We start from the raw sequence: 280,862 nt of genomic DNA, 5'->3' as shown, positions 1-280,862 counted from the left end.
TCCTGATGGCTCAGAGCCTAGATCCTGCTTCAGATTCTGTGTCTCCCTCTGTCTCTGACCCTTCCCTGCTCACACCCTGTCTCTCTCTCTCTCTCTCAAAAATAAATAAACATTAAAAAAATTTTTTAAAGATAGGTATGATTAACAATACTCAACAAATCAGAAAATTAAGTTTCAGGGAAGTAAAGGAACTCCCGACCACCTCACGTGTGGGACGTTTTCCACAGTTAGGTGTCGAATGAGTGGAAAGGACTGGTCGGTGGCCCTGCAACTGATCTGAAGCCAGTGCTGGAGCACCCGAAGGTCAGCTTGGTGCCTCTGCACACAGACCCGGGAACCAGACAGGCAGCAGGTGCTCTTAGAAGCTGGCGGGAGGCAGGGGGCAGAGTTCTAATCACCTGCTCTCAGCAGTCCCGGGGCGAGGGGGGTGGGGGTTGGGAAAGCGCTCCCTCAGGAGGACACAATCTTCTAGAGCTGATGGGGAAAACACATCAAGCATTCAGTAAACACACGACCTTTGGAAAGGGGCTGCTCGGAACACATGAGCCAATAAGAATCACCTGACAGCAATTTCCTGCAACCTGGTTTCTTATCACACATCTGGCAGTCCGGCCGCCTTCCTCTGTTGCATACATGATTTGTCATTAGCCCTGATGGTGGAGGTAATGTACACTCCAGCATGCCTGAGCGAGCACCGTAACCCTTGTGTCACCGAGCCTTGGGACAGCTGCTCGAGGGAAGAGGCGTGCAGGAAAGGGCCTTTCGTGCAGGCTTCACCCAGCACACCCGCTCGGAGGTCTGGGAGCCAGCTCTGCCATGCAGAAGCTGGGCGGCTCCTGGTAAGGCACGTCACGTCTCTGAGCCTCAGGGCTGTTGTGTGGATGAAGGAGGAACTGAAGGGCGAAGGGGCCAGCAGAGGGGCTTGTAAATAACTGAGACACGGAATGGGAAGGGACCTCTCCCCCAAGCCTGCAGAGCTCTGCAAAGAAGGGCTGACTCTCACTCCCCCTTATTCCCATAAATTCCTGTTGTGTTGCAAACTACCCCAAAATTCAGTGGCATAAACAATAACCCTTTTGTTATGCTCATGGATTCTTCGGGTCAGGAATTCAAGAAGGGCACCATGGGGCCAGGTTTGTTTCTGCTCTATGATGTCTGGGGTAGGGGCAGGTGGGGGGGGGGGGCGAGTGGAGGGCGGGTGGAGGGCAGGGGGGTACTCTTACAGCAGTGGGCTGAAGAGCTGGGTCCCTCCGGGGCATCCCTTCCAATATGGTTTCTATTGTGCACTGAATTGTGTCTCCCCAAAAGATATGTTCAAGTCCTAACCCCAAACCTGGAACATGACCTTATTTGGAAATAAGGTCTTTGCAGATGTAATAAGGCAAAAATGAGGTCATGCTGGATGAGGTGGGCCCTAATCCAGTAATCGGTACCTTCCTAAAAGGAAATTTAGACACATACACACAAGAAAGACGACCATGTGAAGACAGAGGCAGAGATTGGAGTAATGCATCTAGAAGCCAATGACAGCTGACAGCCACCAGAAGCTAGGAGGCAGGCAGGGAGGTAGTGTGGATTGAATGTTTCTGTCCCCCTAAATTCACAGATTGAAGCCCCAAAGCCCAGTGAGGCCGTTTCTGAATATGAAGCGTTTATGGAAGTAAGTAAGGTTAAATGAGGTCATAAGGGTACAGCCTGATGGCAGGGGATTAATATCATTATAGGAAGAAGCGCCGACAGCTTGCTCCCTCTCTCCTTGCCTACACAAAACGCGGCCGCCTGACGACAGAGAGGTCTGCCAGCCAAGAACTTCGTGCTCTCACCAACCCCCAACCACGGTGGCACCTCAGTCATGGACTTCTCACCATCCCCCTCCCAAACTGTGAGGAAGTAAAGGTCTTTTGTTTGAGCCACGAAGTCTATGGTGTTGTGTTACAGCAGCTCGAGCTGACTAATACACAGGATCCTTCCCTAGAGCCTTGGGAGAGGGTACAGCCCTGGTGACTCTTGATTTTGGATTTGTGGGCTCCAGGAGCGTGAGCGAATAAATCCTCGTTGAGTTAAGCCTTCCCATTTTTATGGCAATTTGTTACCTCAGCCGGGACATTAATAGTTTTGTTGCCTACGTTTGCAGGGCCTGGAAGGAGGGGTGAAGATCAGATTCACCTAGACCCACTGACCAGACAGTGTGCACGCGCGTGCCCCGCCCCCCCCAGCATGTCGGGGGTGATTACTACCTGAATGATTTAGGATTAGCAATGATTATGGCTTGTAAATTCAATTAATCTTCAACAAAGCAGGAAAGAATATCCAGTGGGGAAAAAGTCTCTTTAACAAACGGTGTTGGGAAAACTGGACCATTTTCACACACCATACACAAAAATAAACTCAAAATGGATTAAGGACCTAAATGTGAGACATGAAACCATAAAAATCCTAGAAAAGAACAAAGGCAGTAATTTGTCTGACATCGGCCATAGCAACTTCTTTCTAGATATGTCTCCTGAGGCAAGGGAACAAAAGCAAAAATAAACTATTGGGGGGGCGCCTGGGTGGCTCAGTCGGTTGAGCGGCCGACTTCGGCTCAGGTCATGATCTCACGGTCCGTGAGTTCGAGCCCCGCGTCCGGCTCTGTGCTGACAGCTCAGAACCTGGAGCCTGTTTCAGATTCTGTGTCTCCCTCTCTCTGACCCTTCCCCGTTCATGCTCTGTCTCTCCCTGTCTCAAAAATAAATAAATGTTAAAAAAAAATTTTTTAAAAATAAAAAAATAAAAAATAAAAAAAATAAATAAATAAAGTATTGGGACCACATCGAAATAAAAACTTTAGCACAGCAAAGGAAATAATCAACAAAACTAAAAGACAGCCTACGGAATGGGAGAAGATATTTGCGAATGACATATCCAATAAAGAGCTAGTATCCAAAATATATAAAGAACTTACACAACTCAACACCCCAAAAACACAAAATCCAACTAAAAATTGGGCAGAAGACATGAACAGACATTTCTCAAAAGAAGACATCCAGATGGCCAATAGGCACGTGAAAAGATGCTCAACATTACTCATTATTAGGGAAATACAAATCAAAACCACAATGAGAAAAAAAAACCCGCTACAATGAGATACCGCCTCATATCTGTCAGAATGACTAAAATCGACAGCAGGTGTTGGCAAGGATGTGGCGCAAACGAAACCCTCAGCGCACTGTTGGTGGGAATGCAGACTAGTGCAGCCCGTATGGAAAACAGCATGAAGTTCCTCAAAAAGTTAAAAATAGAACAACCCCATGATCCAGTAATTGCCCTACTGGGCATTTACCCAAAGGATACAAAAATACTAATCCAAAGGGATCCATGTACCCCTGTATTTATTGCAGTATTATCTACAATAGCCAAACAATGGAAGCAGCCCAAGTATTCATTGATCGACGAATGGATAAAGATGTGATAAGATAAATATATATATTTATATAAACATACATTCTGACACACACACACTATGGAATATTATTCAGCCTTTTAAAAAGACTGAAATCTTGTCATTTGCAATGACACAGAGCTGGAGAGTATAACGCTGAGTGCATTAAGTCGGTCAGAGAAAGACAAACACCGTATGATCTCACTCATGTGAAATTTAAGAAACAAAACAAACGAGCAAAGGGAAAGACAGGGAAAAACCAAGAAATAGACTCAACTATGCAGAACAAACTGATGGTTACCAAAGGGGAGGGAGGTGGATGGGGGAAATACAAGGTGGAGATTTAAGAGTACACTTATGAAAAAAAATAAAAATAAAATTTAAAGGGGTGCCTGGGTGACTCAATCAGTTAAGTGTCCAACTCTTGGTTTCTGCTCAGATCATGATCACACGGTTTGTGGGATCGAGCCCCACATAGGGCTCTGTGCTGATAGTGTGAATCCTGCTTGGGATTCTCTCCGCCCCCCCCGCCCCTCCCCTGCTTACGCTGTCTCTCTCTAAAAATAAATAAACTTGGGGCGCCTGGGTGGCGCAGTCGGTTAAGCGTCCGACTTCAGCCAGGTCACGATCTCGTGGTCCGTGAGTTCGAGTCCCACGTCAGGCTCTGGGCTGATGGCTCGGAGCCTGGAGCCTGTTTCTGATTCTGTGTCTCCCTCTCTCTCTGCCCCTCCCCCGTTCATGCTCTGTCTCTCTCTGTCCCAAAAATAAATTTAAAAAATAAATAAATAAATAAAAATAATAAATAAACTTTAAGTAAGTAAATAAATAAATAAAATTTTAAAAAATAAAAATAAAAGCTTCTCAAAAAAACCTTGTAATTGTCATTTCTTGGGTACTCACAGCATGCCAAGGAAGATGCTAACTGCTTTACAAGCATTATTCTATTATCCTTTCCAGATAGGGAGAAGTTTAGTTGCAGATGTGAACCAGCAGCTGCTTCTGCCCCTAAGGCACTCAAAACTAGTGAGGGAAACAGGTAAACAGGTCTTGACAACCAGAGTCACAGATGCTCTGATAGGCGGAGTATAGCGGACTGGGAGAGCCCAGACTCTGGTCAATGTAAGCTGGAGGAAGAGGACTCAGGGAAGACTTCCTGGAGGAGGTGACCCCAATGTAGGATTGCCACTGGGTCATAACTTAAGGTAGGACCCTCATGGCCTAACATGGCAGGTCTGTGTCAGGCCTCCTGAATGGAAGAAGGGACAAAGTACTAGGGACCAAGGGCCACCAGCTTCCTGTTAAGGAAGGGTCCCGAGAGTCCTCGCCCGGGCAGCTCTACCACGTGGGCGTGGTTACGGCGTGGCGCCGGCCGACGCGCGCGGAGGAGGCGGGGCCGCGCCTGCGCAGGCCGCCTATTATGGCGGCCGCCTGAGCCCGGGGTTGAGAAGGCTCAGCCGGACTCCGTCCTGGTACTCGCGGCGGGTAAGTTCCTGGGAGAGGCGGCTGGATGCGGGGAGTGCAGGGAGCCTCCTGGCAGCGAGCCTGGCCTCGAAACCGGGCTCCCATGAACCTAAAGCCCAAGTCCGCTTGGTCTCAGTGTTCCCTTCCGAGCAAGGGTGTAGGGAGAAGGAGCTCTCTTGTCATGTGAGTTTCTGTCCCGGGCCCAAGCAGCCACCTCGGTTCCGGATTAAGAAGAGACAGCGAGGCCGAACTATGAGTTTTGAAAGGGTTTCAGGGAGTAGGCAGGACGGAAAGAGCCCCGGGGGAGGAGGAGGTCCCTGGGGCCCCTGACCCCAACTCTGGGCGGTGGCCCCTCCAGCTTCCCCGTCTTCACCCCTGGTCTGTATTATCCTACGCCTGGCCACCTACTGTCAGAGAAAGCAAACTGCTTTGGGGGGTAACCCTGACTGGGGAACCGCCGTAGAAAGCATGACGGCGTCTTAGTCTAGCCCCTACAGCTTGTAAGAGCCAAGGACACACTTGTCAGCAGGTGCTGCGGGATGAACCTGCAGCCCCAAGGAAGTCGGAGGGGATCCCATCTGCAGTGTGGGTGCCCTTTCCCTCCTCTCCAGTGAGGAGAGCGGGTCGAGGCACATCCATTTGTAGCATTCCCAGACAGATACTCCGAGTCAGCTGTTCCCAAATGGAAAAACTTGTTGCCTTTCTCCATCTCCAAGCATGCTCGTCAAGAATTACGATTATTGCCATAATGACTGATACTTACTCTTTTTCTTTATTTGACCCAAACCTTAAAACTGATCCTCGTCTTGTTTAATCCTCACACAAGCCCCAAGGTATGTACAAGACACATCTATTCCCCCATAACTGATTCTAGAAGAAGCCCTTTAAAGGGGTTCCACTTCATGGTTCTCAGTTGTAAGGCACATTTCCAGGAAGCCTGGGTAATTCGGCTTTTAAAACCGAAAATTCAACTAGCATTTAAGAATATGAGTATTATTTTGGTCCGTCTTTAAGAAAAGCTGATGTGTAATTGTAATATTACGCTCCTTTGTGGCATGTCATTTTTCCAACAAAATGGCACTATGGCAGGGAACAGCATCCTTTGGTTCAAGTTTGACTTTTCACAGCATCGTCACAGGGGATCTTTTTTTTTTTACTTCCAAAACTATAGGTGGAAGTCCTCAGTTTCCCCCAGGACGTCTTTCAGTGCTGGGAGAGCCACATCTACCTTTAAGACTTTTGGTCCTTTTTTGGGATCCAGCCTAACTTTTCCAGTCCTCATTGGCTGAGTGCTTCTGCCTGAGGATGGGGCATGTCTCCTCCATAACTTCCACTGGCATCATGAAATCATGCATCATTTTACTAGCTTCACAGCCTCCCTTCACAACCCACTTGGCTCTGTCCTGGCTTACACTGTCATGTGGGAAGAGCCAGCATAGAGACTAATTTAACAAGGTGTCAGCTTTTTCACGAAACAACTTTTGGAAACTTTTGTGAAACTTCGGCTCCCCCACATCAAGTCCTTAAACCTAGGAACTTCTGTTACACGTGCTCAGATTGTGACAGTACGTGCATTCAGATTGCAAGGAGAGCCTGTTTTCCAGTTGAGGAAATGGAGGCCTGAGAGGTTTCATGACATGCCTAACACACACAGCTAGTGCACACACCTAAGCCAGGTAAGAAACAGTCCTGTCGGGGGTTATGGGCAGGTTTGGGCCGAAGGCCTGAAACCACCCCCAGGACAAGGAACTAACAGCTGTGGACCACGGACAATGCTCAGTGCTTTACGCCCCAGGACCCCTGCACAGTGAGAATATAGCTAGAGAAGCAGGTCCAGATAGGTGACGTAATTTCCCCCAGGTCTCATCACCACGAGGTGGGAGACTGGGGTGTATACATGGTTCTGCTTGATGCTTTTTGATGAGGCGGACCACTCGGTTTGGAGGGGAAGCCTTTCTCTTCTGGCCACTTTGCCTCAGGTGTGGTTTTCCAGACTTCAGTTGTTGCTGTGTTAACCTGCATAATTTCCTCTATCTACATATCACCTGTATAGTGAGCGCCCCTTGGTTGCTTTTCCTTTGCATCTACTCTTTTTTTTTTCTTTTTTAAATTTAAAAAGAAAGTTTCAAAGCAACGAAGGGCATTTGGACAGCTAGGGTCAACTTCTAGAATAAAAAAAGTAAAGGGAAAATAAATGCAAAGCGCGAATTGAATTGACTTTGTAAATCCAATACTGTTTTAGGCAAAACCAGCTACGAGAGACATTTGCATGAGAAACAAAGACATTTGCATGAAAAACGGGGATAGTTGAGTATGGATGGAGTTTTATTTTTTTTTTTTTTTAATTTTTTTTTTCAACGTTTTTATTTTATTTTTTGGGACAGAGAGAGACAGAGCATGAACGGGGGAGGGGCAGAGAGAGAGGGAGACACAGAATCGGAAACAGGCTCCAGGCTCCGAGCCATCAGCCCAGAGCCTGACGCGGGGCTCGAACTCACGGACCGCGAGATCGTGACCTGGCTGAAGTCGGACGCTTAACCGACTGCGCCACCCAGGCGCCCCATGGATGGAGTTTTAAATGATACAAAGGAATTAATCATCTTAGATCTGCTAACGGTCTTGTGGTAATGTAAGAACATGTGTTAGGAGACAGACGCCAGAGGAATATAGAGGTAAAATATCTAGAATTTACTCTCAGTTCAGGAGGGCAAAAACCCCAGTAGATCATTTGACCTCCTATGACAAGGTGTTGATGATCATTGGATCTAAGCAGCGGGTATATGCCTGTTTATCATGCTATGCCCTCAGCTTTCTAGTCTGTTTGAAAATTTTCACAGTAGAAGAGTTGGAAATTAAAAGGGAAGGATATCAGTATACATGGAAATTCGGATCCCTTGCCATAAATAAAAGATTACTGTGCGAACACAGTGCAAACAAAATAAAACAATTCTAGCTGGATTCTTTTCCCTCGCGAAGGCCCTTGCAAAGGCCCTGAGACTTTCTCCTTTAGGAAAAATGAAGGGAATTACAAAAGGAAGCATTTTCTCCTGGGGTAATGCAAAGCTGTTTAAGTATTTACACTGTTCCCCTTTGAGACCTGCCATCCTGAGGACCTGATCTTGCCTTCCAGGTGCTCCTGTCCCATGATTCCCGTGGAGCCCGGCCATGGTAGCTGGCCCCCACCCTGGCCATGGACGAGGTCACCTTCAAAAGTGACACTGTGCTGTCAGACGTCCACCTCTACACCCCGAACCACAGACACCTCATGGTGCGGCTGAACGGCATGGGGCAGCCTGGTAAGACCCGGGTGCATGTGGAGGGGCCCAGCACCCTGTGGACCCCGTTTTGTTTGCTGTTTTCTCCTACTCCTCTCTTTGGGGAGAAGATTGGGAAGATTGGATCATTCAGCTGTTTTCACTCCATTTCTTTTTTTTTTTTCCCAAGCGTTTATTTATTGAGTGAGTGAGAGAGAGAGAGAGAGAGTGTGTGTGAGCCAGGGAGGGACAGAGAGAGAGAAGCCCGAGCAGGCTCCACACTATAAGCACAGAGCCCAACACAGGGCCAGATCCCACAAACTGAGATGACCTGAGCCAAAATCAAGAGTTAAGACACTCAACCAACTGAGCCACCCAGGCACCCCAACCTCACTCCACTTTTTTTTTTTTTAATTTTATTTTTTAAATTTATCTCCAAGTTAGCATATAGTGCAACAATGATTTCAGGAGTAGATTCCTTAGTGCCCCTTACCCATTTAGCCCATCACCCCTCCACAACCCCTCCAGTAACCCTCTGTTCTCCATATTTATGAGTCTTTTCTGTTTTGTCCTCCTCCCTGTTTTTATATTATTTTTGCTTCTCTTCCCTTGTGTTCATCTGTATCTTAAAGTCCTCATGTGAGTGAAGTCTTATGATGTTTGTCTTTCGAGGACTAATTTCACTTAGCATAATACCCTCCAATTCCATCCATGTAGTTGCACATGGCAAGATTTCATTCTTTTTGATTGCCGAGTAATACTCCATTGTACGTGTGTGTGTACGTGTACCACATCTTCTTTATCCATTCATCCATCGATGGACATTTGGGCTTTTTTCCATACTTTGGCTGCTGTCGATAGTACTGCTATAAACATTGGGGTGCATGACCTCACTCCACTTAAGCGCCCTCTTTCATAGAGTAAACTGTGCTTTCCTGAGCACCTACTTTGTGGAGGGGGAGAGGCACCAGGACTTGATGCTGGGAGTGCAGCAGGGGATGAGCCAAGCCCTGCCCTCAGGGAGCCCGTGGTCCAGGAGGGAGACAGGCTGGAGCTCCCAGTGGCACCCCCACCACGGGCATTCTGGCCCCCTTCATCGGCCCCCTGCATCACTTGTTCGCCTCCGGCTCCTCCCACCCGGGCTCCCTGGCTTTGCTCTGCACACCTTCCCCCTGCTCCTCTCCCCCGAAGCCAAGGGGATCTTTTGAAAATGCATATCACATCAGTGCCCTGATGTAGACCCTCCAGTGACTCCCTCTTGCTCTTAGAATACAATCAACTCTTTAGCCTGGCCCATGTGGCCCAGCCTGACCCAGCCCTTGCCTGTGTGTCCACACTGATCTTTCTCTGCTCCTTTCCGTCTTTTATGCGCTGCATGCACTTCCTCCCTCAGTGCCTTGGCTCTCACCAGTTTTCTACCCAGAAGGTTCTTCCCTCCCAGCCCTGACTCCACATGTCACCTCACACAGGTCCTCCCTGACCACCCTCCCTGGCTTTGATTTCCCTGTATTAGCCTGTCCTTGGGTGCAGTGCTCCCCTTTCTTTTTTTTTTATGTTTATTTATTTTTGAGAGAGACAGAAACAGAATGCAAGTGCATTGGGGCAGAGAGAGAGGGAGACACAGAAGCAGAAGCAGGCTCCAGCTCCAAGCTGTCAGCACAGAGCCCAACGTGGGGCTTGAATTCACTAACTGTAAGATCATGACCTGAGCCGAAGTCGGATGCTCATCTGACTAAGCCACCAAGGTGCCTCTGTAGTGCTCCCCTTTCTTTGTGTCCCGTGTGGATCCTGAACTCAGGAGCCTGGGACTCAGATCGGTGACTGGCCTAGGGTCAGACAGCCTGGGGTGCACCCCTGCCTCCAGCCCCCCTCTCTGGAACCTGTGCTCTTACTGAAACTTGTCCCAGTAACTCTCTAGCCACCAGATGGGGACGGCTACTTGGTGTCCTTGTCCCATCCTCCAGATTTTTTTTTTTTTTTAATGTGTATTTATTTTTGAGAGAGAGATAGAGCACAGTCAGGGGAGGGGCAGAGAGAGAAGGAGACACAGAATCCGAAGCAGGCTCCAGGCTCCGAGCTGTCAGCACAGAGCCTGACGTGGGGCTCAAACGCATAAACCATGAGATGATGACCTGAGCCAAAGTCGGACACTTAACCAGCAGAGTCACCCAAGCCCGCCCCCCCCCCCCCCCCCCCCCCCCATCCTCCAGATCTCAAGAGGTGGAACAGTGTAGTGTGGAGGGCAGCAGCAGTTTAGGAATGAGCAGACTCCGGGTTTGAGTCTTGCCTCAGCCATGTCCAAAGCTGTGGGGCCTTGTCAACCCACTTAATTTCTCTAAGCCTCAGTTTCCCCATTTGAAAAATGGAGCTGGTGCCACTATCTTCATAGCAACAGGGAGGGCTAAGATAATGAGAGCTAAGTGTTTTCACGGGAGACGCTCATCACGTGGTAGCTGCTCTCAGTGGCCCCAGCATCTGGGCTGGGTCCAGCGGGCCTTTGCTGCGGGCATTAGGATGCCTCCATCTGGCGTTTAAAACTCTGGGTGGAAATAAGATTTTCTGGAAGGAGGAGACAGCTTGGAGACACTCTCCTTTTGTGTTCGTCTTGCCTTTCAGTTTTCCTGTCCCAGTTCAAGCTTCTGTGGAACCGAGACTCTCGGACAGACTCAGGGGCTGAGGGTGATGGTCGTGGCACTCTTCTTGCCAAGGAGACGCCGCCATCCGGGCCGGGCAGTGCCAGGCCCCCTCCGGGGAGCGGCCACAGTGACGCCACCAGCCAGGTGGGGCTGGGAACTCGGCTGGACGAAGACGGGGATTTGGACGTGGAGAGGAGACCACCGACTGCTTCGGACCCCGAGCTAGCAGGGCCTCCGAGAGACAAGGTACATCCCACGATTCTAACGCAGGAGGAAGAGGACCCACTGGCAGATGGAGCACGAGAGAGCAGCCCCCGGGATATCGTCAGAATAGGTAAATGCAGGTCCGGTTTGCACTGTGGGTCGCACCGCAGTGCTGATCACGGCCCAGGGCGTGGGCCGTGTGGGGGGGTCTCTGTGTGCAGGCCCTAGTCTGGGTGCAGTAGGACCAGACAAGGGACCAGAGCCAGCTCCGCGGAAACTGAGAGCAGGTGGTGCCGCTGCCAGTAGGGGGAGCTGTTCAGGACACACAGGTCCCCTCCCCACTGCCCCCAGGGTACAGTCCAGGCCACTAGGCGTAGCTCGCAAGGCACCGCACACCCTGCACACCCTTCTATGCGCTTTCTCGCTGCGGGCCTCTGCTGTGCTCCACCTCCCTCTTGGAGAGCCTGTCCCCAGCCTTTGCTTTCTTAAATTTTTTTTTTTTTTTTTTTTTTTTCAACATTTATTTATTTTTGGGACAGAGAGAGACAGAGCATGAACGGGGGAGGGACAGAGAGAGAGGGAGACACAGAATCGGAAACAGGCTCCAGGCTCTGAGCCATCAGCCCAGAGCCTGACGCGGGGCTCGAACTCACTGGCCGTGAGATCGTGACCTGGCTGAAGTCGGACGCTTAACCGACTGCGCCACCCAGGCGCCCCCAGCCTTTGCTTTCTTAACACGTTGCTAGTTGTTATACGTATCAGCTTAGCCATCGCCTCCTCCAGGGAGCCCTGCTTTTACCCCTCTTGCGTCGATGTTCTGATCCAACTCAGTGTGCTGGGGCCATGAGTCAGGGTAGAGTTTGTGGAAAACTTGGCCAGCAACAGGGAGCCATGGGAAATTCTGGAGCTGGAGCATGGCAGGGGGGAGAAGGAGGTGGACCAGAATTAATCTGGAGGAGGCTTGTGGGCTAATCAGACGGCCTGGGAGCTAGAGGCCAGCTAGGAAAGGGGAGGCGGTGACATGGCAGGAGAAGGGAAGGAATGAGTTCTGGCAGACGTGCAGGGCAGCATCACGTGGTCACCGCTGGGCACAGGGGCTTGATGACACCAGGATTTCAGATCTTGGAAGCGGGCACATTAGAAACGCCAGGAGCCGTAGGGAGCTGGGGCCGGAAGTGAGCCACTGATGTTAAACACCTGTTGTGTTTAGACATTTTATCTGCATCACTTCGTAAAAAGGAGTCTTGACAGCCCTGCTCTGAGGGTCAGGGGGAGTGTACTCATAGGAGGTGACAAGCTGAGGCCATGCAGCTGGGGGCAGTGAGGAGGTTCTGAATCCACGTCGTCCATCTCCACAGCCAGGACTCTTGCCACCCCGACACTGCTTGTTTTGGGGGAAAAGAACTCTGAATTGAGTCTGTTCATTGAGATCCAGGGTCCCACAACCCCTGGCAATGGTGCAGGTTGGGGCCGGAGGGTCAGTTAGGGCCCTCTCAGAAGCAGAGCAGCTCTTCTCCATCCGCGCAGCCATACGACTCATAGTTGCTGAGTGTCTGCTTGGTACGAGGCCGACTGTTCTAGATTGTTCCGTTGGGGGTGATGTGTAATTCACACCAGAACCCTACTCCATGTTTTCCATGGATTACCTCTATTCTTCACAGCCTTTCCAGGGGTGAGCATGCTCATTTCACAGATGTGAGATTTGAGGCTCAGAGAGGTTGAGGAACTTGCCCCAGGTCACACAGCCAGTCAGTGGCAGGATGACGATTCACACTTAGGTCTGTCTACACCACAGCCTATGTTCTTACTCAGTGTCACATGATCCGAACATTGGAAAGTTCTGTTCTGGGGAGCTGTTGGCAGGGGGGTTGGGGGGAACGCTACGATGCCTCATTTTGCTCTCACTAGTCACTTAATTGGCTTCCCTGAGCAGAGAGTGGCCGACTTGGTTGTTCATACTGAGGGTTCGGCCTCTGGCGTGTGTGTGTGTTTAACATGCTGAGAATTTACCATCTTGCAAACTGAGAACAAAGTCCCACAGCTAAGGGCCAGTGTATGGCCAGGTTCCCGGCCAGTCCATCTCACGGACCTCATGGCGGGGTCCCTTCCTTTCAGCAAGCGTCATTCGGTCCTACCTGCCCCGAGGGAGGGGGAGTGCAAGGCAATTAAATTAGCTTCCAACAGTAACCTCTTGTTCCAACCGTGACGTAAGGGACCAGGTCTTGGACTCTGGCAACCGGCAGAGCTGGGCTTTGACCCCCCACCACCCTCACAAGCCCGGTGATCTTTGACAAGTGTCTTGCACACCCAGAGCCTGTTTTTGCACCTATAAAACAGAGTCCAGGATACTGCCTTTTGATGATAATGTAATAAATAATGCCCAGTAAGTGTCTGTACGGGGCCTGGTACAGAGCGGATGCTAAGCTGATGCCCGTCTCCTGACCACCCTTTTCCTCCGAGCCATAAACCAAGTCATTTTTTTCAGGGTGTGGACGCATCTGAGAAGCCAATTAAAAAATACGGAAAGAGAATGGTTTCCAGGTCATTTCAAGGGATTGTCAAAAACTTAAAAACTTTATCCATGGACCTGCTAGGAATCCACAGACCCAAGGTTCAAAGTAAAATATGGCCATTTTCTCTGCTTTATAGATAAACTGAGACCCAAAGAGAAGAGGAAGAGGCAGGGCTGGAACTCAGGCTGCAGCTTCTGACGCCCGTGCCTCTTCCCTTGGCCACGTTCCCTTAATCTCTCCAAACTCTATTTCCTCATCTGTAAGATGGATGTAACCGCTTCTAGTTGTGAAGAACGAGGAGATGGCTCACAAAGAGCTCTTAGCACAGTGCCTGGTCACATCGTTACCTTTAGTCCCTGGGGTCTGCTCTGAGTGCAGGGAGGGAGGCTGGCTGAGAGAGAGGGAGGTTCCCACAGGTCTAGAGACATAGACGAGACTCTGAAACTTTGTCTCAGCCCATCTGCTAAGCCCAGTTTCTCATGGGCATAGTGCTCAGCATGGGAGGAGGCCCATGGGAGGAAAGACGGGCCGCACCCAGGGGATGGTGCATGGTGGGGGTGCGAAGACTGGGGAGGGGGCAGGCCGGGGGCAGCCGACACCGAGGGTCTGGAGCAGGGCTGCAGAAACAGAACCCCAGGGAAGCCTCTTCCCTGCCACTCTCAGTTCCAGGTTCTTCAGCCTGCCAGAGGGGTCCCCCTGCCCATTGTTCTTTACACCGTGTCCCTGGGCACCCTTTTGGGTCCAACCGCACGCCCGCCACTTACTAGCTCTGACCTCAGGCCGTCTGCTTCCCCTCTGTCAGCCTCCTTTCCTCATCTGTGAGATAGCACCCAAGCCCATTCCCCTGGTGGTTTTGAGGGTGAGATGAGAGATTGCCCTCAGAGCGTTTGGCATGGTGCCCGGTTCGGAGAAAAGGTGCTTTTTCCATAACTTTTACAACCACAGTGCTGCGCATTGGCCTCAGTGTGTTCGTCTGTAGGTGGGGTGGTGATGGCTACTTCACAGGGCTGTTGTCAGGATCAGGTACAACCTCGGTGGCCCCTGGCCTGGCTCAGGGGGCATCTGTCCAGTCAGTGTTCAGTGAAGGGACTCTGTTGTTGGTGGGTGGGTACGTGTTGGGCTTTGGTGGCCTGAAGTCCTGAAGGGTGCGTGTCGGGGCTAGACGTGGCCTCTCCCGAACCACCAGTATCCTGTCCAGCCAAGGTGCCACCAGGCAGCGCATCAGTCATGCGTTCAGGGATCAGATTTTAAGTCTGCATGTCAGGCAAAAATCTTGGGTCAGATTTACCCTGGAGAAGCCCACAGAGCAGCGGCCCCGATTCTCAGGAGGAGCTCACACGACCGGTCTCTCCCCTGGCCCAGGGACAGGTGGCTGCCGCTTTGATTGAGCACGAGAGAGATTGCCTTCTGTTCTGGACCCCGCTCGTATGCACGGCTCTCGGCTTTCACAGGACTCCCTGAGATGCCGGCACTCAGAGCGCGGGGACCCCCTCGCCTCCTCGGGCAGACCCTCACGGAGGGCGCGTGGGGACACATCCCCGTGGGCCTCAGTCCCTGCTCCTGTTGTGAGTGTGTGGTCTGATCTGTGCAAGGCTGGCGGTTACACGGAGCTGCCCCACTGTGTGCATGCCCCCCTGTGCGCGTGCCGTGTGCATTTTCCTCTGGTGGCTGTCACCATCTTGCTTAGAAACATGGCAGCCACGGGGCACCTGGGTGGCTCAGTTGGTTAAGCGTCCAGCTTCAGCTCAAGTCATGATCTTGCCATCCGGCAGTCGGGCTCTGTGCTGACAGCTCAGAGCCTGAGGCTGCTTCGGATTCTGTGTCTCCCTCTCTCTCTGCCCCTCCCCCACTCACACTCCATCTCTCTGTCTCTGAAAAATGAATAAACCTGAAAAAAAAAATTTTAAGAAATACGACAGCCAGCTCTGATTAACAGCAAGGGTATTTGCCATTTTCCTTTTGCCCTTTGGTCTCATATTTCTGTTCTCTCCCCCTCGCCCCCATACCTCCACCGACTTTAGCTGAATATAGTTTGCGCTTGAGAAGACTTCTTATCATAGTTCACCTAAGAAAGGATATAAGCTCCAAGTTACATTGTTGACTTCTGGTGTGGTTGTAAGTGTAAGAAAATACTTGGAGGGGCGCCTGGGTGGCTCAGTCGGTTAAGTGGCCGACTTCGGCTCAGGGCATGATCTCGCGGTCCGTGGGTTCGAGCCCCGCGTCGGGCTCTGTGCTGACAGCTCTGAGCCTGGAGCCTGTTTCAGATTTTGTGTCTCCCTCTCTCTCTGCCCCTCCCCCGCGCGTGCTCGCTCGCTCTCTCTCTCTCCCCCTGAAAAATAAATAAATTTTTAAAAATTTAAAAATTAATGGGGCGCCTGGGTGGCTCAGTCGGTTAAGCGGCCGACTTCAGCTCAGGGCATGATCTCGTGGTCCTTGGGTTCGAGCCCCGCGTCAGGCTCTGTGCTGACAGCTCAGAACCTGGAGCCTGTTTCAGATTCTGTGTCTCCCTCTTTCTCTGGCCCTCTCCTGTTCATGCTCTCTCTCTGTCTCAAAAATAAATAAATGTTAAAAAATTTTTTAAAAAGAAAAAAAAGAAAATACTTGGAATGTGTTGTGACTCCTACCAGCTTACAGTTGATCAGGACAACAGGAGTGTGTTGTAATGTAACATGCAGTTATCGAGCATCGTGAAGTGCTGTGTGCGTGTTTGACGAGGTGGGCCCACGACCCACGGTGACCCTAGTCTTCAGGCTGTGGGTCCGAGACACCCAGTTTTCTGAGCAGCCTCAGGGCCTGCACTGTGAGTGATGCTCACCCACCCGCTTCCGCCCCGACCGCTGCGTGGCCTGTGTTTCTGCCACTCTCTGGAACACCCGACTTCAGTGCCCATCTAGCCGTGTTTGCAGACGCCATGCGCCTCGTCTGTCTGTGTTCTGTCCGTCTGCATTTTCACAGTGGCCCTTTCTCTTTTGGTCTCCATCCTGTCCAGAGCACACCATGGCCACCCCCCTGGAGGATGTTGGCAAGCAGGTGGGTAGGCCCCATCCACTTCCTGTGGCCCTGTGGGGTCTCCCCGGAGCCTCACGTCACCTGTCATTCCTGGTCCGTGTCTCCTCCAGGTGTGGCGGGGCGCCCTGCTCCTGGCAGACTACATCCTCTTTCAGCGGGACCTCTTCCAGGGCCGCACCGTGCTGGAGCTCGGGGCGGGCACGGGGCTGGCCAGCATCATCGCAGCCACCGTGGCACGCACGGTATATTGTACAGGTAAGCCCGCCACCTCGGGCTGTGGGGATGTCGTCTCTTGGCAGGGAGTGTGCTATCAGAAAGGGAGGAGCGGCTGGGAATTGGGCCTTGGCCGCTGTTGATTTGGCCATCCCGTTCTGCTGCTTTCTCCGGCCACACCCACAGTGCAGGACCCCTCACTCCAGGAGGCACCAGCTACCCCCCTGAAACCTCCTCTCACACCCCATCACCCTGGGAAAGAGCAGACGTCTCAGAAAACCGCGAGGAGCAGGCCTTTTATAAGGCTTGAAAACGGGTTTATCTTTTTTTCTCAGTTGTAGAAATCTTGCCTACGTGTTGTGGAAGCTTTCTAGGGCAGCAGATACAATTTACTCATTTTGTTACCAACCCCAGATCCATTCAACAGTGTGCAATTTATGCAGCTCTGGCCTGCAGTATGCCAGACACGGTCTTAGATGCAGGAGATCCAGGAGCGAATAGAACAGATGAAGTTGCTGTCTGCAGGGAGCTTTGCAATCGATCATTACACAGTTTTTTCCCTTGTGGTTTGTTTGTTTGTTTGTTTGTTTGTTTGTTTGTTTGGAGCGTACCTACTCCCAGACAGTAGCTGAGATCAGACTGTGTATTCTGTGCTGTGTGTTGCCAAAAATGTTGAAAAATGTTTTTCCCAGAGCATTTTCCAAACTCATTAGAAATTATTTATAAATATGACTTTTAATGACCAGGTAATATTTATCTCTGGGCATTTTGGTGGTTGCCATGCGTTTTGGTCTTTTTTGTTTGTGTTTTTCACAGTTGTCCGTTGCACCGTGGTGAGCACGTTTGTGCCCCGTTGTCTCATAGTCCTCAGGCTGGACTCCTAGAAGCAGGCGTGACCCTTTATAAGCTTTTGCTACACATTGCCAAGGGATTTCTCTTTCAGTGTTTTATCTTGCATTAATATTTATACCAGCGTGGAAACTGCGAAAATATTACAGCAAATGCCGTGTAGCCCTCACTCCCCTCCCTGCAGTGATGACGTCTTACTTAACCATAGTTCGGCGATGATGCCGGCAGCTCGACGCGGGAGCAGCGCTCTCGGCTCCCCGCTGGCCCACACACCCTTTCAGAGAGTGGGAACCAGCTCGTAAGAGGGCAGTAGCTCATCAGCTAGTGTCGCTGTGCCTGACATCTTCCACATCTGCTAGACGGGAAGGGGCCTCTGCTGCTGTGGTCTGCATCTCGTTGACGCCCGGCCACCTGCTCATGGTGCCCATCTTTTGCTTCTGAGACAGGAAAGGAAGGTTGGGGGTCGCCTGGGACGGGGCACGCCTGGCAGATACTCCGCATCAGCCACTGCCAGGAGTCCACGGGGCAGCCCCCGCCTTTGCTCCATCACTGGGTCGTGTCGGCTGCCAGCGAGCGCTTCTTAGAGTCAGGCCATAATGCCACCCGCGGGTGCTCTGCCCTGTGCCTGGTGCCCAACTTCAGGACGTGACCAAGCTGTCTTACCCCTGAGAGGGAGGTTTCCTGGCACAGAGAAGAGAGCTTGCCTCTAGACAGCACGCTACAGTTTGCACAGCCTCTCGCGTGCTTCTGCACCTGCTTGTACCTTCACAGTGAGCCCGGGCATTTGCCAGGGAGCCGGGCACCAGTCTGTCCAGGTGGGCAGACTAAGGCTAAGGTCGGGTGGCTGGCCCCAGGTCATACACACAGCTACTGTCATGTGGGGCGCGGGGAGGGCACCGGTGGTTCATGGAACAGAGTTTTCCACGGAGCAGAGTTGTGAGAGCTCCCTCAGCAGCTGGCAGAGGGATAATTGGGGGCCAGCCCCAGGCCTCTGGTCTACCACCACGCCCCCTCGGCCAAAGCTGCTCTCTTCTGTCCCATTTTCTGTGTCAGAATCCCACACGAGATCTATTTGGACAAGAACTGCCCTAAACACTGACAAGCCGCTGGACTGGTGTGTGCAGTAGTCCCTCGAGCCAGTGGCCCAGGGAAAGGGACAGATGTGTCCCTGTGCTGAGCAGGGCACTTCCCCCACCCACAACCAGGCTCTGCGCGTTCCTTGAGTCCACAGTGAGTGATGGGACAGAGTCTGGGCGTCCAGAGCCGTAGGCCAGGCAGGCGTCCCCACACGGCCTTCGGTGCCTTCCACACGTGCGTTCTCCTGACGCATGTTAGGGGTTTTGGTAAGTTTTGGTAAAATGCCCACACCCCGTGCCCATCAGGGATGGATGCACTGACTGTGCCTGGGTTGTGCTGAAATGGTGAGAGACACCACCTGGTCAGAGCAGTGGGAGGCTCGGGACGCACGACGGCCGTGACGGCGAGTCACGCACGGGAGGGCACCCGCGGCTCGTTGGAACCCGCTGTGCGTCTCGATTCGTCACATCCAAACACCCGCGTCTGTGTCACACGCGCTAACTGCACTGCGAGCCCTCACCCCTTCCCTCTGGAGCGCACACAGAGTCCGTCCCCACCAGCACCATCAACTCTTCCCTAAGGGAAAGGTCATCGAGAAGAGCCTCAAGGGGAGCACACTGAACCGTGGCAGTGCGCACGCGGGAGACCCTCTCCTCTTCGTCTTGTGCCTCTCTGCAGTCATGCTGTCGTCCCAGCTCTCTCCAGGCAGAAACCGGGGGGTGACAGTGTGGTGACGGCTGGGGTCTTATGGCCTGCCGTTCTGTTGTTCCAGATGTCGGCGCAGATCTCCTGGCCATGTGCCAGCGAAATATTGCCCTCAACGGCCACCTGACTGCTGTTGGAGGTGAGGCCCGGTGGGTCTTCCAGCTGGGGGGAGGGTTCTCTGGCAGGTGGGAGAAGCACCTTGCACTGTGACACTGGGAGATGGGGTCTGGCCACTGCCCTTCTGGGCACCGCCCTGGCTTCCCAGAGCCTCACGTCTGATGACTCCGTCCTCGTGCCCTGTCCTCCTCCCCGCATCCCCCGCCATGTCCGGCTTTAGCTTGCTCCCTCCTGGACATCACAGTGGCCCCCACCTGGTCTCCCAGCTCCTTGTGTGGCCCGCCCAAGGTGTCCTCCGGGAAGCATCTAGAGTGACGATGGAAGCCTGACCCCTTAAGTCCCCTCTGAAAAAGCTTCAAGGGTGAAGTCTGAGCCCCTCTGCCTCCCAGCCCTCGTGGGCTGGCCCCTGCCAGCTCCCCCTCCCTTTTCCACTGACTGCCTCACTGGCAAGCAGAGCACTCATGTCACAAGTTCCTCCCTCTGCCCAGACTGTCTCCCCCCCCCCCCCCCGCACCACCCACAGAATCCAGTTCATGTGACGGAAGCAGCGGCCACCCTCCCCTGACTGTACGTGCAGACCCTTCCCGAGCAGCCGGGGGCGCTCTCCCACTGCCCGGCCGCTCCAGCCCACGGGCCTCAGGCCCTCCAGGTCTTCCACTGCTGTCTGAGTGCACACCGGACCCCTCTGCTTGTCCAGGATCTCGCTGGGGTCTGGCCCTGCCGTCTGCGACGCCTGCCTCACAGGGCTCCCTCCGTTCTGGTCACCCTGGCCTGTCTGAGGCTCCCCCCTCCGGCCCTTCGTGCTGCTGCCGCTAATCATGCTCAGACCTCCAGACGAGGTCCCAGCTCCCTACCAGAGCCTGGCTTCGCCTTGAACCACTGCATTTTGACCTGTGTGTGACTGGGTGACACCCTGCTGGGCCACGGGGCCTGCCTGATCCCCGTCACATTGTTTGTTGAATGCCTAGTCAACAAGGGTGGAAGGGGAGGGGCAGGTTTGACTCACCTTCTTTGGAGCCTTCCCTGACACCCCCGCCTGAACCCGAGCTCCTCTCTCCTACTGTGCTCGGCTTGTCCTCATCACAGTGCCCTGACCCCTGCCTTGTCGGCGTGTGCCCACCCGCCAGTCTCTCCTGGGCTGCCGGTCCCCGAGGACAGGGACACGTCTCATACACCTTTGTATTCCCCGTGTCCGGTGCCAGACCTGATGCTTGGCGCTCCGTGCTGGCGGGATGGAGGGATTTCGGCGTAGAAGGGGAAGGCTTATCTTCTTCCCCGACTGTTACTAGAGTTTGGACGTTCTGCCTGGTTTTGCTCTTGCAGGCGGTGTGGTTAAGGTCAAAGAACTGGACTGGCTCCGCGACGACCTGTGCACAGGTGCGCCCCCCACCCCCGTCCCAGCGGACTCACGGCCCCTTGGCCTAGCTCCCTGTGGCCTGGGCTGAGCTGCAGGCTCCCGGCTGTGCCACAGCCCCTCGGCCCACGGCCACTTCTCTCCGTCGGCTGATGAGTGTCAGCTCCTGGCACCTTCCACCCGCTCTGTCACTCAGACTGGGAGCGTCCCCTTACAGTAGGCACAGTGGCCCCTGAGCTACAGATGAGACCTGACGCTCAGGGCTGAGCACCTGCCCAGGGCTGGGAAGCAGCCTCGCATGCGGCACTCTGTCCTGTCCTAAGGACAGGGCCCCCCGGTGGGGGAGTTTTCTGAATTGATCACCCGGGCTGTGTCAGACCTACATGCTTGTGTGAACTGCCTGCTGTGTGTAAAGTGTCCTTTCCCGTCAGGTGTCAGGTGGGAGAGTTATTGCGTGTCGAGGGTCTGCCCATAGCCCCAGAGCTCCCCAGCCGCCCTTGAGGGCATGTCTAGTAACGCCCACTCCAGTGTGATGCCCTGGGAGGGGAAGCACCCTCCTCAGGGCCGCACAGCAGTTCACGGGACAGCAGTGCCCGCCCCTCGGTGGGGAGGCAGACCCCTAGCAGCCACGCATGCCGTTGCTGGGTGCAGCCCTGCCTGCTGGTGCCCGCCGTTCCCGGCTGGCCCACGGGGGAAGGGCCGTGCACAGGGTGGCCTCTCCTCTTTCACAGACCCGGAGGTCCCCTTCAGCTGGTCGCAGGAGGATGTCTCTGACCTGTACAGCCACACCACCATCCTGCTTGCGGCCGAAGGTGAGGCGTCCTGGTCGCAGCGGTGCCCCCGCCCCTCCTCCGCGGAGCCCTCCCAGCCCCCAGGCGCCCGCCGTGCCCGCCTGCGGTTTCCAGCCTGAGCACCATCGCGGGGGCACGTTTCTAGGGACTCGGTGCGGTGCCGGGGGTCCTCCCAGGGGCAGATCTGCCCGTGGTGGTGGGTTTTCCCCTCATGCCCGTTTCCTTCCCCGCAGTGTTTTACGACGATGACCTAACTGACGCTCTGTTTGAAACCCTGTCCCGCCTCGCTCACAAGCTGCAGAACGCCTGCACGGCCATTCTGTCTGTGGAGAAGCGGTGAGCTCCGCGCCCCCCCCTGGAGTGCGCTCCTGTCCGCGCCGGCCCGACGCGCACGCACGGGGCCCCTGCTGTGTGCCAGCCCGTGCTGCCCTCCCACACGTGACCTTGTGTCATCCCCCGGCCCTGTGTGTACCTGCAGCCGCCCCCGCCCTGCTGGTGGAGAGGAAGGCTGAGGGGCAGCAGGGAGCCTGTCACGCTGGTCCACGAGCAGACGAGCCCTTGAACGTAGCTGCACCATGGACGTGTGGCCACCACGCTGTCCAGGGCCTGTCTCTCTGAACGTCCCCTCCGGACGCCGTCTGTCTCCTCAGCACCCCAGGCCTCTGTCCGTCTGTCCTCCCCCGATGCAGACGGACCCCTCCACCCGGAAGCCCTGGGGCTCCCGCTGAGGGAGTGACCTTTCACACGGTTTTCTCCGGTCGTGTTGCAGCCCATAACCTGTCCTGTTTTGTTTTTTTTTATTTTTGAGAGAGCGCAGGCGGGCGAGGGGCAGAGAGCGAGGGACAGAGGGTCGGAAGCAGGCTCCGTGCTGACAGCCGCCAGCCGCCAGCCCGATGTGGGGCTTGAACTCACGAACTGTGAGATCATGGCCTGAGCCGAAGTTGGACGCGCAACCAGCTGAGCCACCCAGGGGCCCCTAGCCCACAACTTGTCTGAAGGCAATTCAGGATATGTAGCAAAAGCCATAAAACCTGGGTGCCTGGCTGGCTCAGTCAGTAGAGCCTGCCACTCTTGATCTCAGGGCTGTGAGTTCGAGCTCCATGTTGGGTGCAGAGATTGCCTAAAAATAAAATCTTAAAAAAAAAAAAAAAAAAAGCCGTGAAGCCAAACGTACTTAGTGAGCCAGCAGTCCAGCATCTAGAAATCCGCCCTATGGAAATGACCATGGCTGTGTCCACACCATCCATCTGGGCATATCGTTCATACCTAAAATGTCCAGGAGCCCCTTTGAGGCACACGTGACCACTGACAGCATGTGGATCTCATTTGGAGACTGGTTTTATAGACCACCCAGGGAGAACGCGAGACCGTCAGGAAAAGTTGAACCCCAACTGAACGTTGGAATGATAAAGAATTATCATTACATTTGTTTTAGGTGAAACAAAGAAACAGAAAAGGCTTTATGTTTTTGAGATGCTTGTGTCCATCTTCGCGGGAGAAATGCTGTGGTGGCTGGCCTTAGCTATTTAATAATGCATTCTGGGTGTGCGAGGGGCCTCAGCAGCTGTGAGCTGGTGGTGGTGCAAGTGGGGCCGTCCATCACACTGTTGGAAATTCTTCTTAGTAAAAGATGTGGGGAAGCAAAGGGAAAGAGGCAAAGAATTTGAGTTTCAGGTTGAATCGTGTTGCAGGTTGGGGTGGAGAAATGGCCAAGCAGCTGGGCTGGGAGGGCTCTGGAAGGACCCATTTGAAGTCGCCCTGGCCCAGGGTCTGGTCTGACGGCTCCTGGCCCACCCCCTCCCAGCGGCCTTCGGCGCCCACTGCTCTGAGGCCCCTGCCCTTCGTCCTTTGGTCACATATGCAGCCGTGGGCACCCCACGCGCAGATTCTGTGCTGGGGAAGTGGGGAAGCCGGCAGGCGGTGTTCTGCGTCCGCCTCCTGCACCACTTTGAAGTCCAGGGCGGGGCCCGTCTGTCGGGCGGTGGTATCTCAGGCACCTGACTCAACTTTCCTGAGCCCCGGTTCCCACGTCTGTGAAGTGGAACCACCTCCCGGGCTCCCCTGCAGATTCGGGAAGGAAGCGCGCCCAGTGCTCAGCACCAGTAGGCGTGCGGTGAAGATCCACCGGTGGGGAGTGCAGTCAGGGAGGCGGCGGGAAGGCGAGGCGTGTGTGTGTCGCCTGCCTGTTTGCAGGCTGAACTTCACACTCAGACACCTGGACGTCACATGCGAGGCGTACGACCACTTCCGCTCCTGGCTGCGGCGGCTGGAGGGGCTGGCTGACGGCCGGCTGCGCTTCGCGGTGGAGCGGGTGGAGGCCTCCTTCCCGCAGCTCCTGGTTTACGAGCGCATCCAGCAGCTGGTAGGTGCGGGCTGTCACTGCCGTGCGCGACACCGCGGACCCAGGGCCCCCACACGCGGGCGCCGCACCCCGGTGCTGCCGGGGCAGAGGGGCGGCTGGCACCAAAGACGGCGGTGGGGTCTCCCCATCCTGAGGGGCCACCGTGTCTGCACGTGGGCCCGCGGGCCGTCTGTCGCCCTGGACTTACAGGGTGCTCTTTCCCTGCGGGCAGTTCCTGCTGCGGAGGAAGTGGGCCAAGCACAGGAGGCGGCTGGGGTGCAGGAAGTCCGCCGGGGGGCACGTGGTGGGGTTCTCGATGCAGGAGCCCCAGTGCTGGAGGCCACACCTTCGCCATGGACATGGGCTGGCCTCCCCGACTGGGCAGGCTTGTCTAATGGCCAGTGGACCTTCCGACCAGGCCCGCTGGGTCCATCAGACTAGGCCTCTGAGGAAGCCTCCCAGTAGCGGTATACGGGCCGGGTACCGGGCCGAGCTCTTTCCTCCCCGGCCTCAGTTGATGACGAGACCAGGTAAGTCACCCCGCCAGGCAGCCACGGAGCTGGGGCCCGGCCGCTTCCCGTTACAGCTTTAAACCCCCCTCATGGAGGAAATCTGAGAAGTCAAAATTACCCTTGATAATAATCACTTACGTAACTGGGAGCTGCAGTCCAAAGGTCTGGGATTAATGTCTTTTGTTCTCCTTGCCTGTTGGCTGTGGGTGCCCCTTCTCCGGGTGTGTGGAGACCAGGTGGAGTTCTGAGGAGGACAGGGGGGAGGAGGGCCAACAGGGAGCCCGCCCAGCAAGCACGGCGCTGAATCCGTGTGGTTGCCACAGGCGAGGAGCTACCTTGTGTTTCTGGCTCCGCTGCCTCTGGGCCGCCCCCCACAGACGGCCAACTGTCCTCTGCCCGCAAGGACGCCGGGTTTCCACCGGGAGCTGGTGTGTGTTTGCACCTTCTCTGCCTGCCCGCGGTAGGAGGAGAGGCACGCGGCCCGGAAAGTCAGCGGCCACGGGGCATGGCACTTAAGAGCTCCCCAAACGGGAAAGCGGTGGCTGGCTGACCCTCTTCTGGCCCATCTTGATTGTGTGACGTCCTCTCATCCGTCCAGCTCCTCGCTCTCCCGTGGCGAGGCAGAGCGACAGAATCAGGAGGCGCTCCCCACCCTTGGGGCAGCTCGTGTGCTGTGTGCTGTCCTCCGTAGTGAATCACTTGCCTCTCTGACGTCGCAAGGTCTCCTTTGCGCCACTCAGGAACCCCCGCTTTCTCTGTTTGCTGCAGGAGCTCTGGAAGATCTTTGTGGAACCGGTGATGTGACCCACCGCATCCCCAAGCACGGCTTCTCGACTGTTCTTAGAGTACATCTCTAATAAAATCAAAAGCTCACGAAGTGATGTGCTTGAGATTTTATCGTTTTAAAAATGTGGCGCGTGTACGTTACAGGCCTCAAGACTGTTTTCTGGGGGCCGTGGCTGCCTCGCAGCAGCAGCCGGAGAGCGTTCTTGCTCTGGGCTGGAAATCGTGTCGTTGCCCGTGTTTTCCGTGCAGCCAGCTCATCACGCGCACTCCAGGGCCGTGTCGAGAGCTGCGAGCTGGCTTGGAATCAACATTCGCAACTTGATTCCACTTGAGTGGATTACTTGGAGGGCTCCTGGGGGGCAGGGGACCCAGGGCCCGGCCAGGGGCATTTAGTGCCCCCCTCTGTCACCTGCTCACAGATGTGTTTAATGTCCACGCCACACCGGCGGCAATAACACCACGCAGAGTGAGTGAGGCAAAGCAGCCTCATTTCCTTCCAAGGCTGCCTGTGATCCGTTCCTGTCCCTCTGGGGAGCCCCATTCAGAGGAGGCTGCAGGAGCTGGCCAAGTGACCTTTATTTTCTGTTTTAACTCTTTGTAAGCAAAATCATGGGAGCCCAGAACAGCCGCTCTTCCCCACCCTGTGTGGCTGCCCCGGGGTCCGTGCCATGATCTGCACCACAGCCGGGCTCCTTCCCCTCCTCCCCTGGGGCTCCCTGCTCGGCTTATATCACAGGAGCACATCTCCGTCTGATTTTTTATGTTTTTCTCTTTGGCTCTCCTGTCTCCGCCCCTTCCTGTTGCTTTACAACCTTTCCCACCATCTCCCCCTCCTCCTTCCGGTCCGGTCCCACTTCCTGCTGCCTGGGCCCTCCCTGCACATCCCGTTCCCGTATTGCTGCTCCTGCAGGCCTGGACCCCGGGCCCGGCATGTGCACCTCCCTGCCTGCCCCACAGCCCAGATTGCTCCTGGCATCTCTCTGGCACCATTCGGACACCAGATTAACTCACCTCATCCTCCCAGCCGGGACGTGACATTAGTAGTCTGGTTACATCCACTGAACAGTTGAGAAGACATCGGCTCTAAACAGAAAAGTCCACAGGTCAGAGCCCTGTCTGGCTTAAATATCCACATATTTCTGGCACACAGTCTGGCCCAAAGTAGGTACTCAACACAAACCGTTGAATGAACAATTAATAGGAACTGTGGCTGGGGAGAGGGTTTCCCAGTTGCAGACATTGTTACCTCCAGGGGCCCTTGGCAGTGTTTGCAAAGGTGTTGGTGGTCACAACTCCGGGAGGTGGGTGCTACCAGTCAGGGATGCTGCTAACATCCTGTAATGCACAGGGCGGCAGCGCTGAGGGTCAGAGATCTGGATCAGGGAGAATGTTAGCTTGTTTAGGAAAAAAAGACGGATCTCAGCTGAACGTGCAATGGATGAGTCTCACCCTCCCCTCTGGGAGTGGGAAGGAGATTCACATGCATCATCTCTAAGCCTTACAAAGACCCTAGAGGGCAGGAGTGATCCCCACTTGACATGAGAAGTCTGGAGTTCAGAGCAGTTAAGCCACCTTCCCGACATCACAGAGCTGCCAAATGGCAGCGTCGGGCTCGGAGCCCACACTCTCCACGCTTTCCCGCGGCAGGCTTCCCCGGCCACCGGTGGCAGCAGCCCCAGCCCCAGGCCTGACGCGGATTCTGCTCCTTGACAAGACCCTGGTGCTTTGTGTGCGGTGAGCGGTTCAAGATGCATAGCCTTTGAGCTCTTCCCATTTCCCGAGGTTCCGACACAAAACCCTCCCTGATAAAATTGCCGTAATTAAACAGAGTCACGAATCACAACAGGATACGTGAATAATGAGTCCTCAAAACAGAGCCCCACGAGACCGAGCCCCCGGCTGGCCCCGTGTCAGCCCTAACTGACGTTTTCCCAGCCCTTGTGGGGACAAGCCCATAAATGTAAGCGGCACCAAGCAATAGAGTCATCGCTCCTTTCACCTGGCACATTAGGGCAAGAAAGCACTCCGCCTGAAAGCTTCCTCTAAGTGGGGCCTGGAATTAATCTTGATCGGCTATAATTCAAAGCATCGTCAGATTTTCACTTCTCGGAGTCAAAATTCACCCTTCTCACCCTGTTTTTATAGCTTTGCTTGAACCTCTAAGAGCTTGTTTGGCAGCAATATTTCAGAATCATGAAAACATCGAGATGTTCTGCTAGGGAAGTAATCTAGATAGACCTTTGGAGTTGTCTGTCTGTTTGTTTACTTATCTATTTATTTTGCACATTCTAACGTTTCCAGAGAATATACGGCCCCAGGGTGGGGACTCGGTTGGTCAAGCCTGCACGGAAAGGATTTGCTAAAACCAACAAACGTGGCCCCCTCCGTTCTCAAACTACTGTGTACACAAGTCACCCGGGATTTTGCCAACATGCAGATTCTGACTCCAGTCCTCCTGGACCTTAGCAAGCCACCAGGTGACCCTGGTACGGCTGGTCCAGCCACCACTGTGGGGAGTGGGGCTGGGACGCACCGTTCCTGGTTAGGAGCACAAACTCGGGCTGGGCAGGCCCAGGTTCTGATCCTGGCTCTGCCCCCCAGACCAGCCAGACAACCTTGGATGAGTGGCCTAGCCTCTCTGAACCTCAGTTTCCTCATCTGTGAAATGGTAAGACTCCTGTCTTCACAGAGTTACTGTGAAAATTGTATTAGATAATCCACGTAAGATATACCAGGGGAGTCTTCAGTAGATGCAACACAATGGCTTGTTTTGGGAGCATTTTCAGCTTGTACACTGTGGCCTGGCATCACCACCTGCTAGAGAAATCTTTGTGAGCAATCTGTACCTCTCTCTGGTACAGAGAGGACCCTCTTTGTTCCTGTATCCTGAGGCAGTAGCTGGGCAAAGAGCAAATGTGAAAAGTCACGTGGAACAGGCCTGCCTTAAATCCGGGCTCTGCGTTACACACGAGGGTCACCTTGGGGACCTGGAAGGCCCTCAGAGGAACAGGCAAGCCATCCTCCGCACCGCTGACCCCACGTCCAACAAGACATGCCATGGATTGCCAGCAGGGGGAGACGTGCTTCCTGGGGAAGCGACCTCAGAGACAAAGTTCTGCATACAGAGTAAAAAGAATTCCTGTTTGCCGTGAGACCCCCGCCCGAAGGGGTGGCCTAGACTCAGGGGACCATAAGTCGGCGGGCAGTGACGCTGATGTGAAACGTCAGTAGGAGACCCGTCTCGCCGTCCGTGTGTCAAGGTGACCTACATACACCTTGGCTTTCAGCTCTCGCAGCCGTCTGTGCCCACCCGCGAGTGCAGGGGCAGAACAGCTGTGTGCGTGGTCCTTCCAGGGGGATGGCGCTTCCGGGCGCATGGCGCTTCCTGCCTGCGTCCTCCCAGAAAGCTAACTCAGTTAGGTTGACACCTAGGCGGCTTGGGAGTAACTGCCAGTTGGAACCCACCTCCGCCAGGTGGCCAGTACACGTGCCCAGCAGACAGCTGCGGCACAGACACTGGAAGCAGCGGGGCTTGCAGCCCTGGATCCCGGCTCGAACCAGAGAGACCTTCCAGGTTGTGCTGTTTCTCATGTGGCAGCTCAGTGCAGCGTCCCAAAGCAGGTATCAGCGGGGATCTGCTCTCACGACGTGGGCTAGCGGTGCTGCCCAGCAGCGTGGGGCAGCCAGCTGGTGGCCTTTAAATCCGTGACCTCTTAAGGGATGTCACAGCTCTCTCCCGACAGACTGGCATCGGTCTGGTGGTTTTGTGCCTTTCACCCTCTGTTGAAGCCACCAAGGGCCGTGTCACATGGGAAGTCAGGGGGCAGGGCTGCCGCCACAGACTCTGGCCTCGGTGATGAAAAGCTCACAGCCCTGCACTTGGTCGCCACACAGACCCTCCTTCTCATCAGCCCGGTCTGGCCTTCAGTCATGTGATTTCCTGATTGATGGGGAAAAAAGTGATGGGATGAAAGGAAGGTGTGGATACAGGAAGAAGAAGGGCTGGGGGTGACACCCAGCATTCTGACTTGGATGACTGCGGCTTCTGAAGACCCACCCCTGCCCCCTCCACCCAGGGCGGATTGACCAGAAGGGCATAGTGTGCAGATGATGAGACTTCTGAAAAATATTTATGCTTCAGCATTTAAATGTAATGGAAAATCTTCCTGCTGTGAACATCTACATCCTTGTGAATTTGGAGACTTGCTTCTCAGGCCGGATACCAGTCGTGGGTGCTAAGGCTGTGCTGGAACTGCCGTGAGAGATCATTGCATAAAACCCAAACCCCTTTGCAAAGCCCACCAGACCCTCAAGGTCTAGTCTCCGCCTACCTTTCCAGCCCCATCCTGTCCGCCATATTGAATTCCCTCCTCCTCCCAGAATGCACCATGCTCTTAGCAGCCCCCACCCTCTGAAACTCCTCTCACCCAGTCCCTCTCCTTAGTTTCTTCTTCCCGAAAGCCTTCCCCAGGTGTACACAGCCCCTGAGCCTTCTACAATATGACCCTTTTAAAACTTGGTGTGATAACTGTCTGTTTCCCTGCATGCCTCCCTCATAGATGGTGAGCTCCATGGGGACAGGACTGGATCATCCCCCAGCCTAACACACCCTGGTCATTCTGCAGATATTTGTCCACCACTTTCCCCATGCTGGATGTTGACCAGGCTGCCTGGGAAGCAGCAGGGAGCAAGACATCTCACATCCATGCCCTCCCGGAGTCCAATGCTAGATGAGACAACAGGCAAAAAGTACAAATAAATACATAGCATGCATCACATGTTGGGAAGAACAGTGATCCAAAAACCAGAAGTAAGGCCAGAAGGGGGCTGCACGCTGCAGCATTTGCAAAAGCGCGTTCATGTACCCGACTGGTCTGAGCGCAAGCATTTTGCAGTTCTGTAAAACCTGAAGCCACATGATGGCTTCTCTTCTGTCCAGCAGGAAGATAACCCCCAGGGGGACAGTGGTCTTGCCCCGCAGGACACAAACCAAGTCTGTGTCTACTATGGCGAGTTCAGCTTGTCGCTTTTCCCTGGGGAGGGTACACAGCCCTGTGTCTCGGATTCCCTTTTGAACCAGCGTTGTCATCCTGCATTTGTCCCTCATTGGCGAATCACGTAAGACTGACACGTGCTATCGGTTTCAAAAGAATTATGTTTTAGGGGGGCGCCTGGGTGGCGCAGTCGGTTAAGCGTCCGACTTCAGCCAGGTCACGATCTCGCGGTCCGTGAGTTCGAGCCCCGCGTCAGGCTCTGGGCTGATGGCTCGGAGCCTGGAGCCTGTTTCCGATTCTGTGTCTCCCTCTCTCTCTGCCCCTCCCCCGTTCATGCTCTGTCTCTCTCTGTCCCAAAAATAAATAAAAAAAAAAAAAAAAAAAAAAAAAAAAGAATTATGTTTTAGGGGTTTCGGCGTTATAACCTGGACAGGGTTGATAAGGGCTGTGAAGAAAAGTAAAGCCATCCTGGGGCCAGGGGAGCATCCACCAGGGGCAGGGGAGGGGGCCCAAGGTGGGAGGTAAATCCTGAGGAATGAGCCCGCCCTGCCAAGTGAATGAGCGGATGAGTGAATGAACGAACTGAGCAGAAACACAGTTTGCAGGGTCCTTGCTCGGGGCAGCCAATGGTGAATATAGGAGGCGAGCGTGCTCTTGGCTTCCCGTCCGCCGAAGGGGTCTAGGGGTCATTTTCTCCTGGGGATTGCAAGGTTTGAGGACGTTGGCCCCGTGGGGCGCTTCACCTCAGGGCCAGCTCCATGGAGGACCCTCGCCACGAGGTGGCGCCCCAGCCTCGTGAATTGACAGCAGGAACCTATTGTCCACCCCCCAACCCCCCACCCCCGGGCCAAGGAATTCAGGACAGTCATCAGTCCCCTTAAGCCACTGGCAGCTGCTCCAAAGCACGGGTCCCCAGCGACTCTTGGGGGACCCTAAGTAACCTGCTGCATATCATACATGTTGGCTCTGATTGCCGCCCAGTACCCAACTAACCCCACCCCTAATTCAGATCAAACCCACGTTTTTATTAGGCATTTACATTGATCTCATCTATCAGTATACCAACCCTGAACCCATTTTAGAGGTGGGTCAGCTGAGGCTCAAAAGCATACGTGGCCTGTCCAAGGCCACAGGACTAGGAAGTAACGAGGGAGGGGTCTATACCCAGGTCTGCCCGACGCTGTAATCAGCATTCTTTCTATTGCCTCCTGCCCAGAGTAGGGATTGCTTGAAGACAAGGAAGAGTGGAGGGGATTGGAGGCTATGCTGTGCCATTGTCCTGGGGTAGATGGAAGGGTTTGATGTACTGGGGCTGAGACCCAATTCTGCCTTAGGCTTTACGAAGCGACAGTTTCAGAGCCAGGAAGGAACACGTCTTTGGGGCGGGAGTGTCTGGATGAGGAAGGACCGAGCTCAGAAATGGGCTCCAGGGGCAGGTAGTGGTGTTTCCAGCTTCAAAGCTCACTAAGAAGAGAGCCTGGGGCTGATAGTTTGGATGCTGGGGCCACGGACTAAAGGAACTGAGCCTTCCCCCTCCACCCCCTCTCACTGAGGACCTCTGAGAGGCACTAAAGCTCGGTGCCTCTGCATCCGTGTCTGTGAAATGGGCACGCTAGTGGTACTTACTGTCAAGGCCGTACTTGATGTGCCTGTGAAGGACCTGGTACGTGAGCTGGCTTGGGGGTGGGGGGAGGTGCAAGACACCGTGACTGTCACCGTCACTGTCACCATCACCATCACTATTCTTAAGTATTCGCTGCTGCGTTGCTACTAACAGCCTGTTGCAAGGGGCGGAACCTCCCCAGCCAGGCACCATGCTCAGCACCTAATGGCAAAAATGATCTCACTTGCCACACCACTGCGCCTCAGTGTTACTTGACTGACAGCATGGGTTATTTGGAGGAGAAAAAAAAAAATCAAACTCTTGAGTGCACCATCTCTGAAAGGTTTCCACGACAACCCACACCTGGCTGTTCCGGCGGGGAGGGGAGGGCGGCCTCCCAGGGGAAGAATCAGAATGAGACTCCAGAGGTGGGGTGGGGGTCCTCCCACTGCTGTTTTTCCAGCTGTTTGTGCAGCCCTGGGCAGGACGGACGCTTCACAGGCTCTCTCTTTCTCTCTTAAAGCTCTCCACGGCCCCGCTGTGGTTCTCACCCCCACTGTGCAGATAAAGAAACTGAGACTCAACTCAATTGAGAGGTTGAAATGTGCCAACAGCCACTGGGTGATTTGGGCCTTTGTGGGTTTCACTTGTCGCACTGGAGGATCTGGAGGGCGCCTCTCGACCTCAGCACTCTTGACATCTGGGTCCCACTACCCTCGATGGTGGGGCTGTCCTGTGCACTCCAGATGTCTCCCCAGCGTCCCTGGCTGCACCTGCTAGATGCTGGACTGGCTCCCTCCTCCTCCCAGTTGTGACAGCCGAACTCCCTGAGTCAGGGGAGGTGCTCAGGAAGTCAGGGAGAAACCCAACTGTCAACGCTCATCCGTTGGGCCAATGCTCCTTGCGGGATCACCCTGTTCTACAGGGCAAGGAAACAAGAGTCAGAGAGGAGTAGGGGCCCCCAGGGGTCCCACAGCCTGTGAGCAACAGGCTGGCTGGGAGCTCACGTGGGTCTGACCCGAGGCCGGCCGGGCGGTTTCCAGTACAGCCTCTAACCAGTCCAGACACCAGCGGTCTCTGTGCACACGGCACCGCCAGCTCAGCTCACTGTGCTGTGTCCCAGACGTGAGGACTGGCCAAGGCAGCCGAGAGCGCGCGCACTCCGGCTCAGGACCAGCACCGCAGATGTCAGGCCTTGGTGACACACAGGGAAGTGGCGTGGGGGGGAGGGCTGTCATCTCCCTGGGGTCCAGAGGCCAGCGGAGGGGATTTCAAAGAACGCGGCTTCGATGCAGTGGTCCTCATAAGGAGGACGGGGAGTGAGTGTTGATGTCCCAAGCTCTGAGCACAAGCCACCACTTTCAGTCCCCTCAGCAACCAGCAAGGGGATGCTACTGTCTGCCTTTAGAAAGCCAAGGTCAGAGAGGGTCGGAGACAGGCCCAAAGTCACAGGGCTGAGGGGCGGCGGTGGGTCTCGGACTGGAGTTCACCTCCGGAGCTGCTCCCGGGAGCCGGCTCCAGGGCCCGGTACCTTCTGGCAAAGCAACTCCATCTACCGCCTCCGAATTCAGCAGGAGACTGAGCATTTGCATGGACTCCAGGCCTGCAAACTCCCAGGGGGCCCGGGATTCATTCTCAGGAAGCCTTTTTTGGTGGGAAGGGCCTTTGAAATATCAGTGAAGCAACTGTTTAGTTCCCACAAAGCCTGGTATCTCTGCGGGGTGTTCAGTTTGGAAAGACAGAAAAATAAAAGGAGACTGTTTTCTCTAATTTGTGTCAGCTAAGCACATACTGAGTCCTGCTCTGCGCTGGGTGCTGTGCCTGCCCCCCTGACGCCCCCCTGCCCCATAGATGATGAGTCAGGCCAAGGACCCGTCCCCGAGGAGCTCACTGGCCAGAGGAGACACCCCCTGGTATAGATCATTTAACAGCCCAGTCCCTGACACAGAGTAAGCTTTCGGCCAACAGTTTTGGTAAGTGTGGGAGAATAGACTACGAGGGAACAGAGGAGCGAATGAGAACTTGAATCCGCTCGTCAAGTCGCGACCCAGCGACTGAATGAGTGGGCTTGTGAATGCCATGAAAATGGAGAGCACAGGCTGCGAGAGCACAGGAGAATGGCGTTTTAAAACCTTAGCAGCGGCCAGAGATGATGGCGGTAGAGGAGGAAGGAAGGGAGGAAGAGGGGAAAACTGCCCCCAAGTCTGGAACACTGACAGCACCAAATTCTGAATGCGCCGCAACGGGAACTCTTGTTCACTGCTGGTGGAAACGCAGAATGGCTCGGCCCCTGTGGAACAGTCTGGCAGTTTCTTTTTTCTTTTCTTTTTTTTTTTTTTTAAATTTTTTTTAACGTTTTTTTATTTATTTTTGAGACAGAGAGAGACAGAGCATGAACGGGGGAGGGGCAGAGAGAGAGGGAGACACAGAATCGGAAACAGGCTCCAGGCTCCGAGCCGTCAGCCCAGAGCCCGACGCGGGGCTCGAACTCACGGACCGCGAGATCGTGACCTGAGCTGAAGTCGGACGCTTCATCGACTGCGCCACCCAGGCGCCCCCAGTCTGGCAGTTTCTTACAGCACTGAACATACTTGGGCCATACAATGATCCAGCAACGGCACCCCTTGGTATTCACCCGAGTGAGTTGGAAACTGACGTCCACACAAGATCTGCATACAGATGTTTATAGCAGCTCCAGTCTCTCTCTCTCTTGTTTTTAGAGAGGGGTGGGAGAGAGAGGGAGAGAGAGAACTCCCAGCAAGCTTCTCACTTTCAGCATGAAGCTCAACGTGGACATCGATCTCAGGAACTGTGAAATCATGACCCGAGCTGAAATCAGGAGTCAGACGCTTAACTGACTAACTGAGCCACGCGGGCACCCTTCTGTTGTCTCTCTCTCATTTTTTAAAGAGTTTATTTTTAAGTAATCTCTACCCCCAACATGGAGCTCTAACTCACAACCCCGATTTCAAGAGTCACACGCAACTGAGCATTGGGGTGCCTCCAGGCAGGCACCCCACAGCAACTCTATTCGTAATTGCCAAAAGTTGGAAGCAATCAACATGTCCCTCACTGGGTGGATGGATAGACAAGCTGTGGCATATCCACACCCTGGAATATTATTCGGTGCTTAAAAAAGAATGAGTGACCCAGCCATAACAAGCCATGCAAGAGACTTTAAATGCATATTGCTAAGTGAAAGAAGCCAATCTGAAAAAGCTATGTACTGGATGATTCCAGAAAAGGCAGAGCTACAGAGACAGTAAAAAGATCAGTGGTTTCAGGGTGTTAAGGGGAGAGAGGGCGAGCCGGCAGAGCACAGGGGATTTGGGGGCAGCGAAACAAGTCCGTATGACACTGTAATGATGGACACGTGTCACTATACATCTGTCCAAACCTGCGAGTGTGCAGCACCAGAAGCGAGCTCCCATGAACACTATGGACGTTGGGTGTTGATGTGTCCGTGCAGGTTCGTCAGTTGTAACAAACATCCCCTCTGGTGAGGGTGTTGATGGGGAGGCTGTGCATGTGTGGGGGCAGGGGATGGGTGCATGGGAAATCTTTCTATCTTTTCCTCAATTTTGCTGTGAACCTGTTCTAAAGTCATTTTAAAGGGGAAAAAAAAGTAAGAAACAGACCCTAGCCGTGGTCAACCGGCAACGTTGGTGATGGGGGCGGTGGGAGCAGCCCCTTGCCGATGACCTGGCCCAGCATTCTCTACTTCTTTGCATGCTCGCCTGCCTCCTAACCGTCACTGCCTGAGACTCACCCCAAGGGCTCTCCACAGCCACCTCAGCCTGCCCAACCCAAAAGGGGCGAGACAAGCGCTGGGGAGTTGACACCCTGGGCGGGCAGTCTTCGACCAGTGACTGGTGGTCGTTGGTGCGTGAATGCCCCGGGCCCTAGCCGTTTAGTGGGGTAACTCTGAAGTGAATGCCCTACCCAGCCAGCCCCCAGCACTCCCCAGCGGAATGCCACCCCAGCTGCCCCTGCGATCGCATCATTACCTACTCTTCCTTTCCTGTCTGACTAGCCCACCCCTACTGGTATCGCCTGGGTCACTTCTGTCCTTGTCTCAGGGTCTGTTTCTGGAGGGACCCAAACTATGGGAGTGATGATTCTGATAACGTTCATGACAATAGCTAATCTTTGTGGAGGACTCACTGTGAGCCTCCCACTCTGCTGCATGCTGCAGGGACCTTTCTCCTGTTTCACACGCACGAGAGCCCGGGCCGGCCAGCAATACAGCCTCATCTTATGGGATTCTTCATTGTCACAGCCGCGATCTCCAGAGTTTGAGGAAATAACAGCCCTATGGCTCTGTCTCCTGATTTTCTCTTCAGTTGTCTGTAGGGAGGAGAGGGAAGGATGGGGACGTGTAAGGACTTTGGATCTGCTGGCCCTGGAGAAAGTTTGATTTCAGTCTGGTGAGGTTTCAGCAGGGAGTTGATGGACAGCTCCTGGGGGCCAACAGCTCCCCCAGGGAGGGGTGAGAGGAGTCAGCACCTTCCCTCAGCATCCTGCTTGACACTGTCCTTTGCATGCAGTGGAACGGTTCAGTATTAATAGAGCACCTGCTGTGTGCCAAGTAGTGTCCTCAGAGATCTCAGAAACGCCATAGATGTCAGACATGCTAACAAAGTCCTCAAAGATCTCAGATGAGACGTAAATGCTTAGTTATTTTCTCCAGCAGTGGAGATGAGTAGGGGAGCCTCATTCCTCTGTCTGGTGCCCTGCAATGCCCTCCCATGTACAGGCAAGAAGAATTGGGGTGAGTGTGAGTGCACCTCCAGCCACAGGAGGAGGGGACCTAGAATGTACTGAGCACCTTGCATAGTGTTGAAACTACATACATGTTTTCCAACACGGGGTTTCTCAACCTTAGCACCAGTGATGTTTTGAGCAGGAGAACTGTTTGTGGTTAGGGGCTGCCTCCGGGAAGCCCTCCAGGGAATGGGAGTGGCACTGGGGGACAACACCATTCCCCTGTCACTTCAGCGTGTCCTGAGCTAGAAGGAGAATCTCACCATTGTGTTTCTTGGGAACTGGCAGCTCTGAAGGGCCTAGTCATGGTAATGCCAGTAGAATAAAGCTGTGACACATCTGTGATGTGTCAGATGCAGCAGCTGGGCGTGGCACACCCACCTTACGGGGTCGGGGTTGGGGTCTGGCCGGTAAAGGAAAGCCAGAGGCAGCCCCTGGGTCTCTGAGGAGACAGGTGCATGGGAATGAGTGCAGGGAAATCCCACCCAGGCCCCCTCTTAGCATTCAGGCCTCTGCACACATGTCACGTCCTTCCAGGTGACCCCACCCCCCCCCCACCCTGGCCATCATGGCTGATGTCCTCGCTCTGAGGGACTTGGTGTCTCTCAAACCACTTATTGTTAAAAATTTGTTTCCTTAGTTCATGTTTGCCTCTTTTATGCTCTGTCTCCCAGCACCAGAATGGAAGCTCCGTGGAGATGGGACCTCAAACCCCCAATGCCTAGAACAGCTCAGGGCCTGGCACAGAGTAGATGCTAAATGCGTGTTTGTTGACTGACTAAATGAAAGAACAGATAAATTACTAAAGGAGGGAATGAGTGAGCTCTGGGCCAGCCTCGCACAATTGGGCGAGTTGCTTGGTGAAGCCGGTAATAACAACAGCTTCTGGTGTGTGGGTATCCACCAGGGACCAGGAATGAACACCTATCATTTACCCCAAAGGGTGACCTACTGTGCTACATACCTTTTTCTTCTTGCGGCAAAATACACATAACACATTTACCATTTTAGAGTGAATAGTTCAGTGGCATGAAACACATTTACAATGCTGTGCAAACATCACCCCCATCTAGTTCCAGAACATTGTCAGTATCCCAAATAGAAACCCCATACCTATTAAGCAGTCACTCCCCACTTTTGCCGCTGGCAACCACTCATCTGCTTTCTGTCTCTGTGGCTTTCCCTATTCTGGATACTTCTTGTGAATGGACCCATACAGTGCGTGGTCTTTTGTTTTCAGGATTCACCCACACTGTGTCATATGCCAGTATTTCATTCCTTTGTACGACTCAGTAATACTCCACTGTATGGACATACCACAATTTGGCCATCCATTCATCAGTTGATGGACATTTGGTTTGCTTCCACATTTTGGCCACTGTAAGCAGTGTTGCTATGAACATTCATATACAAGCTTTTGTTTGAAAACCTGTCTTCAATTTTCTTTTTATATCGACCTGGCATTGCAATTGCTGGGTCATATGGTGGCTATGTTTGACTTACTGGGAGCTGACGGACTGTTTTTCACAGTGGCTGCACCATTTTACATTCCTACCGGCAGTGTGTGAGAGTTCCAGTATCTCCACACCCTTGCCAACACTTGTCATTTTCCGTTTTATTATTACGGCCATCTTAGGGACCGCGCGGTGGTGCCTCAGTGTGGTTTTGATCAGCTTTTCCCTAATGACTGATGATGATAAGCATCTTTTCATGTGCTTATCAGCCATCTGTATGTCTTCTTTGCAGAAAGGTCCATTCAAGTCCTTTGCCCATTTTTTGAATCAGGTTGTTTGCCTTTTGGTTGTTAGGTTGTAGGAACTCTTTATATATTCTGGATCCTAGACTCTTTTCTGATATATTATTTGCAAATGTTTTCTCTCTCTCTGTGGATTGTCTTCTCACTCTCTCGATCATGTCCTTTGATGCACAAAGGCCTTTGAGTTTGATGAATCCCAATTTATCTATTTTTTTTTCTTTTCTTTTTTCCTTATGTCTTTGGTGTCATATTTAAGAAGCCATTGCCAAACCCTAAGTCATGAAGATTTACCTCTGTGTTTTCTTCTAAGAGTTTTGTGGTTTTAGGGCTTATATTTAGTTCTTTGATCCATCGTGAGTTAATTTTTGTGTACGGTGTGCGATAAGGGTCCACCTGTCTTCTTTCACATGTGGATGTTGTGGTAGTTGCTTTAATTGTTCAGTTCACAAATGGGAACACAGAGTCTGAGAAGGGGTAAATGACTTGTCCCAACATCACACGACCATTGAGAGGTAGAACTGGAATTCCCCACCAAGTCCCGGGCTGGTCCCCTTTTCCTCACACCCAAATGCCCTCTGTGGTATCCCTATACTATTTTGTGAGCAGGGACTGTGGAAAGCACAGACCTGAGAAATAAGGCAGATATTCTAATCTGGCTCCAGGAAGGTTCATCCTTGTCTCTGGACCTCATTTTCCCCCTCTGTACAATGGGTGGCTGATCTCTAAGGGCCTTTCCTGCTCAGACTGCTGGTGCCTTGAGAGCTTCGTGCCCCATTGCCCTCATTTCCCTGCTCAGAGATGCTTTTCTGAGGAGCTCATCCTGGGCCTCAGCCAGCCTCTGGAAAACATTCTCAGCAACCCCTGGAAGACGCCCGCAGCATGGGGCTGTGGAAAATGCAAGGGAAGCTAATGTGAGAAGGGCCTTCACGTGCTGACAGTTTCCTTCACAAGTATCACAATGAAGCTACTTGAGAATCAGCTTGCAAAGCACCTGGCCATAAATATCCCTCTCACAACCCTCCTCAACCAGAAGCAGCTCAGCTCCTCCTGAACACTCAGTACCAAGGCCTAACCCACAGTGGATGCTGTGAATGTTTGTTTCCTGCAATCATCTGAGACCCGGGTTTGGCAAACTTTCTAAAAAAGGGCCAGGCGGTAAATATTTTTGGCTTTGCAAGCTGTGCGGTCTCTGTCAGAACTACTCAGCTCTGCCATAGCACAAAGGCAGCCATAGATGATGCATAGGTGAGGGGGGGGTATCACTGTGTTCCAATAAAACTTTATTTATGCACAGTGAGATTTCAATTTCATGTCATTTGCATGTGAAAGAAAATATCATTTTTCTTTTGATTGCTTCCACTGTTTAAAATATAAAACCCGGGGCGCCTGGGTGGCTCAGTCAGTTAAGCATCTGACTCTTGTTTTCAGCTCAGGTCATGATCTCACAGTCATGGGATCGAGTCCCACGTTGGGCTCTGCATTGAGTGTGGAGCCTGCTTGAGATCCATTCTCGCTGTCTCTGCCCTCCCTGGCTCATGCATGTACTGTCTCTCGCTCTCTCTCAAAATAAATAAACATTTAAAAAATATATAAATAAAATAAGACATAAAACGAATTTTATATCATAGCCTGCAGGTCATACAAAACAGATGGTGGGCTAGGCTACATTGGGCTTAAAGCTTTGCTTTTTTGTTTTTCATTTTAAATATTTTTTCTTAGTGTGGGAGTAATAGATATTTGTTATAAAACAATTAGAAGTTAGCAACATGCAAATAAAGTAAAATTAGAATCATCCATAATTTCAACATACAGCTATAACTATTTATGCTAATGGGCATTTATCTTTCTACCTCTCTATCTATCTATATCGATGCTCTCCACTGTGATAGCCGGTAGCCGCATATGACTATTTGACCTGAAACAAAAATTAGATAAAATTTCAATTTCAGTTTCTCTGTCAACCAGCACATGTCAATTCTTCAATACCTATGTCTGGCTAGTGGCTACCATATTGGACAGCACAGATACAGAACATTTCCACCCAAAGCAGAAAGTTCTGTTAGATAGCACTGATCTCTCCACATCTCTCTATATAGTCTTAACAAATACAGGACAATACTTCTTTGGTGAATATCCTTGTTCACTTAATATTTAGAGAGGACATTTTCATGCCATTCAAATACTCAATACTTATGTTTTATTGGAGGTATTCTGTTCGTGAAACAGACAGAGTGTCCCTTTAGAGTCTCTATGGTTGTACATTTGCTTCCAGTTTTTTGCCACAATAAACAAAATGATAGTAAACCACTTTATCACTAAGGCTTTGTACCATTAATTGTTTAAGATAAATTCATGGAGACTTAATTTCTTGGTCAAAGAGTAAGCCCATTTGAAAAATGTTTTTAATAGGAATACCCAGTTTCTCCCCAGGAAGGCTTTGATCATTTATAGTCCCATCAGCAATTCATGAAATTGTCTACTTCTTTGAAACCCCCACAAATAATAGTAGTTATAATGATGAAAGTTAGGCCATTTTGGTAGATGGAATTTTTCTGTCTCTTTATCTTGCCTTTCTTTGACAAACTTTATTTCCTCCATGTTTATTAACCATTTTATTTCTTTGGGTGAGTTACGGGCAATAAAGAGGATTATCTGCATTGCTTAAGTTTTAAGGAAAAATTGCTAGATTTATAACCCTCCCAAAGTTCTGCAAGCAAGGTGGCAGGATTAACATACCAAAGAGATTGGCAAAGCTCTCTCAATTTCAGCAAAACCTTGGATCAATTTTCTGTCTGTTCCTTTGAATGATTCTTGTTTATTGTTTCTTTTTGGTCCCTATGGTCATAGACCATACTAGAGGGCAGGTAGGGGTTTTTTTGTTGTTGTTGTTTTTTATTTACTTAGTTATTTGTTTTATATTTATCTTAGTTCCTTGATTTCTAGGAACACAGTCTTCCTTGCCTAACCAGAGACAGGGCAGCTTGGATTGCGGGAAAGCAGAAAGGAGGGACCTCAGGTTTCCGCAAGATATGTGCAGACTAGGGAAATAATTAGTGATCAGGATGAGTAGGGAAAACCAAGCCGTATTCTTTCTTGGCCTTTTAGGGTCTGGAATTTCCATTCATTCAATCACTGTGAGCACTTGGTGATCTCATGTTGTTCTGATGGGCAGTTTCTGTGTCTTTGACTCTACCACTGAATGAATGAATGCATTCTCTCTCCAAATACCTTTAGAAAGCTCCTGGGCTATTACTCATTCACACGTTAGTATTACCTAGCTTTGATAGGGCATTTTAATTTTTATAAGAGCACCTTCACCACCTCTACGGTCTCATTTGCAGCCATGAAGGAGGTACTACCACTATTGTCTTCATTTACTCTTGAGGAAATTGAGGATCGGATCGGTGGAGTGGCCCGACCTAGATCATGCAGACAAAACCATGGACTTCTAGTCCAGTGCTCTTAGCGTTGCCTCCAGCATGCACAAGCCATTTGTCTTGCGGAGCTGGTGGGCCAGGAGGTGTTAAGTGAGGTGTTAAGGGGCAGCTCCGAGGGCTGATGGAGAGGGCCCTGAGCGCCCGCACTAGGAGGCGGAGAGGAGCAGGGCATCTTACGGATTCTGACTCTGGATCTAGGGTTCCAGAGCCAGAACGCGGGGAGCAGGTGGGGCAGCTACACTCACCCGCAGACCCCAGGATCCAGGAAAGGGGACAGGAGGTAATTAAGGTCTAGGTTAAATCAACCTATGGAGCCGTCCTCCACCCCGCATTCGCTAGGCTCCCCTCCGGCCTGGTGGGGTTCCTCAGCCTCCGCCTCCACAGCCCCAACCCTCGCTCCCCGGCCCTCGAGGTCCCTCCTCCAGGCCCCCGGCTCCCCCGCCCCCGGAGGTCGGACTCTGCCCCCGCCCTGCCTTCCCCCTCCCCCCGGGGGCGGTGGCCCGTGGCGGGCGCGCTCATTGGCTGCGGCGTGAACGAGGGCCGGGGCCGGCAGCGCTGATTGGCCAGCGCGGCTCGGCGGAGCCAGGAAACCCCGCGAGTCGCTGGGGGAAGTGGGGCAGAGACCGGACGCACCCGGAGCTCAGAGCGCAGGAGCCTCAAGTCGGCGCCCGGCACACCGGAGTCCGCAGACCGGAGCCCGGGCCTGGAGGTAAGGGCCAGGCGCCGGGTCGCATGAGGCGGGCCCGTCCACCGAGATGGCGTTGCCCCCAGGGAGCAAAAACGGGGCGTCTTCTCCCAGAAACGGGGCCCTCATCCTCTCGAGACGCGGGTCCCCTCCCCGTAAAAGGAGAGGGTCTTTCACCTCCCAGAGAGGAAAATAGCTTCCAATTCCCAAAAGAAAAGGGCTCTTCCTCCGGGCCCCAGGCTCCAGAGGTAGGATTCCCCTGCTCGGTTTACCCCTTGCAATGGAATGTGCACCCCCACCCCAAAGTGGGGTCCAGCCTCCACGCGTATCTAGGGCCCCTCTCATCTCTTCGGAGATGGATGCACCTTCCGCCTCCCTCGGAAACTAAGTTTGGATCTCTTGTTCCACCCTCGCTTCGGAATGGTGGGGGTCTTCTCAGCACGTAGATAACAGGACCCTCCCTCCGTGGAAAACGAAGGCCCCCCCAGATGTCCTGGGAAATAAGCCCCTCCTTAAGACCAGGAAATATGAGGGCAGAGACTCAGTATGTCTCACATGAAGCCCCTCACACCCAACAGGGACCGCCCTGTGTACCCCACTTCCCAAACTGGACTCTGAGATTTGCCTTCGGATGTGGAGGATTCCCTCCCCCTCCCCCACCCCGCCCATGGCCCCCTTCCCACCCATGATGGAGACATGGTTGCCTCAGACATCACCACAGTAAAAGCATTTGGGGGAGGTACCCTCTTCCTCCAACAGATGCAAGGTGAGGGCCTTTCATACTCAGAAACAGGACAAGGAGCTGGCCACCCATCTGGACCAAGCCGCCCACCTGACTCCACCTCCCTCTAACCCTTCGAAGCCACTCCCCGCTCATGAACACCCTCCACCCACTCTCCCTGCCCCTCCAGAACCCAGTCCTTCCCCGACTGTACCCCCACACCTCACTGCTCCACCTGTTTCCATCCCACCTCCCCTCTCCCACCCACCCCTCCACCCCCTGGGCCAGAGATAGGACCAGAGGATGTTGAGTAAGAATGAAGCCCTTAAAGTCAGGATCCTGAGCCTAGGGGCCCTTTCTAGTACCCTCTGAACTCTGACAGCAGAGATGGCCCCTAAAGGCAACAGGACCACCGCTAGTGTTCAGGATACTCTCCCCTGAGGCAGTCCAGGCTCCCTGGAGAAGGGAGTGTCAGATGCAAAGAGGGGGGCCCAGCTTGCTCCCTGGGGCTCCCCTTCCCTCCAGCTCCAGTGGGCACTGCTCAGTGGAACTCCCTGGGCACTCGGCCAAGGGAGGCAGATGCTGCAGGAACCATCCGTTGGGCTGGAGACAATGTTGCCATTGTTGGGCCAAGGGTCAGGGTGTTGGTGACTTGAGGGGGGCCGGAACCAGCTCTTATCTGGCAGGCCAGGGTGGAGGACAGGAAGGAGAAAGGCGAGGAGCTTTGCCTTACTCCTTACACCTGCACGCAGGATATGGGGTATGGAGAAATGTGTGTCCGGGAGGCCCAAAGAGGTCAGCCCCGGGGGGAGGCAAGTCTGGAGTGCCAAAGCCCCAAAGGGCTTCTTGGTTAAAGATCCGCTCCCTCATTTGACAGTTGAGCAAACAGAGGCACAAAGAGGGGAAGACACTTGCTCAAGGTCATCCGGCCAGTGGGTGGCAAATCTGGTCACAGTCTTTCCGGGGATCGTGGGGTGCTGGGGTCCAGGACACAGGCTCCAGGCCTCACGTTTACAACTGGGCCTGCTGGCACTGGCCCCTCGGCTTGTCAGAGGAGGCGCAGGGGCTCTGAGAATGTCACGGAGGTGGGAAGGAGCAGAGCTGGAACTCAGCACTGCCCCCCCCACCCCACAGGCCACCTTGTAGAATCTCTTCCTGGGGGTCTGCACTTCACCGCTCACCCCATGTGATCGTGGCACTGAGCCCACCCTACAGCAGTCTGCTGTCCCCGCTCAGAGCATGGCTGTGTTTCCCGAGCCACCGGATGGGGCAGAAGCTGGAACGGGCAGCAGCAGCCTCTCCAGAATCACCCAGCGGGGCAACAGCGACTGGGTCCCTGCACATGGGAGGGTCTTGAGGTGGGGGCTTCTCTCTCCCCTCCCCCCACCCCCGCCACCTCCAGCTAAAGGGTTGGCTGTCATGCTCCATTTTAGAGCAGGGAGCCAGGTCCAAGGTGCCAAGGCGAAAGTTCAGAGCGTCAAGGGAACTGGCCTGCACAGGGGGCAAGAGATCTGTCTCTGGACCCCTCTTATCTGGGTCTGGAACCCAAATCTGCTCCTTGGTGTGTGATCTTGAAGAGATTATTAATCTTATATCCACATAAAATGAGCTAATCCTCGTCATGTGCGTAGCTGCTACCGCAAATGGGTGGGAGCAATGATTGTGATTTCAAGTGCAAAGTCATAAAACCTTTGTGTTTTAGGACCGCAGACAATAAAGTCAGGGGGAGCCAAGAGTTGACTCCTGCTTCCTGTTGGCGGGGGAATCTTGGGCAAAGTCACTCCCTCTCTGAGCCTCAGTTTCCTTACTTCTGAATGAGGTTGTTGGCGGGTAGGCCTCAGAGGAGAGAGAGCTGTAGACCAGGCCTTCTCATCCTCAGCAGTGCTGACACTGGGGGCGGAATAATTGTCAGTGTCAGGGGCTGTCCTGTGCACCGAGGATGTTTAGCATCATTCTTGCCCCTCTAGCTACTAGGTGCCAGTAGAAACCTCTCTAGTTAGGCCACTAAACTGTTTCCAGCCATTGCCAGCTGTCCCCTGGGGGGCAGAATCACGCCCACCCCTCCCACTACCGCAGGTGTCTTGCATACCCTTGATGCCTGACTTAAAACACATTCCTTCTCCTTGCTCGGTCGGGCTCCCTTCTCTGCTTTCTGCACGATGGAGGGGGGTGGTGTCCAGCCACTGAGCCTCCCTGTGTTAATGAGAATCTCAGTCCTTCGTATTAAATGATACTTTGCTGGGGCGCCCGGGGGGGGGGGTCAGTCGGTTGAGTGTCCAACTTTAGCTCAGGTCATGATCTCATGGTTCACGAGTTCGAGCCCTGGAGCCTGCTTTAGATTCTGTGTCTCCTTCTCCCTCTGCCTCTTTCCCACTCACACTCTGTCTCTCTCTCTCAAAAATAAATAAACATTAAAAAAATTTTTAAAAGCCCTTTGCTACCTCCAGAGCACCTCCTGTGCATTGGTCTGGGCCTCCCATCTTACAGATGAGCAAAACCAAGCCTCACCGAGGTTACATGGCTTGTCTAAGGGCATTACTCCCTTCCCTGCTAGAGGTCAAAGAAATGTTGATTCCAGCAAGAGTTTCAGAAATAACCTGGTTCTGGAGCCTTCTTTGGAAGGTCATCTGGCCACCTCTTCCAGAACTCAAACTGCATGCCCTTTGGCCCAGCTCTCCTTCTTCTAGGAATGTTCACTCGTGTACACAGGTAGATGGACACAAGAGTAAAAATGAGCAAAGCACAGCACACAGAGGTTGACAGACTTGCTCTAGGTCACTCAGCCAGGAAATACGGGCTTGGGACTCAGGCCCAGTCCTGAAGCCCAGGCTGGGGCCCTTTGCCTCGACCCCGCCGCTGGAGAAGCCCAGCCCCCGGCCCCAGCGTCAGGCACATTTCTGCCTGGACCCGTCCCTTTCTCTGGGAAAAGCACTCACACCAGCAGTTCCAGCTGCTGAAACTCAGAGTTCTGGAGACCGGAAGCTGAGGCCTCCCCGCCCCAGGCCCCAGGCCCCAGGCCGAATCTCTGCCTGGGCCTTGAGGGAGCTCTTTCTAAAATTCCCAGTGGGCCCGGGGGTTGGACGAGTGCAGCTGGACTGGGCTTCTACCAGCACGATGGCCTCACTAGAGGCCGTGACCACTAGACCCCTCAGGGTTTCATTTCCCCATCTTTGGCCTTTTCTGCTTCTAAGAATACGTATATACAGGTTTTGGTTTCAGTTCTTTGGGCTCATCAGCCTGGAAGTGAACTCCTCGGTCGTGTGATCAGCCACATGGTAATTCCTCTTTTGACCTTTTGAGGAACTTCCAAGAGACGCCATTTTCCATTCACACCAGTAGGTGTGCAAGGGGCCCAGTACTTCCACATCCTTACCGACGCTGGTTGTGTTCCAATTATATTCATTATTATTATTATCGTTATTGTTATTATCACTGTTACCGCCGTTCTAGCATATGTGAAGCAATGCCTCATGGTGGTTTTGATTTGCATTTCTCTCGTGACTCATGAGCTGCTTGTTGGCTGTTGGTAGATTTTCTATGGAGAAACGTCTATTCAAGCCCCTTGCTCATTTTTGAATTGGGTTGTCTTTTTGTTGTTGAGTTTTCAGAGCTCTTTATAGACATGAGTGTCTTTTTGTGTTGCGTGTTTTCCTCTTGCATGGAAACATCTGCTCAGCTCCTGTGGGTCGGGCACTGTCTTGTGACCTTGGGATACCCAGGGGACTACAATACAGTTACTGCCCACAAGGGGCTCACGGTCTAGAGAAAGGCTTCTCAACCTCAACACTATTAACTGTGCTGTGGGGGGCTGTTCTGTGCATGGCAGGATGCTTAGCATCATCCCTGGCCCCTACCCCACCAGATGCCGGTAGTGCCTCCACCCCTGTGTGACAACCAAAAATGTGTCCAGATTTTGCCAAATGTCCTATGGGGGCAAACTTGTTCTCCCTGGTTGAGAATCACTGGTTTAGAGGCTAAGAGAGATCTGCGTATCTGCAATTTCAGTCATATCTCTTGTGCCTAAGAGGGTTCATGGTGGGCGTTTCAGGACATACTTGCTGGATGTTGGGTGGGTGAGTGGATGGGTTGATGGGTGCATGGATGCATGGACCCGACCACTTTTTGGTTGGATAAATTGATGGAGGAGTGTACGAATGGATGGATGAATAAATGAATGCAATTTACAAAGCCCAGACAGGTGCCCGAAATTCTCCTGTGGGCAAACAAAACACTGTTCTTCAAACTGGAATATTCTACCCCTTTCTCTCTGCCTAGCACGGTAGTTCTCACACTTGAGCATAAGAAGCCCCTGGAGGGTTTGTTAACACACAGATTGGTGGGCCCCACCACCAGACTTGATGATTCAGTAGAATCGTGGGCCTGGCAGAATGCTCTGAGCCTAGTTTCCATGTTCTTTGACATCCCTGCACCAGACTCCCCAACCTTGCCAATCTGTCTGTCCTCAGAGGTCTATAGGCTTAACTCCCAACGTCTCCCCTTTAGGTGCTCACATTTTTACTGCCTTGAACTATTGTCAGCAGGCTGGAAGTCTGTCCCTTGGCCACACTGAGAATTTCTTCAAAGCTGCGACCCATTGTGTCCTAGCACCTTGCTGCTGAAAGCAAGGTACAGAGCCCAGCAGCATCACGACATCTGGGTGCTCAGTAGGATGCAGACCCTTGGGGCTCCTGGGTAGTTCAGTCAGTTAAGCACCCAGCTTCCACTCAGGTCATGATCTCACGGTTCCTGAGTTTGAGCCCCATGTTGGGCTCTGTGCTGACAGCTCAGAGCCTGGAGCCTGCTTCAGATTCTCTGTCTCCCTCTCTCTCTGCCCCTTCCCTGCTCACGTTCTGTCTCTCTCAAAAATAAATAAACATGAAAGAAAGAAAAAGAAAGAAAGAAAGAGAAAGAAAGAAAGAAAGAAAGAAAGATAGATAGATAGATAGATAGATAGATAGATAGATAGATGCAGGCTCTTGGGCCCCTCACAGGCCTACAGAATGCAAATCTACATTTCAACATTATCCCAGGTTGGCATTCGGTGGGGGTTGGGGGAGGCGGGACTCATGGTCACATTCGAGTTTGGGAAGCTTGTGCTAGGACTTCTCTATCGCCCTCACAACTCAGAAGCTAAGCCCGGTGTAGCTTTGCTGATGAGTTACTCCGGCAGCATCTGTTCCAAGGTAAATGGTATCTGGGCCGGAACATCATTCAGGCATTATTGGTCGGTCCTATCTTTGCCTTACCCACTTTATCGCCTGGAGTGTCTGAACTGATGGCTTCGTGCAGGGGAAGACAGAGGCCCAGAGGGGTGGTACCTTGCTCAGGGTCGCGACTACGGTGAAGCAGAATGGAAACTGGGGAGGAGCACCCGGAGAGGCTTAGTGTCAACGGTGGTGAGACACAGAATCACTGGGTGGGAGGGCACTGGCCTGAAGCTGCTGGCTTTGCTGTTCCAAAGTGGAGAAATGGGAGATTGCTGAAAAAGTAGGCCAAGAACCAGAATGTAAGTGTATTCTTTCATTTATCCAACAAGTATTAATTGGGTTAGCAGATGCCAGACCCCAGCATCGTGTATATGGTATTGAGCAAAGAGAACAAGGTGTCACCCTCAGTGGCTTCTGCCTAGGTGGGCAGTCTGACGTTCATTCATTCATTAACGTGTCCATTTTTTGTACAACTCTCATGTGTCCTGTGCATTACTAGGCGTGTGTGTGCATGTGACGAGGGAGAGATGGAGACCCAGCTGCTCACACTGGAGGATCCTCTAGGCTGGCTGTGGGGAGACAGACCCAGAACGATTGCCATTCAGTGAGATGTGTCCCCGGGGAAGGCTGGGGGCACATAGAGGCTGGAACTCAGAGAAACCCTGGGGATGCTGGGGAAGAAATTTCAGAAAGAAAGGGCAGGCAAGATGTTCTTGACAGAGATAACATGAACAGAAGCTCAGAGACTTTGTGGGAAACTGTTGAAATCTTCAGGGGGAAAAAAAGGGGGGGGGTAAAACCATGAGTCCCGTGCAGATGCCAAAAGGAACACTTGTTCAAGATTGTTTTAAGCTCGTTCAGTGAGGGAACCAGCAGATGTTAGAACTGGCCCAAAGGCAAAGTCAACTAAAGCACAACTATGTATGTGGAGGAAAGGAATATTGAAATTAACTGCAAATGGCGGGGGGAAATGATTGGACAAGACAGAATTTGCTTGTGTATCCATTTCCTGCAACTTACAAAGCTTTGGGAAAAATAGCTCAAAGAGAGTGAACAGGGCTAGAAATCAGATAACCTGAAAGTTTGTCCTGTACACAGATAATGCATAATACTCCATTGAGGCATACTTTTTTCCCCTGTAAAACCTGTGTTCAGAGGATGGGGGGAGGTCTTTGGTAGAGCACAGCATGGGTGAGTGAGGAGAGGCGAAGCTGTTGGAGGGCCAGAGAGATTGTGGACATCCAGGTGACCCACGACAATGAGTGGACTTGACCAGAGACCAGTAGGGAACCACGGAAGGATGTTAAGCAAGGATGTGACCTGATTTGATTAGCACTGGAGAAACATCCTTCCGGAAGCTGGGTGGAGAGCAGACCCCAACTATAGGTGGCTTTTAACAGAGAAGCCTGTTAAAAGATGAGATGATGGGGACATCGCCTAGAATAAGGCTTGGCAAATTTCTTTTGTAAAGGGGCAGATAGTCAATACTTGAGCCTTTGGGGCCATATAGTTACAATCCAGCAGCCATAGACAATGTAGCGAATGGGGAGTCTATGTTCTAATAAAACAAAAGTGGGCCGGTGGGCCTGGGCCAGTTGTCCAAGAGTGGTAGTTGAGTGGCTAGAGCTGTCCATGGTTTTGACAGGCCTCCTGCGCCTAGATGTTTAGAACCCATTGGCAGCTCTCCTGAGGGAACCCAGGGACACCTTCTCCCATTTGCCTTTAAGCACGAGCTCCCTGGGGGAACCAGACAACCCCTGGGGCAGATCGCTGGCCTTCAAGCAAAAGCTTTTAGGACCTCAAAGCTCCTCTGGGGCAAGGTTGACCCAACAGCCTCTTACAAGCAGCCAAAAGAGCAAGCCACTGTGGCAGGGCCGTTCCTGGGTGGGAACAGAGCCTGCCTCCTGTCTCCTTGGCCAGTGCTGTAAATAGCTCTCTGCTGGCTTTGCAGGCTGAGCGCCCTTCTGGGGACAGGCTGGAAATGAGCACACGAAGGAGCACTTGTGCAAATTACTGCCTGCATGCGGGTTTGCGCGCCTGGCGTCCTTCCCCAGGCCTAAGTGCACAGTCCTCCCCGGGGCCGAGGGCAGGGCTCACAGAAGAGCCACACACACAAGGACATGGGCCTCCTGACCCGGGGACGGGGTCCAGGAGGGATTCAGAGCTGGGCTGTCAGAGTAATGAGAAGCCAGAGGGACAAGAGGAAACATTCGGAGGACCCTGGCACAGAGTTTCAGCTTAGTCTCTGCCCACCTAATGGCAGTCCGTCACCCATAAATAGCAGGCAGCTCGTATTTGCCGAGAATGCAGTGGCTGCTAGGGTTGTTCTAAGGGTTTTCTGTGTAGTTGCTCATGTCATTGCGTACAACAACCCTGGAGGAAAGGCCGGTCAGATTGCTGAGGTGGGCAATGCAGGCCCAGAGAAGATGGCACACTCAACCTGGCCCTCAGAGTAACAGCAGCTTGTGTGCGGAGAAACCCAGGCTTACAGACTCCGAGGCCCCAAGCCCTGACTCTGAGCCATGTGGATGCCACTGGATGTGCCCTCCCGATCCCAAGCCCCACCCCATCCTTGCCCTCGCCCTCGCCCTCCCCTCCCCTCCCTCCCCTCCCCTCCGCTCCCCTCCCCTCCCCTCCCCTCCCCATGCTCTCTGACCTCTGCTACTTCTCAGTCGAGGGTAATCACAATGTCTTATCACTTGGGGCGCCTGGGTGGCTCAGTCTGTTACGCGTCTGACTTCAGTCCAGGTCATGATCTTGCGGTTTGTGAGTTCTAGCCCTGCATCAGGCTCTGTGCTGACGGCTCGGAGCCTGGAGCCTGCTTCAGATTCTGTGTCTCCCTCTCCCTCTGCCCCTCCCTGACTTGTGTGCGCTCTCTCTCTCTCTCTCTCAAAAATAAACAAACCTTAAAAATTTTTTTAAAAAACAATGTCTTATCCTTTGACCGGCAGTTTGGGGGGACCAGCTGCTGTGTGGCAAATGAGAAAGCAGAATTGAAAAGTCAGAAACTCTGAATAAGACCTGTGGTGGGCAGAGAAAGTCCAAAGCACTTCCTTCAGCAGCCACCGCCCACAGACAACTCGGACTATTTTTGGTGACTGATCCCTTTCGGCCACGTGCACCCTCTCGCTGGCCTGCTGTAAGAGCATGGGTTGAGGTTGGTTTCTTGGTTGCTCCTATGGGGTCCAGGGAAAAGTCACACACTCAGAAAGCAGCTGTGTCGTGCCGGCTTGCTCAGGGTGCTGGAGATTGTGACGTCTGGGCCTCAGTTTCCTCATCTGTAAAATGGCAGCAACAATACGTCTTGGGGCAGCATGTTGCTGGTTATTGGGGGGATGATAAGGGTGAACGTGGTTGACTGCTCTCTACCTGCCAGACACCGGGCTCCGTTTGGATAATCTCCCTTAACGCTCTCAGTAACCCAGATGGTAAGGTTGTCTTGTGTGCATGAAGGCAGAATCAGAGAGTTTTAAAATCTCTTTACGAAGGTCAGAGGTAGGAAGAGCCAGAAACTGGACTTGATCCCGAGACCTGCCTGGCTCCAAAACCCGTCTTCAAATGCCTTCCTCTGCCCAGTCTGTATGCGCTCGTTCTGTTTTTCTTTTTAACTTCATTTATTTATTTTTTTTGAGAAAGAGAGAGAGCGTGCACGCGCATGCACATTTAAGTGGGGCAGAGACAGGGAGAGAGAATCCCAGGCAGGCTCCTCACTGTCAGTGCAGAGCCTGACACGGGGCTTGAGCCCACGAACCGTGAGATCATGACCTGAGCCGAAGTCAGATGCTTAACTGGGTAAGCCACCCAGACACCCCTGTATGTGCTTATTCTGTTTTTAAGTGATAATTAATTCATTTTCCGAATCGGCAAAGTAGCATGTGGTAAAATACTCAAGCGATACACCTCGGTTTACAGAGAAAAGTAAATTTCCCTCATCCACATCTCTTGGGCCCCTTCCTCTCCCTAGAGACAGCTCCATACTTTACACAAGGTCACCGTTTGTGCTTTGTTCTTTATCCTTAATATATCATAGTCATTTCACACATGTGCGAATATTTCCATGGGATAAATTCCTAGGAGTGGAATTGCTACATCAAAAGGTGTGTGTGTGTGTGTTGTTGTTGTTGTTGTTGTTGTTGTTGTTTTCCCAAATACTTTGGAAAGTATTTTGTGTACAGAAGCCAACCCCGAACAAAAAAGAACAGCTCAGTCTTTTTTCACAAAATTGGCAGTCATATGACCAAGAACCAGGTCAGCAAGAAACAGCAGGTTCTTCGTGCCCTTCTCAATCGTGATCCTACCCCTGCGGTGCCCCTTCCGGTCCCTCCCACCCTTCCTTGCTCTTCCGTAGTTGCACTTGTCCCACCTGAGGATACGTCCTTTGTGGCAGATTAGTTTTGTCTGGTTTTTGCCATCGTGCTCCGTTGTGTCCAGCTTCTTTTGCAGACCATGACATCCGCAATCTATCCATGCTGCACCTTGTAGCATCGTCCATTTGTTTCCTTTCTTGGCCAGTAGTCCAGGGTGTACATAGTGGTTTTTAAATTTTCCCTACCGGGGCACCTGGGTGGCTCAGTCGGTTAAGCGTCCGACTTCAGCCAGGTCACGATCTCGCGGTCCGTGAGTTCGAGCCCCGCGTCGGGCTCTGGGCTGATGGCTCGGAGCCTGGAGCCTGTTTCCGATTCTGTGTCTCCCTCTCTCTCTGCCCCTCCCCCGTTCATGCTCTGTCTCTCTCTGTCTCAAAAATAAATAAACGTTAAAAAAAAAAAATTTTAATAAATTTTCCCTACTTACTGGGACACCTGGGTGGCTCAGTCGGTTAAGCATCCGACTTGGGCTCTGGTCATGATCTCGCAGTTCATGAGTTCAAGCCCCACATCAGGCTCTGTGCTGACATCTCAGAGCCTGGAGCCTGCTTCAGATTCTGTGTCTCCCTCTTTCTGCCTCTCTGTTACTTGCACTTTGTCTCTCTCTCTCTCTCTCTCTCTCTCTCCCAAAAATAAATGAATGTTAATTTTTTTTTAATTTCCCTGCTTACTAACTGAATTTTATCATCTCTTTTATGTGTTTCTTGGTCATTTGGATTTGCTGTTTTCTAAAGTTAGCCTGTTCATATCTCTTGTCCATTTTTCTTTTGAATTGTCATTTTTTTTATTGCTTTGTAGGAGTTTTTGTCATGCTTGGTAAAATTGTCCCTTTGGCAGTTATAGGTTTTGCAGATATCTCCTACCCTGTGGTGTGATTTTCATTTTCAGTGGTCACTTTTGGCAATAGGAATTTTTAATTTTTATGTAGCTCACATTCCTTTATGGTTAATGCTTTTTGTGTCCTATTTGAGAAGCTTGAGGTCATCCATAGTTACTCCCCTCTTATCTCGAAAAGCTTTCAGATCTTATGTGTCCTACCACCCAGGGTTGATTTTTATATATTGCATTAGGGAGGATCACAACACATTTTTCTTCCCATGGGGATAATGCAGCCAGCCCAATATCACTGCCACTTTGTCAGAAACCAAGTGTTCCATATTAGCATAGGTCTGTTCTTGTATTCTCTGTTCTGTTGCATTGGTATGTTTGTCTTTACCCCAAGTTGTCTTACTACAGTAGCTTTAGAACATGATAGAATGTGCCAGATTGCCTGCCGAAGAGACTTACCAGTCAACACTTCCAACAGTTTATCAAAAATGTATGGAGAGCCCAGTGTGGTGCCAGACAGTGTGATGTTATGGTTATTGTTGTTGGGTTTTTTTTAATGTTTAATTCTGAGAGGGCGAGAGGGAGAGAGAGAGAGAGAGAGAACAAGCCGGAGAGGAGCAGAGAGAAGTGGAGACAGAGGATCTGAAGCAGATTCTGTGATCACAGCGGTGAGCCTGATGTGGAGCTCGAACTCACAAACCATGAGACCATAACTTGAGCCGAAGTCGGATGCTCAACTGACTGAACCACCCAGGTGCCCCAAGGGATATGGTTTTAAGTACAGCTTAAAGAGTGTTGCGGTCTTGTAAGCAGTCAGACATGGGCCAAATAATTGTACAAACAGAGGTGCCATGTAAATGTGGGGGTGCCACCAAAGGGAGAGGGAGGCCTGTGGGTTCAAGAGTGTGTGAAGAGGGGCGCCTGGGTGGCTCGGTCGGTTAAGCGTCCGACTTCAGCTCAGGTCTTGATCTCCCGGTCCGTGGGTTCGAGCCCCGCGTCGGGCTCTGTGCTGACAGCTCAGAGCCTGGAGCCTGTTTCAGATTCTGTGTCTCCCTCTCTCTGTGACCCTCCCCCGTTCATGCTCTGTCTCTCTCTGTCTCAAAAATAAATAAACATTAAAAAAAAAAAAAAAAATTAAAAAAAAAAAAAAAAAGAGTGTGTGAAGAGGGGGATTTCATCTGGTGAGACAGGGTCAGGGAAGGCTTCCTGGAGGAAGTGCATCATGAGTGGAATAGGAATTAAGGAATCAGAAGCAAAGGAAAAGCATTTGGGAGTAGTGGGAACAGCATCTGCAAAGGCTCTGAGGCAGAAGCCTGCATAAGACAGACACTGGATCCAGTTGGCAGGACTCAGAGGGAGGGGAAGGTGATATGCATGGAGATTAGAACAGTGAGCAGGGCCAGGCCTCCAGGCCTTTGAACTGTGTTCAAGGGCTGGGTTTTATGCACCAAGAACAATTACCCTGAGCAAATAACAAGAGTCTCCTTGAATCTTCCAGATTAAGAGCAGTTCCAGGAGCCCTTTCAGCACCCCTGGGGTGGCTTCTTTACAGGAGGAAATAGTGCAGCAACCTCCAGAGCGACAGCTTGGTTCCCTCTAGCCCCTGGCACCGAGCGTCTCAGTTTTGCCAGCCGTGCAAGCCCAGCCCTCCCACGCGGGTCTGCCTGGGTTCTGCCAGCACGGTGTCAGGTCTGGAGCCCTTCTGCCCCCAGCCTGGCAGCCGCGTCCTGCCTGCTGGGCCCTTCTGGGTGCGCCTGGTGCCGTGGGCCGGAATTCTTCCTTCCTCTTGCTCTTCATCATCATCTCTGCTCATCACCCTGGCGGGCGGTGCTATCCTCACTGCACAGATGAGAAAACGGAAACCAGAGAGCTTAAGTCACTTGCCTAAGATCACACAGCATCCAAGGGACAAACATGACTGTTTCCAGCTCTCTGTCAATTTAATTTCTCTTTTTTTGAATGTTTGTTTATTTTTGAGAGAGAGAGAGAGGGAGCACAAGCAGGGAGGGACAGAGAGAATGGGACAGAGAATCTGAAGCAGGCTCTGTGCTGACAGCAGCGAGCCCCATATGGGGCTCAGACTCGTGAACTTCAAGATCATGACCTGAGTTGAAGTCAGACGCTCAACCGACTGAGCAACCCAGATGCCCCCAAATTTAACTTCTTAAACCCGAGTGGTACTTTATGTTTCTTTTCAGAATAAGGAGTGGGTCAGACTGATGAGGAAACTCACCTGAGTAAGTGCCACACTGTTCTGAGTCAGGCTCCTTGCCTGGGGCTGCACTGATGGGTTCCTAGGCCTAAGGCCCCTGGTCCTGCTCTTGACACCGATGTTTTAATTTGGTCGCCAGTGTGGGGTTCTGGTTCTTTCTGCACTAAGTCGAGTAATTGAGAGGCTTTTAATCACGAGATATGTCTGCTGGGTTTTTGCAGAATCGGGAGGTGTGGAGGAGATCTGAATACACCAGCACTCAAAATCTCATTAAACGGGCCCGTCCCTGTTTGGGGACGGCAGATCCAGACAGAGCCGACAAGATTGATGTTGTTTTCATGAATCCAGGCATCTGTTGTGTTCCTTGTGTGTTTCCAAGGCAGGAATTTGTTGGCAAGAGAATAAGGAAGCCGGGAGCTTCGGGAAGGTTTCAGAGCCCAGAGAAGATGGTGTAGATTGTGAATACGGATTGGCTTTCCCCTGTGCGGTGGGATGTGTCAGGGGGAATACAGACTGCCCTGAGTCCCTGCCTCTGGCCGACCGTGCTGCCTGCATTCGGCACACTCCGCTTACGGAGCATCTGCTCTGTGCTGGGCAGGCAGTGTGCTGCAAGCACCCTCTCGGGAGCCCCCGGACGACCCTGTGATGTGATTTCAGACTATTTCGTGGAGAAAGAGCCATTACAAAACTTGCACCAGCTCCCCAGAAACCAAGTGTGGGAACTGGGGCTGGAACGGCTTCAGCAGAAGTGCTTTGTTGGTTGGCTCACGCCCACGTGGTATTGCATCGCCTTGGCGGGGGTGATCTGCCTTTGTCCCTTAGGGGGAGGGGACTTCAGGGTGCCTGTGGGGCTCAGCCAGCTGAGCATCCCGCTCCGGAACTCAGCTCAGGTCTTGATCTCAAGGCTCGTGAATTGGAGCCCCACGTCAGCGAGGAGCCTGCTTGGGATTCTGTCTCTGCCCTTCCCCTGCTTGCGTGCTCACTTGCTCTCTAAATAAATAAATAAATAAATAAATAAATAAATAAATAAATAAATAAGAGGGGATCTCCCCTGGGGCAGCTGTACCCCGTCCCTCCCCCCACGCCAGAGGACATTTGGCAAGGTCTGGAGACATGTTGGCTTGTCACAGCTGGGGCGGGGGACGGAAACATTGGCACCCAGAGAGAAGTCAGGATGTTGCTAACCATCCAGCAGTGGACAGGACAGCCCCCACCGCACGCAGCAAAGAATGATCTGGCCCACAAAATCGAGGCTTTTGAGGTTGAGAGACCCTGCTTAAGGGGCACGCCTTTTCCATACCTTTTCTAGAGTTATCTGAGGGCGTTTCTGTTGGGGAGCTCATCTCTCCCTAGCACCTTGTCCCTGGCGATGGCTTCTCACGGGGTTTCTGGGTCTTTCTCCCACTGGGTTGGGGGAACTCTGCCTTGGGAGTCGGTAAAACGCTTTAGGTGACAACAGTAAGGAGAGGGCAGCGGAGCCCGTGATGTTTAGCTCAGCGTAGATTTTAACTCACCCTTCCGGATCCTCATTCCAGAGCGCTTCCAACGGTACAGACTCGCCCCTGTGTTGTGGATGAGTTGAGAAAAATGAAAAATCCCCCACAGGGACCTGAAACCCTGAGTTCCTGCCACATCGCATTCCTACCCTCCTTCTGGGGACGAGGAATGCTCATCAACTCCGGCGGGCCGGAGGTCCTCGCGGTGTTCGTGCAGGGGTGTTGTGTGAACGCCTGTCTGGAGGGAATGAGCAAGCCCGCAAGCCTCTCCGTGCCCTGTGTGTAGGGGTCGTGCTGCTCTGCCCAATGGGAAAAACACTTTCCCGCTACGGTTAGGGAGAGATTCGCCTGGTGCAGGCCTTGGAAGGAGCGAAAGTTCTGTCGTAGGAGATCCTGGGCTGTAACTGAATTTTCCCCAGGGGCTGGTAATCTTTAACCTGGAGAAGGTTATAAAATGAGGCATGTTCCCCCTCCAGTGCCACAAAGTCCTGCCGAGCCTCAGCTCAGGGCCGCGGGGACCCCTGTCTGCATCCTGCCCCCAACGTGAGTGAGCAGAGCCATGTGCAGGGCTCAGGGGCGTCCGTGCAGGAGGCGCACAGCCCTCGCCGTCAGGTAGCTTCGTCACTGGTCCGGAGGCAGCTCAGGGCTCTGCTTTTCACAGGCAACTCAAGGGCGCACGTAACGCCTTGACTAACCTCCGTTCCTAGTGCTTTACACGTATTGTTATCTAACCCCCAGGGTAGGTCCTGGTCTCATCCACATCTTGCAAATGAGGAAACTGAGGCACAGAGCGCCTAAGTCACTTGCCCAAGATCCTACACGGTTGAAATTTTGAAATTTCCATCTGAAGTGATCAAAGGTTCAAGGACAGCCTGGCCCAGAGGGGCAGCCGCCTCTGGTTTGGGACAGGTCCCCGTCATTCATTCGTCATCCCCGGGCTCCCCTTCTCACAGGGGTTTACCCCTCTCTGCTGTAATTCTCCATTCCTCTGTCTCCAGCACTAGACCATGAATCCCATGAGGATACAGGCCTTCCATGTCCCTTCTGTGTCCCCAGCATCGTCCCAGGATCTGGCATAAAGTGAACATGAGGCCAGTGTTGGTTGAATGAATACATGAATACATTATCTGGATTAACGCTTTCACAGAAGTTCTTGACAGGGTTCCGTGTATATTTAGGAGCCAAATTTGCTCAGAGGGATTTCTTTTGTTTCATCTTTCCTGTTTGTTTTTATTTCCCCCGATAAGCTTTTTGTATTGAGATCATTGTACATTCACACGTAGTTGTAAGAAATAATAGAGAGATGCCGTGTGCCCTTCACCCAGTTTCCCAGTGGTTGCGTCTTGCCAGAAAATCGATATTGATGCCATCCACTGAGCATACTCAGATTTCTTCTGTTTTACGTGCCCCCACCTTGTACGTCTTTAAACAACAATGATTTCCGCCCCCACGAGGGGGATAGTTAAAACCGAAAGGTGACAGCATCTCAGGGTGACTCAGGGCTTGGGTCTGGGATCTTCAGAGCTAGAGGCTGTGGATGGTGAGGTTGGGCAACCCTGCAGGTGCCTGGTTACCTGAGATCAGTAACCTGTCCACAGGTTCGAATCCTAGGCCGGCTGCTTCCCAGCAGTGAAACCCTGATTAACCTGTCTGTGCCTCCACTATAAGATGGGGTAATAACATCATATCTTCCTCAATGGTCGCTGTGGGGATTAAATGAGGTAGTACACGGAGACCCTCGGAAGAGTGCCTGACACAGAGTAATTGCTCGGTGGACCCCTGCATTATCATTGCCATTATTTCTTTAAATTATATGATTTGCTTTATTCACAGAGTTTTGCTCCCAGGCACCCGTATCCACACACTGATGCAGTTTTAGACCCTAGGATCTGGAGTGACTCAGCAGGTGCCTTCTACCCATGTGTGTTGGGAAGTCACGTGACTCTGAGCCTCAGTTTCCTCCTCTGGACAATGGGCATGATATTAGAACCCACATGAGATTTTGGTTGTCAAGGACCCTCAAGAGATGGGACCCATTTTTTAAGAGCTAATTATCTAGCTCTTAAAGGTTTTAAATTTGAGATTCCCAGTTACTGCCTCCACTTTGCTAAAAGAGGGGCTTGTGTTCTGGCGGAATGGGCAGTTGGAAGTGGCTGTGACAGGTGCACTCCAGAGGCTGAGGCACCCCCAGAGTGACTTAGGGATCTGACCTTGCATCACGTCCAGGCAGGAGCTCCCAGGCAGAGAAGGAAGAGAAAAACGAGTCAGGCCTCCACATCCTGAGTTCCAGTTTGGGGACACAGCTCCGTGCTCCCTTCGTCACCCACGTGCTGCTCTTCCCCAACCACCTCCCCGTTCCCGACGCATTGCACAGGAGCACAGGGCCCCGCGGGCTCTGTTCTGTCCATGCCTGAGCTGAGCCCGAGCCGCTGGGACTGGGGCCACTGGCATCCACCCTGTGACCAGAGCTCTTTGTTCTGAGTGTCCTCAAGCTTTGCTGGGGGATGGCCTTCACCAATAAGAGTGGCATGTCGGTGCCACAGGTTTCAAGAGAAAGTTGCTGAGTATACATCTCCCCACTTAAGCTGGCACCGTGGCGGGGGCGGGGGGCACTCCTCAGAGATTTCTGTTAAAAGACCGAATGAGAAGCAGATGGTTGGTTCCTACTGGCTGCGGTAAGAGGCCGGCGCCTTGCCGTCATTTCCATTTTCTGCAGGAGCCAAGTGATTATTGAGATGGCACTTCTCCGCCTGTGTGGAATCACCCCATAGCACTGTGCTCGTGATTCTGCAGAAAAGCCGGGCAGCCAGACAGACGCGGGTTCAAATCCCGGCTGCCACTTATTTGCTACCAGGGTAGGGGTGAGTTTCACCTAAACTTCTCTGAGCCTCAGTTTCCCCATCTGTGCAATGGGAATGAGTCTGGCTTGAGAGGGAGGGACAGCACTTGCTCTGAGCTCAGGCACAGCAGCTATTCGTGCGGGAGTTTGCCCCGGGGACGTCCAGTTACCTGCTGTTCCTCGGAGCACAGCCGTGGCCCCAGGAGAGCGGGCAATCAAACAGGCCCAGAATCTCAGAACCTGCAACCTGGTGGAGGCGGGAGTGGGGGGAGACCTCTGAGCCCATCCAGTCTCACCAAGCCCCTTCCCTGATGCTCGAAGCCCCTCTCCTGCAGCCTAGAAAGGACGTCCAGCTTCTGTAGCGGAACCCGTTCCAATATAAGAAGCTTTGTTAGTTATGGACCCGACATCTGCCCATTCTGGTTATTTTTCTCTTGTTTTATAAGTGATCTGAGACGGCCACCCTAGCACAGACAGTACTGGGACTCGAATCTGAGTCTCACTGCGCAGCTCACGCCCACGACCTCCAGACCTTGTTACCTCTGTCATTCAGGGTCCTCTCGCTCGTTCCACCCTGCCCAAGACTCAGCAGAGGGCCAGTATGACCTTGCAGGGGAATCCTGGGGAAGAAGGCTGCCCTCTGCCCATGAGCTCTCCAGAATTTGGGGAGTCGGAAATCTGACTGTGTCCCTGGGGTCCGGGCCAGCCCGTCTTGTGTGCAGACGCTGACCAGCTGGTGGGACTGTGGCAGGAGAGGTGGGGGAGTAGTGCTCCCAGCAGCCAGCTGCCCTGGGAGGTAGACACAAGAGCACTGATATTGGACAGGCCTCTCTGTGTTAACAAGACCGCCTGCTTTCCCAGAGGGTAGCTGCCTGGATTGAATGATCATTTGTTGACATTAGGTTTCCCTCGTACGAAGTCAGCCTGCTGTTACCATCCCCAGACGGGTGCACATCCCAAGAACTCGGCAACATTCAACACATAATTTATATTGCACACTCACTATGAAATTGAGGTGAACAAGAGAGGTGAAGCGCTTGAGTTCCGGGCAGGAAGACAGCCGCATCCATGAACAAATGAGAGAAGAGTGAGTGGCCACGATGAAAATAACATTCGGTGACGTGTGGTAGTGGGGATCAAGGAAGGCCTCTCTGAGGGAGGTGATATCTGAGCCGAAGGAGGTGCCAGCCATTCAGAGATGGGGGACTAGGGGGCACAGCAGGTGCATGGTGCAGGTCTGGGGAGACTTTGAGCTTAGTGCCTCCAGCAGGCCCCCAGGAAAGTGGATTGCACACGGGGGCCACAGTGGAAGCAGGGAGACCGTTCAGGAGGCTGCTTGGGGCAGAGGTGGCTAGGATTCAGGTAGAGGTGGAAGGGAGGACGTCCTGGAATTGTCTGGAGTGGAGTCAGGCCACGAGGGCAGGAGTCAGTGCCTGAGTTCAGACCCCAGCCCGTGTGGTACATGTATGAGCTCGGGCCCTGCTCCCCTTGTGTGTGCGTGTTAAGGTGGAGGACACGACGGTTTGTAGATCGGAGGTGATGAGAAGGGGGCCTCCCTGACTGTTGGAAACATTCTTTGAGATAACACCCTCGTTTCTCAGCGCTGATAAGCAAAGTACCACCGACGAGGTGGCTTTAAACAGCAGGAGTTAGGGCGCCTGGGTGGCTCAGTCGGTCAAGCGGCCGACTTCGGCTCAGGTCATGATCTCAGGGTCCGTGGGTTCGAGCCCCGCGTCGGGCTCTGGGCTGACGGCTCAGAGCCTGGAGCCTGCTTCGGATTCTGTGTCTCCCTCTCTCTGACCCTCCCGCATTCATGCTCTGTCTCTCTCTGTCTCAAAAATAAATAAATGTAAAAAAAAATAATAATAATTAAAAAAAAAAATAAACAGCAGGAGTTTACTCTCTCCAGGTGCTGGAAGCCAGAACTCCAAAGTCAAGTCAGCAGGGCTGTGCTCCCTCCAAAGGGGTGTGCTGTGCTGCCAGAGGGAGGACAGATTGCTGCTGAGCTCACAGGTCTCCAGCAGCAGGTTTGCCCCCTCTCAGCCCATGGCCCCTAAAACATGCCGTATCGTAGTTTGCTGAGAGGGGAGAGCAGGGGGAGGGGGACTGGGCCAGCCAGCGGGGTCAGCCAGAGAGGGGGACAAAGTGGGACGACCTCCCTGGCTAGAGCATCTGTCCTGAGAACCGCCTGGTAAAGCAGGTATGACCTTTGTTTTAAGGAAGCCGCCTTTCAGTGACCTGCCAGAACTAAAGGGCCGTGACCAGAAGAGACAATATTTGATGCAAAGCTTGCTTACTCTCCTTGCTGTGGCAGGCGGTGCCCCGAGAGCTCTCCCTCCACCGGATGGCTCCCACAGTGCCAGCCTCTAAAATTTAGCTTCAGACAACGAGTGACCATCATCTCCTGCACTTGTGAGGGTTGGGTGGCCTCACCTGGCCCTTTTGGCCTGTGGGTGGGGAGTCTCTCATGCACTGCTGGGCCGGGTGCACCTGGGGCTGGCATCATCTGAAGGCTCAACTGGGCTGGACATCCAAGGTGGCTTATTCACCCCCAGGCCTGGCACCACGATGTGCCTGATCTCTCTCTCCTCATGACTTGGGCTTCTCACGGCTCGAATGTCTCGCAGGACATCTGTCATCCCGTGGAGGCAGGCAGAGGCCATGCCTGGACTGGCACCACATCACTCCCACCGCGATACAGCTTGATGGTGAAACAATTCACATACCCTACAGTTCACCCCTTCAAAAGCTATATGACATTTAGCTTGGGTTTGGCTATATGACATTATCAGTGTTTTTAAATCGTGATCAGATATACATAACAAAATCTGTCATCTTTCAGTGTACGATTCAGTGTCATGAATTATACACACAGTGCTGGGCAACCCTCACCACCACCTGGTTCCCAAACCTTTTCACCTCCCCAAACAGAAATTCTGCAACCAGTAAAAGCTAGAGCTCCAGCTCTAGTAAGGTCTAGTAACCTTAAATCTGCTTGCCGTCTCTGGGACTTTGCCTGGTGAAGATATTTCATATAAGTAGACCATACCCTGTCCTTCTGTGTCTGGCTTCCAGTTGGGAGGCCACGGGGGGCGCCCTGGGCGCTTGGGCATGAGTGGCAGGTGGGAGTTGGGAGAACTGGGCAGATTCTGGATCTGTTTCCAGGTGAAGCCAGCAGGATTTCCGATGGGTTAGAGGGGATTCAGGAGGGGGGCCATCCGGAAGGATGGGGCAGCCTGGAGCCTCGTGCGGATGCCTGAGTCCCGGTGCCGTGGACCGGCACAGCTCTGTTGCTGTCGCATAATTTCTACAGGGCCCTGATGTCCATGGCAAGTGATATCCTGCTTTCCAGACAGAATGGTGATGCAAAATCACTTAAATTTTTTTCTGTTCAAATGCAAGATCATTTCAAGGGAAAGGGTCTTACAAGTAATGGCAAATACAGGAAAGTTGGGCAGACTGCAGGTGCCACGTCTGGAGAAACGCGCTCCTCTGGTGTTGCCGACGTGTTGGCAGAAAAAGGAGACAGTGTCTGCTTTGCTTTGGGAAAGCGGCAGGGTGCACGTGTCCCCTCGAAAAACCGAACTCTTCACAGAAGGGAGCGAGGTGGACCGCCGGTTTACCAGGAAAATGGGACAGATCTGTGGCTTTGAGGCGGCAGGTGCCTGGATCGCAGGTCAGCGGCCTGTCTGCAAAGGGCCAGATGGTAAATGCCATCAGCCTGTGGCCCCGCGGTCTCTGCTCTGCTGCTCGCGTAGCCCTTAAAGGCAGCCACAGCAGCCACAAATGATCGCATGTTCCAGAAGACGTTTATTTCGCAAAAGCAGGCAGCCGGCCAGAGCCTGTAGACCCCCATCCTTGAGTCTGAATCACAGGGCGGAGAGCGTCCTCTCTCCTGAGGCCTTCAGTGGACCCCAGACTCCAAGCTGGAACTGACTGTCTGGGGGTGAACAGACGAGTCCCGCTCTGCGTGGACTAAACTCCCTGCCCCCGTGTTGACCCACTTTCTCCTGCTGAGCATTTCCACCTGGGGATTGGAACCCAGTTTGACCTGGTTCAGTGCCAGAACACTAATGTACTTTTTTATAACCCATGTGGAAGCTCATCTCCTCTTTCCACACCTTCGGAAACCAAACTGAACACGGATCAGTTTTCGAGTGCCTCTGGTTCTCTGTATTAATGCCATGTCAAATTATTCAGCAGTTGTTTTCCTATAATTAAATGTCTAGACGCATTCGGCTGCTGACTGAGGCTGTACCCACCCCTGATATACTTTCTCTGTGCATATTATTGGAGAAAGCCAGAGAGGTATCTCTCCTCCAAACATTTGAATGAACCAATAGTAACACGTCATTGCGATGATCCAGAAAATACAAAAAAGTCGACTGCCACCCCAGAGATAAAAGTACTGAACAGAAAATAGATGTCTTTCTTTCCGCCTCGCTTCCCCATGTATTGGTTTTTGGTTTTGTTTTCGCGCCTTAACAAGATTATAGCCAGACTGCCCGTGGACCTTCATGGTCTTTTCTCTCTCGTTGCGTTGCTTCGAAAATCATTTCCCTGCCTTTTCACACAGTTTTCGGTAAATAATTAAGATATCCTATCACAACTTACTTGAGGGATCTTCTACTGTAGGTTTATTGACATTGTTTTCAGTTGTTCGCTCTTGTAAATTACACTCCTGTGGCCCTCTCTGAGGTCCTTTATTCAGGATTATTTGCATTAGCTAAATTTCTGGAGGTGGAATTATTTGGGGTTAAAATATTTATTATCTCTTGATTCTTTGTGGCTACATCCTTTTCCAAAAAGGCTAGACCCAGATGCTCCTGGAGCAACGTCTGTTGACGTGTCTGGCTTCCAGTTGGGAGGCCACGGGGGGCACCCTGGGCGCTTGGGCATGAGTGGCAGGTGGGAGTTGGGAGAACTGGGCAGATTCTGGATCTGTTTCCAGGTGAAGCCAGCAGGATTTCTGATGGGTTAGAAGGGATTCAGGAGGGGGGCCATCCGGAAGGATGGGGCAGCCTGGAGCCTCGTGCGGGTGATATTCTGATGCTCAGAACCGGAGATCAGAAAGGCATTAGCATAACCCAGGGTTGGTCTGTTGGTTTTTCCTTCTGGGCATAATTTCCAAGAAAGGACATTTACTCCATACCTAACTCACGCCCTTCATTTCACAGAGCAGTTAAGAGAGGCCTCATAGTTCCTGTGGGGAACAGTGCTGTTTCTTGAGTGTAACTGTATACCAGCATTTGCCCACATTTCTTGGTAGAGCCTCTAGACCCTTTGAGTTAGGACTTTGCACACAGTAGGATATCAGTAACTTAAAAAAAAAATAGTTGTGGGGAAGTTTCTTTTCTTCTAAGTCCTCGGGTCTCTTATCTGTAAGACAGGGATAGTAAGAATCCATTCAGCAGACACTGACCGTGGCCGTCTTACATGCCAGGCCCTGTAATGTCTGCTGGGGATGCACCACATCCTTGGGGAGTGGCATGGAAGGTGTGCATTCAGATGATACACAAATATACACGTGGAAACTGTGGTCAAGTGGGAAGAAACCATAACACAGACCACTCTGAGAAATTACAGTGGATGCTTTTATTTCCATGAGGTTAATAAAGCAGCTTCTCTGAGGAAATAGCATAGGATGTTTGAGGTCTGAGGCATGCACGGAAGTTGGCCAAGCAGGAGTGAAGGAAGCAGTCTAGGCAGCAAGAATAGCCCATGCAAAGGCCCTGAGGCCACAGAGCTTTGTGCTTTCTAGGAATCAGAGGCAGGGGTTGCTTGGGCAGTGTCTCAGAGACCTTTTGAAAGCCTGGTAACCCACGCTGAGCTTTGAAGTGCCAAGCCAAGAACGTGGGAGCAGGAAGGGGACTGTCCCAGCAGTAGATGACCTTGGTGGCCTGAAGGAGGCAGTGGAAATGAGGGAGAGAAACGGATGAATCAGAGACCTACTTCAGAGGCAGATCTGGGTTCCCTTTCTTCTGCCTTGTCTGGTTTCATCCTCCAGCTGATGACCAGGTTGTTCTGGTCAAGTTCAAGAAGTCAACACTGAAGTGTGGTAGGCTTTTATGCCAGTTGGCAAAGGGGCAAGAGCGAAGCCTGCATTTCTGCAGCAGCAGCCACGCTGTGGACCAAAAAGCAGGCTGGACTGAGCCAGGAGTCAGGGATGCTGGCAGCTCCAGGGTGTGTATCTCTTGGCGTTTGGCCAGGATCATCCCGGGACCAGCCACAAAGTCGCCACCACTGTCTCCATCCCGAGTGAGACGGCCAATTCTTGTATGTCACAGGTGAGGTCAGATTTGGCCTGAACGAGAGGGGCAAGCAAGGGCCGGCTGGCCATCCCACACGTCAGCCCGTGAAGGAGCAAAGCCACCACTGTGTGTGACAGGGAGCCGCTCTAAGTGGGTAGTGGCCGGACTTGACTGGTCCCTCGAATTCACATCCCATTGGGACCAAAGAAGGCCCTCTGGTGGGGGCATTCGTTGTCTGGTTTGTTATCAATTCTTAAGGTCCCACGCTGGTGCAAAGTTCAGAGTGAGCTGTATACTTTTTAGCTAATGCTTACATGATCTCATGTATTGATTAATCAGGTTGTTTAAAATTAAGTGCCACAAGTCAAATCGTCTTCTCTGGAGTTTAATTTTCACAGACTCGTGTGACTGACGTGTTGTAATAGGATATTCGGCATCTGTTGGCGGCTACGCGAGGGGCCAGGTTTCTGGATGAACTTTGGTTCCGACGCCAGTGCCTCGGCTAGCTAATCAGCTCTACGATCTTGGGTGTGTTCCCCAAACTGCCTTAGCTTCATGTTCCCCCCCGATAGCTCGTAAGAGTACTGCTTCTCAGAGTCGTGAGAATAAGTGGACTTAACATACGTGAAGGAAGTAGCTAGAACAGGCTCAAGCATACAGCAGGTCCTCACTAAATGGCGGCCAATAGCACTAAGGTTTGGACTCGTTCCAGGTATCTGTAAGCCAAGCTGCGTTCTCCAGTAAGCCACACGTGGCTTCTGAGCACCTGCAAGGTGGCTAGTCTGCACAGACATGTGCTGTAAGCATAAAATACACATGGGGCTTCAGGGGCGCCCGGGTGGCTCATTTGGTTGAGCATCTGACTCTTGATTTCAGCTCAGGTCATGATCTCACAGTTCATGGGATCGAGCCTCGTGTCAGGCTCTGTGCTGTTAGTGCGGATTCTCTCTCTTCCTCTCTGCCCCTCCTCCGCTCTCTTTCTGTCTCTCTCAAAATAAATAAACTTAAAAAAAAAAAACTTTGGAGCCAACCATAAGAGACTCTTAAATACCGAGAACAAACAGGGTTGCCGGCGGGGTGTTAGGTGGAAGGAGGAGTTCAACGGGCAAGGCACATTAAGGAGGGCACTTGTTGGGATGAGCACTGGGTGTTCTGTGTAAGTGGTGAATCAGGAAATTCTATTCCTGAAATCATTATTACACTAAATGTTAACTGACTTGGATTTAAATTTTAAAAAAGAAAAGAAAATGAAAAAAAAAACCCTCATATCATAAATAACAACTAATAAAGTACACATGGGATTTCAAAGAGGTAGCATGACCAAAAAGGAAATACTAAAATTTCATTGGTTAGTTTTCATATTATCTTCTGGAATGATGATATTTTGGATATATCAGGTTAAATAGAACATACAACTCATATTAGTTTCATCTGTTGCCCATTTTTTTGTAATGTGGCCATTAGAAAATTGCAAATTGCTTCCAAGACTCTCATTTATCTTTCTTTTCGATAGCACTGGTCTAGAGGCATGATTTAAGAAAGAGGAATGATTAAGAAGTGGGAAAAGCGTAGACTTTCCAGCCAGAAAGATTTAGGGGCTTATCTGGGCAGCACAACGCTCTGTATGCCACTAGGGAAGTCCCTTACCCTCAGTGCGCCTCAGTTTTCTCATCCGCAAAGTGGGAGCAGACATCCCTACCACAAAGAATTGTTTTGAGGCTTCAATGAAATCATATACGTGAAGTGCTTAGCTCCACCGTCGGCACACAAGAAAGGTGCTCAGATGGAAACAAAGGTCATAGCTTTTGTAACAGGTGCTGGGGGTGTTTAGTATTCAGGGGGGGCTGACTTGACCCTGGTTTGCCTTGTCCAGCAAGATTACGTTGGCATGCTGTTTTCACCTCCGTTGCCACATTTGACCTTCAGAACGACCCTGGGAGGTACCGTCAGCCCCTTACGGAGCTGGAGAGACGGAGGCACGGGAGCCTTTCAAGGTCTGAGCAGGAACTGGAAACCAGATGCTTTCCTGCCAACCCCGCGCTTTCCCGAAACTTGCAGAGCTTCCCAGAAGCGGGTTTCACTTTCAGAGGGCGTCCACCGCTGTCCCCTGATCCAGAGAGAAAACTAATACCTCATGTGCCCCAGCAGCCTGCAGGGCCCCCTTGCCTGCCAGCACAGGCGGGGGGCAGTGCGTCATCGGAGCCGACTTGAAAGGCGGGAAGCGCACCCGTGGGCCTCTTGTTCTCCAGCCTGGTGGAGAGCAGTGTTGTGGCTTGAGGCAGATAAGAGGTGGCTCACAAAGCCACGCTCCCTGAACACCTGGGCACCTGCTGACGTCTCAGACCAGCCTGATGCCCAGATGTATGCGCTGCTGGGGGCTCAGGGGACAGTTCACCACACATGCTGCTTTGCAACTTGCTGTAACTTAAGATGTGCAACACTCTCTCTCGTCAGTACAGAGAGAGCTACCTCATTCTTTGTCTTGGCCGAATGTGATTCTGTGTCATGACCCACTGAAATGTATTCAGCCAGTTCCCACGGATGGACATCTAGGTCGCTTTCTGTTCATATCAGTGAGAAAAATTCCTTCAGGTACACCGATGCTGGGAAAGAGTGGTTAGTGCATTTAGAAGTTTGTAGATCTGGGGGCGCCTGGGTGACTCAGTCTGTTAAGTGTCTGACTTCGGCTCCGGTCGTGATCTCACAGTTCGTGGGTTCGAGCCCCATGTCGGGCTCTGTGCTGACATCTCAGAGCCTGGAGCATCCTTCGGATCTGTGTCTCCCTCTCTCTCTGCCCCTGCCTGCCCTCCCCTGCTTGTACTCTGTCTCTCTCTCTCAAAAATAAATAAACATTAAAAATTTTTTTTAAAATATGGGGTGTTGGTTCCCCCACACCATCAACATGGCCAGAGAGTTCATGGTAGGAGGTCAGCGTGGAAAAAGCAGAGGGAGGGTTTGGTGGTGGCTGGGAGGCCGGTCAAGAGGCTGGGGCAGCCATCCAGCTAGGAAACAGACAAGAGCGAGAGAGGAGAGGGTGGAGGCCAGAGCTAGTTTGGAAGTAATACCCAGGACGTGGTCCTGAGCAAGGATGACAGGAGGGAGGAAGCGAGCGCGGGTGTCAGGTTTCCAGCTTCAGCAAATTGGGTCTGTTTACTGAGGTGCTGACACAGGACAGGGAGTAAGTGTGAACCTACTGAGTTCAATATGCAGGACATCCTGGGGATGCCTGGGTCGCTCAGTCCGTTAAGCTTCAGACTTCGGCTCAGGTCATGATCTCATGGTTTGTGGGTTCAAGCCCCGCATCGGGCTCTGTGCTGACAGCTCAGAGCCCGGAGCCTGCTTTGGATCCTGTGTGTGTGTCTCTCTCTCTGCCCCTTCCCCATTAGCACTTTCTCTCTCTCTCTCTCTCTCTCTCTCTCTCTCTCTCTCTGAAAAATAAACATAAAAATTTTTTTTTAAGGGGCGCCTGGGTGGCGCAGTCGGTTAAGCGTCCGACTTCAGCCAGGTCACGATCTCGCGGTCCGTGAGTTCGAGCCCTGCATCAGGCTCTGGGCTGATGGCTCGGAGCCTGGAGCCTGTTTCCGATTCTGTGTCTCCCTCTCTCTCTGCCCCTCCCCCGTTCATGCTCTGTCTCTGTCTGTCCCAAAAATAAATAAAAAACATTAAAAATTAAAAAAAAAAAAAAATTTTTTTTTTAATATTCAGGACATCCTATTGGGGGGTGTTTATATTGGCCTAGGGAGGAAGATTCAGGGATGGTGAATCATTGGTGGAAATCATGAGTGCACATGAGATCTCCCTGGACTGCGTGGATGGACGAGTGAGTGGGTGGATGGATAGATGGACAGACGGACGGACAGGTGGATGGGCGGATGGAAGAAAAGATGGATGGGTGGGTGGGTGGCTGGACAGATGGACAGATGGGCACATGGATGACAGACATCTAGACTTTATTCTGTTTCGACTGAACCATATGAAATTGCTCCCTTTGTTTTTCAAAAATAACAAAATACTTAAGTTTACACAGGCTTAAGTACTCGAGGGGGAAGGTACAACATGATGTCCACAATTTACTTCGAAATGCATCAAAAAACGGAGAGGATTAATGGATGGGTCACAGGGTCGAGACGGGCAAAATGTCATCGTCAGGAGCTGGGAGGTGGAGGCTGTGGACAGGTATTCAGTGGCAAATTCAACTTTTCTGTTTGTTGGAAATTTGTACAGTAAATTCAGGGACAATGTTTTTCCAAATGTTAGCAGTTCCACGTGACTTCACTTAATATTTCTCCCTCATTTGGCCAGGAGAACCTTCTGGGTTCCCATCTGTGGATTGGCCTTATTCTTCCCAGAGCTGGGGGCTGGGGGTCAGCGTTTCTCCCTCCCAAAGTTAATGCTGAGTTGCCCTAATGAGGCGATTGCTGCACCAAGTTCGTTGGTATCTGGCTTGTAATAATTATAGATTTCCTCTGCGATTTGATCCCATTGGTTGCCACAGCAACAGCGGTAATAGCTCAACTGAAGTGCTGTCACGGTGATTTAGAACCAACATGTCTCTTGCAGCCTCCGGTCCGGGTGCCCCCACCCCCTTGCTGTCGTCATGGCAACTGAGGAGCAGCACGTGACCAAAAGCTCTGTGTCCCTCCTCCCCTGCCCCTCCCCATCTTGCACCCTTCCCCACTTCTCAGCCCCCTGTGGATAGGCATTGACCCCAGCTTGGGCTATACTGGGGGGGAGGGGGGGGGCTAGAGTAATCAATGCCCCAGAACCCCCACCCCGAGAGAGGGTCAGGTGGATTGTCAGAGCCAGAGCCGCCCCCCCTGGCCCCTGGGGGTCTCGGAGATGACTTGGTGGCCCTCAGAACCCCTTCCTGGCTGTGGCCATGCCATAGGCGGGATCTGCTGGGGCGTCCCCACCGGAGTGCCGGTGGGGGGGTGGGGTTGTCGTTTAGGAATCCAAAGCCTTGGATCTTTGCTTTGTACTCCAGGGGTCCTGAAAGCGAATGAGAGAAAAATCTAGGAAGAGCATCCTGGAAGAAGGGGCGGGGACAGGGACCCCATTTCAGAAGGTCCCAGGTCAGGTGGCTCATTCTTCCGGTCTAAACTGAGCTGGGCTTAAAATGTCTTTTTAAAAAGGCCCTGTTCTATTTTTCTCTGTGTGTTTATCTCTTTTTTTTTTTTTCCTGTCTCTTTGTTTCTTTGAGGATCTTTTCCTTTCTGTTTCTGTCTGTTCCTATCTGAAAACCTCTTTGTGAGGCTACCTCTCAGCCTCTCACTCATTCCCTCCCCCCTCTTCACCCCCTCTGCATCCCCCTGCCTCCAGCACTTGCTGGGAACCAGCTGAGAGCATCCTTTGCCCAAATCTGCTTTGCTTCTCAGGCTCCTTTCCTTCCTCCCATATCTGAGCCCATGTTCCGGGGACTGGCTGGAAGTCCGGAGCGTCCTCCGGAGGGAGAGCTGGTACCCGGAGGCATCTCTTAGGATGATCCCGGCTCATCTCATCCCTGGGACTCTGCAGAATGGCATAGAGGAGGCGTTTTAAGCAGGCGGGAGCTGGGCTTGCCGCAGGACCCCGACTGCCAGGCACTGTGAGTGCAGACGTGTGTCTGTGTGTGTGCACGTGCCCGTGCACACACGTGTGTGCGTGCGATATGTATTTGCACACATCTACTGGTATGTGGAGGTGTGTCTCAACTCGTATCGGTGGCTGTGATCTGTGGTGCTGGGTGTGCAAGTGTGTGCACACGTGTGTGCCCATGCATATGTGTGCAAGTATGCCTGTGTGTGGCTTTTGGTCTGAAGGACATGCAGATGTCCATGACGGATTTTTCAAGGATGCTTAGCCGAGGGAACACAGTGGGATGAGCCCCTTTAAAGTGGGAACAAAATGAACAAAAACGGCACGAAAATGATAAGGGATTTGCTTCTGCCGGTGGGCTCGCAGAAGGACCACCACATGCGTTTGCCTCCGTCCCCAGGAAATGAGGTGAGGGTCACCTTGAAAAAGTATTTCTGCACACACACACGTGCACACGCACACGCTCGGGAATGGAAGGCTCAGGGGGGTCGCCTTCGGGAGCACCTGGCTTTGCCCTCGTCAAGACCGGACTTTGCAGGGAGAATCTTGCTCGCCAGCCCGGATGGCTCGTGCCAAGAGCTGGCCCAAGGAAACTCTGGACGGCGACTCCCCCCCCTCGTGTCTTTCACTTCTGCAGTCAATTAGAACTTCATCTTGGGTTTGTTCACACCCCGAGAGGTGGCGAGAGGGAAGCAGGTTTAGAAAGCGTAATTTCACTTGCAGGGCAAGATGTGGGAACCTGACAACTTGCCTGGCAGCCACGGGGGTCCTTCGTGCTTCGCCTGACCCCGAACACTGGGGGACCTGGTGGCCTGTCGCTTTGGGTGGATGCTAACTGCAGGCTGGGCACGCCCGGGGCGCCTTGGGGGAGAGGACGGGTCTAGACACTGGCACGGCTTCAGGAAGGCTGCAGGCCAAGGATGGCACTCTGTCCCCCGCTACGCCGTGACCTCTGTCTACACCACCTAGGTCCACCTGCCAAAGCCCTCATCACCTTCCAACATCCACTGTCACTGCCTCCGGGAAACCGTTAGTTAACTCAGTCAAGTAGAGGTGACGCTGAACGCCCTCCTCTCCCTGCCCCTGAATACCTCGTACCTCTGGCTTACGCACCCCACACACCTTTCCCCATTTGCCCATGAGCTGCACTTTATTTTACAAGGACTTCGAGAAAAATATCAACCAAGACAAAATACACACAGAGCAACTGGCCCGGACTCTTACAGCGTCCAGGTCATAAAAGGCCTAGCGGCTGGGATACAGTTGCAGGTTAAGAGACAGAGCAGCCGTGTGAGCAGATGCAGCGAGGGGTCCTGGGGTAGCTCCTGGAACACAAAGGACGGCCACGAAGGACGTCATGGGGGCAAGTGAGCGAATCTGAATGTAGGCTGTCTCTCAGACAATAGCATTACATTAGTGATAAATTACCTGAACATAAAATACTTGTATGTCAGATCATTTGTACTGAGGACACATGGAACGTCCTTGTCCTTCTGTTGTTGTTGTTGTTGTTGTTGTTGTTGTTAACAGAGGATGCTAATAGTAATTATGTTAGAGGATTGTTCTGAAAATTATAGGTGCCGTATCCTGTGTAAAGAGCATAGCACAGGATCTGGCCCAAGGTAGGTGATCGGTAGATGCTTGCTGTTGCCGTTGCTGGTTACCTAGTGTCATCCTGGCACCCTGCGATGAGTGTGCCAGAAGGGTCTTTCTCTTCTGCACCCAGAACTGCCTTCATGGGTTTGCAACCCAGGTGATCACACAGGACCCATGCTCAGAAGAGCCTCACCCCACGCTTGGTTTAATGCCCTCCTGTTTCCATCTCGAAATTATTTTTTTTAAGTTTATTATTAATTTTGAGAGAGAGACAGGGGAGGAGTAGAGAGGGAAGGAATAGGGGAGGAGCAGAGAGAGAGGGAGAGAGGGAATCCCAAGCAGGTTCTGCACTGTCAGCACAGAGCCAGATTCGGGGCTCGAACTCACGAACTGTGAGAGCATGACCTGACCCGAAGCTGACACTTACAGACTAAGCCACCCAGGCGCTCCATCATCTTGAAATTCTTAATCCTTTCTCGACAAGGGGCTTTGAATATTCATCTTCGCTCTGGGTCCCACAAATCACCCAGCCAGTTCTGTCTGCACAGGCTTTTTATCAGACCCCACTGGGAAGAGCTCTTAGACTAAACTCCCTGTTACCGCATCATAGCTCAGGCGGGCCCAGGCACATTAGGCACATTCCAGCCGTGACACCACGTGTCGTCAGCCTGCACCACCCAATACGGCAGCCGCTCCCCACATGTGACAGTCAAGCACTTGCAATGGGGATCTAGTCCCACTAGAGACATGCTGTGCGTGTAAGAAATTTATACCGGCTCAGGGGCGCCTGGGTGGCGCAGTCGGTTAAGCGTCCGACTTCAGCCAGGTCACGATCTCGCGGTCCGGGAGTTCGAGCCCCGCGTCAGGCTCTGGGCTGATGGCTCAGAGCCTGGAGCCTGTTTCCGATTCTGTGTCTCCCTCTCTCTCTGCCCCTCCCCCGTTCATGCTCTGTCTCTCTCTGTCCCGAAAATAAATTAAAAAAAAAAAAAAAAAAAAGAAATTTATACCGGCTCTTGAAGATGTTGCAGAAAAGAAAAAGAGTGTAAAATATCTTATTAATAATCATACTGATTACACGTTGAGATGATTGTATTTCTAGATTGTAGGTTTAAATAAGATACGTTATTATATTACACCTGCTTTTACTTTTTCTTTTTTTAGATTTCAGTTTTAAGTAATGTCTACACCCAAGCTGGGGCTCGAACTCACAACCCTGAGATCAAGAGTCGCAGGCTCCGCTGACTGAGCCAGCCAGGCGCCCCTGTTTTTACTTTTTTGGTGTGGCTACTAGAAAGTGTAAAACAACTTCTGTGGGTTGCACTTGAGGCTTGCATTATATTTCTGTTGGACAGCACTGCCTCCCGCCAGATTACCTGTCATGACTGTCAACCAAACCAAGAGATGACAGCCCAGTAAATCAATTTCCAGGCTTTTTTTTTTTTTTTAATGTTTATTCATTTTTGAGAGAGAGAGAGGGAACGAGTGGGGGAGGGGCAGAGAGAGGGAGACAGGGATTCTGAAGCAGGCTCCATACTCTCAGTGCAGAGCCCGACCCGGGGCCCGAGCTCAGGAACTGTGAGATCATGACCTGCGCTCAAATCAAGAGTCAGACGCTTAACTGACTGAGCCACCCCGGCACCCTAATTTCCAGGCTTTTAACCAGATTCCAGGCCTGATGCTCTAGCTTTAACCCATATCTCCCCCACCAGAATCCATCAGGCACCTCTCTCTGGGGGGGGTCACTGCTGCTGGCCAGCCTTTTTTTCTTTTCCTTTCCTTCTTAAAATGCCCCCAAGATACTTTTATACCCAAAGAGTTGGTCGAGTGGCCTAAATAGATTTGCAAGGCAGCACAGTGGCCCCAGGAGCACTGAACTTGGGATTGGAAAAACTGACTCAGGAATTAAAATCCTGAGGATTTTAAGAGATCAGCTCTCCTTTGTGGGGTGAGCCTGGGCCCTTTGCTTATCTTCCCTGTGCAGGGACACAGAGCAGCCCTCGCTGCAGAGTCTCACAGACCTGGGTTTGCAGCCTGGCTCTGCGTCTCACGAGTTGTGTGACACAGGACAGGCCCCAGTGCCCTGAGTCTCTACAGGCACACCAGAGGAGCCAGCCTCTTGTGGGTTTTTTTGTTTGTTTTGTGTTTCTTTCCCCACCTTAAAAAATTTTTTTTAATTTATTTTTGAGAGGCAGAAAGGGAGACAGAGCTTGAGCAGGAGAGGGGCAGAGAGAGAGGGGGAGACGCAGAATCCAAAGCATGGTCCAGGCTCTGAGCTGTGTGCACAGAGCCCGATGCAGGGCTCAAACTCAGGAACCATGAAATCATGACCTGGGACTTGCCCTGCCCTGAGGTTATAGCTCCTCAGAGTGATCAAAACAGAACCTAGACAGGCAGTGTGTTTAAATTCTCTCGTGGCCCTTTGGTGTCGTGAGCGGGATGCTCGCACGCTTGAAAAGCAAGCCAGCTGTGGAAGGGGGGTGGTCTCAGTCCTGAGCAGGTGGATGGATCCTCAGCCATCTTGGTGCCCCCCGCTGTTCCCCTGGCCATAGTGGCCACAGAACACAGGCTGCCTCAGAGGGACCCCGTGGTCGGGCATTCAGCTCCATGGGTGTAGGACACGTTCATGGAGCTTTCTCTGTGCAACATGGCACTAGGCGCTGGGGGTGCTGAGCCACATCGGTCGCTTGCTGTAAAGTTACGCTGATGGTCTTCATCACAATGTGAAACTGTCTTATCTCTTGTCGGTTCCTTCCCTGGAAACAGAAAGTAGAGAGTGCTGTCCGGTTCCACCTCCCCCACCTGGTCCTTAGGGTTGAGTACTCTGTCTTCAGGCAGTAGGCAATCAGGCAATGAATGAATGAATGAATGAATGAATGAATGAATTTCACAGGCTAAAGGGAGAGACAGAGATTGTCACATTACAAGTGAACCGGGAAAGAACATGCATATAAGTTTATGGATAACGTACATATGGTAGGGGTTGGCAGTTGTTGAAAGGAGGCAGTGGGTACGGACAGGTTCATCATGAGTATTTGAAATTTTTTCTTAAAAAAAAAAAAGTTAGGTGCTGGAGAAATTACAGACGAGTGGCATCTAACCCTGAACTGATGAATCAGGAAAGCTTCCTGGTGGAAGTGGCCAGAGGGGCACTAGGAAAAAGTATGCCAGAGTTAGGGGAGTGTAAACAGGAGGTGGGGGGCAGGAAGGACATTTCAACAAACAGTGGCGTGTGGGTGACGACCTGGGCACAGGAAAGAGCAGAGTGTGAGCAAGTCAGTGTCAAGAGGGCAGGGAGGGGCAGGAAAGACAGGTTTGGGGCAGGGAGGACCGTGTGCCCAGCCAAGCAGCGGGCCTTTATTCTGGGAGTAGTGGAAAGCCAGGGAATATTCAAGTCAGAGAGCATCTGGGTAGCTTTGCTATGTGAAACAGTAAAATGGTTTCATTCAAGCCTTCTACCTGTTCCCCCAACCCTTCTCTTTTCCCCTGGAGGATGTCCAGGGTTTTTGTTTGCTTCAAGGAGTATCCTTGTAGATATCCGCTTTTTTTAACTTAGCAAGATTGTTTTCCCCTAAAGGTATCAAAAAGTCATAAGCGGGGGCATTTTTCTCAAAGGGAAGGAAGGTGGAGACGCCTCCTGATGAGAGTCAGACAACCAGGGAGGTTTGGACACCTGAATGGGTTTCCCCACCATCAAAAGTGCCAAGCCAGGATAAATTACATCACAATTTTATTCACTCCGAGTATTTGGCTCTGTGTGGACAAAACATAGGGAAAACAGTTGTCTTTTGTGCGTTCGTTTGGTTTGGGACAAAAGGGACACGTTTCTGGCCTCAAAAGCCTAGCTCTTTCTTTGGTGCCGTGTTGTCCTCTGGGAGCCCCACTCCTTTAGCTCATAAGCTAAAGGAGGCACTGGCAGCTGTGTGGTTAATGGCTCCCGCCGGCTGCCCTCTGGCACCCCTTGAGGAGATGCCAGGCATCCCCAGGTGAACAGATTACCTTTTCTGTCTCGGAAAAATGAAGACCAGCTGGGGAGGTAGGGCTGGGCATGAGGACTTTCGGAGTCCTTGTTCGGCCGAGGTCACGTGCTTGACGGCCACTGTGGCCACATCAAAAGCAAGGGGTGAGCCTGCCTGTGTGGTTGGAATAGTTCTTACAGAAGGTGATGAATCGGGATGCTTTTTCATTACTGTATCCTTGGACCTGCCCTCCCCTGCCTCACCTGACCAAATATGTGTGAAGAGTTTGCCAGAAAAATGAGGAAACAAGAAAAGGTAGACAAACTCTTTTTCACAGATTAATATTCTAAAAGCTCAGCAAGCCGGGGCACCTGGGTGGCTCAGTCGGTTAAGCATCTGACTCTTGATCTCCACTCAGGTTTTGATCTCAGGGTTGGGAGTTCAAGCCCCACATTGGGCTTCACCCTGGGCAGAAAGCCTAATCAATCAATCAATCAATCAATCAGTCAGTCAATCATTCGCTCAGCAAGCCTTCTCCATTACCCAGAGCTGTGGTCCTAGATACTTAAGGAGCTCTAAAAATTCCAGTTCTTCCACTGAAAGGACCTTCCATTGCATTGGGCTCCTCGTAGAACTGGGGCCTCTGCATCCTGGAAGGGACGGCAGGGACAAGTGTCTGGGCGTAGGGGAAGGGCCAAATGTGGCCTGAGGTTGGAACTGTCAATTAGGGCAATGGTAGGCCCCTACCGATGAGCATGTAGCCAAAAGATGAGAGTCTTCGGGAAGGCTATGGACAGTGGTAACTGTTGGTTTGAAGTTCTTGGTTCCTGTAAAAAATATCTTTATCAGCCTGAGTTGTCTGATGAGATTTCTGGGTGAGGACGGAAGCTACCAACCTGCTAATGTGGCCAGGTCTTGGCCTGCAGGCTGAGCCAGCCCTGGTTCTAACCCAGCTCTGTAGTCTTCAGCTGTGTGTCCTTGTGCAAGTGGCAAAACCTCTCTGAGCCTCCCCGTTACCTGAAAAACAAGAAGAGTACTACTTGCCTTCCGGGATCAGGCGAGACAGTGTGTTGAACCTTGACCCAGGAGGCTTTCCTCCCCTGAATTGTAGCAGATCCCCCCATGCACGTAGAAATGAACGATCCTTTGAATTACTAAAAGTGAAGACAGTCCCAAGGGATGGTGGGAACAGTGTCAGGTGCACTTTGTAACTCGAATGACCCAACAGCGTCTCCAGGTCGCCTGCCCTGCAGACCCGCGAGGGAACGAAATGGCTCCATTGTTATGTCCTGTGCCTTAGCAGTTCCTGGAGTCCTTAAAATGCTTCGTTTTCTCTGCACAGGAAACGTATCTCCTCCAGTCGTGCTGACCTTATCTGTTTGTCGCTGGTCCTCCCACGGGAAGCGAGAGTCCCGAGAACAAAGTGGGACACAGGTCCTTGTTCCGCATGGCATCTGGGGCCTTAGCACTTGTGGAAGTGAACAGACATTAAGGGCCGGACCTTTCCCGGCTTTGACCCGCAGGGGCGTCTTCCGTGTTAGCACAAGCATCCCTTCCGACCAGATTCAGTTCCTTCCGTCCTTCCCCTTCGTAGGCTCGGAGACACACAGCAACTCAAACGCTTGCAGACGCTTCTTGATGAATCCTTACTGCCTCCAGAACCAAGGGTCTGCGTCCTCCCCTCCTGGAGGGCTCCGATTTGAAGCCTTGCCTCTTCTTTTTCCCCTTCACCCTGCTCACAGGCTGAGGGCTGCCTGTCTCCCAGCATCTGAGTGTTCATGCCTCCTGCACTTGTGACTTAAGTCCACCTCATCCTTCCTGGTGGAGGCTGGCGGGCGGGGCAGGTGGGCGAGCTGCGAGACACAGGCATGAGGAGGACAGAGGAGGTTGGGGCGCAGACCAGCTTCCCTCTGGTGGAGCCTGGAAGTTCAGGCTCATAGCAGGGCCACTGTCTGTGTCAACAGCTCTTCCTCGCACTTCAGGCTGTGCAACTAACCTTCCCTGCCGGATAGAGTGTTCTTTGGAAGCCGAGAAGGTGGTGTGGGTCCTGTGTGTATCCTTCGGCCGGCCCTCATCAAACCAAGCGCCTCGTGACCTCGTGGGTAGATTTCATTCTTCCCACTTCACAGCTAAGGAAACTGAGGCCCCAATGAGTCACGCGGCTTGTCCAGAGTCACCAAGCCAGTACATGGCACACCCGGACCCAATTTATGGCTCACAGGACTCTCTCAGCTGCCCCCTCTGTCTTTTGCAAGAGTCAACACTTGCCTGTTCCCAAGAACAGTATTGCCCTCCCCTCGTACAAGTCGCGGAGGACTGTGTGATGCCCCAAGAGGCAGGTTATAGGAAATCACGCATGCGGCGTGCAGAGAGCAAGGGCTGGGTCCCACACTGCTGCAGAGGCAGCCGGGGGGGGGGGGGGGGGGGGGGCTCGAGGAGCTGGATCTTCTGTCCTAGCGTCATCCATCACGGCCCCATGAATGAGGCCCTGCTAGCCATCTGCACTGGCCCAGGGCTGCGGCTCTATTGGTTGCCATGGCGACCCCTGGCCTTGACAACGGAGGCGCCCTTGGCTAAGTGTGTTGTCTTGTCCCACTGAGTCTGCGGAAAAGCCGACAGCTGGGGCTGCAGACAGGAAACGAGTGTCCCACACTTCTGCCTGCACTTTTGTCTTGGCCCTGAGAGCAGACAGAAGGGGGTCCATTTCTAGCCAATGACGCATGCAAAGCTTTCATGCTCACAGGGCCTGTGGGGCAATCTAGTGGAAAGGTGCGTCAGACACCGTGTTCAGGACGTTTATGGAGCACGTACTATTGATTCAATGATTCTTGCAGCCAGGTACTGCTCTAGGACTGGGGATACAGCAGGGACCCAAGTCTTGGGTCTCAGTTCACACTCCGCTAGCCCAGAGGTTAGGTTCAAATGGTATGATCCCCATTTTGCAAAGGGGGAAAATGAGGCACAGAGAGGTTGCTTAACATGCCAAGGACACACAGCAGGTCGAAGAGTCCAGTTTCACAGTCAGCGCCCTGAGGCACCTCTCCAAATGGCCCTCACCGGATTCTTTCTCCCTGCATTTCTGAGGCGTTTGCCTCTCAAAGTCAGAAACCCTCCGTTTCCGGAGACCTGGGGATGATGCAGGCCTGGGTCAAGTGTAGGGTCCACCATCCACCTCTTATGACGGTGGTTCCCAGCCTCACTTAGGGAGCTTCACCAGCGCCCAGACGACACTGTCACGCCCAGGAGACCCTGTTTTAGGTGTGGTGGGTTGAGCCTGTCACAGGCGCTGTGGTCCTGGAGGTTCTCGGGAGCAGCCGAGGATAAGCACCACCAGCCTTGAGCTCTGGGACCCAAGAGGAGCCCATCAACCTTCTGAGCCTGCCGTCCTGCAGATGGCTGAATTGCATTTGGAAGCTATGTCGTGTGTAGTAGGTGAGCGTTAAACAGCAGCCAGTGCTTTGATGACTTTTACTCTCCCTCCAGAGCTTTTTTTTTTCTTTCTTTTTTTTTTTTTTTTTTTGCCCTTTCCCTGCATTCTGGTTTCCCCATTGATTTAAACACTGCCCTGGCCTCGCCCTGTCCCATCCCACCCTCCAAATGCAAATGGCAGATAAGAGGGAGCTGAGAGAACTAATTAGCATTTTAATTAAAGGAAAGGGGACGGGGAGAGGTGGGTGGGCCTGGAGGGCTGACTGTCTGGTTGCACGAGGGTTTGCAAATTGTTTCCACGGAGGCACACGGTAAGAAACAGCATTTCTTGCAGATGCCTTGCCTGCCGAAACAAAAATCCCCCTCCCTCGCCTTGCACTCGGATAGTTCCTATTCTGTTTAGTTGATGGGTTGATTTAAATTTCTCTTGCACTTCTGATCACGTCAAGGAGGGACGGCCCTAGGGGAAGCTAGCCCGCCTTAACGCCGACTGCCGACTGTCTCCACTGGTGCACGTTGCCCAGGGCGTGGTGGAGAGAGCAGGGAGACAGTTGCTCACACCGCCTCTGGGCAGGACTAGGGGGTCCGGAGCATTGCAGCGAGGAGTCCTAGCCCTGGGGTTCCTGTCAGATGGTTCTCAGGATCCAAAGGGGCTGTGAAAGCCATGCGACCCAACACGTGGGGAAACTGAGGCCAGGGGAGGGATGTGTCTTTGGAGCCAAACTGGAACAGTGATGGGCAATCATGTATGTGATGACTTCAGACTTGGTGGGGGGCGGGGAATATTATTGTTAAACTGTTTTAACACAGATTTCAGACCCGCTCCCTAATTTTGTATTTTTAATTTTTTAATTGTTTTTATTTATTTTTGAGAGAGAGAAACAGCATGAGCAGGGAAGGGGCAGAGAGAGAAGGGAGACACAGAATCCAAAGCAGGCTCCAAGCTCCGAGCTGTCAGCACAGAGCCTGACACGGGGCTCGAACTCACGGACCGTGAGATCATGCCCTGAGCCAAAGTCGGACGCTCAACCTCCTGAGCCACCCAGGCGCCCCTCTGCTCACTATGTGAGTCCTCAGGTGCACCTTAAAAGGCAGATGTTGCTGTCCGTGTTCCACGGCTCGGATGTGCTGAGTTCACTTGCTGCATATATTGACTGGAGAACTGCTAAACTCTGGGTACCATGAGACGAAAGAAAGGCCTGATTCCCTCTCTCTTGGGGCTTGCATGTTTCTGAGTGGGACTGGAGTGCTCCAGGAAGGAGAGTGATGTGAGATGAATTATCCCTAGAAAGGTCAGGGACCAAGTAGAAAATGATGGAAGGAAAGCAGGAGAGGAAACCGAGAGAACACCGAGCTCAGTGCTCCAGTCCAGGAGGGACCATATTGCTCGTGCAGAGTGAAACCCCCGGGCACCCAGCTCCCTGCCGTCACCATCAGGGAAAGGGAGCCTTCCCTTGTGACTGCCGAGCATCTGAGAGGCTCCTGAGCAAGTCCCCAGGGAGACTGTGCCCATCTGTCAGGCCCCTTTCCTCAGTGACCCCCAAAACTCCCATGGACGTCAGGCATCGAGCTCTAGACCCAAGGACTGCATCATCAGCAGAGAATACAAAAGACAGGGGCCAGTCAGAGACAGAGGAAACTCAGTTGTCTCAAGAGCCTGTGATCCGCCAGGCTGTTCACATCAGTTGCGCCTAATTCCCAGCACAACCAGGAAGAGAGGCATCGCCCTCGAATCCTGTAGATAAGGACACTGAGGCTCAGAGTGTTTTCATGAGCTTTACTCTGTTAGCTACATTAAGACAGCAAGCTTTGGGGCACCTGGGGGGCTCAGTTGGTTAAGCGGCCAACTCTTGATTTCGGCTCAGGTCATGATCTCACTGTTGGTGAGATCGAGCCCCGTGTTGGGCTCTGTGCTGACGGCACAGAGCCTGCTTGGGATTCTTGCTCTCTGCCCCTCTTCCGCTCACGGTCTTCTTCAAAAAAAAAAAAAAAAAAAGACAGCGAGTTTCACAGCTGAAGCCCAAGCTCCAGGCAGAGCACACACGTCTGTAGCATCCGTTACACGGCACATGACAGACATCGCTAATGCATCACAGCTGGGTGCGGGTCCCCAGCTCACCTCCAGCACCTACACACGGTGCCTGGCCTGTCACGGGGCACTAAGTGAGTGACTTAGCTAAGTCATTACCTGCTAAGTGGATAACTGAAGCGAGCGGGTAAATGACAAACTGTAGCAGGCAGGAATTCAGACGCAGGCCTGCGTGACCTCAGTGTACAAGACCTTGTCTTGTCCCCTCCCACCTGTAAAAGGGGACAGCCAGCTCCCTAATTCCCTCGTTTGCTTTTTTTTTTTTTTACAGAGGTCTAATTCACATAACAAGATTACCCATTAACCAGTATAAGTGAACAATCTGGTTCCCCTTGGCACATTCACCGTGTTAGGCAGACGTCTCCACCAGCTCCAGAACCTTCTCATCACCCCGAGCAGAAACCCCACCATCCCCTCTTCCCAGTTCTGGCTACCACTGATCGCTTTCTCTCCCTTTGGATGCACCTGATCTAGAAGTACTCTGCACATGCCATAGTGTGTGGCCTTTCATGTCTGGATTCTCCCGCTGAACATCATGGTTTTGAGGCTCATCTGTGGTCTCTGTCAGTACGTCATCCCTTATTATGGTGGAGGAAGGCTCTGTGGTGAGGCTGCACCCCTTCTGGGTTACCCTTTCGGCCGTTGGTGCTCACGTGGGCTGTGAATAGGGCTGCTGTCGATGTGCACATCCCCGTATGTGTTCGAGCTCCTATCTTCCACTCTCTGGGCTGTACACTTAGGAGTACAATTGCTGGACCATGTGGGAAAGCTTAACTTTCCAAGGAACCCATAACTCTTTTTTTTTTAATTTTTTTTAACATTTGTTTTTTGAGACAGAGTGCAAGCAGAGGAGGGGCAGAGAGAGGGGGAGACACAGAATCTGAAGCAGGCTCCAGACTCTGGGCTGTCAGCACAGAGCCTGATATGGGGCTCGAACTCACGAACGGGGAGATCATGACTTGAGCCAAAGTCGGAGGCTTAAGCGACTAAGCTACCCAGGTGCCCCTCTTTTTTGTTTTTAATGTTTTTTTATTTTGAGAGACAGAGAGAGAGAGAGCAGGGGAGGGGCAGAGAGACAGAATCCCAAGGAGGTTCTGTGCCGTCAGCACAGACCCGATGAGGGACTCAAACTCACAAACTGTGAGACCATGACCTGAGCTGAAATCAAGAGTCAGACACTTAACCAACTGAGCCACCCAGGCGCCCCAGAACCCCTAAGTCTTAAAGACTGGAGGTGTGGGAGCTGGTCTCTGGCTCCCTCCCTATCATCCCTCACCCAGAAGGTGCCCTCCCACATGCCTGGGGAGCCTCCCTCCTCAGCTCACGGTGACCCCCCTGCATCGCACTGACATGTTGAGTGCTTGTTCCCTGCCCCCCCCACCCCCCACCCAACTCCCGGACCTGGCTGAGCAGGACCCTTGTGAATAAGACAGGAGAGCTGGGGCTCCTCCCCCATAGAGGGGGTCTCCAGGAGGCCCTGCACCTCATCTTTTCTTCCAGCGCTCCGTGGTCTCGTGTGCTGTTCACCCTCCCCGTGCACCTGACCCTCCCCATGCACCATTCCACATCTCATCACACCAGAGCATTTGCCCAGGCCTCACCTCCCCTTTCCTCGGTGGCTGCCAAAAATCTGCTCCCCTTTGAAGGGGCAGCTCTGGTGACATCTCACTGGCATCACCACGCACCTGCCAGAACGCATCTGTCCACGTTCCCACAGCGCCTTGCTCATACAGGCAAACGTCGTGATTTCACCCCATCTTATACAGAATTACTCGCTGACAGCGAACTGGAAAATTTTTATACACATCTCTCACCGGGTTATTTTAAGGATTTATCTCCATGAAAGGGAAAGCAGCCTCATACATTAAATTCTCCCATTCTCCCCCCTCCCCAGTACTCCCCCCCCCTCCCAGCCCCGCCACTGAATCATGAGTTTCAGAAAGAGAGGAGCCTTTTTTCCATCTCAGAACTTACCTAATGCAGTGCCTTGCCTGTAACAGGAGCCTAATTAATTGTCGTTGATTGAATTAGTGGGCTGGAGAGATTGAGCGCGTGACATAGACTCTTCTGATTGTTGGAGGCATATCCGTGCTAAGAGCTCCCATCTGATGGAGATCGCGTTTCTGTTATAAGGTCAGTCTCAAGTGCAGGCCACCGAAATGTCACCACCATATATCTCCCGCGGTGACATTTTGTAATTGAAAGTAGGTGTCGCTCCTACTCTGGCAGAGCTTTCAAATGTTGATACGCGAGTTCTCGGAGATTCTCGCCGTTGCAAACACATGTTTAATGGAAATTGGATTGTGTGCAGCCTTAAGTAGTCCCCTTGGAGACAAATGGTTTTGAACAAGAGTCAGCAACCGCTCTTTCTACACAGTTACCTTGCCGCTAAATCAACAGGCCCGCTTTGAGTTGGACGTGCCAGAATAGATAAAAAGAAGAAAAAACGTCCACTGAGTGATCAAGGAAAGAATGGGTTCTCAGTTAATTTATGGTCACACGGTCCACGCCCGTGCTTTCCTCTGGCGAAAAGCAGCAAAAATTGCCTCTCTGAGCTAGACCCTTTGTAATCATCAAGGCCCAGTATATACTGTGTTCAGGTGTTGTGTTACCCGCTGAATTATTCGATGCTGGAATGAGTGAAAAAGCGAGGGCTTCAGGGTCAGACAGTCTCAGGCATTCCTGTAACCAAGGCCAAGGACATAACCCGTGCGAGTTTCCAGGCCCTCACCTCTGAAATGGGGAGACACCCTCCCTGCTGGATGGTTGGGATTGGAGGGCATGAAGTGCCCTTCAGAGCCTCCCCAGGCCCTCAGACTACTGTCACTGCCACTCCGGAGGCATCCCAGATCCCTCACCAGGAGAGAAGACTTTATCCTAGCCACCCTGTGGCTTAATTCCCGCTGCGGTGCCCAGAGGAGAGACCATCAGCAGTCCCATGCCTCCCAAGATCTGGGGCTCGTCAGTCTGATACTCTAACCGCGCTGTCAGCCGGACTCTGTTTGCAAGCAATAGAAAACCTGGAAACTCAAGCAAGCTAAGGAGAAGAAGGAGGCGGGGGAGGCGGGGTGGCATCTTTCTTCCGGGCTTTGTTACCAAGGACGGGTAGAAGCGAGCCCTTCTCCCTCAGTCCTGATGTTTCCTTCCGAATCCATTTGGCGAGACGTGGATGAGCCTGATGTTCCCGGCCCTCCCCCTCCACACCGGCTCACCCCCAGGGAGAGCGGGGCTCGGGTCTGCCCCAGCACTGTTCAGCAGTGAGTGCCGTACGTGTGGCCACACTGGGCTCCAGGCTTGAGATGGAACCAGGGAGCCTCAGCGTCCAGGGTCTGCATCCTGTCTGGCAGCTGCACTCTGTGGCACGTTCGGTCTGCGTGCCCGCTGCCCTCACGGGGTGGAAGGTGGCCGACCCCACCATGCCCAGGACGCTGGCCTATCCTGGTCCGGTCAGCCGCAGCCAGTGGGTCCCACGGCACGGACACAGCCGCCAGGTCTGCTCCCCTGCGGACAGAGGGGGAGGCTTCTGACGGCGGGGAGGCATGGTGTGCGGAACAGACACCCCAAAAAGTACCTCCTGTGCCCAATTCCCAGAGGGCACCTCCGTTGCCTCGTCTGTGAAGATGATGGCGTATCTCCCGGGGCCCTGGGGTGAAACAGGGTGCTATCTGCAGCACATCTAGGTTCTCAGGGTGTGGTGATGCTCGCAGGGCAAGCGCTGCTCCTGACTGATCCCTGTGCCCAGTGCCCACTGGGCGGCTTGCACAGAGTAGGTGCTCCGTGCATGTCCACAGAATTGGTGTGTCCTCAGGCCAGTGCCATCCGCCTACGCTCCTTTGCTCCGTCTTTGCTTCTAATAATACAGCCCGACGTCCCATTAGCTCTGGGGGCCCTGGGTTGGGAGTCCTGCCAGCCCGTCCTCCTGAGCCTGGTGCCAGATGCCCACACACTTCCTCACCCGTGCTGCGAAGCCCGCCTGCCACTTCCAGCTGGCACTTCCTCCACACTGTCATCGAGTTGGTGCTTCGTCGCAGAGTGAATGAGGGACACCTGTGACTCAGTGACTCTGGGGTCACACAGATCTGTTTACAGATCCACTCTTAACCTCTCTGTGCCTCAGTCTCCTCGTCTGCAAAAAGGGGACCACAGAGCACTGTTGTGGGCACTCCTAACAATAACGAATGCTAATTGTGCCGCACGCAGAGCCGAGCGCGGTGTGCAGCTGCAGAAAGGAAACGGGGTCCGCGAGTCGGGAAGGGCTCCATCACTGTTCTGCCTGGGGTAGCCTGGGGTGGGGCGGGGGGAGATGATAAAAGAAAACAAAGTGGGGGGCTTGCTCCAGGCCCACAGTGCAAAGGGCGACTAGCAGATCTAGCCAGGGAGCGCGGGACTGGGGAGCCGTCTGGAGGCAGCCAACAGACTGGTAGCGTGGGGGCCGAGAACCCTCCCTCCGTGGGTTTCAGAACAAAGCCCCGCATCCCGAGAGCCCCCTCCGTCCCCAGCAAACTCTAGACAGTTGGTCACGCAGGAGACATGCACTCCCCAAAACGGACCATCAGATACTGCTCTGGGTCCCAGGATTCCCAGACAGCCCCGGGGAGACCAGTGTTCTGTTGGGGGGCAGGGCAGGGGGGCTCCCAGCTGCTCTGAATCCTCCTCCATCTGAGCCCCACCCCCAATCTCACCGAGTGCAGTTGCTTGTCCCCCCGTGGATGACGCACTGAACTTATCAGCTTGCCTACAGAGGGCTCTCAAGCCAGCTCTGTCCCCTTTCTCCAGTTTTCCATCTAGGAAATAGGCATAATGACCCTCCCTGCGGTGTGGCCAGGGTCCCCTGAAAACACTTGCGAACGGGTTTGTATTTCAGTAAATCTCTGCACCCAACGGTGGGTCTCAGACTCGCGCCCCAGAGGTGGAGAGTCACGTGCCAGCCAGGTGCCCCCCTGCCTTTTTCAAGTGTACATTCAGCATGAAAGCAAAGGATGTGATGTCAGAAGCACCTTCTCCACAACGTGGGAAATCACAGGGCATGGGATTCTTGGCTGCAGGGACGAGCCCTTGGCTGGTCTGACTGTGCATTTCTGTTTTCTTTCAGGGTGAAGCGTGTGCAGGGAGCCTCTGTTCCTGAAGGAGGGGATCATGGCTTTCGTGTTGCTCACCCGGCGGCTGGCCTGCACCTTCCAGCACAACTACCGCCTGCTCGTGCCCAGTAAGCCCTGGGGGGTCTTGGCAAGAACTGGCCCTGATGGGAAACACAATCCGGGCTGGGAGAGCCCTGGCGGGTGAAGGGACCAGCCAGTCAACGTTCTGGGGCTGTTCCCTCTCCCCGGCCACACACGCAGTAAAACCGTCCCCATCACCACCACCCCCGTCTCCCATCTCCGCCACATGCTCCTGTCCCTGTGTGGACAGCTCTGGGTCGGGCAGAAAGCTGATGCGGCCTGGAGGTGGCGGCCCCAGCAGCCGGGAGGCTCCAGGCCGCCCTCACAGGGACTGTTGGGGGAAACACAGCTGAGCTTGCTGCCAGGAAATGGGAAGGCTACAAGCGTCCTTGTGACTGACCTCAAGACAAAGTGTGCTTCCAGGGCCCTGGACAGGAGGCAGCAGCCCCCTGCTGCCCTGTCCCTCACCTCCGCTCACCCGCACCCAGCCGGCCCGCGGCACCGCTGGCCGCATCTCTCCGGGGCTTCTGTTTCTCTCTGCCTCACTGAGTTCAGGCGGCTTAGCCAGGCCGGCCCCATCAGCAGTCGCCCTGCCGGCGAGGTCTCACGATAGACCTCCCTCCCTCCTTTCCACGAGGAAGGCACGCATGAAGCCCATTTTACAGGGGAGAAAGCTGAGGCTCAGAGAGGCAAAGTCACACGGCCACTTGAATGCAGGTCAGTCTGGCTGCAGATGCCGGGCTGTTATCCCTCCTCCATATGCCTCCCTGGGGTTCTGGGAGACACAGGGGCTGGCCGTGGCCTCCTGTGGGCACCTTGTACCCCCCAACCCGCATCTGTCCCAGCTCTCTCAGAGCCCCGTGCTTTGCCATCACGATGTCTCTTTGTTAGTCTCATCTGCCTTTTGAAGGCAGAGTGCTGCCCACAACCTTGGTCTGCATCTTTAATGCTGGGGTTTATATCCTGGGTGGGGTAAAAAAGCAGGCATGCTCTCCCATACACACAGGAGTATTAGCAGGTTTTACTTTAAAATAAACCTTTTAGGAGCGCCTGGGTGGCTCAGTCTGTTGAGTGTCCGTCTTCGGCTCAGGTCATGATCTCGCGGTCTGTGAGTTCGAGCCCCGCGTCAGGCTCTGTGTGGACAGCTCAGAGCCTGGAGCCTGCTTCGGATTCTATGTCTCCCTCACTCTCTGCCCCTCCCCTGCTCATGCTCGCTCTCTGTCAAATATTAAAAACAAACAAACAAACAAACAAACATAAAAATATTGAAATAAATCTCTTAATTTGGGATGATTTTACAAGTACAGTGAAAGCACTAAGACAGTACAGACAGATCCCATAGGCCCCAGCGTCGCCCTGGTTAACATCTTACATCACGAGGATGCTCTTGTCAATAACTAAGAAGCTGACCTTGTACATTATTGCTACCCGAACTCCAGACTTCTCTGGGGATTTCACCAGGTTTTCCCTTAGTGCCTCTTTCCCTCCCAGGATCCAGTGCGAGTTCCCACAGTGCACTCTGGGGTCCCAACTCCCCGGTATCATCCGGTCGGTGACCGTGTCTGTCTTCCCTTGTTCTTGGCCCTGATCGCCTCGAGAAGTGAGTAGGTTTGAGGTTTTGTTTTATTTTATTCAATTATAAGAGAAGCATCTTAACGCTTACCCATTATTATGTTAAAAATGAACCCAAACCGACGCATGATGCCCAAGTAGTGTGCCCCTAGCGGGAGGGAGAGTCGGCCATAACTCGTACTGCTCACACCCGCTGGGGGCCGAGTGCCGTACTAGGTGCTGGGGACGCTTCACTGACAAGAAAGCATGGCCTGTGGGGCTCCGCCTTTGTAGGTCATTCTCAAGGACATCCCTTCCCAGGGAGACAAGCAGGGGAGAGCCTTGAGTCAAGGCTCCTACACCTGGGCCACATTCCACCCAGTCAGCCTCCCCCATGGGCAGAACACTGAGCCTCTGTTTCTCATCAGGCAAGTGAGTCTCCTCGGGAGACTGTGGGCAGTGCTGGGGTCCTACTTGCTTCGCACACTTCTCTATCAGAAGGAACAGTTCAGGGGCACCAGGGCACTCCGATTCTCTCAGCAGGCACGCTTGCTCTCAAAACATAAGTAAATATTTTTTAACAATGCAAACACCCTTCGTTTATATTTACACAAGCATGCATAGAAAAAAAGAGACAAATGACTAATCAGAGTTATCAGGTCTGCATTTTCTTGGCAAGAGTTAAATCTTTTTTTTGGCACACTTGTGCCAGATTTAGAGATAAGAGGTTTTTTTTTTAATTTTTATTTTAACGTTTATTTATTTTTTTGAGACAGAGAGACAGAGCATGAACGGGGGAGGGGCAGAGAGAGAGGGAGACACAGAACCGGAAGCAGGCTCCAGGCTCTGAGCCATCATCAGCCCAGAGCCCAATGAGGGGCTTGAACCCCGGGACCGTGAGATCGTGACCTGAGCTGAAGTCGGACGCTTAATCGACTGAGCCACCCAGGCGCCCCAGAGATAAGAGTTTTTTAATACTAAACCACGGTGTTGGCAAAGATAGAGGAGCATGTGTGTTCATATACTGCTCATAGGTAAGTAGCAATAAGGAAATAGTTTTTTGGGGTGTGTGTGTGTGTTAAGGAGGCTCCACACCCAGTGCGGCAGGGCTTGAACTCACGACCCTGAGTCAAGACCTGAGCTGAGATCAAGTGTCCGACACTTAACTGACTGAGCCACCCAGGTGCCCAGGGGAAATAGTTTTAAAATGGTAGGTAACGTTTAACCCATTTAGTCCCCTGGGAGAGGAAAGCAGAGACTCAGAGAAATTCCGTAACTTTCTCAGAACCTTGGTGCTAGCAAGTGGCTGAACCTGGCTTTGAGCTAAGCCTGGCTGGCCCCAAAAGTTACAACCTTAACCACTATGTTAGTTATTTATTGCCATATAACAAATAGCCCTGGGGCGCCTTGGTGGCTCAGTCGGTTGAGCGACTGACTTCGGCTCAGGTCATGATCTCACAGTTTGTGAGTTTGAGCCCCACATCGGGCTCTGTGCTGACAGCTCAGAGCCTGGAGCCTACTTCGGATTCTATGTCTCCCCGTCTCTCTACCCACCCCCCCATGCTCATGCTCTGTGCCTCTCTGTCTCTCAATAATAAATAAACGTTAAAAATATATTTTTTTAAATAGCCCTAACTTAGCTGGTTAAAATAATGCATATTTATTATGTCACAGTTCCTGTGGTCTAGGAGTCAGGGCTGTGGTCTCATTGGAAGGCTCACCGTGGAAGCTGGGGGTTCCCCTTCCAAGCTCACTCTCGTGGCGCTGGCTGGAATTGGTTCCACATGGACATCTCCACAGCGCAGCTCACAGCCTGGCACCTGTGTTCCCCGGAGGGAGGGAGGGTGCTTCAGCCCACCGCCACGCCCACGGTGTTTAGGTGTCTGTGTGGCATCTCCACCCATCGACCGCTGTGGAGCCCTTAGACACGGTGGTGGCTCGTGTATCACTGCTCCCAGCGGCATTGTTTCTTGCCCCTCCCCCACAATCACTGATAATCTGATGTCGGCAAATAGAGCGCAGAGACTGGGAGACTGGACAGCAAAGCCGTTATGTCCGGGTGGTGAAATTACCGATACCTTCCTCAATGAACATGTTCTCAAAAACTTCAGTGGGGTGCTGCCTCCATGAGAGCAGGTGAAAGAAAGGGCTGGAAGTTTGCTACTCAGTGGCAACATAGTGCACAACTCCCCTCTGGCCGTACCGGACCTGCGATGCATTTGGCAAAAGACCCGAACAGCCGAGAGAGTTCCCGCCCCCTTTGGAGAGAACAGAGTGCCCAGGAGAGTAACTGAGAAGGAAACCCTGTATCATCAGGCACATCCTCAGCCCGCAGTCTCCCTCCCGGCAGGTGCAGACATAGATTGTGCTGAGCGAAAGGACCGTCAGAGTTTTAGAAGGAAACGAAGAACCACTGGAGATGGACCGTCCCCTACGTCTCCATCATCCACTGCGAGGGGCCTGTCTCCTCCTTTCCAAGTCCGTGGCCATGTCCCTGCTCCAGATGCCTCAGCTCAGGTGAAACGAGATGCCGCCGTCTCCTCAACGACACCAGAATGGAACTCTGTGTCCCGAGGCTGTGGCCTGCGATGTGTCTGAGGAATTACGGCAAGCTCATAGGACAGTGAGGCTTGTCCTTTTATCCGGCCATTACTGCAACACTGTCCTTCTCAGAGCTAACAGAAGGTCTCCAGGAGCCTAAGAAGCAAAGTTCTCCGTGGAGCGAGGAAATACCAGGAACAGGGGGACGGCTCCCCCTTCACAACAGCCCCCCTCCCCCGAGCACAAATTTAAAAGGTGAAGACCACCCACAGGCAACAGCTGGTCTGCCACGATTGTCGATTGCATGGGACACCCCCTTGGAGAAGGACCCCCACGCCCCAGCTGACCAGACGGCACGGCAGCCAGAACCCGCTCCGCAATCTGCTGGAATGAGGGAAAACGAGGAGGAAAAACAGGAAGAAGAAGGCTCATGTTCCCAAGAACAGTGACACCAAACAGGATGTGTTTGCCACTGAACCTGCAAGGAAAGTAAAAACAGGAAAGCCAGCTGGAGCAGGAAGAGTTACAGCCCTCACATGGGAAGTGGCCCAGAACAAGAGTGTCAGAGGGGAGAAGTCCTAGAAGTTTCAGTCCTCGGTTTTAAGGAGTGCCCATGGATTCTTCTGAATCTGGGACAAGAGAAACCAGACAGTCCTTCTGGAAAGGATATCTGAGACCCCTACAGAGCAAAACTCATTAGAAACTCCTCATTCTGATTGTGATGGAGTTGACTCCACCAGTGAGATTGGGAGTCGCTGTGAGATGGTGTCCCTGTACGTGTGGCAAAAACTCACACCTTCACGAAGGGATCAAAGAACTCTTTATAAGTATCCTCAGAGCCAGGAGATGCTGACGAGCCCCCCGAAGGAGCCTTGAGGGGCCCCAAGACACATCGAATGCCATTCACATACTGGGGAACTTTCCTGTTCAGCAGAGCAAACCGGCCGAGCTTGTATCTGGCAAGTCAGAAGAGCGTTGGCCATGTCTCCAAAGTGAGCTGCCTCCTGGGTACTGAAAGAATGTTGCCCTTTACGCTGGTTCCAGTGGCCACACCATCCGCTGCTACAGTGTTAAGACAGGAGAGTGTGTGCAACAGCCTCAGCTACAAGAGGAGTTCTCTGCCTTCGTTCTAGATGGCGAATCCTCTCTGCGGGAAAAGCAGGTGGCACTGTGGTCACCTTCAACCTGAAGAACAATAAATGACTTGAGATCTTTTTTTTAAGGTTTATTTTGAGAGAGAGCGTGCACTCACACAAACAGGGGAGATGCGGAGAGGGAGGGAGAGAGAGAGAATCCTGAGCGGACTCCACGCTCAATGCAGAGCCCAACGCAGGGCTCAGTCGCACAGACCGTGAGACCATGACCTGAGCCACGATCAAGAATCGGGCACTCAACCTCCGGAGCCACCCAGGCGCCCCACGACTTGAGATCTTTGAACGCTGTGGCCCTCGGGCTGTCAGCTGTCTTGCCACAGTTTAGGAAGGTGCCCCAAAGGTGCTCATGGTCAGGCCTCACATTCTGTAGCATTAAATGCACGGAATGGATTCCTGCTCTGGGTCCTCCGGAGGGCCCTAGCAAACCGAGCTTTGCGCGAAGCGGGTACATGACCTTATGTTCAGTGGCTGCAGCCCTGATCAGTCCACCCATGCCCACAGCATCCGTACTGGTGACCGTGTGTGGGTCTGTGAAACTCACGATCTCACAGTGACTGTGTCGGATCCTAGGAACAGCGATGGTGACCACTTACCTGGAGAAATGTGTCCTTGTCTGTGAGTTATGTTGCCACGAGCAATTGCAAGTTTATGGAGGACACACAGGCAAGACTGTGTGCACGACCGTCCCTGAAAGTATGATTTATACCGGCTGATATGATGCCAGCATTCAGGCTGTGAGGCTAAATCCGAAGCAAAATTTCCGCTGTCCGTGGCACGGTTACGCTCTGATATTCAGCGTGTGTAGATCATTCACAACCACATTTGCTCACTGACCACACGAATCCAGATGTTCAAACCCTGATACGTTGCTGGAAGACTTGTGATGCTCTTTCTCGCTGCTGGGAGAGGATCCAAAGAGGCTGAACAACATGCTGAGGATATGGGGATAACACAGAACTGGTTCAGGAAGCTTCTGGCCTCCCGTCTTGGGAAGAGGGTTCCAGCCAGGTGTGCCTCCAGTATGAGTCTGGGCACCTGTATGGGATGATAGGTAACACTGCATGTTCTTCCTGGAGGTCTATCAGACGTAAACAGATTCTACGGAACGACACTTCTCCGGGACAGCATGGAATATAGCAATTTAGGCTACTGGTATTCTCCAGATGTTTATTAAAGATACAGATCTTAATTGGTTAAAAAACAAATAAATGGGGTGGACAGTTGGGGAGGGGAAGATTTTTTAAAAGAAGAGCAGAGCACCCAACTCCGATTGAACTTGACCTTGACTTTGGCCTGGCTCACATATGGAGCCCTTGCTGTTTGGGAAAACAGCATTCATTTATTACTCTCAGTATAAAGATCAAGAGAACATTAAACGCATCTGATGGCTGTTTCTATAGCTTGGAGTTAAACATTGACTCCAGTTGGTCAAGGCCGCGAGGGTGGCCAGCCTCGTTTCAGAGGCAGAGGGCTGGGCTGGACTTCCCCACCGTGCCAGCTCTCCCGGCTGTGCTGCGTCGTTCGTGAGCGAAAATGCCGGATGGTTCAGTATAAACGTTTCATTTCAAAGACTGGCGCAAGATGACGTGAACAGCGTCACTTATACTCGGAGCGTCTGGGACAGGAGAGGTCAAATGTTCAGCCTAGCTGCCTACTAGCTGCGTGACCGTGGGCAGATTAGTTGACCTTTCTGGGCCTCAGTGTCTGCTTCCGTAACATGGGAGCAATCACAACATCTACCTCCCAGAGGGGATTCAAGCTTAAGTGAGGCAATCCGCGTGCAGTGCTCAGGACGAGGCCCGGCACGCAGAGTCACATGCCTCTCTCCTCATGTGACTTGATGGAAGTGATCCCAGGGAATTTAAATTGTGCTCTTTCTTCTCATGGCTTACGGCACTATATATTATCATTAAGAGAACATTCTTTGTATTGGAATTTGGCTATTTTCCTCTACAGGAGGTCAAAGTTGAGATAGTGTAGGAAAGGCAAAAGTATTGGACCTGGGTTCAAATCTGGGCTCTGCAACTCACTAGCTGTGTGGCCTTGGGAAAGTCGCTTCACCTCTCTGCTCCTCATCTATAACCTGAGAACCATCACTCGAGAGGGCTGTGGATGGATTAACACAGATGGGAGATGGGAGTCTGCCTGCCTAGCACGCAGTGGATGCTGAATCCGTGTTTGCTACCCCGTCTCCCCTTGTTCGACAGCACGAACCCAGCAAACGTACTGGGCTGTGGTTTCCAGGATCTCTGCCCAGAGCCCCTGGGCCCTCTTCCATCCACACCCGCGAAGACTTGGCACATGGAAGGAACCCACGCAGCTCTCGGTACAGACCTGTCTGCCTGGCACCTGGCCCTCAGCTTCCCCGTCTCATGCCTGACCCGTCCCCAGTCCCCAGGGACGGGTTCTCGCCCTCTCTCCACTCCCTGCCCTGCGTCTGCCCGCAGCCTCGGCATCCCCATATTTGTAGCTGCACAAGACCCCACTCACCCCGTCATTCCCCTGAGACCCTTTCAGCCGCAGCTCCCACTGGGACCTGCTTCCGGGGCCAGCATTTCCATCCTGCAGACCCCGGGACATCTGACTGCCGCAGCATGGCGTCAGGACACTTTCTGGAGAAGGAAGAGAGGACTTGCGTGTCCTCATTGGAGGATACCTTGCAAACTTTGAACTTTGCACTCTCCCCCTTACTGGAAACAAAGCAGGATCAGCACCACTTAAGAACTGTTTTTATCCAAACACATGTCCCCGTGTTATGCAGGTCTAGCTGGAATCGGTCTTGACCTGTAGCCCTGAGTCCTGGCCAAGGAAGAAATAAACAGCTTAATGTAAAAAAGAAGTCATCAGTGTGTTCCACGACCTTTTAGCTCTCTGCTAATGGAACAGACTCGAGGGACTCCCTTTTCATTTTAAGATCAAACAGAAGACAATAAAAGCCGGCTGCCTCATGCCTTGAAATAAGGGCAGCGTTGGATTTTAACTGGACTTTACATTCACAGGGTTCCATTGTGTTACATAATTAATTCAAAAACCCTCTTTGATATCCAAAGCAATTATGGAAAATTAAGAATGCATTTAAATAGGTTTTTTCATATCATTGCTTTGTATAGCTTGGCACTGTGTGTGTGTGTGTGTGTGTGTGTGTGTGTGTGTGTGTGTGTGTGTGACAGAGAGGGATGGAGGGAGAGACCTATCCTAGAATGATTCTTCTCTGAGTTTTGGTTTTCTCTCTTATGTAAAGGAAACAATAATACATTGTCTAGTTATTCCCCAGTCTAATGGAAGGTGGCAAGAAAGAGGAAGGAACATTTCCCAGTTGCACATATGTCCTGGGAAGGCCAAAGACAAGCAGGGACGTTGAAGGGATTCTGGGGGTTACTGACGGTTAGTCACCCCACACTTACCATGGTAGGTTCTCCACAGCTGTCTTTCAGTAAGGGATCAAGCCTGGGGGGTGCCTGGGGGGCTCAGTCAGTTAAGCATCTGACTCTTGGTTTTGGCTCAGGTCATGATCTCACCATTCTTGGGAAAGAGCCCTGCGTTGGGCTCTGTGCTGGCAGCTCAGAGCCTGCTTGGAATTCTTTCTGTCTCTCTCTCTCTCTCATTCTGCCCCTCTCCCACTCACACTCTCTCTGTCTCTCTCAAAATAAATAAATAAACTTAAAATAAAAACATTTTAGGGGCACCTGGGTGACCTTAAGTGTCCGACTTCAGCTCAGGTCATGATCTCACGGTTCGTGGGTTCGAGCCCCATGTCGGACTCTGTGCTGACAGCTCAGAGCTTGGAGCCTGCTTCGGATTCTGTGTCTCCCTCTGTCTCTGCCCCTCCCCTGCTCACGCTCTCTCAAAAATGATAAATGTCATTTTTAATTCTTTTTAAAAAGACTTGGGATTAAGACTGCCCTTTACTTCAGCAACATGCTGAGCTCAAAAGCCTTGTGGGTCTAGCCTGGGAACTCCCCTCTCTACATTTATTACCATGCAAAAGTGTGAAATGGATCTCAACCAAGTGACTTGTACCCAACACTTTTTTTTTTAATAAAAAGCATCTGTAAGTGGGGACCACCTGTATTGAGCCATTTGAAATCACTCCCAGGTGATTTCTGAATGTCACAACTCGGGGCACAACTCAGGGCGAGGTGATGCTGGCATCCAGCCAAACATCCTCCAGGGCACAGGACGACCCCCCAACAGAGTTATCTGGACCCAAATGTCAGTGGTGCTGCTGAGAAACTCTTGTCTCTATGTACTTTTGGATATACACTTGCATATGGATTAAATTTTGACAAAATTTGGGTAGTTTTTATAATCTGACCTTTCACATGCTAATGCCACGGGCATCTTTCCATGTCCATAAATATTCAAACTGCCCACCTCAGTACCATGAACAGATACCTGATGTTCCTTGTCCACGAAATGGTGGAAGGTGTCATAGTCTGTTTAGCTGCCCTCCACTGTTTTTTTGTTAAAAGATAGTACTAGGTGAATATTTTAACCTACATTTTTGTGTACTGGTCCCATCATTCTCTTAGGATGAACCCTGAAATGAGATGCCTCAGTCGAAAGGAATAGGAAGGCAGCATCAGCTGGTACTCACGCCAACGGGACGTGAGAATGCCTGTTTGCCTACAACTTCACTAGCACTGGGCTTTCCTGTTTTTTAGAATCCTCAGTGTTTTGGTGGTGCCCAGGTCTGGCCAGACTCTGTGTGTGTGGGTGGTCTGGCTCAGATGGGGTTGAGGTCCTGGCATGGCCTCCGTTGGGGACGTTGGGCATCTGTTAGGGCAGAATTCTCATACCTACCGTCTCCAGGGATCCTCATCATCTCTCTTTACTGCCAGGCTCCAGACACATCAGTCAGGCCGCAGCCAAAATCGACGTCGAATTTGATTATGACGGGCCTCTGATGAAGACTGAAGTCCCTGGGCCTAGATCTCGGGTGAGTTGAGCACACTTGAGTGGTGTTCTTAAGAACAGAGTGAGAAGGGTCCATGAGGCAAGAACACAGCCGAGCTTAGAGACCTGTATTCTTAGCTGCTTTCAGAGAGCTTACCACTAGAGTTCCAAGACATTCTGCCATAACAAGTCAAAGAAGGCTTCTCGGAGGAGATGTATCCGTTATTTGTTGTCACAATACTGCTGTGTAACAAACGAGCACAAAACCTCCGTAGCATACAGCTTGCTGCTGCATCTAGGGTTCACTGGGAGTTAGCCAGGCAGCTCTGGTGGGTCCATCTATGTGCCCGTGGGATGACTGGCCACTGTGGGATGATCTAGGCTAAGCTTGTCTTGGCCAGTGCAGTGACGTGGCGCTGCTCCATATGTCTCTAGCATCCTCCAGCAAGCAGGGCCGGGCTCGTCCTCATGGTGATGGCAGAGGTGACCGCACGAGGAGTCTCATGAGGTCTAGGCTCCACTCCGGTCTGCCACCACTCCTACCTCATTCTCTTGACCTTGAAACCAAGTCAGATGGCAGTGCTAGATGGCGGAGGGCGAGGTAGCAAAGGCCCTTGGTCTTGACCTTGAAGGATAAAAAGGAAGAATTCACCAGAGGAGTGCATTCTGTTGTAGACCCGGTGGAGAGAGGTGTGCAGGGTGACAGGACGAGGTATATGAGACACACTGCGATAGATGTTATTGTGTGAGATGGAAGAGGCACAAGACGAGTCTGATGAGGGAGGCTGGGACTTCTCCTCAAAGATACTACAAAGCCTGCATATTACACACTTCAGGAGGCTGATTAACCTTGACTCTGTGTTGTGATGTACAATACTGTTTCTAATGTTCGCACCTAAAAAATAGCAGTGTAAACCTTTTTAATACACACTGGCTTTTTTCTCTGCAGGTTTTGCAGATTTTATCTGCAGTGTCACTTTTTTTTTTTTTTTTTTTTTTTTTTTTTTACTGTCAGAAGATGCCCCTTTTTGAAAAATAAGATCAAAACAGAGGAAGGCAAACCATAAGAGACTCTTAATACAGAGAACAAGCTGAGGGTTGCTGGAGGGGAGGTGGGTGGGGAGATGGGGTAAATGGGTGATGGACATTGAGGAGGGCACTTTTTGGGATGAGCACTGGGTGTCCTGTGTAAGCAATCAGTCACTGGGTTCTACTCCTGAAGCCAAGACTACACTGCACGATAACTAACTTAAGAATAAAAAAAAAAAAAAGAAATTCAAAAGAACATGTATATAACTTACTGAGATGAACGTGAGAGTTTAGCAGTTTTGTGGGCACAAAAGTCATTTGGCATCTATATCTTCCAGCAACAAGCAGAAATGAATTTTTTAGAAGATGGCAGTGTTAATTATAATTACTACATACTCCTTAACCTACCGTGTTTCTACGTGACTGTCGATTCTTATCGAAACTAACGTAAAAATGTTAGTTTCTAACTAGTGTTCTAACAAGTTTCTAACTTGTTTCTTCCAGTCTTCATTTCCTTGTGAAGACTCCCATGTCATGTAAAACTTAAATTTGTATGCTTTTCTCCTGTTTAAAAAAAAAAAAAAAAAAAGATAGGCCTTTTGTCATTGCAACCACTTTATAAATCCAGAAATCTTTGTATTAATGCAAGTGATTATAGTTGTTTTGATAGTGTTTTGCTAACAGAAGGAGAGACTTTTTCATGCATATTTCTATGGAGGAGAGGCAGATTTTCATTTCATAGTGGAGAAGTACCTGGAATAATTTTTTATATTCTTGTCATTGCTATTGGTTGACTTTAGGCTGGATTATTTTTAGAGATTAAATACTTGTAATAGCAAAGCAACTAGGTCCCAATTCCCAATTTATAATTCCCAATTTCTATATGTACATGTGGTTTATGGAGTGTTTAGATTATCATTACAAATCGTTCTTTGATGTGCAAGTTTCTGTTTTCAGTTGATTTTATATTTTCTAACAGGGTGTTAAAGCCTTTTCCCCCCCAAAATAAAAGGGGAACCTATGCTTTTTTGAGCACCAGATAAACCCCTTTTGCTTAAATTTTTTTGTGTTAAATATTTTAGTTTATTTTATTATTTTCCAAGTTGCTAAATCCCTGCTATCCTGGCAATGTAACTGGCAGGAATGGTTTCCTGCCAATTATTTATATTAAGCAATTTTTAAATATTTCTAATATTGTTGGCTAATTGACTGTGAAGTTATTGGTATAAGTGGTGGGGGAGGGGGAGACGCCCCAAGACCTGGGAAGACATGAAAGACTTGAAGCTAGTTGGGCAAGAGTGTGTCCTTGCTCTAATGCTTTGTTATTCTTGCCTGCAGGAGTTAATGAAACAGCTGAATATGATTCAGGTAAGTGAGGATGAGCTCACCCTCCAAGCTTCTCTGTTATGACTTAGCTGAGAGACACACTTCCTCTGTGCTGGCTCTTTAAAAAAAAAAAAAAATGCAACTTTGTTCTAAACCTTTTTTGGTTTTTTGCTTCTAATTTCCCTTGTGAGTTCTTCTTTGACTCATTTGTTACTTATGTGGTGTTTAATTTCCACTTTTTGGTGAGCTTCTCCTTTCTGTTACTCATTTCCAATTTCATTCTGTTGTGGTTGGAAAATATATTTTGCATGAATGCAGTCCTCTCACTGAGGCTTTTATATGGTCTGTCTTGGAAGATATTCTCCAGGCACTTGAGGACAACGTGTACTCTACCACTATTGGGTGGAGTGTTCTGTAAAAGTGTCTGTGGGATCTGTCGGTTGAGAGTGTTGTTCCAGTCCTGGTTCCTTGTTAATCTTTTTTTTTTTTTTTTAATTTTTTAATGTTTATTTATTTTTGAGAGAGAGAGACAGAGAGAGAGAGACAGAGAACTGGGAAGGGCAGAGAGAGAGGGAGACACAGAATCCTAAGCAGGCCCCAGGCTCCAAGCTGTCAGCACAGAACCCAGCGCAGGGCTAGAACCCACGAACTACAAAATCATGACCTGAGCTGAAGTGTGACACTTAAATGACAGAGCCACCCAGGCTCCCCTTCCTTGCTAATCTTCTGCCTGGTTGTTCTATACACTATCAAAAACCAAATATTAAATTTGCCAGCTATTCTCTTATAACTATTTTTCTTCTATGCTGCCCATTTTTGCTTCCTGTATTTTGGGGTTCTGTTATTGGGTGCTTACATGTTTATAATTGTTATATCTTCTTAGTGGACTTCACCTCCAGAAGCATTTTTGTTTCTTTGTTTTACAGGTGATTTTGTCTAATTAGTATAAACCATTTCAGCTTTCTTAGGATTGCTGTGAGAATCATGTACTCTTCTCCATCCTTTTATTTTCAACATATTTGTATCCTTGAATCAAAAGTATGTCTCATGTAGACAGCATATAGTTGTATCTTTTTATCCAGTCTGACAGTTTCTGATTTTTTACTGGGTTGTTTCATGTGCACACAGTTAATGTATTACCTATATGGTGGTATTTACATCTTCCATTTTACCTTTTGTGCTCTCTATGTCTCATATTTTTTGTTCCTCTTTTTTTTTTTTTTACATTCAGTGGATATCTTCTAATGTACCATTTTCATTTCTTTCATAGTTACTATATATTTTTCAGTTTTCTTCGTGGTTGCTCTAATGCTTACCATGTACACCTTAACATCAAAATCTTCTTCAGATTTATATCTGAACCTTCTGTTGCTATATATATAAAACACATACAGAAAAATTCATAAAATACTAATTCACAGCTTAATAAACCATTATAAAGCAAACCATTCATGTAAGCAACCAAATATACCCTCTGTGTGACCATGGAATGGACAAAACATGGCTTACCTCACCAGTTCAAGCTTCATCCCAAAAGATGGGGAGTCTAGGGGATTGTAGCGATCCTGAACCAGTCTCTACTCTCCCCAAGAATGCAGACGCTGTGCATTTTTTCTGCAATTACGAAGAGAGCAGAGGCAATTACCTGGTCGATGTGGATGGCAACCGGATGTTGGACCTTTACTCCCAGATTTCCTCTGTCCCCATAGGTAAGAGCTGGGAAATCCACCCTTGGATGTATGTCCTCTCTCCGTTAGTTGTGGCCGTCCTGACTTTAGTTGCTCCCTCCAGCAGGCCCATCCCTGTGTGTTGCCAGACTCTTTCCTCAAGGGCAGAGAAAAAGAACAAGTCATGGGTAGAGGGTCTATCATAGGGACTTTAGATGTCTTCTCTTATTTATTCTTCCTGGAAAACCCACAAGGTGAGTGTGTATTAATACCCCCATTTTGTTGATAGATAAGCAAAGGTCAGAGAGGGGATCGATGCAGCTTGCGGGGGAAGCATGGCCAGGATGAGAACCCAGGTCTGCGGGACCACAGCCTCTAATGTCAGCTGTCTTAGGTTAGGTCTCTTGGAAGAAGAGCCTGAGGCAGGGGTTCTGTGCAAGTCGCTTATTAAGGGCACACTCTCAGGAGACTGGGGAGGCAGGGAAAGGCTAAGAAGGATGAGGTTTCAGCCAGAGACTAGCCACAGCGTGATCCCACAATGGGGGGTGGGGGGGGGTGGCTCTGGAACATGAATTGCACCCTAGAGTTGGTCCCAGACTGTGCCAAAGAGGCTGGCCTTTTTGTACCCAGTGCTAGTCAGTCATTGCCCATTAGCTGCCAGAAGGAAGCGCGTGGCTCATCTTTTGGGCCAAAGAGCTTCCATTCACCAAGGGCAGATTTCCAGAGAAGGAGGTGGCTGGAGCCATTCCCGACCCCCATGTGGGCAGCCAGGAGAGGGGTGGCCGCCTAGTCAAGGTGAGTGGTGGGGGGCCACGGCCGCGTCTGCCTCACCAGGCTCACCTCCGGGCTCGCTGCCGGAGGAGGGCGCGGCAGATGTGGGGCGCGTAGGGCTGATTCAGACACGCAGGTTGCGGCTGTGCTTAGTGGTCTGTGGGCTAAGCGTCTCGTCTGGTGAAGCCTGTCCCTTGGTGCATGATGCCAGCCCCTGTTTATTTCCCGTTAAGATGCGATTAGACACTAAGGTGTCTTTCTTAAGGTGTTCTTTTTGGGAAGCCCGTCATTCAAAGATGCTTTGGCCTCTGAAGGTGTCTGGGGTTCTGTGATCTGCACAACCTGGTCCGTGCTCTGTGTCAGAGTGGAAGGGCCAGGCTTATCGGCCACGGGCTGCAGGCCATTCTCTTCCCAGCTGGCTCCTCCCTGCCCCCCCAAGCCCCCGAGGGCCTCCCTCACTTCTCAACCCCAGCTGGCCGCCAAACATGTGGGGTCCTGGGGAACAGACAGGCACAAGTTGGGAAAATACTGGGAGCTGTGAAAGTTTTCTTGCGGCCATTTTCTTCCCCTATCTCTAGTCTTTGATGGGATTTTTTTCTAACTGGTCACTACTGGGGATGTGCCAGATGCCAGGCACATTGCTAAGCACCTTACACGTTATCCCGTTAGACCCCTGCAGCAGCCCCATAACATCAGGCCTTTCATCATCGTCTCCACCTTGCCCACGGGGGCCAGGTTTCAAGAGGCCATGGGGTCTGCCCAGCATGTCCAGGGAGCCCAAGGATTTGAACCAAACAGTGTCTGCCTTCTAAGTTTACTCCTGTGACAGCCACCTCGCAGACGGCCACCCCTGCCCTGCAGTGCGGGGGTCCCATGGCTTTGAAAGCTCAGGCGTGGATTTTCCTGATCCATATGGACTGGCTTTGCTCTCATCTCTCCTTCTGAAGCCACTAAGACAGGCTGCATCTGTGACTTAGTAAGATTTCCCTGGAACTGGCTTATCTACTGAGGCAAGAAAGTCATAAACACCCAGGCAGCACAATAAAGAACCAGAACTGAAGGCCTCTGGCCACAGTATGGCTGGAAAAAAACCCACAGAAGCCTGCTTCCTTGACTAACAGACACCCTGCAGCTGTGGGCCCAGCAGGCCAAGAAGTTGGGTGGGAGATCAGAGAGGCTGCTCACAGCTCTGTCCCCTGGGACACCAGGTCCCCTCCCCCTCCCCCCCCCCCCCCCCCCCCCCCCCCCCGCCGGGGCCCACCCTCCTCCCACCAGGCAGAGTGAAACCACAAGGCTCTTCAAGCCCCTTCACTCTGCGATGCTGCCGCAGAGGAGAAAGTCTGCCCGGGGTGACACTGGGGCCTCCCCTCCCCTCTGAGCTTGCTAGCCTCCTCTCCTCTCACAGGCCAGAGCAGGCCCCAGGCCCAGAGCCTCGGGCGGGCCTCTCTCCTTTCAGAGCAAGTGTATTTAAACTAAAAAGTGAGTTGGTTTAAAGAAAATAGGTCTCTCCTGTTGCGAAGGTTCCAGGCTCTCGCCGTGTCACACACAGATCGCCACGTCATTATCGTTCACCTGGTATCCTTTGAGCGGCACATTTGGCCACTGCCTTGGAGGGTCTTCCAGTCTGGTCTCCTGACCTCTGTGGCCCCCGCGCCCCCCCACAGACTTGGCCATCCCGCGGGAGTCACAGCCAGCGTTGGGAACGAGGAACAGAAACTCGAAGCACAGGCTTTGAGGCCGGGGCGCTCTGGCCCCAGTGAGTTTCCCTCCTTTCCGATAAAGGCTCCCGCTGACAGAATATCGCGGGCTTTCTCTTGGTTTAGGGCTTCTGGCGCATGTTAGGTTGCTTTTGGGCCTGGAGATATTGAAGCGTCATGGTTAAGATTTGTGCATTGGTCTATATTCGCGTGCGGAGGGCGAATTCATAGCAGGGCAGTTGCTGAGTCAAGGGGTATCCTAAGCCCTTTCGTGCTGGGCAGTCGAGACAGGAAGCAGCAAACGCACGAAGGGTCAGGCGTGCATGTCACGGGGTTGCAGACTGCATCACTGACGTGCTCGGTTCCTGAGCAAACGGGTATTGCGATTCGACTCTAGCAGTGGCCCTGGGAAGAAGGTGAGGGCCACAGTTCATCACACTGGCCTGGGGAAGCACTCCCAGCCCCGGTCCTGAATGTGCCTTAACCCTGCGTTCACTGCCTTGTCTGGGGTTCTAGCCCGGTAGGGCTCACACCCGGGTTTCAGGATCGACGAGAGAATTTGGTGAAGGTTTCTGGCGGCAGCCTGAGTGATTCTAAGTCCAGAGGTCTGGGTGGACCTGAGGAGTGGGTCTTGTTGTCTGCAAGAGATAACAGGGCCCCTTGTGAAGGGAGGGGCAGGCTGTGGGGGAGGGGCACAGGGACCCTGTGTGCCGTGCGGGCCTCTAACCAAGACCCTAACCGTGCCCCCTTTCTGCAGGCTACAGCCACCCCGCTCTCCTGAAGCTGGTCCAACAGCCTCAAAACGCGGTGAGTCCCGGGTTACACAGTGTTCATGGAGATCCAGAGTGTCATTGGGCAACCTTGGGAAATACCCCATTCGCTCACTCATTTATTCATTCATTCCACAAATGTTTATTGAGCACATACTATATGCTAGGCACTTGAAATGCCTTGGTGAGCAAAGCCACACAGTGCCCACTCCCACAGAGGCAGTAGGTAACCACACAGGTAAGTAGCGAATTGCATCCATATTAAGTGCTACAGAGAGAGGCAAACAGTGCTGTGTGGGCGCAAAACAGTCACGGTGGTGACAACGGTGGACGTTTTTTGAGAGCATAATATGTGCCAAACGCCATGTTCACCACTTCACAGCTGTGATGTTGACAAGTCTGCGAGGCAGGTTCTGCTGTCATCCCCATCCTACAGATGAGGACACTGAGGCACAGAGAGGTTAAGTATTTATCCAAGGTCACACAGCAGGAGGAGGTGCTGGGAGTTAAACCCACAGGAGCTGGGGGTTTGGGGGATTGCAGGGGTGGGGGGCGGGGGTAGGGAAGGATTCCGAGGAAGTGACCTTTGAGCTGAGATTGAAGGAGGAGGTGCCTCCAGGGCCCCTGCAGGGAGAGGGGAGAGGGTGGGAGAGCAGCTTCGAGGCTGAGGAGTAAAAGAGGACAGCGTGGCCAGAGCCAAGCCGGAGGGACCTGACAGCGTGCAGATTTAGGGACCACACAGGCTGATGTCAGCCTCGGCACTGGTGATGGTTACAGAGGTGGTTCTCTGCGAGGGTGGGGGGCCTCCAGTGCACCTGCTGGCCTCACCTGCTCGGTGCCAGCAGTGTCCCCTCTTCAGCTCTGAGAAGCAAACCTGTCTGTAGACATTGCCAGGTGCCCCTAGTGGAGCGGAGGGGGTGGAGGGGCCCCGAGGCGAGCACCCCTGCAGGAAAGGGGCAGGAAGCCGTTGGACAGTCACACTGGATATAACCCGCGCAGAAGTGCGCATCCCCTCCAGCCCCGAGCACACTGCTCAGTGAATTGTCTCCGTTCTGCTTTGTTATCACTTCCTTAAGGAGCCCTTTTAGACACGATTTTCCTAATTGTTCCCGCCGTCACGCAGTCTTAATGCCGCCACATTTCCTGTTACTACCGTCGCAAATTACCGCCGGCTTAGAGTCTTGCAACAACACCCGGGTATCTTGGCATGGATTTTGTGGGCCAGGGGTCTGGCGGGCTCTGCGTAGGGTCTCACAAGGCGCACAGAAGCTCTTAGCCGAGGCTCTGGGACAGAATCTGCTCCTGTGCTCATTCAGGTCCCTGGCACCTCGTTCTCATGGTTTCCGTGTGGTCCCTCCGTCCTCCAGCCAGGAGTGGCCGGTCCTCTCTGCCTTCCTCCTGTTTCTGCTCTTAGCTAAGGGCTCATGTGGTTGCACTCAACCCACCCTGAAAATCCAGAACATTGTCCCCATCTGAGCTGATCAAGAACCTTAATCGCATCTACAAGTTCTGGGTCCCGGGATGGGCAGAAATTGTGCCATCTAGAGCACCCCTCTGCAATATGGTAAACGCATACCGTGTAGACGGTTGTGCTCCCCACACCACAGGGGGGAAGCGGTTTCTCACCCCAGTTGGGAATGCATGAATTGCACCTGGTCTCCCCACCATGCACCCCTGCCCGGATGCCCTTCCCCTAACGGCAGATGTGCGTTTCCTCCGTTCTTCACCCGCGTACATGGAACCATAGCATGCGTGGTCTTTATCGTGCCCAGTGGCTTGTTTCCCTCGAAGTCCATCTGCGGGGTCCATCCTTGTGTGTGGCCGCAGACCGTGCACTCTCAGGGCTTCACGGCCTTCCATTGTGTGCACGCACTGCCAGGGACCACTTCATCCTACTGCCGACGGGCCCTTGGGCTGCATCCTTCTAGAACGTCGGAGCACGTGTGCTCCAGGGAACACGTGTGCTCTGGGGAACACGTGCATGCGCGGCCACGGGACTCAAGGCCAAGCCACCCTGCTGCCCATGGCCGTGCGTGCACGAGAGCGGCTTCAGCGGCTCCTGCCAGCGTCCCCAGCTGCTTGTGGACGTTCCTGCCCCCAGTAGCGTGTGAGTTCGTTGCTGCTGCACATCCTCAGCCACACCGGGTGTCCTACCCAGGGTGGCACAGGGAGTGTGAGTCCTAAAAAGAGGAATCTAAGACAGCAGGGATTGGGGGAGGAGGGGCGCGGAGCATTGGGAGCCCACTCCCCCAGCTTAAAGCCCCTTCTAACTGGCAGAGTTGAAAAGAATAGGAAAGGGCTACATTTCCCTTCTCACAAACGGCTGTGCCCCGCTGGGGAGGGGCTTGGGGACGCACAAGTTCAGGAGCTGCGGGAGCAGAAAGGGCGTCCCCCTCTGAAGGTCCCCCTCTGAAGGTGCCTGGCGAGGCCGCTGGGGAGGCTCCGCGGGTGTGTTTACATCCAGAGCCTGGCTTTGTTTCGAAACGTTGTGCGGATCCCAGATGCCTCGGCAGTTGGTGCTGGGAAAAATGTGTCAACAAACATGTCACACACATTTGCAGTGTCAGCTGCCTGCAGAGGCAGAATCATCCCTGAAAACACGTGACTTTGGGGATTCTGATTTCAGGGATGTCCTGCCCCCACCTGTCTGTGCCAGGAACCTGGGAGCCGCTTCATCCTCCCTTCCTCCCACCCACCTCTCAACCCTCACCCTGTCGGGACCTGTCCTGACCTTGCGTCTTCCCAGTGGCCCCTGTGGACCAGCCCCCCCCCCACCCCATCAGGCCCGCGCTCACTGCCTCCAAACTGCACCCGCGGCCCCCAGAGTGCGCCCCACCTCCCCCGCTTCAGATGCAAAGCCCTTCGCGGTCTGGCTCCTGCCGCTTCAGCCTCGTTTCTTGACATTTGTTCAGTCATCGATTATTGATTGAATACCTACTGCGTGCCGGGCACCGTTCTGGGTGCCAGTGAGGTCACGGTCTAGATCGATTGGGACCACAGTCCCTGCTGACGTCATTCTGCTGCAGAAGTCTGGGCTTGGGCAAGTGAAAGGAGCCCCCCGGCACGGTCTTAGAGAAGCCGGGTGCACCCCGGGCATCAGGCTGGGGGACCGTTGGCCGACATGTTGCGTCTTGCAAATTCTTGGCTAGGGGTGCACTCACTCGGTGATGATGGTAATTTGCAAGTGGAGGGCAGGGTCCTGCCAGGCCGTTGAGGTCCCGTGAAGGGGCTGATCAACCCATTTGTCCCCCAACCACACCATCCTCATAGTCCAACATAATTATTTCACGTGGCTGCAAAAATGAAGGCACGACCCCTGGATCCAATTTCTGGGCTCCAGTTACAATTTCTTACGTCACCAGGGTCACTCGTGACAGTGCCCACAATTTGTACAGTGATCATTTATCTGTACGATGGTCAGTGCACAGTCATTGCGCTGAGTGATGGGTGCAGTCTGATGTCCGTGACATGGGGGAGTGTGGACCTGGTCAGGTAAGACACGTGCCGTCACCGTGACCCCCAGGCCTTTGCGCCTTCCTGACCGGCCATCTAGACTAAGTTGCTGCCTCAGCTGCTCTGCCGTCTCACTGGCTGCCTACAAGCACCAGGGAGGAGCCCCCATTTTGGCAGATAAGGACTGTGAAGACCAGAGAGGTTAAGTGAGTTGCTCCAGGTTGCACAGCCGCTTCAACCAAAGCCCATCCCCTTCACACTGCACCTCAGGACGCTGAGCCTGACAGCAAAGCTTCTAGAAACCTGTCCTTACTGGATCCCACTACCCAAAGTCCCAGATACCTTCTGTTCTTAATGTCACACTTTGTTGAACAGGAACACCACCCCCACATCTTCCGCGGTCCCAGAGAGGCAGTCAGGCGGCCAGTCCACCATCCCAGCCGTCCCCTCCGTGAGCTGCTTCCCCCGGAACCGGTGCTGGCAGTTTGCCTCAACCCTGGTCTCACAGTGAGCTAGATTTCTCAGGAGCCGCAAGGAGATGCCTGCAAAGGCCCCCACAGGCCAGCCAAGTCTCTGGGTTGCACCAAGCAGACTCGGATCCAGATCCAGCATCAACATCTACAGGCGGATGCTGCCTGCAGGTTGGGCAGAGGATGGAATCTGAGGTCAGCAAGCCCGCTTGGAGCCATGCTTCTGCCCCTTCCTTGTCTGTGTGACTCGGGGCAGGTAGCTTGACCTCTCTGCTCCCCACTTTCCCCAGTTCTACAGCGAGGAGGGTTACCGTCCCCCGCTACTTACCCTAGACTCACCCATGTGGTCACAAAGCAGAAAAAGCAGCATGAATCTGCCCGTTTCTAGCAGTCCAAGGCAAGTTCCAAAGCCACCAAGGAGATCGCATTCTGGGGCCTTCTGATGCGGTGAAGCCGCTGTTTGGATTTGCACTGGGTTTACTGCACTGATTATGTCCAGGAGAGAGGTATCCGAGCAGTCTCTAGGCCCAGTCAGTACCTCCCACTTTTGACGGATGATTCGGCTGTGGGCTAGTTTCAAATTTACACAGCAGGTGCAGAGACAGTTCCCACCTGTCTTTCCCCAAGTTCACCCAGTGCCCATACCTCCCTCTCCACAGCACCTTTGTCGAAACTAGGACATTAACGAGGGCACGTTATGTAGTACAGACCGCATTCAGATTTACCCACTTTCCCCAGTAATGCTCATTGTCTGGTTCCAGGATCCGGTCCAGGGTGCCACGTTGCGTTTGGCACAATCCATTCTCATAACCAAACCCACCTGCTGGTGATCTTCCTTGTTTGTTTTGTTTTTTAAAGTATTTTATTTATTTTAATTTTTAATGTTTATTTTTTATTTTTATTATATTTTTATTTCTTTTTAATTTTTTTAAATTTTATTTTATTCCCCCCCCCCCAAATTTGCATCCAAGTTAGCCAGCATGCAGTGCAATAATGATTTCAGGAGTAGACCCAACGCCCCCCACCTATTCAGCCCATCCCCCCTCCCACAGCCCCTGCAGCAACCCTCTGTTTGTTCACCATATTTAAGAGTCTATTATGTTTTGTACCCCTCCCTGTTTTGGTATTATTTTTGCTTCCCTTCCCTTATGTTCATCTGTTCTGTGTCTTAAAGTCCTCATATGAGTGAAGTCATATGATATTTGGCTTTCTCTGACTGACTCATTTCGCTTAGCATAATACCCTCCAGTTCCATCCACGGAGTTGCAAATGGCAAGATTTCATTCTTTTTGATTGCTGAGTAATACTCCATTGTGTGTGTGTGTGTGTGTGTGTGTATACACGCCACATCTTCTTTATCCATTCATCCATCGATGGACATTCGGGCTCTTCCCATATTTTGGCTATTGTTGATAGTGCTGCTACAAATGTTGGAGTGCATGTGCCCCTTCGAAACAGCATCCCTGTATCCCTTGGATAAATGCCTAGTAGTGCCATTGCTGGGTTGTAGGGTAGTTCTACTTTTAGCTTTTTGAGGAACCTCCATACTGTTTCCCAGAGTGGCTGTACCACATTCCCACCAGCAGCGCAAAAGAGATCCTCTTTCTCCACATCCTTGCCAACATCTATTGTTGCCTGAGTTGTTAATGTGAGCCATTCTGACAGGTGTAGGGTGGTATCTCATTGTGGTTTTGATTTGTATTTCCCTGATGATGAGTGATGTTGAGCATTTCTTCATGTGTCTGTTAGCCATCTGGATGTCTTCTTTGGAGAAGTGTCTATTCATGTCTTTTGCCCATTTCTTCACTGGATTATTTGTTTTTTGGGTGTTGAGTTTGATAAGTTCCCTATAGATTTTGGATACTAACCCTTTATGTGATATTTCATTTGCAAATATTTTCTCCCATTCCGTCGGTTGCCTTTTGGTTTTGCTAATGGTTTCCTTTGCTGTGCAGAAGCTTTTTATTTTGATAAGGTCCCAAGAGTTCATTCTTGCTTTTGTTTCCCTTGCCTCCGGAGCCGTGTTGAGTAAGAAGTTGCTGTGGCCGAGGTCAAAGAGGTTTTTGCCTGCTTTCTCCTTGAGGAGGTTGATGGCTTCCTGTCTTACATTTAGGTCTTTCATCCATTTTGAGTTTATTTTTGTGTATGGTGTAAGAATGTGGTCCAGGTTCATTCTTCTGTATGTCGCTGTCCAGTTTTCCCAGCACCATTTGCTGAAGAGACTGTCTTTATGCCATTGGATATTCTTTCCCACTTTGTCAAAGATGAGTTGACCATACGTTTGTGGGTCCATTTCTGGGTTCTCTATTCTGTTCCATTGATCTGAGTGTCTGTTTTTGTACCATCCTCCTTGTTTACCATTGTGCAGACCCCTCCCAGACTCTTCATGACCCGTGCCCAGGGCACTCTGGACCTCGAGGGGGAAGACGGCTCTAGTCTTATTCCATCTGCACTCCCATCTGTGTCTTTTCTGGAATGATGGACACATGTCATTATCCATTTGTGAAAACCCGTAGGATGTACTACACCAAGAGTGAACCCTTATGGACAGCTGTAACCTTTTTAAAAAACACCATTTTAGGGCCACCTGAGTGGCTCAGTTGGTTAAGTGTCTGACTCTTGACTTCAGCTAAGGTCATGATCTCACAGTTGCGTGGGACCGAGCCCCATGTTGGACTCTGCTCTGACAGCCCAGAGCCTGCCTGGGATTCTCTCTCTCCCTCTCTCTCTATCTCACCTCTCCCCAACTTGCACCTGCACTCTTTTTCTCTCTCAAACATAAAAAAGAAACCCACCATTTTATACTCCTGAAACCAATACTAGATTATATGTTAACTAACTTGAATTTAAATAGAAAGAAAGAAAGAAAGAAAGAAAGAAAGAAAGAAAGAAAGAAAGAAAGAAAGAAAGAAAGAAAGAAAGAAAGAAAGAAAGAAAAGAAAGAAAGAGAAAGACTATTTGACTAGCCACAGAACATCTCTTGAGTTAGCATGCTTCAGTTTACTTAACCTGATGTTGGCATTTTGAGTGTTTCTCCTTTTTCAGGCTACCTGAATAATTAGATGCATAACCTTTGTCCATGGTGGAAATTGTTTCTTTGGAGGAGGTGGAGAAATGAGCTTAGCCGGGTCAGAGTATAAAATGCTGGGAGCCTCACCCCACTGAGGTCAGCATCTCCAGAATTGAATGCTATCCTTCACCCTCGCTTTAAAGCAAGTATTTGTGCACCAGCCCATGGGGAGATTTGGAGCCCTTGATCCTGCGTGGGCCTCTGCGTGGGCCCTGTCGTGTGGGCAGCCAGTGGCCGTGCCTGTGATTTGAAGCCAGCAGGCAGGGCCCGGTTCTCTCCAAGAACGCAGCTACCTGAGTGTGGGACTGCCCCTTGGCCAGAGGCTATTTTAAGGTAATTTCGGTCAGGGCCGCCTGGGTGGCTCAGTCAGTTAAGCATCCAACTCTTGATTTTTGTTCAGGTCATGATCTCACGGTTCTTGAGTTCGAGTCCCATGTCAGACTCTGCGCTGTCCACTCGGAGACTGCTTAGGATTCTCTGTCCCTCCCTCTGTGCCCCTCCCCTGCTCTCTCTCTCTCTCTCTCTCTCTCTCTCTCTCAAAATAAATAAATAAATAAATTTTAAAGAAAAAAAAAGATAATTTTGGCCAGCATTTTAAAGTGAGGTGATTTCCCACTAAAAGCTGCGTTTCCCTTTTCAAATTTGGAAGCCCTGGCTCCCTTGGCCCAAGTTCCTGCTCTGAAGTGACAGTAAGGGCTGACCGACCCTTGGCCAGCTGGACAGGTTGACCTCAGTGGCCACCATGCCCCCCTCCCTTTTGGGTTATCAGAAGCAAGTATCCATTTAGAATCAGGCGTGCACTGTTGATTTCCTTGCCGAGGGAAATACATCTCTGGACTCACATCGATCAAAATTAGAATAAAACATCAACATGTAAGGAGTCAGGTGATCTTTCTAACATTGCTTTTCTCACACTCAACCCATTCCACTTCTTAAGGGCTGCAGCCGGCTCCTTGATCAGACTGCTCTCCTAAGCCCTGCTCTGGGTAGAAATTCTGGAACCACCACTGCCTCTTAATGCCCTTTTCCCCATTTTTTTTTCAAATATAATTCACATGCAATAAAACACATCCTTTGTGCTGTATAGCTCTGTGGGTTTCATCAAACACACAGTCATATAGTCACTGCCAAAATCGAGGCACACCCAGACACCCGCATTCACAGCAGCACCGTTCAGTCACTGGGAAGGTGGAAGAAACCAGAGTGTCCATCAGTGGATGGAGAAATAGATTAACAAAGTGTGATCTATCCATGCAGTGGAATATTACCGAGCTCCTAGAAAGGAAGGGCATTCTGACTCCTGGTACAACATGGATGAACGCTGAGGACATGATGCTCAGCGAAAGAAGCCAGTCACCAAAGGATAAATGCTGTGTGATTCCACTTTTATGAGGCACCCGGAGTCGTCAGACTCACAGAGCCAGAGAAGTAGAGGGTGGTTGCCGGGGCTCGGGGGAGGAAGGAACGGGGAGTTAGTGGTTAATGGGAACAGAATCTCAGTTTTGCAAGATGACAAGGTTCTGGAGGTGGATGGATGGTTGCACAACAATATCCTTAACACTACTGAACTGGACACTTAGAAATGGTTCAGATGGTGGGCGCCTGGGGGGCTCAGTCAGTTGGGCATCCCACTTCCGCTCAGGTCGTGATCTCACTGTTCAAGAGTCCAAGCCCTGTGTCGGGCTCTGTGCTGACAGCTCAGAGCCTGGAGCCTACTTCAGATTCTGTGTCTCCCTCTCTCTCTGCCCCTCCCCTGCTAGTGCTCCCTCTCTCTCTCTCTCTCTCTCAAAGATAAACATAAAAAATCAATAAAAAAGAAATGGTTAAGGTGGTGGGGCGCCTGAAGGCTCATTCAGTTGAGCATCCGACTTGATTACAGCTCAGGTCATGATTTCACAGTTCAGGAGTTTGAGCCCCGCAGCAGACTCTGCTCTGACCATGCGGAACCTGCTTGGGATTCTCTCTCTCCCTCTCTCTCTGCCCCTCCCTTGCTTGCACATGTGCATTGCCTCTCTCTCTCACTCTCTCTCTCTCTCTCACTCTCTCTCAAAAATAAATACACTTACAAAAAAAGAAATGGTTGGGGCGCCTGGGTGGCGCAGTCGGTTAAGCGTCCGACTTCGGCCAGGTCACGATCTCGTGGTCCGGTCCGTGAGTTCGAGCCCCGTGTCAGGCTCTGGGCTGATGGCTCGGAGCCTGGAGCCTGTTTCCGATTCTGTGTCTCCCTCTCTCTCTGCCCCTCCCCCGTTCATGCTATGTCTCTCTCTGTCCCAAAAATAAATTAAAAAACGTTGAAAAAAAAAATTAAAAAAAAAAAAGAAATGGTTAAGTTTGTTAAAATTTTATGTTACCTGTTTTTTCTTTTAACCACAATTTTTAAAAATATCCAAACAGCAATTCATCACCCAGACATTACCCCAAGCCCATTTGTACTCAGTCCCACCCTAGCCCCTGGCAGCCAGGAGCTCTTGTCTGTCCCTATAGTTTTAGCTTTTTAGAATGTCCTATGAAGGGGACCATACAGTGTGTACTCTTTTCCTTTTTTTAATGTTTTATTTTTATTTTTGAAAGAGAGACAGAGCGTGAGCAGGGGAGGGGCAGAGAGCGAGGGAGACACAGAATCCGAAGCAGGCTCCAGGCTCTGAGCTGTCAGCACAGAGCCCCACGCGGGGCTGGAACTCACAAACCCTGAGATCGTGACCTGAGCCGAAGTCGGACGCTTAACTGACCCAGGCGTCCCCAGTGTGCAACTCTGATTCTGGGCGCTTTCACGCACAATCGTGACCTTGAGACTCCCGTGTTCCTCCACGTCACCGCGTGTCAGCGGATTGTTTGGTTCCGTCGCTGACTGGTGTTCCGCAGTGTGCAGGGACCAGTTTACTTATCTTTCCCCCAGCAGAGGGACATGTGGTTTGTTTCCAATTTGGGGCAAATAAAAATAAAATCCACTGTAAACATGCTCGTACGTTCACGGCTTTGTGTGGACATGTGCTTCCATTTCGCGTGGGTAAATACCTCGGAGGAGAACTGCCCAGTGATGGGTGTGTGTGTGTGTTCATCGTTGTAAGAAACAGCCCTGCCAGCTGCCTCCCAGAGCCAAACTTGGTTCCCTCCGGCTGTGACCGGGGTTCTGGCGGCTCTGCTCCCTCACCCATTCCTCCTGTCGTCCACTTTTTGTTTTTTAGCCACGATGATGGGTGGGCTGTTAAAATGATCATTATACTTCGATGATAAAATAATACTATAATTATAAAATTCTAACTGAATCCTAATTCACAGGAAGTTGCAAAAAATAGTACGACGTGTACCCCCCCCCCTTCCCCCAGTGGTAGTATCTGTAACTGCAATGCGATATCGCAACCAAGAAATGTCTCCGTCTGGGGCGCCTGGGTGGCTCCGTCATTTGAGCGTCCGACTTCGGCTCAGGTCATGATCTCGCGGTCCGTGAGTTCGAGCCCCGCATCGGGCTCTGTGCTGACAGTTCAGAGCCTGGAGCCTGCTTCCAATTCTGTGTCTCCCCCTCTCTCTGCCCCTAACCCACTCACATTCTGTCTCTAAGTCTCTCAAAAATAAATAAACATTAAAAACAAACAAACAAACAAAAATTTAAAAAAAGAAAGAAAGAAAGAAATATCTCAGTCGTCTTTTACACCCAGAGCAAGCCCAGGGGATTTCTCAGGAGAGTGCGGGGAGGTCGGCCGATGCCACCCCCTAGGAAACACCATGAGCCTGTGTGAACACACCCGCTGTGAAAAGCTTGGTTGGTCTTTGGTCGACAGGGAGTAGTCACCTGTAGTAGTCGGAGAAGTCACCCTCGGTGTCCTACCTTTTCGCAGAGCACCTTCATCAACAGACCTGCCCTCGGAATCCTTCCGCCGGAGAACTTCGTGGAGAACCTCCGGGAGTCCTTGCTCTCAGTGAGTCCCCGGGAGCAACCCCACCCCCACCCCCACCCCCTGCCCTCCAGCCCTGCGGGAAGGCCAGCTGATCTCAGGGAGGCAATGCCACACGGGGAAAGGAAAGGACCGAGATCCATAAGGGTAGAGGACGCCCTGTGTCTGCTTGGGTCTTGTTCTTGTGCCGTTTCTTTCCTGAAGAGTATTTTCACTTTTCCTTTCAAAGGGAAGGAAGGGACTCCTTGTGCACAGGAACAAAGGATCCAGGGGAAATGAATATTTGCTCCACGATAGGAGCATTGCGTGTGACTCAACCCTCCCCTACAGTTCGGTTTTAGTTGTTATGATGATTCAAATCCTCCTGAATCTCAACTTCCTACCTGTAAAACATGGGCACCTCGGGGGACGGTGGTTGCACCGGGCAGGACAGTCTGGGCTTTTCTTCATGCTGTTCTCCTCCGTCCCCTCCAGCCCCGGGGCCTTCCTGGGCTTGTCCTCCACCCCCTGGAAGAGCCTCCGTCCACTCTCCCCAGTCCCGCTGCTCTGGGGGACGGTCCTGGTTCCCCCCCACCCCTGCCCAGCCTCCCCCAGCCCAGACTGTACCCCTGTGAAGGCTCAGCTCCGTCTTGGGCAAGTGGGAGTCCAGATGGAGCGAGCCGACCGCCGTTTCCCTCCCTGCAGGTGGCTCCCAAAGGAATGTCCCAGCTCATCACCATGTCCTGCGGCTCCTGCTCCAACGAAAATGCCTTTAAGACCATCTTCATGTGGTACCGGGTGAGGTTTGGGGCATGATCATGTGCACACACACATGCACGCACACACACGCGCACACGCGCCCAGCCCCCAGCCACACGCTCACCCCTTGTCCAGCTGTTCACCCCGCCTGGCCACGGTCAAAATCCAGAGAGGGCCACCACCTGGACAGGGCTCTCCAGACGGCCCCTGGCGTGTGGTGCAGAGAGCCGTCACCCGATGCGACGACACGGGTTTTCCTTGGCATCACAGACCCCATCCTCGCAGCCCTGGGTTGTTGTGGACAGAGTAATAGCACACCTGTGTATCCGTGCACTTACTTTGCTGCAAGCCTGCTGAACAATCTCACGTGTTAGTACCCAAGTGGAATGGTCGGCATCTCCAGTCAGCCTTGAGAGAGCACTTGTGGGGGTTCTGAGTGCAAAGTGGAAGCCCCGCGTCCCCCGGAGCGACTCACATTGTGTCTCTTCTGTTTTGTCAGAACAAGGAAAGGGGCCAGACGGGTTTCTCCAAAGAGGAGCTGGAGACGTGCATGATCAACCAGGTAAGGGCAGCGGGCCCTTTGGTCTCAGCTGCAGGGGGTCAGTCACCACAGTCCCTCCAGCTGGCCCTGGCTGGCCCTGGCCTTCTCAAATAGGAGGGGTCTTACGCAGCTCGGTGCCGGGAACCAAATTCCGCACCCAGACTGGGCGGCTTACACGACAGACATGTATTTCCTCGGGGTTCGGGAGGCTGGAGTCCAAGGTCAAGGTCAATTTGGTTCCCTGGGGCACGCTCTCTGCCTGGCTTGTAGACGTTGCCTTCTCGCTTTGTCCTCACGTGTGCGGGAGAGAGAGCGAGAGAGCAGGAGCTCTGGGGTCTCTTCCTGTAAGGATACTGATCTCATCACAGGGGCCCCACCCTATGACCTCATCCAACCCTCGTCACCTCCCAGAGGCCCCTCTTCCAAACACCATCACACTGAGGGAGAGGGCTTCAAACTGGAAAGGACACAGTCTGCCATACAGAGGGGTCCATTCCCCTCATGTCAAGGCTGAGGGGAGCCCTTCCTGACCAGCACTCCTCAGTTTCCCAGGACAACTGCCTGACTTGGACTGTTTAAGGACCCTTTAGTGTATTCTCTAGAATAATTCAAAATGTCAACACAAAGGTATGTACCAGGGTGTTCACCCCACTGGTGTTTATAGTCGTGATAACCAGAAAAGATTGGAAACCCGCCTTTACAGCCAGTAACAGGGAAAGAGGACTTAGGTGTAGGGGTTCCAAATGGAACCCTAGCAGTTCGCAGAGGCAGCAAGGCGGCCAATGCCGGAGGCGAGGGGTCGAGGTGGGTACATCCCAAGCTCACCAGCCAGCAGGCCCGTCCTCCCCTTTTCAGCGAGGGCCCCTCCCTGCTTATGATTTAGACAGAAATGTCTGCTGCTTAAAAAAAAAAAAAAGAATCAAGAGCCACTGAACTCAAGTACCCCTCTGCATACATCCACAGTATTGTGCAGAAATAGTCACAGAGGGTTTTTCTTGGCCTGGAGACACGCATGCCGTAATTTAGTGAAAACGGGAGAATGTAAATTACACGGACGCTGTGCTGTCAACCATGTAAATAAATGCACAGATTACTGGAAGAAATCCCGCTCACATGTTTACAGGCCTTGCCTCTGGGCGGTAAGATTGGTTTTTTTCATGCTTCCTTAAATGTTTTTGTTCCTAATCCACCTCTTGCGGGCAAATCTACCCAGCCCTTTCTCTGTGTTCATACAAACCTCCGTAAACTTAAGTATTTTCTTTTTTTTCTTCTGGCCATCTTTAAAAACAGTGGATGGTGCCCTCCCTCCTTCTCATCTGATATCCACGGACATCCTAGTCCATCAGCACTTTTAGACCCCATTCCTCACGTTTAGTGGCTGCCTTAGGGGACAAACAAGGAAAATGACAGGGGGGGTATTCCAGAGTTTGCTGGGGCTGGGGGTCCTGGTGCTTCTCCTGGGGGCGTCTCAGGGACCTGGAGGAGATCAGCCAGCCTGAGAAAACACTGCATGAGCCTCCCAGCGACTCTGGGCCCCGTGGTTGCCTCTGCGGTGGTGTCCCTGGTAGTGTGCCTGAAACAGCTGAAAACCCATCTGATTCCCTGGCCAGGTGGAGGGTCAGGAAATAATGCAGCTGTGCCATTCGCTGGGGAGTCCCTGCGTCCCTCCTGAGCCCAGGGGCAGCTGCTCCGGCCCCAGCCCCACAGACCCCTTCCAAAGCCCTGGGGCATTTCCACTGAGACGGCTGGTCCAGCCTCCTGTCCCAGGAGGCACCAGGCCCGCCTGGAGCAGGGAGGTCAGGGCAATCTGCAGGAGGAGGAGTTTGCAGAGCCCATAGACAGGCTGAAAACTCAACAGCCCCAGCAGGGCCGAGAGATGGGGGCCGAAAGCTCAACAGCCCCAGCAGCCCAGGCAGGTGACATCAGGGCAGAAGGCAGGTGTCAGGCCCTGGGGCAGCCCGGCTCGACCAGCCTTTGTGTTTGACTACAACGGGCCCAAATTATGTGGAATTTGTGAGAAGGCAGAAGTTTGGAGAGTTCAGTGAAATCTCTTGATTAAAAAAATTGGGGGGCACCTAGGTGGCTCAGTCAGTTGAGCCTCCGACTCTTGATTTCAGCTCAGGTCATGATCTCACTGTTCCTGAGAACAAGCCGTGAGTCAGACTCTGATGATGGTGCAGCCTGCTTGGGATTCTCTCTCTCTGCCGGTCTCCTACTCGCATTCTCTCTCTCTCTCTCTCTCTCTCTCTCTCTCTCTCTCTCTCTCTCTCTCTCGCAAATAAGAAAAACATACACATATAAAAAATTAAATTAAAATTTTTAAAGAATTTTACTGGAGCACCTGGCTGGCTCAGTCAGTAGAACATATAACTTTTGATCTTGGGGTCATGACTTCAATGAGCCCCATGTTGGGTGTGGAGCCTACTTAAAATTAACAAAAGAAAAAGTCAAAAAAACTTTTACTTTATTGACAAAACAAAACGTCTGTGGGCTGGACGTCTCGGGACCCAGTGTGTAACTTGTCCGTGCGAAGGGACTGAGGTTCTTCTGATGGACTTCTGTGGGTGTGTGGGGACCACAACACGGCCCTCCAGTCCTCACAGCGGTGACTGATGTGACCACTGTCTCTTGGTCCTAGGCCCCCGGCTGCCCCGAGTACAGCATCCTCTCCTTCATGGGCGCGTTCCACGGGAGGACCCTGGGTAAGGAGGGAGCAGCATGACCCCGAGGTGGCTGTTAGATAAGAGCAACCACAGTAGGCGGTTTCGATCTTCACCTTGGCAGTTTCCACCTTGCGTCTCTCATGGACTCCACTCTATTCTCTGCGGGGGGAGGATTGTTAGTCCCGCTCTGCAGACACAGCAAGGAAGGAACATTCTAAGGCCGTCCAGGGGCAGAGCCAGATTCGAACCCTGGCCCTGTGCCTTCGCAGCCCGTGCTTAATCTGTGATGAATCAGAAAGTCAAGGGCGCACGCGCGCACACACAGGTTCACGGGGTCAGCTTTGGGACGTTACAGGAACTGCGGGCAGCGGCTTCCCTGGGTGTTGCGAGACGTGGCCTGAATTGCCCGTGATCCCCTTTTCCAAGACTGTTCCTCCTGCTTCCCTAGGGTGCTTAGCGACCACGCACTCCAAAGCTATTCACAAGATCGACATCCCTTCCTTCGACTGGCCCATCGCACCGTTCCCACGGCTAAAATACCCTCTGGAAGACTTTGTGAAAGAGAACCAGCAAGAAGAGGCCCGCTGTCTGGAAGAGGTAACAGCGGACCCTGCAGATTTCCCCTCCCTGTCTCCTTACCCCCGGCTCCCCACCACCGCCGCAAGGCTCAGCTCAGGGGAAGAAGAACATAGGGTTTATGTGGGACCCGCGTGGTGCTCCCTGGGAGGGTCGTAGGGACAGAGAGGCACATCAGGAAAAGTAAGGGGGCACCTTGATTTTTCCACCTGGCGTCCGTCACCCCACCTGTGGTACTGATGTCTGTATTTAGGTTTCTTTGGGGGCAAGCTTCACTGACTGCAGAATAGGAGGGAATTTATGAGAATATGAGGCAGCCCGTAGGAAAAGTGCATCCACAGGACCCTGTTGTCCACTGCTTCTCAGCCTTCTTCCAAGTCCTGGGGCTCCCTGGGGGCTGAAATGGGGCCAGGGGAGGGACTGGGGACAGGGAGCCCCCTCTTGCCATGCCTCAGACACAGCTAGCACCCCTCCTTTCATCTGTTCCAAATATTGGGGTTCCGTGTTAGACACTGGAGGATTCCATTGCTGGGGAAAAGAAATTGGAAACTCTTCAGGTCTGGAATTTGAGCTCAAGTGAGGCTGGTTTGAGGCTGGTTTGCCTCTTAGACACATCATCATCCTTTTCAATCAATTCATGGTTAACACCTACAGGGGGTCTAGTACAGACCTGTCGAACAGAGATGTGAACCCCATGTGTGACTGCAGTGTATCTAGTAATCACATTTTTGAAAAGTGAAAGGAGGGGCCCCTGGGTGGCTCAGTCGGTTAAGCATCCAACTTCAGCCAGGTCACGATCTCGCGGTCCGTGAGTTCGAGCCCACGTCCGGCTCTGTGCTGACAGCTCAGAGCCTGGAGCCTGTTTCAGATTCTGTGTCTCCCTCTCTCTCTGATCCTCCCCCATTCATGCTCTGTCTCTGTCTCAAAAATAAATAAATGTTAAAAAAAATAATAAAAAAAAGTGGAAGGAAATGGGTAAAATTAATTTTAATAACATTTTTTAACATTTATTTATTTTGAGAGAGAGAGAGAGAGAGAGTTTGAGTGGGGGAGGAGCAGAGAGAGAGAATCCCAAGCAGGCTCTGTGCTGTCAGTACAGAGCCCGACGTGAGCCTTGATCTCATGAACTGCGAGATCATGATCTGAGCTGAGATCAGGAGTCAGACGCTTGGGGCACCTGGGTGGCTCAGTCCGTTAAGCATCCGACCTCGGCTCAGGTCATGATCTCGGGGTTCGTGGGTTCGATCCCTGTGTCAGACTCTGTGCTGACAGCTCATATTCTGATCAGATTCAGCTTCCGATTCTGTGTCCCTCCCTCTCTGTGCCCCTTCCCCACTCGCACTGTCTCTCTCTCTCTCTCTCTCTCTCTAAAATAAGCAAACATTTTTTTAAAAAGGTGCTTTTCTGAGTACCCTGTCACTGTTTAGTTAATTACTTCTAATTCACTAACACATCACTTATCTACCACCAAGTGCACTCATTTTAGTGTCTAGTTCAAAAAGCTTTACCAAGCAAATATACCCATAGAACTACCACCCTGATCAAAGGCCTCTTATCACCCCACAAAATACCCTCAGGTCAATCCAAGCTTCAACCCATGACCCCCACCCCCCACCCCGCTCCGTGACACGACCGATTAGATTCCTATCACGAGGGGTGACTTTTTGCAACAGTTCTTTTGAGCAAATACATGCCTCAGATTCTGCACGGAAAGGACTCTCCCGCCAACAGTAATATCACACTAAGGATACAGCGATGGCATTACCAGCAACGGCCACAGCTACGCCGTCCTGCACGCCGGACCCCATGCTGCATGGTTTCATTCATTCGCTCTGTGACCCGAGCCCTTAGTTTCTGTCCCACAGGTGCAGCAGCAGGCCCAGGTAGGGCACACTCCCACCCACAGGGGCGGCCCCGAGTGGACACCACAGTCCTCACCGGAGTGCACACGAACACATACTCAGCATCGTTTCAGGGAGTCGTGGAACCCACATCCCCATCCACGGATGCTGCTCTAGGGCTCCCGCCAGCTATGGTTACTTCCCCCTTGGGAATGCAGGTAGAGGATCTGATCGTAAAATATCGGAAAAAGAAGAAGACGGTGGCCGGGATCATCGTGGAGCCCATCCAGTCTGAGGGCGGAGACAACCACGCATCTGATGACTTCTTCCGGAAGCTGAGAGACATCTCCAGGAAGGTCAGTGCACAGGGCTGGGGCTGGATGGGGCCATGGGCTGTTTCCAATGGTTTTCCCAGAGCAAAGTGTTAGCCGCGGGGTCCTTGTACACGTCCAGGTGGTCGGAGGCTGCCTGGTGGCCTCACAGGTAGAGGCATCAGAAAGTAGGGAAGGAGGAAGGGAGGGAATTTCTCCCTAAAATCTCACTGCAGAATCAGCCTCCACCCTGCAGTGTTAGCTGGGCACTTTCCCACTCAAGAGATGCCTGGGAAGACCTCAGCCTCCTCCCTGTTCTCTCTAGAGAGCCCACCTCATCTCTCAGCCACACCCAACAGAAGCTAGTGAGCACACGTTGTTGCTTCCGTGTGTGTATTTCAGTTTGTCGTGCACATGGAACGGGCACGTCCGGCCAGTAAGATGGGAGCTGCTCTCAGCACAAGTACTCAGGAACTAGCATTGGGGGGCGGGGGGTGACAGAACTGGCAGACAGGACAGCCAGGGCCTGGGAGGCACGTCTCGGCCTCTCTGCTGGGACGGCAGGCTGGCGGAGGAAGTCAGCTGGCCGACTCCAGCCTGAGCCGAATGCAGTGTCGCTGTGCTCTGGGGTTCAGGGCGTACCTGACATCACGGTTCTGTTCCAGCTCAGCAGTCTGAGGACAAGTTGAAGCTCAGACCTCAGAGCTGCCCGGTTTTGCTTCACACGGCCCCGGAACGGGGGCTTGGTCACAGAGGCGGGCTGGGTGCGGGGTTCCGGGCTGGTTGGCGGTGGTGGGTGTTGACTTCCTTCTTCTCTCCCATCTTGGTCAGCACGGCTGCGCCTTCTTGGTGGATGAGGTCCAGACAGGAGGGGGCTGCACTGGCAAATTCTGGGCCCACGAGCACTGGGGCTTGGCTGACCCGGCGGACGTGATGACCTTCAGCAAGAAAATGATGACAGGAGGCTACTTCCACAAGGAGGAGTTCAGGCCCAACGCTGTGAGTAGCAGCCCTGCCCTCGTCTCCTCGCTCAGGACCGCTCCCTTCTCCAAACCAGGAGCTGAGTGGACACCGGACGGGTCCCAGAGGTCTCCTGACGGCCGCTGTTTACCAGTGTAACTAGCCAGCGGTAGTGATCGCCCAGCTCTCTGCAGGGCGGCCTCCTAGCAGCCCACTGTCCGTCTCCTGATTTCCCTGTGCACCTACAATGATAGAGCTCATCGCTGCTGCTGTGGACCGAGCCTTTGCTATGTCCTGGCCCAGTTCTAAGTAGTCCTCGTGTACTTGTAACCCTCACAACAGTCTAACCAAGTAGATGCTATTTTTTCTCTCCTAGTTTAGTAATGAAGACTCAGGCACAGAGAGGTTAAGTAAGTTGTCCCAGGTCACACAGCCTGTTCGGTGACAAAGCTCAAACCTGGAGCCCATGCTCTAAACCACTACACTGCACTGCCAGATACACATAGGGATTCACACACACACACACACACACACACACACACACACACACACACAGTTACCAGGGCCCTGGGATCCTTTCTTCTACCAATCCTGCATGTAGTTTCCCCCCTCAAGATTGCCTCATGATCCACAATCACTGCTGGAGCTCCGGCCATCACATATCAATTCTAGGCAGTAGGAAGGAAAAAGGAAGGAAGGACAAAGTAGCCCCCTTCTTGTCTTTATTAAGCAGCCTTCCCAGAAATTTCACAGCATTTCTGTTTCTAACACGTTGACTGAGATCTGCTCAGATGGCCACTCCTATCTGCAAGGGGGAGCTGGGAAGTATGTTTTAGTTGGCTGCACTGACACCCCGAATAATTGAAGGAGGGATATATCGGGTGGTCATTGTGGGTCAGCCTGCCCTCAATCCACTCCTGACTCCACTACCTACGGGCTGTATTTTTCCAGGACAAATCACTTAACCTCTCAGAACCTCGGCTCTTTCTCCAATTTTAATATATGTGCTGCCGAAGCGAGCACCCTCGGCTCTTTCCCTATAAAACGAGGATTGTAGTAGTTCAGAGCCAGCTGTCTCGGTGTCCCCAGGACTGGGGGACTGTCCTGGGCATGGACCAGCTTGGTCTCCCTAATGGCAGTGCCGGGCTGTGGGGTAGCTGTTGTGGAAGGAATGCACTGAGCTGCCGTGTGGTATCCTCCCTGGCCTCGGGAGATGCTCCCTGGGTTAGTTTCTCTCCTCCTAAGCGGGGGACAGGGTGTGTCCGGGCGAAGCGGGGCCCCTCCAGGGTGCGCCTGCGTGCGACCCTGCTGACGCCACGCGCCTCCTTCCAGCCGTACCGGATCTTTAACACCTGGCTGGGGGACCCGTCCAAGAACCTGCTGCTGGCCGAGGTCATCAACATCATCAAGCGGGAGGACCTGCTGAACAACGCGGCCCGCGCCGGGAAGGTCCTGCTGACGGGGCTGCTGGACCTCCAGGTACCCCTCCCGGACCCCCACCCATGCATGGTTCCCCACACACCCCCAGGGCAACATCTGAGCCTTGTTTCCGTGGACCCCGCACCACCCCCATCCCCAGCTCCTGAACACCTGGCTCTCCTCTGACACCAGGTTCCGACATTTGTCCTTTGAGAATTCTCGCAAACACGCCCCACTCACAGCGTCCCCGATGCGTCCCTCTTCCCTTGTGGGTCCCGTCCTCCATGTACTCTCCCCCCGCCCCCCGCAAGCAGCGCTGTGCAGTGGGAGACTCTGCAGGCCTCCGAAGGGACTTTATTTTTTTTTTTAATTTTTTTTTAACGTTTATTTAATTTTGAGACAGAGAGAGACAGAGCATGAACGGGGGAGGGGCAGAGAGAGAGGGAGACACAGAATCGGAAACAGGCTCCAGGCTCCGAGCCATCAGCCCAGAGCCTGACGCGGGGCTCGAACTCACGGACCGCGAGATCGTGACCTGGCTGAAGTCGGACGCTTAACCGACTGCGCCACCCAGGCGCCCCCCTCCGAAGGGACTTTAAATGTTCTAGCAACCAGACTGAAAGTACAAAAGGAGGCAAAGCTAGTAATAATGTAGTTTACTTTAACCCCTTCTATCCATACTACAATTTCAGCCTGCCACCAATAGAGGAAATAATTAATGTGGTTTTTCATGTTCCCTGCTTTTTAAAAATTTTCTTAAATGTTTATTTACTTTTGAGACAGAGACAAAGACACAGCATGAGCAGGGGAGGGGCAGAGAGAGAGAGGGAGACACAAAATCTGAAGCAGGCTCCAGGCTCTAAGCTGTCAGCACAGAGCCCGATGCGGGGCTCGGACTCACAAACTGTGAGATCGTGACCTGAGCCAAAGTCAGGTCAGACGCTCAACCCACGGAGCCACCCATGTGCCCCCATATTCCCTCATGTGCACCTCAACTTGGACTGGCCACGTTTCAGGCCTCGTGTGGATCCCGCGTGGGACAGCATAGCTCTCAGTTATAATCAGGTGTCTTCGTACTTTTATTCTGTCTGCCTAACCTCCCCCCACCCCACAAATTACCCAAACCCACACGCACGCCTGACTCTCCTAGACGGGGTGCGAGCTGTCGGGAGCCATGGTGCTTCCGGGACTGGCCAATACAGCCCAGGAGTTGGAGGACAGATGACCTTCTTCAGAGGGTTACAAAGAGTCCTTCTGCCAGGGATCTGGAGGATCCCATGACCTGAGCAGAACCGCCAAGGGGTGGTGACAGTGGTTGGCAATAGTAACAGCTTCTAATTATTGAGTGCCTGCTGTATGCCCTGCCTGTACCAGGGGCTGTCATACACTCGGGTTACGTCCGGTAGTGATACTGCGAGTGTAACCCCTGTTGTCCCAATTTTGCAGATGAGGCATCTGAGGCATGGAGCAGTTACTAGCTTGTCCAGAGTTACACGGCTTCCATGTGGTGGCCTTCGGGTTGGAACCTGATTCTGGTGGACTTCAGAGTCCATGTTCTTTGCCAGCATTTACCTCCCTGATATGATCAATGACCTAGTAATTATTATTTCCATTAATTGAGAACTTGCTAAGTCTGAGGCCAAGTGGGGGGTGGGGAGGGGCAGGCACAGGACATGGTTCCAGACACAGAGCAGTGGCAGGAGCTCTGGGGACAAACCCCACACCCCAAGATAGGGATGCCAGATTTAATGAATTACAATACAGGGCTCTCAGTTAAATTTGAAAAACGGCAACGGATTTTTTTTTTTTTTTTTTTAGTATTAGTATATCCTGTGTGCCATTTGGGACATACTTACACTACATTATGAGTTGTTGATCTGAAATTCAGATTTAACCGGGTGTCCTGTATTTGTTCTGGCACCCCTAGCTCAGAACAGTTTGAAATTAGGAAAACATAATTATCCTCATTTTCTGCACTTGCTCTTAGCCCAAAGGCTGAGAAATGATGTTTATCCTCATTTTCCGGATGAGAAAAGGGAACCCCGGGGAGGTGAGCAGCAGCAAGGAGGCCAGGCTTTAACCCCAGTTCTGCCTGATTGCAAAGACGCTGCAGGGGTCAAGTGTGGCTGTTAGAACAGCTGAGACCTCCCAGTGGCTGTGGGTGCGTGTGCTCTGCGTGGGAGTTTTTCCTTTCTCTTCTCTCGGTCTGGATTTACATTTAAACTGGGGGTTGGGCAGAGGCCAGGGATAAATGGCAGACGTGGTCGTCTGCCCCTGGGAGTGGCGTCTTGCCACCCCAGCAAAGCGAGGCCCAGGGCGGACAGAGCGCCAGAAATGTTTTCTTTGTAGGTCTCTTAAATGTCCCAATTAATGCCAGCCATCCTTAGTCATGAGAGCAGCACCAGGCAACTCAAAAGGCCCTGGACTAAGGCCCCTGGCTTTGAAAAGGGGTGTGGATAGTATTACCCTAAGCGGCTTCCAGATGCGAGACGGTGCCACAGCTAAGGGTTCTGGGAGAACACCCCATTGCCAAGCCTGGCATGGTGCCTTGGGAGGCCCGACTGGTTCATCTCAAGGGATGCAAATGGTCAGGGGTCCCTAGCAAGGCCTTACAAAGAAAGCTACAGGCGAGGAGGAGTTCAGATTACAGGATCCTCTGAAAGAGTGGGTGAAAGAAAAGGATGCCTGTAGGGGTGGGGCAACAGTCGAGTCCCCACCATGAGGAGGGGTGGGGAGGGAGCTCCACGTCCTGCACCGCTTAATCACGTCAGCGGTCACCAGACACGCGCACGGGCGTGTGTGTCCGGGTGTCTGAACAGATGAGACCTTGTCCCCAGAGACAACACTCTGGTTAGAAGGGAGGAGTATGTTCAAAGCGCAGGCTCCCAGCAATCAGCAGGGGCCAGACCAAGCAGAGGAACTGCTGACGTGACTTCCGAGCCTCAGATCCCCCCCACCCCGCGGACACCAAATACTCCCTTCTCCGCTGGTGGAATGAGAATTCAAGACCATGCGTGGCACGTATATGGGCCTCTATTGCCACCAGAATGTGGCTTTGTCTCCACTTTCTACCACGGGTCTGCAGGGAGATGACCTTGGCCCCCCAGGCTCCGCCCCCACTGCCCTGAGATCATTTGGGCTCATCCAACCCTGTTCATTATCCTTTGTGCGAACGATGGAGCGGAGGAGGACCACAAGCTTCCACACCAAGTGACTATGTTAGCTTCCTCAGGCTCTGGAGCACATGAACACAAACTGGGTGGTTTAAACCATTCTCTTACTGTTCTAGAGACCACAGGTCTGAGATCGAGAGAGCAGCGTGCGTGTTGACTCTTGCTGGAGGCTCAGGGCAGGGGTGGGGGAGGGCCCATGCCACGCTTCTGTCCCAGCTTCTGGTGGTCCGCAGGCCTTGGTGGCATCCAAAGGATTGTGGGTGCCCCTTTCCGGCCTCTGCCCCCAATGTTCCCCTGTGTGCCTATGTCTCTGTCCAGATTTCCCTCTTACAGGGACACCTGTCCTTGGAGTTAGGGCCCACCCTCGTCCAACATGATGTCCTCTTAACCTAATTGCATCAGCAAAGACTCGATTTCAAAGTAAGGTCACCTTCACAGTGTCCAGGTCGACATGAATTTGGGGAGGGGGGCACCGTTCAGCCCAGGACAGCTTCTAGCCTCAGACCCTGCAGTGAGGCTGAGCTGCTGCTTCTAGAAGAACCACCGCTTTTCTAGAAAAGGAAAGTAAAGATGGCCGGTGTCTCCCAAGCACCTGCCGAGTACCAGGCCCAGCACTTGACGCAGGAATCTTGTCTCACTAAATTCCCACTGTGGCCCACTGGGGGCAGTAGCATTTACATCTTTCAGTTTGCAGAAGAGGAAACTGAGGCTCAGGCCACTTATGTGACTGGCCCACAGGTGTCCAAGGAGAAAGAGGCAGAGTGGGTTTTGAACCCAGGACTGGAGGTCTCCAGGGCCCGAGCCTGTGACACCGCAGCCGTCCTGGCTGGTCCTTGCAAAAGCCGGAAGGCCAGACCCAGGGGGGCATTTGAGGAAGCTCCCAGCTGCTGCATGGGTGCCGGGCTCTGACTGCGGCCTGTCTCCCCGCTGCAGGCCCGGTACCCCCAGTTCATCAGCAGGGTGAGAGGACGAGGCACTTTCTGCTCCTTCGACACTCCCGATGAGTCCATACGGAATAAACTCGTTTCAATGGCCAGAAACAAAGGTAAGTCCACCAGGAGCGGAAGCTGAGCTCCATCAGGGTCCTCCCCACCCCGTCCCCCGTCACCTGGTACGGGCGCTGTGGGGCAGGGGGTGGCAGGGGGACTGGACAGCGTCTGAGTGTTCTTTCTCAAAAGAGAATGTGGGCAGCGGGATTTCCTTATGCACTCATTCACTCGGTAGATACGCACTGAGAAGGTGAGTTGCAGTGACCCAGGAGAGAATCGTGGTCGTGAACTAGACCGTCGGGGCCTTGCCTTCATGGAGCTCCCGGTCTAGCAAGAAGGGGGCATGGAAGACAGTTTTCATAAACCATCGGTTGCAGTTGTGCACCCTAGGAAGCAGGAAAAGGGGCTAAGGATGGAATAGCTGGGGGAGGTGTCGGGAGGAGGAAATCAGGGGAGGCATCCTTGAGGAGGAGGCGTTTTACCTTAAGTGTAGCCGCGTGAGCAGGGTTGGCCAGCTGAAGGTGGGGAGGGGCATGTGGGCAGAGGAAGGGATGGGCGCAATTACAGGAGGCAGGGTGGAGCCGACAGAGGTGCGGAAGCCTCTGGAAAGGAGCGTGAGGAGGGGCGTGAGGAGGGGCTTCCAGGCAGGGAGGTCAGAGGGCGGATGTGTGGCAGCCACTCTGCTCCGTGTCGGGATCCCAGAGGGGCACGGGTAACTTGCCTCCTGTTCCCGTGAGAAACGGAGTTTCAGAGGCGCCACGAGACCTTGACCAGGGCGCCTTTGAGATCAGCGGGTCCGTCCCTCTCGGGTGACAGTCTGCCCCTCGCACGAGCTGCCCGCCTGCACTTCTGCGTTTACCTGTTTGCCGCTTTCCGTCCTGGCTCCTCCACGATCTCCTGGAAGGCAGGGGCTTTGCCTCGGGACTTAGGTCTCAGTGGGCCTCGCCCAGGGGCAGCAGAGCAGGTGTTGGAGGTGGGAGGGAAGGAGGGAGGCAAGGACAGATGGACGGACGGGAGGTGCCCCGCGTGCGTCTCTGAGCCCAGGCGGCTGACCTCCCTCCTTCGTCCGCTTTCAGGCGTGGTGCTGGGAGGCTGCGGGGACAAATCCATCCGATTCCGCCCCACTCTGGTCTTCAGGGATCACCACGCACACCTGTTCCTCAACATCTTCAGTGACATCTTAGCAGGCTTCAAGTAAAGGAGCCATCTCCCCTGCGCTCTGAGAAAGCCCCGATCTCAACAGTTGTCAAATTGATTAGTTTGCCTAATTCATGTTTTCACTTAAAGGATCAGAGGCGAATGCGTGACCTGTAGGGTTCTTTGCAGGGAGGGGATGTCTGTGGTGGCTTGGGGGGTGGGGGGACGGGCGGGAGGGGCTGGCTTTGATTCTCCTCCCTGCAGAGCCAATGATGTACATTGGTGTAAGCCCAGAAATTCTGCTTGAGCCCTGGACATAGTCTCAGGCAGGGCCATGAGGGTTCTGGCCATATATCTGCCCACCTCAACCCCAACCGTTTCTTTGGAAGCCAGGCAAGGGAATGACAGCTGCTCCCGGGACTTTTGGGCTCCGGTCCCTCTCAAGTGCCATATTCTGTGACCGAGGATGCTGACACCCCTCGCCCTGGCAGACATGCTCTCCCCTCCCACCCAGCCCTGGAGCTCTGAGCAGGTGCCGTGCACAGTTGATTGACGGACGGGACAGATCGTACGGGGGCAGGAGAGCAAGGACATTAGGATTGAGCTGTGGTCTGGGAAGGGGTCCTGTGGCCTCCTTACGTACGACTGGGGCCACCCTGCTCGGTGCATCTGGGGACCCTCTAAATTGTGAATTCTGTCCTTGACGGGCTGTTGCCTTGGAGAATCTCTGTGCCATTACTGGCACTTCTTACTCACCAACCCTCTGTTCCCCACACTCTGTTCCCTCTCTTAAATGTGAACCCAGACGTCGGTGGCAGGGGAGAGGGGACGGGACTGCAGCCTGAGCATCCACGGGGACACACAGGAGCCGGAAGGTCAGAAGCACAAGCCGGTCTCCCAGGAGCGGCAGAGCCACGTCCTCCTGTCTCCCCGGGGCATCTGGGGTCTGACCTGTGGACCCCTCGCCCGGGGGGCTCTCTAGCTTCTCCTCACCCACCCCTGCTCCACTTGTGCGCGGCCCTTGCCGGACTCCATCACAGGCAGTCAGTTGCTGAGCTAGGTGTCTTCCTCAAGAAGCACCGAGAACACTGGGTGCCAAAACTCCCCCAGAAACCAGATTGCCCGCTGGTTCAAGGTGGTATCCTCATACTGGGCACTCCAGAGGACAGCTGTTCCTGACATGAAAGGGCGTGTAGATTTCCAGGCGGAGGATACTGGAATGCTTAGTTGGCCTGTGGCTGAGGCTCAGGGGCCTCTTCTGGAGGCCAGGCATTCTTGGGACTCGTTGGACTTCAGATGCCCCTAAAAAGAGCATCTGGCTGTCCTGCAGCCGTGCAGACTCAGGAAGCCTGGCTGTCCTCCCGGCCCACCCCCTGCTGCCTGGCCTGCTGGCTCGGGACAGGGGCATATCAAGGTTCCCAGTTCGGCACTTTGTTCTTTCAATAACTAATCATCCAAAGACCTCAAAGCGGTTGTTTTTTTTGGTTTTCTGTCGTGTGTCAGGCTATCTGCTCTGCCAGCAAAATGGAGGTGTCTGCTCCTCTCTCTGCTGGATGCCACTCGTCTGTTCACTCGTCCCTTTAACCGGTCACTCCTTCATGGGACTGTCCTTATGTACCTGCTCTGCCCCAGGCCCAGTGCAAAGGCCCAGGAATACAGAGGGGAAATACAACATGGTCCCTCCTCTCGAGGGATTCACATGTCATCAGGGACAACAGACTCTTAAGTCAGTAGTCAAAGCAGAGGGACAAGTGCTGTGCCGAGAGGAATGTACGGGAACGTCAGGAAATCAGAGGGAGTGTCCGTCAGGGGCAGGGGTTTTCAGGGGGCAAGTGACCTTTGAGCAGGGTTTTGCAGAACAAGCAAGAGTTCTCCAAGCAGACAAGGCAAGGAAGAGTGTCACAGGAAAGGGAACGCACTTTCAAAGGCACCTCAGCCCACAGTCTCGCACCTTTCGCTGGGGATCTAGATTCTCAACATCCCAAGGCAATATCCCAAGATTCAAGGCCTTATTTAACAAGCCAGATGCAAACCAAACCATAATTCATGTATTGGCATGAGGACGCTTTCTCTGGAGGACTTTAACGTTGGGTGCAAACATTCAGTAAGGTTCCTGGGGTCCCAAAGGTTTCCGAGCCAGGGCACGACCAGAAACTGGGCTCTCTTTGGTGGAGAGAGTGGCCATAGACATTTTGTTCTCTCCCACGGGGCAGTCATAGAGGAATGAAATCGTTTTATCTGGGAAGTCATGTCCAGACTTACTCCCTCCTTACCAAGGGAAGTTACTTCTCGTGAAACTTTTTAAGCCATTTATCAACACGTTCTTGTTGGCTCAGGGCGTAGTAGGAGTTCCTGAGGCATCTTCTTTTCAGGGTGGGGGTAGAGCTGGAAGGATTTCAAAGCAGAGGACTCTCGGCAGGGCTCAAGATGGTAGAAACTGTGGAGAGGGGGGTAACAACGGGGAGCCCGGCCGACAGGTTGCTGTCCAGGGCTGGGCCCGCGGAGCGCTTCTGTGGCCGACGGTCTGGGAACGAACCCATCTCCCATTAGTGCTGTGGACTTTAGTAACTATCTCTAGGAAGTCTTTTACAGAAAGCAAGGTCCTGTAATAGCAAGTCTTAGCACATCCTCACTTTTATTGTAAATGTTTTTTTATAATTTTTACTGACAGTAACCATGCAAAATTGTGCACATTAAAACATCTATATATCTATACCTATCTCTATACATATATATATATAAATGTATACATATATCAGCCCATGGTAGAGGAGCATAGCTAGGGAGCACCGCCCACTAATGCATTCACATCTTGTTCACGGTATTCTGTTGACAGTGCGAATAAATGATAAAGAAGTTAACATGTCACAGTGTAACTGATGACCATACGCACAATTCCGTGAAATTAAATGTTTCCTGTGTTAATCGGTATTCTTCAATTTAAAAAAAAAAATTTATAATGGAAACAGAGTGAATGTGTCCTTTTTGGGTTTGGAAACAGTTTTGTTAAATAATTGTTTGACAAGCACACATTAAGCACCTACTCTGTACCTCTTAGGGAGGTCTTGGGGGGTTATACTCTACCTGCCCAAGTCTGCCTGTACTTAGGACATACTGTGAGGCCACTATTTTCACCAGGCTTCATCAAGGACTTACCATGTGACGGGGGCACAGGGATAGACAAGGCGTGGTCCTTACGCTCAGCTCATCTTTGGTGGGGCAGAGGTCACAGTGACACGGGTACACCCTGGACGCTGCACATTAACAAAGGGCGGGCCCCGAGCTGGGGTGGAAGTTGGTCCCTGAGTTTCATCTTCAAGGTCAAGCAGGAACTGCACCAGTGACTCGGAGGCAGGATGGAGGGCATTCCGGACCCCAGACACAAAGGCAGGGTGAGGGCAGGCATCCCAGGGTGTGGATCAGAGAAAGACCACAAGAGTCAGAGACCAGAGAAACAGGCAGGACTGGGCCCCAGAGGGCCTTTGGGGCCACACTGCGAGGCAGGGGATTTCCACGCAGGGGTGCAGGAGGTGCAGGTTCGGAGCAGGGGGGAAATCCAACATGCCGAGGACATGAGGGACGGAGAGACCGACACACCAGTCAGGAGTGTCCAGGACCCAACCTGGACAGGGACCATGGGCTCCTGCTCCCAGCTGTCAGTGACCCCCGTGTGGCTCTGACTTTTCTCACCTGCAAATTGCATGGTTTGGATTGCATGGTTTCCCAGGTTCCTTCCACCGTGGACACTCAACGCGTCTATTAGATTATCGTCGAAGGCAAGGTTTACTATTACATGTATTGTTTAGGGGTGCCTGGGTGGTGGCTCAGTCAGTTTAGTGTCCGACTCTTGGTTTCGGCTCAGGTCACGATCTCACAGTTTGAGTTTGAGCTCTACGTTGGGCTCTGTGCTGACCCTGGGATTCTCTCTCTCTCTCCCTCTCTCTGCCCTTCCCCTGCTCGCTTGCTCTCAAATAAATAAACTGAAAAAAAATTTTTTTAAACAAAACAAAACGTATTTTAAAAATAATCACATATTGGGGCGCCTGGGTGGCTCAGTCGGTTAAGCGTCCGACTTCAGCGCAGGTCACGATCTTGCGGTCCGTGAGTTCGAGCCCCGTGTCAGGCTCTGGGCTGATAGCTCAGAGCCTGGAGCCTGCTTCCGATTCTGTGTCTCCCTCTCTCTCTGCCCCTCCCCCGTTCATGCTCTGTCTCTCTCTGTCTCAAAAATAAACGTTAAAAAAAAAAAATAAATAAATCACATATAAACGGGGCACCTGGGTGGCTCAGTCGGTTGAGCGTCCGACTTCGGCTCAGGTCATGATCTTGTGGTTCGTGGGTTCGAGCCCCACGTCGGGCTCTGTGCTGACAGCTCGGAGCCTGGAGCCTGCTTTGGATTCTGTGTCTCCCTGTTTCTCTGCCCCTCCCCCTCCCCCGCTCGTGCTTCATGTGTGTCTCTCAAAAATAAACATTAAAGAAAAATGTTAAATAATCACATACAGTAACAATTATCGTTTGTTGACCATCTCCTATGTGCAAGCATAGGCTGCAGGTGCTTTATAATTTTCATGACAAACCTATGAGCTGTGCCTACTTTTTTTTTTAATGTTTATTTTTGAGAGTGTGAGTGGGGGAGGGGCAGAGAGAGAGGGAGCCACAGAATCCGAAGTGGGCTCCAGGCTCTGAGCTGCCAGCACAGAGCCCGACGCAGGGCTCAAACCCATGAATTGTGAGATCATGATCTGAGCTGAAGTCGCACGTCTAACTGAGCCACCCAGGAGCCCGTTGTGTGCTTACTTGTAAGATGAGGAAACAAGCTCAGAGAGGTTGGGGGAGCCCGCCCCAACCATTCAGCTCGGGAGCTAGGATTTGAAACCCAGACGTAGGAATTATGGCATACTAGTGTATCAACAGATGCGTGTGTATGTGTGCACAGCCAGCTTGGGATCGGGTGAGGGCAGGGGCTGTCCTCCACCCCAGGACCTTTCTCACAGCCAGCCTGGCCACCAGACTTGGAAGGCCCATCTGAACTGGTCAACATCAGTGTGAGCTCTTAGCATACCTTCTTAGAGCCGGTGGGTGATTGGAAGGCACCGAAACCTCAAATACTCCTCGTTACAAATGGTCACTGTGGGGCACCTGGGTGGCTCAGCTGGTTGAGTGTCCGACTCTTGATTTTGGCTCAGGTCACGATCCCAGGGTCGTGGGATGGAGCTCCGTGTCAGGCTCTTCACTGGGCATGGAACCTGCTTGAGAATCTTCCTCTCTCTCCCTCTCTCTCTGCCCCTCTCCCCTGCTCTCTCTCTCTCTCTCTCTCTCTCTCAAAACTAAAAATAAATAAAGCCAGGCACTGCTTCCTATTTTCTGTTCTCCTTCCATGCTGGGGAGGCAGGATACGGCAGTGGAATGACCCGACTCTCCTACTTTCTAGCTGGGTAGCCCATCACCCCTCTGAGCCTCCTCTGTAATGCTATCCTGCTAGCCTAACACGTATCAAATGCTTCCCTGGACCAAGCGCTATTTTAGGTGGATTCCAGGTACTAAGTCCATCGTCCCAACCCCCTTAGGTGGGTACTTTTATTGCCACTGCTTCCCAGATGAAGAACCCAAGGCACACGGAGAACTTCTCTGGCCACAGCCACAACGTGGCAGGGCATAGTGCCTCCCATGATTCCACACAATGATACATTTCTGTCAACCTTCCAGTTCCTGCTCACAGCAGTAAACCTACTTCCCAATGCAGATACAAGCCCCACGGAGTCTCGGAGTCTCGGAGTGTATCTCAACTGTTAATCAGTAAAATGGATGTTTTGTCTCCAGAGTTGGTAAAACATGGCCCTGCCTGATTAATCGGACAGGATTTTACAGTTGAATGCCACAGGAGCAAAACAAAGCCATAAAAGTTGGACTCTGCCTGGGACTCAAAGGGACCCTGTTACTTTCCATTTGGGGACTCACAAGTCCTGAAGTCACAGAGCAGCAGTGAAACGAAAGCCCCCAGCCCTGGCCATCTGGGCAATTTTCCCCCGGCTGCCCCCACCCCCACAAGCGGCTAAGTCCCCCACATCGGCTCTGGGGAGTGCATTCAACATGGTCGCTGAATGGTAGGTATGCGGCCCCTGTAACATGGAAGTCTCATCTTTGATCACCAGTGCAGGTAGGACACCAGCTCCCAGCTGTGCACACCGCAGATGTCCCCAGCTAGAGCTGACCTCCCGCGGTCTGGGGGACCATGTCTCAGTCTGCCCAGGGGGCTATGACAGAATACGAATACCACTGCTGGCCTACAACCCACTCGCGAGCTCCCTGGGTGCAAACTGAGACTGGTTCCCATACAGGGAAGGCAGAGAGAGGCTGGAGAGAGAGGAGGCCGCTCCAGTGGGCAGGCGGCAGGACTCACTAATACCTGCAAGAGGACTTAACTCACGAGGGGCCTTAACTTACAAGGCTTGTCTTGGGCAGCTGCAAGATAAGGCCTCCACACCCACCTGCCAGAATCTGAGTTTATGTGGAGGCCTTCACTGGGTTCAGGCATGTCTACCGTGCAGATGGCCTCAACCCCACATCACTGTTTCAAGGCTGTGTCCTTGGGCAGCTTCCGGAAACAGAGAAGCCAAGTAGAACCTACATTCCAAGGACGGGGAGGGGGAGGAGGGAGCCTCCGATTGCCCAGGGCCAGCCTGAGGGTCAACTGGCAGTCATGCCTTCTTGATGACCTCCCCAACAACCATAGACTGGGCAGCTTAAACATTAAACACAGATTTCTCACAGTTCTGGAGGCTGCAAGGCCATGATTGGTTGGTGAGGCCCCTTGTTATGTCCTCATATGGCCTTCCTTGGGGCACGCGCGCGCACACACACACACACACACACAGAGCCTCTTTATTCGTACAGGCCCTGATCACACGAAGGGGACCCTAATCACCTCCCAAAGGCTCCACCCCAAACACCATCACATTGGGGGTTACGGTTTCAACATAGGAGTTTTCAGGGGTGGGGGGTGGATATACATGTTCAGTCCACAGCCAAGTACTATACGAAAATGGACATAGCACAGACCACGCCATTCCCTGCAGTTAAATTCTACACAGCCCAGGGCATGCAGGCGGGTCTCAGCGGACAGGCAGGAAAACCACTCTAGAAGGGACAGGCATAGCCATGTCACCGATGCTCTCCACAACAGAATGATTCCTAATGTCAGCCCAGCTTCCAAGGCCAGCATGGGAATTCACGGTGGATTCACCTAAAAAGCTGACTTGAGAGATCTCGAGCTTTTTACAGCATTTTTCACTTGTTAAGACAGACAAGATGTTCATCATGAATACTTAAAAACAGTATTGGAAGGTTGTAACGTTGAAGATGGGTATCTTCCCTCCATTCCACCCCCCCCCCACACTTCACCCTCTCCCCAGAGGTAACCACTGTGAACTTGCAGTGTATGAGGGTTTTTACAAACACAAGACCACACAAAACTCTATTGGTTCTGTGACTTGCTTTTTCTACTGATCGCGGTTGCCATGGTTACCTTTCCACATCAGCAGATACTGTTCAAGCTCATTCTTTTTAAGGGCCATGCAATATTCCATAGTAAGGCTCTACCGACATTTATTTAACTGTGTCGCCTACTAATGAAAACTGTTTAGGGGCACCTGGGTGGCTCAGTCGGTTAAGCTTCCGACTTTGGCTCAGGTCATGATCTCACGGTTCATAGGTATGAGCCCCACAACAGGCTCTGTGCTGACAGCTCAGAGCCTGGAGCCTGCTTTGGATTCTGTGTCTCCCTCTCTCTCTCTGCTCCTCCCCTGCTCACATTCTGTCTCTCTCTCAAAAATAAATAAACCTTAAAAATTTCTTTTAAAAATGTTTATTTCCAGTTTTGTCATTGCTGTTTGTTTTGCTATTAGGAACACTCAGTGAACATCTTCGTATGTCTCCTTGGGTATTTCTATTAGATTATTATTTTGGATTTGTTGTCAAAGTGGGGGAATCACCCATATATCCATCACCTGAATCTGAAGACCACTTGCATTTTCCGAGACACTGCTTTCTCATCTGCACGGCTTTTGGGAAGGGTAAATCCCACGCGGGGATTCTCAAAAGTCAGGGTGCCTTGGAATTACCTGGGAAGCATAGAGATTCAAACTCCCCAGCATCTACCCAGCATCTACCGGAATCCGTCCTTAGGGACTCAGCACAGGTTTTGCTAGTTTTGCTGGTGTTGACCCGGGGAGTCTGGGCGGCTCCCAGGGACCGCTCTTGTGGTGCTGCTGAAGTCCCGCCGCGGTCAGGTGGAGATCGCGATTCCGGCTCGGAAATGAACGCATGCATGATGCCTTTGCTGTGTGTGCCCTCTGCTGGTACCGTGTGAGCAGACACACATCGCAATGGAGGCTCTCTCATGCCACGGCTGGTGGGCTGGTGAGGACGGGGTTTTCACCTCCCAGGGTGGTGATACTACAGAGCAGTGACTGGCAGCCCAGGCTACAGGTAAGAATCACCCTGACAATGGCAACGGCTGGTCGTGGGCCTGGGCAGCAATATTTTTAAAAAGCTCCCCAGGTGATTCTGCACACGGAACCAGAGCTGAGAATGTATTCTTTAAGGGGGGGGAAAATTGGCCAGGGAACACAGAGTCCACAGAGGCAGGAGTTACTCTGGTGTTTTCTGTCTACTAGAGTCTGTTTCAGAAATAGACTGAAATAGACTAAAATTCCAGCCTGGCTGCATTTCAGAATTGGCTTCGAGACTGTCAAAAATACAGATTCTGGGGACCCACCCCTGACATAACTAAAATCTCTGGGGGTGACGTTCACTCAGGTTAATAGCTTAGAACTAGACCGACACCAGGGACTATTTGAGTTAATTCTTATCTTTAATGAGGTCAAAGTCAAATCGTTAATACCGCCTGAGACATTTTATAGGCAAAGACTGTCTTTGGGGAAAGGGGTTCACAGTCTTTGAAGGAGCTGGTAAGCGGGTGAGGGAACAGTATGGAAGGAAACCAAGAGCTACATGTAATTGCTATGTAACTGACTCTTCTCTATACAAGTGAATCTTCACTAACAACTTCTTGAGCATAAAGAACACCTGTTATACAGAGAAAGAGGGGAGGGGAGGGGGGGGGGAGGGAGAGGGGGGGAGAGAGCACACATGCGCAAGAGTGCTCTATACAGACATTGGGGAGAAAGGTTTCCAGACAGAGGGAACTGCCAATGCAAAGACCCTGAGGCTGGAGCATCCTTGATTACTGAAGGGACAGCAAACTGGATATGACTGGCAGTGGTTGAAGACAGAGCTGTGGATAAGACACAGCTGGGGACAGGGGTGGACCCAGACCACGTTAGACCTTGTAGGCCATGGTGAGCACTTCAGTTTTTACCGCAATGCCGTGGTTTGTTTGTTTGTTTATTATCACTGGCTGCTGTGAGAACAGGCTCCAGATGGGTAAGGATAATAGAAGCAGCAGGCTGCAACAACCCAGGGAACATACGAGGGCGGTGTGGATCAGAATGGCAGGAGGTGGACAGGGTGAGAGGTGGTCAGCTTCTGGTTGTAGTTTTAAAATAGAGTCAGCATTGGGGTGTCTGGGGTTAAACATCCACCTTCACCTCAGGTCATGATCTCACAGTCTGTGAGTTCGAGCCCTGCGTTGGGCTCTGTGCTGCCAGCTCAGAGCCTGGAGCCTGCTTCGGATTTTGTGTCTCCCTCTCTGCCCCTCCCCCCGCTCATGCTCGGTCTCTCTCTGTCAAAAATAAGTAAACATTAAAAAAAAGTTGTTTAAATAAAGTCGCATAAAACAAGTCAATGGAACCACATGCCATTTACCTTGAAGAAAGAGGCCCCAGGGACGCCCAGGCCCACACCCAGGCTCTGGGTCACTGCTCAGTGGGGGTTCTCCTGTGTGCAGAGCCGTTGTGTCTGGGAAAACCATAGATATGCCCAGGCAGTGGGTGCCCAGTGTCCCCAAACATCTGAGGGACACAACCACACACTCCCCAGACTTCAGTCTCCAACCACAGGAATGAATTCACACCAGCTGGCATTTAATAGAGAATTCAAATCCATGATCCTACCACCTTTCATTTGCATCTTTAACTAAAACTGAACACAAATTAAACAGTGCTGTTTTCAGGGCACCTGGGTGGCTCAGTCGGTTGAGCATCAGGCTTTTGATTTTGGCTCCAGGTCATGATCTCCTGGTTCATGAAATCGAGCCCCACGATGGGCTCTGCAATGACAGTGCAGAGCCTGCTTGGGATTCTCTTTCCCCCTCTCTCTGCTCCTCCCTTGCTCACACTAAGTAAATAAATTTTAAAAAGAAAATAAAAAGTGAAGGACCAACCACATCCACTCGGTGGAATATTTTGCAATTTCTGAATTTGTTTTTGCATAAAGAGTATGATTTGAATGAGGGGCGCCTGGCTGGCTCAGTCAGTAGAGCGTACGACTCTTGATCTTGGGGAGTTCGAGCCCCACGATGGGTGTGGAGTCGACTTCAAAAAAATAAAGGACACCTAGGTGGTTCAATCGGTTAAGCATCTGACGTCAGCTCAGGTCATGATCTCATGGCTTGTGAGTCCAAGCCCCACATCAGGCTCTCCGCTGTAGGCACGGAGCTCACTTCAGATCCTCTGTCCACCTCTTTCTGCTCTTCCCCTGCTCGCTTGTGCACTCTCTCGCGCTCTCTCTCTCTCTCAAAATAAAGATTTAAAAATATTTAAAAAAATAGACAAATTAAAAAAAAATTTTTTTTTTTTTTATTTTTTAAAAAATTTTTTTTTTAATTTATTTTTGGGACAGAGAGAGGCAGAGCATGAATGGGGGAGGGGCAGAGAGAGAGGGAGACACAGAATCGGAAACAGGCTCCAGGCTCCGAGCCATCAGCCCAGAGCCTGACGCGGGGCTCGAACTCACGGACCGCGAGATCGTGACCTGGCTGAAGTCGGACGCTTAACCGACTGCGCCACCCAGGCGCCCCAAAAAAAAAATTTTTTTAAGGAGGATTTGGGGCTCCTGGGTGGGTCAGTCAGTTAAGCACCTGACTTTGGCTCGGGTCATGATCTCACCGTCTGTGAGTCTGAGCCCCGTGTCAGGCTCTATGCTGACAGCTCAGAGCCCAGAGCCTGCTTGGGATTCTTTGTCTCCCGCTCTCTCTCCCGTTACCCACTCACACTTGGTCTCTCTCTCCTTCAAAAATAAATAACTTTCCCCAGTTTTACTGAGATAGAATTGACATATAACATCGTATCGGCTTAGGGTATACAACATAATGATTTATGCACGTATATATCACAAAATGATTATGACAAGGTCAGTTAACATCAGGCATCTCACATAGTAATGAGGTATTTTTTTTCTTGTGACAGAATATTTTTAATGTGTTTACAAGTAAGATAGCTATGTTACATGAAGCAAAAAAAAAAAACCAATTCCAGGTACAGGATAACACCTATGTTTTTAAAAAGCCTGAAAGCACGGTAAGATACCACCTCCTGCCCATCAGGAGGATGTGGAGAAGCCAGAACCCTCGTGCACGGCTGAGACGGGTAAAAAAGGACATGGCGGCTGTGGGAAAGTTCGGCGGTTCCTCAAAAACTTGCACACAGTCACCGTAAGATCCAATATTTCCGCCTGTCCGCCTGTCGGCATCCAGGAGCCCCAAAAGAAGCGATAGCAGGGACTTGTGCGCCAAATCTGACAGCAGCACTGTTCCCAACAGCCAAAAGGTGGAAACTATCAAAATGTCCATCAACAGACAGATAAGCAAACTGTGGTCTACACTGTGGTTATCCAGCCACGAAAAGCAATGAGGCTCTCACACAGGCTACAGCATGGATGCATGTTGGAAACATCACGCCAGGTGAAAGAAGCCAGACACAAAACCACAGTGGGCGATTCCGTTTACGTGGAATGTCCAGAAAAAGCAAATCCACGGAAACAGAAAGCAGATGAGTGGTTACGAGGCCGGAGGCAGGGGGAGATGGGGAATGACCGTTTAATGGGTACAGAGTTTCTCCTTGGGATGATGAAAACGTTCTGGAAATGAGCAGATGTGATGGCTGCACAACGTTGTAGGCATCCTTAATACCACTGAAGTGTACATTCAAAAATGGCTGAAGGAATACATTTACATGATGTGTGTTTTAACACAATAAAAGACTGGAAGTCCCCACAATAAAGCATCTAGTCACTGACTTCTGAGTGGTGGAACTGTTGACGATCACCTCTTCCTTCCTCTTTATTTTGCTACAGACTGTGAAACAAACATCTATTACTAACCACTAATCGTGCACACAACTAGCTTTAGCTTATAAAAGAACGCACCAGAACACAGCTCGCCTGGTTTTATCCACCAGAGCCTTCAGACAGGAGGGCCCCAGGCCACAACCTTGGCAAAGGGATGCTGCGCTCGCCTGGCCAGCACCCTCCGCCGCGGTCACACGACCCGCCTCTACCTGGGCTTCTTCCCGTTCTTTCCTGCTGCTGAGGCCCCAATGGGGGCGGCACAGGCCTCGGGTAAGCCCTACTGACTGCCTGGAAGCTTTCAGCACACGTCACCTTTGTACTGACCTTGACATTTACCGTTTATTTTCACACCCATGCCAGGAGACAGGATTTTTCCCTTTCTCAGATGTGAAAACCAGGGTTGAGAGACATGGGGACTCCGGGACAGGCAGTCGAGAACTGACAGCACCCGCGTCTGCTCCAGCCACGTCCTGAGCTTGCTCTGCCTCACCTCCCTGACTTCCGATTTCGTAGCACTGCCCTGCCTGAGTGAACCGGACACAGCTTCCTCCGAGAACCAGCTGTGAACTTCTGGCCGTTATCTGACTAAATGTCACACAAATGCAGTATGGATTGGTACCAAGGGCCTCTTTCCAAAACGCGATCACTAGCTTCTGTCTTAGGACTCTGTACATCCCAAAAGACGGGTGCCCAGAGGCCCTGCCGAAGTCTTCAGGTGCCCGATCCCGTTTCATCCTCGGCCTTCCTGCTGGAGACCCAGCTCCCAATTCACTTGAGGGAGTCCAGCGTCCCAAACACCTGCGTGAAACGCTCTCTGTCCACGATGCGTCCGTAGCGAAGGGTGAGGTAGAAGGTCTCCTTCCCACTGTACTGCTGGATACGCACAAACAGCTCCTGGGCCCGGTCCTTGGTTTCCGTCATGGGGATCACGTCGGCCACGGGGCAGTCCGTGTCCTGCCGCCGGCCCCAGAAGGTCAGGTGCGCCACCCGCAGCACAGTGCCCGCCTCGTTCACATACAGGATGCCCACCAGCCTCCGGAAGAAATAGCTCATCCAGCAGAGCATGGCCAGGGCAAAGCCAGCCACCCCGCCCGCGACACACAGGGAGCCGAGCGTCACGAAGCCCTGCGAGTACCAGTAGCAGCCAGGCGGGAGGGCCAGCACCGTGAGGGCCGTCTGTGCCACCTTCAGCCGAGACAAGTACCCGAAGGCTCTGATGGCGTCAAACCGGTAGACCATCTGGAAGTTCTCTGTCTCCACGCCTGCCTTCTCCTTCAGGGCGGGGCACCCGCTCCCCACCCACCTCCCCGGATCCCGGCCGGTGACTGTGCGGCACCACAGCCCGCAGACAGGCCTTCTCCACAGGGCCGGGCCGGGCCGCCGAAGCACAGCGCGGAGGAGGGCAGCCTGGAAGGGAGAAAGGAGACCACTGCTCTCAGGGAACTCAGCCATGCTGATCACGCGACGAACGTTTGCAGAGCATCTCACCCACAAGCTCCCACCAACCCTGCGAGGTTGCCTTTACTGCCAGAGACGGAGGGACAGAGAAAGCCAGATGCTTTAACTCACATGATCTTCATACAAGCAGTGCAAGACAGGCGCTCCCTGCGGTTGACCCTTGAACAATGGAGGCGTGAGGGATGGCCACCCCCATGCAGTCAAAAATCCACATGTAGCTTTTGACTCCTCAAAAACCTAACTACTAATAGCCTACGGCTGACCAGGACCTAAACCAATAAGTCGATTAACACATATTTTGTGTATTACATGTATCATACGCCGTATCCTTACAGCAAAGTCAGCTAGAAAAAAGAACGAGATTACGAAAACCGTAAGAGAAAACACATTTACGGAGCTGTACTGTATTATCCAGACCATTCAGTTTACGTTGTTCACAAGATGAATCGTCTGTCAGTACATAAATCGATACTGCCTTACAGGATACGAAACATCAACAGGTGTTTTGTTACCTGCCAACACTAGACACAAAAACAGAAAGATAATAAGGGAGATGCCTATTTATTTATAAGTAGGATGATTCAAGGATTGATAACAAAGACGCACTAGTAGGATCCTTTGATGGTGGCCTAGAGTAACCCTGTGTAACCATACGGCTGTTTCACAGGGGCCTCGCCTATACACTAAGGAATGAATGGTTAGAAAGTTTTCGTGGCCGGGGCGCCTGGGTGGCTCAGTCGGTTGAGCGGCCGACTTCGGCTCAGGTCATGATCTCACGGTCCGTGAGTTCGAGTCCCGCGTCGGGCTCTGTGCTGACAGCTCGGAGCCTGGAGGCTGTTTCAGATTCTGTGTCTCCCTCTCTCTGACCCTCCCCCGTTCATGCTCTGTCTCTCTCTGTCTCAAAAATAAATAAACGTTAAAAAAAAAAAAAATTTTTTTTCAAAAAAAAAAGAAAGTTTTCGTGGCCTACCGTGTCCCAGTTGGATTCATAATACACACTACCGGAAACACTATTTTTTAAAAAACCACTTAGCTGTGATGATAGACTGATATGCCGTCTCTCCAGTTAGGAGAGGGGGGGCATACTGGACCCCAACGTAACTCTTTGAGAGCAACGTGACAAAACAATAAGACACATCATTAATTTTATATTAAATTATCACCCACCTTATGCCTCTAAGGACAGGCCATCCACTTGCGGGCGAATCTTGCATATGATGTCCTGCCCAATGAATACCCAGGCGATGATGCAGTCCTACACAGTTCCTGCCGTACAGTTACCAGATTTTCACACGGAGACACTCGCGCGCACACACACACACACACACACACACACACACAACAGGTCAGTTTAACCGTACGGCATGACGACTATTTAGTATTCATTACGTGGAAGGGGTCTTTGTCCTCGTCATCTTTATGCTGAGCAGGCTGCGGGCGAGGCAGAGGACAGGCTGGTCTGGCCGTCTCGGGGGAGGCGGAGGCAGAGCTAGAGGAGGTGGAAGAGGAGGCAAGAGGGGCAGGCACACCCGGTGTAACTTCACGGACACACCTTGTAACTTCCGTTTGACTTCTCTGCCTTTTCATCTCTCTGAAAATGTTTCTATAGGGTACCAGCCCTTCTTCCACCACTTGCTTTAGTCTCAGTGCCCGTATCACAGAAGGGTCCATGCTGTGAAAGAAGTCAAAAGCCGTCTTGAATAATCGAAACCCTTCTGCCAGGTTGTCTAACGTCAACTTGTTTTCTGGCGCCGCTTCTCGCGCATCTTCATCCGGCACCGGTCCGGAAGCTCTCGCCTCCGCCGACTCACCCTCTGTTAACTCCTCTGGTGCCGTGACTCTGGGCGCCTGAGGTGGCAACTCATCTACTGCCTCTTGGGCGGGGGAAGCTGCTTCCCCTGCTATCTTGACATTTTTTAAGCCAAACCTCTTTCTGAAATTATCAAACCATCCTTTGCTGGCACTAAATTCTCCAGCCTTGGATCCTTCACCTTCCTTTTGCTGTAAGTGGTCATACAATGACTTTGCTTTTTCTCGAATCGTGTTAGAGTCTATAGGTATGCCTTTCCTATAGCAATCCTGCACCCACGTAAAAGCTTCATTTTCAATACGAGATAAAAAGCTGTCTCGCAGAAAGTGCAATGTGCTCGCGCCTGCTGGCGTAGCTGCCGCCACAGCCTCACGGATTTCCTTTTCCTTTTTTACAATGGTCCTTACGCTGGATTCATTCATCTTGAAATGACGGGCCACTGCAGCCGCAGACCTTAATCTACGGTACATGTCAAGCAATTCGACTTTTTCTTGTAATGTCATGACCTTTCTCTGCCTCTTGGGAGCGCTTCCAGAATCACCAGTGGTGTTTCGTATGGGTCCCATGGCGTTATTCAAGGTTTACAGTATTGCGCTAAACATGATGAAAAATATGCAAGAACCACGGGATCACTTTTTACAGCCATTTGAAATTTACGAGTGACGAACTGATCTCGCAGAGAGGATTAGCAACACACAGTTTTAAGCTTGGAAATCACAACACTTGAGATCACCACAGCAAGAGGAGGTGGCTATGATATTCTTACAGTCGTAGAGTATGTACTGCAGTTAATTTTATGGAGTTATTTAATAGTGCATCTTTGTTTCCATTTCTCTCAACTATGAATGATGCCATGTACAGTCTGTACATTTTGATAAACCTTTTTGTAACAAACTTGTGTATTATACTTCATGGAAGTAAATGATAAACTAGCATCTACATATATTTTATGCATTCGTGATACATCTTTTTTTTTTTTTTTCCAGTATTCCTAGGCTATGCAGTTCATCTGGTTTTCTCAAATTGGAGCAAATCTCCAAAAAAAACTTCACAACATATATATTTTTTTAAATCTGCGAAGAAGTGGGCCCACACAGTTCAAACCCGCATTGTTCAAGGGTCAACTGTACTTTACCACGGAGAAAACTAAACCCAGAGAAGGCTAGAAACATACCCAAAGACACACACCCGGTGAGTGTGGCAGAGTCTGACCCCCAAACTGGTCCTATTTCCTTCAGGGAGTTCAAAGAGGTACAAGAAAGGCGACACAGCCTCCATTCATTCAACACGTATCCAGGGACGACCAACTCTGGGCTGGGCACTGAAGACGTAAGGCTATATGAACGTTTTCCCCAGCAGGAAGCCAAACAACAAATGTCCAGATGGGTAACAAATCTCTGCGATACTTACCATAATAACTTCCCCATTCTGTCAGGTTAAAGCACCATCTTCGGTGCTGAAGGGAACCGCTGATTTCTTAGCCCTGCTTGGGGTTGGGGGAAGACCAAAGCAGGCGGGGATGGGAGGCGCAAACCCCAGCACAAGGTTTTTATTAGGTGCGCCGTTCTACACCCTGAGTAGGGCAGCGACAGATGCTTTGGACTTGGGGGCCAGTCACTAGCTGTAGCTCCTTGTGTAAGTAACTTCACTTCTCTGGGCCTCGGTTTCTTCCCCTTTCACAATGGGGGTTCACAACATACCACAAGAGATCATGGTTTCAAAGCTCTCAAATGCATTCAATGGACCCCAGGTTTGTGATGATCGGAGAGTGCCCTGTCGGCCCACGTGGCCCGGGCGTAGAAAGGCACAGCAAGCCTTAACCCACGCCGGAGCTCCCTCCCGCGGATCCTCCAAATCAGAACCCCAGAAATCCGCCTGCCTGCCTAACCTTGACCACGACCCCCAAGGCACTTCACCTCCCGTACTTCCCTCACCCGCCTCCTTACCATCGCGCGGATACCTGCCGCCGGAAGTGATTCCCCCCGCCCCCGGAACCTCTAAGAGCGCCTGCTCGGCCGTAGGAGGTCGCGTGTGGACGCATTGCATTCTGGGATTTGTGGTTCCTAAAGACCAACTGATTCTAGTCCCAGACACGTGGGAATGGATCCTCCTTCTCCCAGCGTGCCCTGTGGCACGGGGGCCGAGCCCGGAAGTTCCGGGCCGAGTTCCTGGTTGCCAACGAGTCTCATCAAGTGCGGCTGGAAACGGGGGACATGGCGGCGTCTGGCCCGGCGCTATGCCTCTTCGACGTGGACGGGACCCTGACCGCCCCGCGACAGGTAGGCGGCACCCGGCCGGCTGGCGGCAGCGGGTGCAGAGCCGCCTGCTGCTCACATTTGGGGCCGACGGCCGCCCAGGGTGGGGGTCGAGGGGCGGCTGAGGGCCGCCTACCTCCTCGGCAAGGCTGAACTCCGTTCTGGGTGCCTTCCAGGGGTGAAACGGAAACTCGAAACACATCCCCAAGACCTCAGGGTGCTCGGAGAGATGAGACGGGCTGAAAACCCTTGAAAGCAAACAACGTGTATGGGGTTGGAAAACGCAATTTTGGACTCTCACCGCATGCCCTGAATTTGAACCTCAGCTCACCCCTCTTACCAGCTATGTTCCCTCCTCAGTCCTGTCACCTATGAGCTGCATCTTGCAACCTAATAGGAAAAACATAGGTTTCCAGGTCAAACAGACCCAATAGAGTCTCAACTTCACTCTGTTGACAGCTGTCTGACCTAGAGCAAATCACTGAACCCCTGAGTGGTTTTTTTGTTTGTTTTTGTTTGTTTTTTATTTGTTAATTTTTAATTTACATCCAAGTTAGCATATAGTGCAACAATGATTTCAGGAGTAGATTCCTTAATGCCCTTACCTATTTAGCCCATCCCCCTGCCACAACCCCTCCAGTAACCCTCTGTTTGTTCTCCATATTGAAGAGTCTTTTATGTTTTGTCCCCCTCCATGTTCCCGAAATCCCACATCCCTCCCCTTCCCTTGTGTTTATCACTTCTTTGTCTTAAGTCCTCATATGAATGAAGTCATATGATATTTGTCTTTATCTGACTGTCAAATTTCGCTTTTCCGCTTAGCATAATACCCTCAAGTTCCATCCACGTAGTGGCAAATGACAAGATTTCGTTCTTTTTGATTGACGAGTAATACTCCATTGTATATATATGCCACATCTTCTTTATCCATTCATCCATCGATGGACATTTGGGCTCTTTCCATACTTTGGCTATTGTTGATGGTGCTGCTGTAAACATTGGGGCGCATGTTCCCCTTCGAAACAGCATCCCTTTATTTCTTGGATAAATACTTAGTAGTGCAATGGCTTGGTCGTAAGATAATTCTATTTTTAATTTTTTGAGGAGCCTCCATACTGTTTTCCAGAGTGGCGGCAACAGCTTGCATTCCCACCAGCAATGAAAGAGATACTCTTTCTCCGCATCCTCGCCAACATCTGTTGTTGCCTGAGTTGTTAATGTGAGCCATTCTGACAGGTGTCAGGTGGTATCTCATTGTGGTTTTGATTTGCATTTCCCGGATGATGAGTGACGTTCAGCATTTTTTCATGTGTCGGTTGGCCATCTAGATGTCTTCTTTGGAGAAGTGTCTATTCATGTCTTTTGCCCATTTCTTCACTGGATTCTTTGTTTTTTGGGTGTTGACTTTGATAACTTCTTTATAGATTTTGGATACTAACCCTTTATCTGATTTGTCATTTGCAAACATCTTCTCCCATTCCGTCGGTTGCCTTTTAGTTTTGCTGATTGTTTCCTTCGCTGTGCAGAAGCTTTTTATTTTGATGAGGTCCTGGTAGTTCATTTTTGCTTTTGTTTCCCTTGCCTCCGGAGACGTGTTAAGAAGTTGCTGTGGCCGAGGTCAAAGAGGTTTTTGCCTGCTTTCTCCTTGAGGAGGTTGATGGCTTCCTGTCTTACATTTAGGTCTTTCATCCAGTTTGAGTTTATTTTTGTGTCTGGTATAAGAAAATGGTCCAGGTTCATTCTTCTGCATGTCGCTGTCCAGTTTTCCCAGCATCATTTGCTGAAGAGACTGTCTTTATTCCATCGGATATCCTTTCCTGCTTTGTCAAAGATTAGTTGACCATACGTTTGTGGGTCCTTTTCTGGGTTCTCTATTCTGTTCCATTGATCTGAGTGTTTGTTCTTGTGCCAGTACCATACTGTCTTGATGATGACAGCTTTGTAATACAGCCTGAAGTCCAGGATTGTGATGCCTCCTGCTTTGGTTTTCTTTTTCAAGATTGCTTTGGCTATTTGGGGTCTTTTCTGGTTCCATACAAATTTTAGGATTATTTGTTCTAGCTCTGTGAATAATACTGGTGTTATTTTGATAGGGATTGCGTTGAATCTGTAAATTGCTTTGGGTAGTATTGACATTTCAACAATATTTATTTTTCCTCTCCAGGAGCATGGAATATTTTTTCTTGTGTGTGTGTGTCTTTTTCAATTTCTTTCATAAGCTTTCTGTAGTTTTCAGTGTATAGATTTTTCACCTCTTTGGTTAGATTTATTCCTAGGTATTTTATGGTTTTGGGTGGCAATTATAAATGAGATCAATTCCTTGAGTTCTCTTTCTGTTGCTTCATTGTTGGTGTATAGGAATGCAACCAGTTTCTGGGAATTGATTTTCTATCCTGCCACTTTGCTGAATTCATGAATCAGTTCTAGTAGTTTTTTGGTGGAATCTTTTGGATTTTCCATATAGAGTATCATGTCGTCTGTGAAGAGTGAAAGTTTGGCTGATTTGGATGCCTTTTATGTCTTTGTGTTGTCTGATTGCCGAGGCGAAGACTTCCAATACTGTGTTGAATAACAGTGGCGAGAATGGACATCCCTGTCTTGTTCCTGACCTTAGAGGGAAAGCTCTCACTTTTTCCCCATTGAGGATGATATTAGCATTGGGTCTTTCATATATGGCTTTTATGATCTCGAGGTATGGTCCTTCTAGCCCTGCTTTCTTGAGGGTTTTTATCAAGAAAAAATGCTGTATTTTTTCAAATGTTTTCTCTGCATCTGTTGAGAGGATCATGTGATTCTTATCCTTTGTTTTACTGATGTGATGAATCACATTGATTGTTCTACAGATATGGAACCAGCCCTGCATCCCAGGTATAAATCCTACTTGCTCGTGGTGGATACTTTTTTTAATGTATTGTTGGAATTGGTTTTGGAATCAAGGTAATGCTGGCTTCATAGAAAGAGTTTAGAAGTTTTCCTTCCATTCCTATTTTTCGGAACAGCTTCAAGAGAGTAGGTGTTAACTCTTCCTTAAATGTTTGGTAGAAGTCCCTTGGAAAGCCATCTGGCCCTGGACTCTTGTTTTGGGGGAGATTTTTGATTACTAATTCGATTTCTTTACTGATTATGGGTCTGTTCAAATTTTCTATTTCTTCCTGTTTCAACTTTGGTAGTTTATATGTTTCTAGGAATTTGTCCATTTCTTCCAGATTGCCCATTTTATTGGTGTATAATTGCTCATAATATTTTCTTATTTATTTCTGCTGTGTTGGTTGTGATCTCTCCTCTTTCATTCTTGATTTTATTTATTTGTGTCCTTTTTCTTTTTGATCAAATTGGGTAGTGTTTTATCAATTTTGTTAATTCTTACAAAGAACCAGCTTCTGATTTCATTGATTTTTTTTTTTTTTTTTTTTTTTGTTTCAGTAGCATTAATTTCTGCTCTAATCTTTATTATTTTCTGTCTTCTGCTGGTTTTGGGTTTTATTTGCTGTTCTTTTTCCAGCTCTTTAAGGTGTAAGGTTAGGTTGTCTATCTGAGACCTTTCTTCCTTCTTTAGGGAGGCCTGGATTGCTATATACTTTCTTCTTATGACTGTCTTTGCTGTGTCCCAGAAGTTTTGGGGTGTGGTGTTATCAGTTTCATTGGCTTCCATGTACTTTTTAATTTCCTCTTTGACTTCCTGGTTAGCCCATTCATTCTTTAATAGGATGTTATTCAGTTTCCAAGTGTTTGTTACCTTTCCAAATTTTTTCTTGTGGTTGATTTCGAGTTTCATAGCGTTGTGGTCTGAAAATATGCACAGTATGATCTCGATCTTTTTGTAATTGTTGAGGGCTGATTTTGTCCCAGTATGTGATCTATTCTGGAGAACATTCCATGTGCACTGAAGAAGAGTGTATATTCTGCTCCTTTAGGATGAAATGTTCTGAATATATCTGTTAAGTCCATCTGATTCATTGTGTCCTTCAAAGCCATTGTTTCCTTGTTGATTTTCTGATTAGATGATCTTTCCATTGTTGTAAGTGGGGCGTTGAAGTCCCCTACTATTATGGTATTATTATCTATGAATTTCTTTATATTTGTGACTAATTGATTTATGTATTTGGGTGCTCTCACATTTGGAGCATAAGTGTTTACAATTGTTAGGTCTTCTTGGTGGGTAGACCCCTTAAATTATGATATAATGCCTTTCTTCATCTCTTGTTACAGTCTTTATTTTAAAGTCTAGATTGTTTGATATAAGTATGGCTACTCTGGCTTTCTTTTGTCAACCAGTAGCATGATAGATGGTTCTCCATCCCCTTACTTTGAATCTGAAGGTGTCTTTAGGTCTGAAGTGTGTCTCTTGTAAACAGCATATAGATGGATCTTGTTTTCTTAGCCATTCTGTTGCCCTATGTCTTTTGATTGGAGCACTGAGTCCATTGACATTTAGAGTCAGTACTGAAAGATAGGAATTTATTGCTATTATGTTGCCTGTAGAGTTGGAGTTTCTGGTTGTGTTCTCTGGTCTTTTCTAGTCTTTGTTGCTTTTGGTCTTTATGTATTTTTTTAGGGTTTGTTTTGTTTTGTTTGTCTTTTCTCCCCTCAGAGAGTCGCCCTTAAAATTTCTCGGAGGGCTCGTTTAGTAGTCACAAACTCCTTTAATTTTTGTTTGTCTGGGAAACTGTTTATCTCTCTTTATATTTTGAATGACAGCTTTGCTGAATAAAGAATTCTTGGCTGCATATTTTTCTGATTAAGTACATTGAATTTATCCTGCCACCCCTTTCTGGCCTGCCAAGTTTCTGTGCATAGGTCTGCTGCAAACCTGATCTGTCTTCCCTTGTAGATTAGGGACTTTTTTTTTCCCTTGCTGCTTTCATGATTCTTCCTTGCCTGAGTATTTTGCAAATTTGACTATGATATGCCTTGTTGATGGTTGGTTTTTGTTGAAACTAATGGGGGTTCTCTGTGCTTCCTGGATTTTGATGTCTGTGTCTTTCCCCAGGTTAGGAAACTTTTCTGCTATGATTTGCTCACATAACCCTTCTACCCCTTTTTCTCTCTCTTCATCTTCTGGGACCCCTATGATTTTGATGTTGTTCCTTTTAAATGAGTCACTGATTTCTCCAATCCTTAAACCTTGCTCTTTTGCCTTAGTCTGTCGCTTTTCTGCCTCATGCATCCTTGCCGCCCTGGATGCATTCGAGATTGCAGCTACCTCAGTTACAACATTTTTTATTTCATCCTGACTAGCTTTTATTTCTTTTATCTCCACAGAAAGTGATTCTAAACTATTTTCAACTCCAGGTAGTATTCTTATGATCGTGATTCTAAATTCTGGTTCAGACATCTTGCTTGTATCTGTGTTGGTTAATTCCCTGGCTGTCGTTTCTTCCTGCTCTTTCTTCTGGGGTGAATTCTATTGTTTCATCATTTTGAAGGGAGAAAGGGAATTAATGAGGTTAAAAAAACTAAATTAAAAAAATTAAAATTAAAAACAACACACACAAAAATCAAATAAATGATGCTAGATCCTAGGTGTGTTTTGGTCTGGGTATTGAATTGTACTTGATAGATTAGAAGAAAAAGGGGAAAGAAAAAAAAGGAAATCGTTTGAAAATTTGAAAAAAATGAATACACTGAAATGGAATAAAATGAAATGATGAAAGTAAAATAGAATTAGAAAAAAATTACACAGAAGTAAAAAATACAGTAGAAAAAATTAACAAAAAATATTTTTAATAAAAATTGAAAATGAAGTTTCTCTCTGCTGAGTTCTGTGGTTCAGGTTGTACAGGGTGTTGTATTAATCCTCAAATCGGTTTTCGAGTTGTGCAGGATAGTTTAGTGTTGATCTGGCTGTGTTTCATGGATGCAAGACACAAAAAAACTTACATGCTGTTCCGCCATCTTGGCTCCTCCCCTAACGCCCCCCCACCCCGAGTGGTTTTAAATGGGGGCATTCCCAGTTCCATATGGTGTTGGTGAGGCTCGAATGAAATCGAACAAATTCACTAAAGTATCTTGGCTATGATAGGCTGGGTTCAGTAATAATAAATAGTAGCCGCTAGCACCCCTCCCCTCTCCACCCCCTTCTCCAGTAGAAGTGATCAAGGAGGCCCAGATTTTTGCAGACTGCCTCCTGAGAGCCTCCTTGGACTCCCGGAAGCTTGCTTCCCACTTCCTGATTTTGCTGCTACAGGCATGGATAGGTTTCAGTTAAGGTCTGCATTTGTGATGAAGCTCACTCTGACCTCCTCCTTGCACAGACTGGTCACTGAAGTGACCTCACTATCTTCACATTGTATCCCTACCTTCTTGATTTGGGCTGAGTGGTGGCAATGGTGTGCTCCACATTTCCACATTAAATGCATGTGGTTTTAGATCAGTTTGCCTTTCTGGCCCGCAGGTTCAGTGGATCTAGTGGTGATACTCAACTGCCTTGTTCTTCAAAGGCTCCTTTTGACACAGATTCAGCGACCAGCCTGCACTTGTGGACAGCTACAAGTTCTTGCTGGTCCAGAGCCAGAGTCAGCATTTCATTGTTCCTAAAGGGTCAGATAGCAAGAATTTTTGTCTTTGACAGCCATGTGGTCTGTAGTAACTAATCAACTCTAATGCAAAAGCAGCCATAGATGACAGGTAGACCAGCTTCATTCGGTTCCAATAAAACTTTACTGATTTGTTATGAAAACAAACAGCTGCTCCATTTGACCCATTGGCTGTAATGGTCTATGGTTCACATTCCAAACCTTTTTAGAACCTTCTCCCTCTCAAGCCGTCTCCCTCTTTTACCCAAGTAGGATTTTTTTTTTCTTTTTTTTTGAGAAAGAGCATGAGCCAGGGAGAGGAGCAGAGGGAAAGAGAAAGAATCTTAAGCAGACTCCCTGCTCAGTGTGGAACCTGATGGGGGCTTGATCCCACGACTCTGGGATCCTGATATGAGCTGAAATCAAGTCAGACACCCAACTGACTGAGTCACCCAGGCACCCTCCAAATAGGATAATTTTTGTTACCGTTTTAAATAAAGGAAACTGAGATTCAGTGAAACCATGATCTCGATTTGTCACAGCAAATCTGGTACAAGTTTCTGGGCTACTGGGCATTGTTCTTTGCTAAGTTTCCCATTTTCTGCCACTGCTGTAAGATGGATGCTGTTCTGGCTCCTGGTTCTGCCATTCCGGAAGGTGCTTCTGACTCCCAGAAGGAATCAGGATAGATAAGCGTGCAGTATGAAATAGCAAAGAAACCCACAGCGTATTCCCTTAAAATACCTGAAATATGATATTCTTGGCAGCAAACAATTTTAACACTGAAAAAAAAGGTCTTAATTTAAAAGAAAATTGTTTCTGTGTGCTGGGTGCTCCAGGTAAAAACAAATATACTTCACCAACAGATCTATTCATTATACAACCTTTCCCTTCCTCAATACATATATTTTCCAACACTGATAAGCACATTACAATCCGGAAGCAGAATAGGTTATCTTGCAGCTGCTAAAGGACGATATGATGCAAACAGGTAAAATCTAGTTCGAATGGAGTCCAGAGCCTTGCACATATCACTGTTTAAGTAGAATCTTCTTGGGCTGAATACTTTCCTAAGAACTGCCACGCCGTCTAAAAACAGTTGAGGGGCACCTGGGTGGCTCAGTCGGTAAGCATCTAACTCTCGGTTTCAGCTCAGGTCATGATCTCACGGTGTCATGAGTTCGAGCCCTGTATCGGGCTCTGTACTGACAGTGCAGAGCCTGCTTGGGGTTCTCTCTCCTCTCCCTCTCTCTCTGCCCCTCCCCCACTCACGCTGTCTCTCTCTAAATAAATAATTTTTTTTTATTTGAAAAAAGAACTAAACATAAAAACAAAAACAGTTGAGACTCAGAATAAAAGTCTGTGAAAAGAAGGGAGGTACAAGCCTGAATGGGAAACAGTTGTTTCCCAGCTGTGTGTCAGAAAACATTCAGGCACCAGAACCACTGAAAAACTAGTATACAGCCATATCCCCACCACTTAAATTCAGCACTGATTGACATTAACTGTCTTTCTACTTTTTTATTCCGCGCTGTACCACTCCTTAAGCCATAGTCATCATGGTGCTTCACCACTAAATTTTTCAGCCTGCATCTCTTTTTTTTTTTTTAATTTTTTTTTTCAACATTTTTTATTTATTTTTGGGACAGAGAGAGACAGAGCATGAACGGGGGAGGGGCAGAGAGAGAGGGAGACACAGAATCGGAAACAGGCTCCAGGCTCCGAGCCATCAGCCCAGAGCCCGACGCGGGGCTCGAACTCACGGACCGCGAGATCGTGACCTGGCTGAAGTCGGACGCTCAACCGACTGCGCCACCCAGGCGCCCCTCAGCCTGCATCTCTTGAGGACATCTGTGGTGACCACAGGGGCCATCGTCACACCTGGGAAAATTATCACCAGTTCCCTCATCTTATGTAATGCCCCAGTCCAGCAGTTGGCAAATGTTTTTCTGCACAAGGCCGGATGGTAAATAACTCATTGAGACTGTGCAGGCCATGTGGTCTCTGTCACAACTAATCGACTGTGTTGTGGTGGCCACAGGCACTACACAAATGAATGGATATCGCTGTGTTGCTGTCGTACCTTGCAGAACTAGGCAGCGGGTCGGTGCTGGCCGCTGCACCCTATTTTGCTGAGTCTTCTTTGCTGCCGTCGGTTTTCCTTTCTTGTCCCCAAAAAAAGTCTCTCATAGTTGGTTTTTTCAGAAGGTGAATTTTTTTTATTAATTTTTATTTATTTTTCTTTTTTAATTTTTCTTTTTTTTAATTTACATCCAAGTTAGTTACCATGTAGTGCAACAATGATTTCGGGAGTAGATCCCTTCATGCCCCTTAGCCATTTAGCCCCTCCCCCCTCCCACAGCCCCTCCAGCAACCCTCTCTTTGTTCTCCATTTTTAAGAGTCTCTTCTGTTTTGTCCCCCTCCCTGTTTTTATATTATTTTTGCTTCCCTTCCCTTATATTCATCTGTTTTGTATCTTAAAGTCCTCGTATGAGTGAAGTCATATGATATTTGTCTTTCTCTGACTAATTTCACTTAGCATAATAGCCTCCAGTTCCATCCACGTAGTTGCAAATGGCAAGATACCATTCTTTTTGATTGCCAAGTAATACTCCATCATATAAATATACCACATCTTTTTTATCCATTCATCCATCGATGGACGTTTGGGCTCTTTCCATACTTTGGCTATTGTTGATAGTGCTGCTGTAAACATTGGGGTGCGTGTGTCCCTTCGAAACAGCACACCTGTATCCCTTGAATAAATACCTAGTAGTCAGAAGGTGAATTTTTAACAGTCTTTGACCTTAATCTCAAGCTTTTGAATCTTTCTCTGTTTATTTTGTCCAGGGTGATTTATAAAGAATTCTTTGTAATTGTCAACACAAGAGTTATTTGGGAACATCACAACAACTTTGGTGTGTGATTATTTTGCTCTAAAGATGTCTCCTACAATGGGTAATTGAGATGCCTGTTGTGGTCACAAGCAGCTGGGTCTTATTTCCTGTCAAAAAAATCTTTGCTGCCACTTGGAAGTGAAAGGGTGCCTTCTACAACCCATTCACATTGCAGACACATGTCTGATGGCCACAGTGCCTTGGAGCTCATCGCTGTGCACAGGGGTTAAGATCACATAAATTGCAGCTTCGGGCTTCTGTTTGAAGATGGAAGTATTGCATTTTTTAAAAATTTATTTTAACATTTATTTATTTTTGAGAGACAGAGACAGAGCATGAGCTGGGGAGGGGCAGAGAGAAAGGGAGGCACAGAATCTGAAGCAGACTCCAGGCTCTGAGCTGTCAGCACAAAGCCCAACACGGGGCTCGAACCCATGAACCGCGAGATCATGATCTGAACCGAAGTCGGACACTTAACCGACTGAACCACTGAGGCGCCCAGAAGTATTGCATTTTTAGTATTTTGCAATCCAGGGAGTCTTCCCCCACTTCCTGCCATTCTGACTTCAGGTGAGAGTAAGCCAATTGGCCCGGGGTGGGGGTGGGGGTGGGGGTCTAGGACCCATTTTCACAGTCACTGACTCACAAAGGCCACCAGTGAGTGCAGTTCTACATTGTGTGTGCCACATCAAGATTCCCCTGAAGATACAGAAAAGACTCTGTTACAAGCCCTCTGTGCAATTTGGTTAGTCCTATGTGTGGATTACTCTAAACCAGTTTGTTTTGTTTTGTTTTTAAGAAAAAGAGAAGATGGAATTCCAGATGTTTATGTACTGAATTTAAGTCATTTTTGTTTTTGTTTTTAATTTCTGGTAACTTCATTTCTAAAGATAGAACTGTCAGGGGCGCCTCACTGGCTCACTCCTGTGAGGGGCGCCTGGCAACTCTTAATCTCGGGGTCATGAGTTCTAGCCCCATGTTGGGGGCAGAGTTTATTTAAAAAAAATAAAAATACCCATGTGAATGTACAATTCAGATTGACAAAAAATAACAAAATAACTTTTTTATTTTATTTTTTTGCATTTATTTATTTTTGATAGAGACAGAACACAAGTAGGGGAGGGGCAGAGAGAGGAGACACAGAATCCAAAGCGGGCTCCAGACTCTGAGCTGTCAGCACAGAGCCGGATGCGGGGCTCGAACTCACAAAGTACGAGATCATGGCCTGAGCCAAAGTTAGAAGCTTAACCAACTGAGCCATCCAGGAGCCCCTAACAACATAACTTTTAAAACTTAATTGTGATTTGTCTTAACAGAGATGTCTTTTCATGTGACTTTCTAATTTCTTTTGAATTAGTGCACAGTTTGGATTTTAACCAGCATAAAATTATACTGTCGTGACCACTGTTTATAGATAGGAGCTTTTCTTTTAGGAGAGACTAAAAAAATCTAGTGATTTTACTCTCATGGCTTTTGTTTTTGCTTTGGTTTTGTGTAGTTATAACAAATCAATTCTCAACGTCCTCTTTAATTGTGTTGTGTTATTTTCGTTAAAATCAGCCACCTACATTCGTAGGTAGAGCTCAGGGTAACATTTGTAGGAAGTGCGCTAGTCCGTGTCCATTGGTTTGGAAAAATCACCACTTAAGGCTGAAAAAGCGAGTCATTGCACAGGACTTAGAATGAGTCTACTCGTGTTTCCAAAAATAAGACCTATTTATTTTTCTGCATAGAAACAAGCCTAGAAATGCAGAGAGGACTAGCCAGAACAGCACACACCGGCTGTTTATGTATTACTTGTGTGTTTTAGGTAAAAATAAGTAAACGTTAACAGGTTTTTTCTGGTGAAAAGCTGATGTACTTGGACTTGTCTACAGACCTAGAGCCTGAATTGGTTTGTATGAACGTAAGGATTGTGTCCCTCCAGGTTTCGTCTCCTGATCACTTTACCACTCACGACTTTTTATTTTCCTTCTTGAAATGTAGAAAATCACCAAGGAAATGGACGGCTTTCTCCAAAACCTGAGACGGAAGATCAAGATTGGAGTGGTGGGCGGGTCCGACTTTGAGAAAGTGCAGGAGCAGCTGGGAAGTGACGGTAATGTCGACATTGCTGATTGCATTCTGTAGAAGATTAACTTCTTAGGAGGCAGTTAGGGCCTGTCGCTGTTAAGTGTCACCGGCCCGAGGCCTCCTCCCCACATGATTCCTTGTTGGGGGGATCATTCTCTCTGCTTTCTCTTTCCTGTTTTTAATCCCATGAGTAAATTTCTGGAGTCGGAGGTGGACCTCTTGGTACTCAGACGCATGGGGCGTTTCCCCAGAACTTCCAGTGTCTGTGTCATTGCCCAGAATGCTTATGTTGTCCGCATCCACTCTCCCAGCTCCGCTCAGACCCTGTCTCCTGACTGTCCTTCTCACCCGGGTGTTGAGGTGCCCTCTGGGTGTGGGGGCCGTCTGTTGCCCTAACACGGTGTTTCCCAGAGTTCCCTATTCATGAGTCATCCAGGCTGCTCCCCTTCTTTTGAACCAGACTCTCTAGCACAGGACCCCAGGAAGCCGGGCATACTTATTGGCCCCTTCACTGGAGACTCTGAGATCCGTGGGGCCTGGGAATCGTATTTCAGCTGCTCCCCCCGGATGGCCTCATGCACAGCCCCCCTAGCGCCACACTCCATGCTTGTTGGAAACTGGCTGCTTGTCTGTTTTTCTTGAAGACTAGGACTATGGATTATTCATCTTGCAGCCCGTGTCTCTAGGGTGCCTGGACTGTAAGAAATAGAGGATGGAGAGCTAGATGAATCGATCGTCTTTTGGACACTGTTGACATTTGGGCCAGGTCTTTCTCTCTTGTCGAGGGCTGTCCTGTGCATTGTAGGGTGTTCAGCAGCATCTGGGCCTCCACCTGCTTAATGCCAGTAGCCCCTCCACCCCCAGTGTGACAACCAGAAATGTCTCCAGACATTGCCAAATGTCGTCGAGGGGGCAAAATCACCCCCGGTTGAGAACAAGCATTTTGGCTGTAATATCTTGTAGTCAGTATCTGTGTAAGCTATATTTACAGGCTCAGTCACTGTAAGTATAATCTGTGCATTCTCTTTAAAACCCTGTTCTGCTTATACTTAATTTTTCCTGTAGATGCCTTACTTAGAAAGCCTGTAAACAATTTAACAGGGGCACATTAAGCCCCAGAAATCCTGTTACCTGGCCCTGATGGCCCTTTCTGCCTCTGGCCAGATTTTAAACCACAGGCTCGAAGAGGTTTTGTGTCAGGGTTGGGCCCTGTCTGTATATTTCAAAGACTGTAAGTCAAAGCAACAGAATCAAAACATCCACAAGCTGGAGAAAGTTGACAGTCCAGCCGTATCAGAATCACTGGGGAACTTGGTAAAATACAGATGTGAGGGCCCCACCCAACTCATGGTACGTAGGAATCCGCACTTTAACAAGCACCTGAAGTTTGAGGGCCCATTTAGATTTGTATGAGTGGTCTCCAAATCTGACTGCTTGTAAGAATCACCCAAAGACCTTTTTTTAAAAAACAATCTGATTTTAGCCTCGCCCCTGCATATTCGTAATCAGAAAGCCCGAGAACAGGGGCACCTGGGTGGCTCAGTCAGTTGAGTGCCCAACTCTTGATTTCGGCTCAGCTCATCCTCTCACGGGATCTTCATAGGATCAAGCTCCACTGTCAGCATAGAGCCTGCTTGGGACTGATTCTCTTTCTCCCTCTCTCTCTGCCTAGCGCGTGCATGTACTCTCTCTCTCTTTCTTTCTCTCTCTTTCTCAAATAAACTGTCAATAAATAAATGTGAGCAGATCCTGGGAATCTGCGCATTTCCATTGCCACCCCAGTGATGCGGATCCACAGTGAGGCTTGAGGGCTGTCACAGACGCCCATCTTCCTGTGTACATAAGAGGGGGCTGAAGGCAGAGATGTGAGAGGGCCCACTACGTGTCCAGTCTCTAGCCTGGCCACCGTCTTTTGCGTTTGTAATTGAGAGTCTTCTAAAAACAAAAAGAAAAACTTGAGGAGCTCTTTCCCGACTCGCCCAATCTGTGACGACGAGATATTCTTTTACAGTCCTTACTAGAGTTCAGCAATCTTGTTGGTGATGCGTGTTAATCAAGAAATAGAGGAGTGCCTGGCTGGCTCAGTCAGTTAAGCATGCGACTCGATCTCAGCTCAGGTCTTGATCTCAGGGTTGTGAGTTCAAGTCCCATGTTGGGCTCCACGCTGGCCATGAACCCTACTTTAAGTAAAAAAAAAAAAAAAAAAAAAGTGGGAGTGGCTCAGTCAGTTGAGCATCCGACTCTTAGCTTCAGCTCAGGTCATGATCTCACTGTTGGTGAGTTTGAGCCCATCTTCGGGCTCTGTACTGACAGCATGGAGCCTGCTTGGGATTCTTTCTCTGCCCCTCCCCTGCGCATTCGAGTGCTCTCTCTCAATAAATAAACATTAAAAAAAAAAAAGGGGGAAATAGAAACACAGCCTTCGGTTCATCACATGCTGTTTTCTTTTGTTTCGGTTACAGTGGTTGAAAAATATGATTATGTGTTTCCAGAAAATGGCCTGGTAGCATACAAAGATGGGAAACTCTTGTGTAAACAGGTACGTTCTTGACTATGCAAACAACTACATGCTACTGTTAAAATGTTTTCTAAAAGGATATTTGATGTTGAGTGCTTCTGGGGAGATGTACCTGGGAGGTGAGGCACAGGGAAGGAATGAATCTCCACCCCGTGTTTTTTGTATCTTGCATGTTGAACCATGCGACTCGCATATTCCAAACGGTTAACTGAATTTTCGTAATTGTTTTTTTAAGGATAGCTAATCGAATATTTTCATTAGTGATAGCACAGAGTAAGGCAGGCTCCCTTGCTACAAGCATTTTTGGAGGCACCGTGTAGCTCTTTGTAATAAGATCGTCTTCAGACATAAGAGAAGGCCAGAGTGGAACAACAGTGTTCTCTGTCAGCATCTGTAGATATTTTAATTGGATAAAAGCAGTAGTAGTGTACTCTTTGGGCCTTCCATGAAGCATTTGAAAGGTAATGAGTACAAAAATCTTGAGTAATGAGACAGAACATGCTTTAATTAAAGCCCCTCGGGGTTTGCTTATACGGGAAAGAAGGAAAAAGGCAGCGTGGGTGTGTCACCCCGGTCGCCACACCAGCCTCGTGACCCTCAAGTGGTAGTGGCTGAAGACCCGGGTTTGCGAGAAAGTAATTTTGAAAATGGCCTGTCTCTGAATCAAGTAACCCGTATTTCCTTTGTCTAGAACATTCAGGGTCACCTGGGGGAGGCCCTGATCCAAGATTTAATCAACTACTGCCTGAGCTACATTGCGAAAATTAAGCTCCCGCGAAAGAGGTGGGTTTGCTCTCAGCAGCCAGGCTGAGCTAGAGGCTGAACTAGTGTCCTTTGGGGGCATGGTGCTGAGTCAGTCCCCGGCCCTGTGCTTAGGAAGGAACTGCTGGAGACCTTCCAGCGGAAGTGAGGACAGAAACGATGGCATCTGCACCTGGTGGAAACCTGACACCAGGTGCTTTCCGAGGCTGCGGGGAAGGCCTGTGAAACAGCTCCCAGACGTGCGAGTCACCTGGGGGCCCAGCCGGACCCCGCACGCGGCCGTGTTTGCTCGGTCCACGGTGTGAAGTAAAATATGGATCAGTTGCTGTCATTTGGACACCCGAGCTCACATGCTAAAGTGCCTGCACTTCCGGCTCCTGTGGTGTCTGGGGCCCGCTCCTGCGCGGCGGGAGCCGGCTCAGCCACGCTCCCCCCACCCGCACCCTCAGTCTTTCCCACACCCCTTCCCTCCTTGTTCTGACCTCAGCAAGCATCTGATTTGGGGACTTACCTCTCACCCTGGATACTGTGCTCACCTCCATTCCCATTTTTAAATAATACCAACAGTAATGTTACATGCCCGCAGTTAAAACACTGGCAGAAAATGAACACATAGGCTAACAGTGGCTGTTTCTTGGTGATGTTATGGGTGTTTTCTTAGAAATACGTTCATTTTCTTTTCAGTTTTCTGCCCTTAATACGTAACACCTTGATAATGAGGGGGAGAAACGTTTTTTAAACGGCAGCTGAATTTCAGGGCATGTGCTTTGGGAACTGCTCAAAACCACCAGAATCCATGAAGCCAGTGCCCCTGCCCAGCACCTCCACTCGGGGCAAGGGCCTTCCCTTTTCACATCTCCCAGAAGGGGCTACGGACGAGACAGGCTGGGCCCAGGGTAGTCCTGGCCACAGCTGCATAATGGCACGTGGGACTTCGTTTTCCTGTTCTGTATGCTTTTATGTATCATGGCAATTCTCCATAGTAGAAAGTGGAAATATAACGTATCCCAGGTCAACTCAGGCTTTCCTTTGGGTTAACCATTAAGAGAGGCTTAAAAAAGAGGAAAGGATAAGGCATAATCCTGTCCTCAGAGGGGTTGTCATCCCAGTGAGGGAGACCCACGTGCACAGCTGTCATTCCACTGACGCAGGAGGTGCCCCCTCGATTGGGGAGCAGGCCTGAGACCACGGTGATTAGCATTTGCCCACCCCTCCCATCAGCGCTGCTGTATGCCCTATGTGGGTCACGTGGGTGCAGTAAGACTGTACAGGAGTCCAGATCTTCGGGGAGGAATCGAACACCAGAAAATGTGCCGTAATCCTGGCTTTTGAGAACAGAAGCCTTTCTCAAATGCATCAGCCTCCCTTCCGTGGGAATGAGAGGGATACTGTGTCCTTGAGTTGGGGAAAACTCATTGAGCTCTTTGACGTTTAGGACCCACAGCTCTAGGGTCACCCCTGGGAACGATTACCAGGGTACACGTAGCAGATACAGGCACAAGGCTGGTCTGTACCAGCTCCAGGATGTATGGCGGGGGAGGGGCGGGGGGGCTGCTGGAGGAAGCATCTTAGATGCACGTGTGTGGTTATGTCATTTGCCTCCTGTGCAGTTTGAGCACAGCCAGGGAAGGGATGCAGTGATGAGATTTTGCCACATTGACTTTATGTGATGAGTATTCGTTGCTTCCCAGCTTGCAAAACCTGGGCCATCTGATTTTCTCGGGACCCCTTAGAGGTACCCACAAGGACTGCCTCAGCCCCTTTGTGAGGCTCTGAGAGGCACCCTGAGTCACATAGGGTCTCAGGAGGCAGCGCTGGCCTTGAAACAGCCCTCTGCTCAACACTGGGCATGTGTCCCCGGGATTTACAGGTGGCTGGTTCCTCGAGATCAGGGCTGTGCACAGAAAAGGGTCTGGGGAGAAGGTGTCAGAGGTTCACAGGCGTCAATGTTTAGAACTGGAAGTCATTTCAGAGTGCACAGTTTGTCACAGAACACTTAAATTCCATCCTAAGAATATAAAAGCTCACGGGTATTTGATTTTCTAAGAAACTATCTTGAGATGGAAATTGGAAACATGGTGGGGGGAAAATGGGGTTTTTTTAAACATCTTTATTCAAAGTAACTAAAGTTACTAAACAACCATTTAATAGCAGTTGGCCACGGGTGACCCGTGTTTCCTTAGCGACCACTGAGGCTCACTGGGCAGTTCTCAGAGCCTTTTCCCATAGGTTTGCTTGGTCAGATCAGTGGGTTCAACGGGTCGGTAGCAAAGGTATCTGATACATGAATTTCCAGACTCCTTGGGGGACTTGAGAGATGGTAATCATTTTCATAGCTCTTTATTAACAGTGAAATTCACTGTCCAACAGAAATCACATGAGTCACATGTGCAATTTTAAGTTTTCTGTAGCCACTTTAAAAAAAAAAACAAAGGAACAAGTTAAATTAATTTTAATCATGTTTTACTTAACTCAGTATATCTAGAACATAGTCATTTTAACATATACTCAGGATAAAATATTTCCAACGATGGTGACGTTCTCCATCTTTGAAATCTAATCTCAGCTGGGATTGGCCACACCTCAGGGCTTGGTGGCCCTGCTGTGTGGCTAAGCACAGCCTGTGAAATGTTGATCACACCAGCCTCTGCCTTCTGGAATTCCTCACCCGTTCTTCCATCTATAACATTGCCCAAGTATAACGTATGTCTGGCCCTGTCTTCTCTAGAGGCACTTTCATTGAGTTCCGAAATGGGATGTTAAATGTGTCCCCCATTGGAAGAAGCTGCAGCCAAGAAGAACGCATGGAGTTTCATGAACTCGATAAGGTGAGTCCCCCTGACCCCGCCTGGACTGCTGTGCAGCCGCGTGGCCAGCGGCTAAAGGGTGCCTTCTTTTTTTTTTTTTTTTTTTTTTTAAAGGGTGCCTTCTAAACTGCACTACGATAATCGGTATCTCCGTTTTTCTCAGAAAGAAAACATAAGACAGAAGTTCGTAGCAGATCTGCAGAAGGAGTTTGCAGGAAAAGGCATCACGTTCTCTATAGGTATCATGCATGCGGACGGGCTTCAGGAGCGGGTAATGTTTCCTGTGGGATTGCCATGGGCCAGCGTGCTCTTAAAATAAGACTGTGCCCAGTTTGAAGGCAGGTGGGAGGATTTCGGGAGCGGTCCTTCAACAAGGAGAAAACGGCTCCTGTGTGATCAGCCCTCTTGGCGGCTTGCCCAGGCTGCTGGGTTTGGTTATGAATTCTCACCTGGCCGGACCCTCCCCTTGGCCCGAAATAGAGCGAGGCTGGGTAGATTCTGGAATATAGTAATATTTGAGTATCAGGGAACCTTGGCAATCGTTAGGGTTGGTTTTACAAATCAAGAAACCCAGGACCTGGAAGGAAACGGGACTTGTCTGAGCTCACACAGGTTTTATCTACACGGGCAAACTGGCGTGCGAGCGTTTCTGGTGTCTGATACAGAGTTCTGCCTGTGGCGCTGGTGTCTTGGCCTTGGGTTTTGGTAGGATGCGCCCATCAGAGGCTCTAAGGAAATGATTTGCTGGCACTCGTGAGTCATTACTTAAAGCCCCCTCATTTTACCACCTCTTGTAGGGGTACAGCTTTTGGAAAACTGGAATTGCAAAGGGATTATGTCTGATAGATGAAGGGGTAGGTTTTTTAAATATCCTTGAGGTGTGAGCTGTTCGTCTCCCTGACAAAGGTCTGACGGGGCTTTCACTGCCCTCAATACTGCCTGCAATCCCCTTCCACGTGCTTTTCCTTTCTCCTGCAAGATGATCTACACGCCGTCTGCTTCTGGGCACTGTCCACCGAGAGCGAGCGCCTGTTAAAGCTCGAGTTAAAAGCTGAATTAAGCTGTTACCGGTTCTTTCGCCAGCTTGCTTCATTCAGACCCACATGCTTGGCGAAGCACTTGAACACAGATGCGTGCCTTGTTCTGAGCTGGCAGTTTGTCTCGCTTGTAGATTTTAGGTGAAAGCATGTTGGGAAAACAACATGTGCATGATCTAGAACCTGTCCCTAAGTAGCAAACAAGGGTAGTAAAAATCAACCTTGGCCGTCCAGTTGCTGCTGAGTAAACAGCACGTTCTTTTCAGGGCCGGGCCCTTAGCCTCCTTTCTACCTTTAGCTTTTGTGTTTCTGGCCCTACAGGAGGCCAGATCAGCATTGACGTCTTTCCTGATGGATGGGACAAGAGGTACTGCCTGGGACATGTGGAAAAAGACGGCTATAAGACCATCTATTTCTTCGGAGACAAAACCATGCCGGTAAGTACCGAAGTGTTTTTTGGAGTTCCACTGTCCGGTTTTGGCTGGAAAAGGGGACATGCACAAACAGGCTTTTTTCTCTCCTCCGCCTTCCACGCTGATCCAGCTCACACTCGGTGACGACTTCTGTCCTATGTGAGGGGTGTGATTAACGGCCCTCCCCTTTGTGCTCGGACACGGGACGCCTCAATGGAGGCAGAAATTGAGTGGTTTTGAGTTCAGTACTGCTCGTTTCACATGCCTTCCAGAACACCTGCCCCAGAGCCACTGTCCAATCCTTTGTGCATTTCAAAGCCCTGGGCTTTGTCATTTTTCCACTGCATTTTCATGCCAGGGATATGCGTTATGAGTTGGGGGCAGGAATCCTAAATGGTAGGAAGACAGGGACTCTCATGCGTCTGAAATTCAAGAAATAGCGCCAGGGATGGTTTAGAGCTGGGCATCACAGAAGTTTTGGGGAGCCACCCGGGGCTATGGGAAATCCCGGGTCTGGACTGAATCTAAATCAGGACTGAGAGCAGTCAAAGGCCACCACCAGCAGGAACAGCACGGAGGAGGGTTTCCCCAGAGCCACAGTGGCGGCAGGACAGGTGGGCCTCGAGGAGGTCAGAGAGGTGTAGAGGCCCCAAGAGAAGGCTCAGCACCGGCCGTTCACGCCCCAGGCCCCTCTATGGACACCTCCCTTTCAACCCCTGTCCTGCTCTGTGCCCGTCTGCATCCCTGTGCCGCCCGGTTATGGGAGTCCCCTTGCCTGATACCAGAGGTCCTGTTTCGGGCTCTGTGGCCATCCTGCACCCAGCCAGTGCCTCACAGATGCTGCATATGTGGACGTTTTATCCCTGTGGTGCCAGGTCCAGAACACTCACTGCTCTGCTGAGGTTTTTCTGGGATGGACCTACCTGCCTTTTCAGCAAGGCCCCCACCTATAGTTTTCCAGTGTGCTTCTGGGCAGCATGGTCTCGCGTCCATCTTTCTAAATGATAAAAGTGGGACTCAGAGTGTCACACAGCTAACGACCAAGCCAGTGGCACCAGAACAAACCTCCTGCTGTTTAGGCCTGTGGGCTTTCCGGTCCAACGAGCTGCCCCTCCGTCAGGGTGCAGGTTGTGCAAGACGCTCTCCTGGTCCCAAACCACATGGCGCTGCTTGTCGGCAGCTGTGCCCTCTAGCCCAGTTCTTAGGGACAGAGAGGCATGGCTCATGACTTCTTTTGGTGACGTGCTTTGGACGCAAGCTTTGGAAAAAAGTCTCTGACTTCGACGTGTTCGGAAAAAGCAGGCTCGCGAAACTGCACGCAGGATCTGAGGGGGGGCCGGGGGCCTCTGCAGCTGTGCAGCTCGGTGCCACTCCGTGCACCCCAGGAAGAGAGCCGTTCGGACAGGTTCTCATTAGCAGTGATGCTTGTGCTGTAGGAGTGGCCATCCGAGGCATCGGGACTTTGCTGAATGGAACCCAGGTCTTGAGATAACCGGGAGCGTGCCTTCTTCGGGGAACCCTTCATTTTCTGTTCTCTTGAGCTGCTGTGCTACCACACCTCAGTTGTGCTTGCTTGGTTTTTAATCTCATCTACTTTTTAAAGGTGGATACTATTTACAGAGGTATTTTCCCCCCCTCGATTCTTTTTTAAATTTACACCCAAGTTATCATAGAGTTCAAAAGTGATTTCAGGAGTAGATTCCTTAGTGCCCTTTACCCATTTAGTCCATCCCCCCTCCCACAGCCCCTCCAGCAACTGTTTGTTCTCTTTAAGAGGCTCTTATGTTTTGTCCCCTTCCCTGTTACATTATTTTTGCTTCCTTCCTTTTATGCTCATCTCTTTTGTATCTTAAATTCTTCATATGAGTGAAGTCATATATTTGTCTAATTTCGCTTAGCATAATACCCTCCAGTTCCATCCACATAGTGGCAAATGGCAAGATTTCATTCTTTTTGATTGCCGAGTAATACTCCATTTTATACACACACACACACACACACACCACATCTTCTTTATCCATTCACCCATCCATGGACATTCAGGCTCTTCCCATATTTTGGCTATTGTTGAAAATGCTGCTATAAACATGGGGGTGTACGTGCCCCTTTGAAACAGCACACCTGTATCCCATGGATAAATATCTAGTAGCACAATTGCTGGGTCATAGGGTAGTTCTGTTTTTAATGTTTTCAGGAACCTCCATGCTGTTTTCCAGAGCAGCTGCACCAGTTTGCATTCCCACCAACAATGCAAAAGAGATCCTCTTTCTCTGCATCCTCGCCAACATCTGTTGTTGCCTGAGTTGTTAATGTGAGCCATTCTGACAGGTGTAAGGTGATCTCATTGTGGTTTTTGATTTGTATTTCCCGGGTGATGAGTGATGTGGAGTATTTTTTCATGTGTCAGTTGGCCATCTGGATGTCTTCTTTGGAGAAATGTCTATTCACGTCTTTTGCCCATTTCTTCACTGGATTATTTGTTTTTTGGGTGTTGAGTTTGATAACTTCTTTATAGATTTTGGATACCAACCCTTTATCTGATATGTCATTTGCAAAATATCTTCCTGCATTCCGTTGGTTGCCTTTTAGTTTTGCTGATTGTTTCCTTTGCTGTGCAGAAGCTTTTTATTTTGATGAAGTTCCAACAGTTCATTTTTGCTTTTGTTTCCCTTGCCTATGGAGACGTGCTGGGTAAGAAGTTGCTTCTGCCAAGGTCAAAGAGGTTGTTGCCTGCTTTCTCCTTGAGGAGGTTGATGGCTTCCTGTCTTACATTTAGGTCTTTCATCCATGTTGAGTTTATTTTTGTGTCTGGTGTAAGAAAGTGGTCCAGGTTCATTCTTCTGCATGTCCCTGTCCAGTTTTCCCAGCACCACTTGCTGAAGAGACTGTCTTTATTCCGTTGGATATTCTTCCCAGCTTTGTCAAAGATTAGTTGGCCATACGTTTGTGGGTCCATTTCTGAGTTCTCTATTCTGTTCCATTGATCTGAGCATCTGTTTTTGTGCCCTCACTTCTTAATATACCGTTATTGTAGAGCATTAGAAAAAGTGTGAGGGAACACCTGGGAAGCTCAGTGGGTTGAGTCTGACCCTTGATTTAGGCTCGGGATGTGATCTCACGGTTTGTGGGATCAAGCCCCTCATAGGGCTTCTCGCTGACAGCAAGGAACCTGTTTGGGATTCTCTTTCTCCCTCTCTCTGCCCCTCCCCTCCTTGCACACGTGGTGTTTCTCTCTCCCAAAATAAATGAATAAACTAGAAAAAGAAGAAAGAAAAGGAAGAGAGAGAGAGAGGGAGGAAGGAAGGAAGAAGGAAAGGTAGGTAGGTAGGTAGATAGATAGGGTGGGCGCCTAGGTGGCTCAGTCCATTAACTGTCTGACTTTGGCACAGGTCATGAACTCTCGGTTTGTCTGTTTGAACCCCGTGTCGGGCTCTGTGCTGACAGCTCAGAGGCTGGAGCCTGCTTCAGATTCTGTGTCTCCCTCTCTCTTTCTCCCCTCCCACACTCATGTTCTCTCTCTCTCTCTCTCTCAAAAGTGAATGAACGTTAAAAAAATAATAATTAGGGGTGTTTGGGTGGCTCAGTCAGTTGAGCTTCCGACTTTGGCTCAGGTCACAGTCTGTGAGCTAGAGCCCCATGTCAGGCTCTGTGCTGACAGCTTAGAGCCTGCTTTGATTCTGTATCTCTCTCTCTCTCTCTCTCAAAAATAAAAAACATTTAAAAAAAAAAGTTTTTTTTGAAGGAAGAAAATCTAAGTCACCTGTGACCACAGCTGACCCATCTTTCCTCTTTGCGAGAACATGATCCCAGAGCTGGAGTCTGCATGCTCATGGTTCAATTTTCTGCTTTTGTTCTCGGTGCATATTTTATTTCCCTGCGTCCATGAATGTTCCTTGAAGTGGAGTTTTCAGGGGCTGTGTGACCTTCTACCAGGGAGACATAGTTCATTTGCCCTTTCCTCAGCACACACACTGGGGCCGTGGGGGCCGACGTAGCCAACACCATGGGGATGTTCTTGCTCCATTGTCTGCCCTCTTGATGCAGTCAGTGATTCCCTGGAAATGGGCATTAGCAGTTCGGCCATCTAAACCTTTCAACACAGCACATCAGCTCTTGGAACTTTAGGCACAGAACAATCCAAATACTAGCTCTCAATTTCTTCTCCTATTCTGTGTCTCGTGACAGACATTTGGAAAGCTGCTTTCTTTCTCTGCATTGAGGCAAATGTTTGTGCTGGCTTCTAGGGAAACGGCTTTTCACGGACAGCTCTGGGGTCAGGTGCTGTTCACCAGCCAAGCCCCATAGGCTCAGAGGCCTGCCTAGCAGCCACCGCCATCTGATGGGATCTGGTGTCACACGAAGCCCCCCTCCCCACCTGCCCTGCTTGGAGCAACCCCAGAGAGCAGGGAGGAAATGCGACGTCGGCCTTTGCTTGTCCAAATGTTGACAGTCCTGGGGAGCCCTCCCTCCTGCCCATCAGCCCCAAAAACCAGGGTTTGTTAAAACTCAGCTGCGAGTACAGCCTGGCGTGCCATGGTCTGCTGCAGGGAACGGGATGGCCGGGGCCCAGAGAGACCTACCCCACAGCCCTCTGTGAGGCTTCCTCAGGAGGCTGTGCTGCAGAGCCCCGCCCAGCCTTCCCGAACTCCCAGGGAGACAGCTCGTGCTGGCTTATCACTTCCTGGCTTCGGGGCAGCTGGAGCATGAAAACATTCTGACACTTGACGACTTTATAGCTGGGCAGATCCATGCAGGTGATGGAGTCGTCTGTACGCGGGAAGGGCAGACACACAGCGGCAGGATGGGGAAGAACCCTGCCCACCTGCAGGAGGGGACTGACCACAAGTACACGGTGGTCCGTCCACACAGAACGCCCTACAGCTGTGGAAATAGCGGATGTAGACCCATCGCTGGGATTTTTTCTCAGCTGAGCCCAGTAAAGTGTACAACAATGCAAGTAACCTGACAGTTTTGTCTCAAGGGGGTAATAATGTCTCCACACTTGCTTGTGAGTATATAAAGGGAATGTCAAAAGACACCCAAAAACACAGATTACAGACCTCCTGAGGGGTGGGAACAGGGATGAGAGAGATCTTACCACTGTGAGAGTGAGCTGGTTTTAAATTTTGAACTACGTGAATGGGCTGTTGAAAAATAAAGCTTTAAAACACCAAACTGAGAAAAGGAAAAAAACAAATCTTTACTTTCTAAAGCACTTTCTCAGTGTCAGACGCTGAGCCGGGCACTTGGATTCCGTTATTTCCTCCAGTCCCTGGGCAGTCTGGCAGGGACGGGCACAGGGTCAGCAGCCTAGTGGCTTCCAAAAGCCTCTCTCGTCACCCTCCCACATTGCCTCCAAAATGCTATTAAATCGTGCAACACTCCACTTTCCACAGACGTTAAAAAGGAAAATGTGCCTCTAAGCTTCAAAGAAGCCCCAGCAGTGCGGTGGGACGAGGCAGCGGGGCTTTGAAACCCAAAAGGCCCAAATCTGGCCCCTGCTGCCCGCACAGTGACCACACACGTCTCTGGGTGTCCATGAGCCACGGTGCCCATCAGCCCCATGGGATGCGGTTCCTCTGACGCAGTGAGAGGAAAGGGAGGTCCTCGAGGGGAGGGTGGCTACCCCAGGACCGGCACAGGAAAGGTAGCCCGACTGTGTCTCTCCCAGCAGGGGAGGCAGCCAACCAAGCGCTCACCTGGCATGAGGTTGCTCGAAGAGATGGGGGCCTGCAGGGTGGGCGACGCCTGTGAACCAGCAAACCTCGAGTTCCCGGTCCGGCTTCAGACGGGATTGCCATGACAGTGGACTTTGGCCGTGGCCTGGGCGTCCTCACCATGCCTGGCATCTCCAGTGCTCTCCAGATGCCAGAGGGCTGGTGAAGGCACAGGATGTGTCCTGTGCATAGACCTGCCCTACTGCTCTCGTGTTTCAGTGTGATATCTGAGACCCAGGTCTCACGCAGGCATGGGTTAGCATGGGGAGGGGAGTCCCTCGCGCCCAGCGGGGCCCCAGGAAAACCGCTGCTCCCTGAAGTCTGATGAAGGAAGGGGGACCGGGTTATGGGTTCTCTACCCAGATACAGAGGTGGCACCAGCTTTCCTATGGGAAGACAGGAAGCAGGACATTGGGCAGGGGCACCACAACTGCAAGCATTTGTTGGGGTCCCTGCTCACCTGCCTGCCTTCTAGACACCAGAATCTGTGGTCCTGTTGCCCCTGGGGACACAGCCCCTGGTTGGATGAGCCCTGAAGGAGCAGCAGCCCCTGCACTGGCTCTTCTGTTGAGGGGGACAAGGTTCCAGGCCCCTCAAGTGTGTCCCCCGATACAGTCACTGATGTCTGCAAAGGCCCAGTCTCCCGCATGCCCTTTTGTGCCCAGCCCTGTCACACAAGTCTCAGCCCCATTTTGTGGGTGAGGGGGTGGACCCGAAGACCCTGAGGGTCACCCTGGGGGCATGGGCAGGACAGCGAGCCCACTTTCCCCTACACCCCAGGCTGTGGTTAGTCACCAGATTCTACCCCGCTGGATCACAACCTGGAAGTACATGGGAATCTCCTGTTTTCAAAACATCGTGACCACGGGGCCAGGCTTTTTTTTTCCTCCTTTTAAGCATAACTGTTAACTCTTGTAGGAAACATGAGTACAGTTATCTAAGGGCACACGTTTTTGCAAATATATCTGACCGCTGTGACTGCTTCTAGCCCCTCTCATCCTTACCCCATGAGAAAGCAGCCTCATACCGGTCAGGTAGTGTGTACTCTCATCCGTCTGGCTTCCCGTGCTGTGGCCCAGTGGCCCTGGAGGTATTGATGAAGCTCCCGCAGCAACGGTCACCCCAGCCAGGGAACGCTGCTGCCCCAGGTCTCTTAGAGCGGAGCCTTTGTCGCGTTGGCCTCTGTACCCATGGGACCTAGAAATCTGATCCGTGCTTGTTAAACTGATGTGCAGCAGGGTCCGGTCTGTCGCCGCCACCGATGGGCCTTCACAGCAGAGACCCCGGGGAGGTCCAGCCGGCCCCGCCCCACTTCCTACAGAGTTGGGCCCATGGCCTTGGACGTTCTTGATCCGTTCCCTTCTTCAGCTGCAACGTCAGGATAATCGGGGTTCACCACGACGGTCCACGGCGTGTGCAGAAATGGGGCTGGGTGGCTTGGAGACCAGACTTGGACGGAACAGGGCAGGCACTGCCTTCTGCTTTTCTGTATCATCCTCCAACCTTGGCCCTGGAGGGATTTAAATACTAATGGGCTGTTTGCACTCAGCTGCGGCCTCTCTTTCGGGCTGTCAGGTGACACTGTCTTGTATCATCCCTTCCTGCTTTGTTCCTTGGTCTTCTTTCAGAAACTGGTCTGGTCCTGGAGTCCCGGGAGAGGCTGGGCCTCCTCAGCAGGAAGGCCTGTAGTGCCAGTACGGATCCCCGCTTGGGGTTTCCACTCCTCTGGAGCCTGTTTCGATTTAAGTTTTTCTGTTTACTTTGAGCAGAACGTGTCCATGGGGGAGGAGCAGAGAGAGAATCCCAAGCGGCTCCACACTGTCACTGCAGAGCCAGACGGGCTCGAACTCACGAATCATGAGATCGTGACCTGAGCTGAAGTTAGTCTCTAAACCCACTGAGCCACCCAGGTGCCCTGAGCCTGATCCTAGAAGAATTGTAGCAATTCTAGCACACTAGCTCAGTGTTCCACTTCTGCTTCTCGTGACCTCCCTCTGACGGGTTTGCAAGCTCTGTGCTGCCCCCAGGGAGGACCCCCCCCACTCCAATACCTCGAGTCACAGAAGAGGCCGCCAGGTCCCCTGCAGGAGAGGCATTGAAGTCTGGAGCTTGGTGTTGGCACGTGGACGCTCCTGCCGGCTTCGCTGAGCCGAGGTGGCGGGGAGGGCCGGCGGGTTCCCGTGGTGTTGTGACTCTGGACCTGGTCCCATCGGGCTACTTACGCAGCAGCAGGGCCCGTCCTTCCACTCCACAGACCTCTCCCTCCCCCACCGGCAGGGCCCCTGGAGAGTCGCCAAATTAGCCATCTGTCAAGTGCACGTACTGCCCCGCGTGGATGTGGTCTCTGAGGAGAGACAGACGTGGCAGCAGCAAACCCTCCGGGCTCCAGCGGCCACTCCCCCAGGCAGTGGCGTCCCCCCGCGAACCCTGGCTGTGTGGCCTCCCGCCTGCTGTGCTTCCTCTTCTGCGCCCTCCTCTTCCATCCGTTCTCTGGCAGGAGAATCTGGAAGGTGACCCGATCGTGTCCCCAGGTTGCCGCTTTCCGGGTGGCTTCACAGAAAATCCCGAGTCCTCACCTCCACCCCCGGGTGGGCCACAGGCCACGGAGCCGCCTTCCCAGACATGGCTCGTCCCCTCCCTTCCTTCAGGCCGGTGCTCACGGGGGCCTCCCTTGTCACCCCGGTTCCCTTCTCCTCTCTTCTCTGCCCTACAGGCTCCGTCTCCTGTCCCCTCCCGGCCCCAGCTGCGAAGGCGACAGGTGTAGGTGCTCCCCAGGCTTGTTGGGCTCAAGTGTGAACAGGGACTCCTTTCACGTGAGTGAGCGACAAGAGAGCGAGCGTGTCCCAGATAGATACTTGGTTTTTCTGGATGGCTCCCGAATCTGTACTGTGTCAGCTTCTTCATGCTGGTCTTTACCTACCGTGCTGGTCCTGAGGAGAACGGGACTGACTTTAATGCTAAGAATTCCACCAACCGGTCTCGCGTGGACTTGCTGGAGTAGCCCATGCTGCTGTGAGGTCAGCCATCTGAGTGATCCAGACCCCTTAACAGCACCCGGGTTTGCAAGGCGGGTGCAAGACCCCAGCAGGTCCCCCCATCGGCACTGGGCAAGGACAGTCCCTAACGTGGCCCCAAGGCCTCCTCACGTGACGCTTCTGCCTGGCGCACTTTGGGCCCCGGCAGCAGCCCCTCCTGAAACCTGGGGGAAACAAGCGCAGGGGTGACCTCAGTGTCTGTCAGTCCTTTAAAGGGAGGTCAGATTCTCCTGTACAGTCTTTATGAGAAAAAGCCCTTTTTTCTCTCCACTTGTTTTCATCAGATTATAAACTAAGTGATTTTCCTAGGTTTTGTAGACTGTCCAATGTCATGAGGAAAATGGAGGAACTTGCAGGAGAACAAAAGCAGGGGCTTTCCTGCAGCTCAGGGAGGGTGGGAGCGGCTGGACTACGGGGAGGGGGTGGGGGAGGGGAAGCAGTGGGGGAGGGGGCGACCCACAGCATGGGGCCCCCTAGCCTTGCCCTCAGCTCCTAGCAGCGCCCCAGGCGAAGCAACATGTGGACGCCTAGGGCCGCAGGAGCCCCAGGCAGCTGCTGACCTGGTGACCACCCCCATTCCCCACCATTCCAGCAGACGGTGGGGGGGGGGGGGGGGGCGGGTGGCAGGGCCAGGCCACGCGGCACCCCCAGTCAGCAGTGCAGCCGGGATCTGCACCCGGGCCTGGCTCTCGCTCCAGCCACAGGCACCGTTGAAGTTTAAACGGATCGAAGTCACATGAACCGAGTTCCCCCGTCGCCCCGGCCACGTGCCGCCCAGTGCTCAGTTGTCACCTGTGGCTGCTGCAGGCTCGGAGACGGGCATGTCCACGTGGTCCCAAGTTCTAAAGGCAGCACCGCTGTGGGCTGTGTGTCCCTGTGACCTGCGAGGACAGCTCAGGCACGGTCCAGGCAAAGGATGGCAGACGGCGTGCTGTCACCCGTGCTTGCTTTACAGAAAAATAAGCCTCACATCTGCCCCAGAGCATCGTGATTCCTTTCAAAGGCATAATTACACGTTCCAAGCTAGATTGCAGTTCAACAGGAGGTGACGAACCCCTTCTCAGCAGTGACGGTGCTCATGCTGTTCCTGTCCTGGGAACCGGGGACTGCCGTGAAGGAGGCCCGTCCTTTGTTTCTCCCGCAGCCCAAGCCCGGCGGTGCCCACATCTGCCTTCCTGTCTTTGCAGGGCGGGAACGACCACGAGATATTCACTGACCCGAGGACCGTGGGCTACACAGTGACAGCGCCCGAGGACACCCGCAGGATCTGTGAAGAGCTGTTCTCCTAGCGCCCCTCCTCTGAGGGAGGGCAGGGGTCCTGCCGACAGGCCTCCCTCACATGCCAGGCTCCCCACACGGTCCGGCCTCGGGTACCCCCGGCCCTGGCGATGCCGGAAGGAGCCAGACTTGTCACGAACGGCCTGAAGGAACACCTCCAACCAGATTTCGCCCCCAACCCCGAGACTCAGACCCTCCATCCATGCGATCATGGTACTTACGGTTTTCTGGGGACACTTCCCCATCATCCTAGGATGATGTGAAGAACGAATGTGCCCGGCCCCTCCCTCTCGATGGTCTTGTGCAAAACGTACCAGGCGTTAATGTCTGGACCCCCGGTGTCAGTACCACAAGGGGGATTTGGTGGTGGGAAAGGACAGGATGTTTACAGCCGTCCCACCCCAGGACCGAAGTTGAAAATCACCTCCCGGAAGTGAAGCTCCTGCCCGAGGGTCACCTGGGGGTGGAGGGGTGGCAGGGGAAGGGGGGGCCTTGAACCAAGGGCTCCATGGTGGCCGCTAAGTGACCGCTGACCCCAAGGGCCTCATACCTCAGCTGGCCTGGGGCACAGGGGAGCCCGGATTCACTACACTCGGGGGAGCCCACGGCTTCTCTGACTTTTCCAGTGCGAGGGGGACGGGAAGGGACAGGCGGTCCTGCCCCCACGTGCAGGCCCCCGGCTGGGCTGAGAGAGACCAGCCCCGGGCATCCTACTTCTCCCTGCTGTGCCCGGCAGGCTCCCCAGGGGCCTTACTCACCTCGACTTTCTCAGGGATCACAGAATAGCCTGGAGGGTTCCCGGAACGCGAGTGGCCTGCTTCTCTGCAGATCTCATGAACCTGCATGCCCGCTCCGGCCTCCCCCACACAGTGACCTGAGGGGTGGGAACAGCCCAGTGGTTGGGCCCGTGACCCTCACCCCTGCTTTGGACTTCAAGTGGAAGGCAGCCCCAGGGCCCAGGGGAACAGGCCCTTCCAGGGAAACGGTTCACATGTCACCTTTTAGAACCTGGACGTGTCAGGACCCACAAACCCTCAGTCCACTCCAGTCCACGGCACAGCCTCTACACGGGGCCCGCTGACCTGACCGGGCGTCTGCACACACACACCACCCCCCCCCCCCCCCCCCCCCGTGCTTTTATCTCCACCAAAGCAACTTCCGTCCAAGCCTGCTGGGGACCCCCGAGGCCTGTCTCCGCACGGTCCGGTTGGGGGCAGTCTGCCCACATGACCACACAGGGTGACGTGGCACAGTGGTTCCCAGGACACAGCTACCCAGTGGCACCTTTTGTTGAATTTTGCAAATGATATTGTAATGACCTTTCACAATGAAAAGAAGCAAATTAAAGTGATTTTATTGTTTCCTATTTCTCATTCTGATGACTTTTTCTTCCTTTGTCACACGAATGGCGAAGTGAACGCTTAGCTGTGGTATCCTCTCGGATTCAGGAAAGAAAGCCCAGCCCGTGCAGATCCAAAAGCCACCATTTGTGACACTCTGGTTCCCGGTGTTTCTGCAGGGGCAGGGCTTCGCGCATCCAGGCCTGCCGGCATGAGCTTTCCTGCCCAGGGGTAAGGACCCACGATTCCCTGGAAGGTCCCTTAACTTGCTACAGCAAAGCGAGACAATGGAGTCTCACTCAAACTTGTCCTAACCTTTTTAACTGGAGAGTCCTGCCCGGGTGCCCTGAGGCCGGCAGCCTGGGCCCTTCACCTCCAAGGCCTTCCCTCTGCACTGCCTCCTGCCCTCCCAATGCAACGGGGACACATAAGGCAGAACAACGTGTGCACGTCGCTGCCGGGACTCAATCCCTGGCTGTGCCACAGACCAGCCGGGGGACTCAGGACCAGTTCACCCCAGCTCGTCTGCTCGTCAGGTGGGGTGCAGCCCTACCTCTGTGGGGGACTTAAAGTACCTGTAGCCGAGCTACTACTAACTGAACTAGCCCCCAGGAACCCTGCAGGGCAGGCACTGTTAATCCTCCCCCTCCCCCCGGGGCCGGCAGGGTGGGGAGGGGGGTCCCTCAGCAGGCAGGAAGGACACCATCACAACAAACCCACATCACAGCTGAGTGTTGAGCAAGAGGGAGGCAGAGGTTGGCCCTGGACTCAGCAGCCGCGAGGAGGGCACACCCGGGGCTACTGGAGGGAGAACCCCCAGGAAGGCCGTCCTCGCCTGGAGGGAGGCGCCAGCTCTCCATCCCGAGGGAGGGAACGCGGGTCTCGGGGTCCGCAGGACGCCCTGCGAGGTCTCTCCAGCCAGCGGGCGGGCGGCCCCTGGACGACAGAGCTGGGCCCATCTTGCAGATTCAGGCAAAGCGGCGGAGGCCCTGAATCACTTCCTCTCCAACCGCTGCTTCCTCCTGCTTAACCGCTCTTGTCCTCGGCCCGTCGGGCCACTTGCCCCCCCAGCCAGGCCCCGGGCTCCCTCCCACCACCGCTCAACCCTTCACTCGGAGCTGGACTGGGGCACCCTCTCCAGGCTCAGCACCCCCGTCCGATGTCGAGTGCGGCGCTGGGACACGTCTCCTTGTTGTGAATAAATGCCTACTTCAACTTCTCCCTACCCAGGTTCAAGGGGCTGACTGGACGTTTCCCCAGTACACTTTGAAAATCAGTACCACAGTAAAAACATCCACTTCCGCACTAATAAAAATGATCTACCCGCCCTTTGGAGACGCTGGCCGGGCAAGACCATCCCAGCCTGACCCAAAGTCCAACCCAGAACGGCCCAGCCTCCGCCCGTGGCCCTGCATCTCCCCGCTGCGCTCCCGGACAAGGAGACCACAGGCTTTCGCACCTCCTGCTTCCCGACTAAGCTTTGTCCGCCGGCCCTGCCTCTCCCTGCTCCGGCTCACGCGGGAGACATCCAAATGCATCAACATTTAGCCCCAGCTGACGCAGTCAGTGGCATTTTGCTCACGCAAAGCCACGCTCTACTGCTAAGCCGCCCTACGCTGGAGGATGTGATGATTACAGAAGAGGGGATGATCCCACTCTCTTATTCAGCAGCCACAAAAGCCAGATGGTGCAGCAGGGGGGTCAGCCTCGTTTGGGAAGACGCCCTTACCTGCTGGCTTCAAGAAGCCGGCCTCCACCCTCACGGACAACACCCAGCCTTGCACAGAACACACTTTATTGAGACAGAGGTGGCGGGCGGGAGGACAGAGGGAAGGAATCCCGGACGCCACCCCAGCTCGTCAGCATCACCGGCACCAGGCTCCTCCCAGAGCTTCTTGCAAATGGAGACTCTGTGTCCGATCAAGAACGAGAACGCGTCCGCAAAGAGCCCCGACCGCCAAGGCGAGGCCAAGACCAGGGACACCCCCGGGGGTGGGGTTTAGACGCAGGCTCTCGACCTCTGGGAGCCGGAAGGTTCTTGGCAGAAGTGGCTCAGGAAGTGTGGTGTCTCCAGGGGGGCCTGCTGGAAACAGGCTGGAGGGCAAGGGCCACCCCAGACCCAGCAGAAGGCAGAGGCAGCAGACCGAGGACCCTTCGAGGGGCACAACAGGCCAGGAAATGGCAGATCCACCGCTGACCGCAGCGGGCCGTTCGCATGCACACAGCCGAAAGCTATTTGCCAGTTTTCAGACAGCTCCCACCGGTCATGAGCAAAAGAGTTCTATCTTGCAAAGGAAGCCATTCCTACGCTTAAAGACAAATCCATCCACAGACTGAGGCACTCGGCCTCGCCTCTTCCACAACCCATCGGCCGCCCTCCCTCCTTTGCAACATTGCTGTCTGCTTCCAAGCCAGCTTTACAGGGTTCACTTCCCTGCAACTGACAAAACGGACCTTTGAGTACACAGAAGCCACACATTTCAAAACATTATCACCCACCCAGCTATTTCTATTTTTACATCACCCTTAGAGCCAAAGCAAGCCACCGCAAAAATCCTCAGGACTTGTGTATGGAAAATATCTACAAGGGTTCGAAATGTCGGCAGCCAAGTGCAAACAGGGTTGGCCCTGGGTAAAAGCCTTGGTTATTAGAGAAGAAAACAAACAAACAAACAAACCCTCAGCTTTTCTTAACACCAGTTTTCAGGAAAACCCCATATCACCAAAGGGGCATTTTCTCCTCCAAGTTTTGACTTTACCAGGCTGTTGAGAAGCGAGCCACCACGACCGACCGACTCTGTTCCGGAGGATTCTGGACCGAGCTCTGATTTTAAACAAAGACCCGCCCTTCTCCCACCCCCACCCCGACCCACCCCCTAAACGACCACGGCTGTGAACTGTCTGCTAAATTGAGGGTAGGAGGAGAGAGGATTCAGCTGAGCACAGCATGGCCGAGGGGAGGGCTCAGGGCTCCTGGGTAAACTCTTTTCCCAGGCGCCCAGTTGGGATTCTTCCCGCTGCAAAGGCACCAAAGACCCCCGCTCTCGTGCCCCCGCCCGCACCCCCCCCCGCCCGGTGAGGCCGGCTCCCCTAGAACAAACCAAACAGACCAAGAGAAAAGATCCCGCTTTGCTGAGGGCCAAACACAGACACAAGGAGGGTAGGCGCAGGTGGGAAACGCATAGGGCCTCCCGTCAGCCCCCGGGGCGGGCTGGATCTGGGGATTCTGAGCCTCCAGCCCAGGGGCACAAGGACTCTGTTGGCTGGGGAAGCGCCCACCTGACCCACCCCCGGGGCTGGGGTTGGACCGTCCACTCAGCCACCAGCGGGCACCCCTCCTTTTTCCATGCTTTTAATGCTTTTCAGATGGTGAGAGGCTGTTGGGACGGTCCGAGGCTGTGCTGGTGGCCGAGAGCACGCCAGTGTCTGTCCCCATTGCCCCTTCCTCCGGAAGATGCTTGAAAGGGACCGTGCTCCCCGCTCTGAAGCCCCATCTCAAGCGGTAGACCGTCATCTGCAGTTTGGTTCTGCCTCCTCCTCCCCCCCAGAGTCTCCCGCGAGCCCAGGAGAAGGGATGCTTCCGGCATGTCCTAGGAGCTGACGACGTGGCCGGACCAGGTCTCGTGCTTGGTGCCCGGGGCCAGATGGGTGATGACCACCTCCACGGCCTGCAGCTTCTCGTTCTTGGGGGGGATGGAGCACATCTTATAGGTGACCTCGTCGCCTTCCACGGGGACATACTCCCCCTCCACGCTGTGGGGGCAGGGAGACAGCGTTCAGTGCCCAGCGCCCACAAAAGCCTCACTCAGCTCCGTGCCGCACCCAGGACCCCAGCCGGAGCTTTCGGAGCACCTGCCCCTCCTGCCCTGCCACCAGGGAGCCACCGTGTCTCTGCACGACCAAGGCCCCCCCAGCCTCCCCGCACGGTGAGGCCCAGACCGAGCTCTGCCTCTGCAGGAGCTCATACTGTCCATCACATGGGTGTCACGGGCCTGTGGACACAAGAGCAGGGAGAGCCGGTCTGGGCCAGAGAGAGAACAAGGCTGTCAGCATCACGGTTGAGAGCCACCCTGGTCCCAGGGGAGCCCCGGAACCCCAGCTGCGTGCGTCTCTGCCCTCCCGCTTCCCAGACACCCAGCAAGCCCGAAGGCAAGTCCCTTCCGTGCTAAACGCGAGTTCCAGGAGGGTCCCCTCCCTGTGACCGTACTCCCTATGGGACACAAGTCACCATCTCACCCACCCTGGTGAGGTGCCCATGCTGATGCCCCCCGAGGACACCTCCAGCAAGAGGAAAATCCCCTTCAGATCCTGGAACTGGCTTGCCTTGAGGGAAAGCGCACGTGGCCAACGGTGCTTCCCTCTTTGGTCAGGCCACCAGCATGCCGCGTGTCCATCTCTCTGACTCGCCCCCGCCCCCAGTTTTCCTTACTGATTTTTCATGGTGCACTGCGAATATCCTTGTAAACCACTACAGATCCCTTCCAGAAAGAGGCGACATGAAGACACATTTTCACAGCCACATACGCATTCACGCACCCATCAGATGCGTGGCTTTAACACCCTTCTGCTGTCTGTACTCTCCAGGAGCCTGTGCGAGGCCTGACGCGTAAGGACTTTGGGGGGGCAAGAGGTAAAGGAGGGATAATTCTCCCCTCACAACAGACATTTGCAACGGTACCCTATCTCCAAAAACGGGGTGTTTATATATTGCCCGGTCTGCCGTGTGGCGTAGGACTCGGCCTGCCACAGACAAAAAGATTGGGGGTGCAGAGGCCAAAGAACGGGGCAGGGGCAAGGCGGTGCCCAATTCGGTCCCCACATAGCTGAAGGCTGACGACTGGGGGAGGGAGCGAAGCACGGGCCGCTGGATGCCTTCCAGCCTCAAGGCCGCGGACGTGCGGGCCCCGCCTGAGCCTCCCAAGGGTTTCCAGACACTCAGGAAGGAAGGACGTCAGTGAGCAAGTCGCAGGAGAAAGGGTCCAGCTCCAAACTTCCTTCCTGGAGCAGAGGGGCTGGGCAGCCCCCAGCCTCACTGAGTGGCTCCCCCAAGGCAGGCAGGAAGTCAGACTCTGGGTCACACGCACTCCGCAGCTCAGTGACACCCCTCCCATCCACCGGACCCATCCCATGGTTCTCAACAGTCTCTCCCTCTCTCCCTCTGTCTCGCTCTCCGTCACATACACGTGCAGACTGTCACCTGCAGCCTCCCCAACGCCCCACCCCCGAACAGTCACACACAGGTCACAAGCAGAGGCTCACGCCCTCACACGCAGCGCCCGTCAGTCACACACTCCCCCTGCCTCCTTGCCCAGCCCCAAACCGCCCAAACCAGCCCTGACTCACTCAGAAATGTGCAGGAAGATGTCGGGGCCACCATCGGCCGGGGTAATGAAGCCGTGGCCCTTGGATCGACAGAAGCATTTGCAGACTCCTTTGTAGACAGGACCTTGCGAAGCCCGCACCGTCCTGAAAGAGGGGGGAAAGTGTGAGTGGGGGCCCCTACCAGCCCTCCAGAACAGCCACCCACTCTTCTGAGGCATACCCAGCTCATCCCAGTGCCCCCTTAAAAGCCGTGCCCCGGATAGTAACCAGGGCCATTATGTACAGCTGTGCAGGTTGTGCACTGCACAACTCTGGGAGCCATTCACAAAGACTCTAATAAGAGTGACTCTCTGATGACCCCAGCAAATTTTCTCAGGCCTCAGTTTCTCTATCCAAAAAGCAGGTTAGACTAAAAGCTCTCCGAGCATCCCTCTGAAGACTATTAGTGACGGCAGCAGCCTCTACAACTTGGGCCTGAGATCTACAGCTCCCAGGCACTGTGCAGGTCCTTTGCAGCACTGTGCCCCAACCTGCTGCTGTCCCCATTTTGCAGCTGAGGAAGTCAAGGTCCCACAAAGGAAGAGGCTTGTGCGTGGTTAAAACCCATCGATTTAAGACCCCAGTGATTTCCTACTTGTTATGAACCCCAGCCTGCCACAGGCTCAAGGGGCCTGGGGCACTGTCCTCCAGAGTTTACAGGGTGCCTCACCAGTCCTTACCCCAACCCAAGTCTCCCCATGTGACAGACCGGGACACTGAGTCACAGAGATGGCCAGATACAACGACTCTGGCCCTGGGCAGGAGGCTAGCCCGAGACTCACGCCGAGAAGGTCCTCGTCCGGCGGGTGGGCAGCGGGCTCGGGACCACGTTGCCCCGGAGAGGGGACGGTGACCGATCTCGGGCCCGCTGGCTGTCCAGCAGCCCGACCGAAGCCTGGTGTGTTGGGGGCTGTGGCGGTGGAGGTGGCTCAGATGACATGGCTGACCTAGGAAGACACCGAGGGCTCTCAGGGGCTCATACCCTGCAAGGGGGGACCCCGGATGCAGCCCACCCCCGTGTCTGACAGTCTCCCATCGGAGACCCACATTCTCGGCTGTGCAATGCAGGCGCGAAGCTCACTCGGCGTGGAGGTCACCTTATCCGGCAGCAGGCCAGGCTCGCCCCAGCTGGGTCAGGTGCCTCCTCGGCTCCCGCGGCAGCCGCGGCCTCCCTCGGGCATCGCTCTGCCAGGAAATGCCTGCTCGCCCCACATCACGGATGCCATCAGTCCCCTCTGTGCCCCCGGGAGGCAGCACAGACCCCGGCACACTCAGGGCACTTAGTCAATACTCGTGAAAGGGAGGGAAGGAAGGGGGCGGGGAGGGAGGCAGGGCAGGCGGGCCGGGATCCTTTACTGCCAGCTACCTAGGTCACACTCCAGCTACTCAACAGCCTTGACCTGCTAAGTCAAGCACTTAGCCAGGCACTGTGGTTCCGGAAGGCGGAGGTAAAAGAGGGCAGAGCACACAGCATTCCCCCGAGAAACTCTGGACACACACCCGAGAGGCGCAGACCCCAGGTCTGGATCCCCCAGGGGCCGTCACAAGCTTGCATCTAGGACAGTGGGCCTGAGGGACCCTCAGTGGCAGGACCATCGCAAAGACAGCCATATCCACCAGGCACTCAGTCAGTTTGCACCCTGCCTGGGTCACTGGCCGCCAGGAACTCCAGTTCCCTCGGTGACCCTTAACATGTATCAGAGGTGGGATCAGACCCGGCTGGGGTCTGGGGGGAGCGGACTCTGGCACTTTTGCCAAGAGCAGGACGTGGCCGTTGCACTGAACACGTGACCGACTGCCAAGGCACCCGCGCTACCTCGGCCTGGGCTCAAGGTCACCAGGAAAGAAAGCAAAGCTCAGGAGCCAGAGGAGCTTGGGTAAGTCCTTTCCACTCTCTGGAACCAATTTCCCCATCTGCAAAGTGGGGCGGCCGAGTGGGCGTCCCCCGGCACCTGCAGAGGACACGAACCAGACAGAGCAGGGCCCCGTGGCAGGGATGGCAGGGGAACCCCGAACTCCTACTTCACCCAGGCACGCCACAGTGGGACGGAAGCAGGGCCAATGGGCCCTATGTGGCTCACACAGGGTTTTCACACCGAAAACATCCCAACCCAGGCTTCCCACTACTCTTGGAAAAACAAAACTCGAAGCTCTGACAACCTCGAACCCCCGTTCGCCACCCCTGCTTCCCTCATTTATACGGACTCAGTGGCCCCAGAGCACTGGGGTTTCAACCTACATCACCCAGCAGAGCTGCCTCTGCCCGCAACCCAAACCCCCCAAGGAACAGGCCTGGTTCCTCCCCCCAACCTGTCGCCCTCCCCCTGAGTCTCCCCTCAGTCCCCCACACAGCCGTCTGGCCTTAGTTCTGCCTGGCTGGGAAAGGAGAAGGCCGGCTGCCTGCCTGGAGGAAGTGACATAGTTACCTCCTGACCCTTCTCTCAGCTGCAGCCACCGCCAAGGAGGACCGGGGAGCCCCCACCTCATGCAGGCCCCGGCTGCTCGGCTGGGGGGTCAGGGCTCCAGCACCACCCACCAATACAGGTCATAGAGTCCTGGAATGTTCCAACACTTGGAGTTCTGGGAAGGGTGCTGACCCAGAGAAGGGAGCACCTTGCCCAGGCCTCCCAGGACAGCAGATGGGACACCAGGGGGAGGGAACAGCCCTCTCTTCCTCCGTCCAGTCTCCTTCTCCTCCTCTGGAGTCAGGCACATCTGACCTCACACTGCGGCCATGAAGTTGAAATGAAATACTACACGCTAAGCACTCAGCACACTATCTACCCAGAACAAGTGAGCAGGGCCTATCAGCTAGGACTGTTATAAATGCCATCATAAGGTCATTCAACAAACAGGTGATCAGTGTCAGGCCCTAGTTCATGGCACTAGAGACACAGGGCCTGAGTCTGGAGTCAGAAAATAAACAGGTAAATAGACACATGAATGAGATCGCTACAGATTCCCAGAAGGGCTGGTAAGAAATACACAGGGAGACAGAGTACCAGGGTGGAGATGATTCTCTAATGAGGGGAAAGCTGGGTCCTGAACAGTAAGAGTCAACCTTTCAAAAAGAGAGGGAGGCTCTTCCAGGCAGACAGAACAGCCTATGCAAAGGCCCTGTGGTTGGCAAGAGCCCACCCAGGTGTGGCTGAAGGCCAGCAAGGGGGCAGTGTGGTGGGCACCAGGGACAGAGAGCCGGGAGGGGGCCGGCTGAGGAACTACAGGGATCAACAACATTGTGTGCATCTTCCTCTCCTCACGCCCATCTGTCCATCTGTCAGTCCCATGCCCCTTACCATACCCACCTCCCCTGAATTAATGCAACAGGCTCAAATTAGGGGCCCCTTTCTCTCCATCCCAGCATCCCCGAATCCCCAAATACACCCAACCCTCAGAGATGCCAAGAGCAGCCCACAGCCTTGGCGGGCAAGGAACCTGAGGGCTGCACAGGGTCCCTCCACATCCCTAGGGCCCAGAGCTGGGGCCGGCACAGAGCACGATTCTCTCCTTAAATTCTTGTTTTGTTTTGTTTTAATTTTCATTTTCATTTTGAGAGAGAGAGGGAAAGCGTGAACGGGAGGGGCAGAGAAAGAGGGAGAGAGAATTCCAAGCAAGCTCTGTGCGGTCAGCACAGAGCCCAATGCGGGGCTCGAACCCACAAACCATGATATCATGACCTAAGCCGAAATCAAGACTCAGATGCTTAACCTCCTGACCCACCCAGGGCTCCCTTCTCAACCAGCCCCAGAACCAGGAGCATCGGCTGGTGGCCATTGTGCGCTCGGTGTGCTCCAGCTGGCGGTCCAGCGGGGGTGGGGACCGTCCCGCTCACCTGGCAGTGTTAGAAACCGGGATGGAGGGGTGCAGGGAGACCCCGGGGCCTTCACCACCCCCTGCCTGCCTCTCTCCGGCCATCTGAGCTGGAGGAGAGCAGCTGGGGCCTGGCCAGGAGCCAGCCCACCCCCAGGGCCCAGCAGTGAATGGCCTCTGTGTGGGGGAGGTCGGGTCAGAGTCCAGCTGTAAGGAAAACAGCTGGGGGGAGGGGGCAGCCAGTCACCCAGGAGCCAACCCAGCAGCCGCTGCTGCCCCCCCAAGCACAGATGGGGAGAGGGGTCCCGAAGCCCGGCCCCACACCCCCCAGCACAGGCCAGGGCGGGAGGAGGCAGGGCCGCGCTCTGTGACCAGCGCCCTCCGTGAGTGGCCCACACACTCAACTCCCCCCAGCAGAAGCAGGGTGCAGACAGGTGCCCGAAGCTCAGACCTGGGATGGGCCTCCGACCTGCAGCAAACTCGGACCAACGTCCCTCCTGCCAAGGCACGTCACAGCCACTGTGCTGTGTGCACGTGTGTATGTGTATATGCACACGTATATGTGTGTACACACACACGGGCATGTCACTGCCTGTGTGTGCACACTAGTGGACCAGCGGGGGCCGCACGTGCCCCCCTACTCCCCGAGCACACTGGCCACCTAGGGCATCAGAGGAACGGGGCACCCGAGGACGAGGACGGACGAAGGCTGCATCCTTTCCAAGTAACAGTTACTGGGCCCCCCACTAGCACAGGAAATGGAAACCAGGACAGCTAATTCCTGCCCACGGGAGCTTGGGCTCAGGGACTGGAGCCCCACAACCACCAGGACAAGAAAAGTGTGCTGCAACCGGGAAGTGCTCACAGCACTTGACGCATCACAGCTCATTCATCCCCATTTCACTGATGGCAAAACCGAGGCACAAAGTGTCCAGTAACTTGCCTGGGTCCCCCAGCTAGTAAGTAAACTAGTGAAACCCACAGTATGTGGGACAGTGAAAATGTTATGGAGAAAAAGCAAGCAGGGGAGGGGGGCGGGAATGAGGGTTTGCATTTCAAAGCAGGTGGTCTGGGGGGGGGTGCTCCCCTCCCACTCCCCCCCCCCCATCAGCTCTGGCCCCAGGTCCTCAACAATGCTCAGCCAGGGGAGGGGGGACCCAGGGTCTAGAGGTGAGGGAGTCAGGAAGCCACGCCCACCCTGGCTGCCCTCAGGGAGGGGTATGTCAGCAAGGCCTCCAACCAGATCCCAGGAAAGGGTGGAGCAGGGGCCCTCAACCCAAAATAGCCTGGGAATTTTCCACAGGCGGGGCAGGTCCTCCTCTTAGGTTGTCAGAGTTCAGCCAGGCACCAGAATCGGGCCTTCCCAACCCACCCCCCATCAACCCCCTCACCTATCTGGGGGCTCCAGATAACCCTACATTAGCCCCCACCTCCTGCCCTCTTGCCCTGAGAACCCAGCAACCCATCAAGGATGAGTCAGTCTTAAGCCAAAGAGCGGGGTGCTTAGTCCAGGGAGTGGAGGCTTGGCAGTGTTTTCAACCATTCACACTTTAGTGAGAGGGAGTTCGCAATTCATTTCCCAAGGCTCCATTCTTGGTAGCTTTCACACATCTGAGGGTAGGAAGGTGGAGATGTGGGGGAGCAAGACCTGGGTCCAAGTGGCATGCTTCGTTCTGTGTGGCTCTTGGCGAAGCCAGACCACACCAAGCTTACACTGGAAAGCCTTGTGTGGGTTTCTGGCTGGGGGGAGGCAGACACCCAGCTGCAGGGCCAGGCCACTGCTGCCGCGTGGGGAGGGCTCCGAACTAGTCCACACGAAAGGAAGGGGGCAGGGCACTGGGGCCAGGCGGAGTAGATGCGTCCCCACGTCCCGCACGACAGGGGGAGGTGCATTTATCATCCCCATTTTACAGGTGGGGAAACTAAGGCACAGAGAGGTGCTCACACTTTAGTGTCCCCACAAGTCTCTGGGGAGGGGGACAAAATGCAGAATCTGATTCTGAAGGTCGAGGATGGGGCCCGAGACTCTGGAATTCAAAAGTGCTCCCGGTGAGCCAGGTGCCACTGGTCCACAGAAGGCACAGGAACCCCAGAGTTGGGGGGGCTGACGACCTGCCCACCCTCACAGCCAGTGGGTGGCAGGGCCCCGGCTGGAACCAGGTGGGTGAACGGGAAACTGGGGGCGGAAAGGGGTGAGGTTCTAGATGAGTCAGCCAGTTACTCCTTTGTCAGCCCAGGTTCCTCCTTTGTAAACTGAGGCTGAGACTTGGGGACTCCCCTCCCGAGCTCCAGTCCAGCTGGGCCCCAACGTGGGGGAACTGAGGGGCAGGTCAGCTCGGCTGAGGCCCGACAGAAGGGTCCCAGGAAGCAAGAGAGGCCCCAGGAGGGGGCCTGAGGCTGGCCTCCGCCACATTCCCTTCCATTGTTCGGGAGAGAGAGCTCCCGCGGGGGAGGGAGAGGATGGAGGGGATGCAGGAGAGGGGCGGGGGAGGCAAGGGGAGCGGTAGGGGAGGGGCGGGGAGTGCGGCCGGGGGGCAGGGACGGCCTCTGCTGGAGCGCCAGCAAGCGCCCGGGGCCAAAAGAGCTGGCTGCAAAGACAAACACAAACAAGGCGGAGGGTGCCGCCCGCCCGCGGAGAGACGCGGCCCCGGAGTCCCCTCCAGGCCGCGCCCCTCCGGGAACTGCTCTCCCGCACTCCCCCCGCCCCCCACCCCCGCCGGGGGCCCCAGAGTGCCGGGAAGAGGCCGGAAACCCGAAGGACCTGCGGCCCCTCCAGCATTGCCCGCCCCACCCAGGAGCACCCCGACGGCCTCGGCAGGACCAGCAACCCCCACCCCGGAGAAGGTCCCCCAGCGCCGCGCCCCGCCCCCACCCCCGGGCCCGCCCCAGCTCGTAACCAGAACCCCATCACCCCCAGGTCACGTATTCCCACACGGCATCCTTGCCTCCACCCCACCAGCCAGCGGCTAAGGCTGCCGACCCGAGTCTCGGCCTGACTCTACTCTTTGCTTGCTCCCCTATGTGACCCCTGGCGAGAGACCTCACCGCTCCATGCCTCAGTTTCTTTATTTGTCAAACGGGAGAGTAATGCAGCACCCCAGGCCCGCGAACGTGGCGCAGACGGTGCCAGCTACAAACGGCTCAGCCAACAATAGTTGAGTCGCTAATGGTGAAACTGTCAGGCATGGGGCGACCTAGAATAATCCCTCCCATTCCAGTCCCTGCTGATGGCACACAAACGAAAAGCCCTGACTCTGCCACTCCACGGGACAAAGGAAGACCGTCCGCCTCCCAGGAGAACGCACCCTCAGCCGTGCCCCAGGGCCCCCAGGGCCCCGCTGGGTCTGGCTCAGCTCCACGACGCTACAGGACCCAGCTCTTGCCCTGGAGGGGCTCCGGCGCCACTTGGGGGAGGTGGGGGCGGGAGGGCAGACAGGCGAGCACTGAGAGCGCGCGGTCACCAAGGCCGCCCCGAGAGCAGGAGCGCAGATGGGGAGGGCCCCGGCCGAAAACCGCCGGAAGGCGGCGGGGGGGGGGGGGGGGGGGGCTCTGCGTTGAGTCTTAAAATGATCACTTCAAGACAATGGGGCGGGGAGCTCATTCCTGGCAGGGGAACTTGCAGGGGCAAAGGCCCTGGGGGAGGAAGGTCGCGGTGGTGGGTACCAGAAAGTCCTGTGGACAAGTTTGGGACTTAGACAATTAGGGCCATGAGCCCGTGATTTCAAGCCAGGGGGGTGATTTGAACCGATGGTTTTTACAAGTTCCCTATGGCTTCCGAGTGACGAAAGGGCAGGAGGAGCAAGAATGGAGACAGGGACAGAGAAATATCACAAAAGCAAGTAAAAAATACGACGGTAGCCGACATTTCTCCCGGGACTGGGTTAGCCTCCTCCTTCTACTCTCTCGCACCCCGTTATGAGAGGGAGAAGTTATACCACCGGTCTACAGGTGGGGAGACTGAGGCTCCGGGAGGCCTCCTAGTTGGAGACAGCTCCACCAGGGGGAACCGAGGCCCTGCGTGGAACCGGCTGATCCCCGATCCGCCCACTCCACACACACATCCACTCCCAACCCCAGAGAAGACGTGGGGACCGGGGGCTTCCTTTTAAAAAATCAAAATACGACGTTGTATTTCCGGCCTGCAAACGGGCGGCCGGCGGGGCCTGCGGGCAGGGAGCCTGTGGGCGCGGGTGAAGTTCTTCTGCTCCGCCCAGAGGCCCCCCATCCGGGCGCAAACGCTCCGCGAGCGGCCGGCGGCTCCTCCTCCCCTAGATGCGGCCAATCGCCCGGCGCCAGGGCGGCTCCCCCCGACCGCCCCCGCCTGGAGGGCTGGGGTCCCCACCCCCGCCCTCCCCGCCCCCCCGCCCCGCCCGGCAGGGAGTCGGCGCCCCCTCCCCGTGCCGCGCCCCGCTCCGGTCCGCGGCTCCAGCCCACAGGAGAAGGAGGGGGAGGCGTTCACTGCACGCCGCGAGCGCTGCCCGACGCCAGCCCCCAATCCCTCCCGCTGCTGCCACACCCGCCCCTTCCCGGGCATGAGCAACCTGCTTTCCCCAAACAGGCCGCGGCGGCCGGGCATTTCCTGGGGGCCCAGAGACGCAGCCCGGAGCCCCCTGCCGGCGGCCTGGAAGACCCTGCACGAGGGGCCTGAATGCGGGCCGCGGCCGCAAGGAGGCCGAGGTCGCGTCCCGGCGGCTCCTGGGGCCCCGGGGTGGGCACCCCGCCACACCCCTTCTGGGGGGCCCGGCAGAGCTCCATACCTGCAACCCGCTCCGCTCCGCCAGCTGCTCGGCTCCGACTGCAAGAGGCTAGCTGGGGAGGGGGCGTGTTCCGCGGGGCTGGCCCGCCGAGGCTCCGCCTCCACAAGCTCCCAGCCAATGGGAGCCGGGGCGCCGGACGGCCAGGGGGCGGGGCGCGCGGGGCCAGCCCCGACGGGACCTTTGTGTCCGCCCGCGGGGCTGGCGGGAGCGCGGGCCCTCGAGCCGCGCGGGAGCCGGGAGGATGCCCGCCCGTGCTGCACCTACGGTCGGAACATTCCCCTGAAAAGTGGAGGTCCCGTTCAGGTCCCTCCCCTAACAACCCGCGGCAGGTCCGGGCCTAGCTGACCTCTGCTCCAGAATCCGCAAGGCCCGCGGCGCCTCCGTTTCAGCGGAGAAAAAGAGCTCCAGGAACGATGAGAAGGAATAAAAAGAGAGGTAGAACGGAAGGGAGGAAAAGAAAGGGGGGGAAAAAAGGGGAAACTGTTCATTTGTTCTCTTGTTTTGTTCTTAATTTGCATTCCCTCCTTGAGTCCTCTGTGTCTGCAGAAAATTGACAATACCCTCCTTTTACAGGAGAGGAAACTGAGGCATGGAGATAGGTGACCACACCCCGTCCCCTGCCTGGCCACTGCAAGTCTCTGCAAGAGGAGCCACTAAAAGCCAGCCCAGCCCTGGACCGTGTCTCAGGTTGGTGGAGGGGCAGGGAGGAAACCCCTTAACTGTCCTGGGCCTATAGTCCCAGGGCTGGAAGTGGCACGTGGGTCCCTGCTGGAGCCCACCAGCTCTGCTTGCCTCTCAATCTCTCCCTCTCTCTCCCTCTTTTCCCCTCCCCACGTGCAAAGACACCAGTGAGGACACAGCAAGAATACAGCTGTCCCCAAGCCAGGAAGAGGGTCCTCCACCAGGAACCAAATCTCGGGCATTCTGAACTTGGACTTCCCAGGTTCCAAAAACGTGAGAAGTCACTTTCTGTTGCTTACGCCACCCAGTCTGGTGTTTTGTTATGGCATCAGGAACAGCCTTTTCCTCCTCAACTAACCACAGAATTTTTTTAATTTTTATTTTTTTAAGTTTATTTATTTATTTTGAGAGAGAAACACCACCATTGGGGGAGGGGCAGAGGGGGGGCGGAGAGAGAGAGAGAGAGAGAGAGAGAGAGAGAGAGAGAATCCCAAGCAGGCTCAGCACTGTCGGTGCAGAGCCTGATCCAGGGCTCGAACTCAAGAACGGGAGGTCATGACCTGAACAAAAACCAAGCGTTGGACACTTAACCAACTGAGTCCCCCGGGCACCCCAGCCTCGGAGAATCCCACACCTGAGTTTGGTGCAGTTCCCGTCTGCAGTCATTCACTGGGGTATCATCGGTGCCAGGCCTCCGTTTGCAGTGCTGAACATCCAGAGTAAAAAGTGCCCACCCAGTTCCCACCCTGGATGGCAGGCAGGCTGATAAGGTAGGGTGTCAGGTGGTGGGCTGGATAAGCATCCCTGGCTCAGTGAGTGCCCTGCCCTTGGCCCTATCAGAGAAGACGGGTCCTTGGAGAAATTCTTTCTCCCAACTTGCCACAGCTTGAGCTTCCTGCAACCAGAGACATCAGCCCACTATCATGGCCGCATCTCATGGCACTGGCCTAGTGGCCAGACTTGAGCCAGCAGCAGATGAGAAGATCTGGCCTAACTTTTCCACCCAATAAAGACCAATCATCTGTCCAGCCATGTGACAAATAGTTATTGCACATGAGCTCTGTTCTAAGCCCTAGACAAAACAAAACTCATGTTGGTCCTGTCCTGCCACCCCCCGTCCCCCAGAGGGTTACAGCCTAATTAGGGGAAGCAGATGTTAAACCAGTAATCACAATGGTATAAAGTCCCGCTGTATCCATAGCAGGGACAGCATCATGCTGGAGAAGCCAGGAGAGTCTTCTCTGGAAAGTGCTGGTTGACCTGGGGTCTTCTGGAAGACCAGGAATTGAATAGACAAAGGAAAGGACATTCCTGAGAAAGGTTAGCACACGTGCAAAGGCCCTGAGACAGGAGTGTGGTGGGGCTAGGACACGAGAAGCGACGTGGACAGAAGTGATACGGCCAGAGCCAGAGGGGGCTAAGTGGATGGGTCTCAATTACAGAGCTTCACTTTAAGAGTGACAGCAGCCTGGTAAGGTCTAAAAGCAGGGATGAGAGGGAGACTCCTCCCCCCAAAGTATAACTGTCCACCCATCTGCCCCCCATTCCTTCCCACCATGACTTGGACCTCTACTGTCTCACCAGAAGCAGTAGCCTCCTCCCCTGCCTTATGCCTCCCTTAATATCCGTGACCTCGCTTGTTTTCTGTGCAGCAGCCAGAGTGAGCTTTCCAAAGTATAAATCTGACTGTTGCTAAAAAAAAAATTATTTCTGACCCTTGCTGAAATGGTAAGACGGACTTTGTTCAGCACTGTCGCGATAGGGACAGGGGCCCCTGCAGTGGGGTTTGCATTCAGGGAGAGAGATGGGGCTCACGTCCACATACAGGGAGGAGAAGATGTGTAGCCACAGAGCAGGGTCCGGGAGTGCGAGACTGCTGGGAGGAAATAGCAGGGGGAAGGGGGGGGTCTGGCTAAGCTGGCCTGGCAGGATTCTTACAGAAGACATGGGCGGTCACACATCCCCTGGGAGGAGGCAGGGGATGAGGAATTTGGTCAGACCTAGAGGGCAGGGAATTCTGGCTAAACCAACTTGTCAGGATTCTTGCCAAAACAGTACTCTTACAGGGACAGGATGGGAAGCTCCAGCTTGTGCCCAGGCGAGCCGAAGGCTCAGAGGAGCCCAACTAAAGTCTGGTCAGGGAGAGACTCTCCGTCACCAGGTCGTCCTGCCCCTGCTCAAAACCCTTCAGTAACTCCCTGTTGCCCTTTTAATGAAACCCAGACTCATGTGCTGTAGCACTTAGGATTGACTTAACATAAGAAAACTCCAGTAAAGAGCATCACCAAGTTGGAGGCACACGTGTCATGGAAAAGACGACGGCAGGGGATACGTCTGGGGTGGATACAGCAGTTCTGGAGGCCCTAAGGATTGGGTACCCACATGCTTTAACTCTCAGCAGGTCCCCTCTCTTGGCACCTCGGTTTTTTCATCTGTAAAATGGGGACAATGTCAGCACGTCTCTCGATAAGGTTGCCGTGTTAAAGTGAGAGAGTGCATGAATGCTTAGGCACGTTGTGAGAATTATTTTTATAATGTTTGTTTTTAAATGTTTATTTTGAGAGAGTGATAGCGAATGGGGGAGGGGCGGAGAGAGAGAGAGAGAGAGAGAGAGAGAGAGAGAGAGAGAATCCCAAGCACTGTCAGCACAGAGCCTGATGTGAGGCTCAAACTCACAAACCGGGAGATAATCGCCTGAGCTGAAATCAAGATGCTTAACCAACTGAGCTACCCAGGCGTGCCTAAATGTTTGTTTATTTGAGAGAGAGTGAGAGAGTGCACACGAGTGGGGGAGGAGCAGAGAGAGAGGAAGAGAGAGAATCCCAAACAGGCTCCGTGCTGTCAGCGCAGAGCCCAACGTGGGGCTCAGTCTCATGAGCCACGAGGTCATGACCTGAGCCGAAATCAAGAGTCGGACGCTCAACCGACTGAGCCACCCAGGCGCCCCCAGAGAATTACTATGATTATTGTTACTTGCTTTTTAAAACACCACTTGCTTAAATCTAGGTGTCGCCCTTAGCAATGACCACAGCCACCCAGTTCTGCCCCCTACAATGTGCCAGGCACACTGGACACCTTCAACTCTGAAGACCAGCACAGGTTGACTTCTGAAACCCTCCTCACAACCCAGAAGAACACGCTCTGGGGACGGGGAAATGAGGCTCAGGTCAGCAATGCGACTTACCCAAGATCATGCAGCAATACCTGGACAGGCCAAGATTTGGACATTGCTGTGTCACACCCCAAGGTGCTCATTCCCTAGGTGACTTAGACTGAAGTCCCCTCCCCAGGATGTGTCGCCCCAGTCTGCGTCCCCGAGAGGGGCCTCCCCGGGCTAGAGCAGGGATGGGAACTTGGGCTGTGGGAACACCAGCTCCTCCCTGCCTGGTGCTCTTTGTGTCTTTTGGGCCACCACTTTCTGGAGAGTCACTTCCCCGTCCTTGGTCTGCCTCCAGCCACTGCCCCTCTGTGCAGCAGCCCCAGGAGGTCTCATAACATGCATTGGATCTCAGCACTCCCTGCCCAAGCTCTGCTCACTCCACTGCGGCCCTAATGGGCCCCCCAGGGCCTTTGCACATGCTGTTCCCTCAGCTGGGAACAGTCTTACCCCACATCTTCCCATGCTGCCTCTTTCTAGTCATTATGCCTCAGAAGAGGTGCCCACCTCTGCCCACCCTGAACCAAATGTGGTACCCGCTAAAATGTGAGCTTCCCAGGGCAGGTACCTTATCTGCGTCCCATGGTTTTTTATGTCTGACTTATAGTAGGTGCTCAATAAACACGTTGAAGAAACAGGGGCAGCTGCCATGTGATGGGAGGGAACAAGATGTGTCCAGGATGAGGGGCCTGACAGATAACTCGATTTCCCCTTCTGTAAAATGGCACCAGGAGAGCCTAGAGTGGAGAAGGGGTTGGGTGGGGCACCCAGGGAAGGGACTGAGCCCCTCAGGCAGCTCTTGAGGCTGAAAGCACGAGGTCCAAGTAGGCTGGCCAAGCCCACAGGCTGAAGGAGGAAAAGACGGACCCAGGAGCCACCTATGCGGACAGCCCACACACTCGGATACCCAGGTCGTGCACCCCTCCCACCTAGACACACACAGACACCCAGACATGACAAGTCCCACACACAGCCCACCTGAGAGGCAGGGACACACACACACAGATACGTCCACGTGCAAGCCTGCACCACACACACCCTGTGCCGATGAGCACACCCCCTGACCACACAAGACCCACAGCACAGCTACACCAGCACCCCCCACCACACATGCACACACTCCAACACAAGTCCGCACGGATGGAAGGGTGCAGAACCACAGCTCCCAGGGCTCTTCTCCATCTAGAAAGTCCCCCTCTCCTCCTCCAGGCAGGCCTCGGGGGGGGGGGGGGGCAGGGGGGGGCTCTGTCCCAGAGTTCTGAGGACAGGGGATGGGTGGCAGCCACCAGGGAAGAAGTAACCGTGTCACTCGCTCATCTGGGTCCCCGCTGATCAGTGAGAGAACCTTTGTGGGTGCCCAGGGCACAAGAACCACCCCCCTCCTGCCGCTTTCCTTTCCTCGCCCAAGTAGGGAACGGAGCTTAGGGTGCACCCCACCTCACACTCTTCCAGCCCCCAGCTCACCACAGCCTGGGCAGAAGAGGCGACAGGGAAGTGGCACAGCTGGAAAGTCAGCCCAGAGAGGTTAGGGGGTGACCCAATTTGACTCAGTAAGTCCCCACCCAGGGCTGCAGGCTCCCCACCACCCAACAGATGGAGTCAGGGGGAGCTCCAGGGAAAGCCCCGCCCCACACTTGCACAAGAGTGACAGTTAGAACTCATTCCTCCAGATTCCTTTCTCGTCACCTCATCACCTCAGAGCCCTTCTGGGAAGAGAGGCTGGGCAGGAAGCAGATGGGGGGAGTCCCATTGCCTTTTTCCTTTAAGCAGCCCCAGCTGCAAAGCCTTATTGCTCAAGAAGATAGCATAGCCCAGAGAGGGGGAGTGAGATGCCCCGGGTCACACAGCGGGGGAGGACCTCAGCGGAGGCAGGGGGTGGGGCTCCCTGGACCCTCAGCTGCCAAAACTCCAGGCTCATATGTTCCTAGGATGGCCTGCCTCCCACCTTGGCTTTTATGACTCTGCTTATTTAATGTATTATTGTCTTGCTTACTAATATTACTAATTGCTAACTCATTGCAAGCTTTCAATATGCCAGGCACAGAGCTAAGGACTTCACACAGATTTCTTTCATTCATTCATTTTTCCTGCAACAAATCTCGATTAAGCATCTACTGTGTCCCAGGCACTGTGGTAGGGTCTGAGGGAGACACATGTGAACAAAACTGATGAGTTCTGGGCTCTCACAGAGCTGACATTTTAGGAGCAAAACACAATAATCAAGTAAACTAATACACGAACCTGTTAATTCCAGACAGAGGTAACTGTCGCCAAAATCGAACCATATTGGGGCGCCTGGGTGGCTCAGCCGGTTGAACATCCGACTTCGGCTCAGGTCATGATCTCACGGCTCCATGAGTTCGAGCCCCGCGTCAGGCTCTGTGCTGACAGCTCAGAGCCTGGAGCCTGCTTCAGATTCCATGTCTCCTTCTCTCTCTGCCCCTCCCCGGCTCGCGCTTTGTCTCACTCTGTTTCTCAAAAACAAATGTAAAAAAAAAAAAAAAAATTAAAAATCGACGCGGGTGGACTCTTAAATAGAACAAACAGGGCTGCTGGAGGGGTTGTGGGTGGGGGATGGGCCAAGTGGGTAAAGGGCAGAAGGGAGGACACTTGTTGGGATGAACACTGGGTGTTCTCCACCGGGGATGGATCACTGGAATGTACTCCTGAAATCACTATAGCACCATAGGCTAACTAACGTGGATGTCAATTAAAAAAATAACTGATTAAAATAAATAAAAGTTGAACCAGGTGGTTATGGTAGAGGGTGGCTGGGTGCTCTGGCAGGGGTCCACAGCAGCCTTCCGTGAGGAAAGGCTTATGAACTGAGAGTTTGATGATGTTGATGAGCCATGGGGTAGCTCATGGGAAGAGCATTGGGGGGCAGGGCGGGGCAGGAAGGGCAAGCACAAATGCCCCCGGGGCAGGACAGAACAGAACAGAAAGTAGGCATGCACCAAGGATCAGCCAACAAGATAAAACTGTCTCACGAAATTTCCCGAGCTCTCTTGGCAGCAAGGGTTATCATCAGACCCACTTTGCAGAGAGGTGCAGATGCCCTCCCGGGGTCACACAGCTGCAAGGGACAGAGCCCACACTTTAACCACTTCCTCCTCTAGGGCAGGCCTTGTTTTGGAGATGCAAAGTTTGGAACCAGACAAACACCAGTTGTCCGAGAGCCCTGAGTCTAGTGGAGAAGTGATCCCCACAGAGAGGTCCCCGAGGAGCCCAGCCAGGCCTCCGGGCTCCCCTGTGGGACCCTGTGTATCTGTGCCAGCTCCACCACAGCCTTCTGTGTGGCCTCGGCTGGCCTCAGGCCCTCTCTCATGCTCGTCTCTCCTTCCAGCCTGGTCTGGACAGGAGCTCGCGGCACCGGAGCAGCCTCGGGGGGCACCCCACAAGCCCCAGATCCTGGCCCCAGAGATCCAGAGGGAGGAAGCCAGGCTGACTCGTGCAACCTTGTGCTGCCCCCTGGTGGCGGTGGCCGCAATGCGCACCCCCCCCTTCCCCCCGAGAGCACTGCCCCTCAGCTGCCTCGCTGATTGACCCTCAAGAGGGCCCCAGCCCGGATCCCAACCCTGCGGGAGGGACACCGCCGGCCTCAAAATTCCCAGAGAAGGAGGCTGTCCCCAACCCCATCCGGAGATGTGTAACCTCAACTCTATACACAGACTCTGTTTCTTGGGGTGGAATATCCAGAGGATTTTAAGTCACGTGGGGTGGGCTGGGTGACTAGAGCGCACAGCTCGTTCATTCATTCGTTCATTCATTCGTTCGTTCATTCGCACATTCAACCTATATTAATTGAACACCTTCTGCGTGCCGGGTGCTGGGGGATGCAGCAAACATCAAATCTCAGATGCCAATACATACAGGGGTGTGGACAGGCTCTGGGATGTGCCCCCGACCCTGCCCCGGAGCACAGGAGAGGTGACGGTGGGCTGTCACCAAGTGGAGGCAAAGGAGACCAGGCACCTGGGCAGGTGGCCCAGGAACTGGAGGTTTCAAGAATCTCGGGTGTGGGTGCCACAGGTACTGGTAAGAGAGCAAGAGAGAGGCATTAAGTGTCCCACTTTGGCTCAGGTCACGATCTCACCGTTTGTGAGTCTGAGCCCCGCGTCCGGCTCTGGGCTGACAGTTCAGAGCCTGGGACCTGCTTTGGATTCTGTGTCCCCCTGTCGCTCTGCCCCTCCCCTGCTTGCGCTCTCTCTCTCTCTCTCTCTCTCAAAAATAAACATAAAATAAAATAAAATAGAAAATACAATAAAATAAAGTAGAATAAATTAGTTGGAGTTCTTTTACAGTCTGGATACCTGTACTGCAAATATTGTCTTCCTGCGTGTGGCTAAGCATTTTTTCTTCCCCTTTTGAAGAGCCGGTGCTTTGATGAAGCGGGTCTTTCAAGTTTTCCCTTTATGGCCTGTGCTCTGTGTCCCATGGAAGAAATCTTGATATACAGTCACATTTGTTTGTTTTCCGTTGCTTTCCGTTTTTCGGTGTTGCTTTTTTCTTTTAAATGTGCTTCCTTTTACACTAGTAACAATAATGATATAGTTCCAAAGTCAAACTTATAAAGCAAGGCTTATTTAAAGAGAAAGTGCTTCCACCCCATCTCCCTCAACATCAACCTTTAGTTTTAAAAAAAATTGTTCCGGGGCACCTGAGTGGCTCAGTCCGTTAAGAGTCCAACTTTGGCTCAGGTCATGATCTCGCAGTTCACGAGTTTGAGCCCCACATCGGGCTCTGTGCTGACAGCTCGGAGCCTGGAGCCTGCTTCAGATTCTGCGTCTCCTCTCTCTGCCCTTCCCCTGCTAGCTCTGTCTCTGTCTCTCAAAAATAAATAAACATTAAACAAACAAAAAAAGAATCGGGGTGCCTGCATGGCTCAGTTGGTTAAGTGTCCAACTTCGGCACAGGTCATGAACTCGTGGTTTGTATGTTTGAACCCCGCATCAGGCCCTGTGCTGACAGCTCAGAGCCTGAAGCCTGCTTCAGATTCTGTGTCTCCTTCTGTCTCTGCCCCTCCTCTGCTCACACTCTCTCTCATTCTCTCAAAAATAAATAAACATTGGGGCGCCTGGGTGGCGCAGTCGGTTAAGCGTCCGACTTCAGCCAGGTCACGATCTCGCGGTCTGTGAGTTTGAGCCCCGCGTCAGGCTCTGGGCTGATGGCTCGGAGCCTGGAGCCTGTTTCCGATTCTGTGTCTCCCTCTCTCTCTGCCCCTCCCCCGTTCATGCTATGTCTCTCTCTGTCTCAAAAATAAATTAAAAAAAAAAAAAAAAAAAATAAATAAACATTAAGAAAAATTTTTTCAGGGGCGCCTGGGTGGCGCAGTCGGTTAAGCGTCCGACTTCAGCCAGGTCACGATCTCGCGGTCTGTGAGTTCGAGCCCCGCGTCAGGCTCTGGGCTGATGGCTCGGAGCCTGGAGCCTGTTTCCGATTCTGTGTCTCCCTCTCTCTCTGCCCCTCCCCCGTTCATGCTCTGTTTCTCTCTGTCCCAAAAATAAATAAAAAACGTTGAAAAAAAAAAAATTAAAAAAAAAAAAAAAAAAGAAAAATTTTTTCAAAGAATTTAAAAAATCGCTCCTTTACTTCATCTTGGAAATTATATACATCCTTTCCCATTTCTTTTTTTTTTAATGTTTATTTATTTTTGAGAAAGAGAGCACGAGCAGGGGAGGGGCAGAGAGAGAGGGAGACACAGAAGCCGAAGCGGGCTCCAGGCTCTGAGCTGTCAGCACAGAGCCCGACGCGGGGCTTGACCTCAACAATTGGGAGATCGTGACCTGAGCTGAAGTCGGACGCTTAATGGACTGAGCCACCGGGTGCAGCCCAGCCTAGATTCATATTTTTAAGGCTCCAGATTGGTCCCCACGCCCCCGCCCTCAAGAACCCAGGGCTGGTTTCGGCTCAACCCGAGAAGGACAGTGGGAGAAGGGTTGCCTCCAAAGGGTCCTCAGGCTGGGCCATGGGAGGGTCCCCCCTCCTCCTGCAGGGAGGGCATACAGAGCCCACACCTCTGGCCCCTGTGAGGATGCACATCACAATGGCTGTTCCACCTGAGCCAGGCCCTGGGAGAGGCACCAGGCAGGCAGGCACTCTGGCCCAAGGGCACCCAGGCCTCGCCATGGGGACTCCAGATAAGCACTCTGCTGCTCAGAGCTTGGAACCCGCCGCTGCTGGGATACCGTTGCTGGAACAAAACACGTCCAGGACACCAAGATGGAACCATCCCCAGGGTGAGAGGTCCCCCCCCCCCCCCGCCGCCATCCCGGTGACCAGTTGACTTTGGCACCCATGGGAAGCAGGAGAGGAGACTGGGGGTCCCCTTGCCTGGCTGGGGGCTGAATCCAGTACTCCACCGTCACATCCTGCTGTCCCCCACCAACTCGGAGACCGTGTGACCCAATGGGGACAAATCGGGGCCTCCCGACATCCTGTGCCCTCTCTTAAAGTGTTAAAAAGAAGCCAAGAAAGAAGCCGAATGACTCTCTGGTATCAGGTGCGGCCTGTCCCTCCCATCCCCTGCCCCACCCCCATGGCCAGACACAACCCAGACTGGATGGGGCGGCAGGGTAGGGGGGTCCTGGTTCTGTTGATGAGGTTTGGGCCAAATCACCAATCTCTCTGGATCCGTTTTCCGTCTGGAAAACGGCTGAGAGGATTAAGGGATGGTCGGTGTAGGGCTGACGGCTGCTAACTCGGCTGGGTCGGGTGAGTGTCAACCAGGCAGCGGGCAGCTCCAGGCCGCATACTTCTTTTCTGGCCTTGAGTTTCCTCACCTGTAAAATGGGTACTAAAACCAGCTTCAGGTGGGACACCTGGGGGCACCGGATGGGTATGAAATCTCTTCCTGTTCCCAAGAGTCTAGACTTGAGGGCAAAAAACGGAGAGCGGCTTCCTCTTTCCTGGCCGCCCCCATTGTGGGAAGAGGCACGGGGTGGGGGTGGGGGATCCCAGGCAGCACCAATTATGCCACGAGGCCCCTCACCTGGGAGGGGCAGGTCCCCATGGTTCCCCATAGAGACACATGTGGACCCCCATCCGTTGACCACAGTCATTACGATTATGGGGCTCTCATCCGCCCACCTCCCAGACCACACACTGGGTTTCCAGATCCCAGAATTCCCTGTCCAGACAGCCTTGCACCTGACTCCAGGGCTGGCATAGGGCTCACCACTGGGAGCTGGGGTGGGGGTGGGGGGTGGGGGGGGTGGGAGTAAGCTGCACGTGCACACGGCGTGACAGTCCCCTTGTGGGGCAGGAGGGAATGAAGGCTGGGAGGAATTCGAGGGCGCTGTGGCCCCAACTGTCCTTCTGGGATGGAGCAAATGAAGCGCTGCCACTCTTGGAGCCTTGGAGCTCCTTCCTCCTTGGGAGGTGGGCATCCTCAATTCACATACCTGCTTGCTGGGGGACCTCAGGCAAGTTGGTTAACCTCTCTGAGCCTAGTGTCCACATCTGCAAAATTGGAGTAATACCACACGGTTACCTCCCTGGTGTTTTCACCAGAATCCATGGAGCCAGGTGTGTAAAACATCTGGCACAGAGTCTGACACGTAAACAACAAATGCTCGATGTTTTGTTTCTTTTAAAGAGATCATGGGCCCCGTGCTCTTTTTATGTCCTCAGTTTCCTGGTACTGCCTCCCGGAAGATCTTTCATTCTAGGACATGAGGACACAATTGGGGTCCGAAATATCTGTGTTCAAACCTCAGCTGCTCCATCTACGCTATGCAAGCCTTGGTATTCGTTCCTTCAGGCCTTGGCTTTCCCTCCTGTAAAATGGGTGATACTCTCAGGCTGGCAGGCTGGCCACCTTGTCAGCTCAGCGCCTGGCAAGTGGCGGGACTTTGGGTCTGAGGCTGTGTTTCCTTCCTCTCTCCCAAAGAGCCTCCTCGTCCTCGTCCCCCTCCTCCTCCTGGTCCTTGGCCTCCAAGAGTTCAAGGGCCTCCTCCAATATATGTCCAAGGCCCCCCGGCCATTCACCTGGGTGAGTACCTCTGTTCCTTCCCCTTCGGTTTTCCTGGGCTCAGGCTGCCCTGCCCCACTCTTCGAGATTCTGCCCCAACAGCACCTCCTCTGAAAGTCCTTCTCCGCTGCCCCCCGGGAGCCGTGTGACCCCTCCCCAGGGCTGGCCATAGCCCCTCCTCTCCAACATGAAATGAGTGGCGCAGGGGCTGGTCTGCAGTGGGCGCTCAGGGCAGGCTCATGGGGCAAACCCCCTGGACTCCGCAGTGCGAGGCACCGGCTGCAACCAGAGAAGCGGAAGGTGGCCCCTGCCCAGGGTAGGGCCTGGGCTTCAGGGGGTTTTTACACAACCCCGTTAAGGAATGCAGAATACTCAAGAAAGGTCTCAAAGGGTCAGGAGCTGCAGGGTTGTTCTGCACATTCCCAGTGGGCAGAATGGAAAGGCCCGTAGGGACACCCATTCTAGCCACAGAGCTTTCCTTAGCTCCGTGCTAAACTGGGGATTCTGCATCCCGCACATCGGGGCTCTGTCCATTCCAAATCCCAGCACCCCTCACCCACCCGGGACCCCAGAGGGATCAAGGCCTGCGAGGCCCCTAAGTCCCTCCTCACTGCTGCAGACCAGACCCTGAGCCTTTGGCCAAGGCACTAAAACTCGTGGGAATTGTTTTCTTAACCACAAACTCAGCCACCACCCAAGCCCCCCTTTCTCCGCACACCCGAGACTGCAGACGTGGTTGCAGGGCTTAGATAGCTAAACACATTTTTTGGCCCCGCTGCACAAACGTGAGAGGACGACACAAGAACGCCAGCAGGTAGATTCTGGATTGTACCGTCTTCACCGGGGCATCAAAGCTTTTGACTGAGAGCATCCAACAGACGCCCCTAAAAGGGGCTGGATGAGTATGCTATCCTGGGTAGCTCGCTGAGCTGAAGGGGCCCAGTTTAAGCCTAGAGATGCTTCCAAATTCCCTGGGTCTCTCCTGACCAGCAAGAGGCCCCTGAGCCCTGCAGGCCAGCAGGAGCAGGAGTGGGGGAAACGGGGTAGGGAGAGGGAGCTGGAGCCCACCCTGGGGTCTTGGGTGCGCAGGGGAGCACGGAGAGGCTGCAGGAGTGCCAGGAGAGGGCCACGGTCTGAGCTGCGCCGCGCCCCCCGCCCCCCCTCCCCGTCCCCAGCTCTGTTCACCAGAATGCCTAGGATGGGCCCTGCCATCCCGGTACAGTCCATATGTCACTACTGTGGGAACCGCATCATAACAGTGACCACCCCGGTCCCAGGGGTTCTCACCTGGCTGCTGTGTACAGGTCTTTTTGTGTTTGGGTGAGTGGCCTCCTGGGGGGTGGGGGGGGGCCTGCTGGGCTTGGGGGATGGGGCGCAGGGAGGGGGGCACTGGCCCACACCTGTTCCTGAGGCTGCAGGTGCTTCCTGGGCTGCTGCTTCCTCCCCTTCTGTATGGACAGCTTGATGGACGTGAAGCACACGTGCCCCGTGTGCCAGCAAGAGCTCTTCTGCTACCACCGCCTGTGAAGGTCCACCAAATAAACGTCCACCGAGTGACTTCTGCCTGCTCACGTCTGTCCTGCTGGGGTCCCTCCTGGCCCAGGGAGGGGGTGAAGGCGCCTGCCCTCTGTCCTCCTGGCACAGCTAGGGGGCTGGGTCAGCATTGGACACATGAATGAATCGTGGGGAGCGGGACTCCCCACACCAGCTTCTCAGGCTCCCTGCCTGCCGTTCTGACCCCTCAGAGACCTCGGCGTGGTACCTCCTGTTCTCCTGGCCCCTTCCCCTCAGCTCAAGCTTCAGCATCTGGGGGCAGGGTGGGGGGGGACACCTCACTCCCCATTATCCACAGCCTCGAATATCCACGAGAATTTGGTCAACGCTTGGGACGTTAAAAGGCCCCAAGCTGACGAGGACCAGGATCCCCCCTGGGTTAACATGGGGTCTGCTGGGGATGAGGTGGGGGGGAGGGGAAACCCTGGCGGTGGGGGGGGGAGGAAACTAAGAGAATTTTTTTGTTTCTAAAGATTTTTAAGTAATCTCTACAGGCACCCCCTAAGGGATTTTTATTTTGCAAAACAAGATGAGTGCTATTCACCCACCTTTTCAATTAAAGTGAATTTCCTACAGAAGGGGGGAAGAATGCAGGAGAATTAGGAGACAGAAAAGAAAGAGAACCAGGTGCCTGGCTGGCTCAGTCAGAACTGAGACTCCTGATCTCAGGGTCGTAGGTTCCAGCCCCATGTTGGGCATAGAGATTACTTAAATAAACTTGCACTAAATAAATTTGCTGTGATGTTCACCCCTCCGCATCCTATAGATGCGGAAGCCCAGGCAGGAGGGTCCCCCTGCTCCAGGAACTGGAGGCAGCAGGGCCCGGCTCCCTTAAAAGGTATGGAGGGGTGTGTGTGTGTGTGTGTGTGTGTGTGTGTGTGTGTGTGTAGAGCAGTTTACCAGTCAGCAGGCAGAGAAGTTCCCCAAAGCCTCACAAGGTCAGGGGAGAGCCCCTCTGCATATAGCCTGCTGGGACAGATTTCTCTGGATCTGAATGTCAGCCCCCTGAAGATGCCAGGGGAAGGTGGCTTTCCGCCCACACCCCAGATGCTCTGGAGAACCAGGGAGAGCACCGACCTCCGACTCAGTGCTAGCTACGGGGCCGGGAGCCTCCATTTCAACGCCTAAATGGACCCATCTTAGCAAGGTGTTGAAGATTAGAAGCCAAAGCATCTGGGGTGCCTGGGTGACTCAGTCGGTTACGCATCCGACTTCGGCTCAGGTCATGATCTCACAGTCTGTGAGTTCGAGCCCTGCATCGGACTCTGTGCTGACAGCTCAGGCCTGGAGCCTGCTTCGGATTCTGTGTCTCCTTCTCACTCTGCTCCTCCCCTGCTCGTGCTCTCTTTCTCAAAAATAATAAACATTAAAAAAAAAAAAAAGCTGAAGCATCGGACCCAATAGGGCCCCTGGACCCAAGAGCCAGTCTATTATCTGTGATACAGCAAGCCGGGACAGGGGTGCCAGGTGAACCCAGGGAGACAGAGAGGCCCAGGTAGACAACACAGGTGGCCACCCACCTGGGTCCACGCCTGAAGGAGACTGTGCCAGCTCAAACACGGCAGGACATGATCCCTGAGAGGCCAGGGCAGGCCTCCCGGCTGCCAGTACCCAGGGGACGTCTTCACCGGGACCGAGCCAATCTCTGGTTCTGGGGAGCTCTGCACCTGCGCGGAGGCACCCAAGCCACATGGGGATGGTCACTGGCGCGCCTGGCTCTGCTGAGGAAGCCAAGACCCGTCTTGAGCCAGAACCAGATGCATCTGGTGAACTCGCCTCGAGGCCCTTGTTCCGATTCCACGGATTCCACGATCACCGGGGCACTTGCTGGTTTTGACTGTGATTCCCAGATGGGTCCCGACGGGAGCATCAGTCCCAGGACAGGCACCTCTCGTGGCAAACACACTGCTCGCGGTGCGTCAGAGGGTGCCGGTGTTCGGGCCTCCTCTGTCAGCCTGGCTCAGCCCCCACAGTACTTTTCTTTAAAGGCGGTGGGTCCCTGGGATGCCCTCGAGGTCCCGCATGGCTCCGGCCGCCTCCCGACTGTGACATCACAGACCAGCCTCCGGTCCTTTCTGACTCAGACTGCCTGCCCACCGTAAGAAAATGTCGTTCAGGGACTTGACTGGCAGACTCATGATGAAAATCCAGACTTTCCGACTTCTTTTAAAACCTATGAGGGACCCCTGGGTGGCTCAGTCGGTTGGGCATCCAACTCGGTGCAGGTCCTGATCTTGTGGTTTGTGAGTTCGAGCCCCGTGTAGGGCTCTGTGCTGACGGCTCAGAGCCTGGAGCCTGCTTGGGATTCTGTGTCTTCCCTCTCTGCCCCTCCCCCGCTCATGCTCAGTCTCTGTCTCAAAAATGAATAAATGTTAAAAAAAATAGTAAAAAAATAAAAACCAAACCTATGATGGTCCAGCTGCACGGCACCCTCCAGCAACCGTTGGGCTAAGTGCTGTGTGACTGCGCCTCACCTCTCCCCACTGGCCCCGTGTTCCCAGGGCCTCCACACTCGCCGCCTTAACGGGAGCCCCCCCCAGCCACGCTCCTGTTCCGAGATCTCGCTGAAGGTCAGGCTGGGGTGTGGGGCCCCGAGGCCTCACTCTCCCAGGGCACACCTTTCCCGAAGGGCCACCTGGGCGGCGTGGCCGGAAGGGCCCAGGGCTCAGAGGGAGGCCCCAGCCTGGGATCCCACAGCACCGTTCCTTCCACCCAGGACGGCCAGCTGGGAGGGCCTGGAAAGCAGGATGCCGAGGCCAGCAGAGTCTGGGTCTTGAGGCCAGCTCTCCAGCAGGCGAGCCCAGACCCCAGCCAGGTGGCACAAACTGTTGAAGTCCCCTGGCTACTCTAGGCGGCCCAGAGGCAGCAGGGCACAGTGAATGGTGAGGGTCGTTACAAGAGCGCCTGAGTTTTCTTAGCTTCCTTCGCCCCCAATCTGGGCTAAAGCCCAGAGACGGGACGGGGACCCCTCCCCCCCGCCCTATCCCAGAACCAGGCCGCAGGGCGTGGGGCTTCTTGGCCGTAGTCGGGAGGGAGTTTGGAGCACTCGGGGGGGGGGGGGGGGGGGGGCGCGGGCACTCAGGCGAAGCCGTGCTGTGAGTGCAGGGGCAAGGAGGGCCAGGGGCGGTGGTGGTGTGGAGAGGCCTCAGGCTGAAAGCGGCTGCAGATGTGGCTCAAACACGTCTGTGCCACCTGCCTGACGCAAGGCAGACTTTGCAAAGCGAGCCTGAAGGGACAGGCTCTTCAGTGCCGGCAAAGTGGGCAGATGAGCACCGTGGGGGCTGGGGTGTGGCTTTCCCTCCCAACATCCGATCACGTCTGTGAACATGAACCGACTGCGGCCAGATTGCGGCGTCAGCACCCACAGGCCCACTCCCGGATCCACCCATCCGTCGGCGGGTCAGACTCGTGGGGGCCCTCCCTGCATCTTGCCCGGACCGCTCTTAAAACCCCCACGGGCCTGGCTTCAAAGCCTCACTCAAAGATAAAGGCGGGAAGGACGGGTCGCACAGGCTCTGCTTCCCCCTGGGACAAGGCAAAGGCCTCAGGAAGCTTGGTCTTTGACTTTGCTCCCATCCGGTAAATGGATCCAGCAAGAAAAGGCCAGGAAAACCTGCCACGGTTTTCTACGTTAAGTCCAGGTTCCGCATGAGCCAGTCACCGGAACGACCCCTAACGAACCGGAGGAAAATCGGCTTAGAGCGGCTTTCTCCAACAGGGTAGACGCTTGGCCACACGCGGCTACTTAAGGGAAATTACGAATCCGCCCCCTCAGCCGCTTCGGCACATCTCGGGCGTCCAGCAGGGATGCGTGGTTGCGGCTACGCCTCTGGGCCACGCACAGAACCTTCTGCCATGGCAGGAGGCGCTCTTGGACAGGGCCGGGCCAGGACAGAAACGGCAAGACGGAGGGAAAGGCGGGAGCCCCACACAGAAGTCCGTGGGGCCCTTGGTTCCGGCGTGCTGACGTCCGAGGTGCGTGTCTGCGTTGGCAGTGTTTTCAGGCAAGGCCTGGCCCCGGGCTCGTGGTCACGCAGCCTCTCCGACGGCTCCTTCCCCCTTGGACTCGTGCCCCGGACGCTGCTGTGCTCATCTGCTCAGGTATGGCGCGAGGCTGCTACCAGGCTCCAGCAGCAAAGCTCGGTAACTGTCCCCGAGACCACCACGGGGCCCCCGGAGCCATCTTCTCCCATGCCGCAGCTTCTCGCTGGGGACTCTAGCACAACGCTCATGTGTCCCCATCCTAAACACCAAGCAGACCATGACCGCGTGCCTCCGAACAAGCACAGAGCCGTGCAGGGGGGGAGCCCCGGATGAGGATCCACCACGCAGTCCCAGGGATCTGGTCTGGGGTCCCCCACCCCGACGGACTCACGCTGCGGGGGGCCTCACCCCAGCATGGTGTCACGCACCAAAGCCCCAAAGCCACACCTCTCAGCCCCATGCACACAAGACTCCGCTTTTTTACCGCTCTGGCAACACGCAGGAGACGCGCACCCCTTCCTGCTGGAAGTGGGGGTCCCCGAGGCAGCAGACTTGGAAGTTCTTAGAGAAAGGCGACTGGTCCCCCAGCGGGAAGGGCATGGCTGCCTACAAAGAACAGCCGTTACAGAAAATGGCACACGCTGTACCCTGGGATGCTTGAATTTTTCTCTGCACACGGCTCCCACGTACGGGTCCCGTGCGATGGCCATGCCCCTCATTCCGGTCGCATTATGGTTCCCAAGGGACTCATCCTTCTGCGAACTCTGATGGCTGTCAATAGATGGGAACGTCCTCGGGGCTTAGAGCGAGCTGTTTGAAAGGCTGGGTTCCACCCCGTGCCCCAAAATCAGTTTTAGAAGCTCAGACACCGAACCCTGTAGCTCGGAGGGAATGGAGAGGTAAAAGCATAGCGTATGTCCACATCACCAGTCTTTCCGACAGGGAGTCACTCGGTAACTTAAGGGAGAATACCGATCCAGCTACCCTACTAGAGCCAACCCACGGCCAAACCTCAAACAAAAGACCAACTCTTTCATGCTCAAACACACGGTGAAAGAGCCTCGCCGGCCTGCCCAGATTCCACTCTCGCAGGGCACGGAGGGGGCAGGTCCCGGGGGAGCGGAGACGCGCACGGGGCCATGGAAACCTGCAGACAAAGTCGTGCCGGGCTGGCTCCGGCATGCCTCTGGTCCTCAGATATGGGCAACAGTTTCCTCCCGGGAAACCTTCCACTGCTCGAGCTTCACCATGACCTGGAAGAGGCGAACTCCAACCCCCGGATGACCAGGACTATCCACGAGCAACCCCGACAGCAGGGGGAACACAGACCTCCAGGGGGAGCAGAAGTCTCCCCTTGACCTCCACGTCACTCACTGATTTCCAGTTTTTATAGAAAATTTTATTCAACATACAACATTTTCCAGCAAAAAGGCAATATACAGGAAGAGTTGGTATACACTGATGCTACAGAAAGAAAGGAAAATCCTGGGAAAGGATGAAAAATAAGTGTGATTTGCTGATTCTATTTTACTGCACTCAAAACTAGACACGCAGCCGGCATTAGCTCCAAAATAAGAGGAAACGAGGCTGGGACTGAAATAAAACTACACACAATGAATATCAACATCAGTGAAGAGTCACTTAGATGCACCCAACAAAAAGTCACCTCCTCCCAGCGGTGAATTATACATGTTCACTCATTAAATATACAATTTCATTTCTCTGGTTTTTTTTCTTTTGTTTTTCTTTTTGTTTTTTTTTTGTTTTGTTTTGTTTTTTTTACAAAGTCAACAGCGTACTGACCACTAGTGAGCATGCCCTCTTTGCTAAAAGGCTCTCCTTTTCTTGTTCCGTCTGTTCCGTTCCGAGGAAACTCTACTGAGAATTCTTTCACCTGCTTGTATGAACTGCTGAGATTGTGGAGTCAGTCTGCCCACAGGCAGCAAGCCTGACAACTCAATTGTATCGAACAGCGTTTTCAAGCGAACCAAAGGGGCCCGGGCCGTCCGCCAGGACCGTGCTCACACTCGGGGACGTCCACGCTGCACACGGGCTGAAGGACGGTAGCGGCTGACGGACTGAGACGCGTTTACCGAGAGACCCGGGCAGCGGGGGGCGGGGGAGGGGGACCGAGGAAGGGGGACAGTACACGCAGTGAAGGAAAGAGCTCTATTTATTAGGTTGTGAGTTTCTCGGTTTTGCCTTTACAGATGCACACAAAAGGTTGGAAAGTAGAACTGAGGGGAAAACGTCAGACGAGCCTCAACGTAAGACCAGCGGCGGGGCTGGCGCCTGCGACCCCAGGAAGGCAGCCGGGCAGGCCTCTGCCGACTGGACACAGCCCAGAGGCCTCGAGCCGGAGCCGCGTGGCCCTCACCTCTTCTCCCCCGTTACGCTGACGGTTGCCTTGCGCTGTGGTTACCATAAAATAACTCTCATTGGCATCCAAGCTTTATAAAAACACCTTCATTTTGCTCAAAAAGGGCAGTCAATAGATACAGAGAAGCCAAACGGAACAGCCTCAACAAAATAAAATTAACATCAGCAGCAAATCCTCTTGCTGAAGACTTCAGATGGTGCGCGTGTACCAAAGTTCTAGGCTGTTAAAAAGGGGCACACACCCACGCACGGCCCCTCGCCTCGCACGCAATGGGTGAGGAAGTCAGTTATGGATTTTAATGGCCTTTTCCAGGTAGGTGTAGCGACTCCTCTTTGGGGCTTTGTTGAAGTGGTCAAGCCCTAGCCAAGGCCGAGGGTGAGACATGTTACCTGGCGGAGAGAGAGACGCAGGGCTGAGGGCCGAGGCCAGACGGCGAGGAAGCGGGGCCGAGCCCAGTGCAATGCCCCCCCCCCCCGCTTCCCAGCACACGCCGCAGAGCCACCAACACGCCAACCCTGAATGCGTCTTAGAGGAACCCATGGGTCACGCACTGCGCCTCCCTGCCTCGCAGAAGGAACTGGGACCCAGGGCTGCCCGCGTCTCTGACCACGGGAGGGCTCTTACCAGGCTGGGGCTCAAAGTCTTTCAGGTTCACTTCATACTCGTCCTCGTTGATGTACTGGTGTCGGCCCATCATCACAATGGCAAATTTGAACTGAAAGACAGAAGGGCCGCTCCTCCGTGAGCCCCAGGGGCCAGCAACCCCCCCGCCCCGGCTAAAGTCCGGCTGCCGCGGGAGCCAGGATTTCAGCGTGCGGCCCGGGAGTCCTGCCTACCTTTTCGAACTCCTTTTCCTGGATGTCCAGCAGGCTCTGAATCCGCTTCATCACTTCTCTGAAATGCTCGCCCTACGAAGGGTAAAGGACACGTGTGTGCACTCCCCCACGGCAGGAGCCCCGGCGTGGCGCCCGGGACCTCACGTCTGGCAGCGGCCCTCAGCCTACCTCCCCGGCCTCACCTGGTGGATCCTCAGCAGAAACGGAATCCCGAACGTCCCGAACACCTCCTTGTGGAAGTGCGCCACGGTGACGAGCATCTCGCTCTCCTTGTCTATGTCCACCTGGTCCAGAGGGATTTCCTGGGACGCGGGGTGGGGGGTGGGGGGTGGGAGCGCACACTGAGCCGGGCGGTGCAGTCCACGCGGACACACACTGCGTCTACCCGCCTCACTGCCCATCAAGGCCGCGGGGTCCCATGCCCGCCCAGCGCCGTGTCTGGGTCTCGTTAGAACCAGGGAGCTCAGAGCTGGAAGGGATCTCCGTGTCGGCAGGAAACTCTGGGGTTCCAGCGACCAAAGTGTGTGCGACTCTGGTCCCTGTGGACACTTCAGCTGCTCCACACTCGGCAGGAAGCCAGAGCTTCTGAGCAGACCTGCCTGGGGGCCCACATCGAGAATTCCCATCTGGGGACAATTCCCCTAGGATCCCCTGTGGACGGGCACCTAGAGGCCAGCCCCCGAGGGGAGGGCAGGTGGGGGGGAGGGCGGAGCTGCACGTGAAGGGAGAGCGTCTCAGCAGAGTGCGCCACCAGGCAAATGTGACGGGCAGGGAGGGCCGCTCAACACGCCAACGGATTTCCGGAAGCCGAGCCGTATACACTTCCCACGACTACCGTGAAAAAGCACATTCTGTGTACTTTCTCACAACGCAACGTTAACTTCTCAGCAGCCGGAAGAACAAAATCAACTGCAGGGCTCACTTCTCCCAGCGCGCAGACAAAACTGAAGCAGCATCCGCCGCCAGCGGCCGTCCCACCACCCCACGGCCCCGCCCCGCGCCCACGAGGGCCCGTTACCTCTATTCGAAACGTTCTACTCGTTGCCGGAGACAAGCATTCCAACAGCTCATCTTCTTGGTGCACGCCGATAATCTTGTAGCTTACGATTTCTAGCAGCCTGCACAGAACCGGGGGGGGGGGGGGGGGGGGGCACGGAGTGAGCCACACCAATCCACGGGAGAAAAGGGGCTGATGAGCAGTTCCCCTACAGAGAAATTCTTTATTACGAAGCTATCAACATTTGCTTATGGTTTTCCTTGTTAAAAACTGGGAATGTCCAAAGCAGGCGTCCTCAGGGAACAGGGCACAGAATACTAGTCGGTGGTCCCCCTGGAGTGTGTGGTTCAAGGAAAGGCCGAGGGGGATGCTCCGGTTGGAGGGGATGCGGCCGCATTTGGGCACGGAGAGGGAGGAGACCAAGTCTCCCCAAACCAGGCACATCTTTCCCACAATGGTTCCAAGTGGGGCCAGACTTGCGCTCTTTCTCTCTCTAGCTCGTTAGAGAATAAAGATCTCATTCTTTTATTAACATCACTGAGCAAACATTCCAGGAACCAAGTAGCCCCAAGGGCTGTTTTGTCCTGTGAGCGCCTGTCCGGCCCCATGGTAAGAACGGTCAACTCTCTGAAATGAACACTGCTCGTCAATCGGGGGCCTCTGACTTCAGCCTGAACACCGGCTATGTGGCTCAGAAGCGCCCCGATTCCTCACGCACAACCAACAGCAGTTCTGGCTGATCCGTTTGCACCCTTTCCTTACCGAGTGGCTTTTCCACCTGAATCTCAAGTTCTTCCTATAGCTTAGTAATAATCAGGAGACAGGGAAAGAAGAAAATATGGCTCAGTGGTTGAACATCTGTCTTCGGCTCAGATCATGATCTCACGGTTTAGGAGTTCGAGTCCCACATCGGGTGAGCACAAGCCCCATGTGGGCCCCACTTCTTTCTCTCTCTCTGCCCCTCACTCACTTGTGCTCTCTCTTGCTCTCCAAAGAAAAAGGCCGGGGGGGGGGGGGGGGGTGTGGGGGGTGGGGAGAGGGTCCCATCATGAAGGGTCTATAAACTGCCACAGAAGACGGGCTGAAAGCCGGTGTGCAACACTGTACGCGGGGTCCCAGTGTCGGGTGGCCTGGTGACGCCCCCGCGGCCCGCCAGCAGCTTCAGGAAATACTTGCCTAAGTTTCCCTGACGCTTTCTCCCCGAGCTCGACAGCCTTTTTACATTCTTCCAGCAGGTCCCGGACACACCCGTGCTTGTCGGGATATAGTGTTATTTCCTAGGAAAGGACCGGAGGAAATCGATGCTTTCAAGAAAACGGAAGAGGTCTGCGACAACACGTCCATGTTGCTCGAGGAAGGAAAAAACGGCAAGGGACGTTCTGTCCTCTCTAGCTTCCCACCGCATCACCGACGCCCCACCCCGAGGGCTCCAGATGCGTGAATTGTGCCCACCTGCCCAAACCGGAGATGCCCACCCCACCCCAGAGGTGTTTAGGACCCGAGAGGAGTTTAGGAAACAACGCTGATACAGAAAGGTCGCCCTTCACAGGACAGCTCCTCAGGAAACCCCACGGAAAGCCACCCCCCTCCCCCGCCTGCCGGATCCAGCACGGTGACGTGACAGACAGCCCAGACGAGGCCCAGAGGAGGCGCGGAGTAGCTCAGCCTGTCAATTCCACCAGAAGACCACGTGTACAGCACGTGGCCTACATGCGCCTTCAAGACTGGTGGAACTACAAAGGCAAAAACACCGGGGTCCAAGCCGGGCCAGACTCTCTAGAACCACCGCGTGCAGGTGGGCTGGGCCTGCCTTCCGTGCAGAACGGGCCTCAGCAATGGCAGACCCCGACACCCGCCCCACCTGAGGAGGCCCAGAGGCAGCCGGGGTTCCAGAAGGATACTGCCTTGGGCCAAGCAGCTAGAGCCCCGACTGAAAATGCTCCAGTCGTGGTGGCTGGAGGGGACTGAGGGCCTCGGACACCCTCCCTTTGTTGTTTTAGTTTTCGAGGGCTAGACAGACAGAAACATTAAACGCCAATAAAAGTAAAACTTCCTACTGTTAAAAAAAAAACGTACCTCTTCCCTAAACTGGCTGTTTAACCATATACACTTAAAACTTCGTCTGTTTTCGAAGTCTGTGATTTTCATCTTCAGCTGGTAAGAAAACAGAGACCGTCAGATGTGCTTCCACGAAACCCAAACCTTCTCTTCATGACCCACAGTTACATGAATTTGGGCTCATACCTGCTGATAGTAAAGTTTCTTAGGTTGTCTAGGCTTGAAGAACTGTAGGAGATCTCTTAAAGTCCCTTCGTAATTATGTCTAAGAGGATTACCTGGGCCGTCCCTATAACTGCACAAGAAAACAGCACATAAACAAATGCCTTGTTGGTTATTTGCCTACACCAAATCCCCGTGAGTGTGAGTAAAAGCAAACCACCGGCCTTCCGCCTACACCTGAACTTGGGCCTGGCACGGGGCCTCCCTTGATACTCCCATTTCCCGAGGCCCACGTCCCTCTGGCTGTCCCAAAGGCACGCACAAGCCTGGCTGGGGCAGCCCGGCCGGACGCGTGGGAGATGTGCTGACAATGTATCTACAGTGAGTCTGGCTTTGGACGAGGCCGCCAATTAGTCTGACGTCCAGGAGGAGTGTGGTCAGGACGTGAGTGCGGACGACTCTATTGGAAACTAAGTGAGGGCATGTCAGGTGTTAACCTATCAGAGTTAGTTCCACGATGTCTGGACGGACTAGGGATGGCATGCGGGACAGACAGAACAGCAAGCGACCGCGGCTTACCCTTGAGACTTGAAAAACTGGAGCAGCATGGGGTCGGTGTTGAGCCTCTGTGCCACTGTCTTTGCAACCTGGGAGGAGGGAAGGGGCCCACAGACAGAAAGGAAGTCTCCTTCAGGGATGAACTGAGAATTGCGTATAAACCTTACCACTGAAACCATTTACCTGATGTTTTTACGCAAGTATGAAACGAACAGCCTGAACTTAAACGGCCTGAACCTTTGACACCTACCAGGAATAAATGATACTCCCCAGTGTGCCCTCATGGGGGGAGCACACTGGTGAAGTTAGCTCTTACAGGGTCTTTCCCCTTTTTTCTTGGTATGTTTATTTGAGTAAACTCTACACCTAATATGGGGCTCAACTCCTGACCCTGAGACCAAGAACCACTTGTTCTTCCAACTGAGCCAGTCGGGCGCCCCAAGCTCTTAACTTTTAATGGTGAGGTCTACAGGTTTATTTTCCAATGGGATGTTGTAAGTGAAGCAAAGATGCTGTTCAGACTATCATCTCTGAAACCAAACTGTGCCGGGGTGGGTGCAGGGTCGGATGGGTGCAGCGTGAGGTGGGGTGGATAGAAGGGATGTGGGGCAGGTGTGGGGAGGGTGTGGGGGGAGCAGGGCGGGGTGGGCCTCGGGAAAGAACAGCCGCTGGCCCGGGGCCAAGCCCCTCAATCAAGAACTTCCTCATTGCAGGGCTGAGGCCCTCCTTCCAGAACCAAATCCAATAGCCTTCAACAAGCGCGGTTTTAAAAACAACTTGGTCTTTCCGCTGTAGAATATGAAGGGAAAAGAGCATTTATCAAATACCTGAAAATAATTCATTCGGTTTGATAATGTAACCACAAATCCAGGATCATTAGGGATTGTTTTATCACAGAAAATGACATCAACACGGTGGTAGAGGTCTCTGAAATATTCTTTTGCAGTGGGTAACTCGCTATTATCATTTTCAGGGTCATCCCTAGTGGGAGGAAAAAAAGTTTGCAGAGTAAATCAAAGTCCAGGCCAGGGGTATTGGTTAAAGGGGGGGGAGGCATCATCTTCCCAAACCACAGTGACACAGACAGAAATTAGTGTAGACATAAATTCTGACTCGCATTTTAGGGTGCCACAGTCTGTCCCGGGCACCCCGGTCAGCAGCCAGGATGGCACAGGAGGGGTGCCCTGAGCCGGCTCAGTGCTAGTGCTGGCTGCCTTCTGCCCCTCGTCTCAATACAGAAATAACAGTGGACTCGGGGTCAAGCGCCTCAGGGCAGAGCCTCCTCTCTGACCAGAAGCGGACGGGACGGGCAACCACTCTCGGGCTCCAGCAGCAAGGCTGGGGAGTCGCTAAGTCTAGGTTATTTACTGCCTGGCCCTCCAAACAGAAGCCTTCAAGAGCAGGGGAAAAGGCTACTTTCAGACCAGGGATCACGACAGCAGCCCAGCAGCCCCAAGGGTTTTAATGCACACCGATTTGAACGGATTATCCACGCAGGTGCACACAGGGGAACCTCATGCTTTAAGGGAAGGAAAACCATCGTGCAGTTCCGTAAAGACTTCTGCCACCCCATTAAGAGCTACCCTGCTCTACGCCGTTTCTTCGGAAATAAAGCATTCGTTAAATGAGGAAGAGGTTCACTGCCCATCGTCCCCAAACCAAGAGAAGGTCGGCCTCTATCCACAATCTCAGATACAAATTTAACTTGGGGTCTAGATACAATTTTGTCTCCTGGTTCTAGGGCTTATGGAAAAACCTCAACGCCCATACAAAGTGATAAAAGTCCTTCAAAGAGTACATACTTCTGGAACACTATAATGTCACCATCCATTAGTTCGTCGAGGGCTTTATCAAGAGACACGTCATAGTCCTGAATTCTCTCTGTTAAATTCGGTTTAACTTCCTACAGGAAAAGAGATGAATGGTTACAATTCAACGTCTCCTTATGTGTAATGTGGCCAGACACCGCCTGCACTTTCTGCATATCCAGTACTCTCAGCCCTACATTTTCCATAAGCGAAACGCTAAGGGAAATACTAATACCCATAAAAACGTAATAATCACTGGGCCTAAATGAGGGGAAGTCATTTCCCTTCCACACCACCCGAGGCCCCCACCACTGAGCTGCACACTTCACAGAACAGTGAACTCGGGGCCAGCAAAACGAACAAAGACAGCCCTCCCCCAACCACCCAAGATACGTGGATTATGGAAAAACACGCCATCCAAACCTCATAGAGGATAAGGCTAGTGTCCTGGGTAAATCCCGCTCTGTCGCACATAACCGGGAGCAAATCACCTGGGTTCAAGAAAACAAAGAATCCGAGGCTGTAACATGCCAGCACGCTAACAAAAGCAGCTCCGAGGTCGGCACAACAAGGACTTACGGATTTTACAGGATATTGGTGTGTAGATGTGCCCACAGTAATTCAAGCTCCGCGTTTTGGGGTCATACATCTTCAAAAATAGCATGACATCATCTATAAGATTAACAAACAGGCTTTGTTAGGATCTTAACACTCGGGACAATGTTTTAAAAATGTTAACAGTAAGCCTAGTGGCATCCTAAAGGAAGGCTTATAGAGCCTAAAAGCAATTGTTTCAGGTGAGGGTTAGCCCCGTTCCCAGGTCAACAGCATCATTCCAAACAGGCCCCCCGGGTAACACTAATCTGAGTCAGTGAGGCTGTGAGCCAGGGCAGTGAACTCATCAGGAATCTCACACTTCCAGAACAGGTATAACTAGCTGGTTGAGTGTTGCCATGGAAATATGCTAATATGGTGTCTTCGCCAGAAGGGACAGCCTGGTCTGTAGCAAGAACCACCCAGCATCTTACAGGCACCTGCTATGTAAACCTATGGCCAAACTGTCCATCCACACACTCTCTGCGGCCGCTTCAGGGCGGCACAGGCCGCGCGGGTCGCAAAGCCCCAACTATTAAGGACCGGCCCTTGGCGGAGAGTCTACAGGCCCAGCGCTGTCACAGCCCCTGTCAGGCACGTGGCAAACCATGGGCCCAGACAAAAGTGGAACAGGAGGACTCAACGTGGCCGGTGCCTTCCAGCCACCGGCGGCCGGTGGGGCCCACCCAGCTTTGCCAAGAAGCACGAACACAGGAGGGGGCCGAGGGCCGGTTTCTTTGCCAGGGAAGAACGCTGGACCCTGTGTGTCCAGATGGTGGCCAGGGAGCCGGCTCTGCGCTCCAAGGACACTTACGATCTTTGTCAAACTTGGGTAACGTGGCTCCGCTGGCGGCCAACTCCGGATCAACGGTTTCCAGGAATATCGTCCAAGGGTTTTCATTGTCACTGAGCTCAATCATCTATTTCCAAAAGAGAGGCTGGTTTTAGACTGTGTCAGCGGCTGTGTGAGAGTGAAGAACACGCCCACCACCCACAAAGTGGGCCGGAAGCAGGTAAGGCACGCTGGCGCGCAGGCCGGGCCTCCACAGACCCCCATCAGGACAGGCGGCACCCGCGACACTCACCGTCTTGTTGCCGTCTGCCTCGTTATCCAACATCGCTGGCCGTTTGGTTCCATTGCTCCTTGCCTGCATGGGCCATAATCGGATTTGATCTTGTGGAAACCCCTGCGGGGGGGGGGGGGGGGGGGGGGGGGGGGGGGGAGAAAAGCAAACCAAAGTAATTAAAAGCAGCTCACATTTTAATTCCATATATGGGGGCGTCCGGGTGGCTCAGTCGGTAAGTGTCCGACTCCTGATTTCAGCTCAGGTCATGACCTCATGGTTCCTGAGTTCGAGCCCCACATCGGGCTCTGTGCGGGTGGGGTGGAGCCTGCTTGGGATTCTCTCTCTGCCCCTCCTCACCTGCTCATGTGTGCACTCTCTCTCAAAATAATAAAAACGTAACAAAAAATTCGATATGAATGTGCTGATTCTAGGATTATATTACAGTTACAGCTCTCCCTGCTGATGTGGTCCAAGACTCACCCTTCAGGGCTCCTAGTATTCCAGGGCTTGGGTGCCCGATCTGATCCCGTGCAGTTAAATAAGCAAGGGAGGAGAACGTGGGAGAACAAAATAACCACCCCCAGAACGGGTGGCACTCACCATGGTCTGAGAGAGGTTCTGGACAAATTCAGCCAGTGAGGAGTTTTTCAACACTTTGAACACAGTATATTTCACTTTTTCTTCATCGTACATATCATTGCCTTGGTGGCCACAAAACTGGTCCTCGGCAACTATCTGAAAAGCCACAAGCAAACACAACACTTTCCACACGATACATAAATGCCACACGACCACCCCAGCCAAAACAAAGTTCTAAGAGTAGTATGCTGAGAACAGCTAGTCTTTTGCTCCGAAGAACCTTCTTCAGAAGACCCAAGGAGAAAAGCATCAAAGTGACCGGAGGAGATCAGGGGTTTCATCAGAATTGAGACGCCTCCGTTTCCACACAGCCGCTGCCCACTGACCGTGAGCACCAGCGGGAGACCCGCTTGCCTGGCAGTCTCCGTACAGCATACCGCCAGGATACGCGAGCTGGCGGCTTTTTCCCGGCAATCAACTCGCTAAAAGGAACGCCCGTTTCCTGGTATCACAACCAAACCATGAGCCAACACCACCCGGAAATTCACCTCTCCGTCCAGCCCTCTTTTCTGTCCCCACCACTGGCCAAACTTCTCCACGGCCTGGAGGGCCACCTCCCACTAGGAGCTCGCCCGCCTGACGCCTTTCCCCTCTGACCCCTCGGTGCTTCTCATCCACCCCCTGGCCCAGTGTCTGGGGGTCTGAGTACGTCTAACATCAGCCCTCAGCCTGCGCTGGAACGTATGCCCCATAGGGCCAGGGAACCTGAGCACACGTGCCCAGGCAGCAGTCCCCCCGACGAGGCCACGGCGTTCCGGAAGCAAGGCCTAGTGCGGGTACCGCCCGGGGGGTGGGGGTGCTGACCTGCACTTGCATGTAGAGATGGGCTTCCTGCCGTTCCTTCCGCTTCTGAGCCTCGATCCTCTTCTCCTCCTGCAGTCGTTCCACCAACTGCTGAGGGATATCGTGGTCGGTGACAGCTTGTAAAACCTCACCTGCACGACAAATGTGCCCGCGTTTACCTCTGCGCGGGTTCTAGGATCCCCTCCTGAGAGCGCCCCCGTTCAGCGTCGCCATAAATGGAGCAGAACTGATTCGGGGGAAATGACTTGGTACCGTGAGCCCGCATCAAAACCCACACGGCCCCGTCCAGCTTGCTTGCGGAGGTCGGGAGTGAGGCCGCACAGGCAGAGCGCGGAACGTGCTGGGGCAGGTGGCACAGCTCAGGGTACAGCTGTCAAGCTTCCCAGGTAACAAGCCGGCTACTCACTCAGCTTTGATTCCCTGATGTAAACCAACATGTACGCGTTCGTGCAGTGCCGCACCGACAGGTCGTCGTCATGACCCCCGTAATTGTGCTCGATGGCCTCCTCTTTCGTACACCTGGACACCACGTCGTCGTCGAACTTACACCACTGGCAACAAGACGCAGCAGAGAGAAAGCGCTTTGAGAAGCACACAACCGGAGAGGCAGCGTTGACCTACAAGTGATGCAGGGAGGTGCCGGGCCAGGCCCCGCCTCGGGCCGCCCTCTCAGGGAAGAGGCCGGCCAGCACCCGTATTCTGGGGCCACTGTGAGCTTGTCCCTTGGCAATTCCGTCACATGCTCAAATGGCCCACTTCGAATCAGATTCAATCTCCCGACAGTACAACTCTGCAGATCTGAGAAAATCATACCGAGTACACCTGACTTCGTCGGTAAAACTGGAGATTTTACGGTGTGGTTACGAAATTCAATGGGACATTTGACAGGATATGTTATCGCAGCAAGAGAGGGCCTGGCTTAAGAAAAGGTCAGCAGAGTTGTACAGAGTACTTCTCTTCTGATCTCCTCATTGTGGGTCGAGGTGTTTTAAATGGCACTAACTCTTGCAGGGAAAGGTTCGTCGTGGTCTGGTGCTGCGTGAGCACCCCCTGCCCAAGTCTCCTCACATGAGGGAGGTGGGCTCGGCCTCCGCTCTGTTCTGCACTGGCGCCACGATCCTGGACACAGACCCTGAGGACACCCTCACCCCTGGGGAACACCAGGAGACGCGACGGAGCATCACGCAGCACGGACAAGCAGGCGCGCAGAACGTGTGATTCATCCAGCCTCCCCTGCCCAAGGATTTTTCTTTCTTTCTTTCTTTCTTTCTTTCTTTCTTTCTGTCTTTTTAAAATTTACATCCAAATTAGTCAGCATAGAGTGCAACAATGATTTCAGGAGTAGATTCCTTAGTGCCCCTTACCCATTTAGCCCATTCCCCCACCCCCACCCCCCCACAACCCCTCCAGTATCCCTTAGTTTGTTCTCCATTTTTAAGAGTCTCTTCTGTTTTGTCTCCCTCCCTGTTTTGGTATTATTTTTGTTTCCCTTCCCTTAGGTTCATCTGTTTTGTCTCTTAGAGTCCTCATATGAGAGAAGTCACATGATATTTGTCTTTCTCGGACTAATTTCACTTAGCAAAATACGCTCCAGTTCCATCCACGTAGTTGCAAATGGCAAGAATTCATTCTTTTTGATTGCCGACTAATACTCCATTGTATAGATATACCACATCTTCTTTACCCATTCATCTGTCAATGGACATTCGGGCTCTTCCCCTATTTTGGGTATTGTTGAAAGTGCTGCTATAAACATTGGGGTGCATGTGCCCCTTCGAAACAGCATCCCTGTATCCCTTAGATAAATGCCTAGTAGTGCAATTGCTGGATAGTAGGGAAGTTCTGTTTTTAATTTTTTGAGGAATCTCCGCACTGTTTTCCAGAGTGGCTGCACCAGCTTGCATTCCCACCTGCCCAAGGATTTCTTAAGTGGAGAGCAAGTGCCTCCCATTAGGTATGCAATAATAACAGTCCAATGTTCAAGGCTACTTCAGGGCATACGTCAAGTGCAAGCACTCATTCACTATCACCTTTAAGGTATCAGCCATTCACGCATGGGAACACAGATAAATCAGAGACCAGGGTGGAATCCTGCACTATTCAGGCCATCGGGTTGGGAGAGGAAAAGGCGAAGCTGAGCTCTGGGTGAGTGCCCCACACACCATGACATCTGACTCCGCCCCCTGCCCGGCACTTACTTTGCCGTCCCCTTTGGGGTTTAGATAAACCACGTAATGTCCACCATGATTATCTCCACTGTGAACCAGGACTGCGTGAAGAATATAATTTGCAGGGTCCTTAGGATCTGTTTTTTGCAAAAATTCATCGAGTGGTAACTGTTCTGGGAATTCAAACCTATTAAAAAAACATTTTTAAAGAAATCCAGGTTTCACTGACATGTAAAATATTTCCTGTGGAGACTTTATTGCTAGACGTTCTAATTTACTGGCTCGTCTTTATTTGGAAAGAGAAGTATCACTCTGACTCGGGAGGCCCTCCGAAGGACTTCTGTGGCGGCTCCCATTCGTTAGGACAATTATCCACACATCAGTACAAAATGTGAAGCTAGGTATGAGAAAAGATGTGCCCAACGCATGGAGACACCCAACAGATTTCTAAGCTGAGGATGTCACACAACAGCCAGTCTCAGGACCAACACACACCAGGACTTGTCTCGGATGTGGATGGCTGCAATTAATGAATGATTGCGACTGTCCCGGACCAAGACCACTGAGGACACGCTGCAGGTTTGAGAAACCTGGAGGGATCGAATCTGACAGGGGACACACGTGAGGAAGGATCCCGTACACCCTGGGATTTCGGGAAACCTCTGAACTTGATTTGTTTGTAAATTACTGGATCCATAAGCATTTTAATAACAGGGTCACGATTAATTACTAGGAGGGTCTTGAGAGACAGGAAGAAGGGCAGGCAGCTCGGCGAGGACGCGGAGGAGAGCGGCGCATGGAGTCTCCAGGGGCAGCCGGCCTCGGCGCCCCCGGTGCTGCCCTCAGCAATTCTGGCTGCGCTGCCACATGTTCTGAATTCCTAAAAGATGCCAGAAATCTGGGCTTTTATGTGAAATCTCAAGGTTTCGATCTGTTTTGTTTTAACGTTGGCAACTAATTCCAAAAGCAGAAACAAAAGCAAGGTGAGGATCCAACGACACCCACCAGCAGGTGGGGCTTAGTCTGCACGCTGCCAACGTGTGAGGTCTGGTGGAGACGGTTTCTTTACTACACACTCCACGACCGTGGACTACGATGAGCCAGCAAAGACCCAGCTGGTGGCAAATAATCGGACTGGGTCCACTCTCGCTTCAGTTTCATGGGGGGACTGACCAACCACTCTATCCTGAGCTCAAACTAACCAGGACAAAAATAATGTATTCTAAACCAGGTAAGGGTGTGTGTACTATCATTCCTTTTTATCTGGAATTTTGAAAACACTGGCAATAAAGCAGACAAGTCCATCTACATCCTCTTCTTGAAAATTCCAACACGTTCTAGAAGTCGATAGGGAGAGTACAAAATAAGACAGGGACATCAAATCCCACTCCTGAGCAAACAGCTAAGCTACATCGGGTGGAACAGAAAGCACCCTCCCCCCCCCCCACCTCCCCAGGAGGTCCATCTGCCACAGCAGAGAGGGGGGCAGGGTCCCGGTAGAGGGAGTTATGGGAGGAGCAGGCTCTGAAACTCTTAAAGGAAATTATCCCTTTAAAATTATACTTCTTGGGAAACTGAGGCACAAGGGAACTCCCAAGTAGATCGGAGATGAACTGACATTATAAAAAGACAGACAAAGCATGGAGACTGACCACCCCAAAGTCAGGTGACGATTCAATCTTAACTTTAACACCCCACAATAGATTACCTATCATTGATCTTGATATTTTGGTCCGTCTGAGGGTCATACATAAATCTCATCAGCTGTAGATGTAACACTGGTGGCAAAGTTAGGAACTTCACACCTTTCTCTGCTTCCTGAACATTGGAAAAGAAACCAAGTTTAGTTGGGCCCTACTGTGTCCCTGGAGCAAGGGCAACAATGGCGGCTGGCAAGACGAGGGTGGGGGTGGTTTACGGGATCCAAGGTGGGGGTGCTTTGGAAATGTTCAGGCCCATAAGCAGAGAACAAACGGGTGGTTTTCGGTGGGCAGGGGCTGGAGGATGTGACAAAACAGGTGAGGGGGATCGAGAGGCACTAACTTCCAGTTATAAAATAAACAGGTCACAGATTCGAAGTACAATGTAGTGACACTGAGAACGCTATGTGGGGACAGACAGCCACTAGGCCTGTCGTGGTGAGCATTTCATAATGCTCAACACCAAATCTTACATGGCACACCTAAAATAAAGTACTGCATGTCAACTACATTTCAAGTAAAAAATAAAAATAAAATAGGGCCACCTGGGTGGCTCAGTCTGTCGAGCGTCAGACTTCGGCTTAGGTCATGATCTTGTGGTTCATGAGTTCAAGCCCCACATCATCTCCTCTGATGTCAGCACAGAGCCCACTTCAGACCCTCTATCCACCCCCACTCTACCTCCGCCCCATCCCCCCCACCATCCCCACTCACGAGTTCTCAAAAATAAATATTTAAGGGGCACCTGGGTGGCTCAGTCGGTTAAGTGTCCGACTTCGGCTCAGGTCATGATCTCCCGGTTCATGGGTTCGAGCCCCGCGTTGGGTTCTGTGCTAACAGCTCAGAGCCTGGAGCCTGCTTCGGATTCTGTGTCTCCCCCTCTCTCTGCCCCTCCCCTGCTCATGCTCTGTCTCTCAGTAATAAATAAACATTAAAAAAATTTTTTTTTAAATAAAATAAGATGCTCTACTTAGACCTTCACCGTGTCTGCTACCAAAAACTGAGACCATGCTGCAGCAGCTCGTGTGTGAGGTTTATTTTGGGTTATGTTCTCTCTGAGGCCCAACCACAGGCAATAGCCAGGTGAATGGGGGCTGAATCATGCTGCCATGTTATACGCTCATTAAACATGATGGAAAATATATGGAAAAGCACAGAAAGTCATTAAATGGAGAGGCAGAAACCTACGATTACAATTCTGTAAGGTTCGAGGTGTCCACAGACACCTGGACAGAACAGGCAGAGGCACAGACAATCGTGCGCCAGGAGGTCTAGACTAGATCAGCTTCCCTCACCCTGGACTCTCGGGACCTTCGCGTCAGAGCGCGCCCTCAGTGCTCAGTCCAACCCGCTTCTGAAGACTGTCCTCAGTACCAGCAACTCAGTCTCTGGGCTGCGGGACTCGCCCGCTCCTGAACGAGGCCCCCCCCCTGCAGGCCCGACTCCGGTTTGCTCACTAAAATAAGCCTCTGTGGCAAACTCAGCCACCAGCAGGCCACCGGGGTCCTGTCACAGCTCCACTTTCAATTCAGACCTTGCTTCTGGGCTATGTCCACCCGGAGGAACGGGGCTGTGACAAGCCACAATGTTCTCTGATGCTCAATCAGTGTGCTTACGAGGACAAGGTTTCTCTGGAAAGAAAAATGAAAACCTGGGAACCTCTTGCCACACAAAGGAATGGCGTGGTTTTCCTACACCTTGAAAGAATCAAAGAATTGTTCCCCCACCACGGTCCATTGTGACTGTGATTCTAAAATACTATGTACTGCTCACCCAGACCCCCAAACCCACTGTGGACAAGGCAATTCTCGTGAGTTGACTGCAGTGCTCCCTGAGCACGTCTAGCTGCGTGTCTGCAACGTGACTTTCTGATCCACAGTGCAGCATCCCTGAGTGGCCTGACCAAGCAGGAGAAGAGCAGATCCGAGGCCCATTGAAACAGGGGGCACATGAGCATCATGAATTATGAATCGGCAAGCCTGGCAAGCAGGACGGTCTGAGAAATTGGCAACTGGCTGAGCTGATGTGTCCGGGTTAGGAGTCTGCAACAAAGACCCTGGATGGCTGCGTCTGCGAGGGCGCTGCTGGCCCCACCGATCGTGCCCCAGGCCGTGTCTCTCCACCTGACCGGTCACCGGTCCACAAGGCTCACTGCTCTGCCAGAAGCTTCGGGTCCCTGCGGGGCCTTGTGGAAGATAAGCAGGGACAGCACGTGTTCACAGAACCAGGACAGAAGACGCACTCCTTGTCCTCTAAGTCACGACCCTTTCAAAAACTAACTGCACCCCACACATACACCCCAAAGTGGAGTCCGAGCGAGAAGGTCCACCGCAGCCGGAGAAGCGGAGGAAAAGCTCTACGTGGGCAGCACTGAGGCCAGGAGCAGGGGGGACGGACACAGTGAGAAAACGCCGTGTGCTGGGTGAAAGGCCTACCTGAGAAACGAGCTGCTCCTCCCCCAGCCCCCCCCCACCGTGTGATCGCAGCTCCCAAGATGTAATGGCTGCACTCAGAATTCAAATCCGTTGAGCTCTGGGTCTGAGCAGCTTATGAAAAGCTCCAAGTGACTGTTTGGTCCACAACTGAAGCAGCGCATCGTTCCCGCGTTACCTGTAAGCCGTGCTCCCCGGCGTCGTATTTATTGTCGCCGTCTAGTTGTTCCACGGCCACGTAATCCACAAATGATTCAAATACTTGAGAGAGAGAGAGAGAGAGAGAGAGAGAGAGAGAGAGAGAGTCAGCCAATGGTCTCACTAAAGGCCTTCATGACGGCATGGCTGCCCCATGCGCTCAAGCTTGCCAGGGAGGACACCAGTGGTGGCCTCCAGCCCCTGCCCCGGACGGCCACCAAGCCCCTGCTGCTCCATGAAAACCCGGACCCCTGAGAACACTGACACGGTTCCTTGAGGGTGTTTGAAGCTATAACACGGAATCAAGTGTTTTAATAGCTTTACCAAAACCAAGTACCATTAAAGTACAAAATCTAACCCAAACATAGAGCTGTAAGAAAGACCGTGTAGATAGAGCAGGAACGTGGGGTCAAGGTGAAAGGGTGCAAACTTCCAGCCGTCAGAGAAGGACTAAGGACCTAACGCAGAACACGGTGACAAGGGCTCAACATCCTGTTGTCTAAGTGAAGTTTGCCAAGAGTGCAGCACCTAAATATTCTCTCTCATGCACATGCGTGCGCGATGAAGAAGGGACATGTCAAGGTGGTCACTGGGAGAGAGCACTCCTTTCACAGTATATCCGCAACGATCACAACGTACACTTTCAATATCCTACGAGTTTGTCAATTTAACCAAAATAAGGCTGGGGGTGGGAGGTGTAGAATTTGCTCAGGGAGAACCAGTGGACCAGAAGCAAGAATCTAAAAACAAACCCACACAAATATGAGCAACTGGCCGCTAACAAAGGTGCAGAGCAACGCGGAAAACGTGACGGGATCACCTGAGACCCACAGGGGGAGGGTCGGTCTTGACACCCTACCACATGCAAAACACCACTGTGTGGGGACTGTAGACAAACAGAAAAGATAAAACAGTAATAGATCAGAGACGACCTTATGACTTCAGGACAGATGTTCTTAGGACACAAAAAGCAAAGAAAAAATCCGGTGATTTCACTAAAATTCTGCAATTCCATTAAACACGTGGCAAACTTAGAAGAGTGAAAATAGGTGAGCCCCACAGAGGGAGCAGCTCAGCAACACAGCCGGGCCAGTGCCCAGAGCACTGAGAACGGCTCCTGCCCAGCTCCCTGCCCCTGTCACGGCTCCCTCGGGAAGAAGAGGCACCAGGCACACTCTCCTGCGCTGGACAAGGACCCCGGGACTGTCCATCCAAAAGAGGTTTCAGGCCCGGGAAAACAGGCGGTACGGGACCAGGATGGGTAAGAGCGGTTCAACTGTCCCAGCTCACCGTGTGGGGGAGAAACCCAAACAGGGGCCACAGCAGCTGCCATCTGCAGCGCAGAGTGCCCAAGAAGAAAGTGGCAGCTCTCCCAGAGCCCCCAGGGAGGGCTGACCAGCAAGCAGGGTGAAGACTTATCTGGGGGCAGGGAAAGAACCACCCGGAGGCCGGGGGTAGAGCCCCCAGAGCACACGCGAGCCTGGGAACAGTCTGTGCTCCCTCCAGCCACGGTGAAAAACCTCCTTGTACACGGAGCTCCGGGCACGGCCTCAGGTGGGGGCCCATGTAGCGCTAACCACAAACTGCTGTGCTCCCACTGGACAGGGCGTAAAAACAAGCCTCCAAAGAATCACATGGCGTCCAAGCAACTCCAACAGGTCCCAGAACAAAGGTGAAGAACGTCCATACCCGAACAAGATAAAAATCAAAATGGCAGGCATCCACTAAGAGGACCAGACATGCGAGGAAGCTGGAAAACAGCGCCTGATGAAGAGCAAAGTGAATCAACAGAAACCAACCCAGAAATCACAGGTGACAAAACTGGCAATCAAGGACATCAAGCTATTAATTAACTCCATCCGAGATGTTCAAGAAGACAACCAAATTGCCAGTAAGCAGCCGGAAAGGTGACCATCTCGCTGACTTTTGGGGAAATGCATACAGACAGCGAGAGTGCCACACTCTCACCAAAATGTCCTGACTGCTGACCGGTGGTCCCGCTGTGGATGCAGAGCGATGGCCACTGTCACACATGGCTGGGGAACAGAGATCAACAGACTGCTCTGGGAGCCTCGTTGGCCTCACCCACTGAATGTATATGCGTACCCTTGGAGCCTACATACAATTCCGCTCACCGTGAACGCAGAAGGATGCGTGCCGGAGACGGGCACAGCAACGGGAAAGGAACCTTATGTCCGAGCGCCACACACTGAAAACGCAAACATCTACCAAGGAAAGAGTGGTTCCCAAAAACCTGCGGCATCCTCCTCACGTGGAGTAGCGTAAAGCAACGAAAACCATCAAGTTACCACCGCTCCTCATGACATGCACGATGCACAGATGTGGCGCTGGGCAAAATGAGAGAAGCAGGGGCTGTGTAGCCTGTATGATCCCATCTCTATAAATACTTAAAACAGGCAAAAATAACAGGGGAAGGGGGGTGTTAAAAGGCCCAACAGTGGTTCTCCTTTGAGACGAGGAGGTCGTGGCCGGGAAGAACCAACATGTGGGCGGCAGGGCGTCGTGATGCGTGAACTGTGTGGGGCCTCGAGCCTGCGTTCACTTGGGAAGCTGTTCGCTCATCACTCGGGCGGGGGGGGGGGGCTCTGTCTGCGCTAGATTTCAATGGAAATCACCGGGGTCAATGAAGCATGAAACCAAAACAGAAATGAGCGGAAGGCCAAGATTAGGTACACGGAACTTACTGTTTTTCTTTCCTTTTATACTTAGCTGGATATCATAATAATCTTCTCTCCTATCGGATCGATAGTCTACTTCTTTACACTGGATATAGGACTACAAATAAGGAAAACAAGAGGGCTTAAGTGTTAATTGTCGCTATCGTAGCGTTCTTAAATCATCTTAAAATCATTCTCTAAAGCTGGCAGCCACATACCACCATTTTGCCTCTGAACAATTTAGGTATGGTGCCTTCCACACACGTGCCCTTCATCTTGTTTTCCACATTATCAAGCAGCTGGAAGAGAAAGTTTGGGCTTTAAGAAAATGCGATGCTTCATTAACAGGCAGTAATTCGAAACTTGACTAGGAAATTTCAATGGTCAAAGAATTTCTAGACTATGAATATTATGACCTCCAGCATGCAATTATGAAAACATACAAAATCTTCTTCCTCGGTTGGATATTTACAAAAATATCTACATGCAATAGTTGAGATTAACCTCTATACAGCCTTTGGAATGAATTAGTAATCTGTAGTGCCTTTAGAAGCATTTTTTATATTCATTTTACCTCTGTGGAAAAGCATGTAAATTGAGCACTAAACTTAACTCGTATTGGTCCACACCAAGAGATAAATGAGGTTGAGCCTGTCAACAGGATTGACTGGTTTGTCCATGGATATTTAATGAACTGGATTCAATCCAGCTAGTGCTGCAAAACAGAAAACACACCTTGCCCAGCCAATCACCTTGAATAGCCGTTTCATGTTGTGTATGTGTGTGACTTTATGTGTGTCTGTGCGTCTTTGGTCACGACTGGAAGGACGGGAATTTGCTAGAGACTAAAGATGGTTTGGGGGAGAGTCACCCGCACAGAGAGCTGCCTCTGTTAGAACTTCTGTGCAAAGGACAAGTCTAGGCGCTACGCAGTAACAGGAGTCCCTAGTCTACGGCGAAACAGGGCGGCCAGGACAGCTACGTCAGCCAATCTGTGGTTTCTCCGACTGGTAACTAGGGCACATGTACCAACGGCAGATTTAAACCACACTACCTACCGCTATCGAAATTCAAGTTTCCCCTCACGCTGCCCTCTCCAAGAACAATTTTGTTCTCATTCTCTCTGGCTTGTAAACTAGACAGACGCTGCCTTTCCTTCCTGGCCTGGCTCTGTCCTGAACAGAGATGGGCACACCTGAGTTGCACTGGCGCGAGGCAGGTCTGAGGTTGTACTTGCTACCACGTCCGACAGTGCTTTACAGCAGTCAATGTTAAGTAGTGTGCGGTTACGGCGGAGAACTTACCACTCGACACAGCTCCTGAACGTCGTGCTGCATGAAGCTATCTAAAGTTTCCCACCTTGGAAAGAGAAAAGGAATGTTTGTATTTATTTACACTTCCAGACTTCAAGTAAGAGTAAACTAAGCAACTCAGACTTGAAAAGCGAGCTGTAGGACAGGCCACTATTCGTCAATCCATCTTCTAAGGGAATTATCTTTAGGGGTCCCCAATTTAAAGACCACTGAATTCTATCAGGGCCCCGACATCTTCACAGCTCTGTCCTGTTCTGAACGTCCTGCGGTGCATAAGAGGACGTCGTTAAGTGGTGAATTATTTCTCAGGCCAAATTCCAAACCACAGCCTTTTATTACGGAAAGGACAAACCAAATCCAGTGATCGAAACACCCAGGCGCACTGAAATGCCTACACTGCGCTCTGGATTCTCCTACTACGCGCTCACCCATCCTTGCAGAAGGAAGGAGAAGGCGAAGAAGGCAATACAATACATACCCGAAGGACTTCGTTAGCTTTTTTGTTCCTACAGGCTTATCGCTGTGCTGTAATTCGTAGAACACTCTTTGTAATGCTAAGGGGACGCTTTTGGATGAATCATCACCCTCTGTTGGCATCATGTACACAGCCTAAAATAATTGATTAAGAAATAAAAATGGAATTTTATGTGAAAGTATCATTTCCAATATCACAACGGCTAAGGTAGTTGGTAGGGCTTCTAACTATCCCTCCAAAATAGCTCAGGAAACTTTTTTAAAAGATCCTCAAAGTCTGTAGAGGCAACATAAAAACCATGAGAAAGCAAAAAAGAATTTAAAAATTTACCTACAACTCGCCATCCAAAGAGAACCACTTGTATTTCACACCTCTTGGAACAACACTTTTTAGCTTCACATCGCTCGTGAACAAAAGGTGTCACGAAACCTAAGTGCCCCTGGGATGATCCACACCCACACCCCCACCCCCATCCCGACTATACCGTTCTGTCGTGGTCACTACAGTGCCAACGTAACAGGAAAAGCCAGCAGAGCAGAGCAGACCAGCCAGTGCCTGCCCCCGCCCCCAACCCGGAGTCCGTGTGGCCTGCACCCTCGCATGGCCTTCTGAAAGGACTGCCGACTAGCTAGCCTGTACCAGACTCAGGGGATGTCTGCGGTCTTCACTATTAGCGCTCTTGTGAAAATGACCTTTACCTGTATGTGAAATTAGACTTCACAGCCGGTGGCTTTGCAATTCAATTTTAACATAAAAAACTTTTCAGATGTTGCTGCTAATGCCTTTCATATTTAAAAAAAAAAAAAAAATTTTTTTTTTTAGTATCTCTAGCCCAACAAAATTAGGTTAGCCAGCAAACTTTTGATCATCCAAGTTAGTTTCACAAGCGTCCAAACACGGAGGAATAAAGATATGCATAAGATCCCAGAGGGGCCCCCGTCCGGAGACAGCACTGTGGTGGTACCGGGAGAGACACGGCAAAGTCCGCCAACAGGACTCTGCTTGTCCCTTAAAACTTGAGAAGAGGGTGGGCGGGAGGTTGAGGGAGAGAAATACCATCCATTTACCTTTCGTAGTTGATTTGTGAAAAATAAAGTCTGCAGCAGGCTGTTCATGTAACAAGTCGCTCCCTGATTCTTTAAACCGACATAGCCCGTGTGCTTCTTTGAATCCCACCTACAAGACCAGTTCGAGGTTGAGGGAAAACCGCACAGGACACCGCCTCGCTTCCGCAAGTGCGTGTGGAGCGTGTGGCCGCCACACTGCTGTGCACCACCGCCTGTCTCCCGCCATCCTGACGTGGGAGCGACTGCCACGCACTCCTCACCGCCAGGCCCCTGCCTGGGCACCAGGGCCTGGAGTTCTGGGCACAATCATGGGCTCAGTTCACCCAGGTGCACGAACCCAGCGCTGGAGAAGCAGCTTAATGCTGCCGACGGCAGCGCTGTCCTCGTCTACCGAGATCGCCGCTCACACGTACTGGCTGGATTCTATCAGACTGGCTCCCAGTGTGGCTCTCCTGTATTTGTATTAAGTCACGTGTGGAGTCAGCAAGAAATGCCAACGGCTGAAACCCCTCTTTTCTGCAGACTCATACACACGAGCGAAACCAGGCATGTGTACCGGGGCAAGCTGAGCTCAGACTTCTGAACTAGCGCGCTCTCTCTTTAACCTGCTAGGCTGGTGGTCTTCTCTGAGCAGAATGGGTAGGTCTTCTCAGAGCTGGCGGCCCCACTGCATGCCCCTCCCCCAGCCCATAGTGACAGGAAGCTCGAGGGAATACCAGTCAAACCACCCCCCCCCCCCCAGGCCCATCCCCATATAACGTGAAGACAAGAACGAACACTTTCGCCACTGAGCTGTGGTCAACACCAGACCAGGTGTCAGGGTCAACAGTAAGTGCTGATTCCAGGGCTCAGTCCGTGACCTTTCTGACACACTTGGGTATACCACACGGCCCTGGTTACAGTATGTGCCTATCTGTAGATCATTTTAAAAATTGGCAAGAAAAGGCAAGAATCCTAAATTATAAATGGTTATTTTAAAATCCATAATCACAAAGATTTAGGTGATAATGCCTGAATAGGTTGTGGTAAGTAACATTAAGCCAAGAAATCAGTTTTGATTGGTAAAGCTGAAAAACCCAGTCCACTTTTTTAGTCAAGAAAAGTAGATCATAAACATAGGGAAAAGGTTTTTAAAATGGGGGGAAGGGGGGGAGACAAACGCAAAAAACTGAGTTTTCTTGTTTTTTGCCTCCACCGCTGCTACAACTCAAGCCCTGAAAAGGCTGCTCAAGAAAAGCTGGAACCCTCCTGTACTTGCCCTGGCCACGTCAGCCAGGACCTGGGCTAAGTAACAGCTCCTCCCTGGCTGCCCCACAGTCCCTGCCGGATTCCACCCAGGCCAACCACACCCTCCTGCCAGAGCAGGGCCGCATGAAGACACACAGGTAGGGGGGAGAGACGGGCGCCTGCCACTTCACTTCTTCCCAGACTGTGCTTCCCTGCCTACCCCGTCCCCAGCCCTGAAAAGTCAGCAGGTCCCCATGGCCCGGCGTACCCACCTCAACTCCCACCCCTTCCAGATGCGCCACCCAACCCCACACTTCGCTGCCGGTGCCTTCACTCCTGATGTTCTCCCTGCCCCAACCCCTTAACCTCCTTAACATGTAGCCCAACCCCATGCTTTCTGCAAGGCCAAGCACGGCTACACTTCCCTCACCCTCCCGCCCGCCACCCCTCCACCATCATACCTGCCACTTCCAGAACTGGTTGGAACTGCCCCCTCCCCGCCACAATGGCCCCACCAGTCTGTGTATTCCTTGGGGACAGAAACCCATGGCTAACTGGCCGACCAGAATTACACTCCTAGTGCACAGCAGTGTCTGGCATACAAAAAATGCTCAATACATGTGTCAAGTGAAGGGGTCAATGTGAAGCTGGGTAAGGTGTGTGTGCCTAGGGGCAAACACAGGGAGGGTGCTTATCGGTTAAATATATGCACTGTTAATATGCTAATGTTTCTTTCACTACAGCACAAAAGGCATTTCTTAAGAGCGCCCAATTAAAGAAAAACTTACGCAACTCCATGGGGAGCATCCGCCTGTACAAAGACTTCAAAAGTAACTTTGTCATCATCTATAAATCCTTTCTCAGGATCAGTCACTTCCTATAAAAAATAAGAATATCCAACTTGCATAAGAACACACGGACGCGTGCTACATTCCAAAGAGACAATTACCCTCACACCCTCTGCATGTTAGAGGAAAAGACTGCTTTCTCAAAACACCCAAATCGTGCTTCTGGTTTTGCAGTGTTTTGACTGGTTTTAAATAGTGTCCTCTGAACAAAACCAGCAAAAGCATGGTTCCTCTTGGAGGCATCTGGGAAGTCCCGGGGAGCCCCTCGCCAGGGCACAGGCTGGAAGGAACGCGCACCTGCTCACAGGAGCAGGGCCTGGAGAGCCCAGCAGGACGCCCCCTTAAAAACCTGCCCTGGTTTCCACTTCTGCAAAAAGCAGCCAAGGGACACCTGGCTGGCTCAGTCGGTTAAAGTGTCCGACTTCAGCTCAGGTCACGATCTCAAGGTTTGTGAGTTCGAGCCCCACAGAGGGCTCTGTGTTGACAGTTTGGAGCTCGGAGCCTGCTTCGGATTTTCCATCTCCTTCGCTCTTTCTCCCCGTCCCTTGCTCGCGCGCTCTTTCTCTCTCTCAAACTAAGTGGGGAACTGATGAGGGTACATGAAACCAGGCCTGGCTCAGGGAAGCGCCCCCTTTTAAAGGAGATTCGGCCTGTTGGGAAAGCTAGGAACTACCTTACGGACGTCGACAAAGAGCTGAGACTCAAGCCCTGTCTGCTGGCTGCTTCAAAACCTCAGCTTGCAAACTGGAGAGATCACATTTTCACAGACACCTGTTCACCTGATAGAGCAAACATTCTCACTGCGAACAGAAGGATCTGCAGAATGAAGAAGGAACGCTGCTCAGGTCAGTCAGTGTAATGGCACGGTTACTTACGCTCCAGGCCATGAAATTGGAGAAGCCCCAGTCATTCTCTTTGTGGAAGAACAAGTGGCTGATGCGTCGACTGAAGGACTTCTCGTCGTCTCTGTAATTTATTATCTTCAGCACAGCTTGTGCATGGCAAGACCACGACCTGGTCAAAGAGAACCTAAGCCTCAGGTGACCCACTTAACTGACGTTTACACATTGTTTCAAAACAGAGCATGTGAAAATTCCCACATTTTTTCCCGTCCTTCTATTTGGGGAGGTGGGGTGGGGGGACACATTTACCTTTAATGAAGAAAGAAGCTAAAAGGGGTCGAGGGGACCCCCCACCCCACCCAGTATGGACTGTACTGATTTGACCCATGGGTTGTTTTTGTTTTGTTCTGTTTTTTAAGTAGGCGTTGAGCTCAACGCAGAGCTCAATACAGAGCCCAACGCAGGGCTTGAACTCATGACCCTGAGATCAAGACCTGAGCTGAGATCAAGAGTCGGACGTTTCCTGACTGAGCCACCCAGGTGCCCCGAGCCATGGTTTTATTTTAATTTTTACAAGTTTTTTTTTAGGTCAGTTTTTTTTTTAATTGGTATCAATGAAATACAGTTTCTGAACTTTAGATACTGGCCTTTAGAGTCTGTAAGAGACTAGCTTCTGGTCAGACAGTGGTTCTGGTATCTGGGTTGGGTGTTGGGTGAAAACACAAGAGCTCCCCTCCAGGAGCCCCCGGAAGCTCTGAGCAGGGGCGCCTAGTCACAGCCACAGCCCAACTGTCCGGGCTGCAGTCAGGCTGGGGGCGGGTCACAACAGAGCCTCTGGATCTGTGCATAAAAACCAAACGGACGCAGCCCTTTAAAGGGCCACTGGGGGCTCGGAGCCACAGCAGAGCCACACACAGCAGAGTTTCCAGAGAGCTCTGAAGTGACGGCAGTGCAGGCCCAGTATGGGCGCTCCTGTCTGCCCAGGCTGCCTGTTCCGGGGCCGGACGGCTCACCGCGTTCCCAAACTACTGTCAGGCCCAAACTGTCTGTTAGGCTAAAATGTAGCCTCAATACTCACCGGAAATCAGATCAGAATGTGAACACAGGGAGGAAAATTTTAACCTATATACAGGCCCTGGCTGCAGCACAGAATTGGCCTGGCACTTCTTAAACATCCACGTAAAAAAGAAAAATGTAACGGACTGTGTTCCCTGGAGCTCGGACAGAGCAGCCAAGGCCAGTGCCCTGTGGCCCTCTGGGGACCAGCTTTCACTGAGAGGTCTAAAGGGCGACAATCTGGGGGTGGCAGGGAGCCTAGCCTGGACAGATGTGGGCCAAGGAAGCAGCCTTCTCACAGATTCCTCGATATGGGAGGAGAAGGACACAGTGACAAAGTGATCTGGGACCCTTTCAAACAATGTCAACTAAGCTTCTGATATACGCTGACCGGTGACAGTTTTTAATTAAGGGAAGAACCAAGCTATTGAGGATCTATCAATAGGTAGAAAACGTGAAGCCTCTGATCTTTGTTTTCATCTGAATAAAGGGACCATAAACACTTTTCCTAATTTGAAGACATTTTACTACATATTTCTTTTTAAGAATTGTAAGAACAAAACAGTTTCTCTAAAATAAGCTGGGGAGGCCCATGTGGTAAAACCCTCAAAGGATGTTTTAATCCAAACTCTCTGAATAACACACAGGAGCTGGTTAACACAACAATGCCGAGGCCTCAAGACCTGAGGAATGTTCCTTAGCTACAGTTTTCCCCTCAGGCACTTACTGGTAGAATAATGAAACCTGGTAATCCAGTAGTCAGCTAGTCCAGATGGACCCTGATTCCGTGTTCCCTGGGCTGGCAGATTCTAATACCTGAACCTCAGTGTCTTGTTTGCAAGAAAAACATATACTTTTCTAGCTTGGAGAGAATACCTACCGTTGAGTTTTAAAGAGAGAATTGTATTTCATCTAATGTAAAATCAGAGGGCTATGTAGAGGCAGCAAGGAAAGGCAAAAGTTTTAAACTCAAAGAGGCCGATCAGACTGAGCCTCCAATCACGGAGCATAACTATTTGTGGGTTCGTAATGGCATCATTTAAACTGTCTTACGTGGAATCAGATTCAGCATTGCACTGGAGAAAGAATCCTACGCTTTTTTGGTGTGGTCTGTCTGGATAAAAGCGTGGCATCACCATAATCTTCCACGGCAGATTTCGCACAAAACACGGAGGGCTAAGGACCGACTCACTCAGTCTGCTGAAGCGCTCGACAGTGAACTGAAAGGTTGCCTCGGAGCGCCAACTCGTGTCTGCAAGAAAAGGCCGTGTCAGTCACAGGGCTCGGGCGTCGTGAGACCACACCTGACAGCCGACAACCGTGGGACCCGCGCGGGACAACCAACCACGTCGGGGAGCCGTCCGCACAACTGCGACCTAACTGCTAGAGCCTAACTCTTGGGAAAATGAGAGCATGGCACCTAGAAGAGGGAGGGGACACGCCATTTGTGTGTGAATGAAATCCAAATCCCAGAGGGCTACCGACACACCCCTGCCTGCCCTCCTAGATTCCAGAGCTGGGCCTGTAAGAACGTCTACTCTACCCTCGAGCCCCGAAATTGCCAAGTCCTCCCTGGTGAGTGGACAGGCTCTGCAGAGAAGGCCCGGGGCGGCTGTGGGACAGCTGCTCAAGGTCAGGGCGCGCGGAGGAAAAGCGGAGGGCAGACTCAGGCCGAGTCAAGTCTGGAGAAAGGAAGGGGAGGGGGCATTGCACCCGCAGGCTCACCAGGCCCCGAGGGGGCAGAACAGTCATTCCCGCTGTTCTAGAGACAACACTGCTGAGAAGTTAGCCCCAAACAAACGTTAACATCATCAGTTCACAGTTTCTGTGAAATACCAGCCTGGACTCCCTAGGGGGAATAATTTATAGAGAAAGAAACCGGTATTCTTCTCAACACGAATGGTAAAAATTGTTCAATTTACTCAACAAGACGTGAAGGCCATGTACAGAACGAAGGTTTCCTCCAATAGAAAGCAATATATCGATAGAGTGCCTCTTAGCAGACTTTCAATTACAAGTCACACTTTAGAATTCCACCCTTTGCCCATGGTGACTGTTCATTTACAAGTGACTCAGGCTGCCAGGAGATCTGCGGCCCCCCGCCCCCAACTGCTGTCTATATGGTGCTTCTCAAACTCTTGGGGAGTGGCAGCCTCCCAAGGCTGCCCCGCCACCCTTACTGACCGGCACTTTTACGAGACATCAGAGAGCTGCCACAGCAAGGTCAAGTTGCCATACAAGCTTCTAAATGCTTTCTCTCACTTTCGGTGCCTATCTGGTTGGAGACGGGGTACAGTTCACAGGCTGGCAGGAGAATTAGGGCCACGATGTGAAAAGCCACCACTGGCGTATGCAAGAATCAAAGGTGCGTGGAAGGCTTTTTCTGGTGTGGCAGCGGGGGCTATTTTGCCATCCTTGCCCCCCAGGCTCCTGACGCACAAGAGGAGACTCTCGGGCTCGGGGAAGGGCATGTTCAGAAGAACAACATGCCGCCTTCCTTCACCCTTCTGTCTCCTAACTTCTAAGACAACCAAACGCTCAGGACAGAGACTTCTCAGGGTACAGAGACTGCTTGCGTTTGTGACTGTCTGAATTTGTTCCTAAGAAAACATGTCCATCAATCCTCATGAGAGGGTAGTATTCTTTACCAAAGAAATAAGAACCAAGAGGAAATGCGACAGTTAGCACTGACACCTTCTTTTCACACTCTTCATCCCCAACTGTTCTGCTACACACAACCCTGCTCAGCAGACCGCAGAGGCTCTCTGGGAGGAAGAGCGGCTGAACAGGGGGGGTGTGCGTCTGAGAGATGCAGTACTTACTCCAGCTTCTTGAGGTGGCAGATATGACCCTAATCCCTCTGAGGGACCAAAGTACCAAAAAGCCAAGAAATGTGTTCTAATGTCTTGGAATGGCGCAGGAAAGACGTGGGCCACTATTTCCAAGACACAAATCACATGTGAGCAGCACTTAAATCCTGCAAGATAGGCAAGGGCAGGGGTTCTAGAAGTCCCACTTCACAGATGAGGAAAACTGAGGCTCGCTGAGATTACGTGGTTTTATCTTATCTGAGGTGTTTTACAAAATGACCACAGTGGGTTTCAGTACCCATGATCTGTGCACCCTGAACAGTGACCTAGCCTCTGGTTTGTAAAATGCCATATTCTGAAGTTTAGCATACCCCCCCCGTAAGGCAGAGCACAATAAAACTGGGCTCTTTGTGGAGACCAAAGAACTGCAATCAGCCAAATAAAAGTCACCAGAGGGCACACACTCATGGGACCTAAAGAGTTCAACTTCACAAAGTCCTGCCTCTCTTGTAACTCCCTTGTTTTCAGAAACAATTCAACCCATTATAGGATTAGATTTTTATACAGACAAAATGGAAACGCATCATAAATGCCTTCTCCATCCCAAACTTCAGCCCAAATTCGAAGTTGATCTTAAATACGCAACAGAACCAACCAGAACTCTGCATGGCACTGAGACTGCAAGATGGCAAGCCCTTCCTTCAGAGGCAGAAGGAGCAGCCAGGAGCCAGTGCCTGCAGCCATCCTGCCTCACAGAGCTCAGCTGACACGTGCATTTATACACTCCATGTGAGATTCCGCCTCGCATTCAAGGCATATCCTTAGGACAGACTTGTTTCTGAAATATGCTAGGAGACTTCATGAGAATAAAAATGTTGCCCTGTGGTTCCCAACTCTTCATAACCAATTGAATGAATTGAAAAACTACATTATATACCAAAAGATAAGGGCGGGGGGGGGGGTCTACAAAAGAGTAGAGCAGACTTGAAACCCATCTCTGGCAGAAAGGCCTGGCCTGATGACAGTCCCATGAGGAATTAAAGGAGACCTAAATGTCTTCACCCAAGAAGACAGGTGAAAAGTACTCAAAAGTCCTATTTTTGCAACTTCCCTGTGTCTATAATCACTTCACGATTAAAAACATGTTTACATGGGGCGCCTGGGTGGCTCAGTCGGTTGAGCGACCGACTTTGGCTCAGGTCATGATCTCGCGGTCCGTGAGTTCGAGCCCCACGTCGGGCTCTGTGAGGACAGCTAGGAGCCTGGAGCCTGCTTCTGATTCTGTGTCTCCCTCCCTCTATGCCCCTCTCCCGCTCATGCTCTGTCTCTGTCTCAGAAATAAACATAAAAAAAAAAAATTAAAAACATGTTCACAGCAGTGCACTTGGGAATCTGGAGGGTGCCCCGCATCCTGCAGAATTAGTTTTCGTCCAGGGACTTTGTAACCCGCCTCAATGCCGCCGCCAGCGCATTAATGCATTACTGCGCATCTCCGTTTACTGTCAAGGACAGGACGACAAAGCTCCCGCTCCCTGCTGTCATCACACCTCCTCAGCCCGAAAACCTGGGAAGCCATCACCTCCACTCGTGCCTCCCACAGCAGCACTGGCTGTCACCAAAGCGGCCACCACACCCATTCGTACCCCAACCTTAACTTCACAGGGCAGAGGCCTGGGGTACAACTGCATGAAAAAGGTAGAGGAAGGTACAGGACTTTGTTCTGTTTTGTTTAAATCAGAAGGCTGGCCTACGGAGTCCCCAAATGGCACCCTTGCGGTAAACTTATCAAACCTCAATTTTTCATTTTTTGCCAAGTCCCAGTTAATACCCAGAAATTACTTTTGTTTCACGGGTACCAACAATCTCTATTTGCAGAGGCTATATTTGCTCTAAAACTTCTTGCGGTCATCTATGGAAAAAACTAAGCAAGAAACTAAAATCAAAGTAGAATATGTAGGTGTAACGAGAAAATGATTCTAATTCTTGTCCAAGTTCCACATTAACATGATTTTTTTTTTTTTAAGATTTTATTTGGGCGGGGGGGGGGGGGAGAAAAAAAAAAAAACGATTTTATTTTTGAAGTAATCTCTACAGCCAACGTGGGACTCGAACTCACAACCCCGAGATCAAGTGTTAAACATTGTGCTAAGCCAGCCAGGGGCCCCTAACAGGATTTTTAAATGCTCTTTGTCTCAAGCAAACACCTGTCCATCTGTGCTGTCAGCCACTGAACTTTTATATAGGAAACCCCCCCCCTGCCCAGTAGATCACTCTAATCCAGCGTTTCCCAGATTGTGTGCCCCACTTTACGATGTTAGAAGGAGATTCCGGAAAGGGGGTTCTAAAGTTCAGTCTTGGGGAATCATTAGCAAATCTTCTGGAGAAAGATGTTAGGGTGCTGACGGTCCGGAGGTCCTCGGCAATGCAGACCCTTGCTTGGCCCAGCGCCCCTGAAAGTTCCTGGACTCAGCCCCTCTCACCACATGCTAACGTCCTGCAGAAGAGGGTTTCAAAGCACTTATCACGACTGGGAAAATGCTGCCCTAAACTAATTCTACTCCTAGAACCAGAACCATCTCCCTCCCGCTCTTTACCATTAAAGAGATACAATCTTTTCACTCTTAGCCTGGACCTTTCAAAACACACCTCAAATCCCCAACTGGGAAGGCCGTGCAACTGAAGACCACACTCTGCTTTCTCCTGTAATGTTCCCAAGTGGTAACTCACCACAGCAATATTTCTACTTTTAGGTTCTACGGTTTGGCACCATTATTTACTACCACTAATTTAGTAGTAAAATTTGCCTCAAAAGGAAAGGGGTTTTATGTACGGTGTGGAGACCGAGGCAACCCGGCAACCTGGACTTCCGGAGACATCTAGCAATGCAGAGCCGTTTCTGGTTGTCGGGGCTACGGGGAGCGAGGATTATGGGTGGGATGGCACTGGCATCCTATCACACAGAGGACTGCCCCGCAACAAAGAATGATCGGCCCAAAAAGGCAACAGCGCCACCAAGGTTGAGAACCTGCCCTTCATCTACATCTGCACCTCCTCCCAAGCCCTCCCCAAAAACACTCGCAGAAATAGTCATTTGGAATTGCTCTGTGGAACTAGACAGGGAGCTCGCTGCCTGGGGCGGGCCAGTAACTGCTCTGCAAGTGACTGGAACCCACCTCTAACTCACACCTGGCACATCTGGCCTGGTCACACCTTCCCAACTGCGCTCACCGAAGCACTTTTGGCATCTCAGGTGTCTGAAATTAAACCAAGAGCCCAGCAACCAAAGAGACCACACCCACACCGTTGCCCTTGATCTACGGTGGAAAGCGCACTCCACAGGTAACAAAGCAGCGGGGTTCAGACCACGCCTCTTTACCTTCCTCAGATATTGCCTCAGCCAGCTGCCAGGGGGTAAACCGCACTGTGAGAGAACTCTCAACTACGGCTGCAGTTTCTCATGGAGGCTGAACTTTTGGCAGGAGGTCTGAACAGCAGTCCTTCTGGTGGTGCAGCCCGTGACTGACGGTTTCTTTCAACTGCCCCGTTACTCCCCTGGGAAGGACACAACCCTCATGAGGATTGATGGACATGCTTTTGACAGAACATGGTTTCATATTACACTGCAAGATTCCAGGGACTGCATAAAGTGATTACTGGCTGCTACCGTCTCATGATTTTGACCTTGCAAATAAAAGTATAGGTCACGTATCTGACAAATTATAAAGAAGAAATAGCCTTGACAGAAATGGATTTCCTGGGCACAAAATGTCCATGCATACACATAGGCAAACGCTTTTTGCATAGAGGATATAGACCAAAAGTTAGTGTGGGAGAATGAAGCCCAAAGCTGGATTCTGATTTTCACACCTATTGGGAGTAGGGAGGGATTTTCGGCTACAGACAACTGATATACACACTACAGTAAGAATGCAATGGAAAGCCAAGTTCCAATGTCTAGAAGTATCTTGCTGCAAACAAAAAGGAAAGGAGTAAGGTACACTAAGATACACTTGTTCTGAGCACTAACGGTGGTGGGGAAATGGCAAGCCTGAGTAAATACCCATCTATCACAAACTTCTGTACTGAAACCTTCTCTCCTGGGCTGAGGAGAACCAACTTACCCTGAAATTTGTAGGCAGTCTTAAAATTCAAAACCAAAACAGGTTCCTCAATTTTCCTCAGATACAAACCTCCTGAAAACTAGCTACTCCTAAGAAACTCACAGGTACTCAAGGAAGCACTCTATAGCACATCCGGTTGTGTTTCTGCCCATTGCAAGTAAACAAACCACAGGTACTCACCATCCTCCATATCTTCCTCTGTGTTGTTGTGCCCATCACTCATGGCTACATTCCCGTTGATAACAGGGTTTTGAGTAATTCTTGGTGGATCATCTGTATCTCCAGCTTTAAAGAAAACAAAGAAATTCCATGGTTTTTACCCTCAAATCTTGGATTAAATAAAAACACATTTGTACCTGTGATGATTGTCAGTCACTAGTATGTTCCAAGTGTGCCATAATAAACATACTCTAACCCAAAAGGTATTTACTAGTATGTTTACTAAATAAATATGAATTTTGGTTGTTTTCAAAATGCTGAATGGGATGTAATCACTATACCACATTTGTTCCATTTGCACTATGTTGAAATAGCCTTCATACTCATTAAAACTCAACCCCAGAGAAAACTGTTGAGCTTACTAAATATATACACAGCAGTGTGCATTAGAATGTTCTACCACATGTCAACGCTTTAAAACATCAAATTGTGTCTCTCAAAGTGTCACAGGGCAGTTACTGTAATAATTAAAAACTACAAATCCACACAAAAACCAGAAATGGAGGGACTGGAAGTTGGGGGAGGGGGTAGAGGGTGTGTGAAAGGGGGTCCCTAGAAGGACTGGCATTTATAAAGAGTCTGGAAGGGATTGAGAAATACATAAAAAAGTTTTGTCATTCTAAATGCTTGCTGAAATCTGGCTTGACAAACATTTACACATAATCAAAGGCACGGATGCAAAACTTCGAAGCAAGGAGGGGCAAATATAGGGTTTGTAAAGGCCAAATGTAACACTCTCATCACTATTTATGCACAATCTTCTTACTTTGACATACGTCCTTGTCTTAAAAGAAAAAAAAACAGGGGCGCCTGGGTGGCGCAGTCGGTTAAGCGTCCGACTTCAGCCAGGTCACGATCTCGCGGTCCGTGAGTTCGAGCCCCGCGTCAGGCTCTGGGCTGATGGCTCGGAGCCTGGAGCCTGTTTCCGATTCTGTGTCTCCCTCTCTCTCTGCCCCTCCCCCGTTCATGCTCTGTCTCTGTCTGTCCCAAAAATAAATAAAAAACATTAAAAAAAAATTTAAAAAAAAAAAAAAAAAAAAAACACTATGTCAAGATTTGGGATTTAAATAGCCTCCACTGGCCAAAAGGGTCATACACCATGTGTAAACCCTCTCCATCCTCCACATGTCATGTCACTGCAACTAATGCGGGCCCCCATATGTTGCCTGTACACGTTCTGATCGAAATTAGCAGTCTCAGCTACAAACAGGAGATGTGGTTTTGAAAAGCGCTACTTAAGTGTGTCCTAGTCTTGCGACATGTCTCCCCCATCAGCGGGCAGTATGATTCAGCACCACGGACAGCACCCTCGCCATTCCCCTCTAGACACTCTCCCAAACCCCCAACTATCCGATTACATCCGTCAAAGAATCTCTGGATATAAACCATGCTTTTCCCCTTACACATCTCAAAGCACACCTTCAAAATCCTTGGAGGCCAAGAGACTGATATTACCACCCAAATCTGTATCACTTCAATCCTGATATTCTTTAACTATCAATATATATACACTTCAATTAATTGTGCTAAAGGTATTTTTAAAAACAAACACATACACATTTTTAAACTGGTCTCGACCACCACACCCTGACAAAAACCTGGGATGGGTGGGGGAGAAGGACAAATTCTTGTTTGCTCTTGCTTATAATTACCTCAAAGTCTAAAAACTCTTAAAACATTTGTGCTTAAAAATCAACATGAGGGGCGCCTGGGTGGCACAGTCGGTTAAGTGTCCGACTTCAGCCAGGTCACGATCTCGCGGTCCGGTCCGTGAGTTCGAGCCCCGCGTCAGGCTCTGGGCAGATGGCTCGGAGCCTGGAGCCTGTTTCCGATTCTGTGTCTCCCTCTCTCTCTGCCCCTCCCCCGTTCATGCTCTGTCTCTCTCTGTCCCAAAAATAAAAATAAAAAAACGTTGGAAAAAAAAAATTAAAAAAAAAAAAATCAACATGAAAAACCAGGTACTTTGAAACGTCTTTCATCCCACATTTATCCTCCTAAATTAACATCTAACCATCATTAAAAATATTTTATGAGGAAAAACCCCTATGAAGGCCTATGAAATAAATTCTGGCACATTCTACCGACAGAATATTATACAGCAGTTTTCTTTTAAAGGTTCTCAATGTACCTAAATGTAAAGTTCTCTAAGCTATGTTAAGTTAAAAAAAAAATTTTAAGATACCAAGCAATAAATCTTACCACACACAACCTCGGTTACAAAAGAGACAGTCTGTTGGAATAAGAACGGATAAATTCTCATTTCCCCTTCCATGACAAACACTGGAAGGACACACAAACACACAACTAGAGGTCCTGCAGGAGGAGCAGCAGTGGGATGTACACACACACACACACACACACATCACACGAACGCACTATCTCACAGTAACTTGCTCCACGTATGCCTGCTATTTTAATTCAGTTCCTTGTTTCAAAACCTGTCCCACTACAAGTGCCTTATGTTTTTAATGTTTATTTATTTTTGAGAGAGAGAGAGAGACAGACAAAGCACAAACAGGGAGGGGCAGACAGAGAGAGAGACACAGAATCCCAAGCAGGCCCCAGGCTCCGAACTGTCAGCACAGACCCCGATGCGGGGCTCGAACTCATGAACTGTGAGATCATGACCTGAGCCAAAGTCGGCCTCTTCACCAAATGAGCCACCCAGGCGTCCCTAAAATAAGATTTTTAATGCACAAAAGCACAAACAAATCATCTCTGTATACAAAACAGAGCATCACACCTAAAAACTAGGGTGATGTGTAAATATAAGCAGTCTGCACTACTGTAGGTCATGGAATTCGACAACTGATTCATAATCCCAAAGATTCTTTTTTTTCTTTTACTTTTTTAGAAAAAATTTTATTTATTTTTGAGACAGAGAGAGACAAAGCATGAACGGGGAGGGTCAGAGAGAGAGAGGGAGACACAGAATCTGAAGCAGGCTCCAGGCTCTGAGATGTCAGCACAGAGACCACCGACGCAGGGCTCGAACTCAAAAACTGGGAGATTATGACCCGAGCCGAAGTCGGACCCTCAACCGACTGAGCCACCCAGGCGCCCCAATAATGCCAAAGATTCTGACATCCAAGCGAATTCAGATTATAGCTGAAACAAGGTATCTTTAAGGGTTTTGTGACTTGAAATAGAGTATTTCTCACCAGAAGTTATGGCAATGATAAAAATCAAGACCAAGTCAAAAGATCTATGGCTTACCTCCACAGCACTTTACTGTATGTACAGTGTGGGAAGATAAATAAATCGGGTCACAGTTTTGCAGAAGCAGGATTAACTACAATGCGACAACTGATGAAAGGCTAGTAATCTATAAACAAGGGATCCCATCCTAGTGTTAGTAAGATGGGATTTCTCTGCCATAGGCCCCTAAAGGCAAAGAAAATAGAGTTCTACTTTTGAACCGGGTTCTCCTGAGCAGTACACCTCACCTTTTTACACACCAAGTTACACATTCGTGCTGGGCTGACCCACTTGCTCTTTTCCACCCTCCAAAAGCATGGAGATGCTAGTCTAAGCCAGTGGCTGTGAAATGACAAAAAGTCCCTGGTTGGTCCACCATGTATAGGAGAAACTTGACCAACGACAGGCCCCGTGAAGCTCCCAACCAAGTGCCATGGGGCCTTAGTAGAAAAAGTTGACAACTCAAGTCTAGCTCCTAAGGGACTGAATATATCCAGTTAAAAAAAGCTCCTCATAAATGAGCTAGTTCAGCAAGAGGATTAAAAATTTAATTAAGACACAGTAAATCCCTGGACCTGAATTCAACGATGAAAGCAGCCGAAGCCCACAAAAACTCTATACTAGGCTTCCAGAATTATCTTAAATACTAAGTCTGCTTTCATTATCATCAAAGAAGTTTAAGATTGGGGTGTGTATCTATTTATCACCACATATAAAGTGATCCTGTTCCTGAATTTTAGATACCATCTAATTGGAATTTTCCCTTATGTGTCAACTCTCATTTGGCCAAACATGAACTACAGCACTAATTTTTTGACAGACGTGGTCTCAAATAACATTGGGGACATGTGGCAAGCACCAATGACAATATGGAATGCCTCAAATAGAAAGACAAAAGTTCCCTAATGTGCCAAATATCTGTAGGGGTGCGGTGGGGTGCGGAAGAGGAGTTATCATTTGAAAATGTATTTTTGAGACTCAAATACAATCAAAGATCATTTCCATTACTTGTGACTGGTTAACCTGGCTATGACAAACCCTGTGGTAAGCACCCAAGGCACAATTTATACATATACATGTACATACATTTTAATATGTATAAGAAGGGGCACAAAATGCCTTTTCTAAAGACTAGAAACACACAGAAGGCTAGCTTGGCTGGTTACGAACCCTATGTATCTCCTCCTGTTACTGAGGAGGCCATGCTTGTACCCTGCGTCCCTTCCCACAGACTTCCACTTGTGAGGTCATAACACAGGATGGCTCGACAAAGAACACTGGCCGATTGCTATGGAAATGATGTGGTGCTAACTCAGCATCTCAATCTCGCTCCTGGATGAAGTAACAGACAAAGCAGAATTTCAATTTGTCGTTTTTGACATTTTCTGTCACCTCACAGAAATTACTCAAGCCTCTCCCCAAAAGGGGGGGGGGGGGGCAGAGAACCACCTCAGTAAGACCCCAGAGCCTTCCAACTAAGAGGTGTGTATTGCCACCAGGTGGTGCGTCAGCCACAAAGATGGAGCCACACCTCCGATTCAGTCTCCGCTCAGGCCCCAGATTCCCCCTCAAACTTTTCAACTAGTGATTACAACCCAGTGAGCAAAACCACAGCACAGTTAAGAGGCCAGAATATATGGAGTGCCAACGCAGAGCACACGCTCTCAACTCCGGGCCCACTGGTTCACTTGGAATTCCAAGGCAAAAGCCATCTGGTTTCGGCTTAGTCCGCCTCCCCTCATCTCCTCTCCAGACCCTGAACCCATTTTAAAGATTGTTACTGAAGCAGAGGTTATCACGGTAAATGAGAACACGGGTATCTTTCTGCACAATGATTTCTTAATTAGCAATCCCCAATGTACTTCAGAAGGACAGTTTAGAAACATTGGTACTACTGGTTCTAGAAATCCATCAGCATCTAAAGATCCCCATCTGAACTCCCAAGTCACCTTCTCGTCCAAGCTTGTGGTTCCCCGCCATGTCCGCATGGCTCAGCAGCAGAGTCTGCTGGGGCTGGAGCCAGGACGGTTCTCTCATCCACATCAGAGTGATGCATAGAATCTCTAGGAACTCTACCTCAACATTCTTTTTTTCAAAGCCCCTCCCCCCCCCCCCCAATTCTTGGGTGTCGGACAAGGAACATATTCAAGAAACCTCATCAATTTAGAGAATCACTCCCAAAAGGTAATGAGGTCCAGAAACAAAAAGCGGGTGTTAATGGGAAAAAAGGAAGTCTGGAGTTTGGTTACTAGTTCCTTAGTTGCTGACATGGGCACACCGTACACAAACTACATCTTTCCTGTAAATCTAAAATTAATCCAAAATTAAAAGTTCACTTGAAAATAGACAAAACGGGGGTGCCTGGGTGGCTCACTCAGTTGGGTGTCTGACTTTGGCTCAGGTCATGATCTCACGGTACGTGAGGTGAAGTGACACATCAGGCTCTGTGCTGACAACTCAGAGCCTGGAGCCTGTTTCGGATTCTGTCGGTCTCTCCCTCTCAAAAATAAATAAACATTAAAAAAGAGAGAGAGAGAGAGAGAGAGAAAATAGACAAAAGAGAAGACCCGTAAGCCTAAGAAGCAAGGAATGTAACTGATATTAAAGATATATGCGGGAAATTTCAGCATGAAGCATCCACACCAGCATGCCAGAGATTCTCACACAATTAAAGATAGAAAAAGGTAGCCTGGAAGGGAGCTTGGGTCAGTGCTGGGGCAGGACCAGCAGAAGAAACAGGATCTAAAGTTTGATGCAAGGGCGCCTGGGTGGCTCTGACGGTTGAGCGTCCGACCCCTGATTTTGGCTCAGGTCATGGTCATCGTGGCCCCAAGATGGGCTCCTCGCTGAAGGTGGAGCCTGCTTAAGATTCTCTCGGCCTCTCCCTCGGCCCCCTCTCCCATGCCCGCACATGCACACTCTCCCTCCCTCAAAATACATAAATAAATGTGGGCCCAGAGCAAACATTCTCAGGTGAAGACCACAAGTCCTCTTTAACATGGACCCACTGGCTTCGGGTTACAGCTGGATGTGAGGGGCACCGCTGCTAGGGGAACCCTGTCTGCATTCTCTGCTTTTCCTCCTCAAGACTGAGTCTGCCCACGTGGTCTGTCCTCAAGGAGAAATGCTCACCCCTTAGACAAACTAAAAGTTCATTGGAGCCCCCAAATGAGCCCAGAGGCACCAGTCAAGAAGAAATAAAGAAGGAAGAGGTCCTGAATAAAGTAAGACAACGCTATGGAAAGGCTGAATTTCTTTTTTTTTTTTTTTTTAATTTTTTTTTTTTTTTAACATTTATTTATTTTTGAGACAGAGAGAGACAGAGCATGAACGGGGGAGGGTCAGAGAGAGGGAGACACAGAATCCGAAACAGGATCCAGGCTCTGAGCCGTCAGCACAGAGTCCGACGCGGGGCTCGAACTCACAGCCCTCACAGACCGCGAGATCATGACCTGAGCTGAAGTCGGCCGCTTAACCGACTGAGCCACCCAGGCGCCCCAAGGCTGAATTTCTTTATGTGGTTTTTTTAAGTGCCTACTCTCAACATGACCCGTACTCCTGCAAATTTCTATCAGATCAGGCTGATTTCATTCCTTATTAAACATACTGTGAAATTACAGAGTCACAATTACTGTAAAAATAAGAGAGATCCAGGGCACCTGGGTGGCTCAGTCATTTAAACGGCCAACTTTGGCTCAGATCATGATCTCATGGTTCGTGAGTTCAAGTTCCGCACTGGGCTCTCTCCTGTCAGCTAGGGAGCCAGCTTCCAATCCTGTCTCCCTCTATCTGCCCCTTGCCCACTCACACTGGATCGTGCTCTCCCTCACACACACACACACACACACAAAAAACAAACATTAAAAAAAATTTTTTTTAGGAGTGCCTGGGTGGCTCAGTCAGTTAAAAGTTTCATGATCTCACAGTTCGTGGGTTCAAGCCCACATCAGGTTCTGTGATGACAGCTCAGAGCCTGGAGCCTGCTTTAGATTCTGTGCCTGCCTCCGCCCCCCCACCCCTCCCCCGCCTCTCCCCGCACTCACTCTCTGTCTCTTTCTCTCCCCCCAAAACAAACACTAAAAGTTAAAAAAAATTTTCTTTGATAAAAAAAAATAAAATAAAAAGAAAGAATAAAGATCCAATTCCCTTTACCCAGTTTCCCCTGGTACCATTTTGCAAAATCATAGCACTATGTAATTCACAACCAGGACACTGGTGCTGAAGCAACATGCTAATCCTGTTCCTGTTCACTTGCAGTTGTAAGACACAAGTAGGTCTACGTGTCCATGAGTCAAGACAGTGAATGGGTCCCACACAAGGACCCTTGGATTGCCCTTTCATGGCCACACCCAGCTCCCAGTGTGTACCCCCCCTCCCACAACCCCCCGGCAACACCTACTAATCTCCATCCCCATATTTTTGTCATTTCAAGAATGTCACATAAATGGACGTGGGATACAACCTTTTGGAACATCTTCTGTCACTCAGCATAATTCCCTTGTGACTCAGGTCACCAACTGGTTTCTTTACATCGCTGAGTAGGATTCCACGGCAGGGACATACCATCTGACCTGCAAACAGCTGGGTTGTTTCCAATTTGAGGCTATTGGAAATAAAGCTGCTATAAACATTTTTGTGCAGGTCCTGGTTCTATTATTTACTTTTACTTTTGGGTTTCAAAGAATGAAATGCTAACAGCACCAAGGCAAGCAGTACAGGATGCAGACAGGCAAATAAGGACTCCTCCACTCCACTCCTAACATGAAGGAAGCCACTGTTTCATGCGCCCCCTTCCAGGTTTCCTCAAGGTTCATATACATGCAAGTGCAACAACATACGTGAAATTCTTCTGAACACAAAATGGTATTCACAGGGCACGAATAAACTAGAGCTACCCCAAGTCGGTGCACATAAATATGCGTATTAATTTAATTCTGAATAGCACCATACCATATCACGATTTATTCAACCATTCCCTGACAAGGACTGCCTCCAGTCGGGTTTTGTTTTTTGCCATTGAATGGTGCGACAATCTGTACTGTGACTTTTGTTGGGCTACAATTTAACACCAGGTAGTCTTTCTCAAACTTGTGGGACCCCTCCCCCCAAGTCATTATCCAAGCTCTTTCCAATGGCAATTAGTAACACATTAATCCTACTCCTGTTCACTTTCCCTAAGACACGCGTAGGTCTGTGTGTCCACCAGACACACGGACACACCAAGACCCACAACGCTGCCAATTAATGCCCAGCGATACATCAGAACACCTGCGTCCTGCACTACGCTCACACGCTGTTCCGGAGAGCTCTTCCAACTCAGACACAGCTCCTTCACTCTTGCTTTGCAGAATTCAACTACAATTGACATCTTGACGTCCTGGTCCACAGCATGAATCCTAACGTACAGAACCTAGCTCTAAGTTCACCCGGAGGAGCAAAATGACAGCTGATAACTCAACAGGGAGACACAGAGGATGCACTCAGCACGACTGAGACAGAGAGTGCAGCCGCTGAAGGCTGGCTATACAGGGAGACAGAGCAGGTGACTCATCTGTGGGATCCAGCAAGTGGGGGTGGGGGTGGGCAGTCCCAAACAGCCCCCCCGTGTAGGGGCTGGGGAGGCGGGTGCTCCAAGGACATCCCCGGAATCAGGGACTCACAGGCCACGGTGAGATGGCATACTCCCTAAGAAACCAGAACCCCTAAGACCTGCCTAAGAGTCCGGGCAAACACGCAGCACCGCGGGAAGCCTCAGCTGCTGTGGAGTCAATGCCAGGCCCTGTGGAGGATTCTTCTAAGGCAAGGCTGGGCCTCAGGCAGAACCATGGACCATCTCCAGGCCTTGAACAGAACCCGGAGGTCACAAGGGGGTGGCAATCAACCAAGGAGACAGTAAAGGTGAGGACGGTGGGCCCCAATAACTCTGCAGCTGCAACTGGCCTCCTCTATTCCAGGACTCAGTGATTTCTAAAGGGAAACCCCCCCCCCCCCCCCCACAGCCACTGAGTGGAACGAGGCGGGTACTGACCAGGAACACTGGCTGTTGACTATGCTCACCTCCCCAGTTACAAAGACCACATGCCTGGGGGCTGTGAGAAACACAGATGCTTTCCTGTCACTCTCTGTGCCTGGGGAGGAAAGGGAAGCCTCTCAGAAGCAGTTTCCAGGGCGCCTGGGTGGCTCAGTGGGTTAAGCATCTGACTTGGTGGCTCAGGTCATGATCTCACGGTTCATGGGTTCGAGCCCCGCGTCAGGCTCTGTGCTGACAGCTCAGAGCCTGGAGCCTGCTTCAGATTCCGTGTGTCCTTCTCTCTCTGCCCCTCCCCTGCTGGCGCTCTGTCTCTCTCAAAAATAAATAACCGTTAACAATTTTTTTAAAAAAATACAAAATTAAGGCAGTTTCTGAATGCGGTCCTAGTTGGAAAACTTCAACTGTGCTTCAAAAAGATCCTTTCTTTCTTTCTTTTTTTTTAATGTCTGTTTCTGAGAGACAGACAGAGACAGATACAGACATCGAGAGAGCAGGGAAGGGGCAGAGAGAGGGAGACACAGACTCCAAAGCAGGTTCCAGGCTCTGAGCTGTCAGCACAGAGCCTGACATGGGGCTCGAACTCACAAACCGTGAGGTCATGACCTGAGCCGAAGGTGGAAGCTTAACAAACTGGGTCACCCAGGTGCCCCCAAAAAGATCCTTTCTAACCCATTATCATGACATTACCCAGGACTCAACATCTCTCCCTAGAACACAGGCAGGCCCTGTGTGCCTGCAATTACAGTAACTACTAACTAAGACAATGTTTTAATTACTTCTTTGCTGAACGCAGGAAGAGCAGGAAGAGCTCGAGAGGTAAGGGCATCCATTTCTGGGGGGGCTGGGTGGAGCCAGCACCCAGTGAGCCAACCTGCTTATCAAGTATCTCATATGTGCCAAGCGCTGGGTTGGGCCTTGGAGGGAGCACAGAGATAAGTCCCCCACCCCCACCCCGGTCTCCTGGCGCTCCTTTCTTGTGGGAGCAGACAAGAGGGAAGAATTCCAACAGAGGGGGAAACAGAGTACAGGGATGGAGCCGCGGGACCATCAGCCTTGGAGGAAGGGATGACACGTGGGTAAAGACCACGGAACGAAAAGGAGCCGGGCTGTCAGACATCCTAAAGAAGCACACTCTTCTGGATTCAGCGAACAGGGTCAAGGGCAGTGGGCCACGGAGAAGGAAGGCAGGGCCAAGGCCATGGAGGGCCCTGAAGGCTCCGATAAGGACTCTGAATTTCTTTCTCCTATGTTCCCTGCTGCGCAGCCTGTCGGTTCCTGCTACTCAGCCCACTGCTCAGGCCAGGTCTGCTGCCGCGGAGTCGAGACTGTCGGTCCCATGACCGTCAGAAGCTCCTTATTTCCGTCAGAAGTTCCTCTGCCAAGCCACCGAGGATGGATGCGGAAGAGGGGGTTTTGTTTTGTTACTGGTTTTTACTAGCTTGCCCCTTGGGGCTAGCCTGCCAGGCTGGAGGTATCGTTAACAATGAAACCATGGCCGAATCAATACCACCACTCCAAAGTGCTCGGCTTTCATTACTTTTCTGATTTTATACACAATGTGGCTACACCCATCCCCCATGAGGCTGGCCGGGAGCCCATTTCCAGATCACGGTCCTGGCCTACTAACCAGGGCCTGCTTTGGTCCTCTGCCGTTGGCGGGCCACCGCAGGGGCCAAGGCCAGTGCCCGCACAGCTTGTAAGTCACAGAGCCTGAAGGTTCAGAGCAGACCCGCTGTGTTGAGACCTGACAGTTAGCTTCACACTCTGAATCCTGATTTAAATTAGGAGTATGAAAATAAAAGCCCCAAAGACGGCCACATATAAATTCGTGTACCTTAAATAAAAATATTTGTTTGGGACCTCCAGGTTAGCGTGATTATGTAAAAACCATCCTTTCCCTAGAGGATGGCCCTAACTGCCAGTCACGTCCCACATTCTGCCGGCCGGCGTGCATACTGGCTGGCGCGGAGAGGGGCCCGCGATCTGCACCACCGAAGAGCTTAGAGCTGCGGCACTAACTACTAACTTGTATAGCACAGACCACTGGTGGGAAAGAAAAGGTGAGTCCCAGCAGAGACCCAGCCTCATGGAAGCCACAGGACAGAGGCAGGAAGTATCTGCATCACACGACGGCCAAAGGATTAACAGCCAGAATACACACACAGTTCCTAAAAATCAAGAACAATCAATCCAACTACCACAGAGGAGAAATTCCTATAAACTACAAACGATTAATAAACATGCTCGACTTCCCTCACTAACATGATACCATTTCCATCTAACAGCTTAACAGTGAAAAATACTGGAAATGCCCCCTTGATGCTGTGGGTCTCACAAAACGAGTGGGGTCAAAAGGCTGTCAACTATCCGACCTAGGGGCTGTATTTATTCAAACCAAAATGCCAAATACCCTTTTACTCAAATGTCATTCCTAGGAACCCATTCCAAAGAAAACTAGCATCCATGCCCAAAGATCTCCACAAGCATAGGCTTTACACTGAAGCACCATTTTTCACAGAGAAGTTAATGGCTCTATTTTTATGAAGTGTCCAGAACAGGTAAATCTACAGAACGGTGATCAGCGCTCGCCCGGAGCTGGGGAGATGGGGAGGTTGGAGGGGTCGCAGCTCAGGAGTGCAGGGGCTTGTGTGGTGTCAGAATCTTCCCAAACGGACCGTGGTGATGGTGCACAACTGTAAATACACTAAAAGCCACTGAGCTGCGTGCAGTGAATGAATGACCTACAGGGCGAATTAAAGCTCGATAAAGCTGGATGCAAAAGACAGAGACAAGATCTTAACAGAAACGGGCCATTCTGTGTGGGGACAAAACAGTTCCAGAAATCGCAATGGTCTCTGAGGCTACGCAGGGTCAATGGCGTGCACAGTGAACAACTGAGCCACACCAGCTGGAGCGGAACTGTTCGGCTTCCTGCAGCATTCCTCTAAAATGAATATGCAACATTTTGGTGTTTTAAATGTTCAGTGATCTACAAAACTGACTGACGTGTGAAGTCCGCTCTACATTCATGTAGGTTTAAGGAAAGTAAAATGGTCACGAGGGGAGATGCCCACCAAGAGACGAATCACCGAGTGGGTCACCAGGATGTCCTTACACAATGAGTAAGGCTGTGTGTGTTACCTGGGACAGAAGACCCACCACACGCTATGTGCACAGTTACTTCCACGGAATCAGGCACTTTCTCCTTGCCTTCTGGCTTCCGTGTCATTTGAATGGTTCCGAGAAATGCACTACCTCATCCAAAAGTAAAAACACAAGAGGCGCGTGCAACACACACACACACACACACACACACACACACAGAGCAAAGCAAACCATGGTGCAAAAGGTACAACCCAAATACTTCCTAAGGCAGGACACCAGTCCAAGAGTCCTTAGAAAACACACCAGAGAAGGAAAAAGATGACACACTAGTTGCACACGTGGAGTCAGGAGGGAATGGAGTCCTGAAAGTTCTCTTTACACCGTGGCGAATGGCAGCATCTCCTTAAATGTGTGGGTTTTCCTGAAGAACTGGTTACAAAGAAGGCAGTCTAGGGGCTGAGGATGAGTTCAGACACGGGGAGAGCAAACTCTTGATTGTGCTAATTAAAACTTTTAAAAAGCAGTCAAACACAACCAATTTCAAATGGGTTCATTTATTTGAATAAAACCACCAACAGCAACTTAAGAAGGGCACCTGGCTGGCTCAGTTGGTTGAGCATGTGACTCTTAATCTCGGGGTCATTAATTTAAGTCCCATGTTGAGTGCAGAGCAAATGTTAAGAAATAATAATAAGTTAATAAGCAAAAAACAGCAACCTAGAACAGAAGACTAAATTGTTTGATTTCTTTTACACATTGATGCAGGCCGACCACCATTCACCACACCTTCTTCTCATCTTCCTTTTGAGGGGACCCATCAAGACTATCAATAAACAGACAAATCCAAGACCTTTTAAAACACTAGTGGCTGGGGCGCCTGGGTGGCGCAGTCGGTTAAGCGTCCGACTTCAGCCAGGTCACGATCTCGCGGTCCGTGAGTTCGAGCCCCGCGTCAGGCTCTGGGCTGATGGCTCGGAGCCTGGAGCCTGTTTCCCATTCTGTGTCTCCCTCTCTCTCTGCCCCTCCCCCGTTCATGCTCTGTCTCTCTCTGTCCCAAAAATAAATAAAAAACATTAAAAAAAAAAATTTTTTTTTAAAAATAAAATAAAACACTAGTGGCCACAGAAATTGTTTGATTTCGGGGGTGGGGGGTGGAGGGTGGTGCCTGGTTGGCTCAGTTGGTTAAGGATCTGCCTCTTAATTTTGGCTCAGGTCATGATCTCATGGTTCATCACTTTGAGCCCCGCATGGGGCCTGCTTGGGATTCTCTGTGTCCCTCGCTCTCTGTCCCTCCCCAGCTCTCTCTCTAAAAACTAAATAAATAAATAAATTCATGAGAGGAAGACTAGTTTCTCAGAGAATAACGAAGGAATTCTGGTTTTGTTTAAAAAGGTGGGGGGGAAGGGGGACACTTCAGTCTACAAACCAGTGTAGACCTTGACCATCTGCTATGCACAAGAAACATCCCCTGGGAAAACTGGACTTCCAAGAGGTAAGATCATTAGAACCGGAGGCATACCATGTTCGTGGACTGAAAGACTCCTACTCAAGATGTCAGTTTTCCACAAATCTGTCTTTGTGTTTGAACACAATTTCAATCAAAATCCCAAAAGGATTTTTTTTATACTTACAGACAAGTAAAAAGTTTTCATGGAAAGATGAATACAGACAATAAAACCATTTTGGAAAGAACACAGTCCGAGAAATTACACCTGATTCGACTCACTCTAAAGCTTCAGTAATCAATACGACAAGCAAAGTAATCATAGTGTTGTATTAGCAAAGAGATGAGCACACAGATGCATGCAACTGGGGAGTCCAGAAACAGACCCCCACACAAATGTTAACTATTTTTGAGAAAGGTGACCACGGAAAAGGGATAGTCTTTATTTACAACAAATGGTAAAGGAACAACTGGACGTCCACAGGCTAAAACAAGGAACCTCAACCCCACACCTTACACAAAAATTAACTCATAATGGACCTTAGATACAATTATAAAATTTAACAATGTAAGGCTTTAAGAAGAAAACACACAGTGTGGGGCAAAGAATTCATAAAAGAACATTTCAACAAATAAGACTTCACTAAAACTAAGTTTTGCTCCAGAAAGATACCATTAAGAGAAAAGACAGCTACGGATTAGGAGAAAATGCATGTGCAAGTTGCCTCTCTGACAAAGGACTTGTGTCCCAAATACACAAAGAGCTCTCAACATTTGACTGGAGTAAAACAACCCCGTACTTGAACACACACTTCCAACAGGGTGTAGGGATGGCAAATAAACACGTGGAAAGTTGTTTGACCGTCAGCTCTTAGGTGTGTGCAAATTAAAACCACAGTGAGAAGGGCGCCTGGGTGGCTCGGTTGAGCGACCGACTTCGGCTCAGGTCATGATCTCGCAGTTTGTGAGTTCAAGCCCCGCATCAGGCTCTGTGCTGACAGCTCAGAGCCTGGAGCCTACTTCAGATTCTGTTTCCCCCTCTCTCTACCCCTCCCCTGCTCACGCTCTGTGTCTCTCTGTCTCTCAATAATAAATAAACATTTAAAAAAAAAAAAAAAAAACACCACAGTGAGATACTACTGCCATTAGGATGACTAAAACCTAAAACACCGACAATATCAAGTGCCGACAAGGACGTGGGTCAGCTGGCTCTCTCGTACACTGGCATGGGATGCAGGATGGCAAGCAGTCTGGGTAAGAGCTTCTGTAAGGTTAAGCATACTGTGCCATATGGCCCAACAACTCTGCGCCTTACTCTAGACAAAGGAAAACTCATGTCCACACGAAACCTGCCACTAATATTTAGAGTGTCTTCATTCATAACTGCCAAACATAACTGGAGGCAATGCAGATGTCCTGCAGTGGGAGGACGGATAAACAGTGGTACGTCCATACACCGGAAGGAAGACTGCTCGGCAATAAAAAGAAATGAAGCACTGACACACCGAACCCAGATGCTACACCCTGAAGAAAGAAGCCAGTCTAAAAGGTTACATGTTGTGCGATTCCGTTTACATGAGATCTGCAAAATGACGAACCCCCAGGGGACGGAGGACACAACAGTGGTTGCCAGGGGTCCCATCAAGTGGAAGATGGGACTGCACAGGAAATACTTGAGGGGGGGGTCATGCAGTGAGTGAACTGTTGTGCATGTTGATTGTGGCAGTGGTGACACAAATCTATACAGCTGTTAAATTCGCAGAATCCCCTCCCCAAGTCAACCTTACTTTACAGTAACTTAAAAAACCAAAAGGGAAAAAAATCACCTGCAGGGCAGAGAGAAGAAATAATTTACTGACTCTTTAAATACTCCCTTGATGTATGGTTTCAGATCTCTTAACTCTTAGGGAAGAGAGAAGTAAAAGATTTTATAGAAAAGATGGAGAGTCTAAACCTTCTTTGCCCCAAGACCTTCAGATGGTCTTCGACAAAGCAGTACACCATTGTTTGCATCAAAATTTATTCTTCTTGGGGGAGAGGGAGCTGCAGGTGGCAAGGAACCAGGGAAGCGGGAGGTCAGAACAGAAGTGAAAGAAAGTATCGACCGAAACACTGGTTTCCTAACACGCACAAACTATGCGCCAATAAACTGAAAGCACATTTAACAAGGTGTGCCGTTTTACGAGCAATGTTTAAATCCAGACTGATTTCCCCAAGAATTCCACACAAGCTCTGTTCCACACAAGCTACTGGAAACTGGAGGAAGTGGGGGGAGGGAGATACAAACAATAAATATTAACAAGTGGAATGGTCGCCATTATGACTAGGAAGGAAAATAATCAAAATCACAAGTTGTTTTTGGCTTAAGCCCTCCCTCGTTGAACGCTCACGAAATCTGTTGTTGATCATAACAGCATCATCTTGTATACACCTTTAAGTAGGGGGAAAGCTGTTCTGGAGTCCACTCCCCAGTCAGGGTGCTTCCACATCGCGTGAGGGGCTGGGGGGGCAGGGACACCCACTCCTGCCTGCTCCTGCCCCATGGCATTAGCTCATGCGCACACAGCGGCCACCCAGCCACCCTAGTTACCACCCAACCTTCTTCACCCACTCCGCCGAAAAGTATTAAGACTTTTCATACACAACAAAAAGCCACCGCCCTCTTTGTCTGGATGAGCTTCCTAGAACTCTTAAGGACAACCTTGTTCCCAATTAGGTAACAGCAAGGCACAAGGGCATAAAACATGAATGAGTTATTTTATGCATTTACACTCAATGTTTTATTTATTTTTTTAATGTTTATTTTTGAAATAGAGAGAGACAGAGCATGAGCGGGAGAGGGGCAGAGAGAGGGGGAGACACAGAATCCAAAGCAGGCTCCAGACTGTCAGCACACAGCCCAACGTGGGGCTTGAACCCATCAAGCGAGATCATGACCCGAGCAGAAGTCGGATGCTCAACTGACTGAGCCACCCGGGCGCACCCCTCAATGTTTGTTTGTTTTTTTTAATCTTTTAATGTTTATCCTTGAGAGAGAGAAAAACAGAGACAGAGTGTGAGCAGGGGAAGGGCAGAGAGGGAGACAGAGTCTGAAGCAGGCTCCAGGCTCTGAGCTGTCAGCACGGAGTCCGACGCGGGGCTTAAAGTCATGAACCGCAAGATCACAACCCGAGCCGAAGTCGGACGCTTAACTGACTAAGCCACCCGGACGCCCCTACGCTCAATGGTTTAAAATGCAGCTGCACAATGAAATGGGTCACCATTTACAAGACCTGGACAACTGAGTGAATCAATATTTTCCAAATGAGCACCGAATGGCACAGAACAGCTCCATTCAAAGTACAAGACAGAACCGTGAATTCTAATGTAACAGAAAAGCGACCTGCAGGGTTTCGAACCGGCACAGTGCAGTCAACTTTGAAAAGCTACCAAAGCTGGGTGTGGTACCAAAGAACTGCTACGACTATCTGAACAGACTGTTGACCTACTGCCCCTGTGTTGACTAGACGCCTCTGTGAGCCTGGCTTGTCTGCTTCCGCCACAATGCACCGCAGCAAGTGACAGAAAGCAGAAGCTGAGAGAACGGAGAGAGCACAGAACCCAGCTGCCTTCTGTTAAGCCAGACAATAAGGACATTGGTAAAGATGTAAAACTAATGCCATTCCTCATTGAGTTCGGTTTGGGGAAATATTTATTTCCTGTAAAACATACGTTATTCGTGTCGCCACATAATGGTTTGTTATTCTTAAATGAGCAACGAAGACGGGCCATAGGTTTCGTTTCTAATACGGCACATGATGACAGACACAACCCACTTACTTAAAGTTCTTGGGGGTTTTCATCTCTTTAAAAAGCGTAACAGGATCCTGACAACAAAAACAGTTTGAGTCCAAAGACCAGACCGAGTGGGGGATGTGCGCTGTGCGGGGCTAGCGAAACTGGAATCACAAGCCCTACGCTGCAGAGCTCCCACCTGGGAGCCACCATGCCGGCAACCTGGAAGGCGGCAGTCAAGGAGCCCACATTCCTTCATGCCTGGGGGTTTCTCGGCCTTCTGAGCCCTTCCGGAGCGGCACCTGGGAGCGGCACCTGGGAGCGGCGAGAGGCCCACAGGGGTGTGGTTCCAGCTCGGCCTCACTCACCCTGCTTCCCATTCAACTCCCCTCAGACCCCACGCCCGATGGACTCCAGCACCAGATCCCTTGTCACCAGATGGTCAGCGGCGCCCACAGTTGTGCATGGTAAAATCTAACCAACCCCTCATCTCCGCTGCTGCTCTGACCGAACCCTCAAATGACACCGAGAGCCCCACCCTCCGCCACCCGGTTCATTCATTTAGTAGTGAAGCACATACACAGCCACAGACAGGTTCCAAGTCCCCTTAAAACATACTGAATAAGGGGCGCCTGGGCGGCTCAGTTAAGAGTCCAGATTCGGCTCGGGTCATGAGCTCACGGTCTCTGAGTTAGAGTCCCACGTGGGATTCTGGGTCTCCCTCCTTTTCTGCCCCTCCCCACTCGTATTCTGTCTCTCTCGCTCGCTGGAGAATAACCAAACCCTAAAAGGAAAAAAAAATTTTTAACGTATCAAATAAAACCTACTACAGATGACAGAATCATGGGAGCCCGCACATCCTCTTGCTCCAACAGACATCACGGTGAGGTCCCATTCGATGGAGCACTGGCCCATCTACAACGTGAAAGGCCTTGAAGATGAGATACTCGGTGCAAGAAGCTGGACACAAAAGACCACACACAATGCAGGATCCCATTTATACCAAAGGCCCAGAAGGGGCAGATCTGAAAAAGAGAAGCTGGACAGCTGCCTAGGCTGTAGGGAGATGGGGAGTGTCCCTAATGAGTACAGGATTTCGTTTCGAAGTAACGAAAATGTTCAAAATTTGGGGGTGCCTGAGTGGCTACATCAGACGGGTGTCCAACTTTGGCTCAGGTCATGAGTTTGTGAGTTCGAGCCCCACATTGGGCTCTGCGATGACAGCTCAGAGCCTGGAGGCTGCTTCAGATTCTGTGTCTCCTTCTCTCTCTGTACCTCCCTTGCGCACAACTCTGTCTCTTTCTCTCTCAAAAATAAAAAACATTAAAAAAAAATTAAAAATCATGAGGACTAGGGGCACCTGGGTGGCTCAAGCGGTTAAGCATCTGACTTGGGCTCAGGTCATGATCTCGCGGTTTGTGAGTTCGAGTCAGGCTCTGTGCTGACAGCTCGGAGCCTGGAACCTGCTTCAGATTCTGTGTCTCCCTCTCTCTCTGCCCCTCCCCTGCTAGTGCTCTGTCTCTCTCAAAAATAAACAAACATTAACATTTTTTTCAAATCATGGTGACTAACACGTTTTATCAAAAAGACTTACAAAAGGGCAGGTGCAAATCGAATCCTCTGTTAACTGTTACCGAAGCAGGTAAAATTAAGAGTTAGCAAATATTGTGGCGTGTTCCCATCTGACTGAAACTAAAATACAAAAATGCAGTGCATTTTTTGTACTACTGATTATTTGTACTACGTGGGAGAGAAAATGTGGATGGAGGCACAGCAAATGACCCAGACTCTTCCCTATTCCCCTGATCTCAAAGTCTGATGGGGAGAAAAGGAAAGAAACACCACGCAGCGTGTTAATAATACCACAAAGAACATATCGGGAAATACAAAGATGCCTCTATTTTCACCTACTGGAAGCCTTGCCTCTGGCTCTCACCTCAAATTCCCTGGAACTCAAACCCTAACCACCCAGCCTGCCCTCCTACCCCACTCTCCACACCACTGCACCAGACCTCACTGCTTCCCCCACAGCCAACGTAATCTTTCTCTTCTCCACCTCCAGAGCCTTATCTCCTCACCTCTTGTGGCATTCATCACTTTGTATCCTGCACGAATTCTGTGCTCACGGGACCTATCTACATCCTGCTGACTTTCCTTAAGCAAAGACATCTTATCACCTCTTCATCTTTGAGAAACCACCCCTATCCCCAGTGCCTGAGCAGTGATTCCAAGATTACCAGCAAGTATGCACTATGATGAGCTGGTTTGGGGAACCTTCTTCCTAAGTAATGACAGAAGAAAATGCTCGGTTTCCCATTATTCTAGATGATCCTGTTCAAGGCAGTGCGCACTAGAGAGGCAGAGCTAAAATCCAGTCCACAGGTTGGGTCCAGAGCATCCCTGCCCATCAAATTTCTGTGCTAATGGAGATGCTCCATAGACAGCTGCGCTGTCCAATACCAAAGCCACGACCCACATGTGGTGGCTATGAAGCCCTCGAACGACAGCTCGTGAGACTAAGTAACTGAATGTTTAATTTTACTTAATTTTTATTAGCCTAAATCTACTCACTCAGTCATGAGTGAATACCGGCTACAACACTGGTCAGTGTGAATCTAGAAACCATTAGATCCCTCAGAGCCTTGGTTTCTTCATCGGTAGAGCAGGGGCATGACAGACACTTTCTGCTCTAACGTACAATCATACGACCAAACGGCTTCTGATAACATACCCAAAATGAAAAGAGTACTTCAAGAAAACCCAGAGACCTTCAAATAATTGATCGGACCAGGGTGCCTGAGTGGCTCAGTCAGTTAAGCATCCAATTTCAGCTCAAGTCATGATCTCACGGCTCACGGGTTTGAGCCCGCATCAGGCTCCCTGATGTCAGCCCAGAGCCTGGTCCCGCTTTGGATTCTGTGTCTCCGTCTCTCTCTGGCCCTTCCCTGATCGGGCTCTGTCTCTCTCTCTCTCTCTCAAAAACAAATAAACATTAAGAAACAATTTTAAAAAATGATTGGACCTAACCATCAAAATAGAAATTAGATTTTAAATAAGAGCCTCTGATTTCCAAGGAACTACTGACCCTAAAACGTTTAGATCTGCAGTGCTAGTTCTCCCCTTCCCCATATACACTCCAAGGTAATTAACAACGAAGTGAATCGTCCTGAAGACTTAAAGGGGCAGGAACTGTGCTTTTCACATCACCCCACGGCACTGGAGCGGAGCTAGCCACCAAGAGGACCACCAGCGCCCACCTATGGTTGGTGGGAGCGCACGGCTGTGTCCAAGATGCAAAGACTTGCATGAAGCCATGTTAGGGTTTCTTAAAACTATTCTATAGACGTTGACTGCTGCAATCACTTTCCAAACTAAACATGCTTCCCAAAGCCTACAAATTGTGTGTGTGTCTGTGTGTGTGTCTTTTTTTTTCTCCCTTCGCATTCCCTGTCAGGGGAAGAGGGCTCCCCCCCAAAAAAATATTCAATATATGCCATAAAAGCAATGCCACACGGCTAGGTGGTGGCTATGAGGCAAGGAGGATGGCCTCTTAGGTCACCCCGTTTCTTTCAGCACCCACCTGGTTAAGGAATCTGGGTCTCTGGGACGCCTGGGTGGCTCAGCCACTGAGTGTCCAACCGGCTCAGGTCACCATCTCACAGTTTGTGAGTTTGAGCCCCACATTGGGCTTGCTGCTGTCAGCGAGGACTCCTCTTCTGATCCCTCTGTCTCCCTCTCTCCCTCTCTCTGCCCCTCCCCCTCTCTCTGCTGGCACTATCTCAAAAATAAACAAACATTAAAGGGGGGGCGCCTGGGTGGCTCAATCGGTTGAGCGCCTGACTTCGGCTCAGGTCATGATCTCACGGTTTGTGGGTTCAAGCCCCGCGTCGGGCTCTGTGCTGACAGCTCAGAGCCTGGAGCCTGCTTCGGATTCTGTGTCCCTCTCTCTCTGCCCCTTTCCCGCCCATGCTCTGTCTCTGTCTCAAAAATAAATAAAAACGTTTAAAAAAAATTTTTTTTTAACTTAACAAAAAAATACTAAACAAAAAAAAGGAAAAGGAATCTGGGGCTCTGGTACCCAGCTCCACAGAATCGGAAACTCTGAAATGCAGTATGTTTACGTCCTGAGCCCCTGCTAATAAACCTTCTCAACTTTTCACCTCTCCATATATGCAGAGTCCCAAATGGTTTGCTTTAGGGATGATCCATTTCAGCTAGGGATCTCAGTATGTAACAGTTACTGAATACCCGACTCAGTTACTTCAATTCTATTCTCGCAAGGAGGGAGGCACCTGCCCTGAAAGCACATAATATTCTGCTCTGTATGTTCTTGACCCACACATCCACTTGCTGAGCTGTACACGTGACCCCAACCACTTCTGGCAGTGAGCTACTTTCTATATTCAAAGCGTGTGGTGAACCACACAAAAACGCTCAACCAGGAAGACAGACTGCAGCACACCATTCAGGGTTGGCGAGGGAAGGAACGCGGGAGAAGGCAGCAGAGGTGTTTCAGCTAAGAAGCAGTAACCACGTCTTTCACGACCCACGGGGTCTACTGGGTTTGACGAATCGCCATCAGCTGTGAGGCCAGACTGCACGGGTTCAAATCCCATTACTGACCCTGAGTAACTCGGTGTCTTGTTCTGCTTTGCTATGAAGCAGGGATGATTATACAGCCATCTCGGAGAGCCCGCACATCATGTGGCCCAGAACAGAGTGAGGGGTCCTCAGTGAGGGTGGGCAGCCTCGCACTCATCAAGCTTCACCAAAGCCCCCTACAGGTTCAAGGCCAGCTACAAATATCGGGCACACACCTGCTCCTCACCCACCTCCCTGGACCGCTATGACTTTCAGATGGCTGCTGGAACTTATTACTATAAACTCAGTGGCCTAAACAACACACCCTTATTCTTTGCTCTGGAGATTAGAAGTCTAAAAACTGGGCTCCTTGGGCTGAAATCAAGGTGTCAGCAGGGCTGTGTAGCTTCCACAGGCTCCAAAGGAGAAATCTATTTTCTTTCTTTTTCTTTCTTCCCTCTTTCTTTCTTAAAGTGTATTCATTTTTCAGAGACAGAGCATGAAGGGGTGAGAGGGGCAGAGAGAGAGGGAGACACAGAATCTGAAGCAGGCGCCAGGCTCCGAGCTGTCAGCAAAGAGCCCGATGCAGGGCTTGAACCCACGGACTGGGAGATCATGACCTGGGCCGAAGTCAGACGCTTAACCTACTGAGCCACCCAGGTACCCCGAGAAATCTATTTTCTTGCCTTTTCCAGCTTCTAGAGACCTCCCCATTCCTTGGCTCCCCTTTCCATCCTCAGAGCCAACAAGGCCTTCCCACCCCACACCACCCACACGGCAACCTCAGGACCCTTAGGATTACACCAGGCCCACCTGGGCAGCACTGGATACTCTCCCCATGAGGGACACTTACCTTTGCAACGTAAGGCAATACAGTTGCTGGCTCTGGGGATTAGGACAGGGACATCTGTGGGGGCCATTATTCCACCTACCACAGACCCTAAACCACGGACACAGACGCACAGGTCCCGATCCAACCAACCCTGTTGTGCTATTCGACATCTGCCTCCGACCACTCCAGCGCAGCACCCCCTTCTCAAAACCGGTCGTGTGCCCCCCTCAGGAAAGCCTCTGCTGACTCACCCTTCCCAGGGAAGCCAGTCCCGTCCCTACTATGTGGCACGGCCACCTCCTGTCCACCACCCCTTCGGAGCCCTTCACGGAGGCCCTCCCGTGCACATGTGTACCTGGCACCTGAACTCCGGCCCTCCGTAGGCAGGACATGTCTGGTACACAGGAGCCCCGCTAACCAGGCTCTGTGAGAACCACAACAGATCACCTCTGCTGCTGCGAGAATGCAAGCCTCCATTCCTGGTCCTTCTGGAAGCCAGACAAGAAGACAAAGAGGACAGGGCTAAAAACGAGAAGCCCTGCACAGGGTCGGCGAACAGGTGCCCCTCTGTGCACTTAACCACAATGAAGATCGAATGTAGGAACTTTCCAGTGATGTGACTTTCCCGCAACACCCAAGCAGGGGCCTGTCACACCGGACCACATTACATCCTGCGAGACTTCAGAGTTCATTTGTTAACTGCAACCCCAAAGTAGATATGATCCACAATCCACTTCTTTGAACAAAAGAGAACTTAGCTCTGAGCTTATAAGATACAGCTGAAGCTGTCCACAGAGAAATTCTAGAAAATCACTTTAAAAATCTCCCCCATTCTCGGTGTACCTCTCTAGCACTGAATTCGCAGGAGTATTAGCAAAACAGAGAAACACTAGGGATAAACATCAGCCCCCATGAGCAGCAGAAGCGAGATCATTTGTTACTTTAAGAACTACACATGGAGGCTCTCGATGTGGGGGTTGCGACTTCACACAAAGTCGGGTTTGGTTACCAGAGCGGACCGACCGGCAGTTACCAGTGTAATAGGGTCTCTCTATACTCATGGTCTAGACACACACTTTCAATGAACAAAAACGGTTTCTGTAATTTTCTTTCTTAGGATGTATGTTTGTTCTAATCACTGATTTCAGCAGTTAACTGTACATTTGAATTAATAATAAACTTGGGCTTGTATTTTGTAGGTTTACTTGTATTTCACTTACATTGTTTGTTGGCACTGTATTTCTACAAAATACAGTCTAGAATGTCCACAGTGGACTAGAAATTAAAGAAAAAACCTGGTTCTTCACCACAAATAACTGGAGAAGCTAGCTCTATAGGGTTTGCCCAAGAACTATTTTATTAATTTTAACTGAGCTCTCCCAGAACACTTCCCAACATTCAATGTGATACCAATGCTTCCAGAAACACCACCAGCCAAGGATCCAACCAGATCATTTAGGCCAGCACTGGCCACTAACACTTTCTGCCGTTGCCAGAAGTACCCTGTACCTGCACTGTCCAACATGGTGGCCACCAGCCATGTGTGGTTATTCATCACTTGAAATGTGGCTAGTAAAAACATTTTTTAATATGGCAAGTCAGTTAAGGAATAGGATTAATTTAAATTTTTTTAATTTTTTAATATTTATTATTTTTTTAAAATTTTTTATTTATTTTTGGGACAGAGAGAGACAGAGCATGAACGGGGGAGGGTCAGAGAGAGAGGGAGACACAGAATCAGAAACAGGCTCCAGGCTCCGAGTCATCAGCCCAGAGCCCGACGCGGGGTTCGAACTCACGGACCGCGAGATCGTGACCTGGCTGAAGTCAGACGCTTAACTGACTGCGCCACCCAGGCGCCCCTAATATTTATTTTTGAGAGAGGCAGAGCATGAGTGGAGATGGGGCAGAGAGAGAGAGGGAGACACAGAATCCAAAGCAGGCTCCAGTCTCCACGCTGTCAGTACAGAGTCTGATGGGGGACTCGAAACCACAAACTTCGAGATCATGATCTGAGGCAAAGTCAGACAACTCAACCAACTGAGCCACCCAGGTGCCCCTAATTTTTTTAACGTAAACTCTACACCCAACGACGGGCTAGAACTCATGACCCCCAGATCAAGAGTTGCATGCTCCATCAAATGTACCAACCAGGCGCCCCAATTTTATTTTAAACCTAAAATTGCAGGGCTGGTGGCCACTGTAATGCACTGCACGGGTCCTTATACCCATGTGGCATCTCCTCCCCCCCCCCCATATGAAAACAAGTGGATTTCTGGAGAAAGATGGGCCTAAGAAGGAACCTGATCTCAGTTTGTTCTCATCAAAACCAGGAGGAGACCTGGAGTGCTTCGGAGAAATGAGGAATCCTGGCTAGGACAGCACCCCACTCCAGTCCAACCCAGGACAAGCAACCCCTCAACCACTACCGTTCCCAGTCTCGAGTGGGAGAGTCAGCCCAAAGGCTGGGGCTCACAAAGGGGCCACAGCAACCCACGCCCCCACCAGCTGCTTCTGAGGGCATTCTGTGAGTCAGGCTTTTCCACCCGATTTGTGCATCCTCTTAATCCTTACACACTCAGCATAGAAGAGAGAAAGGCTGGGAATCTTTGGGGACAATTCTTGTAAATGTCCATGATGGAGACAAAACAGCACTATGGACTAAGGAATGTTTTTAACCACTTCACATACAGTTTCTTTGACTGAATAATGTCTCCTCCATGATGATCTAAACCACCGAATGCAAGAAGCAGGCACTTCAAAATCATCCACCCAACACTAAGAGAAGCTAGGCTGCATAACCACACCGACAGTTAAGAACTGTGACACGCACTCGTTTTAAGACAGCCACTGCACAGGGTCAATTAAGAGCCTTGAAACAGAACCTATTCCCGAAAGTCGCATTGATGAAACATACTTCCAACTCCAGGTACGGGGCCCATAAGTCCTTTTATAAGGGACCCCGCAGTGATGGGGTTTGCTCAGCCAACACATTAGAGCCACTGGACAGGGTCTCCCTCGGAAAATCCCCCATCAACTCCTTCTGAAAGTACTATGAAATCGGGTGGCAGGAGGGGTGGCCAAGAGAAGTTTTAGTTCCACCCAGACACCTGTGGCTACGCCCTGGAGCGTATCACACTCTACAAGACAGGCCACTCTCTCGTAAACTCATACCAGAGGCCAGTTTAGCAACTTACTGTGAGAGCAAGGCCTTCCCCAGGTGGATATGCTGAGGGCTGGCACACGATACAAGAGTCCTACCAGTAACAGGATGTCAGGAAAACCAATTTAGTCACTGGCACGGAATCAAAACCGGAGGACCTAGGCTTTGAATATTCTATGCCAGGCAGGAGAATCACACAGAACCGCTGTGGTCACACAAGGGAACCTCCTCCTCCCTAGCTTTCAGACTCTCAATGACCCCCTCCCCCACACCCGACCAAAAAAAAAAAGGATCGACCTGAGCCACCCTGAGACTCTGACCACTCACGTGGCAAACGGTGGACTAGAGCTCCCTCAGGCAGGTAACCTGTTCTCTTCCAAAGGACACGGGCCCCCCTGGGCATGTGTGTCCACATTAGCAGCGGTGACCTGCGCAGTCTACACACCTCCAAGCTGGCCTAAGAACTGAGCTGGCGACAAGCAGCACAGGGGCCAGGGAGGGCCCACCGGGCGGGGCGAGGAGCACCGTGCTCCCTGTTACCCCCAGAGGCCTTCCAACCCCAGCTCTTGCCACCCCAACAACACGCCGTGCCACCACTTCTCAGGGTGCAGCCCTCGAGCTCTCCCTCCCCCGTCTCCTGCTCGACTCCCACTTAGCCCCGTCGTCCCCATGTTCTGGAAGCATTCAGCTCTTGCCCAGGTCCATGTATTTCCTGACTCTCTCATTACCCGCATTCCCAACTTCCAAGTTCTAATTCACCAACCCTCAGAAGTAGGCCTGCTTCTCTTCAAGAGAATTTCAACACGTCTGACTTCTCATTAGCCAAGGCATGTGTTAACTTACTAGAAAAATGGCATAACTGACTTTCCTGCCTACGCGTGACACTTAAAATCCTGCTTCCTCCAACTTTCTTAAGTCCAAGTAAGTTCAGGACAAGTTCACGAAGCAGGTGACATTGAACAGTCAACTCTGTCACGGTACGTGTCAAGAAGTGCCTCGTTACAACTCTTTGTCTCCAGACTAAGATCCCTTTGCCTTGGAAATCAAACAAAAAGACTCAGGCTACATACTACTCATCCAAAAAACCAAGAGTAACAAAACCAAATTTTAAAATACTCAGAAGAAACAGTCAGTAATTTATATAGACCCGTCAACACCCTGGTCTGGAAAACAGAAATGAGCTCCTCCTTCCAAAAGGATCAAAAATGCCATCTGAAGCAACTTACGTTAAAAGCAATAAAACTGAATTAGCAGCTATCAAAGCAACATCAGTTTATGGCTTCGGCTTTCTCTTTCACACACCACCTTGCCAGCCAGCCACCTCCTGTTGTACCGTTTAGCCTCAGAATTGCTTTTTCCTGCATGAATATCCCCCACAAGTACATTGAACAACAAAACAACAACAAAAAAAAAGAACAGGAGACGGTCACCTTCCACACTAACAACTCAACACTGAGGAAGAGAGGGGTATGCAAGGGACAACCACGGTCTACAGGACTCCAGTGCAAGCCAAACAGCCGTGGCAACCAGAAAGGTTCAGGGAGAAGGTGGCATGGGAACAGGTTTTGAACCACTGTCCTGGGGTATCCATCCTGTGTGCATTCCCAAAAGAGAAGCCATCGGTGTCTATGCAAGGCCCCAAAGCCGGGGCTGCACCCCAGGAAGCACCAGCCTGTGTGTGTTCGGACCCCAAAGCACAAAGAAGGCCAAGGCCAAGGCCAATCCTGAGGTCTCTGATGGCCTACGCGGGACTGTGTGACTCCCCACATACAGCACACCTGCGCCCCCCTAAAGCAGGGCGGTGAAGGGGCCAAGCGGTCCTGCGGGCAGTCTACTTTCAAAGAGCTGCACGAGCCGTGTGAGGTTCGGGAGGGATGGAAGCAGACACCAGCAAGAAGGCTATTGCAAAGTCCCAGCATGAGGCAACAGGGGCCTCATTTAGGGTGGTGGCTGAAACCAAAGGGCTTGGTAACAGGATGTGGGGATCCAGAGAGAAGAATTCAAGGCCAACTCCCGAAGTGTGGAGACTGGGTGACCTGATTCTCAACCTCAAATCATCATTACATGCTCTAAAACTTTTCCCAGAACATGAATACTCTTTATCACAGGGCTACTGAGCTGAGCACACTTCAGTGCCCGTGTATCAGCGCCCCAAGTCCACTCGTGTCCTGTCATCCACAGATGTTTCTTAAAATATTATACCATTAACCTTAAGTACCTCTTTAGGCATCTCAAGCCCAGAATTCCATAATGCCGCTTAGATTGAGGCTGGTCCTGTTTTCTTCCTAGTCCACACTAGGACATAATCACCGTAGGACATTTCTGCATACCACGGAAAATCACAACCTGCCCTACCTGTGTATGCCATGCTCTGGTCCTAAGTCGATCGCTTCCTCCCGTGCAAGGCTCCACTGTCCCAGGAACCCCACGAATTGAACATCCACACTCCCAGTTCTCTGCACAGTACTTTACAAGAGCTCTGTGCTCTTGTCACACAATTAAATGGCCAAGTCCACACTCAAACTCAGGCCTGGCCCAAAGCCTGTGCTCAAACCACCATACTGCCACACCACGAGGAGCTGGAACTCAGCGGCCCCTTTCTCCCTTTCCACCAAGCTGACTGCAAGAAAATAAAAATAAAAATAAAAATAAAAATAAAAATCAAGGAGGAAGGTACTCACTTTCTTCCCATATTTGCTGTTAGCAAGCTTTCATTTGTTCCCAGATCATCAAAATCAGCAGCCTGAGAAAATCGAGAGGGTTGATGCCTGTGGGGAGTAACTTCCAATCCTACCAAAACCTGCCAGGCTCAGAGTCAGACATTTCCAGGTTTGGCCTAATTTTTTTCTGTATTTCTTCTGGGTTCTCTAAGTTGACTTTCATCTTGTAGCTGCGCGGTTGTTTTACCAACCAAGGCTAACGCGAGAGAAAAATAGGGATTCCCGTGATTTTTGTCTTATTACAGGGCTATCTGAAAAGGCAACTTGCATTTTAGACAGAATAAAATGTGCCCGGTTTGGTTTATCTGGGTGCGTGTGTGCAAGGAAACTCCCTTTCACTCCCAAACCTGCCTTAGCACAAGGGTAACTCGAAACTCCACCTCCCCACGAAAGTTTGAAAGAAAAAGAAATCCACCAGTGCTGCCTCTTCCCAACCAAAAACACTGAAGTCAATGATCAATTCTTTGCAAACTGCAGATGACTCATTGATTTGCTCCCAGCTTGGTGTCCCAACGGCAGTGGTCTGAGTGTTGTACCGAGGTCAAACAAAACTGTCTGTCCCCAACAGTCTAAGAGATCACACTCTGCAACGGAGATTGCTCACAGGGGCCGAAGAAGCAGGGAACAAACATCAGGGTATTTACATTTGTGCTGGCCCGTCTATGCAGCAGAAGCAAGGGCCTTGGGAAAACTTCCTGTTGACTGGACAGGGCACAGCACTGACCAGATGATCACCGCTCCAAGTACTCAGAGGGCAGAGGCCTGCGCAAGTCGCTCCTTCAGCCCCTCGGCCCGCACCTCCTCTGACTTAGACAAGGAATAAACTGCTAAGTGAATTCCTTCCTGGCCAGACCGAATAACACCACCGCCACCGCGTGTGCCTCCCCACTTGAAACGTGTGATCAACTGCTTCGGGACCTAGAGGAGGCATGGGGTCCGACCCCCATGAACTGCCGTCCTGTCCCTCGTCTCTTCCCTCTCTGCCCTTCACCCTTTCTAACTTTCGCAACTGCTCAGAACAAGTCATTTTTAAAATAACGAAGCGTGAGCATTGTTATTCTACAGCAGATACGCAAGGACCGAGCAAAGTTCCGTCACAAGCAAATGCAATCCCAGAGAAGTGGAGTGAGAAAGAGAGCAAACTAACACTGACCTACTGATAGGAAAGAACCGACCTAACCAGTCTCCCAAGCTCCTCTGAAACGGCCCTGCCCAGGAGGGGCAGGTAGGATGCTCCTCATTGACAAAGCCTTCCCTTCCTCAAGCTGATCAGAACCCTAACTGCTACCAGCTGCCAGTTCTATTGGACTCAGGGCAGGTTCAAGGCACTAGCATAACCTGGCACGTGAAGCCAAATGGAGTTGATTGTCACTAAATCCCACCCTGCTGGCTTTTTAGTAGGAAGGATTCTTCCCCTCTTCCTGATCCTAAACTACAATATTTAAAGCCAGCACATTTCAGGAGTGGGAAGCTTAATGAAGGCTGATAGATTGCCTAAGACACAGGCAGCTTTGTGAACCACACACCTGTCGGTGCTCACAGGGAATTGACAATCCCAAGTCCTACAGAGGCTAGGTATCGGTGGGATAATGAATTTGGGACAGAGATCCACTCAAAAGAAACAAGTTTTCTTAAGTTTTAGAAATCAGCAATAACAGCAACCTTCCCCTCCAATTTTGAGATTCCAGTAAATTCGCAGATTAATGATTTCAGGGGTGACCTTTCCAATACAAACTTTGATATGAAAATAAAACTCCATGAGAAAAGGAAGTCATCTTGCAAGCATGGAGTGTGTGGATTTCTTGGAACTGTGGATTTCTGAAAATTCTTCCAGTACCCTTCAACACTCTCCAATCTTACAGAAAAGTCCGCAGAACTCGGGGCATGACAATTTCCCCAAAGCCGGTTCTGTATCAGAAATAGGTCCTTCAGTGATGTCCATCTTTACTGCTTCTCACTACTATCTTAAAACACTTGGAAAAGTGGTAAAACGACATAAAGGGGAAATCAGTATGCTAGCACTGTTGGATTTTTGTCTTGATGGAATGCTATTCAAAAAAAAGGGGGGGAGGGACTGAAAAGCAACCTGTTTGGTTATATGGCATAAAAGGAATACCCAAAATTGTCTCAGCAACATATTCCTGCAACTAGCTGGTTTAATCACACATGCCAAAAGCTTCGTGAAGCTACTGCCTTCCTGAAGCCAAAGGAAATAAAATACATAGCCCGGTCCTTGGCGCGGACTCTGCTCTCCTGTCCCCCACGACTGCCCATTGTTAAGTACCACTGGGAAGTGCTTTCTGCAGGCATTTCCACCACTTTGCCTTTTGCAATCTGGCAAGCCATTTTTTTCAGTGAACATCCAATTACTGGCAGTACGTCATTCACAGGGGAACACCAGTCATGGTTAAGTGTTCCCACCAACCAGGGTGGCAGGCAGTGCCCCACACGTGTAGCCACCCGACAGGACAAATGTGGTCCTTTGCCTCAGCTTCCTGAGCAAGGTTCCATTCATTTATGCAACCCGAGATCGCTGGCTAAAAGCAAACTAAGAACATTCAGTGCCCAGTTCACTTAGCTACCCCCTTTTTTGGCTCCTGCCGGTCTGACCCCTCAAGGCAGGTAAAAAAGCTGTTTTTCCAGACTACTTTGACTTTGCTCTTTTAAACACTTGGGGCGACGAGAACTAAAAGATGCCTTCCAATGGCCAACTTGCCCGAAATATGTAAACCAAAGACTCTTGACATCAAACCTTTATAACCAAGACCCCGTATCTGGAAGTACCTGAGAAAACTGCTGCCAGAAGGGCAGAAAATTAAGTTACTTTTGGAGTCAGGATTGATTCGGCTGTAGGTAGCCATGTGCGGCGGGGCTCTCGCGCAGTTGCAAACACACACCTGGCCGGATGCTGACTGCACCGCACAGTCGGGTAACCAAACTCTCCCCTCCCCGCCCCCCGCCCAAACAGGTAAGTAGAAACAGAGCGTCCGGCTCAGAACTCGGGGCCAGTCCCAAGGCGGAGAACATGTGCCTTCCTTGCAGGTGTTGTTCCAAAATGAAGCCCGACGCTAGGAATTGCCGTTTTAAAGGGATCCGGGGGAACGCCTCGCAGCCCCGGTGGGCGCTCCGGGGGAGCGTACGCGAGCAGGTGCGGGCGAGCCCCGCGTCCACGGAGGGCGAGCGCTCCCCAAGCTCGCCGGCCAGAACCGGGCCAGGCGAGGCAGATCCCGGGGACGCCCGCCACGGGGCACGGCCCGCCCCCACCCACACCCCACCTCCTCCCCCCCCCCCCCCCGCCGGAGCCCGGCTCCCGACCCGACGGCCGCCAGCAGCCCCGGAGCACGCCTGCGTCCCTCGGGCGGCCAGGGCGCCCTCATTCGCAAGCCCGGGATCCAGGCGCTTTGTGCCGGAAGGCGCCCCGGACAATGAGCCGGGCAGGGGGCCGCCGGCCGCCCCCAGCGCGCGCGGGCCCGGCATGACGGTGCAGCCTCGCCCGGCCCGGCCCAGGCCCAGGCCCGCGGCCGCCGGGGCCTGCTTAAAGATGGCGAGCCCCTCGCGTGGCTCCCGCGGCTCCCCCCGGCCACAATGGAAGGCGCCCCCCGGCCCCGCCGAGGCCGGTCCGCGGGCCTCACCTTCCATCTCCATGTCCTCGGGCTCGCTCAGCTGCTGCTCGCCCGCTTTCTGCTGCTGCTGCTGCTGCTGCTGGTGGTTCATGTCGGCCGCGGCCTGGGCCTTGCCTGCGGCCGGGAGCCCGGGCTGCGGGCCCGGCGGGCGGGCGGCGGCGAGCCGGGGCGGCGGCGGCGGCGGCGGCGGGGCGGCCTCCTCCTCCTCCTCCCGCGCGTCGTCGGCGGCGGCGGCGGCCCCGGGGCGGCCCGCGGCGGGCGGCGGCGGCGGCGGCGGCGGCGGCAGGGAGACGCGCACGTACTTGCTCGCGATTCGCCCAATCTCGGCGCCGAGGCGGGCGGGCGGCCGGCGGGCCGGGCCGGGCGGCCTCGTCGCTCGCTGCGGCCGCCGCCGCCGCCGCCGCCGCCGCGGGGCCCGCCTCCCGCCGCCGGGGCCGGGGCCGGGGCTGCGGGGCCGCGGGCCGGCCGGGGGCGGAGGGCGGCCGGGCGGGGGCCGCGGAGTCAGCCCCGCCTCGGGCCGGGCGCGGCGGGCGGGAGGCCTGGCCGGCCGCGGCGGGCCTGCGGGACCTGGGGCCGGCGGGAGCGGCGGCGGCGCGGGCGGGCGACTGGCCGGCCGCGCTCGGGGCGCTGCGGCCTCCGCCTCCTCGGCGTCGTCGTCGGGGCTCCGGCAGCGGACGCGGCGCCCGGCGGCTCGGCTCGGCTCGCTCTCAAAATGGCGGCGGCGTGAAATGTCACATCCGCATGGGGGGCCCGAGAGCGAGCGAGCGAGCGAGCGGAGAGCGGGCGGGAGGCGCAGGGAGCCGGCGGGCGGGCGGGAGGGCGCCGAGCAGGAGGGCGGAGCGGGAGCGGAGGGCGGAGCAGGGGAGGCGGAGCAGAGAGCGGCCCGCCCGCCGCTGCCGCCGCAGCCGCCTCGGCCCGCCGCCTCGGCCCGCCCGCCGGCTGCGGCTCCGGCTCCCGCTACGGCCCGCGTCGCACCGCGCCCCCCGTGCCTCCCACGCCCCCAGAGCCGCCCGGCCCCGGGTGCCTGCCCCTGAGTCCCGGGACGCGCCGATGCGGGCCCCCCGGCACCCCGACCCTGGAGGGTGAGAGCCCCGAGCCCGGCCCAGCGCAGGGGCCTTCCCCCCTCCTCCCCATACCCTGGGGCCTTCGGCGCGGCCGTGTGACCTTGGGCGTGTAGCTGACCGGGCTGCTTAGAACAGGGTCTGGGACAGAGCCGGGGGCGACGCGTACCACCAGTGCCTATGGTCAGCAGTAGTAGTAGGATTACTCTCCACCCTTAACCGAGCTGTGTTGTACGTGCCCAATACCCTACGTGGGAGAACTTATTTTCTCATTGTAGTCCAAACCAGAAAAGTTAAGTCCCTCAGAACTGACCCCAAAAGCTCTTCGTGTGGCATTTAACCTGTTCCCCTCAAATCAGCACAGACTGGTGAGTAGCGTCTCAGCTTTTTTATGGTAACCGAGGCAGCGCAGGTGAATAGGCAAAAAGGACATACATCTCTGTACATCTGTCCCCATCTAAGGGACCGTCTCAAAGAGAATGTAATTTTGCCCCCTAAAATGGCCAGGAAGTTGTGATTCCCACCCCACTTTCCATCTCCGTATTTCCTTTCCCTGCATTTTTCTCCAGTTTAGTTAGGATCCCATCTCCACACCCACAAAAGAACGTTTTGTTCACTGTGGTGTCCCACGTGCGTGGGACATTGCAAGGACTCAATGAATATTTGTTAAATGAATGCTTGATTCAAATGTGACTGCCCCCCCCCCACCAAGCATTTTATATATGCGAAGGTTTCCCACCAGCGGAATTTCTTGCTAGACCAAGGAAGGCAGCAAATGAGAGGGAAGGAGTGACTTCACCAAGAATCGGTCCCAGTCCCTGGGTCACCCCCAGATCCTGAAGAGGTGTTGTTATTCACACAGATTCTCACAAATGCTAATGAACTGTTCTCAGATGCAAAGGAATCCTCCCCTCCAGCTCTGCAGAGCCTTGGGGAGGGCAGAAAGGACCTTGGGGGGGGGGGGCAGTTGGCAGAGAGCAATACACAATGCCTACTAGGTTCCACACCGCCCAACCTTATTTTTATGACTGGGTTCAAAGCCAACCTGGGAAATATATGAGGAGTTAAAAGGATACCCTGCGTGGTGGATAAAATAAATGTGGTATAGCCATCCCATGAAATACTATTTGGCAATTAAAAAGCATGAGGCACTGAGACATACACCGTGAAAAACACTGTGCTGAGTGAAAGAAGCCAGACACAAAAGACCACATAGTGAATGATTCCCATTACATGAAACATCCAGCGGGCAAATCAATCTATGGAGACAAAGTAGATTGAGGGGTTCCGGCTTTGAGCAGTGATGGCTCCTAGGCCAGGGGTTTCTTTGGGGAGGTTATGAAAATATCCTAAAATTTGATTCTGGTAATGGTGCGAATATGCTAAACCCTTCGGAACTGTCCACTTTAAATGGGTGAATTGTAGGATACGTGAATCATACGGCAGTAAAACTTTCTTTTAAAAAAAGGGTATCTAGGGGCGCCTGGGTGGCGCAGTCGGTTAAGCGTCCGACTTCAGCCAGGTCACAATCTCGCGGTCCGGTCCGTGAGTTCGAGCCCCGCGTCAGGCTCTGGGCTGATGGCTCGGAGCCTGGAGCCTGTTTCCGATTCTGTGTCTCCCTCTCTCTCTGCCCCTCCCCCGTTCATGCTCTGTCTCTCTCTGTCCCAAAAATAAAAATAAAAAACGTTGAAAAAAAAAATTTTTAAAAAAGGGTATCTTGCAAAGGCCAAGAATGAGTGAGGAAGACCAGAAGGGAGGCTGGTCACAGTCTAGAGGAGAGATGGAGGTGAGCTAGACAGGTGTAGTGGACCTGGAGAAAAAGAAAAAAGAACAGGTGTAGGTGTGTTGACAGGTCAAACTGGCTAGACTTGCTGATAGGCTGGAGTTGGGTGGGAGAGGAAGAAATGTTGCTTTAAGCCTCTGAGTTTGTGGTCACTTATGACACAATAATAAAAAAAATGAATACACACAAATAATATGTCTCCAGTCCTAGAAGCAT

The 280,862-nt window shown here is 51.9% G+C and overlaps 7 protein-coding genes, 3 long non-coding RNA genes and 1 pseudogene across 34 annotated transcripts; 7 read left to right on the top strand and 4 right to left on the bottom strand.

Moving 5' to 3' along the window:
* The first annotated feature begins 4,792 nt into the window (after positions 1-4,792).
* METTL22 (methyltransferase 22, Kin17 lysine) lies at positions 4,793-25,338 on the top strand. 6 transcript variants are annotated; one of them, XM_058710112.1, is made up of 13 exons: positions 4,793-4,903; positions 8,013-8,178; positions 10,753-11,106; positions 16,445-16,519; positions 16,609-16,753; positions 17,528-17,601; positions 19,410-19,481; positions 20,783-20,836; positions 21,545-21,625; positions 21,838-21,940; positions 23,798-23,966; positions 24,364-24,475; positions 25,226-25,338. In XM_058710112.1, exons 2-13 carry the CDS (start codon positions 8,073-8,075, stop codon positions 25,312-25,314), a joined length of 1,434 nt encoding a protein of 477 aa, XP_058566095.1. In that variant the 5' UTR covers positions 4,793-4,903; positions 8,013-8,072; the 3' UTR covers positions 25,315-25,338. The 6 variants fall into 6 exon arrangements, with proteins under 6 accessions (XP_058566095.1, XP_058566096.1, XP_058566097.1 ...); XM_058710113.1 differs by lacking the exon at positions 16,445-16,519; XM_058710114.1 differs by lacking the exon at positions 17,528-17,601 and having other exon boundaries at positions 4,794-4,903; positions 16,479-16,519.
* A 17,042-nt stretch (positions 25,339-42,380) lies between these two features.
* On the top strand, positions 42,381-131,002 carry ABAT (4-aminobutyrate aminotransferase). 3 transcript variants are annotated; one of them, XM_058710313.1, is made up of 16 exons: positions 42,381-42,506; positions 88,137-88,250; positions 98,291-98,388; positions 100,713-100,742; positions 102,292-102,409; positions 105,593-105,642; positions 116,435-116,515; positions 117,176-117,268; positions 117,729-117,791; positions 120,409-120,472; positions 120,882-121,030; positions 123,069-123,206; positions 123,993-124,160; positions 125,454-125,600; positions 129,647-129,758; positions 130,779-131,002. In XM_058710313.1, the coding sequence occupies exons 2-16, from the start codon at positions 88,181-88,183 to the stop codon at positions 130,898-130,900; spliced, it is 1,503 nt and encodes a 500-aa protein (XP_058566296.1). In that variant the 5' UTR covers positions 42,381-42,506; positions 88,137-88,180; the 3' UTR covers positions 130,901-131,002. The 3 variants fall into 3 exon arrangements, with proteins under 3 accessions (XP_058566296.1, XP_058566297.1, XP_058566298.1); XM_058710314.1 differs by lacking the exon at positions 42,381-42,506 and adding an exon at positions 71,606-71,984; XM_058710315.1 differs by lacking the exon at positions 42,381-42,506 and adding an exon at positions 85,151-85,177.
* LOC131500827 (zinc finger protein 106-like) lies at positions 88,266-98,284 on the top strand (annotated as a pseudogene).
* A 1,863-nt stretch (positions 131,003-132,865) lies between the features above and the next one.
* TMEM186 (transmembrane protein 186) lies at positions 132,866-148,392 on the bottom strand. Of its 7 annotated transcripts, none has more exons than XR_009256483.1 (3): positions 148,297-148,392; positions 145,708-146,029; positions 132,866-134,595 (listed from the first exon to the last, which is right to left on the bottom strand). XR_009256483.1 is itself a non-coding variant. In XM_058710316.1 (2 exons), exons 1-2 carry the CDS (start codon positions 148,297-148,299, stop codon positions 143,851-143,853), a joined length of 642 nt encoding a protein of 213 aa, XP_058566299.1. In that variant the 5' UTR covers positions 148,300-148,378; the 3' UTR covers positions 142,084-143,850. The 7 variants fall into 7 exon arrangements, 2 of the variants coding, with proteins under 2 accessions (XP_058566299.1, XP_058566300.1); XR_009256479.1 differs by having other exon boundaries at positions 145,708-146,944; positions 148,297-148,376; XR_009256480.1 differs by lacking the exon at positions 148,297-148,392 and having other exon boundaries at positions 132,866-134,122; positions 134,530-134,595; positions 145,708-148,274.
* An 85-nt stretch (positions 148,393-148,477) lies between these two features.
* On the top strand, positions 148,478-179,024 carry PMM2 (phosphomannomutase 2). Of its 2 annotated transcripts, none has more exons than XM_058710319.1 (8): positions 148,478-148,629; positions 160,005-160,116; positions 162,554-162,630; positions 163,301-163,392; positions 166,100-166,199; positions 166,342-166,417; positions 167,537-167,652; positions 177,568-179,024. In XM_058710319.1, exons 1-8 carry the CDS (start codon positions 148,564-148,566, stop codon positions 177,667-177,669), a joined length of 741 nt encoding a protein of 246 aa, XP_058566302.1. In that variant the 5' UTR covers positions 148,478-148,563; the 3' UTR covers positions 177,670-179,024. The 2 variants fall into 2 exon arrangements, with proteins under 2 accessions (XP_058566302.1, XP_058566303.1); XM_058710320.1 differs by having other exon boundaries at positions 166,342-166,449.
* LOC131500830 (uncharacterized) lies at positions 165,464-177,569 on the bottom strand. 4 transcript variants are annotated; one of them, XR_009256486.1, is made up of 4 exons: positions 177,173-177,569; positions 175,397-176,544; positions 171,389-174,855; positions 165,464-165,785 (listed from the first exon to the last, which is right to left on the bottom strand). It is a non-coding gene; the product is annotated as an uncharacterized LOC131500830 (long non-coding RNA). The 4 variants fall into 4 exon arrangements; XR_009256487.1 differs by having other exon boundaries at positions 175,397-176,275; XR_009256484.1 differs by lacking the exon at positions 177,173-177,569 and having other exon boundaries at positions 175,397-176,790.
* On the bottom strand, positions 178,996-193,026 carry CARHSP1 (calcium regulated heat stable protein 1). Of its 3 annotated transcripts, none has more exons than XM_058710327.1 (4): positions 192,927-193,026; positions 185,142-185,306; positions 184,342-184,464; positions 178,996-182,751 (listed from the first exon to the last, which is right to left on the bottom strand). In XM_058710327.1, exons 2-4 carry the CDS (start codon positions 185,297-185,299, stop codon positions 182,589-182,591), a joined length of 444 nt encoding a protein of 147 aa, XP_058566310.1. In that variant the 5' UTR covers positions 185,300-185,306; positions 192,927-193,026; the 3' UTR covers positions 178,996-182,588. The 3 variants fall into 3 exon arrangements, with proteins under 3 accessions (XP_058566310.1, XP_058566307.1, XP_058566309.1); XM_058710324.1 differs by lacking the exon at positions 192,927-193,026 and adding an exon at positions 188,192-188,307; XM_058710326.1 differs by lacking the exon at positions 192,927-193,026 and adding an exon at positions 186,786-186,907.
* A 95-nt stretch (positions 193,027-193,121) lies between these two features.
* On the top strand, positions 193,122-199,294 carry LOC131500831 (uncharacterized). 2 transcript variants are annotated; one of them, XR_009256489.1, is made up of 4 exons: positions 193,122-193,361; positions 193,500-193,613; positions 193,769-193,880; positions 199,019-199,294. It is a non-coding gene; the product is annotated as an uncharacterized LOC131500831 (long non-coding RNA). The 2 variants fall into 2 exon arrangements; XR_009256488.1 differs by lacking the exon at positions 199,019-199,294 and adding an exon at positions 196,614-199,012.
* Positions 199,295-202,643: 3,349 nt separating this feature from the next.
* On the top strand, positions 202,644-206,293 carry LITAFD (LITAF domain containing). 3 transcript variants are annotated; one of them, XM_058710321.1, is made up of 4 exons: positions 202,644-203,003; positions 204,656-204,757; positions 205,912-206,056; positions 206,155-206,293. In XM_058710321.1, the coding sequence occupies exons 1-4, from the start codon at positions 202,733-202,735 to the stop codon at positions 206,261-206,263; spliced, it is 627 nt and encodes a 208-aa protein (XP_058566304.1). In that variant the 5' UTR covers positions 202,644-202,732; the 3' UTR covers positions 206,264-206,293. The 3 variants fall into 3 exon arrangements, with proteins under 3 accessions (XP_058566304.1, XP_058566306.1, XP_058566305.1); XM_058710323.1 differs by lacking the exon at positions 202,644-203,003 and adding an exon at positions 203,019-203,259; XM_058710322.1 differs by lacking the exon at positions 202,644-203,003 and adding an exon at positions 203,019-203,266.
* Positions 206,294-211,651: 5,358 nt separating this feature from the next.
* Positions 211,652-277,973, bottom strand: USP7 (ubiquitin specific peptidase 7). 3 transcript variants are annotated; one of them, XM_058711632.1, is made up of 31 exons: positions 277,812-277,973; positions 245,293-245,397; positions 239,235-239,433; positions 237,159-237,297; positions 236,224-236,312; positions 234,209-234,317; positions 233,145-233,275; positions 232,658-232,712; positions 231,572-231,652; positions 231,381-231,471; positions 228,656-228,738; positions 226,054-226,163; positions 224,376-224,532; positions 222,584-222,728; positions 222,178-222,308; positions 221,335-221,469; positions 220,753-220,854; positions 220,482-220,587; positions 219,653-219,745; positions 219,497-219,564; positions 219,068-219,168; positions 218,093-218,246; positions 217,287-217,354; positions 216,732-216,840; positions 216,564-216,641; positions 215,664-215,764; positions 214,509-214,608; positions 213,673-213,792; positions 213,491-213,562; positions 213,279-213,369; positions 211,652-213,043 (listed from the first exon to the last, which is right to left on the bottom strand). In XM_058711632.1, the coding sequence occupies exons 1-31, from the start codon at positions 277,891-277,893 to the stop codon at positions 212,937-212,939; spliced, it is 3,312 nt and encodes a 1,103-aa protein (XP_058567615.1). In that variant the 5' UTR covers positions 277,894-277,973; the 3' UTR covers positions 211,652-212,936. The 3 variants fall into 3 exon arrangements, with proteins under 3 accessions (XP_058567615.1, XP_058567616.1, XP_058567617.1); XM_058711633.1 differs by lacking the exon at positions 277,812-277,973 and adding an exon at positions 250,479-250,595; XM_058711634.1 differs by lacking the exons at positions 245,293-245,397; positions 277,812-277,973 and adding an exon at positions 244,368-244,532.
* Positions 250,627-256,064, top strand: LOC131501464 (uncharacterized). Its single transcript, XR_009256798.1, has 4 exons — positions 250,627-250,713; positions 253,878-254,071; positions 254,267-254,427; positions 255,825-256,064. It is a non-coding gene; the product is annotated as an uncharacterized LOC131501464 (long non-coding RNA).
* Positions 277,974-280,862: the final 2,889 nt, after the last annotated feature.

Source organism: Neofelis nebulosa, chromosome 18 (assembly GCF_028018385.1).
Source record: "Neofelis nebulosa isolate mNeoNeb1 chromosome 18, mNeoNeb1.pri, whole genome shotgun sequence".
Taxonomy (NCBI): domain Eukaryota; kingdom Metazoa; phylum Chordata; class Mammalia; order Carnivora; family Felidae; genus Neofelis; species Neofelis nebulosa.
The sequence above is the reverse complement of the archived record's forward strand: the minus strand, read 5'-3'. Positions and strand labels throughout refer to the sequence as shown.

Excerpts from the sequence above, each read along its gene's own strand:
- METTL22 (XM_058710112.1), top strand. The coding sequence starts at position 8,073 with ATGGACGAGGTCACCTTCAAAAGTGACACTGTGCTGTCAGACGTCCAC. Across the intron at positions 11,107-16,444 it reads CCGGGATATCGTCAGAATAG|TGGCCCTTTCTCTTTTGGTC; the intron begins GTAAATGCAGGT and ends GCATTTTCACAG. Across the intron at positions 16,520-16,608 it reads TGGAGGATGTTGGCAAGCAG|GTGTGGCGGGGCGCCCTGCT; the intron begins GTGGGTAGGCCC and ends TGTCTCCTCCAG.
- ABAT (XM_058710313.1), top strand. The coding sequence starts at position 88,181 with ATGGCTTTCGTGTTGCTCACCCGGCGGCTGGCCTGCACCTTCCAGCAC. Across the intron at positions 100,743-102,291 it reads AACAGCTGAATATGATTCAG|AATGCAGACGCTGTGCATTT; the intron begins GTAAGTGAGGAT and ends ACTCTCCCCAAG. Across the intron at positions 124,161-125,453 it reads AGGAGTTCAGGCCCAACGCT|CCGTACCGGATCTTTAACAC; the intron begins GTGAGTAGCAGC and ends GCCTCCTTCCAG.
- PMM2 (XM_058710319.1), top strand. The coding sequence starts at position 148,564 with ATGGCGGCGTCTGGCCCGGCGCTATGCCTCTTCGACGTGGACGGGACC. Across the intron at positions 160,117-162,553 it reads GGAGCAGCTGGGAAGTGACG|TGGTTGAAAAATATGATTAT; the intron begins GTAATGTCGACA and ends TTTCGGTTACAG. Across the intron at positions 163,393-166,099 it reads ATTAAGCTCCCGCGAAAGAG|AGGCACTTTCATTGAGTTCC; the intron begins GTGGGTTTGCTC and ends TGTCTTCTCTAG.
- CARHSP1 (XM_058710324.1), bottom strand. The coding sequence starts at position 188,274 with ATGGCCGGAGAGAGGCAGGCAGGGGGTGGTGAAGGCCCCGGGGTCTCC. Across the intron at positions 184,465-185,141 it reads CGGACGAGGACCTTCTCGGC|GACGGTGCGGGCTTCGCAAG; the intron begins GTGAGTCTCGGG and ends CCCCTCTTTCAG. Across the intron at positions 182,752-184,341 it reads ATCTTCCTGCACATTTCTGA|CGTGGAGGGGGAGTATGTCC; the intron begins GTGAGTCAGGGC and ends CTGCCCCCACAG.
- LITAFD (XM_058710321.1), top strand. The coding sequence starts at position 202,733 with ATGGGAGGGTCCCCCCTCCTCCTGCAGGGAGGGCATACAGAGCCCACA. Across the intron at positions 203,004-204,655 it reads AAGATGGAACCATCCCCAGG|AGCCTCCTCGTCCTCGTCCC; the intron begins GTGAGAGGTCCC and ends TCTCTCCCAAAG. Across the intron at positions 206,057-206,154 it reads ACAGGTCTTTTTGTGTTTGG|GTGCTTCCTGGGCTGCTGCT; the intron begins GTGAGTGGCCTC and ends CTGAGGCTGCAG.
- USP7 (XM_058711633.1), bottom strand. The coding sequence starts at position 250,572 with ATGTGGATGAGAGAACCGTCCTGGCTCCAGCCCCAGCAGACTCTGCTG. Across the intron at positions 222,729-224,375 it reads ACCCCAAAGGGGACGGCAAA|TGGTGTAAGTTCGACGACGA; the intron begins GTAAGTGCCGGG and ends TCTTGTTGCCAG. Across the intron at positions 213,370-213,490 it reads AGGAAAAGGAGTTCGAAAAG|TTCAAATTTGCCATTGTGAT; the intron begins GTAGGCAGGACT and ends TCTGTCTTTCAG.